The following is a 288,358-nucleotide window of genomic DNA, read 5'->3' as shown; positions in this document are numbered from 1 at the left end:
AGTTTGGAAGATAAGGTTAAGGTTTAAAGTGATCTTCATTAATTGGAAAATAATCTAATGAAAGAACAAAACTCAAAAGACAAGTGAAGAGTTGTATTCTTATCAGAAATAAGATGTCCACAGAAAGGACGAGAATTCACTACTGGAATGTTTGCAAGACTTTTTTTTTCAGGTAAAAAAAAAAAAGATAAGAATACATAAGGGAAGACTAAAGAAAACAGAAAAAAACGACACTAAAAATAAAAAAGCCCTGTTTAGTCTGGGCAAATGAAAATGAAGGGGCAACCCAGTGCAGGCCCACAAATATTGAAAATACACCTGCAAAGCAAAAGGATATGCAACAGATGTAAGAAGGTTTAGGTTAAACATCAGGAAAATTTAAAATAATCATAAAGACAATGGGTGAAAAGTGGTTAAGGAGGACAGCAGATCTCCACAATAGGATGTTTTTAATGACAGGTCAAACAAACATTTCTTAAAAGTCACTTGCGTACCACTGGTGTTAACATGATACAAAAGAATGGACTGCAGAATTTGCACAGGTTCTTTCTTATTCAGTAATTTCGTTTTCATGGGGGAAAAAAGAAATACAAATTTTTAGAGAAGCTAAATTCTTGCCTTGTTATTCCCTACCACCATTGGAAGTATTCCAAGTCCTGTCATTCATAGCTTAAAAAAAAAAGAGTATATTTATTTAATTATGCAACCTCAATATCTGTAAAATGGAAATTCTATACATGTGTGCGTGGCAGATGAAAAAGCTATTCAGATAACAACCACATTTTTAAACCCTTCAGTCTTTGAAGTACTGCGAAATTTTTTACTCTTATGATCAATGTTATCTGTTCTTTGCATAAACTCAGAGGATAAAAGCAGTAAATCTGTCAGGTAATTGGGAAGGAAATAAGGAAATTGACTGAATATTTTGAAATAGCATAATTGTTCACGGGCACAGGGTTGGGGTGCATCAAATCCTTACTTTGGGTTTTTGTTGGGTTTTTGGTTTTGATTTTTGGTGTGTCTGGGAGGGTGTTAATGCAAGACAAATCTTAAATGGAACCCTGACTCAAAGTATATATGGATGATGTACAAAAATGGCATTCAGCCAGTGATTTCTTTACAAGTCCTCTGAAGTTTTATATATGATAGAGAAGACATTTTGATCATCTGGATAAGTCTCAGCATCCTAAAGGTGAAGATATTTGCAATGATGTCCTAATGAACAGCAATAACTATACCAAGCTGAGTGGTGTGAACACAAAAAAGAATTGTTGAACAGACTTAAATCTGTGGAAAGCTGAAAATCCACTGAAAGTATTAGATCATTTCAAACAACATTTAGCTCCTTGTAAGACCAACTTTCTGAGAAAAACAGTTTATTTCTCCATGGTGCTCAGAAGTATTGAAGTATTTGTAATGCCATAGCTATTTCTGCAACATCTTCTTTTCTTTTAAAAAGCTTTAGAAACTCAGTATCACTGATCATATAGCCCAGCTGCTCACACTGACATGAAATCTCTTGAAAAATCCCATTCTTATTCTGAGAAGTCCTACATCAGAGGTGTAATCTGTTCTGTTCATGCATCAACAGCTTGAGTTTTACCTGTAGCTACTTTTATGTATTTGTAACCATTTACAGATTTTTGTTAGATGAGCTGTTCAAAAGGATGTTAAGTTTGGAAGACAGTAACAATAAAGACCTTAAAAATTAAGCAGGGCGGTGAGTAATCAGGAATATATGAAAAGATAAGTACTGCAAATCTGAAGTGAGAGGGGAGGCAGGAGGGCTCAGACAGGCTCATGGAGCCAGCAAGTACTAGTGTGCCACTGTGAGAAAAATAGAAAAAGTGCCCCAACAGAGGGATTGCTACACATCTACTTAGTTACAGGTAAACAATTTTTCTCGTACCTCTAAAACACCCTTAGGCTTAATGTAATTTAAAAAAGTGACATGAATTATAACAACGAAAAGATAATATAGGATAACTATAGCATGAAATAACTCCAGTTAGTTCAAAGCAGAGGTCAAACATAGCTGTGCAGATTTATACGCAGGTTTTTTGTTTGTTTGCTTCACTGCCTAGGTGGGATGTGCACTCTGAGGACTCAGGGAGACATCCTTCTCTCATTGGAGCTAAGAGGAGTTTTTCCTGTGACTTCAATGAGGCCAGTCACTTTGAAGGGAATGATCAGATCAGCAGTTTTGACTCGACAGAAAGATATTAGGCTGAAAGAAAAAAGATGAGAAAACAACTTTTAATTAACAAACATGAGTTGTTCAGAGGAATATGCTGACCACATGATTCTTTTTTTTTTTTTCCAGCTTTGTGGAATGGAGAAGTCAAACCCAAGTTGCCCTCATCATGACCTTAGAGTGTGTCCCCCTTGTAGTTGTGCTCAGCACAAAGGAGACGGGATCTTGTGAAGCGGCAGTCTGAGCCTGCCAGCTTCAGTGCTCTGTCTTTGTGTAAGACCAGGTTTACAGCTATGCTTGAGCTTGCTTTATTTTATTGAGCATTTCATTCCATGGTTTATGCTTCTTCATTATTATTTTTTTTCTTCCATGGTCTGATCAGTCCTTTTAAAAATGCATCTGCTCCTGATCTTGCCTTAAAGCTAAGTAACAGTTCCAAGAACAGCTCCGGTGTCCTAGGCTTAAAACTAAAAATCAACAAGGAAATAACAAGATTTGAGGAAGACTATTAAAATGAAATTTCTTGGGGCAATGGGGTTGGTGTAGGGGGACTCAGATGGGGAGAAAAAATAATAAAAAAAGGACTTTTCCTAGAGAGAAAAAAAGAGTCAGTGTGTAACCAGCATGATAATATGTTTGAGGAAAATGTAAACATAAAAAACAAAAAAGAAAAATCAGTAGACAAGTACAGTACTAATAAAACCAATGATGTTACATTGTTTCCAGACATCACCCAAATAAATGACCTTTGTCTGAGCTGGGATTTTCATTTTACTGTTATTCTGAATCTCCCAGAAAGAGACAGTCTCAAAAGACACAGCAACATGAAACATGATATGGGATATTAAGAAAGGGAGTTGATTCTATTTTATTACATACTATATGCAGCAAACTGGAATGTAACTCGGGTTGCTCACAGTAACACCCACACCTGTCTGTGATATTGCAAAATTGTGCCAGAGAATTTATGGTAAATATACATCCAGATTAAAGGAAGTGATTTCTTTCTATAAAATGATGTATGCTACACCACTGACAACCTCTATGAGATGATTCTCTTGGGTTTTTATGGTTTCCGCTCTTGTCTCAGAACAGCAATGTGAAAAATGCTTAGCACCCTTACAGCAGTTAATAAGTCACCCTGTCCTTGCTTACTGCAAGAAAATTCTTGCGTTTGGAAAAAAGGTGATTTTAATATAAAGCAAGAAAAGACCATGATTGACAGGGGGTTTTGACTGTCACGAAATGCAAGTTGTAAATGAATGGTTCTTTGTTTGTGGAATCACATGGTATTTTGTCCATCAGGTAGGGTGTCTTTAATATCAGGAATGTTCTTTTCATTTATGGTGCGTCAGGTATAAACACAGGTTAGTGGTTGTGCATTCCTACTAAAGAAAGCTATGACATCTTGAATCATGCTGTGAATTGGGTGCCATCCTCTGCCATCAAGTGATAGACAGACAACTGAAAAACAGTCTCCGTGTCACTTGAATTAATTTTGCAGATTGTTTGTGCTTAAGTCAATTACCTGAAAGGGAGCTTTTAATTAGAAAACCTTGTGTTTTCAAATTTAGCTCCCTCTGTGTGCTGCTGATGTTACCTCAATACACTGGGAATGAAATCTTGGCTCAGTTGAAATCAATTGCAGAACTCCCATAGATTTTAACGGTGGCAGAATTTCAGTCAATAAGATTACAAACACCACTATTCCCCCAGGGTATTTTTGTTTGTTTGTTTGTTAATTGATGGGTTACCTGAGTGGTATGCATAGGTTAAATAAAAATAGCAGGAAAGACACAGCAGTTATTGTGGTATTAAGTGGCTGAGAAGAATGGAGAAAAACACAGTAAAAAAAAATCTGGAGGTGACAGAAAGCGAGAAGAGAGTACTGAATGGTTGGGGCAGGGAATAGTGCAAGTATGCCATGAGTAATATTTCTGTAACTGTGAACTGGCACTAGACATATATAAAAATAAATAGTACTAGGAAGGCCAGTCAAAAAAAGTGTAGGATTTTATTTATGTCTCCACACTCTTCTCTGCCCTGCTCCCACCCCCCCCCGCCCCCCATTTCCCTTTCAGAAATTGATATTCTAATTGGATTGTGCTGTGCTTCTGTTACCAAACTCCATCACATAGACCCTATGCTTTAAAAATTAGTCTTGGGGGATGTTTGAATGATGGTCACCATCTTGCCTGCTGCTGCGGACTGATGTAAGAAATATTTTGGAAGTCCAAGAAGTTTCTACAGGTTCCACTAGCAGACTGGATTTCAAAGCTGAAACACATGTTCTTTGTAGATCATACAAAAGTGAAGACAAATAATGCAAATTGACAAATGAGGTACATTTGCAAAAATAAATATTTCGAGGATAGTACTCACCATATTCCTGGTTTACTGTGCATTAATTTTAATTAAAAGATTTTCACAAAAATAGTGAAGATATTTTCCTTTAACCAGGTGCAGGTGGTGAATACTTATCTGGCCAGAAATTTGGTACAGGTACACTGTAAAACCTTTTAGATTTGTCAAGATTTTTAAACACCTGAATAAAAAGCAGGTCTATAATAGCAAGACTATATGTGATCAGTAAAAAATATCCCTGTAAAAATTACTTGAAAAAACCTTTAATGCTTAAAACATTTTACACAAGTAAAAGCTTAAAAATATTCATAAATAGGAAAATTATTTGGGAGTCTTCTATATTTATTTTACTGAAGAAATTATGACCAGGTTGGTTTTTTTAATGTAATTCAAGCAGTTTTCAAACCACTTCCATCAAAACTATGTGTACATATGTGGAAAACATAACCCGCTAATTATGCATAAGTAGACCAGGATATTATTCTGAATTAATAGTCATTCTGAAATAATCTTAAACAAAACTGTGAAATCAATGGATTGTCCAAAATCATATATCAGGAAGAAACATACTATCTTCAAAGATGCATGGTTAGTGGAGAACATTTTCCCTGAGATATTTATTTTTCATGAAGATTATCAGAGCATCATAAATGGTGCTACAGAACAATACTATCTTCAGTTCTATATATGTTTGGTTTGTTTTTTTTTTTATACAGCCTGGGTTAGAATTTATAATGACATGTAATAATTTCCTAATGTTTACTTGGAAAAATACCTATTTCTAGTTTCAGTGGGCAATTGCATACTAATTATGATAATGAAGTTAAAGTTCCTGGAATACTACTTGGCATACATCTGAAATCAGTATATAAAATAAACGTCAGCCTTGAATGCTGGCAATAATTTCTGCCTAAAGACTTCTGGCTCAGATTTTTTATTCTTGTTGGTGTTGTGGAATTTTTTGGTTTTCTTTTGTTGGGTTTTCTTCAAGGAGTCATAGTTTTCTTCTTTTCCCAACATAAAATTTGTAGGTCTGAAACACAATAAATGTGAAAATGTGCAGATTTTTGAATAAAGTTTGCCTAATAGTTGTGTGACTGTGGAATGAAATTCTTTTTTCTCTGTACCTAAATCTACAACAAACCACAAAGACCTTGATCTTTGTTTGTTTGTTTTTTGGTTTTTGAGAGCAAAGATAATTTTTTGAGTGCTTTAAATTTTTCTACTATATCAGCAAGTCCGTGGAACTTTCTGATTTGTTTTGTATACACCAGATTCATCAGCTGTCTAAGGACATGCATTTTGAGGAACCTGAAGGAGACAGGACTAATAAGAAGACCAAGATCTATAGTGTTAGTGTTGCTATTCTTAGATGTCATGTTGATTTTATAGTTCTGTACTGTTATTGTAGCATTCCTACTAGTCAATCCAGACAACATGATTACCTTATACAGAAAAGCTTTACACACAACAAACTCATCTGTGAAGTTTCTCCATTAAAACTGGTGAAATAAGGCTCCAGACAATTTTGTCCCACAGTGTTCTAATATGAACTTGTATTAACTTAACAGAAGTTTAGAATCCTTTGATATAACAGAAGATACTATACAACCACTTATTTTCATCATCTGACAAACCTGCAGGCTAGACATGCTCTTTTTCCACATATGCTTTTTTCTATTCTGAGGAAAAAAGAGCAGCAAAGAGCAGCAAACAATCTGAAATTCATGTCTGCAATTTTAAGAGATACTGTTTTTATGTGGTTGGAAATATATCTTCTTTGCTTCATTTCCTTTCAACAGAAGAATGTATTTGGCAGCCACACAGCTACACTGTTCTACTGATTTGTCAAACACAAAAGAGAAAGGGTGCAGGAGGACAAGGAAATGAAGTAGGATAATGGTTAACTAATTCCAGGTCTGGCTTTGGTATCTCAACTGCAGTGTCATCATGGTTTTATAGGAAGTCCATATCATTGTAGATTTGGTGTTGGGTTTTTTTTAGGTAGGACAGTATTTCAAAGAATGCAAATATATGATGAAAACACAGATTTTTCATTGCTAATTACTATCTCTCAAATTAGCATGTAAATGGGCTTGTAAATTAGGGACATTAAATTAACATGTAAAACTTTCACAAAAAAGTGAAAATTTAGAAAAGTGTCTGGGAGACCTACAGGGAGCTTGGAAGTCATAATATTAATACGTAGAAAAGGGTGTATGTGAACATGTGAAAGATATATGCTGCAAAATCTGAATGTTGTCTAAGCTATGAAGAATTTAAGAGTACGTCTACAATTCAAGGAAATGCCTAACGTAAAATCATGATGGACTTTGTGAAATCTATTAACCCTTTACGTCTTATGGATTTCAATTAAAATTAATCATTATGCTTACTGAATGACTGCTTCTAATGTTCTTACTCTAGTAAGCTAAAGCAATTACTTCCTTCTTATCAATTCACTTGCCACCAAAGAGGTGTACATGTAACTTTTTCCTTAGCACCAAGAGTAAGTCATAATTAGACTTTAATATTATCTGCATAATTTAGGTGTCATATTTCAATATTTAAGCATGCATAACCAGAAATGTAAAAATACAAAAATGGCTTAATCAGGCTCAAAATACTTTAGGATGGAAACTCACTAAGTAAAATTCATGTTTCACACCTTTAATTATGCTATTTGGGTATTCTAAACTGTTACGACTTTATTTTCAGTGTTCATGTATTTCATGACAATTAAGGGACTACTTTACTAGTTAATCAAAACCATTGAGAAGCCAGTAATGAGACTGTCATCTGCTTCAGCCTGGCTATGCTACCTCCCTGTTTCTGCCTGCCCATGCAATGACAGTGCAGGGGCAGCATGTCACCAGCTTTCCTTGTTTTTTTTATTTCACAATTCTGACTCTTCATCACTGGATCTAGACCAAAGTGCTTGGAAATCATCTAGAACTTGCCAAATCTGTGGGTTGCAAATGAGTCAGAATAGAAAATGAAGCTTTCAACATTAGCAGCGATGAAAAAAAAATAACCACAAAAAAACCACAAAACCCCCATACATCTTCATGGTATTTTCTTATCTTTGTACTGGAGTGTGAAAACAATTATTTTCATGACTAGTATTGAAAATAAATATCCTCTACTGCTTCAGTATGATATGTATTTCCATCATACTATGTTTGACTATACTGCCAGAGTTGTCTGCAGCTCTACTGGATCAAGGTCCTTCCTAGGTGATCCTTCACACTATGCCGAAGGTAGATCCTGGGGCTGTTACAGGAACTAGCAGAAGCTGAACTCTGCAGATGCCTGAAGAAATTTAATCTTCAAGAAGTTTGTGCACACCACTTGCAAAAAACAAAGAAGTGGGAGGCCATTCTGCAGAATTTTCCCTTTATCCAAATCCTGCTTCATTCTTTTAAAAGAGGTACTACCTCTTCCTGAACACTTCAGACTTCTATAAGGAAGACTAGATAAGTAATAGCTGAAATAGTCTGAGTCTGCATCTGTGGTGTGGTCTTATGTTGTTTTGGGTATATGAATTCATAGTGCAGCAGCTGCCCCGTGGTAACCGCATGCCAGTCTTAACTCCTTTCTAAATGCAGAATGATCTCACTTTTTACAAGAGATTGATATAATTTTTATTTCTCTTGTCTAGAGCAGAAATTTGGAGAATTACCATGGAATAACTGGAATTTAGTAAGCCTATGCACTGGTTTATACTCCAATAGGTAGTTAATTACAACTGTATCCTGCATTGGTGCCTTCTCCTCTCCATTATGTCCAAATGAAAATGCTCCAAGGTGAAAAGTTTTGTGTTCAGTATAGAAACCTCTCTGCACCACAATGAATTATGGTTTAAGAGGAACCTAAGCGCCTCCTAGTCCAGATGGAGGGTATCATTGTCCATCTTATTTCCTAGAACAGATTAACATGTGAACCTTGGTTAGACTTTGGTACATTGCTACCTGCTTCCCACCATTGCACCCCATTTCTTAGAAAAGCTGGGCAAATGTGGCTGCGGCAGAGGTTAGATACTGCAAGACAGTCTATATAAAATGAACAGTTGCTACTTTGGCTCATTTCCTAAGACATTACACTCCACCTTCCTTTACTCCAGGCTCCTGCAGCTAGCTGTCAAATCCTGCTCTGAGAGTCACCGACCAGATCCCAGCCACACACTTTAGAAACAGGGCAATGATCTGCTTGTTGAGTGCAATGCAAGGGCATTTTATGCAAAACCTATAGCTGACTATACATCCTTTTCTTTTCTGATTACAACTGAAGTAGTAAAGTGGATTTTGCCTTCAGTTCACATCTAAATTTCCCAATTTTGGTTTCTATTACTAAGGAAGGAGAAGGTATGATTTAGAATTTACAGCATGAAAAGCTGATGGATGCCATAAGCTTGTTCAGTGTTGCCTTTTTTTTTTTTTTTTTTCGTAAAATACCACTAAAAGAGAATTTCTAATCGCCTTACAATTTGTTATTTAAGGCCGGACATCACAATTTGGTCAGCAGGGAAATCTACCAATATAATTTTGACACTGTAGCATCATTTCAATAGGCACACTCTGGAATTGATTTCATTTTATTTCAGCTTATTATTCATAATTCCATCTCTATAGACTTGCAATGACATTGTTTTGTCTTGACATTATAGCATAATCTGCATATATTTGCATAAAAAAATCAGACAATGGTTGAGAGTCTCAGGCAACAATTGTGCATACTCTGAAGTAGTATTTCAGATCAAAATGTCTACTAAGTTTATTTCAAGTGTAATTTAGAATCTCTGGACTTTTAACTGGCGGCTTTTGGAAGCTTCTGAAGGAGTTCCTTCAGAAGTTGAACTTTAATTTCCAAAATGTATGTTTTATACCATCTATATAATCTTTACAAACATTATTAACTGGAATGAGTTATAAACCCTACTTGTTACTGAATAATTAAACTGTATGTGGTCTGCATCTAATTCTTCAAACTGCTAACTGTAATGATAGCCATATGCATATCTGAACTCAAATTTTCTTTATTAATCTGGCTGTTTCTAGAATTTTTCTCAGGAACAGAAAATGTTCATTTTTTTAATCTCCCGGTCAGCGCTATCCCTGCCTGCCTCAGTATGCTTTCACTGAGGTTTTATGGAGGCAGTGTTTACCATGACAACTGACTATGCTGAAGAAAAAAGAAGTTTTGTTGTGAAACATTAATTCTATACCTGTATTGAGGCACGAACTTGCTGAATTGAAGTAAAAAAATTTCAAACCTTTGTGTCCTTGTAATGAAGAGATATAGATATGAATCCATATGATAATACATTCTACTGTGCGGGTTTCAGCTGGGATAGAGTTAGTTTTCTTCCTAGTAGCTGGTGCAGTGCTGTGCTTTGGATTCAGCATGAGAACAGTGCTGATAACACACTGATGGAGCTGTTGCCAAGCTGTGCTCACTCTGAGTCAGGGACTTTCTCAGTTTCCCGTGCTCTGCGAGCTGGGAGGGGACACAGCCAGGACAGGTGACCCCAAATGGCCAAAGGGACATTCCATATCGTAGAACGCCATGCTCGGTACAGAAATGGGGGGACTTGGCCAAGGCCTGCTGATCGCTGCTGGGGGACTGGCTGGGCATTGGTCAGTGGATGGTGAGCAACTGTAGTGTGCATCACTCAGTTTTGTTGGGGGTTTTTCCCCCCTTGGATTTTATTCCTCTCTCTCCCTTTCCTCTTCATTACAATTATTATTGTTGCTATTATTGTTATTACTTTATTTAAATTATTAAACTGTTCTTAGCTCAACCCAAGGGTTTTACCTTTTTCCAGTTCTCCTCCCTATCCCCCTGGTGCAGAGGGAGGGAGGGAGGGAGGGAAGGAGGCAGCCAGCAGCTGCCTGGTTCTTGGTTGCTGGCTGCGGTTAAACCACAACATCTGTATTTGTGCATTTGCAGTGACATGATAAAACTGGGACCTGTTGGTCTAAATGAACAGTGACGCAGACTTTACATTTCTGTCATTGCATTAAATCCTGACTTCAGCAGAAGTGAGCAGCTAATTCATTTCCTTTACTAACTTGGGTTGATGAGATCTGAGGAAGTTGAAAATACGGCCAGAAATACAGTCACAGCAAACCTAACATTACAGCTGACCTCTAACTGGAGATCATCTTATCGTATTACTGATATTCAAATTACCAGTGCTTCAGCAGAATAAGGTTTTGGAAGTGAAGATGTATAATACCCAGTTGGTACGTACAGGTGACTAATCAGGCTGCTCTGCAGTTGCTCCATGAAAGTGGCCCGTTTCAAACAGAGTGGTAGTTTCTGAAGGGGGAAACCTATCTTGAATTGAGGGGTCAATCCCTGAGCTTCACACCAGGAATGTTAAATGAGACACATTTTTCTTTTTTTTTAAGACTGTCAGGACTAAATCTAGAATATTACACCTCTTAATAAGAACAGAGCCTCTGAAATATCTGTTTCTGGACTCATTTGCTAGAAAAAGATAGATTTCTGTCTGTTTCTCACTGTTTCTTACTTTTAAAAATACATACTTATTTATGTAAATATAAGCTTATACTATAAATATAGATATGTGAACAGTATCACTTGTCCTCTTCTTGCTTTTTTAGTCAAAAAGTGAAGGAGTTCAGGTGTCTGACTTCAACATATGAAGTTAGGCTACTTTCTCCATGTTGAATAGTTGGTTACGCCATGGATGTTCAACTCAATTGCAACATGAAACATTATTTTTGTGCGAGAAATGGACTTGAGGCTTATATGTCCCAAAGTTTCTTTGTAAGGAGACAGAGAACATGAAAACAGCTAGAAGTCTTAAAAGAATAACAGTCTAAACACAGTGAGGAGCTCAGATAAGACATAGAAAAATTTTGTCATTTATGTGTCCTAGAAAACTTTGTCTTTCATCTACCTCAGTATGGTCTTAAATTGTCTTCAAAGAAATGTTTTAAGAAACTCTAGCCCAGATCACCTTCCTTTACTCCCACCTGCTGTAACTCAAACATTTTGCTGATATCATTATATTAAACAAGTAGAACGTGAAATCCTGTCATGAAAGGCAGACTTAGGGCAAAAAGAAAAAAGGGTATGTCTATACTGGTGTGACCTCCCTGCCCAAATATTTGTTTGTAGGCAAGATAAAAATGAAAATTTAGAAGAAACGCAACACATCTGAATGAGACTTGAAGTTTACACTTAATTAGTTTCACCGTTACTTTAGAAAATTCAGAAAGGAGGAAACAGTCTTAAGGGTATTATTTTAAGCATCTAGTTACTGATTTCTTTCTTCAATAATCTTTCCAGCACCTTCAGAAATTTTATGCTTTTCCATCTTCATATTGCAAGATGTCAAGCTTTGCTAGATTTCATTTCTCTGGGTCAAGTGCAACCCTATTGATCTATATCTGTATAGTACCTAGCACAGTGCAGATTCTACTCTATGGTTAGTGTTCCTAGGTACCAGTAATGTAAATAAAATAAATACCAATATAAAGCTACACCAAAAAAAAGGCTTGGCTTTTGTCTTCCCTCCTCCCCCCCACCCCAATTGTTTTTGGTTGGTTGGTTGGCTGGTTGGTGTTGATGTCTGGGGTTTTATGACTGGTCTAAGCAAAGGATCTAAAAAGGCCTTGCCTTGGTCACACCTTCATAGCAATGTTCCTGCAGGTTAACCATCTAAGTGCTGACGTGAATTGTTTGCAATCATGACCCCTTTCATAATCAGGTAGGTAACAGTGCAGCTGCATGTGGACTGATTACTGCATTCTACAGGTTTTGAATAGGTAATGGAAGCCTATTCAAACCAGTCTTCTACAAGATAGAACTTACAAATTTTGCTGACAGATTCTTATTTGCATAATATCTTTTTCCCACATGGGTAGTAACACTTAATCAGTTTTCAAATAAAGGTATGGAACTTGGCCATTTCAAGAGTCCCTTTAACTGCTATTTCCAGCAAAGCCATGTCATGTATATGAGGAATCATATGAATCTTTTCTTCATTAGTGGAAAAAAATTATATATATTTATGTATGTTATGCATTTCTCAATACAAATATTCAAGAAAAGAGAATGGAACATTTCCAGTTTACCTTCCAGTTTGAGAGAAAACCTTTTTTTAAACTGTCAGATTGCCTATTGCTTCAAAGTAATCAGCTCTTATAGAGATTTCCATTGATGCACAATCACTTTTATTTTAGCAATCATTGCTAAATTTAAGTAACTATTTCCCATTACTATATTTATATTTATATTTAAGTAACTATATTCCCAGTAATTTAAGAAGGAAAATTTTTCTAATAGATACATGGCAGGCTAATTTGCAGAGCTGAAAGGAGATATATACTAGTCATGTTATAATGAATATATTATTTTGTAATCCTAGAGTATATGTATAGTATTTATTCACACATAATACATTATTTGTTTCTATAACATATGTTCCCCCCAAATAATTCCATCTGAAAGATAAACTAATTTATACTAATCATTCCCTGTTCACCTTTTCTTTTATTTCCTACATAGAAGATATAGATGGGCAATACAGTGAATTTTCTAAATATATTAATATTATGAGCAGCTTCATTTCCAAGGTAAAGTCTTTGAGTTATGCATTTATATACACTTATACATAAGTTTTCATATATGTAGGTACAATGACAAATTGTTTTTTTTTTTCTAATAAAGAAGGCATGGACTATTGTCTCTTCTACCTCAGTCCTTTCCACAGTAACTTTCTTCTAGGCTATTTCTGACGAGGCTCTGCTGTACTGTTGGGATGGAGGACCTGAAATATAAGATATTATTTTAACCTTTTTTAAAATTTTATTATTAATGGGAACCCAATTCTAACTGCTGCACATTTTCTGCTGTATTCCAGGATCTTTTTGATTGCTAGGGGATAACAAACTAGAGGGGGTGGGATAGAACTGGAGATACAACCTAGCCATGTTGTTTGGGTAAGCAACTCTCATCAGGTTGTCTTTACTGCTGGTGAGCAGCTTTGCCTGATTTGCTAGGCTCAGCCTATCTTAGCCTGAGTGAATAAAACTGTTTTTCAACCAAATGTTCCAAGAAAACACCTAGGGAAATCAAAGCAGAATTAGAACTGGCAACTAAATGACTAGGTAACTGCTTAATCAGTTTACTTTTGTAGACCACATTCTTTCATTGCCAGCTATCCCACACATTTCCTGCAAAACCAAATGCCCAAATCAGGACATGAATTTTACCAGAAGGCATCAAGCTGAAGGGCTTACTCTAAAAAATGCAGTCATATTGCAAGGTTACTGTAAACACAGGATCTGTGAAGAACAATTTGATACCTTAATGCCCTTGCACATCTAATTTATTATCAGTTTAATTGCTATATTTTTTACTTATATGTTTCTTTTATTTTAACTTATGTAGTAAAATTAATGGTGGACAGAGTAAAGGTTGGAAAACAGAATAGAAAGTGAAGTGGAGAAATGCCAAAAATGTGATTTATTCAAAACCATCATGAATCAAAAAAGGGGAAAAACACAGGACACTTAGAAAACAAAGGTCAACAGAAGCAGTCTTTGTTATTAAAATCTGTATTGTATCTAGTAACCCGGGGTCCTAATTCAAGGAGATACTCAGGTAATTTTGAAATCCGTGTTGACAAAGAACATCTGAGTTTACAGGAAAGATAAATTAGAAGCTGTTAGATATGGTTCTCCCAGCTCCTCTTTCACCTAAAAAAAATTTTCTCCCAACCATTAAAAGAAGTTTAAAATGTCGTAGTTACTGCAGAAATGGATTATGCACTCTTCATTATTAGTGATAAGGAAAGAAATTTTCATTTTTGTTTTCTTTTTTGTGAATTATTTTCCTCCTTAATTTCAACTTGCCAACCTTACATATGTACAATACCAGTTTAAAACTTTTGGCCAAAAAAACCCACAAAAGATTCCAAACATCTTTTATTTAGCAGAAGAAAAGAAAAATACATATAATGCAGAAGTAGTTTTCACTATCAATCTATAAACTGTAAAACTCAAGTAACTAAATCCTTTAGAGACTTGTATTGTATAGGTCTTCTTTGTATGTTAAATTGAACTGCATTTACTTAAACAGCAGAATTAGACTATTAACTTATCTTCCAACTGAATCTGGTGGGGTTTTTTATTTATTTATTTATTTAAAGACCTCTCCACGCAATAGGTATGTTATCCCATGCTTTTTACATTAATCTTGAAAGCTACTGAGTGCATGTAAAGAAGGTCCTTACATAACTTTCTGTGTACTCACATCAAAGCCGTGCAGAAAAAAATAACAAAGAAAACAAAACACTTGTAATTTTGAGAAATTATTAAAAAAGCCTGATGAATGCAAAATTAATTCTACTACACAGGATTGTCCAAATTTCCGTCACAACAAAATTATTCTGTCTATATATTCAAGATCCTTTGCTCACTCTAATGTAAATTAAACAAGTACTACAGTTTTCAAATATCCCTTTGGGAAACATCTGAGAAGAGTTCTTTGATGAGACGTTTTCTCATGAACAGCCTAAAATTTTCTTTCTTTTATTTTATGCTTCTTCTTAGCGTATTCCTATTCGCTTCAAAATCTCTGGTCTGCTCAAAGTTATTCTATTCCTCTTTTACAATTAAAACCTAATTTTAAGCTTATTAGAATCATGGGGACCTATTTCTTTGAAAAAGAAATTTTAGATTGGGGTTTAACAAGTTTCAAATACTTGTGTATATGTGTCAGTATAAGAACCTGACAACTTGGTAGATAAAAATTAGTGGGGTTCTGAGAGGAGAAATGTATAGCTGCATGTTTCTTCTCCCACAAAAATATTGAAATGGAAAATTACATATATCAAAGAAAAAACAGTCCATGTTTTTCCTGTTGTGAAATGACAGGGAATTTTGAAATCTCTAAAAATAGGAAAATAAACTATAACTCTGCCTTTACCAAAACATCAGATTTTATTAATGGTGGGTTCTAAAAACAGGTGTAGCATGCAACGAGAACATGTGCTAAACATTGTATTTAAGATATATGAATGTGTCTCAGTATAATGTATACATGAATCTATACAGGGAAGGCAACAGAACAAATTAGTGGGATTGAATGCTATTAACGGACTGATGGAATTAGATTTCATAAATCAGACAAATCAATCATTTTCAGTGTCATCATAAAACAACAACAGGAACTCTGCCCCTCAAATCTGGACAGCTTACTAAGGTACTATGAAGTACTTCAGTATGTAATTTGGTTTTCAAGATTGTATTTGTCCTAAGAAATGCCGGTAAATAAAGGTCTGAGTTATACAAAGACATTTATGATTAATATGTATTGAAGTTTAAGAGACAATGATTAAAATTCCAAATGTTAACATGTGTACAGGTCTTTGGGGTTTATTTCGTGATCCTGAAAGCACTTACACATTGAGTTTTATTCATAGAAATAATCTTATTTTGAATTCTAAAAGTAAAGCAACACGTATGCTTAATGTTTGCAGAAGCCAAGCCTTGAGAAGTGATGATACAGAACTGGAGGAGCAGCTGACACACCAGGAGGCTGCGCTGCCGTTCAGCGAGACCTGGGCGGGCTGGAGAGTTGGGTGGGGAGGAACCTCATGATGTTCAACAGGGGCAAGTGTAGGGTCCTGCTCCTGGGGAGGGACAGCCCCGTGCACCAGCACCGGCTGGGGGTGACCTGCTGGGGGGCAGCTCTGCAGAGCAGGACCCGGGAGTGCTGGTGGGCAGCAATATGCCCATGAGCCAGCAGTGGGCCCGTGTGGCCAAGGTGGCCAAGGGGGATCCTGGGGGGCACGAGGAGGAGCGGGGCCAGCAGGTGGAGGGAGGTGACCCTCCCCCTCTGCTCCGCCCTGGTGAGGCCGCATCTGGAGTGCTGTGTCTGGTGCTGGGCTGCCCAGTTCCAGAGAGAGAGGAAACTGCTGGAGAGGGTCCCGCAAAGGCTATGGAGAAGATGAGGGGACTGGAGCATCTCCACGATGAGGACAGGCTGAGAAAGTTGGGCCTTTATAGCCTGGAGAAGAGTGAGAGAGGATCGGAGCAATGCCTACAAATATCACAAAAGGACAGGGCCAGGTTCTTTTCAGCGGTGCCCAGTGACAGGACAAGGGGCAACGGGCACAAACTGCAGCCCAGGCAGTTCCACCTGAATACGAGGAAGAACTTCTTTGCCTTGGCGGTGGCAGAGCGCTGGCACAGGCTGCCCAGAGAGGCCGTGCAGGCTCCTTCTCTGGGACATTCCAACCTGCCTGGATGCGATCCTGTGCAACCTGCTGTAGGTGACCTGCTTCAGCAGGGGTTGGACTGGGTGATCTCCAGAGGTGCTTCCCAACCTGAATCATCATGTGATTCTGTGTCTAATGTCTGATATAAAAAGAATTTAAAAGAATTAAAATTAATTTGAATCCTAAGCCCTTTGATATGACTCCTAAATCCATTTTGGACTCCAGAATAAATGGTATAATTTTCAGAGCTGTGATTTTTCATAGTTTTCAGTGAGTTTACCATCTATGAAAACCAGTAGGTATAAATCTTCTTTGTTGGTTTGTGTTTTGATTGTTTCCTAAGGCCAAATATGAGACAGCTGTTTTGTTTTTTGTGTGGGTTTGTTTTTTGGTTTTTTTTTTCTGATTCCCATGTTATTAATACAGCAACTTGAGAATATGTTCAGAACTATGAAGTCAAGTCAGAGGCTAGAAATTGGAAAAAATGGTGCTCTGAATTAAAAATATTAAAGTAATTTCACTACTATTTCTTGGTAAATTCTTTCTCTAACCAATTAAAGGATGCACAATTCTTACCTAATATTAAAGGTAAGCTGTTCTCTATTGCAGCATTGTACTGAAGATAAACAGTTCTCCTTTTTCTTTTGAATTAAAAGACGTTAACAACCAAAAATTGCATATTTGTCCAGGTGTGATCTATCTTCCTGGGTTTTTTTGTTAGGCTTTTGCAGCACAGGCCAGAAGAATTGCAATAGCTGATCAAAACAGACTTCATAATTCAACATTTTGTCTTTGCATTTAAATAGTTATTAGAGAAAGAGTTCTATGAGATTTATATTGTAGGAATGAGTGCTACATTTGACATTTCTTAAACTAGTAAAAAGTAAAAGTCTGACTATTTCTTGGATTTTTTTTAAAACATCCTATTATAGATAAATTTTTTTGGAGGGGTGAGGGGATGGGGGAGGGAAGATAGAATTAATAATAGCTTTCATTTAGAGTCCAGTACAAGGTAAGTCAATAGAGGAAAAATAAAATTATAGAGACCATGATAATGAAAGAATACCATCACCAATGTTGTGAAGCTCTTAACCAATGTTCTGTGTAAGATGATAATAATATTAAGCCATCGTACAGGCAATTTAGAAGGATTTTTACTTGACAGAAACTTAATAGAAACCTGAGTAGGCTAGGAAAGTCAGAGGCTAAACTGTCAGTAAGTGAGAAGTCTCCCTGATCATCGAGCATGGCGAACAGAGTGAAAAGGTAGCCCGTAGGAAAATAATGACTGAGAGCCAATAATTCTGACAGCACATAAACACACTCACTCCTCTGAGAATTGCTAAAAAAATGTCCAGATAAGTATTTTGCTGCACAAATCCTCACAAAAGCACAAGAGCTTTAATAAATGCATGGCTATTCAACAGACCTTATCTGTAAAGGATCATTCTTTGGATTCAGGGACAATAAGCATGTATTCCGATTATTTTTATTCATGCAAGTGATCACAGTTTATCTCACATCAGACAATGTTTCTTGCTTGTCTGGTAGATAGCCTGATTAAATATACAGTTTAGTCCTCATTTTCTGATGGAAACTTACCCTTCCATTTCAGGTTCTGGAACTGACCTGAAATTATCTCAGAAGTTATTTTGAGCTACAGAATTGGGCAATAGTATTTCATAACAGTGAGATGTATTCTTATAACTTTACAAAAGAATGCCTATAAAAAAACCAAAAACCAAAAACCAAAAACCCCAAACATCATTCAATATTTGTCCTCTGAACTGCAAAAACTCTCTTCAATAGCTTTTGGGTATGGTCTTTTAACAAACCTGATGGGATTCATATGGTTAAATGTAGGCATCTCCACTGTAGATATCTATCTACATTCTTTTCATGACCCTTAGGGTGAAAAAGCCACTTTTAAGGCATGTTACATTTCATCCTCATGTTGCTTTCTAAAATGTGCTGGATAAATCAAAACCGTCAATCGTTCTTCGCTTAGGCTGGCAAGCTAGGCTGCGGACAGCTACAGTACAGTTCAAGATGTCTTAACTAACACCAGCACTGACTGCTTCAGGTGTCACTTGGCAGTTTGCATTCTCAGAGCCACAGTCAAGGAGACAAACAACACCACATTATAGTTGTGATACGATTTTGATTGAGTAAGGCCTTCTTTATCCACGGTGAGCATCATCACTCATTTTAAAGCTGTATCCGTTGATTCTTAAAATGAGGAAAATTTCTGCTTCCTCTTCTTTTAAATTAATTCATCTTCTGAAGATCTGTTATCTGTAAGAAACAAGTTTAGCTGTTTCTGTTGAAATCTTCATCTGTTAAACACCAGATTATGATTCTTACATTGAATAACCACTTCTTTACCGGCAATTATTAAATCTAAGAAAAGCCAAGGCTTTCTTCTGTTATACATGACGCAGACCTTTCCCTAAGTAAGACTGGTTTACATCCTGGGTCTCAAATGTAGTCTGTATGCTGGATTTAATTTTTTTCTACCCTGCTGGGCCTACATACTATCTTTTCAGTGCTTTGATTGGTTTACAATTATTCAAATGTTTATGAGAAAACTCACATTTTCTAAGTAATAATGTTGACTTATAATGTATATAATTAGCTTAAAATAGTAAATCATTTCAACTTAATTATAAATGCAAACCTCCTAATGCCAGTGGTCTCTTGATTGCAGGCTGTCCCTTTTAAACTTAATTCTAGCTAGTAATTCCTCCTTTGGTAAGCAATTACTTCCAAGGAGAAACAGTTCTTCAGCAATTTTTCCCACCCATAAAAGTTCAAGAAAAATTCCAAATAAAAATCTAGCATGTAAGTATTTCTAATGATAGCAATTTTTTGAACACACAGAAAGCTATCTAAATTATTGTTCATATTATACACAGTTGTAAAACCCCAAAATGTATCATATACTTTCAGAGAGTTATGAACTCGGGAGTAGGTACAGTCTACTAGCAATTTTTTTGTTCTACAAGGCATAAAGTAGGCCTAGAAGGCTAAATTCAGATGAAAACACACAAGTCCATCCAAGTCAATGGGTAATTCTTTGCTACCATAACCCCTGAAGTTGGTCAAGATTTAGTTTGCCATGATTCAGCAGAAGAGCTTAACAGTGTTGTTCTGATTCAGCTGGTATCCGAAGAAAAGGATTTGGTATCACTTCTGTGGGAGCAATTAAAACTATCCTCCGGGATTCTGAAGGCCCCAAAATAAATATGATATAGTTGGAAAACAGACACTAAAAATGAGATATTTTGTTTAGTATAATTTAGTTTTGGGTCAACATTAACACAATGTCAGATTCTTGTACCAGTATCTCAATGGGAAACAAATTAGGGACATTCTTTTTTTTTTTTTTTTTTACACTACTGCATACTGCACCAAGTCGTATATTCTTATAAAACTTGGAAACTTATCTTCCATCACTTTAAAAGTTACTCAAAACACAGTTTTCCTCTTTCAAAAATTATTTTTTGTTTTTGTTATGTTATGTATTTACCTCCTTCAGAGTGACATGAAAACTAAACAGGAGAAAGATTAATCTGTGTTTCACTAGAACTGCTTATTGTCAATAAAAAGAAAACATTGTCTTGGCAAACCACACGTCGCTGTATTGATATTTAATGAAAACTAGACTGGTAGAGTATACTGCAGGTATTATAGCATGTGACATCCTTTAAAACAAGGAGAGAGGGTCATATGATTAGAAGAAACACTCTATTTATAAATTGCAAGTAGAGAATTGCCACTGAATAGATTAAAAGGATGGCTGGAAAAAGATGAATGTCATTCCTCTGGCGTACCTTAAAAAACATGTAGCAGATACATGCATTTGTCAAAAGTAAAAAGTCTTTATTGATTATATGATTTCTGAAAACTCATTTAGCCAAATCTGAACATATTTTCATGGCAATAAGGGAAGGTATACTTAATGCGTGAGGGTCATATCCTTCCACATTTCAGTAAGGAGCTGGAGATTCTCACTGAAATAAACACATCAATTCTGAGCAAAGGCATCTGTATTTCCACTTTATTTAATTCTCAAAATCAGCTGTGGAGTTTTGGTGTGGGTTTTTTGTTGTTGTTGGTTTTGTTTTGTTTGTTTGTTTGTTTTACTATTCAATATGTGACACTTCGGAGAATTAATGTTTATCAGACCAAAAGAAAATTGAAGATTACTATGAATAGGGGTATACAACTCGGTTCTGATAAGAAATATACAGATAAGTAAAATAATCTATTTTATTTACTTATTCTATTTTATTTGCCAACACCTTATCAAAACAAGGACCCCATATAAAAGGACTATCAAATGATATTATAGGCCTGTACAATTTCATATTAATCAACATCAGAAACATGAGTAGAAAAGACACGGCTATGCAAAATTATCAGTATGTCAAAAATTAGCCTTGGAAATTAATTTCCAGCATTACTTGTTGAGGTCGAGATGGATTTACCACTTCTTATCATAACAGCAACTCTGTAACTTTACACCAAATTTTCTAACCTCAGGTTGCCTTTTCCAGTTATATAAAAATTATTACAGTGTTGTGAAAGCAAAATGGAAATTATATTAATAACACTGAACTAGCAGTAAAATATTACCTTTTTGTGTATATTTCAGCAAACCCTTTCAAAAATTTGACTCAGAAACTGCTACATTTTACTTATAAGAGAAAGCTATTAAAATAATTGGTTGGTAAGGATTAAGTAGTTAAAGTTTGCAGAGGGTCCTGCATTTGTGACATCTTTCAAGTACTTGACAGTACTTGAATATGGTAATGGTAAAATACCATTTCCTTGCTGAGCTGCTTACTGTGGATTTGCCTTGGAGATTCTTATTTCTTCCATGTCACTTCTGCTTCAATTGTTAAAATTAAGTGTACTGTTAGTTATACAAATTATATCTTTCTACCCCCTGCTGGACCCCGTTTTTAAATACACTTATTTCTGAGCCAGGAACTGAACAGGAACTATCTCTTTTAAAAGGTAAGTTAGTGAGTAGAGGCTGGTGCCGAGACAATGCCTGCATGTACTGTTACTTCAGGTTCATCACCTTCTACATGTTTTTATTAAAGAGCCCTTCAGGTTGTTCTTTCATGCCTTTTCACTGGAGGTATGACTACTGGATCTTTGTAAGAAGAACTTTGTTCCATTTCTTCACTGCTCTATCTCGATGGGACACATTAATATAGAGCATAAGTGAAATATGGACCTGAAGAACTACCAAGCCATGCTACAAGTGAGACATACAAGAAGACATTTCCCTGTTTTTCCTACACATTATAAGCACGTTATTTTTTTCAAGGTGTATGGATAGATATTTATGTCACATTTGAAATCAGTTTTGAAATATACAATGAACTCAAACCCGTGGAGACATTAGCTCCAGCATACTTCCTAATTAGGATGGGTACAGGGAGAATATTCATATTTCAAAGTATGGAAATATATGGAGCAAACAATGTGGAATGTACATATGAATAAAAACCAAAAATGCTGTTCAGAGTTGAGGTTTTATAATCAGTTGAAGTCAATTACAGTAAGAAAGAGTTTCAGATTCAGCTTTTGTTAGTTATGCAAGCCCTGTGTAAAAGAACCACAGGTTAAATTTAATTACATATTTGTGTTCTATCTAATCGAGTCTAGCTAAAATTTGAATACTATCACCATAGAACTGATGCTGTCCACTGTCATAAAATAAGCTTTTGTTTACTACATTGACAGTTGAAATATATTACTGTTCTGATGACTGACACTTTGTATTTATCTTGTGATTAATACAGTAGGAAGATAAGCCTTGTCAGTATATTAAAAAGAAGTATTTATAATGTCCTGGATTCATTCAAAATAAGCAAGTCAAATTCAGAGAAAATCTGGGATTTGGAATCATGAGAGTCTACAATTATCAGAAGACACATAAGTGTCACTTCAGCCGGAAGAGAAAAAAGTTGTTAAAACATGGTTATATGGAACATAATTCTGCTTTGTAGAATATTTTTCCTCTGGGTTTTTTTGTTTGTTTGTTTGTTTTGCTTTTGGTTTTGTTTGCTAACATTGTTTTAGAGCTTTGCAGTCTGAGTTACTTGTACATGGCCAGAGACCAGTAACTCTAAATTACATTGTTCAGATGTCATCTTGAAACTGGGCAGGGAGTTAGAGGAAGCATTTAATAGTTAGTCTGGGTGAGCACAACAGTAGCAATCCTGCGTTCAGCGCACGCTCCCAACAGTTGTGCCCAAATCCACAGAAATCAATAGGGGTCAAGTGTGAAAGTGCTAAGGAATAGCTCCAGTCAGGTTCACATTAGTCATTTCCTTAACGTAGAAATGCTAAAGCAAAAAGCTGTACAGTTTGTAAAAATGACAGCAAAAGCCAGCCACATGGAACTGGAAAGGGAGTAGCAGCATTTAAAAAGTTCAGTCTTTGCTGACAGCGGTAGATGACAAAGCTGCTATCAACTTCAACACTGCAGAACGAAGCTTTTAAAAGAGAACCAAAGTCCTTCTATGGATCTGCTTGATGTTTAGGGAGATATATCTGCACAACGCATACATACACAGGGGACACTGAATTAAAAAATTTTCTTGATAAAAAGTTCCTCGCTAAGCCTACTGATTTGTCAAAAATGAAAGGTTTTATGGAAATTTTTATTTTCATTTAAAAATTTCCAAAAATTTAAAAAAATGAAAAGAGAATAATCTAGACCCATTTTACATTTTAAAATTATTTCTAATCATTATTTAATTAAGCTATAATTTAATTAAAATAGAAATGTTTTCTGTTAACTCAAATGTTATTTATGCTGGAAAAGAAAATGTCTTCTTAGAAGCAAAAATTTCAGTGTTAGCACACCACCACCAGAAAAAGATAAAAGTAGTTACCTACTAAACATTTTTACCATGTACATATGTAGGCATTCATAAGTATGCATTAATGTTCTCAAAACGTTAATGTGGGGATCTTAGTTCATTATATGCCATCACATTTATATACGCTTAATATTAAAACTTTTTTAATTTCTTTTTGGTGATCCTTATATTTTGTTCTTCTAATGAAAATAGTGTATTGGGGCTTTGTCTTGTAAAATCATAACTCTTGGATTATTAAGTTAATATTCTCCAAATAAATGATAGCTCATATGAGTATTCTGAAGCTGAAAGGAACGTTATTCTAAAAGATCTGAAGGATTTTCTGCACTTTAAGGAATTGGTAAATATGGGTATGTGGGAGGCATTCATTTGTTGCAATTATGGTTTAAGCACAGCAAAATCTGATAGCAAAATCTTGAGCAAATCACACATCTGTGGCTTTCTGGTTTTCTCTCCAGGCCTTCTTTCTCAAAAAAGATTTTTGTTTTAATTTTTTTTTTTTTTTTTAAGAAAAACACTAGTGTAATCTGTGTCCTACTCCATGAAAGACTGACTCTTTTTCTTAGTTTTTAATTTACAAGGACAAATGTAAACAAGAAAACACTTCAAAAGAACCTTTCATTGTAAAGAACTCTTCTTGAGTTCAAGGGATTTAACACAGAAAAAGTAATTAGGATGTCCTTAACATTTTTCTAAAGTAACAGAAGTCAAATGTTCCAATAAGTTCCTTGCAAAAGAGTGGAAAGACAATTTGGTAATACTATGATTGGATTATATTGCTTTTCTTCCCCCAATATGACCACTTACTGCAGCACTTTCATTTGAAATAACAATTACGGTGCTCTGCCGTTACTAAGAAAAGACTGATGAAGGTTGGTGTTGCTTTTGCTCTCAGTCACTGTCAGCTGCTCTCTTTAATACCGAAATCCCACTGCCAGTGAGCATTCACAGCCCCAACGTGCAGGTGATTAGACCCTCCAGTGGCATCACATGCTTTAGAAGGCAAAGCTGCCTTACAGATAAGGCCCTGCTTGGAGGAGTTTAACCCATAAACTGATAAAGGAAATGAATAATTAGCTGAGGCGCATGAGATTCTTATCAAAGATTAAACCTGTGACAAAACAAATGGTTGTTCTTAATCTGAAGTTTCCCTGTGCTAGCTAGAAAGGCAAAAGTAATGACACTGATATGCAAGCAATCTGTAATCAGACATAATTTTCAAGGGCTAAAATATTATATTCCACTGCCTGTAAAAGAACAGTTATATGGTTAAGTCCTCTTGATTTCTCTAATAATACTTAACTAAACTTGCAATTAAGGATACAATCCTTTTTCTCTGTCAGCTGTATAACATTTTTGAAAGAGCATGTACTTACACAGTTTGTCTTTTAGTCCTTCTTACTGAATCCACCCTTCCAGGAGAGAAAAAAAAAAATAAAATGTGACTGTCAACACAAAAAGAAAGACATAGCTACTTGGTAGGGCAAAGAGATAATGTCTGGATGATCAATTGTCTAAAACTCTTTCCCACTTTGAGGACTGGCTACTGTCACCTGTGTCTGCAGTGAGTTACAGGTAAAATATTGCCCTTGTCATACCAATAAACCCATTTACAGCCTGATTGCCAAAGCTACCATCAAGAGATCTTACCAGTTTGTCGCATACAAGTAACAAAATGGACTGCTTGAATTCCCACCAGTCTGTTGCATTCACAGTCTTTTTTTTATGGGCAAAAGCAACGCATGGTGCATTCAGAGCCAAGAATTCATTGTTAGTCTAACCGGAGCCTTACAGTCTGATCCACTATTAGTCTAGTCAAAATGACAGTAACACTTCTATAATTCTGATTAGAGCCTGATGAAATGATACACATCAAAATGTTCTGGTGTCTACCACTTCTCTTCTGGTGCTCTACTTACCTCTGGGACCTCTGCCAGATGGCCTTTACCTGCTGGGAGGTTATGAAGAGTCATCGTCACCCTTTCCAGATGCATTTTGGTGTGTTTTCCAGCATGCTCTACACATTTCTTTTTCATCACAGGTCTGCAGTCCCATGTTACATCCTGGTTTTCTATATAAAGTGAGTTGGGTGTTTCTATACATTGAGTAAGTGTTCTGCATCCTCTTTGCTTTTTCTGTTTTCCCAACTCTCAAGGCTGCATTCTTCTGCTGACCACCGGCTGACGACTGGTTAGCTTTTTATACCCTTGGGACATTCAGTATTATGTGCCTGCACCTTCAAGTCCTCTCCTGTCTTTCCATGCCTGTACTCCACGTGTTTACCCTTCAACAGTCTTCCACATGTTGAGACTAAGCCTAGTAGTAAGGGTTACACAATTGCTTGTAAAGCCAAACAACACCAGCCTAGAAAAGTTCCCTGGTCACTTCAAAGCAAAGTGTTGTGCAAGCAATAGCAATGCCATATTTTCTGAGCTACAAGGGGTGAGTAGTTGCTTCAGTGACCAAGAAGTCAGAATACACTGGGGAGCTGCATAAGCAGGATAAGTGCAAGGGTTGTTTCTGCTTATGCCTTTTTGTAGTGCTTTTTCTCTTCCCTTTTATTCTTAGGCCTACTTGTATGCTAAGATAATTGAAAGAAATGAAAGATACAAGTGAAGGAGGTGATTCAAAGTGTTGCAAGGTTAAGTCAGGCATCCCTATCTTCTTTCGAAGGGTGTGGGGGCAAGCTGACAATGACATTCAGTAGCCAGTTCATGGCAAAATACGGTTAAAAAAAAAAAACCTCAAGCAACCCACAATTAAATAGAGAAGATATGATTGTGGAGGCAGAGAAGCAGTACAGTACAACCCATGGGAATGAATGATTAGATTAGCAACAGCCTCTGGTAGTTTGGAGGGAATCTCATGAAAAGATGTTTTTCCACCTGCAAAGTCCCTTAAATATGAATGTTTCCTCTGAGCAGTCCTTCCTAACCAGTGGGAGAAGGTAGTAAGCTAATTCTTTGTAATGCCTGCCAAAGGTAACACAGAGAGTGGTACAAGAAGGCACACTTGGTAATGCAAGTTCAAAGCTTTCTGTGTCGTATCCTAACTGTGAACCTGCCTGGCTGGAGGTTTGCTCACAGTAATTATTCGCTTAATACCCCTATTTATTTCTAGCCAGGATTTCATTACAGTGATAATTCACTGATTATGTAGAAAAATAATGAAGAATACATAGAATAATTTTCATGTGGGAAAAGAATGAAGCTAAGACCTTCCAATAATTACGTTTGTATTTGGAGCTACATAGAAAAAGTTCAAGATATTCCTGAGAGTATTCCCTAGGTCTTCCCCTGATTTTAGTAATTTCAGACTATAATTAATATTTTTCTGAAGTTGCAGTAAATATTCAAGGTTTGATGTTTAAAAGTGGCTTCTTAAGTGGCCCTCACAGTTTGGCAACTACAGTCAGTGAAATTTTAAGGTAGGGGCAAAAATATCAAGAGGTACAAGTACCTGTAGGTATTCAAACATGTATTATTTAAGGTCAGGATTGTTAACTACTAACATTAAGCCTAATATTGCTTCAGGTGCAATGTTTCTCAAAAGAAAAGGCTCATCCTTCAGCAGCAGTTACTGTTATGGTCTGCAGTACATTTAACAACAGCTACAAAGAGAACATTTTGACAAAATCATGTCTGTCTAAAAATTTCCTGCATACAGCTGGGTGCTAAAAGTTTACAAGTAACAACTGACTGCTTGGAAAAAATGAGGAACAAAGTGAATCCTCAATGCAACTGATGATATTTAATGTATTTCTATAATGTATTCCGCTTTCAAGATGCCACACAAACATTTAGATACTAGTACAAGGAAACCTCAAGTATGCACAAGATGATCCAAAGTGTGCGCTTATTTTTTTTCTTCCAAATGGGAGACAAACTTGTTTTTAATTTCAACTATTTCAAAGTCCTTTGCAAAGGTAGAATAACAAATTTATGTTGTCCTAATACAAATTAAAGAAGTATAAAAGGTTTGGTCCTGTAATTCATACCTTCCCAGGCCTGGGAGTTATTAGTAGTTTTGGGTGAGTTTTACATACAATCTAACCAATTTATACAAACTCCCCATTATTCTTAAAAAAGACATACCTTTTAATAATGGGGTGATTCAATGGGAAAAGAGTCACTTTTGCTGCTCTCAAGAAATAGATTGGTACCTAACCAGTAACCTGCAAAGTATCTATATAGAAGTCCTGTTTGGATGTAATCAGGTATGACAAAAACATCTACCTAATGGAAGAAGTTGTGATTTTCCCTAAGAAATGGGAATCAGCTTCTTTACTTGCAAGGGAAGAAGCTATTAGGATTAAGACACCTCTCATTCCACAAATCAGGACTAATTTACTGAATTGATGGGAATAAACCACTGCAAGAAGGTGTCTGCAAAGTGTCTTTGCTTTTGCCCTTGCACAGACTTCTTGCACAGTTTGTGCTCCATAGTGATACCACTCAACATTATTTTATTTGAAGGCGGGGAACAATTTTGTTTAAGGCTAATTTGATTTTCTACCACTTCCTGTGATGTGTAAGTATCTGAAAACAGTTTAGTGGACATTTGCCCTTTCCTCCTTGGAAAGTCAGCGTCATTTTCTTTAAGAACTGCAGTGGGACTACCTGGGTAAGCTATCAACAGGGTGTAAAAGAGAAACAGAGCTCTGTAATTTTTAATTTGGAGAACAGACAAAGAATAAAAATGGATTAAAATACTCATTTTAATCATTATTAAATGCTCATTAAAAGTCTGTCACTCAGTGCTTTGCCTTTCCTGTCCTGTCTATGGATGGATTTTGGTTGGCACAAATCTTTCAGAGTTATTTCTTCAAACAGATACTCCTATTCATGTCCACATAACAAAAACTTTGCTAAGACATACAGATATTTTCACAATTGTAGTCTAAGTAGATAAATTATTTATATAAACAGTTGTCCAGAATCTTATTATCACCCTTTGACTAATATATGCTATTATAATGAGAGCCTTTTCCAGAAAATGTCAAAGATTAACTCTTTTTAACATGCTGGAACTAATATTGATTCTGTCTGATTAAGAAACTAAAAAGTTGTCTCAGAAAGATCTAGATATAAGGACAATACTGTTATAAAATCAATACCTTCTGCTACAGAAAGAATATAGATAGCAAACTGTTATATAGATGCTTAAATAACATTGTTGTCAGCCTCAGGGATGAAAACAGAATTCAGTTTATTTTTCAAAAAGCAAGTTAAGCAAGTAATCGTAACTTCTGTAAGTATTGTACAGTACATTTTCTGCTCTTTCTTTCATGCTTATTCTTGGTGTGTCTACATTACAACAGCATCAAGGATCTCAGCTCTGGAGGAAAGCAGGTGGGTCTGGGCTGGCAAATCATAATGTAACTTGTTGACGGACCTGCTGGTGAGAATCCTGATCTTAGTGGGGTTTTAGCTTGCAACTAGTTTTTAAGTTACCTATAAAAAACCTCAGAAAATGAGAGCTGAGGGTCAACACCTCTTTATTTAGCCCAAATGCAAAAGAAGTGAGAGAGAAGTAAAATGTAGCTTGCTGATATTACAAACTAAGTACGGAGAAAGGCATATGTACAGCCCAACTCCTGTCACCATTTAATCATGCCACAGTTTGGACCAGCTCTAACAGGTTGGACTTGTGCTGCTGCCCCAGGCTCCAGCAGAGCAGAGGCTGAAATCTGAACCTCCATCATCCTAACTACCGAACCAATTTTATTTAAGCTTTTAAAAAGAATGGGAATGGCATTTTGCCAGCCAGTGAATGCTGCCTATCCCAAAGTTCTTGTGTGAATAATTTATCAAAAATGCCCTTTAAAATCCTGCCAGTCTGCCATCTGGTCTATGTCATCAAGACTAAAGGTAGTCCCATACTAGCCCACTACCAGAAGGAGACTACAGTAAAGTTGCAGCTGAAAGAAAAAAAAAAAAAAAAAGATTTAAGAGATCAATGACCTTTTGTGCTTATATTTAGACACCTCATTCTGTGCCTGCCTTAGCTCTTTTGTGGATTTATCCCTTAATGAACAGCTCTAAACCTTTGTCACTTTTGAACATGCACTTACACTCTGTAATTATTTAGACTCTTTTGGAACCCATTCATTACCACTGGATAGAAAACTATGAAATATCAGAATATGTAAAATTGGTTTTGCAATGCATCACATGCGGTTCAGTGTCAGGGACCTACAAACAGTTCCTATAAAAAAATAATTACATGGAACTGAATTTTAGAAGAACAAGAGATATAATTTGTAGAGTTATTTTGAAGTGAGATGCTTTGAAGATCAAAAAGCTATCCCTTCATAGCTTTTAATAGAAAAAGAAGAAGAAAAAAAAATGCATTTCCAAACATTTATTTTTGAATTATAGTGCATAGTGCAGAAACTGTTTATTTTCCCTTAGAAAAAACTTTATAATTAAAAAATTATTTTCTTCCGGGGGGAAAAAAAAGAGAGCAAAGGAAAAAGAAACCGTCAGCTGGTATCTAAATGAAATTTAATCTGTGAAATCATTGCTGACTGCTGTGTCAGATCTACTTAGTTCATTATAATATATTCCTGAAGTATGTTTATCTTTAGCATTTAAGATGGACCATACTTTACAATAGAGACAGTCACTAGTACAGCATTGTGTGAAACACCACTTCATGTTCATTTTGACAGGTATTAACCTGAAAGCGATCTATGTTTTTAAAAGAAATGGGTATTTTGTTATGATAGCAGAATGCACAGATGTTAACTAGCGCTGGGTTTAAACCCACTACATTTCCATTCTGACTGACTCAACTAAACTGTCCTTCTGAAACCTACACTCCACTCCAGACATCATAGATTGCTACAAGTTTCTCCAGACTGTAAGTTAGGAGAGCTATTGTATCATTCTGGTCCCATTAGAGAGCTTCCCAATTTCCCCAAGTTGTTCATACTTTTGAGAAGGGAACAGCTACAGACCTCAGTGAAAACCTGCCAACTGGCAGCTGAAAACTACACCAGAAGTACAAGGTCATTATTTTGCCACTTAATTCTAGCAGCATAGCAGGAATATGAAGGCAATGAAACAAAGTCACAGTGTTGCACAATAGAACAGGTAGTTATTGGTAAAGTCTATAAACCTTCTGATCAGTTTGAGCTTGCACAGAGGCAATAAACCCCAAACAGCACTTATGTTGTGGACAAGTGAAGGAAAATATAAACTTTTGATTGCTCAAACACTTACTGAACTCACTTTAAGGATTAGTATTTCTTGTCTTGTCCTTTAATGCTGTCCAGAAAAAAAAAACCTCAACCAACAAGAAACTCCAAAAGGAACAGCAAAAAAAGATCTATACTATCCTAACCTGGAGGAGCAAGGCAGGACAGTCTGTGGCACCAGGTAGTCCACAAGTTGGACTTTGTGGCTTTTTGGAGAAGGCAGGGAAGAAAGAGACAGTACATTGCAGAAAAAAAAAAAAAAGAAAATGCTGGCTTATATGGCCTTCCAGATTTCAGAGCACAATACCTTGATTCCTTTAAGAGCAGTTTCAAAAAAGAAATAACAAAACACCAAATCAAGGCTGAACAAAGTAGGTTTTATATCTCTATTATTCCATACCTGACAACATGCTGTGTACGCCTATTAGCACAGGAGGTTTTGGGTACCTGCAAACACACCGTTGGTGATTCATATTGCCTAAAAGAGATCTTCTCCCACAGATATGTTATTTATTTAATGTTGGCAATATGCATAGAGAACATCCAGTGTGCAGTGGGGCTGACTGCTGTTTAGTATTCATGCATATACAATTAATGCCAAAACAGTCTCCATTCAGGCCCTATGAATGGAAAAAATAGCTGCCAATGTTTGTAATTTGTCTTCATTTTCCAACACTGCTAAAGTGCCTGTAAAGTTGAATATTTAACCACACTATGATCTCCAGAAATGTGTAGGTCAGTGAGAAGAAAATTCAGGCAAACAGTAGAAGATTATTTCTGCACAGTTACATTCAAAACAACAAGCTGGTTTTAATCTTGTACTTGTCAGCTCTGCCACATTGCTTATTGGCTATTAGGTTTCACAAGTTTCAAAATCACATTATCATATAAACTTGGTGCTCTGCTTGCCTGTGTTGATGCCATCATATCTCACTTCTTTGATTTATGCATAACAGACACCTGTCAGGAGATGCAGCACTGACGTGCACAGGTGTTTCTGAATGGAACTCCATGTATGCCTACCGCTTGCTGTAGGGACAGGCGATGTGCTGTTCTAAATCCCTTTCTGTCATAGAGAAAGGTACTAGCATAGCATCTAAAGAAACGTGGTTTTTTCTACATTGTTCACTTTCCTTTAAGGAACAGTAAGACTTTCTGTTTATTTTGCAAGCTTCTGTCAATCTGATGGATGGTTTTCTTTTCCATTTGGGGATGATTTCTGGGATCTCTCATGACTTTAGTCCTTTCATTTTCAGTTCTGCAAGAGAGGGATACATTTCAGAAATTTACAGTCAATAGATGGCAGGAGAAACTGAAACAGAAGGAAAGAGAAGTCATCAGAGGAGTAGCATAGAGCTTTTTGTTGTAGGACAGTGCTGACTCATCTTGGGGTGCTGTATCTCTTCTTCACCCACTAGAAGTGTCCCAAAACAAAGACATGCCTTCTTAGATTGCAGCCAAAGCAGACCTGCTTTACCTGTAGCCTCTCAGACTTGAGAACCTACAGATAAAAACTGTCTTTGAAAGGTGGTGAAGGGTCTTTCTGTCTAAGAAAAAGCCAGCTGCCACAGGCAGGGACTACAGCATCCCACTCATCTCTCTGCATTACGGGTTTTCTGCACAAGTAGCCACCACCCCAGGGCTGGACAGGGTTTACTGTGAAGGTGCTGGTCATTCGTTAAGTACAAAAACCATGGGATTTGAGTCTCTATGGGGAGAAATAATGTATTAATTAACCACATTAATTAATCCTCTCATTCTACAAAGGAATGATCCAAGGAGAGCATAAAGTGTGTCGATGTAGATGGTTCTCTTGTCCAGGTGACACTATGAGGCAGCAGTAAATAGGGACCTGACCAAAGCTGAAGAAGGAGAATATTTACAGAGGAACCTCAAAAGAAGTCAAGGATCCACTCAGCCCTACCCTTCTGCTGGATCAACATCAAAGAGGATTTCACTGCCAAGTCACTTTTGTTAGTGTTGACATTAACAGGAAGGAACAGGGCACTTCAGTAGTGGATTCCCTTACTTCATAGTTATATTTGTAATAACAGCTTCTGGGCTGGGTGATGTCATGCCCCAGCAGGGAGGTGAATCTTTCTAAGATATGGATTTGGGGACCACCAGTGGTTTTCTGGAGGAGAAAAGTGGCTACTCTAGGGTGGGAATTTTACTGACAGTTTCACTAGGAGTCGTTTGCCCATCCAGTCCATGCTGGATAAATTCTGGTTTTTCATTCTGGATATTTAAATTGCATCAGTCAAGGCTCTGTTCATCTCCACCTTTTTTGACTTGAAGAAAGGGAGACAAATAGACCAGCTCTCTACTGGTAACTGCTGAATTTCCAAAATGTGTTCATGATTTTAATGATTATTCACAAGTTAGGTATGTTGTGCACAAGTAAGAAGACCTAAACCACTTACTTTATTTTAAAATAAAAACTTTATATATAATGAAATATTTTATCGCAATACTGGCAAGGCAGTGAAAATCATTAACAGAAAGTGGAAGTTCAAGATATCAATCAGATACTCAAGAAGAGGATTCCATGAAGGAAAATGTCACACTGGTCAGGAAGCTATCCTGTTGAGAAGCTGTGAAACCTTCTATGGATCATTTTTTAAAAATAAGTGTATAAAAGTAGTTAGTAGATTGCAATGTTTATCAGTCACAAAAATCAGTAGAACAAATCAATGAAATATCAATGATGAGTATGAAGAGGATAATTATTATTTTTTTAATGTTCAGAAGAACACCAATAGTATGATGATCTGCATTCAGTGATGGGGAGGGAGAGAATACTGTCTGTACAGGAGAAGTAAAACGTGTCATTTTGCCAATTGGTGCTTTTCTGGACAAGCATTAGTTTCTCTGCATTGTGAGAGCACACAAAAGTAACCACATGGTTGAATACAGCTCCATCTTTTTTTTTTTTTTTTTTTTCTGGTAACTGTTGCAGATGTGCAGTAATAAATAACAAAGTGAATTGATTACTGGCAGAGAGATTTGAGCCATCCGGATGAACAAACACAGTTTGGCAGAATGCTTCGCTAGAGGGAAAGGTAAGCAAGAATGCGGACTGGGTACTACAAAAGCAAGATTACCGGAGGAGTGGCTTATGGACTCTGAGAAATCTCTTGGTAGAGAAGATGGTTTAATAAAATTTAAACTTTAAAAGAGTATTGTAGGTAGTGGAAATGTGGTTCCAGCCTCGATCAAGGCACAGGAAGAGGTTTAAACTGGAAATTGGGGTGGGTGGCCACTAGCGCCCAGTCTGCAGTCATTTGCCATCATGTTTGATTTTGCTGCTGTGTCCTGGAGGTCCTGTTTCCTCTTCTCTCACTTTGCTTTTGCTGAAGTTTCATGCTTCATTTAGCTTTTACAATGCTTAGCTATTTACAGTGCATGGATAAAGAAGACCAGAATCTAGTGTGGAAACACAATACAGAAGGTATGAGAAAGCCATATTATGGCATTTCTTTTTACAGAAATACTAAAATGCCAGCTAATACAACAGTCTTGCACAGGGAGATATGTTACATGATGGACTCCAGTACAAAATGCCTATAAAAGCCTGCCTTACAAATTCAAATGTTTACTTCTACTTTTGGTAATTACCCAGAAGATTAGTCATACTCTTACATGTATTGAAGCTTTTTCTACGTGTTTGTCAAGAATTGAATTTTTGCTTTATTGAAAGCATTTAACTTGAACAATACTCTTCAGCCAGGACAACTTTACTTTTGTTTTGCCTTTGTGGAGCACTCACTACTTCCTACATTGTGAACCTTTGATCTCCCTCCCCCTAGTTTCTCCTAATTACGACAACAGCTAGAACAAACCGATTTGTTTTGTTGCAAGCTCTGTGTGATTATCTACCACGGGCATGCATGTGAACACAGCCAAGCTACACAAAGGTTGATAAATGAACCATTTATTTGATACAGCAATAATCAGATTTATCAAAGGCCCGTGTGTTGGCTGCATTACAGCTATATTAATCAGAAAGCTTGAGCTGAACTTCCTCAAGGTGACAACTTGCTAGGTCCTTCCTAAAAGCCTATTTTCTACTGTGCTAAGTATAATACTTTGATAATTGTAATCTCTCGTGAACAACATTTAAGCCATCTTGAAAACACTTTACATTTGTCTCAGATCATTTTTTTAGGCAGCATTCATATACTGCTTAGGTTTTTCCAGCTGAGTGTTTTTCTTGATGTGGATGAAACTTATTGTGTGACCTCGTCAGCACTTGCCCTCTTAACCTGCCATATTACAAAGGGATGAGGAATTAACACAGGGTTCAAAAGGACGGATATGCTTGCATGGACTTTGCTTTGGCAGCTTGGTTTTGATACCTAGATGAACAAAATCCTTCCATTGTGTTCAGTAATTTTAGATTATCAATATGGGTGTCTCTTTAGTTGTTACACTGATTTTTTTTTTTGCTCCTTTCTCCCCAGATGTGATAGAGGGGCCTGTGCAACTCACCAAAAGCTGTGGATTCTGCTGCAGCACCAGCTCAGCACCTTAGCTGCCTCTCTGGCCAGCTATTCTCTTCTTTAATTTTGTCAGTCTTGAACATTTTCCAGTTTCTGCTGGCTTGGGAGGGAAGCAATTTTTCACATATATGGTAACCTTTGTGAAGTAGAATAACCTTGCAAGTTTTCTTTGATGTAAGGATCAATATTTTGTAAGATGGTAATTAAAGATATGCAGCAATTCAAATGCTGACCCTAATTCTACCTGCTGTTGTTCTACACAGTTAGTTATCTGAAATTTAATAAGGTTGACCTGGAAATACATTATATACTGAATGCCTTGCAGTATGTCTAGGGAAAAATCAAATGCTGTATGTCGGGAAAACTCTTGTTATTGTAGGTGACCTTTAAACTAGCATGTGATCGATATGGGATCACCCTCAGATTTTTTAAAGACTATCAACTAGTTTATTTAGTACTCTACCTGTAACACCTGAAATTTCTGCCTCCCAAAAAGGCAGTCTGACTTCTCATACCAGTGATAAGTTTTCAATACCAGCAGTGAATATGAAAATACGGCTTGATGTTGCAGTGAGAAAACAATATTAAGTTCTTCCTGGTTTTATGGGCTCTGTATCTTGCTAGCTCATTCTGCTGCATAAATTGAAGCGTTGAAGAAGGAGATTTCTTTCTGAAAAAAAATCATGCTTCGTTACTTATATACAGAGCTCTTTAATGTGACACAACTGTTATTTAGTATCTGCAATATGAAGGGAAGAATACCTGCAGCTGAATTTATTAGGTGAAATGCTAATTTAAAGGGACATTTTTTTTCAGTATCTTATGGCTTCTATTTCACAAAGCTACATTATGTTTTTAGATTCAGCTGTATGTTTACCTTTCTTCACGGGAGATAATAAAATTTGACCAAGAATAGAAGTTAACTTTTAAACATTCTAACCTAGACACAAATGTGCAATTGCCAATGAAGCGCCATTCATAATCATGTGCTATCATATCTCATCATTCAGAAAGTAGTTTAAGAAAATGAAGACACTGCTTTTACAGAATACGTTGAACTACAATATAAATAAATAGTAGTTAGGACTATTTCCAAAAGAGCAGATTAAAGCCTAATGCACAAGTCTGGGATATAAGGCATGTCTGTTTAAAATTGTGATCTCAAACCTTCCCAGCCACTCCCTAACTTTTCAACACTTTGACCAGAAAATGTCATTGTACGGCTAGGTTTCTGACCCTGTTTAAGCTCTACCTAAGCTCCAGTAAAGTCAGAAGAAGCCGATCGTTACATTCTCTGTAGTCCTAACTTGTAGGCGCCTATGTCTTATACTGGAGCTTGCTTTAGTTTTTAACATGTAGGTTTTCATCTGATTAATTAAAGCATTTTACATCTTAACCTTGACTTTGCAGCCAAATAAACTGAAGCAGAGGAAGAAAAAAATGTTCAGGTCACCCAGAGAAACAGTGGCAGAACATGGCATACAACACTGCTGTATTATATCTTCAGTTACTGCTGTCTACTCTATTACTCTACGAATAAGAACATTTCTGTCTTTTGTGCACAAATTAGGTAGAATAATTCGACTGTTCTCACTACGGTCTGTATGCTAGAATATATTTCTAAGCTTAGATGTGACAAGTGTAGTTCTGAAACTGCAAATTGTAGTTAATGGAAGCTATATTTTCTTCTGCATGGAGCTTGTTTAAAGGCAGTATTGTTAATAGTCTGTATGAGTGTATTTGAAGGTTAAAGTGTATATTTGAACCTGCTCTCAAAATGGTTAAGTAGAAAATTAGTGAGCTGGTATCAGAATATGTGTGAATATCAAATGTCTCTTCAATATTCTAGAAGACTAACTGTGAAAGACATTTAAATATTGCCCTTGAAGTCTGAAAACTAAAACTATAACTGTGCTCTGTAATCCCCACTGGAACTATTACTGAAATTTTTCATGGATTTTCATAGATTAGTAGAAACAAAGAGACTTTGGGCCTGATCAGGATTTGACTTTGTTGTGTCTTTCATTGTTAAGCCACAGGATAATACCATCACCATTTTACCCAGACACCATGTGCTTCTGTTTTGCACAAAATATTTTTATTCAATATTTGGTAGCAAAAAAGCGAAGACAATGCTGTATGAGGAAACTTGCTAAATGTTGTTTGGTTTTCTTTTTCCTTTCAGTAGACAGTTTTAACCTTTGGTCTTCATATAGACACCCAAAAGAAATTCAAGTGAACTTTTTTCTATTACCTGAACCAAATTAGCCATGTAATAATGGTTAGTTAATACCAAAACAGATGATTAAATTTTCTGAGTAATCAAATTTCCTAAAAGGTGGGATAGGAGTAGTATGGTAATAGGATGAATGAGAGGCTGGGGAACTTCCACCACTGGAGTTTTGAAAAACAAACTTTGTATTTAACATAAGAATTGTTATTCTTGCCTTCAGACTTGCAGATGGCCTGGGTGACATTTTGAGTTTTCTCCTAGCCTTTTTGTCCTACAGTCCTAAGGTGTCTACACAACTTATTTCTCTTGTGAGTAAGGCCACCTGCCCTAACCTTACCCCAGTGCCAGGCTGCCTCTGCCTTGCTGCTGGCTGCAGACACTACCTCTCAAAGAGCTGGAGGCACAATGATGTCTTGTCATGACAATTGGTTGTGCCACCACTGGGTGGCCAAAATATCCTGCCTGCACCATGCCAAGCAGCACAGCATGCTCCCTTGTGTCTCATGTTGCTCCAACAACATGGACACACTCTGAGGCTGGGTGCATACCCATCAATATACACCAGCCTAAGTGATTTTCTGCCTTTTTCAGATATATTTTAATCCTACTGGTTTTGCTCTGAAGCTCTAAAATCTCATGACAGAATAAACACAAATTGCAGAAATGTTTACAAGATTTTTTTTTTTCAAACTTAACATGTAACTAACTTTACAAGAAACCCAAGAATTGGCCAATAATTTGTATTGTTTATCTAACAAGTTAAAGATGTTGAATACAAAAAAGCATTATTTCTTTACGCTCACATATATATGACGTTTCCTCTTCCCAGTACTCAGCATCTCAGAGTCATCCTTCAAACAACCTCATATATGACCAGAGAATTGTCATTAGTGACCGCACCTTAATCTTTCAATTATTCTGTGATAAGCTGTGTAAAGCTCTTGAAGTACTTAATATTGTATTATTCAACTAACTGCATTTAAATCATAAAATGCTCTCCTTTAACCTCAATAATCAAAGATGTTCAAAGTTAGAACTGAGAATGAAGGGTACGAAAGAATACGAAAAGACCATTTGTGCAAGAAAAAAAAATCTGCTTGCATTTTCATTTTGTCTCTGATATATTTTATTTCATTTTGATGTTAAACCAGACACTAGGCAAAACTGCAGACCTAGGCATCTGAAATACACTGAGAAATATATGTGCATATATTTAAATAAATAATAGCAGCACTAACTGCATTCATGCAAAATAGTTTTGAAGACACACAGTGCTCCCAGTTTGCATAAAACAGTGTCTGTGTTGTTTGAATAACTTCTTTGCATACGCACATCTAAGGACAGACACAGAACATGGCTTCAAAACCAGGTACTCACAGCACTCCCAAGCTGCATCATTCCTGAGACAGTGAAACAGCTCTAATCCCAAAGCTGGTTCAATGTGTTCACTCTGGGATAGACCTAATAAGTCCAGATTTTTTTTGTGAAGAAAAATAACCTGATTTAGACTCCTATCTTGTAAAAGAATTCAAGCCTTTCAGTAGGATTAAAGGAGTGCGTCCGATTATCTTTCAGCCTTTCCCCAGCCCTTGCTACAGAACCACTTATACACAGTACCCTGACATTACCAGCATACTGGTACGTACCCCTCTGACGTGCCTTGCAGGGTCCTCATCCCCCATGCCGCAGCACGCAGGGGATGCTCTGCATCTTGCCCCAATGAACCAGCATGCTGGCGCATGTGGGGATGCCTGCGCCCAATTCCGGAGTCCAGATAAATCCTGCCCAGCCAGGATCCGTGTCCCATTTTTATGGAAAAAACTGAATGAGGAGCCATATTGTTGCTGTAATTTTGGTCTGTCCCCAAGGGAGCACTTGGGACCTGAAGCCTTCCTAGTTCAGAAAGCAGGAACAAAAAAAAGCCAGACTGTTGGGCTGACACTAATTTCTAATGGTTAAAAAGAAAGTAAAACTTGAAAAAGCCAAATAAAAAGAAGCGTTGATACAATAAGATTAAAAAGCCCTAGGAAAGAAAGCAGAGAGAGGAAGATAACAGCTCCACAAGCTGGAGATTTGGCCCATACCAGGGTGCAGTAGAAATCAGTCAGTCTCTATCTGGATGACAACTTTGACAGATTTAGTGAGAAACTGCATGGGAGGTGGAGACCATGCTGCTGCTTTACCTAACAAGTTAGTCGCAGGTCATCACTATATTTACTAAGGATAAGTAATTGTTTTCTGCTCAAGATCACCCTTTCAGGTCTCTGACCCTTATAGAAGATACCCACATAAAAGAGACCCATACATTTGAGGGCTGCAATGTGGTCATTATTTTTTTTTAATTTTTATTTTGGGGGGAGTTTGAGATGTACATTAGCTATAGTTGCAGTCCCAAACTTCACAAGGCTCATTAACTAGACATTACAACTAGACGTTACAACTGTCACTATCTTGGTCATACACTTACACCACACACACACACACACACACACATCTTTTTTTTTTTTTTTTAATTAGCTGTTTTTGTTTTCCTTTCTTTCTTCTCACATCCTTGAAAAAGCTTTGAGAGCTCTTCTAAGATCTAACAATAAGTGATGTCATGCTTCCTCTGTATCGTTTGACAAATGCCAAGTACTTCATGACCTACAAAAACTTTGAATATGTGTTTAACTTGAAGAACATGAATGAACTAGCTGAAGTCAAAGGAAGGACAAGCCCTTGTTTAACTGAACTCAGCATTCTTAGGATGTTTCTCAAGTAAAACACTTTATATGTTGGAAGTTACAACTTTCAGTGCACCTATCTAGAAAAATGAGCTGCAGCAAGGAAGTCTGCATTAGCCTCATATAGCTGGTATCACAACAGGACACAGTTTATTTCTTCCTTCCCTTTTTGAACAAGAAAACAATAAACTACAAAAAAGATGCAGATAGGAAAAATACCAGAATTTGGGAAGAGCTTATACAAAAAGATAAAACACATGAAGACTTTTCAGTCTCAAAAAGAAGACTGACATGGAATGTGGAACAGGTAAGTAAAATGAAGAATGGTACACGATAGGTCAATGAGTTACCGCTATTCTTTCTTATACCATAGGAGCTGGGGCATGAAATGAAATGAGCAGGCAGATGGTTTAAAACAAAAAAGAAGTTTAAAAAATGCATAATTAAATTGAGGAGTTCATTGCTACAGGAGGTTTTGTATGCCAATATATTAATGTCTTCAGAAAACTATTCGGCAAATTAATAGGGAAAATATCAATTAGAAGACACAAAACACAACAATTTGCATCTACACCTGGCTCTACCTCATCACACATTCTTGAAGGTGGAGAAGATATGTGTGAAAAAAATACAATCTATGCTTCTGTATTTCAATATAGCCATACTCCAGTTTTTTATATTCTACATATTTTTTTTTAATTATCTTATGTAATCACACAATAAGACATTTCTCTATTTAATTTTACCTGGTAAAAAACCATCTCAGTCAATTATTTATAAATACCCAATTATACAAAAAATTAACAAGTGACCAAAATGAAAAAAAAAAAAAAAAAACCCAGAACATTACTGTCTTCCTGTAGCCACTCTTAAGTAGGTATAATTTAATTTAGCTAGGTTATTTTCATTTGTGTAATTGTTTCCTCTGAATATTTTTTTCTTACTGAACAGATTAAACTAGAAAGATCAGCAATACTAAGAATTCACTGAACAATTGGCTAGGAATCCTGAATGCTAGGTTTTATAGAAACACAGTAAAGGGCACTTTGCTTAAAATCACCCATTTTTAAACAATTCAAGGTTTAAAGGATTGCAATAAAGAATTTTACAAATAAAACAAATGTTAGGTATTTTACTCTATTCTGGTGCATTATTGGTGAGAAATTTGTTTCTCTGAAATGGAAATTACTGAGTCTTTGTTAAAGAAAAATGTAGTTGATATTCCAAACCTGTAAGTAGCTATTGTTGGTTTCTGAGTATTTTTAATAAGTTTTAAAAAACAGATCTTCTATGATACGTTGATGTCACTGCACCTAGAGTACCATTTTCATGCAGTTTTAAAGGTGGTGTGTGGTGAAGCACAGGATGGAGGTCTGTGTGCTTATGAAACGTTTTATCTCTCTCCCTTCTACAGCTATTGAATGAAAAGAGTTAAACTTCTTTGTGAATCACATTTTATGTTGTCGTTTCAGTTTCCACTCTTCTTCCTAGATGATCCAAGTGGCTATTTTTTCACCAGGTGATAGAGGAGTCTTTCCTTCTCTGATCCAACTGTTGGCTTGACCATCTAAATTAGTCTGTCCCATCAGGAGGAATGGAAATGGGAACAAATTCTAAAAGCCTATGTGCACATCCTACCCTAAAATGTAACTCCATAATTTAAAAAAATACACTATAACTTGAACATTCACAACGTGACATGGAATATGTATTATTAATATCATTTTTATGCTTTTTAAGGTCATTCAGAAGCTCCTGTTAACAGAGAACTGGAATTATAATTGTCTTTATATATTGGCAGTATTGAATTTGCTAAATCGCTGGCATGTTTGTTCAGTCATGTAAGAAAATAAAGCACTTAATTCATTTTTTATGGGCTGCACTTCCTTCCCATTTGAATCTTGCTGAAATTTAGGTTGCTGATTTTCTCAACAGTAAGGTTGTTCATATTGTGGGTGCTTGTTATATAGTCTCTCTCTTTGCTGTTGTTATTATAGTCATTAAAATCTGTATCATGAATTTGTACTAAATAGATCTACAAACAGAATGTCATGTACAGTTCCAGTATAATTGGCTATTGCAGAGACAAAGAAGCTGCCAATAATGGTCTGATTTTTCACCCTGAGGCCTCTGTTTGCATGTGTACAAATGATACATCTACATTTTGACCCGGGGAGATTACTGGCTGCATATTCTGATTCTGAGTGGAGAGGGTTGGTGTACTGAGACAATTCAGCTGATATTTATGTATGTAAAGTTGCTCCTAGTCAGTGAAAGAGTTCTCTGAGTATACAAGAAGAACAGGGTAAAAATAACTTAGCTGAAGTTATGATCTTGTAAACACTATGTTTTCACTGAACTAATATCCCACCCTTCCTTTTCCTCAATATTTATGGTAGTGCAGGATATCTATCTGAAAAAAATATAATAAAATATTAACATGCATCTGTTTATGTTGTTTATTGCCCAAAGACAAAATACTGTTGTTTGATCACTACCTTGTGAGCCTTTCTGAGTTTAGGTTAATAGGATAGTGCATAGGCTAATAAGGTATTTGGGAGGGGGAGAATACCTGCATTTTTACCACTTTTGTAATTAATAATGAGAGCTTTTCTATTGTGAAATTTCACTCTTCATTTGTTCATAGTTATAAAAGAAATATGAAAACAAGAAAAATAGAATTACAAAAAAGTAAATATAATATGGAAATTCAGATTGACAAGTTATGTTTTCGTATATTTATCTGTTGATCTGTTTTTGCTGTTCAGAGTACTCAGATGTTATTTTTTCTGTCTGCTTATAAGCACCTTCTGTATCTTCCCTTCCAGTTGTGAGTCCAATGCTCTCTGAGCAGGTTCCTTTAGATATTCTACATGAGAAAGTTTTAATGTCAAATGTATGCATCTGGTGATATTTGCTATTAAGTGGGATTTTGCTTTAGCAGAGTGATACAGCAATGCACTGAAATCACAAGACAAGCACAATGTAGCAATTGCAATATACACCTGGACCACAACACAAATGTCATTCCCTTTACCAGTCTCTTTACACTTGCCATAATGCATAGGTTGAAGTTAGCTCATGCTCAATGCTGTCTTCAAAGTTAATTTTGTTGGCTGTTTGATTTTTATCATACACACTGTCTCCATGCTAGGTCTGGCTGGCTTAGGACAATAATGCTATCTACTGATTATTGTGAGGAAGGACATTTACACAGCCAGTTGGCCCATTCAACAGACACAGCCATTTATATAAAAAAGCGACCCTCAGATCCCCTTCCTGTTAAGTTCAGCTTCCTTTATGACAGCTCTCCTGAGTTTCATGGGCACATTGCCCTTGCCTGTCTTCTCTGAGCTTTCTTCCACCGCACACATTCTCTGATCAGTCACACCAGTTTATGCTCATCTTTTTTCATCTAGTCTTCTTTTTGAACACTGTCATTGGCATTCTGTAGAATTCTGTAGACCATAGTCGAACTGCTTCCCTCTATTGTACTGTTACATACCTTCTAGATTTGGACCCAAAAACATTAAATTCTTTCTGAAAATTATTCTTAGGTTGTCTTCATCTTTTCCTTCCTCTTTTTCCTCTCTGCTTTTTTCCCATGCTATAGCTGTAGCTCCTTCAAACAAAAGGACTGTGTGTCTGCCTGGCCCAGTAACTGCAAAAAGGAATAAAAGGAGAGACACAGCTCAAGATTAAATTTAAGGAATACAATGTAGTGCAAGAATTAGGCAAGCTTCGTCTGTTTACATCTTTCTTATGATTAAAGAAAGCTCTGTAGTTACCTCATGGTATCCATAGTTACCTCATAGTAATGTCTTAGACACATAAATTAGATAAGTAATGGATTTTTCTTAATTATTATTATTATTATTATCTCATTTGAAACATAGTTCATTTCAAATTAAAAATAAAGAGAACAGTTCCCTTAGTGGTCAAGTAAAAGGAATGTGACTTTTCATGGCTATATGACTCATGGCTGAATTTTCCGGTACCTTGTAGACACCAGAAGATGCATCAGTAAGGAAAAAAACCAAACCAACCAACCATACTAAAGACATCCCCAAGGACTGAAATTTCTCAGCCTGTTCCTTAGGTTTGTTTTTGTCCTGGACCAATTAACATCTCAAAAATAACACCAAAGCCCAGGATTTAGCACAAGCAAGAGATGACTCTCCATTTGACTAATGTTTAAGAGTGCAAACACAGGCTATTTCATGCTAATTGATCTGTATGCTGTAAAACAGTTCCAGGAAATGTTAATTGACTTGGAAAGACATACCCATAGTATTTCTTTCCTGTTTCCACCTATTTACAAACATCAACATTTTAGGCACTTGTGGTGGTTTAACCCCAGGCAGTAATTCAGTGCCATGTAGCTGCTTTCTCACACCCGCATCACCCACAGGGATGGGGAGGGGAATCGGAAAGGAATGTAAAACTGAAGGACTGAGATAAGAAAAATCTAATAATTGAGATAAAATAAAAATGAAAGAGCAATAATAATAATGACAATAACAGTTATAATGAAAAGGAGGGAGGGGGATGAAATCCAAAGGGAGGGGAGAAAAGAAAACAAGTGATGCACGATAGGGCTGCTCACCACCCGCTGACTGATGCCCAGCCAGTCCCCCAGCAGTGACTGGCAGCCCCTGGCCAGCCCCCTCCAGTTTCTTTACCAAGCATGATGCCCCATAGTATGGAATACCCCTTGGGTCAGCTGGGGTCACCTGTCTTGGCTGTGTCCCCTCCCAGCTCCTTGTGCCACCCCAGCCTCCTCGCTGGCAGGATCTGAGAAACCGAAAAGTCCTTGACTTACTGTAAACATTACCCAACAACAAATAAAACCATCAGCATTGGTCTCACACCAAATCTGAAACACAGCACTACATCAGCTGTTAAGAAAAAAAGTAACCCTCTCCCTGCTGAAACCAAGGATGAAATGCAGCACTTGATACCTCAGAGATTATTTCTTCATGCCAAATGCATTTGAAATCTACACAATATGTTTGAAAAAACACTGAGTGGAGAAGTTTACATACTCTTACATGCACCAACTAAACTGTATTGCTTTTTTAGAAATTAAATAATGTAAAATATCATCCCATCAGTTTTGGCAGGAGCATAGAAAGTACTTGGTGCTTCCATTTATTTTCTAGGAAAGCAAAACCAGTTTGGAAGAAGGAGCTCAGTGGGAGGAAAAAGCAAAAATGTCTTACAGGTTAGTAAACTGCTTCTCAGGTCCTTTATCTGAAAGCTTATGGAGTCATAATTTTACACAATTAAGAGATGAAAAATTAACAAACCGATAGATTTCTGAAGTATTGTCCCTTTCCTGCTGCCAAATGTATTTTTACACCTTCCACTCTTCAAACCATTATTACAGTTACACTCAGCTGAACAAAGTCTCTCTAGAAACTGTATCTGCAAAGGGAATCAGTCAGAAAGCATCAGACACCAAATGCAAAATGATCCGTTTAATAAGACTCTGGGCTTCAGAATGCCACTGGCTTTTTCCCCATCTCATAACAAAATTAACAGTTTTATTACAATGGATGATGAACACACATCTCTCTGATATTGTTTATTACTTGCTGATGGCAATTCGAATAAATACCTCCTGCTCACTTCCAGAGATGAATTTGCTAGTCAAGAATAATAGTGTATGCTGACAGAAGTCTTACTGGAAAAAAAAAGAAAAAAAAAAGAAAAAAAAGAAAAAAAGAAAAAAAGAACCGATTTGTGCTAAACATAAACCACAAGTTTTGACTATTAGGCTAGTTATTCAACAGTGTCATGACTTTACACAATCAAATGCCTTGGGTTACAGACATCAATCCCATTGAATACAACTGTACTAGAATTAGCTGTGATACTGGGAAACAAGTCATATCCAATGCTAACATTTTCAGTTTACAGTTTCATTTCATCTTTCATCCCTATTACAGAACAGACTGGCAAAGTAATTAATCTGGCAAGCGCCTTTTATTGGCATTTGTTCTTTTACGTGTAGATGTTAATTACAGAACTATTCCTACCCCTCTCTCTATATATATCTATTTAGTAGCTTAAAACATTAAACATAGACATTCATGTTTCTCTTCCTGAAATTTTCTGGTCTTGTTTGTTTGGGTTTTTTAATAGTGTTTCCAACAGATTTCTAGAATTGTCACGATTGTAATCCAGTTCTGATTTTAAAATTTTAAAAATAGATGTTGAAACACACATATACAGATCTTTTCTTGCTTATTCTCAAATTTAAGGCAAGTACCTAGAAAACATGGATATAGCTGAAGAGTGTATTAAGACATTTCATTTATGACACTACTTCTCATTCTTCCCTTCACTACCATTGTTTTTCCTAATTTGGTTTCTTAAATGATCTTGCTCATAGCCACTGCTTTTAAAAGTCTTAACGTAGTTACTCAGAGGTTGAGAATGACTGTTTATAAATTTCTGGGAAAATTTTTAAAACTCATATAAAGGCTATCATGGGTTTATGATATTATTTATGCCAAGTATGATACTGTAAGAAAAAAATGTAGAATTCCCTTTCAAACTATCCTGAAATTTATTCAGGACTTACTTATTTACATATTTTGTTTACTACAAGTCATAGAAGAAAAGGAAGATTTACTACCAAGAAAAATACAATATTTCAGACACATATGGAACTGTTTTTCAACTTCACTGTACATTGTCTACTATCTGTTTTTTCCCACAAAGCAAGCTATCAATACTTTTTATTCAGAAAGACAGTATTTTACCATTGTTTCTCATAGATGGAAACTATTAGTAAAGTATGAAGGTAATAAGTCATCTTACTTAAAGGTTCTTTGTTTCCAAATATGTCTAAGTACAGATACATGAGGCAGAGCTGCTGTCCTTACAAAGAATGCAGATATTATTCATACATTGGAAATAATTTAGTGATTTTCATGCTGCTGAAGAAAAGCAGAAATGAATTCTTTCTGGCTAATCAAAACAAAATATCTGAGCCTACATTAAAAAATATTTTTTCAGTAAAATTTGTGGCATATTTAAGGACAGCTTGGAAAAAGGCATGTAATACAGAAGATGTTATAAAAGGTAACAATGTCAGGCAAAGTGTATTTATCTTCATATAGAACTTTGTGCCAATTGAATCCAAGAATTCAGCATACCTAGATTTTTCAGTCAGTGAAGGACATGGTGATTACTCCAATTTTTTATTTATGACTGACATAACAACTTTGTTGTGCTGCATATATTATTGATGAGGACATGGAAAGGAAGGGATTTCATCAAAATGAAACACAGTTAATAAGGAGAGTAGCAGAACACTTTATTACAAGAAGTAACTCTTACAATTTTATTTTGGTTAATGATATTTTCATCAAACAAAGCTTCTTGATTGCCAGGTAGAGTGAGTGCCCAAGAGGCAAGTGAATTTAGCTAATTTTGCCTTAACTGAAAAAGTTGTTGAGTAGATAAGTTGGTTTCAGAATAAAGCAAAAGTTCTAAAACTTAGATCCTTACAGCAGATTTTGTTCACTCTGCAGTAATAGTCCATACATTTTAGTAGTCATTAATAAAGACTAATTTGATGAAGATGTGCCTCAGAATTGAACTTTAATAAATATACATTTAAGTCAACTGAAGCGCCTTGCAAGGTCATGCTGAGGAAAGCTATCTAATGAAGCAAACATACGAACAGATAGTATTGCCTTTCATTCCTCCCTTGCTTATTGCTGTGTTAGAAATGTACCCTTTGTATGTATCCCTGCATTTGTAATAACATTTTTCTAGATTTTTGATCAGTATTTTTCAACTCCTAGACAATTAGGTCTTTGTAGTTGTCCTGTCAAAAATAACAAGGGTTTGATTTGAATGGTACACATTAAAACGCTCGCAGTTCATAAACTACCTATTAGTATGATAATTGTAGTACCCTGTACTTATAGGCTTGGAAAGAACAGCTATTATTAGATATGAATCTGATGGTGGCATCACATAATACATACTAACTACTATACAAAAATACATTATCTTATACTAATTACTTGAATTACTCTGAAAAGGTTCACAGCCTTTCTCTCTTCCAGAAAACATGACACAGACACAAAGGATGTTCTTTTGCAGTAGTAGACACTAAATATGTTGAACAGGGTCTGTCAAAATAGTACATAGACCTCAGGGGATGTTATCTTCCTTCATGCCCAATGCAAGAGCTATTACACAGCCAAGCTTACAAGGAATTACTTGCATGTTCCCTGTTCCTCTCTGAGAAACATTTTGAATTAATTTTGAAAGGCCCTCAGGCATAAATGCTCCTTCAGGTGCTTGTCTGAAAACCTCAAGCAGGGTGCTGAGTGGGATTTCCCTACTCGGTCCCCACAGAGTGGGATTTGAATCACAGAGAAATGCTTCCCAAGGCTGACGTGTGATTTTCCTAGCCCTCCTCCACTACTTCCACAGCTTCATGGTGCATCAGAGGGTGGAGAACCCGCGCAGGGAGGTTCCCTCTGGATGACACCTTCTTTAATGCCAGGGTTGGAATTCAGCAGCCCGTTAACACATAGTGCATGCTGTGTCGCGATCCTCTGAGGTCTGCGAATGCCAAAAGGTTAATAACACCTCCCAACGTCCCAGCAGGGAGGTGCTTAACTTTTCACTCAGCATTAGTGCTATCAGAGAGAAAAAATGCATTGCAGGTGAACCTAGAAAAAAATATTAAGTCCTCTCTAGCAACACAAAAACCTCAGCTGCAAAAGCAAACACCTCAGCGAAGACCTGACTTTTGTCATCAGCTGAAAGATTCTGTCTCTACAGAAAGCAGTGAAATCCCCCAAAACATCGTGAGGAAATGCAGTGTAAATGGTGTTTTGTGCAACAACCCTGACAGCTGCAATACTTATTCCGTACTGTACACCAACACAGGCTTTGTAGACAATGTACTTTCAGGTACAGTGAACCTCAGATTATCTCAGAAATACTTCTGTTTTTCTATTAGAGACTGCACAGACCTGTAAATATTTTCTAACATGGAAAATATGTTTGGAAATTGTCCTCTGCAAAATGCTGCCTACTTTACAGGGTAAATTAAATCAGCAGATTATTAAGTAAAGGATCATATTTTCTCATAAATTAAATACAGTAAGCTAGTACCACACACTCTTGGTTTTATGGAAATGCCTGAGATTAGTACTGCTGGTTTATTCGCAGAGTGGGAGCATTAAAATCTTTGTTGAAATGTATCTGCAAAAAAAAATTACTTTAGCTGGTCTCAGCTCCTCCAGTAGTTCAACTTCCAGGACAAAACAAGTATTGAAGTTCTGCCACTGCCTTCAATAAATCCAAAATTTCACTGACTGTATTTAGTGAAAATCTTTAATTTTGAGACTATCTGCGTATTTTTATAATGCATGGTTTATGTTTCCTGTTCAATTCCTGTTCAATTTTTTTCAGGAGAAAACACAACTTCCCCCCTCCAGAAACAAACCAAAACCAAAACCAAAACCAAAACCAAAACCAAAACCAAAACCAAAACCAAAACCAAAACCAAAACCAAAACCAAACAAAAAACAACCAATCACCCCCCACCTCACCACCCGCCAAAAAAACCCAAACAAATCCCCCCCCCAAACACACAGGCTTCCCTTTCCAGAAGTTAGAATCATCTTGGCTTATCATTTTTGAGAACAGTTTTAGATCATTTCAGAGGTTCCTAATCTGCCTGGGTCTGAGAAAAGGAATTGGTAAGACTGTAGAAAGTTTCTATATCCATGTCTATCTATGGAAATAAATGTTATTCATAAAGATTCATGATCATTTACAGAAATTGTCTAATTGCACTCTTGAGCATGTCCTGCATAACTCCATCATGTCTAAAGGAAAGAAAGTTTAGAGCTGAGAGTCTGTCAGATTTTGCATACTAAGCTGCCTAGATTTATTTCACAGAGGGGTAACTTAAGATCTAAATTCTGAAAATATTGTGCTCATTTATGAATTAAGGACTGAAGCAATATTTATAAGCTCAACTGCATGCCATTATTCATCACACCACCCAAGTTCTCAGCTCACAAAATGCAATTAGCAGCCTTTTCACTACATCAGTGTGGTAACAAGCCTCAGATAATATATTCCACTACTTCGCTGAGTTTATTAGCACAGGCAATGTGCTAGGTTAACGAGGCTATAGAACTGTGCTGGTATGGAGAACTTGCAGAGCCTGCCTGCAACTGGCTGCATAGACACAGACAAGAGGACAAATACCAAAATGGAGACTGGGAACATTTAAAAAATAATTACTGATTATAATTCTGCAGCAGTATAACAGGTCAAACTAAAGGATAATAGACTTTTATGTCCTTCAAAACTGTGGATTAAATTGCCACTTAGGAATACCGCAGCTTCAATGGAAATAGTCCCATGAGGGAGAGTTGCAAGAACAAGGATGTAACTTTCTACTGTGGGACCAGTATGTCATTTCAGTTCTGCCTTAATGTATTCTCATATCAAGGGTCAGGGGAGACAAAATGAGAAAGAGGTTTAAATGCAGGAAAATGCTAGATCACTTACAAGCTGAGCACCAGCTTTATTTTGTTGCATGTAACCCCATACAACTGTGCCAGGCCAACTACGTGATCTCACTACAACACAGCCAAACATTTAACTTGGGCTTTTGATGAATATTCGAGCTCTGTCTAAACCACTGACCTGTAGTTGAATGAGTTATGAAATAATTGTACTTTCACTTACTGAAATTGTATTTTACTTTGTTTTCTACCAATTTTTTGCTGTTGCCATGAATGTCAAATCTTGACTCTGTAAGTGTCTGTAATAACGATTTAAAGAAATATTAGGACATTAAAAGCAACCTCTGCTTTTTAAGAGGGAACATTCTCTGTGGCACCTGAAGTTTTAAGGAGCCATGAAAGAGGCAGTCTGTTTGTATGCTAGTATAGCACATTTATAAGTAGTTTTACAGTTTAATTTTACAAGCAAATGCTTCCCTAGTTACTATATTGCATATGGAAATGTAAACAGTTCAGATATGTATAGCGATCAGAGTTGCAGGAGATCCCAATGAACACCAATATCTTTTTTCTGTGTAACAGTATTAGGATAAAAATATCATTTTTTTCTTACGTGTACATCTTTTAAAATTGTAATTTTCACTTTAATAGTGTGTTGCCATTGTATTAAAAGCAAATGTAAGCCTGGAGACCAGATCTGTCGCTACAGAAAACAACAGCTTTGCAGAGGATAGAAATACGTAAGCTACACACACGAACTATATAAAGTTAATAGGAATAAATTAAATATACCATTAAATACTGATTTAACCTGTAGAGGATACCACTCAGTTCAAACAGCAGAGTGGAAATGGATTTTCCTTCCATTTACTTTCACAATCTCCCTCAAGAAAGCCAGAAACCAAATAATGCTTGGCTCAGATTGTAGTATTCTCTTGACTATTTGAATAGGTTTGTTATTAGAACAAATGCGTGTATCACTGTTTAAATATTTAAGTAATGTAATTTAATAGCATAAACATTAGCTTTAGTGCCATTGGATACATATAGGCAGTGAAAGAAGAGCAAACTGAAAATCACTGTGTTACCAACATGTGCAGGATGGTTCAATTTATTTTTTTTTTTAATTATTTTTTGTTTTCCAGAAATGAAACATTGGGTGGTCTTACCACATCCCCAAAACTGCTAATTGGACTCCCCTAGACTCTACAGACTGCTACTGGGTAATGGACCAAGATCTTTGACAACAAGTACAAATGTGCTTGCTGAGGTTTGCATGTCATCAAACCTTCAACAATTTTAGCAGTTTATGGCTCATCTGAGCTATCAAAAATGTCTGGCAAGATGAAATATCCATCAACAGAGAAACACAAAAGTAGATGTGTTTCAAATTTGATGAGATACAGAGGGCCTAACACAGAAAGTGCTACTTACGGAAAATATTTGTCAGGAATCTGTGACAAATGCACAAGTCTGCACATGTCAGTTACCAAAACCAGTTAAACTTCTTAACTATTTTGAAATTAAAAAATGCAGTCTGAAGAGGTAATCAGAAAATGATGCAACACACCAAGGGAAGAAGTGACAAATGCACCACGCAAGCTGTCCCCATTCTGCTTGTGTGAAGATAAGCACCCTCTTTCATTTAACTTCTAAATCTAAGTGTTACTATTTCTGGAGGGAAAGCGAAGACTGAGACAACAGGTATTACGCAGTGCAAGCCCGAAGAGAAACATGTTCACGACACTGTCCTTTGACAGATCCTTTCAGGTCTCTGATCTGAAAAAGTCAATTGGCATATACCTATCCTCTTCTTGTTCCTCTGTCTCAGAGTCTATTTTTAAGCTTTCATCTATGTTTAAACAAAAGACAGCCTGAATTCAGCCTGTTTAATGAAGGCCAACTTTTTCAGACTTGCTACGTATATGCTTACTGAAATCAGACTTTAAACGAAATGTAACATTTCAGGGAGGCTGAGCCTCAATACTGATATTTATATATTTAACATGCAGACATTCAACACACTAAAAATGAGGCTGAAATCTATTTCGGAATATATTTAAACAATCACTATTTCATTAAAAGACAAAGGAGCAAAACCTCTGGTGCACTCTCAGTTATTCCAGTCCAGGAGCTACAGTTACCTCTTCTGGAACACACCTTTGGGCTTCAGCCTTATTCTGAGCAATATTAAGATATTGAAGGCTCTACTAAATTCTGCTGCTTGGAAAACATGTGTGAAAACTCCCAGGTCCTGACCTCATCACTCTAGAAAGGAGAAAACTGCTGAAAGCTGCTGCAGTCCCATCTGGAATATATATGTAGGTTTCCTTGGCATGGAAACCAGGCTATAGGGTCAGGGACTATGGAGCTGTTACACACCTGTATGGCATCCCAGGATGGAGTCAGGACATGGGACAAGTGGCTGACTGGGAACTGAGCTACAGTCACAAATTTCCCGTGCCATGTGTGACTCCAGAAAGCATCACCCTTGTCAGTTCAGAAACCAGATGTCTATCATGCTTGGGAGCAGGCTTCACTGTAGCTAAATTGTTAAAAATTCCTGCAGTTAAAACTGCCTTGAAAAGTGGAATCTCATAGCAGGTAATGGGGCAATGTCTGAAGATGTACCACAGCACCTGGCAGTGAAAAGGTCTGTACATCACCTATTCCCAACTCCATCTTGAAGAAAATCCTGTGGAATATTTAAACAAGAAATTAATGACACACATCTAGCTGTATCTGTTTCCCACACAAGCGTCTATCAAAACTCACTCTTGCAAAAACTGTACTTGTAAATACTGTCTTCCCACTCTGTTTCTGTTTTAATGCTGTTGATAGCACTTTTTAATTTTTTTTAATGCTTTTACGTTCTCAATTCATACAATTCACTTTTCATGTTTTACCTTTTTTTTTCTGAAAACTTGGATAATTTTCTATTCAAGTGGTGAAGACAATTTTCTGGGTCATCTAATTATTCTTCTGACCAGTCATAAAGCTTAAATCATGGTCAAGTGATGCAGTTATGTAAGTGAATACAACCTCAAACGCATCCTCCTCGTGTCATACCCACTAACCAGTGTCATGAAGTGAACAGTAGCTAATTTCATGCTATTTATGTTTGTCAGCACTGCTATGTAAATACATGTTAAAGCAGCTTTCCTCAATTTTAGAACAAGCAGGAGGTTTTCTATTGATTTTTTTCTTGGTTTCTTAAATCATCACCATTTTGGGCTAGATGGTATATAGAAGCCTTTACGACCTGCAGAAACAGAATAAAACTCTGCTGACATTTACAGAAAATGTTAAATTACTGAGACTTTGTACACTGCAACAGCCCTCAATTACTGATTTGTAGGAAAGAACACAGTACAGAAAGATCTGTATTGGAACTGCCTGAGGCCCTATGAATATATAAGAATGCAAGAACATTTTGTTGTTCAGCATCTGAAGCAGAAATATCTTTTAAAGGTCATGAAGTCTTTTTTCTCTTTCTCTCTCCTTAAAGATTTTTTTATTTTAATTACATATTCTTATTTTGTACATTCCATATATTACAGAAAGCATTAAAACAAAAGTTTATATAAACAAAGAAAAAAGCATTAGAGGCATGCAGTGCCTCAATTAGTCATAGATTCTTTCTCTTGTGCCAGAATTTTTTTCTTATTACTACCTGAAGGTGTTAGTGGTTTTTAATTAATAAGGATAACTGCAGTTGAACAGATAATCAGCCTCTTCCTTTATTATGAAATGCAATTCTATAATATTAAAGTTCCCAGATAGTATTAATTAGTATACAGACAAACTTCGCTGCTGTAAGACGGAAGGAGGGAAAAAAAACCCAAGGTACCTATAGAAATTCTAAACTTTACTGTGGAGGAAAAGAAAATCTATGCAGGTATCCCTGCTGGACAAGAATATATAGGTATAGCATAAAGAATTTTTAGAAGATGTTTATTCTATCAGATTTTGTAGTAACTGACACTTAATCTAATCTATTTATTATGAAATAGCATATTTGCATCTAGACATCACTTGAAACAAAATACAACAGCAGTATAAGTTTGTCTATTTGCTCAAGGGAGTGAGCTCTAGATCCACAGAATTACTGAAGTGCAAAGACACACCTAAATTAAAAAAATAAATTTCCAAATCCCTGTTCATTTAGCTTCTTAGTGTCGGAAACACCTGATCTCAAGTATGGATATATATAATCTCCTTCTGTAAGAGGGTGGCACCACTGCTAAACTGGTCATCTAAGAGGCTTCTACAGGTGAGGGAAAGTGCTCGCTGTGCCTGGAGGTCATCGTGCTCATCCCTGTGAGGCAGGAGGTGTAGATTTGGTTTTGTCATGATGGCAGGGAGGTCACCTCTGAGCTTTTCAGTGCTGGGAGGCCCCAGTGCTGCTTCGCATTTTTCATGCTGGGAAACCATAAGCCTAGAAGGGGGAGTTCTTTCCCATTAAACTGAGGGGAGAAGACAGAGGTTCCAAAATTTATATCAATGCATTAAGGTTTGTCTGCTCTGCTGGACTAAGATATGTCTTCTGCCTATTCCACTACTTAGTTCAACAGATGAATGTTCAGACTTTCACGACAGCCTTTTTAGGCATCTAATTCTCTGTAGATATATATATGGCACAGGTGGGTTGTCATTAACAACCTCCAGAGTTAATTTTGTCAAGCGTGAAGTTCCCTCAAAGGTAATTATTAAAAGGCTTGATTGCTTTAAATGTAATTATTATGTATGACAGCTAAGATATAAAACCAGTTCTGAGCCTAGGTTCTTCTTTGCTATCAGATAGACAGATCTGGAGTGCCAATGGGCTTTTGGGTTCAGATGGGAAAAAGATTTTTTATTATTTAATGCTATTGATGACTATAGCTCTATGTGCACTGTCCATAAAGGTTTATACAGGGGTAAAACCTCTTCTTTCTACTAGGACATGTTTTATAATTTTCTTTAAGGAAATTAAGCAACAAAGAACAACTTAAATAAATAGGGTTAAGAAAAATAAATAAGATACCAAGGGTACAAGCAAGAGAAGGTACAAGATTTCCAGTGTGTCCAGGGAAGAAGGAATTGAGGAAAGAAAGTGACGGTTTCCATCTCCAAACAGAATGTCTGTTTTGGCCATGCTTATACTCTAACATGAAAATCAAATGCTACTCCTTTCTTTGTGAACTTTCTTCTTTCTTGTGTGACTTGATCAAGAAAGTATAGTGTTCTTATTCAGATCATTATCCTTAGTTTCAAATCTTAGCTCTCCAAAATGAACATGAACACTTTCACTTAGATCTGTGATTTCAAGCTGCAGAAGTCACAAGGGCATGCTGAGCAGTGAGTTTACATTTGATGCATATCCCAAAGGCTTTTCTAACAAGCAAAGTGCTTAAACACTGTGATGTTTTAATAGAAAGTTCAGATTCAGCCACCAGAGAAAAGGTTTGCCATGTCCTGGCCAGTCAGCCTTATTTAAACTGATGCTATATGACAGAAATGTATATGTTTGTTTGTTTTGTTTTTTTCATAACTATAGCTAAGATAGGCTTAGTTAGCATACCCTTGTGTAACAGAGTTGATTCTCTGAATCATGAATACCACTCTATCTTAAATGATCTTTGAAGAATGCCTTGCCCAATGCTAACTTGCTGGTTGGCCAACACCAGTACTGCTTTATTGTTCCCCCTGTGTTTGTAGAATGGGAAATATATAAACTGCAGTTTGTCCCTGGTAGTGTGATATTTTGCTTAGGGCAGTAATTATTCAGTCACTCACAATCACGCAAGTCAGTCTTGTGTAAGAGCAATAACTACTGACCTTACTGTTTAAAGGGAGAGTATTGGTTCAGTGCTGTTTTGTGCCTATCAGTAGAAACCTTCCTTGTTTGAATTAGATGGATATTGGAAGTGTCCTACCTTTGACGTTAAATCAGTGGCACAGGCATCTGTTATATTAGCTTGTTTGGCTTCCTCCCAAATGAGAACTGCAGGGGTGGAAAACAACACGAGTTGAGATTATTTGCCTCAGAGAATCGTTGTTTTCAATTTTTCTCTCTGTCAGTTCCAAGCTGTGTTTTATGTGCAGTACAGTCTTCTCCAATCCTTTGATATAGTACTGTTTGCATTGCTCTGAAACTGTGTTTAAAGACTGCTTAAGAGGTTAGCAAGAAGCAGACAGCTAAGATATTTTGGAGTTTTCCTAAAGGAGCTACTGTGCACACTAGGATTTGAAAGCAGCAGTGGTCACTAACAGTAATTACTTTTGCAGATGAAAGATGCAAATTTGATAGATATTTAATAGATTCAGTTAGTTTGCCCACTAACAGACAAATGATGCTTTTTGCTAATCTGACTTGGTTTTGGGTTATCCCTCCTCTTCTTACCAGCAGTTCTTTTAGCAGGGATTACTGTGACTTTCAAAAAATGCATTTGAGGCCACTCTTAACCATGTAAAACTCTAGCAACTCTGCCACATTTCTAAGAGCAGAAGGTAACTCTTGTTTCATACACATAGGTTCCATAATAAGCTTGAATGTTACATTTTACAGCTCTCAGAACCTAGATCTTCTTTAAAAGTGTTGTCTGGTGTGTAAGAGCTTCTCCCTATGTGCTTCTCATCTTTTCTTAAAAAAGACTGCCCTGAGGGGTGCTTGTTAGCTTAGTCCCTGGCATTTTCAGGAGCAAAGTGAAAAAACTGCCAGCTGGCCAGAGGTTCCTCCTGCCTGGGAGAATGGTAGAGGTCTATTTTTATTTTCTCATATGTAAGAACATAGTCCTTTGTCCATTTTGGCCCTTGTGAATTTGCTACAAAACTTGAGACATCTTAATTTTGCTTTATGCAGCTAAATTTTCACCATGTACGTTTCCAAGTGTGCTATCTGGGGGACTTTCTTGCTGATTATCTCTAACATTCCTGTGACAATTCCCCACCGTGAAACTGGCATAGATGTTTTAACACTGAAGGCAGGCAGTACAGGAGGTGTGGATAGAGTGGTTTTTCTTTTCCCTGTTTTACTGCTGTTACAGTGCATTGAGTAACAATTTTGGTGCCAAATCAACTTTAAAATTTTGCCTCTGACATTCACATAAAGGCAGACATCAGTCTAGGTTCTTAACTTCTCTGCTTTCTAAATAGACTCCTCAACACAGTCTCAGGTTGGCCGACTTCAGGTGGTTAAACACTGCCAGACGCAATCTGCAGGGTTATGAAGCTTGCACTTTTATCAGCAGTGGTGTTCCATACAGGTTTTCTATATTTAGCTCCATTTCTTAGCCTCCTGCATTGTGAATATTGACCAAATCTTACTCTGACAGATCTCCTTTGCTATACTGATTTCATACAATGTTGCAAAATCTCAATTCAATTGTATCAGAGAAGCCACCTTTTTTTTTTTTTTTTTTTTTTTTTTTTTTAAGAAGAAGATTCTGCACGGTTTTTCAGTTGACATGAATGCTTCCACAGCAAGAGGCTGGAAGTCTTGAACTGCTCCAGTTTTGAGCAGAATCTGGGAGGGGTTGGAATCCCACATTCAGGTAATTTCCTGTGCTGGAGAGTTTCAAAGCAGCTCTTTCAGCTCCAGTTTTGCTAGAGAGGGCTGTGCCTTTGCCTGAACTGATTTCACTGCTGGTCAGTTTGGCCAAGAACAGAAAAACTTTCACACGTGACCATTGCAGAAGACGCGTGCTTTAGGTTTCTGTGTCAATGTTGAGTACACTTGCATGATCATTAGAAAGCATCAGTAAAGCCCTCAGTTAGGAAGGTGAGGACTAATGTTTCCCTCCATAACCAGGACAACTGTAAAGATTCTTATCTCTTTGCAGAAGCAACTTTCCTTCACACAGAAGCCTTTATTGATGTCAGCAGCTTCAGCAGTCATACTGAGCCAGTCATAGATGGACAGGACAGGAACTGACTTGCTGCTCATCTAATTTGGTCCTTCCCTGAACTCATTTAAGTACATGGTTTCCTTGTTCTGGTCCTGTATTTCCTATCATTTGTTCCACAAAATGTGAATGAGGGAAGTCTTCACAAGTTTTCAGCTCTGATTGCATGAAATCTTCTAGAACTTGTAGTAGTGTCAATGCATGCAGTTGTGAAGAGTATCCCCATACTAGATATGGTTGTGTGGTTATGGACAGTATTATTACTCACAAAAAAGATGAGCAGAGAATAATTCACAAATGACATTTCAAAAAATTAAAATTATGGGAAGCCTAATGAAAGCACTATGCTCCTAAGCTGCCACTCTTAGGAATAAATAAATGAATGAATGAATGAATACATAAATAAATAGATAAAAAGCTTCCAGACATCCTTTCCAACCTCAGTCATTGATTTCTTCTCCCCAGTGCAAGCTCAAAGTGTTATCACTACTGTTATTCTTTCTGTTTCCCTCTTCTGAGATCCACTTCAGATAACTAGTCTGAAAGTAGTTTCTAAGAGTAACGTAACAAATGAACCATCAATTCTTTATTTAACAAGATGAAGTCTGCAGCAAAAACATTGCTTTCTGTTTCAGCAGTAAGGTCATGGAAGACATCATTTCACCTAGTAATTTCCATGGCTCAGGAATTAGGAAAACCAGAAGGTCTGAAATTGAAGTTATGTAATACAGTGAAAAAATATGATTCTGTTCTACTCATACTATGATATTTGAAAAATACCCATTATGGGAGTTAAACATCATTTCAGATGGGCTTTTAAGGCTGGAAATAAATGTACATGAGCAGATTTTTCAAAGTGCACAAACACTCCCAGAATTCTGAAAGAAACCTGTCGTGCAGAGAGACTATTTCAGCAAGAAGCTGCCCTTCTGTAGTCTCATGGTTGCCAAGACAATTTGGAATGACATAAGTTTCTAAACTGCCAAGAATAAACTTAAAAAGAATTATGCCTTGAATGTTCACAAATGCTTGTATATACAACTTTATTTTTCAGAAGTTTTGGACATCTCCAGTTTGAGAGACTCTAAAATTGGCTCTCTGGGTCCAGTTCAAAGCTGATGCTAGGAGTGAAAATATTTCCCTGTAAACTCAAGGTATTCACACATTCAAAGTGTTAGATCAACGCCATTCTTAGAATAGAAGTTCAAATAATTTTTTACTAGTAAGCAGACCTGTTTTCCTCAGTTTCATGTATTTTCAGTTGCTTCAAAAAATCCCCCACGCCAAACCAAATGAGTTGTTATTATTTTAATTTATAATTATGGCAGGAAAAAGTAGAATTACCTACATTTTACCAAAAGTAATAAAAATGTTTTTACCGTTGGCTTCAGTTAGCCCATGAGAAGATCAAAGACAGTTGTTAGCATCAAAGTCCAAATATATTTTTGATTTTTCAGCTGAGGAAGCTTGGCCCTGCAACCTGATGAGAAGTCCCTTGTTGCTGTGTAACACCACAGTCTGCCTTCAGTCTCCCCATTTTTGTTGTTTTAAAATGCTAGCATTACTGCTGACACGTTGGCCTGACCGCATGATTATATTCCAGCTCTTTTTATGCCCCAATTCTTTGTAGAGTTATAACATATATGAACATAGCCTTGACAGAAGAATCCCACCACTAATTTCTTATTCTTATATAGAACTCACCAATGTGTATTTTAATTTAATTTCCCAGGCAGGCCTTAGCTTTCTAGAGTTCTATACTAAAGCTTAATGTCTTTATCATTTGTAACAGGTGTCAATCATGTCCATCATTCCGTTGCTCGTGAGTCTCAAAACGGAGTATTGAATATTATTTGCTTTCCTCTGTACTGTTGCAGCTTTCCTCACTGTTATTTTTTTTAAAACGTTCTGCACTGGTTTGGAGTTTTGTCAAGTTCTAGCACTCTGCAGTATAGAACAAAATATAAATGGGTTACAACTTGTTTGTTTCTTCTATATTTCCATCATCAGCTTCACAAAATATTTTGGAAGTTATTTCCCTGCTTAACAATCCAGTATGCATGTAGTCCTTAGAACAGCATGTAAAATACAGAAGATATGTCAACAGGTCATTTATGATTCCTCAAGTAAAGTGACTTGTTATCACTTACACCGTGACCATGGTGTTACATCCACCAAAGACTTTTCCCTGTTTTGAGGGTTGATGTATTTGAAAGCAGAAATGGGGAGTTGAGTATCTGAATACTTTGGATTATGGGGTCCATTAGCTGCAAGAAACCACAGCCTGTGGAAAAGTATTTCCTATCTAATCTTTCATATTGTATACTTCATCACTAAAGGACTTTGATGCATGTATTTGCTGTCCTCTGGAAGTCATTTGGATTAGAGAGTACCAGGGAATATTTTTTCCATCAAAAGACAACATCACAGTCATATCTCTGTTCCCTTAGACAATTTTTGTTTAGATGACAAAGTAATATTTTGTTTTGGAATAATTAAGATTACATTAAAATCAGGTGGTGAATTGATCACACTTCTGTCCTGACTTAAGTGCTTGAATTCATGAATGAAAAAAACAATTTATTCTAGTCACCTGACATTTCATTACCTATGAAATAGTTTTCTGCAACAAGGAACGTCATGTAGGTGTTGCAAACAAATCTGATAATTGAAGAACCTCAAATATTTGAAATGCAACTTAAATATTTTACTTCAATGCCTTTTAAATATAGTTAAAAGTATTTAGACTCAAATTAAAATCCCAGAATTTATTTTGGCATCATATTTTGGAATATGCAACCAAAAGAACCCTGACTAATCTTTGCTTCTCATTGCTATGGCTCAAGTCAGCGTACTCATTAACAATGCGAGTGACACAGCTATAACACGTTTACTTATTTCACTTGTGAGAGTTAAGATTTATTTGACCTGCTTTCTACAAATTACTGAAGGCTAACCCACAACTTAAAATGCTTTCACTTGATGCAGCTGGGATTGGTTTTACTCAAACATTTTGGTCTTTAAAATACACAAAAATATTACTTAGACAAACAGTTGACATCATGCCTACACTATTTAAGGATTGTAAGGACAATTTTTGAATGTGACTCATGTAGATTAACCATATTAAGAAAGTTCTATGCGTTAAAAAAAATGGATTCATTTACAGAAGTTTTCAGAGGATCGTACAAAAATTGAACATGATGGATCATACTCTCTCTTTTGCCTATGCTTATATAAGCCTTCCCCTGGAGAAAATTTGTCATGAAAACTATCATTTAAATTGCTTTTCCACTTAATCAGGCAGACTACACAGAAGCCTAGATTCCTATCTGCTTTATATGAAATTGGATATGGCAGTATCAGCTAAGTCTATGGGGAGAATAAAATGGAGGGCATTCCTCTAACTCACACAGACAAATTCAGCTCTGTGGCATGACTGCATAGCTAAAAAAAATATTTCTTCATTGGCTTTTCTAAGTGACTTGGGCAAGGCTGAGCTAAGACCAGGGTTTTATGTATGCAAATATCCAGGAGAATGTAGTTCCTTGGACAAGGCACATCACTAGACTGCTGCTTTGGGGGATTATGGTACCCAGCGAACCAGTTTGAAATGGATCCCTTAAATACAAGCCAGGGCCCTTAAGTAATTTCTTAGCCATCTCATGTACTTGGTATTAATTCCCAGCTTACCCAGCTACAGTTTATTTTGTAGGCTGTAAACAGCTCCCCAAGAGGAATCATAGTGTGTGAGTTCACCATCACAGTAACCATTTTCCTGCCATTCCAACTATTTTGTTTAGCTTTTTAAAATGTGCAGTGTGTTCACTTCCAGAAATTATACACTCTTCAGAAGAACACTAAAGGCAATATTTATATCAAGACAGAGGTACCAGCTGTTTAATTTGCCACAAAAACCTATGAAACTCCTTGGTGAGAATATATCATCAGTAAAGTTGGAACAGACAGATAACAAGGAAAAAGGATAGAATAAAATTTGTGGAAGGGGAAGCTACTCTTTTGGGGAATGTGTGACTCCTTTACACTATTGCATTGCTCTGAAGAATGATAATTTAGATTTAAAATCAGATTTGTTAAATTATTAATGACACTAATCTCTAGACCTTTCAAGAAAAATGAAGGGGGAAAAAAAAGAACAAAAGAAAGAAGAATAAAAGGAAAAAGCAAGTCTTTACCAGCCTATTGTCACATGCATCTGTAAGTTAATCAAAGTGTGGAATGACAGAAGGGGATATCATGATTCAGGAGTTACTGTCACATTGATTTTGTGGTCAGGACCCTATTAAATGTATAGTCATATCTGTAAGTAATGCCAAAGTAAAGCAACATTCAGGAATTCCATTGCTCATATCCCTGTAGAAATTAAAACACAAAGCACCTTGCCCCTGTCACAGTGGAAATGAGAAAATAAGGATGCAATGTTCCTTGATAATTACATTTATCTGTTACCATGAGTGTACCATATGAATTGGAATTGGTTGGAAATGTATGTTATAAAACAGTCACTGAGACAATGCCTCACTGTATCTGAAGATAGCCTAGTATATGTTGCACATATGGTTTTTTAGTACTTCGGATACTATATGCAACTGCCAAGTAAGGGTTTAGATATGCAAATTTTAAGGTAACATCTTGGAAACATAAAATGTTGCATGCAGAAACAAGAAGCTACAAATTGCAGACTTTTTGTGTAGATGAGACGTTTCCTTGTGCTGTACACTTAGTTGGTTTAGCGTGGCACAATATATGTCTTCAGTGTTCCATCACAGAAAAATTACCCACTTTTTTTTCAGTTTAAATAGGCATTTTTAAAGAAATCATAGTTGCCTGTATGCTCAAGAAGAATAAAATAAAGGAGTTCCCTCTTACAGAAAATCCTGGGGTTATTTTACAAAGGTCTTGCTGAGGGAAGCATTCAATGAATCATTAGCTCTTGAAGTGAGGAAGGGAAAACTTAAGCAATGTTTGCTAATCTAGGACAGTCAAAAAAGACCATCTAAATAACTTATGATTAAAATTGGCTTTAATATTCTTTCTTTTATTCCCTAAGCAGAGCAGCCATAAAAACCACCTGTAGTACCTTGCTGGCTGGTCCTCCCCAATACCTTTTACAGTTATTAAAATCCTCTAAACTAGGGAAGTGCATAATTGCTAAATACTAAAAGAATTTGTTATAAATAGTTATAAAGATTTTTTTTTTTTTTTTTGCTTTAGCTTGTATGTTGATACAGGGTTTTAAACTTTAAGGAAAGTATTGTTTATATTTTCTCCTCCAGTTCATTCTAGGCTAGGTTATGAGAAAAGCATGTGGATGAATGAGAAATTACTGTCTTGTTAGTTTATACTTTTAAATAATTACATATTATCTCACCTAAAGCATGATATTTAAAGCAATACTCAGATGTTCTTATTTACTGAGCAGGTTGCCTAACACGACTAATGTAGCTGCTTTTACTGTACTCACATATTATGTCTTACACAGCAAGGTTTATACAGTCTATGTTTTATGGGATGCTCTTTTTAAACTCCTTTTAAAAAAAAAAAAAGAAAAAAAAATCTCATAGGTCCAAAACACAACAAATGTTAGAATGCTTCTTCTCAGAAACCTTTACTCTTCTCCACCCACCAACATTTCATATCCTGTATGAAGTTCCTTCAAAATTTGTTTATAAATTATGCTTTTCAGTACAATATATTCTACATCACATATTTGTCTTGGTATGGTCTTCTTTCCAAAATGGCTTGAATAAAGTTGACATTAACTAAAACTCTTAATGGAACAGTTGAATATACGTAAATAACCAACCAACCAAAACATAGAAATGAAGTTTGAAAGTTTGAGAAGTGCTTGATAGTAACTTGGTCTTTCATTCAGTGTAAGACTAAATGACTATGACATGACAGTGTAAGGATTTTCTGCTAGATATAGACGTATACTTATACAGAGTTACGAGAGCTGGATTTTTTTGTTTGTCTGTTTGCTTGGTTTGAGCTTGTTTCTTTTTTAATGTATCAGGAGGCTTAAGTTCCGGATCAGGTATACTTCTAACTATGCAATCCCCAAATTTCAAGACTTACATCCAAGTTTCTCTGGCATTTGCCTTCTTAGAGAAAATATTCCACATATTTTAATGTACACCATACTAAGAAATGAAGATGTCATGCCCCAGCAGCTTTTGAACAATGCTGGCTGACTACATGAAAACACAATTAGTGACCATGGACTAAAAATAATCTTCCCATTCTGTCCCCACTGGACAAACTGAGCTATCTAGAGAGTTAGGGTTTTTTTTTTTTTTTCTTTGGTTTTTGTTTGTTTGTTCTATTGTTTTGTTTGTATTGCTTTTCCAAAACCAACCTTTTTGTTACTTTTTTGCATTTTCCCACACATTATTATCTTGTCCTGCTTCAGCAATATCCCACATATGATGAATGTTTATGTGGCCCAAACATATTCCCAGAAATCCTTTCTATTGACCTTTCTTCATTAAATTTTTAACAAGTAACACAACTCCCTTAATAAGGAACCAAGATTTACTGCAGCTATTCACAGATAAACCCAAACTGCATGAAGTTTCTTGTGGAAAAAGAAAATTTATTGAGATAATTTCTTATTTATTATCTCTCTAATTCACCTGACACACCTTCCTGAAGTCCATCATATTTTCAAAGTAGGAGTCAATGACAATGTTCAGAATATATTTCCTGGTGGATTCAGTCTATCAGCTATGAATTACTGGACCTCACACCTGTTCTCCTGGATGAAATATTAATTCTGCAGCTCCTTTGGATATTATCAACAACATTTTTGTTACTGGAAATGATTCAAAGAAACGACAAAGCTGCCTTGCAGTGATTCCGATGGTTTCTGGAATCAGAAAATGAACTTTTTGTTGTCCTTTTTCCTCTGCTTGTGCCGCCAGTGATGTAATTAGTAGTGCCATAAATGTTTCACTTTTGGGACAACATGAGCTTCCTCTGAGCAACACTTTTATTAGTTTCACCATAAAATCCATTATTTACAACTATTGGGTTTTTCTACTTTTATTAGGATAAAAAGTGCAGTTTTGTTAGGAGATTCAGCAACAGAGAAAAAGCTGCCTGGACAGACAAAAGTATAACAAACACACGTCTTAATGATCAGATAAGAAACTCTGATATTCATGAGTACCTGAACAATATATATACATACATTCATACATACATACATACATATATATGATGTTTATATGTGTCTCTGTGTATATAAATCTCTCACAGAATCACAGAGGGGCTGGGGTTGGGAGGGACCTCTGGAGATCACCCAGTCCAACCCCCTGCTGAAGCAGGTCACCTACAGCAGGTTGCACAGGATCGCATCCGCAGGTTGGAATGTCCCAGAGAAGGAGCCTGCACGGCCTCTCTGGGCAGCCTGTGCCAGCGCTCTGCCACCGCCAAGGCAAAGAAGTTCTTCCTCGTATTGAGACAAAACTTCTAGCATTTCAGCTTGTGCCCATTGCCCCTTGTCCTGTCACTGGGCACCTCTGAAAAGCACCTGGCCCCATCAGCTGGACACTCGCCCTTACAATATTTGTAGGCACTGCTAAGATCCCCTCTCAGTCTTCTACAGGCCAAACAGGCCCAGCCCTTTCAGCCTGTCCTCATCAGGGAGATTGTCCGGTCCCCTCATCATCTTCATAGCCCTCCACTGGACCCTCTCCAGCAGTTCCCTGTCCCTCTTGAACTGGGCAGCCCAGCACTGGACACAGCACTCCAGAGGCGGCCTCACCAGGGTAGGGCAGAGGGCGAATATCACCTCCCTTGACCTGATGGCCACGCTTCTCCTCATGCCCCCCAGGATTCCAGTGGCCTTCGCAGCCACACAGGATCACTGCTGGCTTGTGAGCAACTTACTGTTATGGGAGACAGTGTCAAAAGCTTTGCTAAAGTCAAGGTGGATAACATCCACCACTCTCCCTTCATCTAGCCAGCCAGTCAATCCATCATAGAAGGTTATATATACCTAGCACTACCATTTCCTTAAAAAGAACAATTTACTTAAGGAGACAGCTTACTTTTACCAGTCCTAGAAACTTATTTCTGTGGCTTATCTTCAAAGTAGAAAGACTGTGACAGCTTTCATTTCATGCTCAAAGTTAAGACGCAGTAATTATCAAAATAGGATACTTTTGTCTAAGTTGAATTTGTCTGATCAGAAGAATGGATGTTTGTGATGTTTCAGAATTTGCATCACAAAAGGTGATGGGGATCATAGTTTGATAGATGTATTTCAGTGGAAAGCAAAAATGACCCCCTTTTCGACCTCTTTCTTGTTTGCTTTCTGCTTCTCTCTCCTCTCCTCTGCTTTCCACCAAAAAGAAAAAAAAAGGAAAAAAAAAAAAAAAGAAAAAAAAATCTGCAGTGTTTTCAATAATCTGGAAATAGACCAAAACCAAAAGCTGTCACTTTTTCATTGTTAATGTATTGAATATGGAGAGGTGCTCAAATGCTATCATGAACCAATTATGACAGTATTTGATATATGGCAAATAAAAAAATATATCACCATGAGATGAGAGGGTCCAGTTAGGGAAGTCATTATCATAGTGCTGCCTGGATGGTCTCATGACAGTAGGAACACAAGGACCACACTAAAGCCTCTCAGGAATGTCAGTATCTTATCCAGATCTTTAACTTTACCCAGTCACCATCTGCCCTCAAAATATCTTTTTTAACTACCCAGGACAGATGTACGCCTTCAGTGCTTTGCTGTTTCCCATTTGGTAACCCATGTGTAGACTTTTGTATTTCTTCAAGTAAGAGAGGGGGCAATAATGAAATTAATCATGGGAAGATTTGCAAGGACATCATTACATGCTTTATTTTTAATTTTTTTTTCATTTTCTATAAGTCATATAAGAATGTATGATAAATGCTTTGGGAAATATTTAATCAGTAAGAAAGAAAAAGCAAATCCATGTTCCTAGTGATATCATGCCAAATATTTTTGTTTACTATGCTAACGGAGAAAAGTAATTGCAAAAATTAATGGATTTTCTTAAAATCTGCAGACGTGATTTTCCGATCATCTGTAGTTACATTGCTATATCCTTTTATTTTTGATTCCTTTTTTTAAAAAATGAGATTGCAATGGGGATTCTTGTGTGACAGTTGCACGTCTAAGGTGTACCCAAAAGCCAAGCACAGCTTGGAAAGGCTAGGCACACATCTCCTACTCCACAGGCAACTGATGGAAGCAGTTCTTCACAGATGCAGAGATGCTCAGTGATCTGATGTGCTGCTGAAGAAGCCTAACTTTTCTAAAGCCACAAAGAGTTCTGAGTTACGTATACATGCACCAGATGGAACGATGTACAGGAAAATACTCAATTTATAATAATATACACTACGGTGCTTTAGTATTTTCTTACTTCTTTTGAGAAACATTATTGAACGTATAGAGCCATGCCCAACAGGCTTTGATTTCCAGGCAATAAACAACACTTGCAACTCTTAGCATTTAAAGTAATAATGGTGTGTACAACCCACCTGAGAGTGAGACTGTAATTCTAACTGGTGAAGGCATTGTGAAGCAGATGAATTATATGACATGTCATATATAGACACAAACACAGTTTCAATTTGGTCTTCAGTGAATGGTGATAAACATTATACAGTCAATAAAGCTTTACTTAAGCAGCTTCTATCTGCAGGCACAGGCAACAGTCACATACACACATCAGGGAACATTGTTATATGTGTAAGAACAGATCCTTCAGAAGGGTTGGTCACTGTGAAGTCCCTGTCACTTAAACACAATTCACTGAGTGTATGAGCAGAGGAACATTGCTTTACACGACCTTGACTGATGTATCTGATACCTTCACTTCCAGCACAGTTTAGTACGGAATGAAAATATGTCCCTTTCCTCCAGGGAAAAAGTAAAAAAAGAAGAAAAAGGCCAGTCTACACTTCACAGGTTTTACTGAGTGAACTTTTAAAACAAAATAATAAAGAAAAAGTGTTTAATATTAACCTTTAAGAGAGAAAGTGTTAAATTTTTAACCAAAACTGAAACATGACTCTTAATTATATATCAATACTGGTAATATGAATATGAAAAGCAATCAACAGAGAGTAATCTGATGCTAAGACAACATTGCTTTAGGATACGTTTTTGTAGCATAATTTCTATGAAGCATGTAAGAAGTTTTTGCAAGATAGACTGAATTTCCCCATTGCCCCACTATCCAGTGTAAATATTCCTGCAACCTTTTGCCTCATGCTAAAGGTAAGAGGTGTTTCATTAATGTTTTAGTTTGTAGGTATGCCTATGAACTGCTATTATGGGCATATACAAATATCTATTTTGAAATAAATGTCTCTACAGTAGTAAAATGCAATCTGTTAAAATTAAACAGTGACAGCCATACCTTAGACTTGTAATACATCTGCATGTAAATCTGCACTTTTTAAAAAGGATGCATTTAGAAAAGAAACTTTCTGAAGCTGGTGATAACATATTTAGGATTATTTTTTTTTTTTAAGTTTTAGAAAAGACACGCCATAAGGTAAATGGTTTGATTTTATTATTGTTCATTCATGTTTATTGCCTTGCCTACAACTTCCTGTTTGGGGTCTTTCCAAACAGAACATAAGGATCCTACTTCATCTTCCCTCTTACTGTGCTTCCCAATATCCGCTAACGTCAATTACCAGCTGTGTCATTAACCATACATAGCAGCTCTGCTCTTAGATTGCAGTGGCCTACTGGAGCACACAAAACTTCTGCTTCTGTGGGTAGACCAGTTGTCATGGAAAGCAGGACAAAATCAAATATATCTCACCAGCATTTGATTTTGTTGACCTTCTCTAAACCATTAACTCGGAATCTTTGCTAGAGACCTTCTAGGATACAGTTCTTAGTATTTCTTCTACTAAACTCCGTAAAATATTGGCATGTAATATAATTAAATATAAAAAGGGATAGTAGAAAGAAAAACAAAAGAAAAATAAAGATACTTAAAATGACATCATTGTGTGAAAAAAACTTCTTTCCCCTCATAACAAACACAACTGCCAGTTTGTAATGCTTGTTATCAGATTAGTTAAAGAAAGGTTGGCAAAACAGCACCATCATTGACCTTCTATTGGGGACGTTCATTGAGTATCTGGAAGGATTCTCCTTCCTCTAAACAGCAGATTTCTTATCCAGACTTGTTTCCACTGTGACTGAATCAAATTTTAAATACTTTCTGTTTTGCCCAGGAAAGGCAGGGGAGCTATTATTTACAATAAGCACATTTTAATTCAGATGTGGAGATAATCTAAAAACTGATTAAGGAAACTCACTTAGGGGATTTTATGTGCATAGTTTATCATCCCTGGTAGCACTTAGCAAAGTGGAAGGTGTGATTCTAACCAATGCAGTTTCAAGGAACTGGCAGGAATTCTGTACACATAGCTGGCATGCTATCAGCAGGGACATGGATTTGCTTTTTAGTTGTTTTTTTTCTCAAGAAAAAAAAAAGTTCAAATCATTTACTACACATACTTACGGGAATTACGGAAGATGAAGAACAAGAAAAGTGTACATTGTTTTATGACTTAGCAAAATAAAATTGCTATTAATGGCTAATAATTCATAGCTTTGTAATGCAGGCAGTATAGCAAGTAATAAATGGAGAGATATGAAAGAAGCTGCAGGGAGGTACCCACACTAGTCTATATTCAATGCACCTGTTGAGTTTGTAGGGAAGATGTAGTGAGAAGATATGCTATTTCATGAAGAATTTGCAGTGTTGCATACTGGTGAGAATAACACATGCTGCTTTTAGCATAACATCACAAAATCTTGAAACTGTAACAAGCATCAGCTTGAACTTAGTTAAAGACATGTTTCACTCGTGAACACATGGCCCCAGTCCTTCAAGCCTGTTCTTTGATCTGGGCCTCTAAGCTATCAAAGGTCTGAGCAGACCTGTGTTTGTATCACTTATGCAATCAGACACCAAATCATTTCTGCAAGTCAGTGTTCATCTTCAGTTTCCTCTGAATCTCAGCAGGCAATTTCTCATGATAGATTCATCATACACAATGTGCCTGAAATGGTGAAAAGGAAACACAAATCTCATCATCCACTTAAATGACTTCATAGCTATTTTCTTTCTTTTCCTACTTGATGGTGATTTTGCTGGGCAGGGATGCTGTGTATTTTTATTTTACATGATATGTAAGTGCCATATGTTAGGTATTAAAAGCAATCGGAGAAATACCTCTTTGCATAACCTTAATCACATAGAGTCTAAGGACAATAAGACCTAAGAACGGTATCCATGTTCAATAACAAAATGTTATGATTTGTTATTATTATAACTTAAACCTGGGTCTGAAAAATTGTTCGTAAATAAAAAGAAAAAAAAAAAACTAACAACAACACAACTAATAAAGACTCTGGTACTTAAAAAAACCCATAGCTGCATGTCTAATTTCAAAGTTCTAATAAAGGGTATAACAGACTTAGTCTGAACTCTAAATTTAATTCCACAATATTATAGAGTAAAAACTAATAAATCCAGACCTGTTCTTGTAATAAACACTAATTTACTTGTTATTTAATGAGAAAAATATTATCAAACAGAACCAGGCATAAACATTTTTAAAGGAACACAAAAAGGAGATATTTCAAGTAGTACACAATTAACCTATTCGTGTTCCTGAAACAATACATTTTGGATGCTAAAAGTCAACAAGGATTGAAAAAGTGACTAGATTCACTCATGAAAGAAAAAATCCACCTAAATACTGTATCATGTGACACCTGACCTGTTCCATGTCCTCCTGCTGGCATCTGCCAGCAGCCACTTCTGGAGAGGGGATGCTGGACTGGATGGACTTTCAGTCTAGCATATTATAAACAATATTATGCCTTTAGTATTTTTTAAAATACTAATTGAGATACAGATACTCATCTGGAAATGAGTTGCTGGCATTCATTGCCTGTTGTGGCACTACAAGAAGGCCTGAAGGAAGACTTTGCTGATTTAGGATATTTCGCAGCTGACAATACGCTGTATTAACATCTGGAGACAGAAGTTCATTCACAGAACTTTGCCAGGCTTTGATGGATTTTATGTAAAAAAAAAAAAAAAAAGGAAAAGAAAAGAAAGGAAAAAGAAAAGCCAACCCTCATTCTTTTGGGAATGATGATTTGGACACTGCACAGGGCTCGGGTGTTTCACTAGCCCAACATAAAATTCATCAGCTGAACCTGGAACACACGTTATGTGTCTTGGCAGCCAATATTTTGGCAATGTGTTTGTGGGAAGCTGTGAACCAGTTTGTATTTGGCTACCAGCCTTTGTCAGTGCTTGTGGTTATTCCAGTTTTTTCAAGCCAAATTCGTCTGTCTTCTCAAGATCACCAACACAGACCAAACTACTTGCAGGTCTGTGGCAAAATATCTTACAGCTGCAAGAGAAAAGCCTAGATATTTGCAGACAGTAAGTCTTGAGAAGTTTCTAGGTTTTGGGTTTTTTTTTTTCAAAAAACTGAGCAAAGTTTTCTCAAAATTCAAGGAAAATAGTTTTAGTCCATATTGTCCTGATTTACTTAAAAATTTGGATAGCTTTAATTAAAAATTTGGAAAAATCAATGGAATATATTTTAAAGGGTGAATGAAACACCCTCAGAAAGGAATTTTGTTTTTTTAAAAAATAATGTACTTTCCTTAATTTCTTTTTTACTGTGAAAACAAAATCAAAAGAAAAATACTGGTTTAAAATAAGTCATCATACATATAAATTTACCTTGAGCTAATAATCCAATGCTAATCATTGCTTATGGACATTTAATTTCCAGCTAGAGAATACTTTCCATCTGGATGTGGCTTTAACTTGCTAGGTACCACCTGGCTTTTATTATCCCAGATTTTGTAGAAAGCTTATGAGTTAATACATGGATTCTTAGGTTTCACAGAACAGATGAAATTGGAAGTAGGAAACATGATCAAATAAAGTTAAAATAAAAGAAAAAAGTGAGCTGTAGGGTTTTTTGTTGTTGTTGTTGCTGTATAAACAGTATTAGATAAAATGGCATTTCATGCCAGCCTTGTGGAATAAAGTAATGATAAATAAAAATGCCTGTATTATCTTACTTCAGGGTGAAATGAATTATTCCCTTAAAGAACTGCCTTCATCATTCCTTTCACTCTTAGATTTCAAGAAAACTGGGCAATTCTATTCTTCACTGTATGTTTTGTTTTAATTTCTGGAATGTAAAATTTTATTTTCCTGAATATAATAAAAACAAACAGGAGTCTATTTCCACAATTGCCAACAGTAGGAATATTAATCCATCTCACGTCACTGCTCTATTTCACTTGGTCCTATTGCACATATGTCATACAGTTAATTTATAAGGATTAGCCATGTTTCCAGCATCTCCATCTGGACAGTCAGATGTCCAGAAATGGTGGGCTGCCATCAGAAGCAGCAGAATTGGTAAATCCCCAATTGCTTGGTGCAGAAATTTTCGATTTTGCTTTGGTGAGCCCTGACAATAAGCAACGGTTTTGACTTTGCACAACACATTTCTCACCCACAGCTAACCTGACTGCCTGGCAGGTAATAGCCATGAAGGTAAATCGTGTACATAGGCTACGGCCAAGAATATGCAGCCATGCCAATAAAAATGCCAAAAGCAGCCACATCAAACTGTGGTGCGGCTTGGATGTAGGCAAAGACTTATCTAGGGATACTGGGACATCCTTTACCTTTTATACTGTCTGTGACAGTCTTTGGAGAAAAGAGTCATTTAATATCAGCTGTTGACAGATGACCACAGAACAGAGCTTAGATTAAAAAGGGAAAAAATATTGCACTAAAGAAAATGTACAAAGCAGGTAGAACCTCTTCAAAAACCATCTTTCGTCTAATCTGCAAGTATCAGAATCATCTTTACAGGCACCATATATAACATTTGGGTTTGGAAAGCCTAGTTCAAAACCAGCTGGACCAAACTATTGACAGTCTGAAATAGCTGGAATACATCAGTGCTACAGTATGGAGGTATGGATAGCTAAATCTTTATTTTGTCCCATAAAATTACTGGACCAAGCTCTGAGTTTGAAAAACTGAGCAAACACCACAGATTTAATCTAGGCTTTTTGGCAGTATGATTAATCTAGAAGAAAGTTTGCACTTTGGAAGCACAAGGGTTTTTCTGTATACTAGGTAGCACCAAGGACTTCAAATGAAGAAGGGAATTTTCAAGCTAGTTTATGATCACACTGGATTTCCAAAGAGGCCCCTTAGAAAATACAGTATTTTGAGTAGCTTAGTTTCGGGAACAGCTGTTTTCAGAGTGAAGCTGAAGCACCTGCAGTTCTTTTGGAAGAAAATTGTTTGGGGAGATATTGTAAAATAATTTTGTGTCCACTGCAGAGCAGGCTCCTAATACCAATTTCAAAAATGTAAATATTCTAATCCCCGAAGTGTTATGCTGACCTTTCATATTGATTTCGTGCTCTTTGCCAGGATTTTGAGATAATATGAACCATGAAGTTTGAAATACAATGCTACATTTCTCCACTTCAAAAGCAGTAACAGTCACTTTTAACATGGTAAGGCTCTCTCGAGACAAAATCTCTTCACTTGTGATAAATTTTCTTTTCTTTTCCTGTTCTTTCCTTTCTTAAAGAAGACACTGAAAACATTTTCTATTTCTCCATGGGAAATGCAGGTAATGAGAAGGCAATGTTAGCCCTTAACAATATTAAAAAAAAAAAAAAAAAAAAAAGGATAACAACAGTGTGGGAAATTATCTGCATTTTCCACTCTTCCCCCAGCCTGAGCAGAACATCTGCAGTGCATCAATAAGACAAAGAAAGCATCTCAGGAGAGGTCTGTGGTGGCACTTAGTCTTAATTGGAAACTGATTTTCATTCCTTCTGAAAACATCATTCCACAGAATGTACTTCTTTAGTGGTAGAAATCATAAATGCTATTTTACAAAGCACTTTAAACCATGACATATAAAAATGTAATAAAAAAAGAGTCTCAGCTTCCTATTCTGCCTGATCCCAGCTAAGCAAATGACACCTCAAATGCTTTCCAGTCTTTGTCGTCTTGTGTAGCATATTGTTTTATGTATGTAAAAATTTGTCATACCATTTTCTAAAAAGATAAGGAGCTATATAAAATTTTATATGTATCTCTGAGAGGCAAAGAAATTTACCTCACAATTGCCTAGGTAAATATTTCTTTCTGGGAAGAAAGTAAAGCACTGATTCAAGCTTTACCACTACTTCCCAAAGAAACTATTTTCAGAACAGTATTTGTTATTTAGCAAGGAGATTGTGTGAATGACTAGATTTTTTTATAGTATGTTTTTTTTTTCCTGTTAAACATAAAATGAAATCATAGAATAATAACCAGAGTATTAATCAGGTGCGTTATTGTTTACAACATTATTCTAATCTATTAATGTATCAGATTCTTATCTGTAATATTTATATGCAACTTTTCATGAGAAAGAAAAGAAAAGTAAATGTGATTAACTGTGACAGCTCTCTATATGTGAAGGGGACGTGGCTCTAAGTATGTGAAAGCCAATGGAAGAAAATTTGTGTTTCATGGATCAGGCCCTAAATGCAAGCTCAGCAATAGACATCACTTCTCCTAGCTGCAGGTCAGTAATGATTTGAAAGATGGGTACAAGGCAGTGATTTCCAACATTGTACAACACATGTAAATCCTGATTGTACAACACATGTAAATCCTGAGCAAGGAACAGCGTGTCATATTTTGCTTCTTTTTACAAACATGGGCAAAAGCAATGGGGTATTTCTGAGGTCATTAAATCACAGGATAGGTTTAGTACAATGTTCTTTAGCTTGACACCAGCCTATTACAAATGTTTGGAGATATCTTTGAGATCAGTTCAATCATAAAAAAAAAAAAAAAAAAAAGAGAGATTGCCAAGTTTTAGCAGATAAAAGTGTCATGATAAGTTCATGTTCCATGAAATCAAAGTGATTAAACAAAGAACATGATTTAAAAAATGAGAATAATATCAATATTATGCATGGCAATTTAATTTAATTTAATATTCATAACACAAAGTGTTGATTTTTATCTTTATTCTGCTGTTATTGGTTTGTTGATGTTTTTATTTTTTTAAACATTGAGTAGTGCCATAGTGTCAGATTTAAAACCTTTTAAGGCCTGTAAAAGCTTCTGTCTATTGAAATGTACTTTGTATATATTAATATTCTGAAAACATGCAGTACAGCAAGTTCTTTTTGTGCTAGATTTTTATGAGGTATGTTAACGCTGATGGAGTGCAACATATCTCTTAACATCCTTCTAATAGGGAAGCTACTGAAGAACCTTCTTTCCTTGTCATGAAATCCAGGTGTTGATTACAAAACCATTTCTTAGCACTCCCTGTTTGTATTTAGACCATTGCCCTTTATACTGCATCGTCAACGTTTTTCATCCATCCCTTGGCCTCCTCTGCATGGAAACAGAAGTGTTTTACTGACTTATAGCACGGGTTGTAAATCAAGATTAGCCTCCAATCTACACAAAAAAAACCCTGTGAATGGCTTTGTAACAAAATCTACCAGAACTTAACTTTATTACATCAAACAAACAACTTAAATATCCTATGGATATGATAATAAAATATCCATTATATGAAATGATGATTCATAAAATGAATGCCTAGAAAATACGTAGACAGCTGTTTGACATAATGTCTTCCTCAATAAAACAGAGTTTTAGTTCAAAGAAATCCTGTTTATTTTCAGCCTTTGAATACTTCTGACTCAAAGTCTTATTCATTAGCAAAGGCATTGTCTTGAGGCTGCCATCTAAATATTTATAATTTATGATTGTTTAATGTATCAAACATTTATCTGCAGCTGTTACATCTGAAATGGGAATAGGGATGGTAATAACATGCAATTCAAAATAATACTCTTTTTTTGTTGTCCTTCAGCTAAAAGACTCTAAAATAAAGTCAAACAAACGGGGCAAAAAACAGTTTCAAAGCAATGGTATGTTTACTAATAACGGTATTATAGTAGCATCACTTGCTGTGTTCAAAAGATCACACAATTCACAGACATAGCTTCTGAAAATTAACAAATAAGGTAAAAGGAGAAAAACCTTTACTGATAAACAAGCTAAGTTACTTCATGCTTGTGGTTAAAAAACAAAACTACACAAAATAATTTTTGGATTTGGTTTGGATTTGGCAGAAGGGCTGTTAATAGATGAAAGAGACAATACATACTGCCTTTTCCCAGCAAATATGCTTCCAATATTTAACAGCAATGGCTACATGGAAACATTTGGGGCATTTTAAGGCATTTATCCTGTTAATATCCAGTACTCTTGAAGACTAAATCTATTTTCTAGTTTCTGAAGAAAAAAAAGTTACTCTGATTAATGGGAAGAAATGATGAATTAAGAACTGAGACTGTCTACAGCAAGCTATTTTATCAGGATCTGTGGACCCTTAGGGACCACTGACTTCTCTGTACTACTTAGATTTTAGCATATAGATATAAATCTATATCATTCAACTAGCATTACATCAAAGATATTTGGCATGATGACACACAGCAAGAAATCATGGAAACTGCATGTTGAAAATGACGCTGAGACAACAGTGGCAAAGTCATCTAAAAAAAAAAGGCTAGTTTAAATGAACACAGATCCTGTGATTTCAATGGACAAAAGTTCATACATCAGCTGAAAACCAACCCATTGCCTTCATCTTTACACACCACACCTGACTTGGAAAACTTTTACAGTATGCAGTGCTGTACAACACCTCTCAAGAGAACACTCAGAATAAGAACATATTGATAATCGGTTCTGGGACCACAGAAGAAGATCAATTGCACTCAGTACTATATGAACATGCGTAATTAATGACAAAAATATCTCTTTTTTCTGAGAGTATAGGTTTTGTAATGCTTGTGCCACATGGTAACTGAGTGTGCCGTTGTTACAGTTGAATTTGTAACACTTTAAAAAAATCAATTAATTAAATATTTGGATGAAACTATGAGGTGAAGAGCAATAGCCACGCATTTTATAAATGTTTAAGTAGTTAATACATGTAAATATTGACAGAAATAACAGAAAGTGAAGATGAGAAAGCTAAAACAAACCAAAAATCTCTTCTGCTTTTTTTTTTTTTTTTCCCTGAGGAAAACCAGGAAAATAATGTTATATCTTAGAATAAGGAGTTAGTCTGATGATTTCTTTACAAGTGGAGAGGACTGCATAACTGAAAACCTGTAGTTTGTTTGCCTGAAATAAAAGTATTAATCAGTTAAATAAATTAGTTCTTTCATCACATTTGGACAGTAAACCTGTAAGTGCAATATATGAATTTATATCCAACATTTAATTATTATATCCACATGAATGTCGGTCATGCAATTTCACTTAATTCCTTTGTAGTGAATAAGGAAAGCTTTGGGACATGGCAGGCAAAGACAGACAAGTGTAATAATTTAAATGTGCCTTCCCTTGCCCTACCCTGTCTACCAGTCTGATTCAAAACAGCTTTTCTTCTTTAAAACACATATGCCTGTATTGTTGTCGAGATTTCACTTTTGCCATAGGCTGCAGCACAGATAAACAACACAAGCTGACAAGGTAAACCTTATGTGATTACTTACAGACATGTGGGGACTCTCTCTGTTGCATTGACATAGGGTCCCAGAAGCAAGAGTTCATTATTGAAGACTTACAAGCACAACTATAATACAAGTACATTAAAATAATGATTACAATAATCAAGATTATGTGACTTACAATGTACCCTAAAATAGTATGAAAACCATGAAGCCCTACTCCCTGATATTACTGACAATTGAAATATTCTGTAATCACAGTACAGTTACATGAACATCTGCTTTCCATTCCAGAATAATTTTATTCTCTTTCTATGGTGAAAAACATGCTATAGAATTAGTGGAGAAATACAGCATTCTTAAGTGATATTAATCTTATCCAGTTTCCGTCCATAACAGGTGATTGCTTAGCTTACATCTAAATTCACACCCTTAGAATGATGCAGGAGCAAATTTTTCTATTTCCTGCTTTGTGTCAGAAGAGCTATCCACAGGAGAAAAATAGACATTAGAAGAGAATGTTGAAGACTACTCTATTTTCCTTTTCTATTTTCTAAACTCCCATTTCAGAAGGATAGAAATACAGAACCTTTTCTTTGAACTTACATAACTTTGGAAGTATTTATGCAGTAGGGACACTATTCAAGTCTGTCTTTTCACTATTTTAAAAGTGGAAAAGGGGAATAATAAGAATATTTACTTTCAAATCAGCTACATCAGCTATAAAATGAAAAAAAATCTGAGAAATGCCTCATGTTAGTCACTGTATATAGCCAATAAGTATCACTGCTTTTGTTAAACACATAATTACAGTGTTCTCAGAACTTTGTAATCTATAAAAAAGTTATTAATTACAGAGATTCACATAACCTATTCAAAGAATAGGCTGTGATTTTACTAGCATTGCTTGAAGACCCTGACAGAGGAAAGTAATGATTGGAGGCTTTGTAGCCTTTCATTGCAATAATGAACAGATCAGGATGAAGGCTCAGAAACCATATAAACCACCAAACAGAGCTAGCACAGCAATCCAAAGCCACTGGGAAGGTGCTCTAGGAGACTCCCAAGGATTCTACTGATATGAGAGAATTTAATGGGTAGACAAGGCCAATAACAACTCCCTACTTCCAGAGAGTCTCTGTGGATTGAAGGAGGTATTTTGGAATGAAATGAAGGCATTAATTCCAGCTTTGGTTTAGTTTTATTTGTTTGTTTGTTTGTTTGTTTGTTTGTTTGTTTGTTTGTTTGTTTGTTTGTTTTGTTTGTTTGTTTGTTTGTTTGTTTGTTTTGGGGTGGGGTGGTGGAAGAAGGAAAAAAAAACCCACTTACAATCCACTTTCTAATAAATTTTGAAGAGTCCTAAATTATGTAGACATCTAAAGCATTCACATTCCCCAAAAGGAGAGAAAGAGGACACTAACGTATAACATCTGATACACCTGTCTCAAAGGGGGAAAAGGATCTTTGCACAGCGATGATTTGTTAGGGATATCTTTCAGTCTGCTGTCTCAGTGGAGGTAGGGATGAAGATCCACGTGGTAGCAAAGACACAAGGGTTATTGATGTGTTAGAAACCACAGAATCACCTGAGAATGGTCAAGCAGGAACTGGGGCTTCTCCCCCAGAAAAGGTGGCAAGTTCAATAGCGCAGCTGAAGTGCATCCACACTAATGCACACTGTATGGACAACAAACAGGAGGCACAAGAAGCAGCAAGAAAACTACAAAATAGTTGCCATCACAGAAACATGATGGGATGACGTGCACAACCGGAGTGCTGCAATGGATGGCTATATACTCTTCAGAAGGGATAAGCAAGGAAGGAGAGGCCGTGGGGTAGCTCTGTATGTTAAGGAGTGTTTTGACTGTCTAGAGCTTAATGGTGTTAGTCGGATAAGGAGTTGGCTTAATGACCATATCTAAAGAGTTATAGTCAAAATTCATCTCCAGCTGTGCCTAAGCTTAATGATAGGACTGAGTGTTAACAGGTAAGAATCAAGGGGAAGGCCAACAAGGCTGATACCATGGTGCAAGTCTGTTATAGACCACCCAACCAGCCCATCCTGTTCCAGGATGGAACAGGCTGCCCAGAAAGTTGCTGAGTCACCATCCCAAGACATATTCAAAAGATGTGTAGATGTAGTGTTTAGGGACACGGTTTAGAGGTGGACTTGGCAGTGCTTGGTTAATGGTTAGATTGGATGATCTTAAAGGTCTTTTCCAACCTAAACAATTCTATGATCTACTGTTCTTTTCTTCCAGTTTCTTAGAATCAAAGAATGGTTTGGGTCAGAAAGGATCTTGAATAACAGTCTGGTCAAATCCCCCTGTCATGACCAGGGACATCTTCCGCTAGATTAGGTGTCTCAAAGCCCTACCAAATGTGACCCTGAACACTTCTGATGATGGGGCACCCACAGCTCCTCTGGGCAAGCCAGGGTCTCACTACCCCAAAACCAAAAATGTCTTCCTTTTGTCCAGTCTAAATTGACCTTTCAGTGTAATACTATTGCGTCTTGACCTGCTACTACAGGTCCTGGTAAAAAGCCTTTCTCCACCTTTCTTATAAGCCTCTTCCATAAATTGAAAGGTCACAATAAGGTCCCCCCAGAACCTTCTCTTTACTACACCGAGCAGCCCCAACTCTTTCAGCCTTTATTCACACGAGAGGCGTTGCAGCCCTCTGACCATTCTCATGACCCACCTCTGGACTCACTCCAACAGGTCATGTCTGTCTTATGCTTGGGACCCCACAGCTGGATGCAGTATTCCAGGCAGGGTCTCATGAATGCAGAGCAGAAGGGAGGAACTACCTCCTTAACTTGCTGGCCGTGTTTCTTTTTATGCAGCTCAATACATGGATGCCTCTCCGGGCTGCATGAGCCCATTGCCAGCTCACATCCAACGTTTTGTCCCACAGTATACCCAAGCCATTCTCTGCAGGGCTGCTTTTAAGTCATTCCTTGCCCAGCTTGTATCGATCTTGGGGATTGCCCCAACACAGGTACAAGACCTTGCATTTTGCCTGGTTGAACTTCATGAGGTTTGTGTGGGTCCACTCCCCAAGCCTGTCAAGGTCCCTCTGGATGTCATCACTTCCCTCCAGCAAGCCAGCTGTACCACTCGGCTGAGTGCCATCTGCAGAGTCGCTAAGAGTGCGCTCAATCCTACTGTCTATTTAATTGATGAAGATATTAAATAGTACTGATTCCAGTATGGACCCTTGAGGGACACCACTGGTTACTGGTTTCCACTAGAACATTGAGCCATTGACTATAACTCTTTAGATATGGTTATTAAATCAACTCCTTATCCATCTAACAGTCCAGAAGTTCAGAAAGGTTAACATCTGTAGTTCTTCCTTTATCCACTGCTGCAGTTACTCCATTGCAGAAGACCACTAGAATACTCAGATATGATTTTCCCTTAGGTAAGCCATGCTGGCTGCCTTGAATTACTTCTCTGTTTTCCATATGCTTCAGCATAGCTTCAAGAAGGTTCTGTTCTATAATCTTCCCAGACACAGGGGTGAGTCTGACTAGTTGGTAGTTCCCAGGGTCCTCCATTCTGGCCTTCTTAAATATGTGTGTAATGTTTCCCTTTCTCCAGTCTCCATGGACTTCACCTGACTGGCACGACTTTTTATATATGATGGAAAGTGGCTTGGCAACTACATCAGCCAATTCCCTCTGGACTCTGGGGTGCTTCTTGTCAGGTCCCATGGGCTTGCATATGCTCAGGTTCCTCAGGTGGTCTCAAACCTGATCTCCTGTGATGAGATGTACTTCATTCCCCAGTCTCTGTCTTGATTTTCAGTGACTTGAGATATGTGGGAAGATAAATTTCCACTGAAAACTGAGGCAAAATTTTTCAAACCTGATCTCCTGTGATGAGATGTACTTCATTCCCCAGTCTCTGTCTTGATTTTCAGTGCCTTGAGATATGTGGGAAGATAAATTTCCACTGAAAACTGAGGCAAAATTTTTCTTTTAGTATCTTGGTCTTCTCCATCTTGGTTGTCACCTGTTCTCCTGTCTTATTTACTAAGGGGGTTACTAATCTTCCTTTTCTGGCCAGCATGCTTGTAAAATCTCTTATTATTCTTTTTACCCCTTGCCAAATTCATCTCCAACTGTTCTAACTAATAACATTCCTGCGCATCCAAGTAGTGTTCCTGTATTCTTCCCAGGATACACATCCCTGGTTCCATTGCCTGTGCATTTCCTTCTTACACTTTGACTAGGAGGTCCTTACTGAGCCATGCCAGTCTCCTGCCTTTTTTTCCCAATTTCTTGCATATGGGAATTGAAAGCTCTTGCACTCTAAGAAAAATTTTCTTAAAGAGCTGCCAGCCTTGTTCACCTCCTTTGTCCTTGACGGCAGTTTCCCAGGGAAATCCATACACTAGTTGCTTAAGCAACTCTTTTGCTTTCCTAAAATTTGCTGTCCTGACTCTACTCTTTACCTGGCCAGTATCCTTCAAGGCCCAAATCCTGTGAATTCCGCTAGGCCCTGGTCATTACACCTTATGTTGCAACCAGCCCTGACATCCTAATCTTCCATGTTGGTAAGCAACAGGTAGGCAATAGTCCTTCGCCTCTGGATGGACTGACTACTACCTGTATTAAGAAAATATCATCAACACTCTCCAAGAGTATCCTAGACCACTTACATCTTACTACTACACTTTGCCAGCAGACTTCAGGATGACTGAAATTCCCAAGCAGGATCAAAGCCTGCGAGCCTGATGCTTCCTGTAGTTGAAGCAAGAACGCTTTGCCTACAGGCTCCACTTGTAGGGACGGCCTGTAGTAAACACCAACGAAGAAGTTTTCTTTGTAGGCTTGGCCCCTAATTTTTAACCATCACTTGTTTTTAAAGACAGCTCTGCACAATAAAATCATTCTTGGACATAGAGGGCAACCCCACCCTGAACCTCCTTCCTTGCCTGCCACTTCTGAAGAGTTTATAGCCATTAATTGCAATGCTCCAGTCATGTGATTCAGCCCACCATGTTTCTGTGATAGCAATTAGATTGTAGCTTTCTATCTGCACAACAGCTTCCAGCTACTCCTTCTTGTTACCCATACCACATGCATTGGTATAGAGGCACTTTGGCTGCGCTATTGCCCATGTCACCTTTTTAAAGGAACGTGTCCTAATTCATTGGGGTGTTTCACAAGTGTTTCCCTCTTAATTCCTAACACATCAGCAGCCTCTGGCTCTCCTCTGTTGCTCAAAACTCCACACTCTTATCCTACTAAATCTAGATAAATATCTCCAATATAAGTCTGGCCAGCTTGTTGTTGAAGACTCTCTTGCCCCACTTGGTCAGGTGAATCCCATCCGCTCCCAATACACCCAGCTTCTCAAAGGTAGGTCCATGATCATAGAAGGCAAAACCTTCAATATGGCACCAGCCATACATTCACCTGTTTATCTGCTCCTTCTTAAACCTGTTACTCTGGGAGGATAGAGGACACCACTAGTGCTCCAGATCCTTTTAACATTACTAGAAGGGACTTACAGTCTCTTTTTATGGTTCTAAATTGCCTTGTTGCAGTATTTTCAAACCCTACATGGAATATTAGGAGCAGATTATAATCTGTAGGATTCACCAAACTCAGCAGTCTCTCAGTGACATTGTGAATCCAAGCTCCCGGTGGGCAGCAAACTTCTCTAGAGAAATTGTCTAGATAGCAAATGGGTGCTTTGGTGCCTGTCAGTAAGGAATATCCAGTAACTAATACTTTTGGTGCTTTTTCTGCTGGTGGGCAGTCAGAACAACTTTGCATCATTGGCTCCTCCTGGATCCTATCCATTACTCATGTGCTCTTCAATAACCACCCCTGGAGCAGTGTATCTGTTACGCAGGGGCAATTTAGATAAAGGGGAAAGGTTCTTCCTCCTTCCCCAAGCATAAATGCAGACATTATTTAGGAGTCCTTAGTCTCTTTCCATATGACAAAATACATATTTCTAATCAAACAATCTAAACAGTGACATGAAATAGATTAGAATGAAAGGGCATTATCATGGTATGTCCTAAACATATTTAGCAAATAAGGACAAATGCAGAAAGGTTGGGCTTTTTTTTTCCTTTTCTTCCCATATGTAAACATGTTTTACTTTGATATCAGACTTTGACAATTTGAATATCATCACTATATAGTTTTTCTATTTTTTCTTTCTCTGCTTTGAAAAAGTAAACTGCATGGGGGGAAAAGCTGTGACAAATAGTGATTTGTATATGGTAAAAGAGTGAGCTGATTTCTTCTGTCTCATAAAGTTATAGACTATTATCTTACTATGCACAATATGATTTACAGTAATTAGCTGAGAATGCTAACCTAATCTTAAGTATATTCTAATTCAATGAAAGTAGAACAAGGAAGCACACTCTGTTCTCTCGGCTTTCTACCCAATATTATTATGAAACCTCAGGGAAGCAGACAAGGCAGCTGACTCTTTAGGACAGGCTCAGCTTTCCCTCTTTCCTGATGACTCCAGTGATAAGAGCTGCTCAGCAACTCCCCTTCAGTACTACTTCTGCAATATCTTCAGGATTTCTTTCCCTCCCTTAAAATCTTTTGTCAATATCCCTCACTACTTTCTGAGTCTTGATCTTTGATTTGCATTGAGCATGTGTTTCTAATTGCAAGATTTATCTTCTCTCTGTCTTCTTTCACCTGAAAAGTCTTAATGCAATCAGTCATCCCCTGTGCACGAGTTTATTGGTTTCTCATCACCCTTGCTGGTCCCTTTGGTTTCATTTATTTCATTTGGCCCATTTCAATTTGGTCCCATGGCATGACACCATGCTTCAGCCCAGATTGGCCAAGTAGAGCAGGAGGTCCATTTCTCCTGTCTAGCAGCCTCTATTACTTTTTCTGTCTCAGTATAGTTTATTTTTTATGTTTATTTTAATGGTGTGAAAAGGTTGACTCTTCCATTTGCAAGATGTCATTATATAAATATTTTTCCTACAGCTCTTCTACTAGTGAGATGCTGACCATCCTTTATTGCTGCAGTTTCTAATACCTCTCATGGGAAATTACAGCTCAAAATGCTGATTGAGAGTATATGCCAAGAGGTAGACATGTAACTATACATATATATATACCTATGGCAAAACTGAAAATGTTAATCTCTCCCATTGCAGATCAGAAAATCTGGGAAAGGTTTTGAAGTTTAAAGGCATAAAGCATTTTAATACAGTGACATGCATGTAAATGATTAAGCTCAAGCTCTGTCTTGGGGTACACCCAAATTCACTTTAGATGTCATCCCTATTTTAGAGCAAGACCTTTCTTCACATCAGCGGTCTTCTTCCCTCACCTTTCCAAAGAATGGATAGCTGACAGCTTCTCCTGATAACACCTTAAAAGCAAAAGTAATTAAATACATATACACGTGGCAAACCTTTATTTAAAGTAACAAGCCTTAAGAAATTATCTGATATGTTGTTCCAGTACATGAATTCACTTGGCGTGAAACTGTGACATTTCTAAGTATTTTCACATACCTGTGCAAAAGCGGTTGGTGCAAATGGAAGTAAAGGGCTCATGTTAGATTCAAGGTGCTAATAAGATACAGAATTTTATTTTTGGACACAAGCTGTTTGAAGAAACCTATTGGGTTCTGAGAGTGTGTCAATCTGTTTAAGGAGACACAACCAAAGTGGCTCTGAAGCTATCTGGAATGCTGAACTGGGAGATCTGTAAACAGCATAAACTCTGTCTTCCAGTTTATCATCTTTTCAAAGTGGGTTGATAGCAGAAGCATATCTGGAAGGTGCAGAATCCTTTATAAATGGTAAAAGGAAAAGAGATTAGCTGCAGTTGGCATGTCTTTATAAATATTAGCAATTATTGCCTGTCTTCTCTTTCTCTACAACAGTGCATTTATTGTTCTGTGTAAAGTGTTATGCTTGTGAGTGTCTGAGCTGAGCTTGAGTTCCTCTGAATACTTGCATTTACCGTTTTCATGTCATAATGAGTTTGACATATAACAATGTATAAAATACAATTTCTTTCATACTGGCCCTTTCAGTTAAGTGCTGGTGTTTTCACAAGGTTAAAGCCCAAACTGCTTCTCCTAATTTGCTGGTTTGTAGGGTTGGGTTTTTTGCCTGACATTGCTTCTGTTCACTTCAATACTAGGTTATCCTTAATGTGCAGATGGGTGGTGTTAATTGGAGACAGAGGAGGAAGCAATGTTCTCACATTAATCCTCTAATTAAGATTAGGAGATATAAGCTGTAGTACCAAATAAAGAAAAAAACCCAACATTTTCAGAGGGGACTAACAGAGATATATAGATATAGATATCGATACATAGATATATACCTGCAACAAGACTTGTGCAGAGGCTGACTAGAGTATATTTGTCAATGTGTTAACAACTAGGTTTGTATTAGAAGGGGATTTTCCAATGCCATATTCTAAATCAGCCTCATGTTCAATATTTAGTAATTTGTAGCAAATAAAAGACCTAATTAATCAATTAGCTATAGGGCAGTAAAGCCAATGCCAGCTGCTTATTTGTTCAAAGCTTAATATTAAATATAAATTAAAATCAAACATGTTAATAAACTGTGCATGTAAGTATTTAAGCCATGAATCAGAAGCAAAAGTCACCATAATGTGCCTCTATTTCTAGTAGGTATCTAAGAGGAATGCTGCACTAAGTTTTCACTGTGAATCTGTCAGAACATTATTTACATTTGCTCAAGACATTAGAGCAGATATGGGTGTGCATAATTTTACCCAGGAAGGTCTAAGATGAATTTACATTGCTACAAAATCCATACAAATTTTGGATTACAGTTCCACAGTTTGAGAACTTGAACTCATATTAGACTTGTATGCAGGCACGAAGGCAAAGAGAAATTTCCTCTAACCACATAGGCTGAAGAAATGTCATTTGACACAGATTGTGGGTGTAGCCCAGAAATAGTTTTAATAATTTTAATCAATTTGAAAATGAAAGATGAAACTGCTTGTCACTGATATTTAGCAATGTAGAAAGTCAGGAATACCTGATCCCTTTCTGTTCTTTGTTGGAAATTTTTAACTACCTAAGGTTTATTTGAAGCTTGTAATTTAACAAAGTAATGAAAAGCACAGGTTATTTATTTATGTTTTACTCATTTTCTGTAGTTACAGCATCTTAGTCTTTTGCTTTGATTTAATACCACTGCTGAAAGCACCAATAAACCCTTACATTTTAAATACCTTTAAAAATCGTATTTATAAATATATCTGGCTGTATGATGAGATGAAATATAAAGACAAGCTAATTACTGTTTTGTGACGATTTTTCTCTACTTTTCACAGCATTAAGAAATGTGCCACATTCCCAGGCTACTCTTCTGTTGCTCTTGCAAAGCCCAATGAGACATAAAGACACACAGGCTAGCTACTGCCAAAGCAAGTTTTCCGTAACATTCATAGAAAATGAAAATAGTTTGCCTATTTTAAAAGAATGCTCTAAAAGCTGCTGAGCTCCAAGTTGTGCTTTAGAGATGCATTTCTTGGAGGAGGAAATAGCTGTGCAACCCACAGTCTCTCACTGTGCCTATTGATTTTGTAAGCAAACAAGCAAGGGCCATTTAAATATAAATACCCATCCCTAGCATGTATAAGTAGGATGAAGTTTTACCATAAGATATATTCACAGCCTCATAACACAACATAAAAAATGGACTTATGCCTCTTATAGTTTGTATTATATGAATAGCTGGCTAAATGCCCAGCATTTTGGGAGAGAACATTTGGGACAAGTACAATGTCTGAGCCAGAATTCTTAAGGTATATACATGTAGGTCTGCATTCATGGAACTGTGGAATCATTTAGGTTTGAAAAGACTTTTAAGGTCATAGAGTCCAACCATAGCAAGAGATGAGATCACACTTAAGTTTGTTTATAAATGATTCCTTTTTCCTTTGTTAAAGTTTCTGCCCAAGGAAAAAGAACGTTATGTTTTGCAAACACACAGGCTGCACTGAGAGAACAACGGCAGGTGCATCACAGGTTTCTCCTCTAAAAGAAAAACTGATTGAGAAGCCCCATGTTCTGCACCCAGATATACACCAGTTAACTAGAAAGTACCATTTCACAGTTACAAGATCCACAAAACATAGTGTGATCATACAGTAGTTATTTTCTGTTGAAAACCACCATTCACAGCTGTAATACAGAGTTATGGGAGTCAGGTATATAGATGGAATAATTGAAACTTTTTTGTGTTTAGGGTCAATTATGTGAGATAATAAGGCCAACAGTTGCTTACAGCAAAGGCAGACTCTTCTGTATACCTTTATTGTGTTTATGGGGTCTGTGGACAAGGTCATGTATGCTACCATGTCTATTTTGGAAATGATGCGTCCCATATGCAGTTTCAAATACGTTCTGCAGACACATGATATCTGAATATGTTCATATATATGTTGAACATGTTCATATATATATTGAAAAATTAAATATCCAGTTCCTACAAGGACATTCACACAAACTGAGGCTGGTGTACAAATTTTCACACAGTCAGTTGAAGGAGCTGTGCTCCACCTGTACTTTCAAAGCACCTCAGTGTTTCACTCATGCTTGAGCCAGAGCTCTTCCACCTACTACACAGCCCAAATCTTGGCTTATGTACTCACTAACAGGCAGGCAGACGGGTTTAAATTAAATCCTGACTGCTGCAGGCAACAAGAACACAGTCCTGCCTGAGGCCCTGTGGTGGAGGCATCTCTTGCAGCTGGGATTCAGATTAGCTAAATTTCCTTCTGACCAGAGATAACTAAATGAGCAGAAGTTACTTTTTGAAAGAGACTCTCGTACCTTAAGCATGGTGTTTTGCATGTTAAGAGAGCTGTAACTAACCGTGCTGCCACTAGAAGAGTTAAGGTGAGAGAACAAGCATGCAAAATAAATTTATACATTCCCAGTCTTCTGGGAAGAAAAAGAACTGAATTCTCTGGGTTTAATCCAATGATGGCCTCGTGCTAAATTCTTAAGATAGCTTGAAGATATTCTGGAAAGCTTGATTTCCTATTTCCCTGGTCACAAGGTTCATAGAGTCTGGTTGTAACTCCAGGACTTCTTCACTCTGGGCTCTTGTTACAAGAGAATGCAACTCCTTACCTAGATTCCAGCGCCTGCCTCATAACTGTAGGTTTTGACCCATTAAGTATGAATGTAAATTGAAATTGGGAGACAGGGCAATTCTCCTCATGTCAAATCTTTCAGTCTTCAAGGGGTTTTTCTTACAAGAACATTATTATGACCAACAATACCTTCAGATGTGACCCCATGCTCTTAGCAAAAATGCCTGCTCGCCCTCCTTAATATGACAGCAGCATCTATCGTGTTCTGAATACACTAACAAGCACAATAAATTTATTTAGACTTCTGTGCAGCCACCTCAGTTTGCCAGTCACCAGCTGAAAGATATTTCACTTTTGGCTACCCAGATTTTTGCCTTAGTTCTCTGTTAGGCAGAGCTTTAAAGCACCTTTGTTACCACCATATTTTTGACCGGGAGGAACTCGAATTTTCAAATGTTTCATGTGGGTCTTGAGAATTACAGCATCATTTAAGTGAAACTTTCTTCACATATCGGGAGGACTACACAGGAACATTAAAGATTTCTATTCTGGCATTTCACATAAATGTTATCTCTGAGAAAGATGACCGTGACTATCCTCAGTCTGAGACCCTTGATCTCTAAGGGCAAACTCTTACCTTTTCTTTCTCTTTTTTTTTTGTGGTTTCCACACACACACACACACACCCCCAAGCCTTACTCATGCTTTTATGATCTGCATGACAGAAGGGTGAGGTTCATTTGCTTTTTTTACAGCTTTAAGAGTAGGAAAGGGCAAGCATCTTATGGGTGCATCTTACAGAGGCTAAACTAAGAGAAAGCTGCAGGGAAAAGGTCGCTGAAGCAAAAAGCGTAGGAAGCTGTTCAAATGAGTGAGCAATGGTGATGGCTTTGGTATGACAGAGACAGTAGCAAGTCAAGAAACAGAGCATTGCTTTATGCAGAGAAACCAGAGTGCCTCATATGCCTATTGGAAACAATAGAAAAAATTAAACCACCACTGAAAAGCAGCATGACCGTCTTTGGACCCATAATTATGAGCACACACAAAACAAGATATAAATCCCCAAAATCTTACAGAAAGCCAGAGAAGTCATATGTAGTTTAACTGAGGCTGAGCACCACAACACCAAACTTAAATTAAGCAGCTGAGAGGCAGGGAGGACATTTAGCCAGCCCTCAATGTGCTTTTAACTTCCTGGATTTGACAATCCAAGTGTAAATCAGGGATTACTGAGTATTAGAAGGAAATCTACTTGAGCATGGCAACAGAGTTTACAATTTGATAAATATTCTAGCTGAGTATTCATGGTGAGCAGTGCCTTTTTCAAGTATGTGCACAGCCTGTGAATTGATTATCTTTGCCTCATGTTCTTCTTTAGGGCTTCTACTCAGCTGCAAAGTGGCAAACAGTTGATCGGAATCAAGGGTTTTCTAACAGATGAAAGCAGATGTCTAGCTGGGAGATCATGTGCATGTAGATGTTAAACAAAAATAACTAACAGATGTCTTACCTATTTTATCACCAGAATGCATCCTACCCAAGAAGCAAGAGGCAGTTGGCTTGCTGCTGTGTACATTTTTAAAAGATAGATTTTTTAGCAACAGCTTAGGCATTCAGTCAGGAGCTTTGCGGTGGCAGATCTGTTAAGTCAGTGCACGTCTGGCGAGATCACTCTTGAGGGTAGGAGAACCATACTCATATGGATTACCATGTGAGGCTGACATGTTTTATTTTCTCCACCCCCAACCTCATCCCAGCCTTTACCTTTACAGCTCAGAGGACAGCCTATAAAAATACAGTAATTTCAGAAGCGGATCTATCATTACACAGATGCAAGGTGGCTAGTTCATAAACTGCAAAACTGTGAACAGTAATAGTTTTCCAGTATTGAAATCACTGGCCTGCTTTTGAGTTCTGTAAATAACTGGAGCTGATTGTTTCGACCAAGGTACTCCTGACTTTAAAACTGCTAATGTACTAAAGTCTGAAGACAACCACAAAACTCTGGACATTCAGTCTGAAGCACTAGTGTATGGTAGAAAATGGGGCAGTCCATGCATGTTAAAGGTTAAATTAATGCATTTTCATGCTTTCACCTCATTTTTTAGCTATTTTGAAATGCTAAAAAGGAGTGTGTGAAAATTCTTGTTGTACATGGGCTTGAAACAAGCATTTGAAGAGTAACCCAGAGATTTCTTAATAAATCTTACAGATTATGTACAGGAACCCATTATGTTACCACTATTTTATTTTAGATCATTGAGGATTTCAGAGATTTGTAAGAATTTATTTTGCAGGATTTTTTTTTTTTTTTAATTACACTTAATGAATCGGTGTTAGACAAGCAGGAAAGCTACTGGATAATGCAGAATGCAGGCTATGCAGGGAAATCTTAGTGAAACCCAAGAACTCCTAAAATATTGAAAATTATCTTTATCTGTTATTTTTCTAAATTTTAAATTAATGAGCTTTAATCTAGAGTTATTTAATGCAGAACAAGTTTCAGCAATATACTGTAATGGACAAAACATTTTGCTCTAGAACTTTCTTTTAAATGTTGATATGTATAATATTTGTAGCCTAATTACACATTTCTGGGAATTTATTTTATTGTTCTGTCTGGAATATTTTCAAGACAGCTTTGACACACAACTCAAGTTCAGTTGCACAATAATGCAGTGCTGCCAAGCCAAGGAACACCAGTGGTTATACCTATTCTACAGTGTGGTTAAATGATCATAATTTCTTTTATATTCTACATGTCTAGGTTTTTTTGTATAAGAGTACATGGAGTGTTTATGTATGCTTTGTATACACATTTACACTTTTCTCCTCCATCTTTCTTCAAGTTAAAACAGAATTTTCACCTTAAGTGGATGACACCAGTATCCTAATGTTTAGTATTTCTAAAACATGTGCTTTTAATGACATTTTTTGTTAACATAAAATATCAAGCTGCTTCAAAAATACTGAATTCCTTTCCCTAAGGAAAGCAATATACTTATGATTAAAATATACAGCAGCTGTTAACTGGCACAGGCATACTCATGGTGTTATGATTGCACTAATAATGAAATGTTTGGGTGAATGCGTCATTTTTCAGTGTAAAGATGTAACCTGTGACATCCAAAGCTTGATATTAGAAGACTGTCAGGTTTGAGAGACATCATATGTTAATGTATATAGTAATAGGAAGTAGATAACTTCAAAGTAAGTAGTAATGTACAATAAACAACCCCCCCTAAACCCACCAAAAAAGACCCTCCATAAATAATAAAAAAACCCAAACAAACCCATCCTTTCTTACATCATGTTGACATTAATGATGTTGTTTCTCTCTCTAAAATATAGTTTCTAGTACAAGTTTGTTGACTAGCTGAGGACAGAAAATCTAATACCATTCCATGGAGAGCAGATCTGGAATTTTAGCTAATAAGAATATACTAGTTAACTGTTGGATAACAAATGATCTTTAACAATAACAAAGTCTAATTGCAGAAAGATTTCCCCATAATTGGTTTAGGTTTTTTGTTGTTGTTTGGTTTTGGGTTTGTTTTTTTCCTGGTCAGTCTGTGGGATGAAAGAAAACTGTTCTGTTTCTTATAAGGGTGCTTGAAAACTTGCTAGGAAACCTTTCAAAAGGATGTTTTGACCCATAGCCAAAGGCTATAAAGTCTTCCCTGTTGCATCTCAACAGGATGCTAATGATGTCGTTGTAACAGGGGCACCAAATTCAGCTCTGTCAGTTATTTCAGTAAATGATCACCTGTTGTGGAAATATCCAGAAATTTGGGGTTTATGGAGAATCTGTGATCTCATATTAATTACCGAGGTTCTTTTCCTCATTGAAGATTTTTTTATTTATTTATTTCCAGAACTTACAGAAAAGGCAAACCGTACTCTTCGGGTGAAACATCTAACACCTTCAGGGAGCCAATGACTAATACAACCAGTTTGTCATTTAGACTTCAGCCGTACATTAATTATTATGCCAGCAAAGATCTTCAGTACTAAGCTTCACTAAAATCGCTTCTATATAATAGATAATTCACAAGTGGTTTTACAGTTGTATATGTGTGTTTACTTACACCTGTATGTTTCACTTTTACATTTATACAAACATAGGTTGTGTACTTCCAATATACTTTCGCAAAACTATTTTGAAAGTGTTTATTTGCAATGATCAAAAAACAAACTGTGTGTAACTGTGTGAAACTATTCTTCATCCCCCTACAAAAATACATAAATTGGAAACACATAGTAAATTTCAGAACACTCTATGCTGGAATGCAAAATGTTTTATCTTCTGATGGGATACACTTCCAGGCTTCTAACACATTCATTTTTTTCTTCCCCAAAAGAATTCTTGGGGGGAAAAAATGTTTTAGAGTAGTAGTCTAATCTGTTCTTTCTGCAGGCTTTCAAGTTGTCCTTAATTTATCCAGAGGCAGACTGCAGGTATTTCTTCATAATAAGTATGAGAGTATATGCATTATTCAATAGATTGACCTATATGCAAATGAGCAGAGCATAAACATTTAAACCTAAAAGTGCTTTTTCTTATATCATAGTGCACTGTGTAACTACGAGAACTGTACCTTTGAAGTGCAGAATGTAATATTGGCATTAATGACTTTGGTTTGAATTGCTTTTTGAGACAACACAGTCTGATGGATCAGCCTGTGGTCTGAGAATTAGAAACTCTGGATTTCTAATCCTGGTTCTGGCCTTCTACCAGAAGGAAATCATAGTCCTTTTAAGTTTAGCTTTCCTTTGCATGTCAAAATTGTAGATTATATTATTGCAAAGCTTTCTTGAAAATACTGGTTAAGGTAAATCTGTGTTTACTTATATATATGAAAAATTATAACCTGTATTTTTACTCTAAATGCTGTACTTAAAAACATGTAATATATTCATACTACTACATATAGGTATAATTTCTTTATAAATCAAAATGGATGCTTCCATTTTGAATGTTCTCTAGTGGTTTCTTATATTTAAAATTACAGGTTTAGCACATTTTTTTTCTCAGTCACAGCAGTACCATATGTTAATCAAGAATTTCCTTGAAGAGCAGGATAAAAACAAGGACAAAAGATTTTATATTGCTGCTGTTTAATTAAATATGGAAAAGCATAGGGTCCTCCCCAGAACTTTGGTGAGATTGCATCTAAAAACCTGCTTTTTCTTTCCTACTTGCCTTAATTATTTCTGAATCTATCAAGAGGAAACCATTGCATTTCTCCTCATTTTTATGGCAACTAGATGGAGTGGGATTTTTTAGTTTAATTTTTGCTTTTTTCTTTAGTTGGTTGTATAGAATTTTTTTTAACAAAGGATATATTTTAAAAGATGGCAAGAAACCTTCCTTCTCCTCATAACATGTTGGAAGATACAGGTAATTCTGTTACATAACATTGAGAACACTTATAATCTGAAGGTTAGAAAAGTGTACATAGCGCTTCAAGTTCAGCAGAAGGTACATGTGGTGACACATCTCTCCCAGTCACTTTCACATCAATAAACCCCAGACTACTAAAAATCTAGAACGTGACAGGCATGTGCAGAGATTGCATCATCTCAGCCTAGGACAGGCTGAATAAGGATACATAAGAAACAAGAAATTTAAGACTACATCTTTTGCCAAACAGTGAAACCGATTAGTTAGCTTAGGTTAGGGCTTTTTTTTTCTTCCCTGCAACTATCATCCCTAACGCATATTGTTAATTTTTAAAAGTATTGCCATGATTATCAAAATTTCAGTTAGTTGCAGAGATGTGGACTAAAATAAAACAGTTAGAGCATAAAAGATTGCTTAGGTTATGCACAGAGAAGAAAAAATGTGAAAGATGTTTCAGGGGCTCTGGTAATGTCCGCACTTGTGTACACCTCAAAGAAAGTACTCTTTCTGTATTCTGGTGCATGAACACAGTAAGCGGGATGATAATTGCTAGAAGAAAATCTTAATGATTAGAGCAGAGGAATTGGGATGTGACAGACCTTTTAAGAGTCCATTGCAAAATGGCAATGGCGGGGTTTCAGAGCTTTGTTCTTTCTATCTCATTTGATATTAATGAGAGTTGCAAGTGCCAGCTCCTTTCAGGAGCAGGTCTCAAATTAGCAGCAGCCTCACTCACCTGTAGACGGAAAACCAGGGAGTACTCACACTGCTGGCATGCAATGAAGAGGAGTAAAAATGACTGAGGAGTAGAGATTGTGATCTTCCTAGTATCAAAGGCAGGATGAAAAAAATCAAATTTTTGCTTTAAAAATCCTCCCTATAAGCTGGGAAAAGAGTGGAAAGAAGTAGGATCATCTTTTCTGAGACTATAGATCTCAGATAGTTCATCTGCCCTGCTCATATGAAAGCCAATATTAACATTCCAGATATTCTCCTTGTGACAACTGTCGGTGCACATGTTTTTTAAGACAGAGATCTAGTTCTATATTGAGAAATAAACAGTACAAAAAGTCCCATAAGAAATGAACCTATGGGGAGTGAAGAAAAGGTCTTTTCCTAGGTCTTGTGTAATAGCCCTTGTAAACTGTCTTTCTTTTTGACTGTTTTTGTCTGTTTTGCCTCTTTTTATCTCTGTAACTTCCCATAACACAACACAGTAACTCACCTTAGCTGTTTTCTGGTAATATCTTCCTTTGTATACACAAGTACTGAAAAAACAAAAACCCACACACACACTCCAAAAAAGCAACACACAACCAAAAAGAACCCCAGAAACATTCCAAATTCCAAAAGAATTAAAACATTCTTGAAGCAGAACACCTCAACAAGTATTATAGTTTAGTATGTAATGAAAATTGGATTTGCTAAATTGTATTTCTTTTTACAGCCCTGACTCTGCTCTTTGTTGTTGTGTAAGTTCTCAACTGGTGACGAACCTGGTGTCTGCCATTTTGTTTAGTGCCTGAATTGACCTCTGTGCTCAGGTCGGTCTACTTCCATACATCTCCTTTTTCTCTCTGATTTCCATACACCAAGTGAAATATGTTGGTGCACAAACACTCACTGCTTCATCCTGCATTTTTTAAAGGTTTATAAATACTGTGGCTTTCCCTAAAGAAAGCCAGCTCTAGAGCATTGTTGTTGCCATCAGCACTCTGGTTATAAACCCATCTGTCCATGTCTGCATTTCTGTGTGTCTGGATTCTTTCTTCCAGGCATTATATGTACCATTACCACTTATCTTTCTTTAAAACTACCGGCAAGTTTCAGGTTTGCTGCTGTTGACGAAGCATAAGAAGGAACAAGAAAATTTAGGTTCCACACTTATTATTGCATTCACTTTATGCTTCTTATAGGATTTTTACTTTAATTTTATAAAACTGGAATAAACATCTCTTCAGATAAGAAGCAAAATCTATAGCCTTGTTGCTTAGGGACAGTAAATAATAAGATTCTTATACAAGAGAGAAAAGGATTCAAGATTTAAAATGCCTCCAGAAACCTCTGTTCTGCTTACAAATTCATCCCCCGCACTGCAGTTCTCTAATGAAAAATAATAAATTTTGTAGGCACTTCTACCTCCGACAAAAATCCCTAATGGAAAAGAAACAAATATCAACACAATCCTTCCTGCTGTCCGTGTGTTTAAGTGGACACTCTTCACCTGTGGTAAGGTTCTCACAAGTCTTTAGTATTCACTGAGATAACCCACTTTTCTCCCCAAACCTCTAAACTACTAGTTTGTTCATTTCAGATCCCCAGCTGAACAGCTTAACGCATGTGCTGGACATTGTATTTACTCTTTTTTACCTTACATCTGAAGGAAGTCCAGAGTTGCACCTTTTGCAGTTTCTCTCAAGCAATTATGTGTTCCCAGTTTTCATTTTGATCAAGGATGCCAGGCATGGTAATTGCATTTCCCCCACCCCTTTCACTAGTCTTAAAAGCTTTGCATCACTGAGATGCTGGCTATGCTGCAAAAAGCAAAAGTGGAAAAAAGTGCAACTCATAGTCCGTGTATTTGTCATTCAGCAGATGAAACCTGTGGCTATCAATCATGCAGCTTCGTTGTTTTCAGACACATTCTGTATAATGACTGCTTCTACTTAGCTGGAAGTGCACATTGAAAAGATTATTTTAGAAAAGAGACACATTTTATGGGAACTTCCAAGAACAGTAATTATATTACAGAAAAATTAATTCCTTCTGCAAAGTTTGATCATGGATTAGCAAAAATGTTTTGGAATGGAGAAATTCAAAGTACTACAAGTTTAGTTTGCATGGGAATAAAAATTCCAGATGCTTACTCAAAACACACTTGGTACATCATTCAGCAAGTCCAACCCAGTATGTAAAGTCAACATGCAATTCTACTGACACAGCCTATCCTGAATTTAAAAAAATATAGCTGGAGTCCATATGTAGGAAATAGATTGGAAAGATGAATACAGGGTGCCACCCCTGGGAAAGTTGAGCATTAAGGCTCTGGGAAAATCTGCCAGGAAGTTGGATTAGTTAATAGGTGATCTTTATAAACCCAAACAATTAATTGAACTTTTGCTCCTGCCAGATCAGTTTGTTACCACTGACATGTATAAATGTTGTTTAAAACAACAATCAGGATCTGTATGTTTCATACTGACTTTCTGGCTTTTCCCAGCCTAGACGCATATATATTTTTTTCCTGAGGAAACCAGATCTCAAGGATAGGACCATGCGTGCCAAGGATGCTTTTGCATACAGGAAATGCAGCATTGTCCTGGGGTGCCAGAAACAGCATAGGTCCCGAAGCTGACGTATCTACAGTAGTTGAAATGCTATTGAAGTGCAGAAATCTGATGCCATTGGTTCACCTTCCACCCAACATCACCTGTTTTTCCCCCTTTCTTTCCCTGTACTCCTCCTCTAACCCCAACCATAACATTTTCGTGTTTCTATTCAACAGAACTAGTAACTCTGGCACATAGGTTAGGGAATTATTTTGTCTACCTTTAACTACACTAATTAAAATTATGTGAAAGAAAGAGAAATTAAACAACTTGTTTGACATAGTCTTTTACTTTTGACAGTAAAAGGTCAATCCTTTTAAAAAATACATTATATTATTTTTGTGAAAGCACAGACAGGTTAAGCCTTACTGACTTAATTATGCAGATGGTCTTGTGTGATTTTGGTATGTATGTATGATTTGGTATGATTAAGAGAGGTAGGACTGGAGGAATGAGCTTTAAGCACTGCCTCTCCCTGACCTCATAACTTAAACCAAATCACCCACACTGATACTAATGAGCCTGGATACCATATGCTTCCTGCCACCCCTAAATCCTGGCACAACCCATTTGCAGACTGTTCAAGGAAAGCAGGCAGCTCTCAACCATCCACACCGCCCCAGGACTGCTGTGCCTCCAACGCAACAGTGGGCTGCCCTGCCTGCATTTTCTGCACCTAGGACTAGAGAACAGCCCTTTTTCTTACTGTAAATAAATGTTAATGTCTAAAGTGCAAATATATTCAAGGACATAAATTTTACAATGTTCTGTAGCAAACTCTACCATTTGTTTGTTGTTCCCATGTTCTCATCCATCACTGCACGACACGGAAGAAAGGAACTCTGAGACTATTTGGGATATCTATTTCTTAAGGCAGCATCTGAGCATTAGTTCTACTAGAAGTAATGGGGCAAGGATGCTTCACAGAAGATTGAGTAAGCTCCAAATATCACCACTGTGGGCAATATCAAAACATTTTGTGATTTGTGATTCCTCACAAATAGAAATTTTGTGAGTTTAAAAATGGAAACTCTGAACGTATCCACTAAAGGTCATATGAAATGGTACAAAATTTGCATTGAGGGGCACTGGTGTTTTTTTAATAGATCCCAGGTTACAAATCTGGAGTTATACCTTTTCCATGACCTACAGATATGCAAAAGGTGAGTTTACAAAATATCTAATGGACTATATTGCTGTGGGACAGCAGAAAAAATACAAAAAGGAGAAAAAATCAAAGGAAGACATTTTCAACGAAGTATTTTACTGGAGATAAACTTACAATTTCTTTAATTAATGCATAAATCGGGAGTAACCTGATCTATTATTCTTTTTCAGAGTCAGTGTACTTTTTGCACTATATTGATAACATTATTCATGAATGATATGAGAAGGAATAGGCTTTAAAAAAAAAGAAAATATGCAGCAAAGCAGTACCTAAAGAGAGAACATCCTTCTGCTTTCAAGCCTAGTTGTCTGTACAGAAAATTACTGGTATTACTGAAACAGTCTGAGGTAAGTTCAGTTTAATTACCGTTCTTAATATACAGAGAATCTGGCTGTAAAAGGGCTTAAAAGAATACTTTTTCAACAGAACTAGAGAAATTATACAGAAGAAGATAGGTTGCATGAAAGAAGAGTGGAAAAGGAATGAAAGAAAAGATAAGATGAAGGGAGGGAAGTAGAAGCCAAGGAGGAAAAGTCAAGCAGCAACGGCTCCAATATATGTGATTGAAAGGTGAAAAAATAGGGAGACTGCAGAGGAAACCGCACCGTAGGGATATCAAAACAAAAATGTGCTGTGAGGGTAGCAGAGATGGTGACTTAGCAGATAACTGTCTTTTCCATATTTGAAACAAGCTAAGGTAAAAACTGCCGAATGATCTTCAACTGTAACATAAATTATAATCTTTAACAATTTTTTGCCTTGTAGTTCATGACAGTTTTCATAAAAGTAAACAAACAAAAATCCTGCCTTCTTTCTTTTGATCGTAAGTCTAGATGCTGAAGCATTTTATGGAATCATAGAATTGTTTGGGTTGGAACGGAAATTTAAGATATTAAATCCAACCATTAATGTCCAACCATTAACCCAGCACTGCCAAGTCCATTACTAAACCATGTCCCTAAGCATCACATCCACGCATTTTTCAAACACTACCAGGGATGGTGATTCCACCACCTCCCTGGGCAGCCTGTCCCAATGTTTCAACACCCTTGCAGTGAAGACAGTTTTCCTAATATCCAACCTAAACCTCCCTGGCGTAACTTGTGGCCATTTCTTCTTGCCCTGTCACTTGTTATGTGGGAGAAGAGACTGACCTACCCCTACCCGCCACCCCACACACCCCACCCCACCCCCCACAACCTCCTTTCAGGTAATGCTTGCTTCTAAATACTCACCAGAGGCACCTTGCCGTCACAACAGCACAACCTGATAAAGTCTGTTTCCTTACTTTGCATGGTCATACTGCTCAGCTCAGTCCACATCACCCTTTAAAAAGTGGGACCTCCTTCCCTCTTACTGTTTATAAACACATACAAGATTATAAGACACTTAAATAATTTTAAGATGGCACTTTTGATGAGGGAACTGTTTAACCACTAACATTAACAACTACTAAGCAAGGGAAAGATTTTAGTAGAATCAAACTGAGCCACTTGAGAGGCTTTCCCAGCAGGGAGTTCACACTATTAGGCTTAATTCATACTATAGAGGTGTGAATTACATACTTTTCTTTTCTCTTTTCCTTCTCGTTGGCTAATAAGTCAATAAAGCTTTCTGATATGCTAATATGTTAGATTGCAGGGTGTTGACCTGGGTTATGAGGATGATTTAATAAGATATTTTCCAATAGTGAAGTTGGGCTTCTTGAAACCAGTGATTTGAAAACACAGTAAAAGCAATGGACCATTAATGATGATGGAATGATGTAACTGAACTGATTGAACAGGGGTTTGTGAGGGATGATAATATAGAGGTACAATTTATACAGCTTAGATTGTTTGAGTTCTCAGAGAGTACTTTCATTTTTAGGAGATGTCCTCATGAAATTTTTCAAAATTTTCTTGCTTGCCATGTGTTTGTAAAACACTAAGATAATATGAACAGCCAAATAGCATAATATTGCTTTGCAAAACAACCTAGTCTAGCATTAACTCTAGACACAAAATATTAATTATGCGCACTCATTGCTTTTGAAATATGTCTAAATCTTTTTCCAATGACTTCATTCAGTTAGTCAAAATAACATATAAATCAGGCTGCATGTATATAATCCCAGTTTAATCCAACTGTTGCTTGGTCACTTAAATAATTCTGCTTTTGATTTAACAGGTTATTTTATTTTACTCTAGTTCATTAGTTTCTTCAGCAGTTATTTTTACTTGACAAGGAACAGCACTGGCAAGTGTTATATACATAAAAACATGTACAGCAGTTATTTTCCAGCCTGTTTCTTATGCTGGTTCTATTGCAAGGAAAGGAAGTGTTACCTTTATAAAGGTATGCCAAAAAAAACTTTAAAATGCACTTTTCATGATGTATACCAGCTTTCCCCCCCTACAGTGAAACTTTAGATTTTCTATAGAAAAAATAGAAAGCCCTATGTATTTTTTTCCTTTAGCAATGTTAGGAGACATTAAGCAGAATTGTCCTGCTGAGGAAATTCAAGCTGGCTCCAGGGGAAGCCTGAGAGCACATGAATGGCACCAGGGAGCCAGCATCTATTGTACCTTCTACATGAACGACAGCAATTTTCCAACCTGAACCTAACCATGCAAGAGTAAAAAGGAAACAAACCTGCCAGCAAGCCATGCACAAGCAATACAGCTCCTCAAGGAAAAGGTTGTTTTTGCCGAAGGAGGAAGGCATGCTTCCTGGATGTTTTTTAAAAGAGCTTGCAGACCAGCCTTGCTTTCTCTGACTATGCAGCAGTATGAATATGACCATTAAGGTGTAAGTTTCCTATTTTGCAGGAAATGTTATTGTTTTGATACTTTTACCATCTTATATGCTCATGCTTCATCAAACAGACAGCTAGAATAAAAAAAAAAATACGAACATCTAAATCAGTAATTTCAAGAGAGGCTTAAAATTCTGTCATTTAGAGGATCAAGCACTCCTAGGACCTGACTAGAATTTAAGGTGGTGATTGCTGTCTTTTGAAGTGACACTTAACTAACCCAACTACAGCAGAAGACATTCACGCATTTAACAATAACTCATTTCCAAGCAGAAACCAAATAATTCATTTAGAACCAGAGGAGCATATGACAATGGCTAAGTCAGCTTAGAAATCTTAATGTGGTGGTTAAAGCTTCCCATCTAGCTGGATAAACAGCCAAGAACAAGATGATCTGGTGGCCCAGAGTCATAAACTTTAAACATGAAACAAGTCTTTAAACATATTTTTTTCTTTTTTTTTTCTTTTTTTTTTTTTTTTTTTTTTAAGAAGAGTGTAGAAGACAAGAGGTTTCACAGTATAAAATCTAGAAAATAAATGCTGAAAAGGAACATTGGGATAGACCTTCAGCTTTTTAAGCAATTGTGGAAAAGTTGCATTTGAAATACCGGTGGGATGAAGGAGTTTTTTGCAAGTGGAATAGCTCAAGGAAGAAATGTATAGCAAATTTAGTAAATAATACATAGAGACCTAGATACATAATACTTAGAGAGCTGGATTTCAGATCTTTGCATTCCAAAGACTGCTATTCCTTGACAACTATTAGACTGTTTCATACCATCATGTCAAATGAGAGAGCAAAATCTCAACAAACAGAAACATGAACCAGAAAGAAAAATAATACGTCACTATTCCTGTAAAATACATACAATCTGATGCCATTTTACAAAAAACAGAAAACAAATAGAAACAAGTACCTTCACCCCACTTTCTGCATTTATGAATACAGAAATGAAGCTCCTCATGCTTTTCTTGAGAGCAGTGTAAACAGCAAAGAGAAGCCTGTGGTTAGTCTCCAAGCCAAACTCTATTGAAAGCCATGAAAATATTGTAGTTGATATAATGGCTTTACATCAGGACCTGGAGAATGTAAGAAATGAGACTCTGCAGATTTGAAAGTGAGGGAGACTCACCCATGGATAAATCATAAACAAATGTTAAAAACTAACTTTGTAAAACAAGCCATTTTTTAGGTTTTCTGACTAAAAATAGCAGACATGCAAATCCCCCAGGGTATTCTTACTTGAGTACCTCAAGGTCACAAGAATTTCTGTTGACTTAAACAAACGAAGTATTTCTACTTATTTACTAGACAAAATAAACATTTCAAGACCCCTTTGAGCATCAGATGTTGCCTTAGGCATTAGATGATTCTTTGGCATATCCAGCCATTTTGAAAGAAATAACAGTAAAACTGGACTATTACATCTGATAGTATTAAAACCTGAGATAACAGGAAAATTATTAGACCCCAAAAATATTAAAGCATAAAAAAGAACATACCCAATGTCCATATTTAGTAATCACTGAAGCTGCATGCTTGGAAAAGACATGCTATATTACAATTTTCAACAATTAGATAAAGACCATCAAACTACTAACTTCTGGGGCAATCTGAACTTGCTGAAATAAAATACTACCAAATCAACAAGGAAAGTACTACTACGAAAACAGCAAACATATTCCTAATGGCAGCTATAAGTGCTGAAATGCAAATGGAAGTGTTAATAGTAGAGCTAGTTAAAGATAGACATGTTTATCTGAGCATCGATAATGTAGTTTATGATATACTGTATCTATTGAGCGCAAAGTGTGAAATGTTGGGGTGGAACGGGACTGATAATATGAAATACAATTAATCAACACACAGCAAGAAAAGCATCTGCTGTATAAAAATGTCTCCAGTAAAACATTATATAATGTATGGTAAAAAGAATTATAAGCAGAGTTGAATTCAGATGGCTAGTTTATGAGAAGTTAAGTAAAAACAAAGTAAAAGATGGTTAATAAATGTAGATCAAAGCAAAATTACTGATTTATTGATGAAAATCATCTTAGCAAGAAGACCAAAATAAGTATGACAATGCAAACTGATATTTAGTATAACTGACAGTTTAACACTGCTTTTCTACTGCAAGATGTAAACCATGCACCCTACCAGAGAAAATCAATTACTCCTAAATCATGTATTTATGGCTCAAAAAAGTGCTGCTTAAAAGAAAAATTGAGTAATCTGAATCCCTTTTACTTTATCATCTGTACATGGCACTGCAGAAAGATTCAGATGCACAACTAAACACATATATACAATCCCATTACATCAAGTATGACTAAACTTAAGTTAAATGCACATTGTGGCCTATTTTAATATATATCTACTATTTAAAATAGACTGTATGTATCAGAAACTCTGCTAGTGTCATTCTTACTTGCATGAATTGGGGTACTGGTTTCACAAGTTTTTAGGGACGTAAGCGCATAAAACCACAAACACTTGCTTTTAATCTCCCTGTTGATTTTAGTGGGAAAATTGTTGTGCATATACTGCAGATCATATGTAAGCAATTCAGAACATATTTTAAATAAAATTTAACTCAAACCATACCTTTTTAACACAGGAACAGGCTCTTTGCTTTCAGTGGGAGGGGAAGCCTAACAGGCTGACTGCTTCCACACCTGGAACAGCCTAAAATCGGATTTGGACAGAGAATTGTGCAAGCGAGTTCACCTCTGGAAACTTCAGGACTCCCATTGACACAACAGTAATTGCTGCAATTCAGGGAACTCATCAGCATACAGTTCATCAGTGGGCAATTATGAAGCTGTTGGATGCCATATTATGTAGTGAGGCTTGACTTATGATGCGCTTAGAGACTGTTTTTGTGGGATGACCTGACGACCCAGAACTGCAAACTTTTAAACCTGAATGACTGAGCATGGACATGGAAACGCCACAGGACAATGTGGTACCTGAAGACTGGTGAAAACACTGGAGTTCAGCTTCTTGCTGGATGCATAATTGCAGAAAAAAGTTTTCCATATGCAAGCCAAAACAATTAAAATGCTAATGCCACCCTATCAAAACAGGGAAATTTACTGCTCCTGATTGTAGTCTTCTGGTGAGTTTGAGGTAAGAGTGACAAAAGAGGCTTGTATAGCATAAAAAAGGGAAAGTTACGTTTAATCAGATCTAGCCAGGTGGATTTCACTTGCAAGAAGGAAATCAGAACATTTCTATAATTTATGGGAAAAAACATATTGGAGGGAAGGATCTGGCTCTAAATGTTTATTCAAGCACTTTCTGGAAAACTGAAGAGGGAACAACAGAAGTGCTTTGTCTGTGCTCGGAAATCAGTAAGGATGGAAAATTCTTCTGACTGATTTAGGGAAGCTTAAAAGGATTAGCAGGGTAGGGTTTAAAACCTTATGCTCCTTCTAACACTGGCGCTATAGGCAACTAGTTTACATCAAGTAACTAATTTTCTTCTAACATGGAAAGGATAGAACTTTTATAGGTAAGATTTATATTTAGGTAACTAAAGCTGTGGTGACATTTGGATTAGTCCATATAGCAGTATACAGAAAAAGTCAAGAACACAGCTCAGTCACTACCATGCACTTGTATATTTTGCTGTATCATTGACATGGTCTCTGACGCAGCTTTGCTCCATGTCAGCCAGCACTCTCCCAAGCATACCCTGGGAACAGCTGAAGCCACAACACAGAGAAGTCCCATTAGATGGCGTGAAAATGGGCACATTTTGGAAGGAAAGACATTTTAATTGTACAGATGAAACCTGAGCCAGTTGTCCCTTATAGACAGAGAAAAAGTCTTGACCTGTTTTATTTATTACCACAGTTGCAGCCAGTAAATCCCACTTACAGACAATTAATGCTCTCTAAGAGCAAGATATAATGAACCCTGCTTTCCTAAGGACAGAGGTACTGTAGCTGATTTATTTTCATGTCTAAGCAGTTGCAAAGTCCTACTGGAGTTTTACTCTTGGGTCATGCAATTACAAGGTCTCCTTTTCTCTCATTTCCAGCAGTACATGAGCTCAGCTTTCTGCACAGCTAAGGCATTTGCAGCTCATCTTCTCTTGCCTCCTTATTTCTCTAAAACTCAAAAAAATGTGACTACATGTGAGACCTCTATCTATCTGTAACATTGGGAAGAATCAGAAGTTGTTATTGAAGGGGAGATACTGATAAACAGACAGTGGTTAATATTTACTAAGAAACCAACTGAAATACAAAAAAAAGCAGAAGTAGGAAAATAAGGGAGAATATGGTATATATCATTCCTTTGGCAATATAATAACAAGATGTTCTCTGCTTGTCACATCTCTGAAATCCACATTGATAAATTTATTTCACAATAGCTCGTAAATGTTCAGAAGTTATTACAGTTTCCAAAACCCTCCAATCTTATTTTCAGGTTGTTAAGTAATTTCAACAGCAATATAGTCTTTCATAAATATTTCTGAAAAACAAGAATCATTTAAAATCAACAGTACAGATCAACACTACAGTTAAACTCCATCTGTATGAATTTACTTAAATGCTAACTAACTATCATTTGTATAAGGATATTTTAAGTACCTTTCAGGCTACGTTTCAGTCAGTTATGCCAGTCAGTCTGGAGGACTGAAGGACTTGACTTCAGTGGAATTACGTTTGTTTTATAGATATATATGAGAATGTGCCTTTCCGAGTTTACAAAAAGACTCAAGGTATGTTTTGTTCTTAATTTTTTTTTAACGTGATTTATAACAGTTATGCCAGTACTTTAGGTATTAGTCAAGACTTTTAGAATAACATATTATTACATTCTTTGTCAAGAAACTATGGTATTTTTTTCTTTGTGTTTTATTAAGCAGTCATATTGTCCATATTCAGTTAAGTACTTACTTCTGCAGACTGAATGATTGTGAAGGTAGGTGCAAATAGGGTGAATATAATTAAATATTTGTGCATTGATAATTTTATTTGTTCACATAGGCACCTTAATGGCATGAAAACATGTGGATCTTCAGAAGCACACAGTCTCACAATTTTATTTTTTTTTTTATTATCATTTTTTTGGCAGGTGGTCTTTCAGGCCCTCAGTTTTAAAAATCCTGGCCCTGAGGCAGGATTCTTTAATCTATATCACAGCATGTTCCGTGGATGTGCTCAGTAATGATCTCAGTTGGTGAGCTCTTGTGTGCCTATATGAACTCTTAAGGTAAGAAAAAATTAAATGGAAGAGCTACCATTGCAGGTGAAGTTAATCGCACAGTGAAGTGTGCATTTGGGATAACACACAGTTTGTTTTTAGTCTCCACTCTGGTACCATCACATTTAGCCTTAGAAGCAGGCTACTGTTTCCTCTAGTGCATTTTCACAGAATTAAATAAATGGTGGGATATAAATACATTTTTGCTTAAAAAACAAGTAATGCCCACATTTGGTAGCACAATGTTTTTTACTAGTGAAACTTACAGAAAGTAACTTGCTTTAAGAGCTGAATGGTTACATTTTCCCTCAGAAGTGCTGCAAAAGGCCAGCTGTGGGTTAAAAAGCACCTCTACTTCTGCACAATACTGTGGCAATACTACAGGAGGAAGAAAAATTAAAATGAGTAGGCTGATACCCAGGCTGATGCTGCAGTCAAATGGCTGCATTTAGAAATAAATAGTTCCCTATTTTTTCTCCCTGTCATGCTTATTACAAACATAAAACCATATCTTTCTTACTTGTTCTGGAAGAGGCAGAGATAGAATCATTAACCCTCTTTCTTACCTCTAGGAGAAAATGCATTAGGTTTACATCTTCAGAGTCAATCAGAATTTAATACATGGAATGCTTCCTGTATTCTTTGTATGAGATAGGATCTTTGTAGGATATATATTGCTTCTCTGCTTGTTTCTCATTCCAGAAATGTAGAGGAATTTGCTCTCAGACTGCAGCTCTTTAAACAGAAATGTGTAGATCAGGACCTATAGGACTAATGGGGATTTGAGGTTTATAATATTACTATTGATCATATCTTCTATTTGCATGCACCACATGAATGAAACATAATGAAGACAAATTGTATATTTAGTGCTATTTGATATTCTGTGTATTATAAGAGGTACTTCTGAAATAAACACAAACTGTGACCAGGGCTACCAAGCTGTGGTCAGAGATGTGAAAAGAAATCTCATATTTTCTAACTTTGCACACAATTAGTAATTATCTAAGCTGTTGATATGACTTGGCAATGGTAGATGACATCAAACAGGAAATTATTGACATGCAATATAAAATTTTAGAAAAGTGATCTGTGCAAGAAGGTAGATGTCTGTATGTACAAAAGCCTAAAGTTTAGTTTTCACAGGAATCAAAAACGTCAGTTCAGCAGTAAATGTACTAAATCCTCAGTATACAAAGAAACACCTAGTGCATTCTGGGGATCATAATCTAATTTACAAAAGATCTAAAAAAGAAATCAGCTATTTTCATCATTAGCATTATCAAAATTGGGTAATATGCACCACATTGTAGTGAATAATAGTGGGAACCACTAGAGAAAAAAGCTTAATCTCCTCTTGTTCACTTCTGGAGTCACTGTAAAACAACGGCCATCCCACTCTTGGCAGCCCTTGTGACTCTCAGGCTACATGGAAGCTCAGCTGAACTAAAAAAAAATGATCAGAGATAAACTGGCAATTGCTGCTTTAATATTCACATGCACACTATACCATGGAAGACCTATAACTCTTCCCTTCCTTTGCACCTCTGTTGTAGACAGTCTTCAAAAGGCAGCACCTTCTTAACTTTATGCTGAACTTTAAATAAGAACTATGTGTTCAATACCTCATTTGAAGTGTTTTAGACTGATTTTGAACCTATAGCACATAACTATGAAAATGTTTTATAAGGACTAGTAAAGCTTTCTGAATTGTTTTAACTCAAAACCAGAGTGATAGCAAAGAGTAATAGGTTTTGCCTATAGCTTCTTTATCAGAGCTATGTAATAAGGCTGGATTGTAAAGCATTTTCAAGACCTACCTGGTAGTCACATTTTCTGTTACATAAAATAAATTTTAAAAATTACCTAAATCATGAATACAGCTGGAATTACACTTAAGAAATTATTTAGTTTTCCATGGCAAAAAGAGGGAAGTAAAGAACACACTTATCTTTTAATTGTAGCATTCTTTCTAATGGCTTCCCTGTTAACTTAAGAAAAGTAACTTCCAATTTTGTGAAATGATCCTGTTAAAATATAATCTCATTACAGTTAAAGGAGTCTTCAAAACAGGTATGGTAGTACATGAGATCCGAAATCACTGTCTTGTTCCTTTAGTTTCATCTCTTTTACAAAAATAATTATTTCTTACATTTGAAATCTGAATTTTTAACATTTTACTTTTTGAAACATAACTCACAGTACAGGCATCCTCTAAACCCAGTATCTGATAAATTTATCATTTCAAGCAAACAAACGCATGAAAATGAAAACCTGTTATTATTTTGAAGAAAAATATCTACAGATGTGGAAGCTTTACATACTTTCATAATCTTATGATAACTTTTCACTAAATAGTACATGCATCAAACCCCTTTGCTTTTTCCAAGTTTTTATTCTGAAGGGTTGCTCTTTTTAAAAAACTGATCCTGTTTTTTTGTGTGTCTGACATTTCCTTTGAAATATTTAGAAATGAGATAACTTAAGATAATGCTGACAACTTAATGCTGTTCCTGTATTATTAGCCATAATGTTCAAATTTTTACTGACTATTCTATTGTTCATAGTATTTTTATTTTTATTGTCGATCAGTGGAAGAATCGGAGGAAAAAAGATGATTAACCTTTTAGTCAATGACTTGCACAGAAGGCTTATTCCAAAACCAACTTTTTTCTTATTAATGTAAATAAATAATAATAAAAAAACCTACTGAAGTGAAAATGTATCAGTGAAGTAAAATTAATGTGGTTTAGAGGAATTTGAATCTCAGAGCTTATAGTGTAGAACCAGTAAGCTATTACAGTAATGCTATTACTGAATGCCTTTAAAGTAAGTATGGATTTTGTTGCCTTTCAGTCTTTCTGATAGATCAAGATGTCTGCTGTATAATATATAAAATCTATTGCAGAAGTACTTTGCATGTTATTGGAGTATTGTGGAAAATCTTGCAGTACCACATACAATCAGCTGGTTGTACAGGCTAAGATTTTTGTTTCCAGGTTGTGAAAATAAATCCAGTAACTTCTCAGATCAAATGACAAGACTCAGAAATCCTGAGTGTTCAGAATCTGCCCAATTCTGCTGTCTTTTTCAGGGACAAGAGTCATATCAGTGATGAAAGCAGTGCAAAATAATATAAACTAATGTTACATTTAGTGAAAAAATGGCAGGAAACTTTAATCTTTATGTTACTGTGAAGGGAAAAAAATACAGCTTTTTTACTACTTATAATAACATTTGAAAATATTTACAGTTTAAATTTATGCAAACAAAATGACATTTATTAATTTCTTCATACAACATTGCATTCTACTCTGGAAATCTTTCCTCACATTCTTATTTCCCTTTCCCTTCACCTCACATCTACATTTATTTACTGTATAAAACAAAATCTTTTTTTAGTTTTGTTATTTTTTAATTTTTTTTAATTTTTTTAAGAATTTGCAGTCTATCCCATTTCTTCTCAAAAGACAAGACAGTCTGCTTTTTTTCTTTGAGATTGTAAACTATTTCACTGAGGAAATAATTTGTTTTTATTTAATAAAGAAGTCAGAAAAGGAAGTTGGTTCAGAAACAGAGAAGTCAGATTTGACTTCAATAAAACCCCTCTTTATTCTAGTTTTGGCAATAATTAAAATGGGAAGGACAAAGAAAACCCTAGTACAACAAAGAATTTCTTACGTTCTTCGTTATAACAAACAAAATTTCCTACCAGTAAGTATGCTTTGAAGTATTATATACTCCAGAGTAGGAACTTAGTTGTGCTCTGAAGCTCATTTTCATAATATTAATCCAGTCTAAATATTCTCAGATTCATACTTTTTTGCAGAATTATGATTAAAACAGATTCCAGTATGTACAGCAAACTCACATTCCTAGGATAACATAATGTAGTTTCATCTGTTTTACTCTCAATGTTATACAGATGGTTTTAGCAATATGACAATTTCTAAGCATATGAGTTAATATTTTCAATTTTTCTTTCAGTGAAATTATTCTAGAGTCAAACTGAAGTTTCAAATCATTGTATTATAAGAAAAATATGGGAACTCTAATTCCAATAAAATATAGATGCTGACTTGGTATTGTTTAAAACCCGAAATAAAACCCTGAAATACAAAATTGTCTTTGGTAACTATGTGAAAACTTACTTTCCTGTAAATGTCCTCCTGAGACCTGTTGACCTTCAGAATGCTGTGTTTGCCTCACTTCTTTTGTTTGACATTTGGTTGATTTATCTAGTTGTGTTGACAATTTTTTTGTTTAAATTCTGGTTAATAATCTGGTTGCAGTTATTGCATATTTATTCCTTTAAGGCATAATATTGAAAATTATGATTAAGGTAGTTCTAACATCAAGATGCTTATAAGGGAGTTTTTAATATTGCAACCAGAGCAGCAAATTGCAATAGTAAAAAGCAGTTTAATTATTTTCATTTTTCTTATCCATTCTGGAAAAGGGTATTACCGTGGGCATAAAGTAAGAAAAATTCATCAAAACATAAAAAAATTATTTCCACAAGTATATCTCAAATCCCTAAGAAATTACTGAGCTCAAACATGACATTAAAGCAAGCAATACAAAAAACCCTAAATACACATCTAGTAACTGAGAAGTTCTTCAACTGAAACATTTTACTGTGGTTCATAGATTTTATGACTACAAGAGATCAAGTCTTGTATAAGATCAGCCTTTGGTATTTCCTGAATTCAAATAAAGTATAAGCAATAGAAAGTAAAAAAATAAATTCAGCATGGGTTCAAAAATAATCAGCAATCCATAACACACTACAGTTTTGGTGGACTATTAAAATGGTAGTTATTGGTGTTAAAATGTGGGGGGGTTATGTGACTTATTTCTAATGTATGTTCACATGGTTCAACTTTTGCCATCAGGTATTTTTATACTTAGAAAGTGCATCATGGTCTCATGCTTTCCTCTAGATTATTTATAAAAAATGTTTAAATATGTACTATCCAGTTCTTTTGAATCCTATTAAATGTAATAAAACTCTTTGATGCTAATTCTTCACTTGCAGTTGAATTTGGGACCTGCATAAAATATGGGCTAGACATATTTTAACATAAATGATATATGATAAATAAAGGTTTTCTTAAAAAATATTTTAGGATTTTGGGAAGTAAGAATTTTGACATTTCTAAGTCAAATGTCTTTCACACATCTCGTTACATCATCAGACAATGCTTCAACTTCATTAAAAAACTTCAATTAGTTTGCTAAAACCTTCTCACTGAACAGCTGTTTTGATTGGCATTTGTTCTATAATGTCCCTTATATTCTTTATTTATTATGTCAAAAATTAGAACACAAGCTCAGTCAAATAGCCCTTCTTTTGTCTGAAATCACCCCTTTGTTGTTTTCTTTTCCTGTTTCAAATATTCTACAACGTTCAGCATCTCTGATTGGAATATACTACGCTATGGACAGTGGAAATCATACTGTTGTAGGCCAATCACTGCAGTATGTTCAACGGCATTATGATCTTTTTATTAACTGTTTAACAACATTATTTTTTTCTGCTCCATCAATTTAACACGATCTCACAATATGGGATATGAAACATTACAAATAGAAATTCTCAATTTATGCCAAAAATAGGGTCCCATTTTGTCCACTTTGCTGACAATAATTCATGTATATCATAAATAAAATCAGCCAATTACTAAATTGACCATCTAGTACTCCAATGTAATTTCAGTTGGGGTCTTCAGTTATTTTCAGCTGCCTGAAAATAAAGGCACCCGCATTCTTGTTTTTCTCACATATTTATACTATCATATGATCAAAAGAAAAATTCAAGTAATATTGAGGTTATCTGTACCATTCCAGAATTTAATGTTTAAAGTCAGAATAATAGAATGATAAATACACACTATTTTCTATGCAATGCATTATAAACCTTTTTAATTGCTTCAGCTCTTCTCAAGTGAAAAAATAGGTTGAAGACAAGATGATATTCAAGTGCTTAGCACCACATCAAACTGAGTGGGATAACAGGAAAACCACTGAGAAACCAGCAACCTGTGGTCTTCAAATTCTGTAGTACTGAAAAAAACCTAGTATTTTATGACAGCCATAGATCCATTATCTCAGGAAAACAGCAGCTTACAACAATTAGGTCAAATAATGAAGCTTATGGCTCAACTTTAACCAAGAAAAGCGTGCAAGAAGGATTGTTTCTTTCCAATTGATTTGGAAAAAAAGCAATCCTCAAGCACAAACTGTACCTCTAGAACCAGGATTTGTTCAACTCAGAGGCCACATTTTATTTCATTTATTTTCTCAGGAGAAGAAAATAATTAATTAGGAAAATTAAACTCAAATTATGTTTGCATTGCATTAGGATCATGGCCTATTGTTGGTGTCAACTTCATCCGGAAGATCACTGAGAATTAATGTCTCAGAAGAATAAACTATGGCAATTGTAACATTGATTTGTGTCAAAACTCAAGATAATTTACAGTACGAGGTTTAAAGATTTTCTATAATCAGTAAAGAGATTGTTAACATAAGGAAGGCCAAGAAAATCTGTCAAATTCCATTTGTTTTAAATTTGGTGCACTGAATCTTTCTAATTGCACAGAATGATTCACATGCAAAATGTTTGCATGCCTTACAATTTGGAAGACTGAGATCCAATAGATCAAAAAAAGCCTTTCTTATTGTCAAATACCTGGATGTTATTTTGGTTCAGATAGCACTTTCAATTGCTACAGTCATCTATTGATAAAGACATTGAAAGGATCAGTCTAACTATCAATTTTTCATAATCTTTTGTTACTTTATGAATCTTTGTGATTTGTATTTGATGAGGTTTTGGTATTTGTTTCTTGGAATATCACAAAAAAAAAAATCAAATTAATCCCTCCTGATAAAAAAGGTATTTTTTCCTTCAAAGGAAGATTTTGTAGTTTTGTTGTTATAGTTCTTAAATGAAGGGCTCAAAGTGATTTGAGTGATTCAGGTTAACCATCAGATCTTTTGGTACTTATCAAAACATTGCTGATCACTTATTTCTTTTGGTAAGTTTCCTATGTAACTGCTGGAGCATTAAAAATCATCACCTGAATGACAATGTTCCATCACTCAAAAAAGATAGATCCTGGAGAGAGTAGGAGGAAAAAATCTTGGAGTACTTTAGTCTAATGCTTTCATTTTCTTTATTTTCTAATTTGAAAATAAAGAAAACAAACTTGTTTTTCCACCTTGAGAACTATATAGTTAAAGCTGTTGGCTCTCATCACATTATAAACCACACAGGGATTTAACAAAGGTATCCCAAATTTGTAAATCATGTTTGCTTTAGGGCCTTCTTTATTTATTTTTTGACCTAGGAACAGACTGATCATTTGTCGGCAAACAGCTGGCACAGTGTCAAAGATTTTAAAACTTGCTTGTAAATTAATACAGATTTTTCACCTATTCATTTTTAAATATCCCCTGAACTATATTTGGTTAAAATGTCATGCATATAATTCTTACAGACTGCCTAAATTACTCATCTAAATTTATATCAAATCATCATGAGCACTATTCTATTATTCAACTACCATACTGATAGTTATTATAATTTAACCTTGCCCTAGATTAATAGAGAAAGATTTTATTTCAATAAATAACTGAAATTATTCTGACATGGCAATATCATTTTCTTCTTTTTTTTTTTTTTTTGTTTTTTTTTTTGTTTTTTTTTTTTTAAGATTATTATTAATTAGGAGCAACAGTCCACATACTATGGCATTAGCATGTCCATAATACATTGCTGTGTCAAACAAGCATATGCTTAACAAGGTAGGTTTCTTAAGATCTAGTTTTATTGAGACTTTTTTGCTCTGAAAATCTGAGTTACCCTCAAATATTCAGACAATAAGTAGGTGTACTGTACTGATAAAAGGTTTAGGAATTCCTGCTTGAACCCCAGGCATTTTCTCAGGAAACTGAAGAGACCAAAGTACTTGAATAAACAGTAGAAATAAATAACAGCAGTCCTGATACATAGCTCAAACACTACAAGTTCTTTGTCATAGATGAGCAGTAGAAAGACTTGTTATTACCAATATTCTTGCTTTAAGAAACACAATGAAAATACATTGTCACAAGCCTTTGAGCCTTCTTGTTGGTAACACAGAAGAAGTTTCTTTTCTTGGAGGGAAAAATCATTATATCCACTATGTCTTTAAAGTATTTCCTGCGTCTTGGAATGGTTATAATTAAACCAGCAGCTGTCTAGGTGGTTAACACTTGTCAGTCAAGCATAGTAATATGTGCCAGGCTGTCAGCTGTGTCACTGTTCAAATGTAAAATTGAGGGTTATGAAGCTACTGGAAGTAATGTAGTCCAAAGTGTCAAATGTCCCCTTATGGGAGCCTTAAATGTGTTAATGAGGAGAGGGGACAGATTTAATCCCTGCAGGTTATTCTACATAAAAGAAGTCAAAGAAAGAGCTGCTGCCTGTCACATCACACTGTGATCAGCTTGAGAAAAGTCTGCTGCAGGTGAAGTACTTCATCATCCACTCTTGGCTGTAGTTCATTATGAAATCCACCGATACATTCAAATAATGTATGTTACCCCATCCTGTTTATACCCAGAGGGCAGTCAGTGCTTTTCATGTTTGTTCATCTCACTCTTTCTTCAGCTGCTGGTAATATCCAGGGATATGTGCGTCATGTAAGATTTTTGCAATCCATGTGATAATTTCAACCAAGTTACCTGGAACAACATTTTCTCTGTTCACTTACTCTGCTTTCCTTGAAAGGAAACTCTCTACTTGATATTCTGGAAAGTTCCAGAAGGAAGAAGAAGGAAAAAAAAAACCAAACCACCAACAAAAAACCCCAGCAAACAAAACCTGAAATACATGGATTTGTTCAGTGCAGAAGAGTGTCTGTACTTAACAAGGTATGTTCAGTAAAGTTCACTGGCACCCTTTGTCAACAGTTACTTGAAAGAAATATTGGTTCAATATATATATGCCATTGCCCACTGTCAATAAAAAAGAAATCTCATATCACGGTGGTCTCACGTAACTTAGGCGACAGTGATTCATTGTCTTCTTCATTAATATGACATTCTGTAGAAAACTGCTTTTGTCTGCTTGTGTAATACACACCTGCACGGGCATGCACACAGAGAGAGAGAGCTGTGTGAACTGTTACTATGGCTGTCAGAAGATGGGAAGAATGAATACTCTCACAAGAATGTTAGGTTTAAATGACGATGATAACTACACTTGCCTTATTGCAACTGAATGAAAAGGCATGATTACACTGCTGTTTTTTTGTTTGGTTCCCCCCCTCCCCCCAAGAAAGTCATCCTAGGTTTGATTTTGTATGTAAACATTTCCAGGTTTAGTAGTTTCTAAAATAAGAAACCTGACTGGGAAAGATCTCTGCCCTTAAATCCTTAAGTCTAGTCTTACAATACATGCAATTGTATATCCTTTTTTTTTTTTTTTTTTTTTTTTTTTAGGGGGGGGGATTGTCAGAAACTAATTAAACTGCATCTAAAAATCCAGCAGTCTCTTGCTGCTTTTATTTCTTTGGAAACTGTTTAAGACCCATCCTCACTGACAGTTTTTCAAGATTAATTTATCCAGAGTAATTTTGTATACATTAGCTTTTATACTAACAATTCGTTATTTGATTTTGCTTACCTTGAGAATCAAGCATTTTAATCTACTTCGTAAGAAAACATGATAAATGGAATAAAAATACATATAGCTTTTCTATATGTTAACATGGGAAAAGGTGCCTCTATTTGTAGAGACTGGTTAATAGAACTGTACTCTGCCTGATGAATGCTAGATAGGCTAGACCTTCCACTGGTGGTTCAGTTTTCTGTGACCAACAGGTCATATTTTTTTCCTCATTAGCTGGGTCCAAACAATGCTGTTCGCTCTTCCCCTTTAGAAGTATGACAATGCCTTCTTGTTGTCTCACAAATGGAGTTTGTTATCTGGTGCACAGCACCAATCCACACACAAAGTCAAGGCATTTATTTTTATTCTAGTTTGTGTGAGGTAGGGAGCTAGGTGGTAATCCACAAAAACTAGCTCACTAACTGGAAAAGCTTTACACTATATTTTAACAAACAACAACAAACACACACACACACACACACCCCAAGTCTTAATTGGGTATGAGTTATATCATTCCTTCATTATTTAGTCCCCTATTTGTCAAGTAATTTTCTTGCTTCTTACATTAATTAGTTCACATGCTCACTTATTACTTCCTTTTGAGTCAGAGGGTTTCTTCAGTTGGTGGTCAATGAATTGGTGGCCACGATGTCCCCCTGCCGGAATTACTTTTCCTTTAGTTTCACTGACTTTCTGCTGAGTTTGAGTACTTTTTCCCTTTTTTCAGTGAGCTCATTTCTTGTGGTGAGCTTCCAGTCAGCTCATCTTATTTTGTGGGGGTGTTTTGAAATTCCTTTCTGCCTGTAACCTTGAAGTTCTTCTTTTACACAAAAAGATTTGCTGGTGCTTAACAAAGCCCTTAGCAGGACATAAAAAAGTGCTTGTAACCTTAATTAACTATTAACAACTTATTTGTCTTAATTGTTTTAAAGCTAAACTACAAACAATACACTCAATTTTATTAATAATTTGATTGATATCATCCTGGTCAGGACTTTATGTCTCCGTACTGTTATCATTTTACCAAGTTGATGCAGATTTTCCAGTCCTCCCCATCTATGTAAGATTGCCATCTCTACCTTATTAGCAAATTTCATCAGGATGGGCCTCTCTTTTTTTCTTGCCATAGCATTGATACCAGCACCTATCCTCAATTCTACTAACTTTCTCCAGCTTGAGAGTTTTTGATTCAGAATACTGTAACCTACATTTTGGGCAATGTAGATGCTCCTCAGTATTTTATTAATGCTAACTTAAGTAGACTTCCTGTGCATTAGATATTATGTTTTTATCAAAGTTCACATAGATTAGATCTACATCATTTACTTTATCTAGAAAAAGAATATCACATTAGTCTAATATAGTCTAACTTAGATAAACTCATGTCTTATAAAGTAGAATTACATACCTGACGCACCATGAAATGAATTCTAATGACTTCTCTAGTGACATTAGCCAAAAGTAATTGTAAAAATAGATATTTTTTTTTCAGCAGAAATTCATGTGAACTGTAACATCAACACCATTCATTTTTGATTTTTATTATCCATTAATTTATACTCAAAGAAAACATTTTTATTTCAGTGGTACTATACCAAATAATAGTTTTATATAATATCTAACCGTCATGTCAACTGTGGATCTAGATGCAAAAATTTTAGTGATGACAAACATAATCTGATTATACTGTATACCTTATTACTTCATGTGTCATAAATTAAAAATAAATTGAAATTACTTTTAGCCATCAAACTGGAGTGACACCATCAAATTATGTTGTTTTACCTTAAAATTACATATCAATTTAATTTCTAGAACATATTTATATCAGTATAAAAGGAGAATTCAATTTACGCTACTGCAAAAGAAGGACATTAACTCACAGTTCTTCAGGAAGTCCCTGAACTGAATGTGTTTGGATGTGGGAGTATTATGGGGATGTACATATTCACGTCTTTCTCTTGCATTCTCCTGTAGATTTTTGTACCAGGTCTGGCTGGGACAGAGTTAACTTTCTTCACGGGAGCCCATATGATGCTATATTTTCAGTTTGTGAGTAGAAGGCTGTTGAGGACACACCAGTGTTTTGGCTGTTGATGATCTGTGCTTGCACAATGTCAAGGTTTTCTTTTTTCTGCACTTTGTCACCTCAGCAAATAGGCTAGAGGTACATAGAAAGCTGGGAGGGGACACAGCTCAGACAGCTGACCTGAGCCAGCCAAAGGGTTATTACATGTTGTGTGGTGTCACGGTCAGCAATAAAACCTAGGGAGGTTTGGTCTTCCAAGGTCTTCCAAGGATGCCAGCTGGGCACCTCTCCACTTGTAGGAGGTGGTGAGTGATTGCCTTTGCATGACTTTTGGGATTTTTGCCACACCTCTTTCCTTATTTGTTAAACTGGCTTTTTCATAACTGCCTCAATGCAGAAATCTTCTCACTTTTGCTCTTCCTATTCTCTGCCCTGTCCTGCTTGGAAATGGAGTAGTGGGCACGTGGCCACTTCAACCAACTCCAGTCAACCCACCACAGTGCCTCATTGCCATTACTGGAGAAAGGATGATTTGGTCTCAGATAATAGATGTAATGGAGCAGATGTCATATGGTGTGACACAGTCAGAACACAGCTCAGCATGTCCAATAGTCCAGAGTAGTCCCAGTCCACCCAGTGTTTCAACAGCCAAATCCAAATACACCAGTTGTTATTAGCCCAGTTACAAAGATGTATGCTTGAGAATTAGAGAGTTACACAGATGGTTAAGGCAAATATACACAAACCCCTGTTCCTATAATGCCATGCTCATTCTCCCAGTGCTGTGCAGCTCCCACTTCCTCCAGAGCATACCTGGGCATGTGGTGACTAAGACACTTCATCAGCATCATAAGCACATCACCAGATGTGTGCTGTTTGTGGTAAAGATATCCTCCACCTCAGTCCTGGGACAGTTTGGGGTTATTCTGAAGTGTATTCTAGTATAGTCAGTCTTCTTTATTCCTCTGTCTTTGGATCCTAGCTACTTCTTGACTATCTTCACATGTAGACTGTTGTTGAAATTACACAACAGCCTCCTAGAATCGATATGAAGTTAATATTTCTTACCTAGTGACCATGCAAGTTTGCTGAAATTTTAGTGCATATGATCCACACTGATCTAAGCTAAAATAAATTAAATTGTGAGCTGCCTCCTAGCCAGCTAGTGACAACTCTAATAAGGTGCAGTCATCTTAGGCCAACACAAGCCTGGAGAGCTCCTGAGACCTGCAGGGTCAGATTAATAAAGAGGCTTTTACCGGCACTGGCAAAGTCATCTGTACTAAGACACAAGCCAGAGGAAGTACAGACCTCCATGTTCAAAGAGCTATCCTTTATCACATCTAAGAAAAAGAAGTGCTTCTGAGGCTTTCATCCTGCTGGACCACACACAGACCTGTTTCAGCATGCTGAGTTAATGCGAGTCAGTGATGCATTTGCTGTCTTCACTGTTAGTAGGAGAAAACTCTTTATATAATCAAGGCTCTTTTTTAATCCAAAATTCTGTTCAATAATGGAGTATAGGGAAATTAAATGACTCAAAAAGCTTCCCCTATCCCACAGGTTATGCATATTTTGTACCAGGCTGGGTAAACTCAGTTGTTCTTTACCCAAGTAGTTCAAAAATAGCAAGGAAAGAAAACCTGCATAAATTTGACAGCGTACCTAAAAATATATTCCACAAAATGAAATACAGTAAAAAAATAATGAAACGTGTCTGTTGAAAGACAAGCATGATAGAGAATGTAATTTGTGCTACACTATAACAGAGTAAAAGAAAACAAGTAAAGAATGAAGGAATCAAACCATGACCAAAATCAGCTTGGATGAAGAAAGAATGCTGTTCAACCCCTCTACTCTGCAGTTTCTAGAAACGCCTAATGATACAAAAGCTTCCCATCACAAAACATGAGGGTGTATCTTGAAGCACGACATACAGCAAAGAAAATGCATCCCAGTTCTTTAGAGATTCACGATCTTGGGGGAACAGCTATGGATTCAATTCTCTTTGTAAAGTATATGAAAGGCTAATGGTTTAGTTTCACCCTGCCTGACCTAGGGAATCTGTGGTATACAGTATAAAGGACAGAATTACAAAGTCAAAGAAATTAGGATTCTTTTTTTCCAAATTCCTGAGAATACAAATTTCCTTTAATTTCTTTAAGCTTGCTTTATAAATTCCACATGTTGAGCCATTTCTATCACTTCATAAATTGAGATTGCTCTGCAGTGTAACAGAATGCCCAGCTAGTAATCTTTTCAAATACAGACAGACTGTTTTCTATTAGGCATTTTGGCCCAACTGTACAGTACAAAAATAAGTAAAACTGATTTTATAGAGACTTGTCAGTGTTAAAGAAACACTTCAAATTTCAATTATCTACTGAATTGCAGCTTTTTTTCTTAATTAAACACAAACAAAACAGAAGAATGAAACAAGCTACTAATACAAAAAACATAATTTACCTCTAAACTCCTTCATTAGGATAAATTAATAATGTTTAAAGTATGTGTAACTGTTGCAGAAATATATCTTTTTAATCCTGACAGAAGACCCTTTTCATACCAAAGGAAACATTATTCACAGTCTTAATCATATGTCTTAGATGATAGAGGATTTCTTTTGAACAGACCAAGTATATGCTCTTGAGTGTGCCTATGAATGTAAGTTGAGGCTTTCTTTGCCCTGCCTAAATCTTCATGGTTCTTTGGCAAAGTGTAAACAGCTTCTGCCTTTAACTTTGAAAGTCCCCTAATCTTTTGTAGTGCTTAGATCATACTCTTTCACATGAATGAATACCAAGTGAAAGCTCTTTCCTGTTATATTTTCTAGGAAACATGGCACAGGAAGAGAACAGAGGATCCTGGCAAAAGATTAACAGCCTAACAAAGTACTTTACTAATATTTATAAGTATCTGTTGGATCTCTATCCAGGTTCCTGTTTGAGTTTCTTATCTTGCAGACCCTGATGACAGACCACCATCTGTACTTTTCTGCTCCTATATTATTCATCCTTTTGTCGCTTCTCTAATCAATCCTTTGCTGTTACCTCTTCTTCCTCCTGACCTTTAGTAAATTATGTTTACGGCAGTATCACATCCTATTGCACTAAATGCTTCCTGAAATTTTTCACATTAAACTGTTCCTGTTCTGTGTTTAAAGGGTATTTGTTTCCTGGGAACTCTCAGTCCATCACACTTTGTTTGTCCTGTGCTTCCCCTTCAAGATTTTTTAAGACTAATTGAGAGAAAATATCAAAGACAGAAAACATCTTAATCAGATATTAACAACACAAAAATACTAAAAGAATGCTTGATAAATATTATAAACATCTTGCCTAATGGATACTACTGCAGTAGCTTAATATTTCGCTCACCATTATTTGGTAACCATACTTCCAATTATTAAAAGAAGATATAAAAGATTCTCAAACCATGTCCTTTATCTTTTCCCATGAATCCTTATCCCACGATTATGATGTAACATTATTCAAATATTTTCCTCTAATTTAAACCACATTTTTAAAAGAGGCAAAAAAGCTAGTTTTATTTTTTAGTGCATCTGATTTCTCCTGCTGTGCTGTTCAGCCACATTGAGAACATCTCTAAACCACGAGCTCTCTCATGTCAGATGCAGGGTTTTTTCTGGTTATGTAAGTTTCTGTGGTATTCTCATCTTCTAGATCCTCCCTTTTCCTCCCCTTTCTTCCTCCATGAATTTTGCTTTGTTTCTCCATTTTTTTTGGAATGAACTGGTTTTTAAACCGCTTCTGTCTTTTGTATAATTCACTGCATACATACACAGCTCTCTTTACATAAGCTGGAGAAAAAATGGTGGTGACTTGCATGTACAGAATCATAGAATCATTTAGGTTGGAAAAGACCTTTGAGATCATAAAGTCCAACCATTAACCCAGCGCTGCCAAGTCCACCACTAAACAATGTCTCTAAGCACCACATCTACACATTTTTTAACCACCTCCAGGGATGGGGATTCTACCACCTCCCTGGGCAGCCTGTTCCAATGCTTCAGCACCCTTGCAGTGAAGACATTTTCCCTAATTTCCAATCTAAACGTAACCTCATGTAACTAGAGGCTGTTTCCTCGTGTCCTGTCACTTCTTCTGTGGGAGACCTACTACCACCTGCCCACAACCTCCTTTCAGGACAATAGCTGTAGAGAGCAACAAGACCCCTGCTGAGTCTTCATTCCTCCAGCGTAAACAACCCCAGATGCCTCAGCCGCTCCTCATAAGACTTTTGCTCCAGACCCTTCAATAGTTTCTTTGCCCTTCTCTGGACACGCCGCAGCACCTCTACGTCCTTCTTGAAGTGAGGGCTCCAAAAGCGAACACAGTGTTCAAGGTGCAGCCGCACCAGTGCTGAGTACAGGGGGACAATCACTTCCCTAGTCCGGCTGGCCACGCTGCTGCTGACACCGGCCAGGGCGCTGCTGGCCGCCTTGGCCACCTGGGCACGCCGGGGGCTCACGCCCAGCCGGCTGCTGCCCAGCCCCCCCAGGCCCTTTTCCCCCGGCCCTTCCCAGCCCCCTGGCCCAGGCCTGCAGCGCTGCCTGGGGCTGCTGTGACCCAGGGGCAGGGCCCGGCACTCGGCCTCCTCGGGCCTCCTACCGGGGGCCTCGGCCCCTGGGCCCGGCCTGCCCAGCCCCCCCTGCAGAGCCCCCTGCCCCCCGCAGGGCAGCACTGCCCCCAGCCCGGTGCCACCCGCACACGGACCGGGGGGCGCTCGGTCCCCTCGCCCAGCCCGTCGGCACAGACATTACCCAGGGCCGGCCCCAGCACGGAGCCCTGGGGACACCCCCTGCGCCCGGCGCCAGCGGGAGGGGGCTCCAGCCACCGCCGCCCCCAGCCCCTCACCCAGCGCAGGGCACCCCCGGCCCGGCCCGGGGCAGCCGGGCTCCCCAGGTGAATGCTGTGGGAGATGGTGTCAAAGGCTTTTCCAAGATCCATGCAGACAACGTTCACAGCCTTTCCTTCATCTGCTTGGCAGGCCATTTTTTGTATAAGGAGATTAGGTATGTCCGATAGCTGCTTATGCTGTTCTCAGAAGATTTTCTCTTCTGATGGTCATGAATTCTTAATTGAATTAGAAATCATATTAAAAGCATAAGTTGTTACTGCTTTGTACTTGCTTTCTAAAGATTAGGAATTACCTCTAAAAGTAGTGATGTTTAAAATGGTGTGTACAATTCAAAATAGTTGTTTTCTGTCTAATAAGACTAACAAGCCCAGCCAATCTTTCAACTTCTTTTGCCTTGTGTGTTTACCAATATCATGAAAAGTAAACAACAAAAAAATAATCCAGGGTTTACCAGACAATCATAAACCTTTGTTAACTATGATACTGAGGTATTTTAAAATCAAATCTCTCTTTGGGAACTGTATTTTTTTTGCCACACATTTTGAAAGATTGTCTTCATGTTTGTATCAGTCAAGGACATGCATTTTTATGAATCCATTTGAGATGCTTCCTGAATTTCATGCACGTGACATGAGTAATTACTATCCCAAAGAAAAATTCAGCTTCTAAAAAATTAATCTGATATGAAAAGGTCAATGTACAGCAAGGGGTTACTGAAAGAAACAACTCCGCTTCACTTTAAGATTTCAAGGTCTTGGCATGTTCCGCCATGGAATGAAACTATCTGGAATGTTTTGTGAAGTTCTTCCCTTGTGTTTCTTTTCACGTGACATTTAAAAACATCATCTTCTTCATTTTGGAAGGTAGATCCTAGCTGAGCTAAAAGAACAAGATCATCAGATTACAGTAAGGACTTTTCCATTTGGAAATCACATACATCCAGTTTTCTAAAGACCACTGGTTTTGCTTTCATCATCCCTAGACTAGAAAAAGGGAGAATGCCACTCAAATAACTATCTTTCCTCTTTCTCAGATTTCTACCCCCTCCTCCACAATAAGCCCTAAAAATTACTTCTGGAAGAATTTTTATTTTATTAGGTTCAGAACTAGTCCACACTTAGTTTCCAGAGAAAGTGTTGTTGGTTTATTTTTTTTTTTCCTTCATATCTGCCTAAACTTTTCTTATTATGGTAATTAGTAAAGTATTCTTACAGTTACCAGTTTACGTGTAAGAGTAAGCGATATTAAACTACACTTTTGGATCTAGGCTTGATTAACTGTCATATGGTTGCAATTTTTGAAATAGCAAATAGTCATTGCACACATATAATCCCTTGTATTAAATTCTCAATAAAATTCTAAATCAGAAGACTTTGTTTAATGCACTTTAATATCAAACCTTCAAATAAAAAACCCCCACATACATACAAATAAACCCAAAGCTCTTTGCTTTAAATAGAAATTGAACTCTGCACACTGTAGACCATAATCAAAAGCATTCATCTGCAAGACCAGCTTGAGCATTTTAGTTGTAATTTACAGGTCATTGACTTCTTCATTATAGGCAGCCCTTGGGAAAAGTAGTTTCTAATACAAAGGCACCTACAGTAGCCAAGCTGCAATATGGGAGCACTGCAGCAGTTCGTCTGTGACTGCAGGGTTTGAATATGCATTTAATAAACATTTGCATTCTAACTTGATCTTACTAAAGAAAATTAGTTCCTACTGGGAGAAGAAGTAAAAGAATGGACAAATAAAACCAGACAATAGTTTCAATGCATTTCAAAGAGCCATATTTTTCACTATTAAACTTTAGTGTCACCAAAGACCCATAGTATTTTTATGATCAGAATACTTTTTTTATAATAAATATATGGAATGGACAAATTTTATCAGCACCTGACTTGTGACAGAGTAGGGTAAGCAGTGTATTTCATACTCATTAATATTATTTGTATCTATGTCTTTCTTTTTATAACTCCATATCTTTTGCTGAAAATTCTGGGTCTTTTCAGATTTTTTTCAGCTAACAAAGTGTTCAGCCTAGTGCAGTATAAAAATCAAAGCAAACTACTGGACATTGGAGAGTCAAAGTTTTATGCAGCTTCAAAACAACTGCACATACATACATTCTGTTCCACAGCTGCATCAGGTAGATGTGAAAAGCAAGCAAAACCATTGTCCTGATGGTTTCTCTTTGAAAGGAAGGCAATGCTTAGATCATCAGAATACCCCTGTGCTATTCAGCATAGTTCAGAGGTGATGATGCTTATGCTTCTATATCAGAGATATAATTTTAGACAGCAACCGATGTTTAAATATCTTTTTCTCTCATTCCTTATTCTCTATCAGTCTTCCTCTTTGTGAATGTGCATGTTAAGGCTCTGATCAACAATTCTATTTTTTTTTCTAGATCACTCCAGATCAGATACAGCATATATTCTTTCACATAAGCTTTACAGAACAAGAAAAAGAGTTCTACAGCTCACACAGATGTTTCCAGGACATTTTGTGCTTACTAGGGTTCAAATATAACTGTAGCATTGGAGGTAAATGATAAACAAAATTTATATTCTTTCTAATTTCAGGATCCTTTTTAATTTTTGAGTGAAATACTAGTGTACACAAATGTCTACTAACACAAAACTTTATCAAAATGTTTACTACATAGACAGAATCACCACTTAAACTTTCATTTAGAAAGAAACTTAAGAATGTCATTATTATGGAATATTGGATCTAATTTTAATTTATTTATTTATTAGTTAGTTTCCTCCTAAAATTCATTAGTTCCACTGAAATTAAAATAGGAACCAAGCTATGAGCAAGCCTTCATAACCTAATGATTAAAGCATTCAGCTCAGAAAATATTCTTGCATTCCAGATTTTGTTCCAATAAATGTTAAAATATAGGGTGTTTTGTTAACAATGCATTTATCTCATACCAAGTAGTACAGATCTAACAAGTGGTTTCAAGATACCTTATTTCATATTTGCAGCCTGTAAAATTAATGTGAGGCAAATTCAGACTTTGTTAAGTAAGGGCATAAACTGAAGAAAGATGTTTTAAGTCTTGGGTATAAGTTTCTGCCACTCAGATTGTAGGAATATAAAACTGAAAAACCTGAGAGAAGAATCTTAAATATTGCTAGGTTTGGTTCTTGACTTCACCACTCTGAGGGTTAAAGACATCCTTCTCATTTTCTACCTCAGTGTATTTAGTGCATTCCTATAAATTTAATCCTGTGTTATCTCTGCACTTTAACTTAAAGGTATTTTTAAGTATTGACATGTCTTTTGATTCTGTAAACACTGCTCCTGTCTCTACTCAGCCTTTGGATGCTTCTAAAGAGTAAATAATTTAGGATTTTTATTCTAACTTGTATGTATTGTTGGACAGCATTTTTAATAAAAGGAACTCATGTGAAATCTGGCTTCAGGGGCAGCTGTCTGCTTCAAGGAAGTGACCACCTGAGATTTGGCTCTCTGCACATTACATTGTGTCCTGACATCATCCTAGAAAATGCACTTGTACTGTCAAGTACCCAAACTTTCCTTTTTTCTCACTTCAGGGCATGAATCAAATATTGTCATCATCATACTGTAAGTCACTCACAACACAGTGTTCATTCTTTCAGGCTCTTTGAACCAAAAAGGAAAAACAGTAAGTATCAGGCAAGACCTAGGTCAAGTGTTATGCAATGCAGACAATGGTAGTTCATATGGACTGGTTTTAGGTAAACTGTTTTGCAGCTAGCACCTTTATCTTGCTAGATTACAGAAAACAATCCATTCTCACTTTTTGTTGTACAATTGGAACTTCATTTCTTCAAAAATCTCTGTACCTATTTGAAGACACATTCAAACTAACCCTTACGGTATATAGTACATGACTGATTAGAACTGCATACAGGTGGTCGTTCCACACCACTTCACGTAACATATTCAGAAAATAGCACTATTTTTTTCCCATTACAGCTGTATAATGAAAATGAACACGAGCAACTCTTAACGTGACAACCTTTATGGAAATTGTATTACAAGAAAGTCTGTAATAAGACCCCACAACTGAGGTAAGAAAAGTAAATTGCAGACTGGAGAAACTTACAAGTACCCTAATGGCTCTTAAAATCTGGGTACTTCTGAGCACAGCCAGAGCTCACATTTAGGGGTCTCAGCAATGTCAGTAGCAGAAAAGTGTGTGATTACTGTTTCTATCTTGGTTAACCAGCAACTGACAGCAGACATAAAGACTTACGTGTTTTACTCAGAAGCCTACAAGAGCAGTTAGGCCATACTTTGATACCTAAAGCCTTTTGTTTACTTTAGCCTTCAATAATTAAATCTAGAACAGACTGAATTTTTAACTTTCTTTTCCTGAGGTTTGTAACCCAGTCTGAATACTGAGTATAGATCCTTCTGGTTAATGTAGATATATGACTCTGATGTTGTAAGAATCTGCTTTGAATGACGTCACAATCAAAATGTTACTTAGCATGATAAATATGAGGAAAGGTTACTGATTTCACAAGCCGGAAAATTCCAACAGACAAGCAGGCTGTTTAATAACAACCCAAAGGTTTGCCATGGTTACATTAATGCAGCTTAATTAGTCGCTTCTTGTAACTGTCAACCAATTTAACTGAAAAGATGTTTTCTATTTAAGCCCCTTTTCAGAGGGAGTTTAAAAGGCAAAAGATGTTCTAGCTCTGAGATTCCTAAAATGTCTTAGCATGAAAAGTCCCTTGTTGATCCTGATGGCCACTGATTTTTTTGAGGTTAAATGAAATTTGTAATGCACTCTATTTTTTCTGACTGTCCAAAAGAATTAGAGTAGTGGATAGAAATCTTATTTTAAAGTGCATAGATTTAAACAAAATAGCAAATATTGATATTGAAACAAAAGCCAGAATCATCACTGCTTCCCATCTCTACTCCCCTCCTAACAGAGAACTTTAGGTGAAATAAAGTTCACACTGCTCAAACCACATCTCATAGATTTTTACATAACATGGCAAAATAATAAATTATCTTACCTAGAAAATTTGTATTTTCAAGATGCTGTGTGATTTGGTATACTACCTACATAGAATTTCCTCAGCATAACTTGCTTAGCCTCAGTAGCTAAAATTGCTTAAGCCTTAGGTCACAAGCTGTGAACTTTCACCCAGATATGCTGAACTTTTAACTAGATAAGTAAAAGGCGCCATATCAGATTCTGGATAGAAGATAAAGAAGTAAGGAAAGCTGCTGCAGTCATCAGCTGAGGCAGTAACCTTAGAGAGGAGAGAAGGAATGGTCCACCTAGAGACAATGAAGGGACTAATGAAGAACAGAAAGACCCCAGACCGTAATATTACTCCTGGTCAGAACTGTCATGTGAGGGGTGCAGAATTTATATTGTAAGGGTATAATTGCCCCCACACACACACTCTTTTTTTTTTTTTTTTTTTTTTTTCTTCTCCTTTGCTCAGGGTCCCTCTTCAGAGGCATTAATATTTTGAAGAAACTTAAAGCAAGCATGACTGACTACAGATAAGACTCTGAGACAGTTTGCAGACAACAAAATATTGCTGTTAATGTGGCTTCTTCTGTTGGGAACAAAAGGGGAGTTACAGAGAGCCATTGTCTTGGAAATTCCACCCAAAGGATTATCAAGCCCATTCTAGCTCTATATAGGGGCTGGTAGATGCCCACAGAAGAATCAGAATAATTTAGATTGGAAAAGACCTTTGAGATCATAAAGTCCAACCATTAACCCAGCACTGCCAAGTCCACCACTAAACAATGTCTCTAAGCACCACATCTACACATTTTTTAACCACCTCCAGGGATGGGGATTCTACCACCTCCCTGGGCAGCCTGTTCCAATGCTTCAGCACCCTTGCAGTGAAGACATTTTCCCTAATTTCCAATCTAAACGTAACCTCATGTAACTAGAGGCTGTTTCCTCGTGTCCTGTCACTTCTTCTGTGGGAGACCTACTACCACCTGCCCACAACCTCCTTTCAGGACAATAGCTGTAGAGAGCAACAAGACCCCTGCTGAGTCTTCATTCCTCCAGCGTAAACAACCCCAGATGCCTCAGCCGCTCCTCATAAGACTTTTGCTCCAGACCCTTCAATAGTTTCTTTGCCCTTCTCTGGACACGCCGCAGCACCTCTACGTCCTTCTTGAAGTGAGGGCTCCAAAAGCGAACACAGTGTTCAAGGTGCAGCCGCACCAGTGCTGAGTACAGGGGGACAATCACTTCCCTAGTCCGGCTGGCCACGCTGCTGCTGACACCGGCCAGGGCGCTGCTGGCCGCCTTGGCCACCTGGGCACGCCGGGGGCTCACGCCCAGCCGGCTGCTGCCCAGCCCCCCCAGGCCCTTTTCCCCCGGCCCTTCCCAGCCCCCTGGCCCAGGCCTGCAGCGCTGCCTGGGGCTGCTGTGACCCAGGGGCAGGGCCCGGCACTCGGCCTCCTCGGGCCTCCTACCGGGGGCCTCGGCCCCTGGGCCCGGCCTGCCCAGCCCCCCCTGCAGAGCCCCCTGCCCCCCGCAGGGCAGCACTGCCCCCAGCCCGGTGCCACCCGCACACGGACCGGGGGGCGCTCGGTCCCCTCGCCCAGCCCGTCGGCACAGACATCACCCAGGGCCGGCCCCAGCACGGAGCCCTGGGGACACCCCCAGTGCCCGGCGCCAGCCAGCCAGCCAGCTTTTAACCCAGGATAGAGTACACCCCTCAAGCATTCTCAAAGCAAATGCTGTGGGAGCTAACGCCAAAGGCTTTACTAAGGTACAGATCGATAACATTCACAGCCTTTCTGTCATCTGGTAAGTGGGTCACCTTGTCATGTAAGGAGACAAGGTTAGTAAAGCAAGACCTACCATTCATAAATCCTTTCTGGGTAGGCCTGATCCCCGGTTGTCCGGCACATGCTGTGTGATGACACTCATGATGAACTACTCCATAACCTTCCCCAGCACTAAGGTCAGGCTGACAAGCCTGTAGTTCCCCAGATCTCCTTCCTGCCCTTCTTGTAGACGGGTGTCACATTGACTAACATCTAGTCTTCTGGGACCTCTCCGGTTTTTGAGTTGACATAGATCCTTGAGTGGATCCTATCCAGCTATATAGACTTGTGGATGTCTAACTTGAGGTGCTCACTAACCATCTCCTCTTGGTCTGTGGGGACCTGGTTCTGCTCCTCCTTATCCCTGTCTTCTCAGAAGACTGTGTTTGGAAGGGTATTTCCATCCCATGCTAATCATAGGTATTGCAATCCCTGAAGTGGCACAGGAGAACATCCATTTGATTCAGAAGCATTTGAGACTGACAGCCCATCAAATATTACTGACATTGTAATAACTTGGAAATCCTCACATATGGAAAGACCAGACCCTGTTAGACAAGAATTTAAAGCAGGGAGATAACTTTTGATTTCACATCCCAATAAAAGTATTGAGGAAGTCCTCATTGGCAGTTACTTCACATTATGGGAACAACAGATACATATAGAATCACAGAATCATTTAAGTTAGAAAAGACCTCTGAGATCATCAAGTCCAACTGCTAACCCGGGACCGCTGCATGTACAAAACTTACCTCTAGAAAATAAATCTGTGTCAAACCTTGATTCTCCTCACCTAACCTAATCCTGACTCCTACATGTGGCCTGACATCTTCTCTGGCCTTGGCCTGGCCACATCACTGGCACCCTGACAATGTCAGCCCAAACTGTCGCTTCTGCCTCATTTTAAGAAGCCACCCTCATATATGTGTAGGAAGGGCAACACGTTTCTGAAGTAATCTTGGTAATCTTCAAATTTTTTTGCTCAGTTCCGGAATTCCTATATATTCCTGTGCTTTGACCTCTCTTTCAGGAACAACAACAATAAAAAAAAAAAAAAAAAAGAACAACCACCTAACCAATAAAAATAAAAAAAAATAAAAAAAAACCCAACCCAAAACAAAACAAAAAACCCAAACTTTTGAGCGAAGTTTTCATTTTCAGGGATAATCTTCTTCAGCTGATTCGGGAGTAAACCTGCCCTGGCTGAACAACTATACAAGCTTTTAGACCACAAGTAATACTTTGAAGAAAACTTGTCAACATCATCAGTGGTGTCACTCAGCTAACTGCACACTAAGGCTGAAGTTGTGTAATTGAACATGGATTTTTATTTTTTCCTGTAACTACAGGCTATCTTAGTCATAACAGAGATGCCACCAAACTTCACAGTCTGCAGTCGTTCCTACTTCCCATGGTTTGTAGTTTCTGTGCCACCAAGATGAAAAATGGTACGTTTAAATCAACGTATCCAAAAACAACAGGATTCTTAATTGTCTAGAGCTCCAAAAGTACTCACAGACTTTCTGGAAGCCTAAGAAACTGAAGTACTTGGAGATTAAATGATGAAGTCTGGACCGGATACACTGTGTTTCTTATGTAAGCGGATTTGTGCAAATATGAAAAATAATATAAGTGAATATAAAATACAGCAGTGGTATGTCATCTTCGTTACATACAGGTGTTTGGCAGACTATGGATGTTCTGAGCACACAGAAGAATCAGCCAGGAAAAACTTAGGCTTTGCTGGTGCAGCCTTTGAGAACTGTGAGTCAAGGGTAGGGGACAGCCATGCTCTGCCAGGAGACTTATGTCATTCCATGGCAGCGGCACAGCTGCAACACAGCCAGCAGCTACAGCTGTGTAGTGCCTGAGCAGTGCCATAGCCATTTGTGGACTCTTAACAGCCAAACCCTAATAAGCCTGACAACTAATCATGGGAATAGCAAAAGGATCATGCAACATGAGGGGGACGCAGCCCAGCCAAATTGCAAGAAAGATGAGAACACATAAACTTTTTAAATAAGCTGCTGTCTATAACTCTTTCTCTACTACATTCCTATATATTTGGGTATGCAACCAAAAAAAGAAAAAATGTCATTGAAAGAGTTACCCAAACTTACCTATAGAACTTTGTAATCAAACACATTTATATTATACCCTCACTGTTTATTTTATCAGTCTTTCCTGTTTAGTTTGGTTTGGTTTGTGTGTTTTTTTTTTTTTTAAATTATTATTATTTTTGTTTAAACTAATGAAGTTTAAAGCAAGTCCATTTATTATTTTTTATTTTCTACACATTATGGCTTTAAAAACTTTCAAGTTGTGATCTGTTAGATTATGGCAGTTTTACTTCAAGGTTCTGGTTTAAATAGACTGTTACTGATGAAGAACTGGAGAACATAAAAAAACGTAAGTACAGAACTGACAAGTGTTTTCATGGATGGAATGGTACTGAAAAAAGACAACAGAAAGTCATAGATCAAATACAAGTTTTACTACATTATATGATTGAAAATAATGTTTTACTGCAGCAAGGCAGCACACCAAATAAATCTACTCTAATTTGGGGGAAATACAAAAAAAGTTGTTCTACTTCCATTATGGATTATAGGTGGGTGTATGACACACACAAAAAAGATTACATTGGGAACAGCTTTGATTCTATAGCATAGCAAAGCACTAAACCAAAAAGTGAATCAGAAGTCCAGTCAAGGCCTCTTGGTGCAAAGAGGAGCACCAGTTACATGTGACTTCATGTAACTATTCTGCAAAGACCTATTCTCATACTGTAATAGAGAAACATTAAGACTATATTAATTTTAATTCATGTAGTTCTTTAAAACATATCTGTAACATCTTAGGTCTTCCACCAAACACAGCAAGCAAAAAAGTTAAGAAAATTTTGTTCTTCTTCAATAGAGGTTTAGTGCAATACAATTATTTCCAAGGTCAAATATTCTAGTATATGTTTAATAGAAGTATTGCAAATCTTTTGATGTGTTTGGCTTGCACCTCAACCTAAGGCTTTTATTTGAATTTAATGATTTTGACAGTTTCTAAAACACAGGATATGAAAACAGAAATCACAAATAAGTAATAAGAAATATCAAAAAACCTGCTGAAGACATAATCTTCAGTGACAAGGAAAGCTAAGAACAGTCACACTCAGTTATAACAGGACTGCACTCAGCCACAACACCCTGTATCTTTCAGAGATTACTGAAATCAAAGTTGTCATTGTCATACAGATTCAAGAGGGAAATAATTATTTTCTGCAGTAGATAATATAAAAATTTACAGAAAATATATTCCACTGGTAATATTGTAGGTGAAACCTTCCACATTTGTTTAAAGCAGTTGTATTTCACAAAAATAGCTTCAAAATGTGCTGAGCTAGTATGTTTACAAGAACATGATGATAAAATGGTAACTTACTAGCTGAAATGTAGTCCTGTGAGGCACAGTTATTTTCACCCTGGGACTGCATGTCATGTTACTAGTAGATGACAGATTAGGAAAATTTTGAGACTATATTAGAACAATATATATTTTCCATGTAAAAGTTTGAATTCTACTGTGGATCATGTTAATGTTCATACTTTATTTTTTGTGGATTAACAAATTTCAGGACTAGCATAAATATTTCTCAAAATGTCTATCCAGCCTTTTCAGTCACAGTGAAGTTCTGATGGTTCCACCTATATTGGGCCTAAATTGGTATTGTAGACTTACATAACTGTCCATTAAAGAGAGAGAGAGAGAGAGAGAAGTACATAAAAACACCTGACAGCAATAGACAAATAAAGGTACAGATACAATTTTGGACTGGTTCTTTTCATGAATAGGAATATGAACACAGTTTAAAAGTATAGCAGCGGTACATAGATACACCCTGATGTACAGAAATATTCAGAGATAATAAGCAAAACCTGAAACACTTGATCTCTGGTATGCTTTCACACTTTGCTTGCTAGTTTCCTGTAATTCAGATTGTGACACACTACTTACCTGTGACTTACCATGTGAAGTAGCATCAATGGAAGAAGTGATAAAGCCTAAACGTACTAGCTAAAGTAGCTGTATCCAGTTTAAATTTTAAGGCAATAAACTTTTTTTCTTAGAAATCATATCCATGACACAGTTTGCTGCCACAAGAGAAATCAGCATATTAAAAAAATCATTAATAGTAGAATTAAGAAATTTGGAGATAATGTAACTGAGTTAAGATGATCTTTATCTTACCTTGATGACTACTTGTGTGGTCCCTGATTACACACAGGTTGTTAGATCCATACAGATCATGGTCAAAAAACAACAGTTAGGAAACCTGTCTGTAAAAGACCAGAGTGTACAAGAACTGAGTTAACTTATAAATTGACTCAATTAGAACATATTTTTCACAAGATAACAGATGGCTTCCCAGTGCAAAGACAACACACAGGAAAATGTCCAGTATCTCCCCTGAAACCTTGGAATGTTTCAAAAACAAAAGCAAGATAATTGTTTGAAATGACAAACCAGTTGTCCCAATTTTTTTTTTTTTTTTTTCAGATATAACTGAACTGTTTAGGATGACATTTCTAAGATACTTAACCCTTGCTAATTAAGTGTGTTCATATTGTTAAGTATGCATGTAACATGAACAATTCCTGTTCAAAGAATTGAAATTTAGCAAGACTTTGAAGAAATGAAATAATATTTTGTGAAGAAAATAGGAAACTACAACAGTATGTGGTACCAGCCTTATAACATCTAAGTTAAAGGAAGAATTAACTCCCACACAGAGTAATATGAGCTTTATGTTATCTTACAGTTTCATTTCAGGGCTGTTTCAAAAATATTTTATTTTTCTACATGCAGAGGTCCAAAATAAATGAAGTATATGTGAATTTGTTTCACTTTAAAGAGGTTAAAATGAAGATATTTCATTCCATGGAACTGTAACACCAAATGTATAATGAAATTCTCAGAGAAATAAGAATATATGCTGTACACGGATGTATTCCTTTAGGATCAAGTGCTCCTTTCAGAACATTGCACTATAAATGTATATTGCCTGCTCAGCACTTGTTCTGCCAGAAGTTAACTTTGATAAATGTCCACAAATAAAAAGAGTCATAATCTGTGAAAGAGAAATGTAGTACTGATTAAAAACAAGTGTTCAGAAAGATACTCGCATGTGCAAGGAAATTTTTCAGTACCTGGCTTTTTCTAAGATCTAACAATTCTATCTGAGTATTTCTATGGTCATGACCATAAGAAAGATCCTAAACCAAGCAACTTCATGATCAATAGAACCTTTAGTAGGTCAACTCTTAATTAAACTCTAATAAGCGATATTGAGGGAAAGGCTATTATCTAAACTATTATGGTCTAAGCAGAATTTTCTCATTTCAAATCTTACAGAAAGTTATGAAGAAGAAAATGTGACTTAGTTTACTAAGATTTTTCAATTGTCTTGTCAGGAGGCACAGAATTTCTTTTTACTGCAGATAGTGAAAATTACTTTAAAAAATTAAAAGGCAAAGGAGACCAATGAGAATGAAATGCCACCTTCTGACCTTGCTTTGTACACTGTAAGAAGACTGTTTCCTTCTTTCAGAAAAATATCAAGTAAGAATGGACACTGGACTTCTTTTCTTTAGCTGTAAGATTTTTCTTGACTCATCATACTTATCAAATGCCTAGATTTTTGTTCCATTATATTTCTTCAGAAGGGATAGCAATGCTGAGCAAATATATCATTCAATCAGTCACTGACTGGCTGAGAGTATGAAAACCCTCTCTTGAAGTATATGCAGGTAGAGATAATGTAATACCATAAATCCAAAACACCCAAGCAATATATCAGAGTAGATGTCACATTGAAAAGAGAAGTTGGAATTTTAGTTGAGGGAAGTATTGTACAGCAGTTTCTGAAATCATTGTGTGTGGTATCTGTGAAGTATTAAAGAACTGCAGCACTTTCCCCAGAAACGGCAATTTCAGAGCACTAGGTAAAGTAATCCTGTAAATGTGGGAACTCATTTATTCCTTCTTAATGTCAAGAAGAGTAGAAAAAATCATAGCTAAAAAGTCATTTAATTTTTCAACGAGTTTCACACTAAAACTGAACACATTTAAATCCTGTACAATATTAAGTGATGTAAATTGTAATGGTATATGTATACATTCATATAGAGCTGATAAAACTGTGTCTGTGTGGGCTGTAGCTTAGAATAAACAGTACACTTAAGACTACCCTCAGGTAAGCTACTGTGTCAATTGAACCCTCATTTAAACCTTTTTATATAAAACTGAATGAATTCCACTGGATCCAGTGATGTCTCAGCACAGGAGAAAGTAAAGTGCCCTCTACTTCTAGAATATCCAGGGGAGAAAGTGAAGTCAGTTGGCAGAATTTTTCCAGTCTGTGGGACTGACTGCATCCTGATTTGGTCTCTGGCGAGCCCCAGTGAGACTGGGAAACCAGTCTTCTAGATTGGTATGGGTCTTTAATAGTTCTTATGTCTGGACCTTTCCCTGTGGAAAACAGGTCATATTAGGGGGACAGAAATGGGATGTACAGTCTGATGAGTGGAACTTCCGAATGCAAGAAACACCGCAAACCCAAAAAGCCACCCAGATTATGGCAAAACATGAGTATACAAATGTGTGCTGGGACAAAACAAAAACAAACAAACAAACAAATAATGTGGTTTTGCTCCTTTTTTTTTCTTTTTTTTTTTTCTTTTTTTTTTTTTTTATCTTTCTTGTTTTCCATGTTGTTTTTGGACAAGGTAGAACAAAAACAAAGTTGAAAGAAGAAATATAACTGGTCTTATATGTGGATTTTAGTCCTCAGGCTATGTTCAAGAACTCTGAAAACAGCAAGTGTTCCTTACAATCTCTTCTCTTCTCCTAATTCTACCTTGAGATATAACACTTCTTGTCTAGACTACACCTAAACTGAAGCTGGTATAATCAGTTGGATCAGAAAGAGTGTCTTACTATAAAATGTTTTCATGTTTTAATACATTTTCAATGGGATTGCAAAACCTACTCATTTAAACAACTATATGTATATTTATATATACAGGTGTTTAAATTAGTGAGTTTTCCATACTTGTCTTTGACATTGCAAGCATGGGATTTTCTCTGGTGAAGACCCTTTTCATTGCCCTATTACACAGACAAGGAATAAACATCTAAGCACTATCAAACAGAAATTATGAGTAAGAATTTATAGTTTTACAGCTTCAAGAAAACAAAAAAACATCCTTTTTCATCAGTAAGCTGTAGTAGGTCTGCTAAGTACAAAACTGAAGTAACAAAACATACCACAAACCATAAAGCAATGCAAAAGAAAAAAGATTTATCAGTTAATTTACATTAAATGTAAATGATACTTCTACGTAGTTAGACCAACAAAACACAGCTGTTTCTTGGATATGTAAGAACCAGTGATGAGAACCTTGGAGGTCTAGTGTAGTATGCAAGAATTTGCTTCAGTCTGCCTCTAGTCATGACAATATATCACAGTCCAAAACCAATGGATCGTAGATAACTTATTCATATTTATAATCAGATTATTAAAAATATCCACAACAGTGATAATATTACAGAAGTCAAATGCTTTTTCCAGGTATCAGGGAATGACCTGAATCATAGAACCATGGAATGGTTGAGGCTGGAAGGGACCTCTGGAAAACACTTTGTCCAATTGTCTGCTCAGGCAGGGCCACCTGCCTGAATATGTCCTATATGGGAGATTCCAGAGGCTCTTTTGACCACTTATTCCAGTGCTTGGTCATCCCCACAGTCAGAAAGTTTTTCCTGATGTTCAGGCAAAACTTTTTGTCTTTCATTTTGTGCCCGTTTCATTTTCTCTTTCTGCTGACCACCACTGGAAAGAGCTATATCTGTTTTCTCTGCACCCTCCTGTCAGCTATTGGCGCATATTGATCAGTTTCCTATGAATCTTCTCCAGGCTAAACAATCCCAGCTGTCTCAACCTTCCATGATAGGAAAGGTGCTCCAGTCCCGTAATCATCTCAACAGCGATTCTCTGGACTGTTTCCAGTATGTGCACCTCTCTGGTACTGGGAAGCCCACAACTGGCCACAATACTCCACATGTGGCCTCATCAGTGGTCAGTAGAAGGGAAGGATCAACTCCCTTGACCTGCTGGCAGCACTTGTAACACAGCCCAGGACACCACTGATGTTCTTTGCTGTAAGGGCACCCTGCTGGCTCATGTTCAATTGTCATCCACCAGAACTCCCAGTGATGCATGTGATTGTTCCTCCCCAGGTGCAGGACTTTTCACTTTTCCTATTTGAACTTCACAAGGTTCCCATCAGCTCATTTCTTCAGCCTGTTGAGGTCTCTCTGGATGGCAGCACAGCCCTCTGGTATATCAGCCGCTCCTCCAAGTTTTGTGTCATCAGAGAGCTTGCTGAGGGAGCATTCTGCCCCATCATCCAGATGACAAATGTGAAAAATCCTACATAGTTTATGTAAGGACCTGGACCACCTTAAGCACCTAATTCTTTTGGAAAGAATTTGTATGTATACCTAAACTCCTAATGCAGATGGGTCCCAAACACTCTCACATCTTTAGTACATTGTGCAAGTGCCCTTGTAAGGCTATTTGAAATCTAGAAGCTACGGTTAAAATTTATTTCATCTTATATTTGATAGGTAAACTGGTGCTGTATGACACTTTTTAATCAATGGAAAGAAATAGACTTTTTAGGATATAAATCTATTGCTGTCTTTCATTTGTTTACTACAGCAAGAGATGATCAGTGCTCTAGAAGTCTCTGTTTCATTGTACTGACTACAGGTACTTCTGACATCTACTTGAAAAATCTACTGAACAAAACAAATTTTGATCAATGAAACAGCAAATAGTAAACCTACAATTTGGATATTCTTAGAAAAGGCTGCTAATAAAGATGCCTATGACTAATAACAACAAATATTCTGTAGCTTTATCGTGAAAGGCATGAGCTAGTCTTAAATCTCAAAGTACCCATTATAGACATTTTCATTTGCTCAGATAAATATGACCCAAATGAATCTAAACCTGAATCTCTGAATAGGTCTTAATCTAAAAATTCATAAAGAACCCAGTATCTTTAGACTAATCTATTGATTAGAAGGGAATTAGTCCCACTTACAGATTTGCTTTCATCTGTTCACTTCTGAACCCAAATATTTTGACTCCCAACAGAAGTCCAGAACAACAACAAAAAAAACCCACTAAAAACAAAAACCAACAACCAAAAAAATAATATCCTTTCTGTGTAATACGGAACACTGGTTAAGCAGAAGTCATGAGTATCTTTAGGATAGGAGTCAATAAGAAACCTTGGTATCTATGCCCATGGTTAGAGCAGTATTCCAGGACAGACATGGAATTACATTTCTGTTTCCTCTGGGTCCTGTTGCTGTGATTTGTATGGGTTAAAAAACAGACCAGTACCAGAATGTGCAATGATCTTTTCAGAGTTTTGAAATGGGCCATTGGGACATAAATTTGTTTTGCTCAGATTATATTAATTTCACTTGTTTACCTCTATCAAGGTCATAATTTAGGAGAAAATAATTCTGTAGAGGTGCAGATCAAGTCAGGAAGGTATGAAGGGATCATTTTGAGATAAGCTGAGATTTTTTAATCTTGTTTAAAGTTAAAAAAATATTTCTGGGAAATAAATGTCATGAAGTTAATAAAGTTAAATAATTAACAATTGGATTGAAAAGACTGCCTATGCTTCTTTGCAATTAACTTACTGTCACATCTACTTAAAAAGATGTAATTCTTACCCGCATATACCTTTTACTTCTTGTCTGTGGCTTTTGGTGCTCAGTTTGAAAATGAGGGAATATGAGATGCAATTCTGAGATGAAGAATGTTTAGGAAAGACATAGTGAGAAAGTTACTTGGCAAGAGAATATGAGAATGTGTCTCAAACCAAGCTATACCCTTCTGTAGCTTAATTTTGCATCTTCTAGTTACACACCTAAATCACATTTGCTTCCCTCACACACAGTTCCTCAATTTACACCTTACTTGAGTTTAATGCTCTACTTTTCATTTGAGGAATCATGAAAGAAGAGGAATAAAGTTTTTTTTTTGAGAAAGAAAATGAAAGATATGTATTTAAACTATTATTTTTCTCTTTAATATAATTAATCAGAATCAATTGTACTGATTACAGATACTCTGATCTTTTAATAACTACTGGTTATGTAAAGCCTCAAAAGAATGTGTCAGTATATTCTAAAGGACTCTGGGAATTTAAGTATATTGAAAATCTAATGATTTTCTATTTCATAAATGTTGAACAATATAATGAGAGGTAAGACTTTATTCAGCTGACTTGGCTTATTAAAATATCATTTATTGGACTTAAGACTTCTTGCTAAATATGTTAATAACTTCTCATAAAAAAATCTAGCAATGCTTTCTGATGTCAAAGTGGGAACAGGAACTGAGAAATATAATTAAATTAGACTGGAAAAGAGTTTTAGAGGATTATTAATAAAAAAAAGTAATGTCATAGAGAACATGACATGAAGTGTTAAACAGTAATTGAAATATAAAGATGTAGGCATTGACAGAAAAGATGAAAAAGGTTTATGCCTAATTAAGAAACACAGGCAATTTCATGGCAAAATAGGAAAGAAGGGAAAAACAAACAAACAAACTGTAAAGGGTGGAAGCAACAAAACTTGCTCTTGTTCCATCAGGGAGACACTGAGTCTGTAGGAGTCTCTCTAGTGATTCTTAGAGGAATTATATCAAGTTCCTTAAGAGAGGTAGCTTAATCAAAAGACATGAAGTTTATAACCATAAGAGTGGTCTATGCCTTGTCCTAGGAGTAGAGAAACAAAGAAAAAAAGGAGAGCATAGCTATAGACATTAAATTAGATACAGATTTTACAGTGGAGGACCTGCAGTAAAAGATTGTATGAGGGAAAAGCAAAATAATAAAGATATTAAGAATGACATGGGAATGAAATTGAGAAAGTGTTTATAGTTTTTTTAAAAAAACAGCCCAAAAATACAAAAATTTCAAAATGTGTGCAACCTTTAGCCTATTCTTCCATTTAGTTTTATCAGAGATATAGTATGTTTAAATAAAATCAGGTCCATCATGGCCCAAAGCTAGAATAAAAAAGTTACTACTGATAACTCCATCATGAACTAATACACTAGCTGAGGTTGTATCCTAGCTATGGAAACCGTATCTTTGTCACTTACACTGGATTTGTTCCTGAGGAGACATGCTAATTGCACATATATTATTCTAAAGTATTGATTGTTCTATTCTGTAAGCACAGGAAAAGAAATAAAGATCAACTGAAGTCTTATCTAGCTCTGTGAATAGGTAATGATGCTTGACTTTTCAGCGTTGTGAGACTGGTGCAGTCATTTTTATGTCTAGTATACTCACTATGGTACGTCTCTGCACAGTCTGGAAACCAGAAGAAAACCATGACATAAAATACTATTGATTTATATATGTGAGCTAGTTTACAGCTAGAAAACATGGATCAAAGCTACTGCTTATCACTGAAAAGACTAACTCTTTCTTATCCATGTAAAATGTGGTGTGGGAAACACTAATGCCTAGAGATGCTGACCAACCCCATTCAGCCAGATCCTACTCTGAAGGCCACATAAAGGAATCTGACAGAAACAAACACCAAATTTTCTTAGGGCATTTGTTCACACCTCCTGAAAAACAGAGCAGTTCACATTACCATCACATGATTTTGACACCTCTCATACAGTGGGAAATGACAAGCTCAGGCAATTGTTTCCAAATAAAGAGACAATTTTCTAACAATCACTTTATTTTTTTCTTCCAATTTTAGTTGCAGACACTCCTCAAAATCATTTTATTTTATCAACAGTTCTTCAACAGGAAGTATGATGAACTTTTTGAAGACCCTTATAGGGAGGTCGTTACTACCCTGTCCTTTGGTTGTTGAAGTCTGTATGGAACTCACATTATAATTTTCTCTCATTGTATCACATACTCTTATCTCATTCAGTGTTGGTAGATGCATCAAAATTATGAATATACATTGTCATAAATAATTTATTATGTTTATTAAATAATACATTTTAGCACACTGCAAACACACAGGACATAATCTGTGTGAGAAACTCAGCAGTTACTGCACAAGAGTAATAATTTTAAATGCATAAACACAATCTAACAATCTAAAATAAATCAATAAGAAAAAAAGGTATAGAAATTTCTTATAAACTTAGGACAACAGAGATTATTTTTATTATGAAAACTCTGTCAGTAATGTCACTAACTTATTATAAACCAATTGTCCAGATTCAGCTTTGCTGTAATTCTGTTAATGGCAATAAAATTACACCAAATATTAATTTGCTTCATTTTGCCCTCTATAGTGATCATCTTAGACCTCACATTTTAATTGCAATACATGAAATTTTAATAAGTAGATGCTGAGAAAAAAATTATGACCTTTCTAGGCTACTTTGAGTACTTAAAATTTAAAAACAATATGTTCTTACATTTGATATTTCAGTCAGGAGAGGAATAAGAGTGAATCAGTGGTTTTGAATAATCATTGTTTGTCTCACTCATTTTATTTGACATTTTGATTTGGACATTTGTTCAAGATTTCAGAATGGAAAAAGAGTTTTCATGTACTTCATATTCTTCAGTTATTTTTTTTTCTCAACATTATAGGTTTCCTATATAAAGGAACATGCTGAGCACTACACGTAAGAAGGAGAAATCAAAAACATAAATGGGAACAGAGAAAGCAACGGGTCTGCAGAAAAAGTTCTGAAGTTTAAAGTGGATGTTGAATCATGTTTAAAAAGTCACCAACGTGACATTTTCACATAAAAAGTAAGTGTTATACTGGTATAGAGAAAGGTAATGTTACACATGGAATACAGGATTATTCCTCTGCTCAATTCTGTTTTAATCTGAGATGGAGTGTTTACCTTCGTAAATGCCATTATAAGAAAAATGCATATAAATTAAAGATAATCCTTGGAACAGCAACAGCAAAGCTAAAAGATTTGACTATGCAATATGGTGGGAAGCTGAAGGGCCCAGACTTGTTTGGTCTAGAAAAGAGAAAAATGTGAGGTGGAGGAGAAACGCTTCAGGTTTTGCAGTAGCTTTTAGTTATCATAAGAAAAGGGTAAACTGCACAATTATTCTTTTTTCATGGATATTTCTTAAAGTTAGACATTCCCTCAGAAAATATCTGCATTTATTGGAAATTAATTCCAAAAAAGTCTAGTGCTATTATTTCTTGCATTCAAAAGAGAAGATTCCAGCATAATTTTAATTAAAGAGATTACATTTCTACTGCTAAAAAAGCCCTAAAATTAAGACATGAAGACTGAATCCTTTATCAAAGACTGAGTTAAAAAGGAAAAAAATATATTTAATAGAAGTTTCAAAAGTCCTTTATGCACGCAAAGTTTTCTGGAAGGCAGATCTGATGGTCTTTAATATAAAATATATATAAAAATATAAAATGAAATATGTGTGAAATTATATTTAGGGTTAAGTATTCCACAACGCCTAACTTTATTTTTCTTAAGAATAACATTAGAAAAAACAATACACTGTTGTGCTGTCTTGCGTGTGAGTAAATCACAGATTTATCACCTGCAATCCAGATTTATGATAGGGTTACTTTGTGTTACTGATACAAAGACTTCTGAATACTCCCTTCCACTGTAATTCCTTAACATCTACAGTACAATCTGCAAAAAGTTGCAGAGATGGGAATAATGATTTTCCTTGATCTGCTGATTTTTCTAAAACATACCAGACAAGTAGCATCCATTGCTGCAATGGTGCACTGTTTATTCAGGTTCCGGTTTCTGTTTACAAGGACACTTGTTTCTGCATTGCAAAGCTGTTCTCTATCCAACTAATGACAAGTCTGCATGGGAATATTGCATTCCATGTGCAAGATGTTACTTATCTTTTCTGAGCCCCCTGATGCTTCTGTCAGTCTCGCCCGAACATTTTTAAGTTTAGTTACGATCAAGGGAGAAGATACTTTATCAAGCGTCAAATATCAATACCAAGGACTTAAAGAACACACCTTAGGGCACTGACAGACTATGAAGCTGAGCCTTGTAACAGATCTACCAACGTTCTTCACTGCCCTCTGTTCTTTAGTCTGTGCAGAATCCTTCTATCAATGAAGATATATTTCTGTGTATGCAATTTAGTCATATGCATGCCAGGTAGGATAAATATGTACTCCTTAGGGGACTTATTTGAATTTTATTTTATATTTGTTTCTGTACGTGCATTTCCTTACAGGCCCATACCTTTTCGATTTTGGATTGAGGCATAACATCTGAATCACTGATGAGTTAGCATGCTGTACTGTGAATAATTTAATTCATACAATGATTGATTCCTTATATCTAACTATATAAGGTTATATAAAAACTTTCCTTCCCAGATGACAAATTATCATCTCAATATGAAAACATATGATGCCTGAAATTCAAAGGAGCATCCAAGACTGTACTTTAATCGTACAGACACCGTAACTTGCCTGGAATAAAAAGCAGAGTTGACTACACTCCGAGTTACAATTTCCTGTCTATCCATCAGCTGGGATTAGTCGGTTCACAGCAGTGTAAAGATTGTCTACTAGGAAAAGTATTTTAGAGAGATGAGATCCTCTAAGAATGCAGTGGTTGTCAGAGAAAAATCTAATATATTATGACAGCTTTTTCTGGAACAGGTAACCTTCAAGCCATCAGAGATATTCACCCAAGATATATTTTCTTATTAGAAATCCTGTCCAAAAAGTATAGTGATTTTTTTCTTTTTATAGCTAAAGTATTTACTGCTATTTTTTCAGGATCAATCATGTCGAGATGAAGAACATGAAATCTAAGCAGTCATAGTCATAGCTGTTAGTCCAGTTTTGATTGTAGATTCTTTCTGTTATTAGGCATGCATAGTTTAAGAAATGAGTTTGAAAGCAGGAGGTTAACTTTGTATTAGATTTGTTCAGGATCACAGAAATATTGCACCAATTCTTGAAATTCTTTAGACTGCAGACAGCACAGGGAACAAAGTTTTTTGATAATCATGCTTCTAACATTCTGTAGCTGTCCATCTGTACAGCAATTGCTACGACTTCTGCCAAATTTTATACTGTCCATCATCTGCCCAGCTGCTGTTTAATCTACTGAGTGTTTAAATCAAGAAACAAGTGAAGAATGACATACCTTTGGGCAATTCCAGTGTGCCTCTGTCTGTTTAGAGCCACAGAAGCAGTATATGACAGCAGAGAATTCCCAGAGCCCAGCACCTTTATAAGTTGTAGCTCCAACTATCCTCCAAGCCAGTACTGTAAAACTGAGGATAGGGGTGAAATTTCATTAAGTTTAGTGGGTGAAGGACTAAGCCGTTAAAGTGCATTTCACAGAGTGGTTTGCCATTTTACACACTATAGGTTTTCTGTCTTTTTTTCTTTCATTACACTTCCTTGTAGTCTTTCTTTTTCCTTCTTAGCATCGTGAATGCTTTCTCCACAAAATAAACTACCTCAAATTAGAAAATTACAGAAATCCCCAAGGGAGGAAGAAAAGTACTTGCACTTATTTGTCATTCTTGCTTCAGTACTCTAGTAAACCAAACAAGTGAACCAAAAAACCAAACCCCCACAACTTTAAAACATTTAAAAAAATTACAATTTAAAAATTATCAGTTTGACCCAAATAATCATTATTCACTGTCTTACTATCTTCCTTTTGAGCCCCAGGTGTTATTGTATATGTGAGACTGCATTGAATTAGGAAAGAAATTTTTCCATTGTTTTCATGGTATAACATGCAACACTTATCCAGGTGCAGGCTGGATTCTGATGCAGCTTGTTCCTGTCTAGATGCACTGAAACTTTTTCTGTTTGGTTGTTTCAACAATGGAGATTTTGAGATATCTGATCAGGTTTCATCTGGTCTAAAAAAAACAGCTCAACATTTTTTATTACTGAGAAACATCTAAAATTATCTATAAATCTAAGCAGAAAAGGTCATTCTTAAAATGTTTCCTGTTTAAGCATCCATTGGATTAAAGAAGCAGCTGGGCAGACTGAAAATGTTTGTTGATATGCCACCTAAGAAGAAGAAGAAGAAAATGGATGCCACCTAAGCTCTAAAATAAATCTACCTCTATTCCCAAGATCACTTCCCTCTGGCCTCAAAAATGTAAAAGCTGAAAAGATCAATATCAAATTTTCAGTAATGTAGTTTTTCATATTGAAAAGTACACTCAACCTGTTAGAATTTGATTTTCAAGAGGATGTAAAGACTAACAGAATTCAGCTTCCTTTAAAGAGCCCTATGCCTGTACATTAAGAATAGGTAAATCAGGTAGAAAATTCTTTTAAATATGTGGAATTACTATTCTTACCCTTTGCATCTTCCTTCTGTAGTTAGATTTCCTCCTCTGGAGATATTCAGATGACCCAGCAAATACTTTCACTGCAATGATGTCTTTTTAACTGTGTATCCAATGCCTTTTAATTAACATGACAAATAGGGGTATTTTAGCTGCTGTCTTACAATTTCAAATTGGTTTAGCAAATTAACAATGGAAACTGCTTTTTACAGAGATTTATCTGACACATTTTGAAAGAAGTCCATTTCTCCCACTCACATAGACAAAATATGCAAAGATTGAGTCATTACATTTCATTTAACATGCAGCCCAAAGTTTTACTTTCACTTACATCATTACCTTGGAGCAGATAAGAAAAGGGAAAGCAAATAGGCTCCCAAGATCCCCTAGTCAAGATTCCTGCCACAGATGGGGTAGACAGATACCTGGCCAGGGCTGAAAGCAGACTGGTAAGAAGGTTTTGTTTGTGCTGAGGACTTGTCTGGGGACATGAAAAAAATAAAAGAAAAGGGAAAAATGGAGCAATTAGAACTTCAATGACAGATTCTCAAAGTTGGACTAGATGATCATTGTAGGTCCTTTCCAACTGAAAATATTCTATTCTGTTCAAATTTTTGCAGCTTGAATCACTGTGTGCACATTTGCATGAAGGTCTTTTTCCCAACAAGAAATGGCTTTTGCCATCATTAGGAGCTGCAGAGGTGCTGCCCGCTTGGTGGGTAGGCCAGATTGTCTGACCTGCACAACCATGTTAATGCATCTGGCGTGAAAAAGGAACCAGATTGCACACTAAGCGTGAAAAGGGTCCTTCTCTAGGCTAAGGGCATAGCTCTCCAAATGTGTTCTTTGTCTTGGTGGAGGGAACATCAGGCATTTCTTGTGGAGAAGGTTCCACCCATTACATGTTGCTTTTGGTAATGACAGCAATGTAGTGCTACTAGTAGGATGGTCTTGTGCAGCAGTGTCTAAGACAACCACAGCAGGAATGATGCAAGAAGCTTGGCAGGAGGGGGTGAGGGTAGCAACAGTGAGTCTGATGTTTTCAGCCAGCACTCCTAGAAGACCTAAGGAAACTTCATGTCTTCTGCCACTCCTGACCACCTGTGGAGGCAGGATAGTGGGGAAATTGACCTTTGATCTGACCAGAGGGATTGCTTTTATCTTCACAGAAACTCATTAAGATTCATCTAACAAAGATGGTAGAATTTTAAAATAGAGATAAAAAATCAAGTACTGTGTTAGCAACACAAATACAAGCACTTGGGAAAAGATCATGATCAGGCACTTTCCTTGTATTATGTCTTGAATCACCATTTTTTGTTTCAGCCAATATTGCTGTATTTTCCCCAGTCTTTTCCTACCATAATACAAGTATTAGAAATTCACTGTGAGTGGGTGCAGAGAAATTTTATCTGCAAGTGCTGTTTTCGTGTGGTGTTACCCAACAGCTGCGACAGAAAATGCAAATGCCTCACAGGATGAATTTTCTTAAGAACAAAGAGAACATCAGGATCTGGTGCATTTTCTACAGTTTCACAGCTCTGTCATAAGTATCCTGATGTGTAAAACAATCTGTTTTAGTCACATTTCCTGAAAGCCATGGTTGGGATGTAATCTATATCAGTTTGGGCATAAGTATCTGAAAACCACTTCAGTCTAAAAAACTGACATAGCCTTCCTAAACTTTTGAAGGGAGCATCATATATGTAGTGAAGGAGACAATCTTAGGTATTTTTGAGGACAGGTGGGTTCCTGGGGAAAGGGGAGGGAGAACAGAGAGCCCCGCCAGAAGCCACCAGCTCTGGCATGAGGCTGATGCAGCTCCGGCCTCGAGCCCCCACGGGAGACAGAACCAGCCCTGGGGAGTGCTGGTGGCCGGCAGTGCTGTGACCAGGCCAGCAAGCAGGGCCAAGAGGGCATGGCAGCCATGCAGCACTTTGCGCAGAGGGCGTGTGAGAAGGGCCAGCACCCGCTGGTTGGCCCACAGCTGGGGCAGTTCTCCAGGTCTATGCCCTTGTGGTTGGCACTTGCCTCTGAGTTAAAATCAGAGCTTCTACAGAAAGGCCCCTGGGATGTCTGATGCTTGCACCCAGATGGAACTGGTGAGGAAGGAGTCTTCATGACAGACAGTGGATCGCAGCGGGTACACAGAGCCTTCCCCGGGAGGAAAGGCAGGTACCAGCCTAACGTGGAGCAGGCCGGTCATTTGTTCTGTCAGGTGGCTGAGTTGTAGGAAACAAGTCAAAAGGCTTCACAGTATGAGAGGGGCTGAGATGGAGACGGAGGAGATGGAGAGGTGGTTCCAGACCTATGTTGCTGTGGAGAATGAGGCACCTTGGACCCTGGTGACCCACAAAAGCAGGATTCTGCTTCAGTCCCCACTTGCCAGCTTCACAACCAAAACCATATACGAATCTTTAATAGCTGTAGACTTTTATGTCTACATGTAGACTTTTTTATTAGGTGTCCTGGTTTCAGCTGGGATGGAGCTAATTTGTTTCTTAGTAGTTGGAACAGTGCTGTGTTTTGTCTCCGATGTGAGAACAGCGTTGACAGGGCACTGATGGTTTTAGTTGTTGCTGGGTGATGTTTCTACTAAAACAAGGACTTCTCGGTTCCTTGGGCCCTGCCAGCCAGAGGGCTGGGGGGGCACGGGACATGGGGAGGGGACACAGCCAGGACAGGTGACCCAAGCCAGCCGGAGAGGGATTCCATACCGTGGGACGTCATGCTGAGTATATACCCTGGGGGAAGGAGGAGGAAGGGGGGACATTTGGCATTATGGCGTTTGTCTTCCCGAGTACCCGTTACGTGATGGAGCCCGGCTGCCCTGGGATGGCTGAGCCTGCCTGCCCGTGGGGAGTGGGGAAGGAATTCCCTGCTTGGCTTGGCTTGCGTGCGCGGCTTTGCTTTAACTACTAAATTGTTCTTATCTCAATCTTAATTTTTTCATTTCCTTTCCCATTTTTCTCCCCATTCCTCTGGGTGAGACGGAGTGAGCAAGTGGCTGCATGGTACTTGGTTGCTGGCCGGGGTTAAATCACAACATTAGGAAAAATATCTTCACTGAAAAGGTGGCCAAGCACTGGAACAGGCTGCCCAGGGAGGTGGTGGAGTCACCATCTATGAAGGGGTTTAAAAGATGTGTCGATGTGATGATTAGAGACATGGTTTAGTGATAGACTTGGTAGTCCTGGGTTAACAGTTGGGCTTGATGTCAAAGGTCTTTTCCAACCTGAATGATTCTATGACACCTATGAGCAGAGTCTGCAAGAAGTCTGTACCAGCAGCACACAGTGGATGCTGCAAAAGGAAACGAGTGCTTGTAGTGGGTGACTCTGTTAAGGGGCACTGTGGTGGCCACTGGCTGGCCTGACAGGGAGTCACGCTGCCTTGCGGGAGCTAAGGTCCGAGAGGGTGCCGAGAGGGTGCCACAACTTGTCAAGAGCACAAACTGCTATACCCGGCTACTCTTTCATGTGGGCATGAATGACACCACAAGCCAGAACTGGGCCGGAATCAAGGAAGACGATAAAAGCCTGGTCCTACAAGCGAAAAATATTGGTGCTCAAGTTATTTTTAATTCCATTTTACCTTTAAGAGGAAAGGGTGCAGCCAGAAATAGAAGTATAATGCAAAGCTACCTTTGGCTTCATGGCTGGTGTTGTTGTGAACATTTTGGCTTTTATAACTGCAGGACATTCTTTGATTACTATAGCCTGTTAGGGAGGGATGGGATTCACCCATCAAGAAGAGGCAAGGGAAGCTTCGGCAGCAGACTGACCAGCTTGGTGAACTGGGCTTTAAACTGATGGACTCAAGGGATGGGGTCCAAAGTGGCAATGTTCACACCATCACATCCAGCTGGGGAATAAGCCAGACCAACCAGATCAGTGATGTGTGTTCCTTAGCTGCCTCCCAAGAAGAGTACCAGATGGCCAGCCACCTCACGGGTGTGCATGGCTATGGTGGACCCTCTTGTGCCCCTCCTGGAAAACCTGCATGCTCAACTACCTCTCTGAAACGCCCATACACCGACGCACACAGCATGGGGAATAAACGGGAAGAATTAAGAGGTCTGTGTGTGGTCACAGGGCCATGATCTCATTGCAGTTACAGAGACATGGTGGGATAGCTGGCATGACTGGAACACTGTCATGGATGGCTATTCACTTTTTAGGGAACGCAGGCCAGCAAGGAGAGGTGGTGGAGTTACTCTTCATGTGAGGGAGCAACTGGGGTCTATCAAGCTCTGCCTGGGGGTGGATGCAGAACAAGTTGCGAGCTTATGGGTAAGGATTAAGGGGCAGGCCAGCATGGGTGACACTGTTGTGGTGTTTGCTACAGGCCACCTGATCAGGAAGAGGAAGTCAATGAGGCCTTCTGCAGACAATTGGAGGCTCATGATCACAAGTGCTGGTCCTCGTAGATTATCTCAATCACCCTGATATCTGCTGGAAAGACAAGACAGTAAGGCACACACAGCCCAGGAGGTGCCTGCAGAGCTCTGATGACCACTTTTTGACATAGGTAGTAAAGGACACAAAGAGCTGTAATGTGCTCTTGAACCTTGTACTCACAAAGAAGGGCTGGTTGGGGTTGTGCAGGTTGGGGGCAGCCTTGGCTGCGGTGACCATGAGATGGTGGAGTTCAGGATCCTGCTTGGGGAAGGACAGTGAGTTTGATTGCAACTCTGCACTTCAAGAGGACAAACTTTGGCCTCTTCAAGGACCTACCTGGAGGAAGGGAGGTTCAAGAGACCTGGCTAATATTGAAGCATCACTTCCTTCAAGCTCAAGATAGGCGCATCCCTATAAGTAAGAAATCAAGCAAAGGGGGCAGGAGACCTGCATGTTTGAGCAAGGAGCTTCTGGCAAAACTCAAAGCAAGATGTGGAAAAAGGGAAAGGCCAGTTAGGAGGCTTATAAGAATATTGTCAGAACATGCAGGGATGTGATGAGGAAGACTAAGGTCCATTTGGAATTAAATTTGGCAAGGGACGTCAAGGACAACAAGAAGGTCTTCTTCAAGTACGTCAATAGGAAAAGGATGACTAGCAAAAATGTGGGCCCACTGCTGATTGAGGTGACTGCCCTGGTGACCAAGGATAAGAGAAGGCAGAGTTACTGAATCTTTTTTCTTCAGCCTTTACTGCCAAGGCCAGTGTTCATGTTTCCCAGACCCTGGAGGCCAGAGAGGAAGTCTGGAGGAAGGAAGGCTTTCCCCTGGTCAGGTAGGATCCAGTTAGACATCATCTAGGCCAACCTGACACCCACAAATCCATGGCCTTATTGCGATGCACCCTCAGTTGCTGAGGGAATTGGCAGATGTTATTCCTAAGCCACTCTCCATCACCTTTGAAAGTTCATGGAGAACAGGAGAGGTGCCTGAGGACTGGAGGAAAGCCAGTGTCACTCCAGTCTTCCAAAAGGTCAAGAAGGAGGACCCAGGAAAACCACAGGCCAGTCAACCTCACCTCCATCTCTGGAAAGGTGATAGAACATCTCATCCTGGAGGTCATCTCTAAGCATGTGGAAGAAATTATGGTTATTAGGAGTAGTCAACATGGATTCACCAAGGGGAAATACCTGACCAACCTGATAGTTTTTTATGCTGGAATTAGTGGCTGGGTAGATAAGGGGAGAGCAGTGCATATTGTCTACCTTGAGCTTAGCAAAACTTTTGACACTGTCTTCCCTAACATCCTCATAGGTAAGCTCAAGAAGTGTAGGTTAGATGAGTGCACAGTGAGGTGGATTAAGAACTGGTTGAATGACAGAGCTCAGATGGTCTAGCTGGAGGCCTGCAGCTAGAGGTGCTCTCCAGGGGTCAGTACTGGGTCCAGCCCTGTTCACCTCATTCATCAACAACCTGGGTGAAGGGGCAGAGGCACCCTCAGCAGGTTCCTGATGATACAAAACTGGAGGAGCAGCTGATGCCCCAGGAGGCTGCGCTGCCATTCAGCGAGACCTGGGTGGGCTGGGGAATCGGGTGGGGAGGAAACTCATTAAGTCCAACAGGGGCAAGTGTAGGGTCCTGCACCTGAGAAAGGACATCCCTGTGCACCAGCACAGGCTGGGGGTGACCTGCTGGGTGGCAGCTCTGCAGAGAAGACCTGGGAGTGCTGGTGGGCAGCAATATGCCCATGAGCCAGCAGTGTGCCTGTGTGGCCAAGAAGGTGAATTGGATCTTGGGACACATTAGGAGGAGCAGGGCCAACAAGTCAATGGAGGTTTATTTTCACCCCCTGCTCTGCCCTGGTGAGGCCGCATCTGGAGTGCTGTGCCCAGTGCTGGGCTCCCCAGCTCAAGAGAGACAGGGAACTGCTGGAGAGGGTCCAGTGGAGGGCTATGAAGATGATGAGGGGACTGAATCTTCCTGATGAGGACAGGCTGAAAGAGCTGGTCCTGTTTGGCCTGTAGAAGACTGAGAGGGGATCTTAGCAGTGCCTACAAATATTGTAAGGTCGAGTGTCCAGCTGTTGAGGCCAGGTGCTTTTCAGAGGTGCCCAGTGACAGGACAAGGGGCAATGGGCACAAACTGAAATGCAAGAAGCTCTGTCTGAATATGCAGAGCTTTACTTTGAGTGTGACATCACTAGAACAGGCTGCCCAGAGGGGCTGAGTGTCCTTCTCTGGTGACATTCAAAGCCTGTCTGGATGCGATCCTGTGCAACCTGCTCTGGTTGAACCTGCAGGGTGTTGCTCCAGAGGTCCCTTCCAACCAGAATCATTCTGTGACTGTGATTCTGTTGAGACAGTCTTAGCTGTTTTTGAGGGCATGAAATAGATAACAATGACCATAAATCAGAAGTCTTAATCCTGGAAGAGAGGGAGAGAAAAAGAGATACTGAGAAATGTATTTCAATACAATGTCGTACCCTCTTATTTGATAAATATCTTTGATTTAAATAATGATTTAAGTATTCAACATGAAAAAGCATAAAACCAATTATATCATGTCAAACTCTTTGTATTTTTGAGTCAGTTACAGCTTTCACCAAGGTCTTATTTCTTGCCAATAGTGCCAAATAATGGCTTTCAAAGCAAAGCCAAAGCCACTTTTGGCTTTCATTTACATTAAAAGACTCTTTCTACAGTATTTGAAGTCTTTATTTCTTTCAAGTATTGTGAAAGCTATGAAAAGATAGTTTATTTTCTAGGTTCTCACAATGCTAATCCATCTTAAAATGCATATAACTGCAGACTCAATAGATAATTACAGCTGTATGAAGATAAAGCACTGGTCTTTCAGGCCCTGGAAAACAAAACTCCTCTATTTTACACAATTTCATCTTCAGAGCTTCCTTACAAATCCTTTGAAAAAGGGAAAATTGTCTTAGTTTTCTTGACAACCTGAGAGCAAGGGTCACAAAGCCAGCCTGAAAACACTATTGCAGGTATCACCATAGTCAATGGAAGTTACTATACAAGGGAATTTTGAGGTATAATGATATCGGTGAAAATAAACCAATTCTATTAAAAGAAATATGATGCTATCTGTGAGATAATAACAACAAGAAAAAAGAAAAGAAAAGAAAAGAAAAGAAAAGAAAAGAAAAGAAAAGAAAAGAAAAGAAAAGAAAAGAAAAGAAAAGAAAAGAAAAGAAAAGAAAAGAAAACAAAACAAAACAAAACAAAACAAAACAAAACAAAACAAAACAAAACAAAACCAAAACAAAACAAAACAAAACAAAACAAAACAAAAGAAAAGAAAAATAAGCCCTCCAAAACACCATCAACAAGACATTAAAAAAGAAGTACTTGAAAGTGGGTTAGTATTTTAGAGATTGTTGTACTGCCTTCACAGTTATAATGATCTCAGTATAACTGAAACAAACATTTTAATTGATAGAGTAAATGCATGAGGTCCTGTGGGATGGGAGAAAGAGGTAGTTCAGTGTAACTAGGATTCAATAAAAAATAGTGGATTTCTGGTAAGAGAAGGAGATAAAGGAAAGTAGGGTTTGCTAGGCAGCAGACTTTGGATTAGAAAAATGGTGGACGTGAATTTATGAGGAGAATAGGTCTGGGGCAAAATGCAACAAAATGGAAGAGGGAAGGCTGGCCTAGTATCAGCTGAGATGGCATTTTGACAGAAGTTAATGAGGCCTTTTGATACGGTCTTTTTTGTTTGTTTGTTTGTTTTTTCTTTTGAATCTCATCTTCTTTCTTTCTATCAGGAAAGAGCTGTGAAATTACTGTTATATCCTCCAATCACCTGTCTCTCAGTGCCAGGCCATTAAAAGAAGATAACCTCTATGTCAGAGGTTTATGCAATGAATTAAGAGCCTTCAGTATTATCGGCAGGTAATTCAAGCAGATGCACTTTGCTGAAAATGCTATAGCTCAAATTTATTTGTATTACAATACCTACAAACTAAATAACCAAACCGCCCCCACAAAATTGTTATTCCATACTCTGAAAAATTATATGGTTGAGGGAAACCTTAACTTTGTCCTTTTGTTGATAAACTATGAGCTTTCTTCCCACAGGACATCGTGAAAAAATGACCTAGTGTTGGAATGAATCTGAATCATGCAGTAATAGATGTTGCTGCCTGTTAATTCATTGCAGAAAAAGAACCAGATTGATTGAAGGAGATGTGTATAAAAGAGGAGGGGAAAAAAGTATGTGTTTGATTATGACAGATTAAAGTTTTCTCAGGTGTATAGATCATTTCTTTCTGTACAGCTCCCATGGGATAATAGATAACCTGTGTAAATTAACCTTTTTCTGATGGTTTTCCAGTGACCAATTGGAAATTCCTTTTATTTCTGATGTAAACATTTTCTATACAGAGAACAGATGTGTATGAACAAAAGGATCTTAAAAACTTTGTGTGACCATTAGTTAAAAAAAAAAAAAAATTAGGACAAAAAAACCCCCAAAACAACAAAAATTAAAACTAAACCAAAACCACACACCAGAAAAAAGTAGGACAAAACGGAAAAATCTATAACCTTTCTTGTGTTTTGTCTGTGGGTATCTGTCTGAATTCTACACCAAATTGCTGTCTCTGTTCCAACAAGCTCCACATGTGTTTGACAGAAGGAATGGATATTTTGCAGGGGCAATAGATAATTCATGGTGAGGTGTTGTGGTACAGAGTACCAGAGTGCTTCTTATGAAATTAGTTATATTGGAAATCAAAGTCAAACTAAATGAGACAATGAAGGTGAAGAAAAGCCAGGGGACTGTAGAGATTCTGTTTCTGGCATAGGTATCTTCTTCCATCCGCTTTCTAGTGCTGTTTTCCTTTCTTCTCTCCTGGAGAAAATCAAATATGAACTGATGACCCACATGTTCAAAAGAGAAGTCCAAAAAAGACTGCAACAGTCAGATATACACTTCCGTGTGTCTTTGTGAGTACACATTCACACACACTCCTCCACTTGTGTAAGCAGCAACCACTTAAATATGCATATCTTTGGCAGGATTCATTGCAAAGTATTGTTACAGATTATATTTTACTTAGTAGATAATTTTACCATGTTATCTCACTATAAAAAATTGGGAATGACATAAGCCGCCTAGTAGTATACACTTCTGACTCTAAGTCTTGTTTATATTTACTGAGATGCTTAGCAGTGTATACTGTGGGTAATCACAAAGAAAGCAATGGGATTATTCATCACAGTTAAACCTACAATTCAGCTCCTCATAAGACTGTGTTTTCTTCATATTTATTTATATAACAGGGATACACAGAAATATTTTCTAATAAATACTTTCTGCTATTAAGGCAACATAAAAGTGCTTGTGTTAGAAGCTGGTAATTGTTTATGTGTGAAATATAAAAAAAAGGCTTATTCCATATTCTAATCAATATTAATTGGGAATATAATCGTGCAAGATAAAACCACAAACCCCTTTGCACCAGGAGTCACTACAAAGAAATAAATATGAAGTCCAAACTCAGAAAAAATACTTTTACCCACAAATATTGGGGCTGACTACATATTTTCCATCTAAAAAGATCATGTCTGTGAAGAGTCATAAGCATTGGTTTTTAACTGGCTCTGAATACTTTGAAATAATTAATATAGGGTCAGGAAGGTTATGAAAGTTATATGGGTGTGTCTTGAACAAGACCCTGCCCCAGCCTTTTCTTACTGAAACAAGGAATATCTAGCTTTACTATCATTGCTAAAGTTAGCTAAGTATGGAGAGCATCACAAGCTAAATTTCTTGTTTATACTTCTAGAGCTGTTGTTTTTTAATCCATCTAACAAAATCTAAGATGAAGTATTATCTCTAAAAGCAACCCAGAAAGCATATACTCAGTCAACAAAGACTGCACATTCTGACCAACGGATCATGCAGTTACAGTGTCTGTGTGTATTTAATCTGTAGCAGCAGATAAATTACAAAGCTAAATATGCAATCTTGTGATAAAGAAAAGAATCATAGTTTCATTATCTTAAGAAAAATTTGAAAAGCTCTACATGAAAAGAAAAAAGACCTGAAAACTGGTGAATGTATATGACTGCTATATCTGCTGTATCAACTGTAGGTTGTGAATTCAAGAAAGAAGTAATGAGCATATAGTCTTAAGTATATGCAGAAATACAGTCCTTGCTATAGTTTTCCTAATGTTTCTCAAATTAATCAACATCACTTTATATTAATAGACAACCTCAGTTAGTTTGCCTTCAACTCTATTGGACAAAACACATGGATGATTAAACTGAATAAAAAGATCAACATGAGATTATATATATCTGAGGAAAGGATGGCTCAGGAGCAGTCAGACATTTTAATCATTAATTCCTTAAGTTTTTTGTTCTCAGAAGAAGACTGCACCATTTTTATTCACAAAGTAGAAATCAACTCTTTGCGCTGATGGAATATCATTAGACAAGGTTACATGTTAAATGAAGACTCCTTGCTGTGTCTACCGATCCAATGCACCATTAACTAGTACCACGCTGCTATGAAAGCCAAGAAGTCTTCAGACAGTACAGAACCTTCCTTTTTGATGTAAGTTAAGTCAGTGAACACTGAAAGCTTGTGTGTGGTCTTAGCTCCAGGAGAAACTTCATAATTCTGGTACAGTACAGTCAATTATGCTCATTTAACCCTACCCCAGCATGCAGATTTCCAGATTGTGGACACTGTATCAAAACTAATAAAGACACTGGAGTCCTTCTGCATTCACAGCATATGCAAACAACAGAGGCATATAATTCAATCTGAAATTATAACTCAGACATTTATCTGTGACTGAGTGCTCTTTAACCATTCTAGTAATGCAGTACTATCTTTTGTTAGTATTGATATTATTGCAAGATTAACCTTCAGTCAGTTGTGCAAATATACTCTACATGCACAGGCTGCTTTTAATATTTTTACCAACACCTTTAAGAATATTTTTTTAAAAAAAATTGTGGATGAAGTTCTTTGTAATCTTTATATTACTTTGCAATTTTGATATGTCCCAGCTCTGTCCACTGCCCCAATTTTCTACTGAATGCATATACTGGTTTTAGCCAGGATAGAGTTAAATCTCTTCCAAGTAGCTTGTATGTGGCTATGTTTTGCATTTGAGTTGAAAGCAGAGTTAATACCACACTGATGTTTTAGTTATGGCTGATCAGTGTTTCCACAGCCAAGGTCTTTTCTCACATTCCCCTGTCAGTGAATAGGCTGGGGGTGCACAAGAAATTTGGAGTGGACACAGCCGGAACAGCTGATCCCAACAGACCGACGGGATATTCTGTACCATATGATGTTGTTCTTAGCAATAAAAGCTGGAAGGAAGGAAGAAAGGGAGGATGTTCAGAGTGATGGTGCGTGTGTACCCAAGTAACCATTATGCATGATGAAGTCCTGCTTTCCTGGAGACAGCTAAACATCTGCCTGCCAATAGGAAGAAGTTAATTAATTCCTTATTTTGCTTTACTTGTGCACATTGCTTTTGCTATATCTGTTAAACGGTTTGTATCTCAATCCATGATTTTGCGCATTTACCCTTCTGATTCTCTCCCCTATCCCACTGCAGGGGCATGACCAAGAGGCTATGTGGTGCTTAGCTACCTACCAGGGTTAAACCATAAAAATGTAAAAGTAGCATAAGTAGTTGTTGTGCCTCATAATGATTTTTTAATAAATTCTTATAAATTACTTCTACATACCTGTAGGTCATCAGTGTTGAGTGAAAACTATGACAAAAAAACCCCAAAAAACCCCCCAAAAAACCCCAAACATTTGAAATATACTCTCTGGAAAAAAAGTAAAATTACTGTCTCTTAGAAAATTTTTTTCTTCATAGACCTGGTAAAGAAATTTCATACAACATGGTCACAAAATAATCTGTAATCATAAAATCAGCAGTTTCTGGAAGACAAAAAATAAGGGGTTTATGTGTGTTTAGAATATTATACTTGAAGGCAATATGAATTACTATCATGCCTTTGTGGGTGTTAATTTGTAGTCCACTAGTGCACAAATCATATCTTCAAACAGCAATAAAATCTGAAAAGCTTTCATCATAAGGTGCAAAGTCATTAACGATCCAAATGGTAATAAAAATCATTTAAAGTTATACATACCTGTGCAACTACAACACCATCTTAATTTAGAGGTTAATTCACTATCCTAAATCATGGGGGCATTATCATTGTATAGCTTACCTGAGATTCAAGGTTTAGCTATGAAGATTTCTAAATATTCTCAGCTAGTGCACTGTCACACATGTAAGTATGTTTGCTGAGGATGTGGTCCATGTTTGCCCTTTACCTTTCTAGGGGTATCGGTGTAATCCTGTGCCAGTCCCAGTGTGGACAGTATTCAGGTATGCTCAAAATACTGAGGTTTCTTTTCTTGTTTATTATGTTTGAAAGACTATGTATTCTTTTGGGTTTTTTTCTATTTTTTATATCTAAATATGTCTGTGTGTAAACAGTAGGAAAAGGACATGTTTAAAAGTATAATTTGGTAGTATTTCAAATATATATTAATAAGAAAGTGACTAGGGTCTTTTTTATTATTTTTTTCTTTTCTGTGGCATAGCTTACTTACTGATTGAGAACATTATTCATTTCCTTAATAGGCTTTCAATTACAAATTCAGAGAGCAGTGACACAGCACCAAATTTATTGAATATTCAGTATTTTTGGTGGGTTTTGGTTTTTGTCGGGGGGTTTTTTGTTTGTTTGTTTATTTGTTACTGAAAACAACCTTTGAGTTTCCTAGATGGCTGTATCACATGAGAACTAATAAAGTCTGATATTGCATTTTACATAGATGACCATAAATTCTACAGATATATTTTTCTGCAAAGAGGGCTAAGTGAAACAGCTTGGAATATCTTTACAGCAAAAAATAATATTCAGTATATAAAGAAAGTAAACAAATCCTTTATTCAAGCTCTTATCCTGTGCTCTGTTCCATGAGGGAACATTATCTGCTTCAAGGTAGTAGATAATGATGGAATATATTAAAAAAACAGATACACTTCATAGCCCTATGCCACAAAATAGATCTGACAATTCATTTTGAGATCTTAGCTTGTGTAGTTTTTCTTACTATTGCTCATTATTATATTTTAAGGAACACTATAGAAGACTAAAAATGTAGTTGGTCCTTGCCTTTAGGCAGAAAGCATCTGGAAGGCAGAGTTCAAGACAGAGATAATTCTCATTTGAAGTCATAAACAGGAGTTGTTTTTGATAAAATCTTCTCCACCTTAATTTGTCTGTACATTAAATAATATCTTCACATGCATGTTGCACAGCCTGTTTCTTGTTTTAAATATGGTTCATGCTGTCTTTTTATGTACTCTAAAATGTCTCAAAGTGTTCTATGTCTTTAATGATTTCCTTTTTTCCAATTATTCTTCCTCTTGGCATTAATAACTGACTAGTTATAGATTTGTGTTGTGGTTTTGTGGGGTTTTTCCTCTCTTTTTATATCAGTATTTTTACTAAGGTAACTGAACTGAAGAAAAGATATGTGTTGAATACACATACAAATCTCTAATGACAGTCTTATGGTAATGCAAAAAGTAGTTTAGGTCTAGTAAAGACATGATTATTCCACAGTAACATTGAACAAGATTTTCTCCTGCTATGTAGAACTGCTTTTATGCCACGTATATATAAACACATCATTAACATTCCTCTGAAATACTGGAGGCTGAATATTTCTATGTGTTCCAGACTGAAGCAGCAAAACCCCTATTTCTACTAGATCTGCACTTGTACTTCCATAGCATTCCTGGATCTTTTTTTTTTTTTTTTTTTTTGAGGAAAGATGCATATAGCTTTAAAAAGAGTTTTAGCTAAATGAAACCACTACAGTGTAAATTATCTGTAAAATGAGGAAATCCATACTTTTTCCCAAAGTTTCATTGAAAGAGCTTGAGCCATGTAGAAGTGGTGACTCAATGAGGATCGTGGTAGTTTAAATCATTCCATTATCTATCGGAAATACTATACATTGAATAATAAAGATTAAATTGAAAGAAAATAAACACACACCATTAAGACAGAGCTATGGAAATGACAGAATTTTCAGCTTACTATCCAAGCAAAAAGAATACACTTTAGACCTATCCAGTTATGTGGTTTAGTTTTCTCAGACATTGAAATGTTGGAATAAAATATCTTTGTAAATATGTTTTTTAAAGCAGTTTACAATTAGAGTATATTTAAGTAAAGCTTCCTAGAAATGAGAAAAAAAATGAAGTTGTCTTTTGTGAATTTTAGAAGGGGTTTTCTTGTAGACCCACATAATTTCATATTTTCATTATACAGTATGAATAAGGGGGTTTTTATCTGAAATTAATTTTTCTTTTTAGTTGCACTGAAAGGAAGTCAAAACTGTAGCCAAATTAAAATTTATTTTTTTTTTTTTTAAAAAGTCTGCCACAATAGGAGTTTGGACCATATTAAAGGAAGTCAATCTCAGATCTAAAGTTCTTTCAGCAGAGACAGGGCAAGATCACAAAGATATTTCTGCCCATGGTTGTGCAGAGTACAGCATAGTAATTAGCTGACTGTGTGTTTAACCTGTTTTTCTTCTAAAATAAGTGCTCCCTTAAGCTAGACAGACAGCGGAAACTTCTACAGAAATTTCCTTTTTGTTTTCAGTATCCTCCTTTTTATGGTAAACCAGCTTAAACTGTTTTCTAAAATGCTTCCATACCTGTTGACGTCAGAGCATATTTCAAGTTTCAATGAAAGGAAGCGTTAATGAGCATACCATTGGTAGAAATAGTCTGCCTCCACAAATTACCACTTTTAATTAAAAGAATTATAAATATTTTTTTAATACTTTGTGAGATTTGTACCTTGGTTTAATAAAACAGTAAGTAGTAGTAGTAGTAGTAGTAGTAATAACCCCTCTTATGGCATTTGGACTAGTAAAAGTGGTAGCAGTTTCTTAAGGATTAGTCTGATATTATTTGTTCCCACCTGAAATCAACTGGACAGGGAGTTCCTGATGATCAGCAGCAGTGGAACAGTTAACAGGTGGACAGAACTACATATAAAAGTTGAAAAATATGAGCACAGATTTTCATTGCTGAAGGTAATATGGGCATTATGTTTTGTGCTAAAAAGGAATAATGCTGACCAAAAAGATAGTATGGGAGTAAAACACAAATGTTGCGACTTCTCATTTGCTCCAATCAAAACAAAAATTTAAATTCATAACTACAGTGAGCTATTATTGCAAAAGGAATTTTCAGCTGAAGTAGACTTCATTTCAAACTGTACTGCAAATCTGTAATATCATGAAGGTAATGATACACCAAATAATATGGTTGACACTTTATTCCCAGTTGAAAGAGAGAATTAGAGCTACAATTCTTCTGTTTCAAAGCTGAAGCTTTGAAGACTTTTAGTTTTAGAAGAAAACAAAATGAATAGACATATATTTCATATTTAAAATGAAAAATAATAAAAAAAAGTTCTGAAGACAATAGACAAACACTGGTGAAAACCAGAATCTTGCAAGAACTTATATTTAGAGATTTTTGTAATATTTTTTTCTTTCCTTAATTTTAAAGACTGTATTTGGTAGAAGTTTTAATGCTGTAAATTTCTTTTTGTTCTTCATGGCAAAATGTCCACTGAATTTAAGGTGCTTTAGTTTCTGTGGTTTCCTCTGGGTGACAGAAATGTGGGGATTTTTTTTTTTTTTTCTTTTAGTGGGAAAGTTATCTCAAATTGTACATCTTTAATAAAACTTATATTTACAGATGGCAATCTCTTAAGACAGGTGAAGGCAACAGTATGCTGGCATATGAGCATAAGTAAAATTGTGCATAAATAAATCAAAGTCAGAGGTGAAAATTGGAATAATTTATTGGAGTTTAGGTTTTATGTGGCACATGTTTCTAAAAAAAGCCTGCAGGAAAGGAGTACAAATATTTTGGGACTGAAGTTAGAATCTGTCTGATAATACTTCAAACCAACATTACATTAGCTGACTTAGTAAAGGGATATAAAAACCTGAAGAAAATACTTTACTAAGAATATTACCCAACTCTTTTTTTACACATCCCTTGTCATACACTTTTCAATCATTACCTTGTCCAGCAGTCATTTCAGTGCAATGCTGTAAATTCTGTCTTATCCAGACAGATGGACACATGCACACGTTATGGAACCATAACCTTACACTACTTATGATTATAAAACTATTACCCTCTTCTCTTTTTATGTTGTGTTCGATGAGATTACTGGTTGATAAATGTCATGATGCCAGCTTTAGTTTCTGAAAATTAAGGCCTTATAATTTAGTTTTAATTGGTTCTCCTAAAAATTCATAACACAAAAAGGATCCTTTAAAATTACATATCCTGTTTAAACATAATGATGTTAATGAATTTGGTTTAGTATGAAGTCTGCATATCTTTACCACCTTCTCTTTTCCAAGACTATGTACTGAATTATGATCATCATATTAATGATGCCTTGCTCTAGTGTTGAAGTTTATTGGATTCACTTCGTGGTAGAATTCTAGGAAAAGTACTTAGTCATGTAGTATATTAAAAAAAAAAAAAAAAAAAAAAAGTGGCTTAAGACTGTTAAAAAGGATGTATTAGTGTCGGTCTTCTCATATTTGTGAAGAAAGCTTTTTCTCTTTCTTTCAATGAGAACTGCCAATGAAATAGTAAGCCTGGTAGGTTTTGGTTGCTTCAGATTTGGTTTGGAAGGATGATCTCAGGCCCACTGGACACAGCTTTCACCTGCACTTCAATTTTAATTATCCACAATATTGTCTCTGACAGAAATGTACAGAAATTGTTGTCACTATTTTACTTTGTAAATGATTTAAATGGGGAATAGCTGACTGACAATATCCATTTGGAGAGGATGGCTACTGATGTTAATTATTTTTTTTAAACAGACTTTCTTTTCTTCTTTGTTTAGTTCCATGATACAGATTTATACCCATGAGATATGTAGACCAAAAGAGAAAAAAAAAATGGAAGTGTCAAAACCAAAATACGCAAGAAATCCTTAAAAATTCACTTCTTTTTCTTTCAGCAAGGTTTTTGGATACTTATTAGGATAAAAATGTTGAATCAGGATCTGTTTCCGTTTTTGTTCTGCTAGTCCTCTGCTTACAGTCAATCAAAACATTTAAAAATGGTATATAGTATATTGAAAGATAATATATTGATTTCTAGATCAAAGGTACATTTTCGGGAGTGCAAATGAGATAAAACTTGATCTTTCCTGCAGTTAACATTAAGCAGGAAAACTCTCATTGACCCAGTAGAAGCAGAATTACATCTACAGGAACAAGGAAAAACAGAGGACAAATATCCTCTTTAGATTAGTTTATTTTTCAAATAATTTTTCCAGCGGGATTTTGTTAAAACACTGTGTTTCCTCAGAGAACAGAAGTATGTTTTAAGTCACTGAGGCAAGGTGTTTGATGATGAAGAACATCAACGTTCTGAGCAATGACACAGCTTGCCCAGAGATATTGTGGAGCCTCTATCCTTCAGAAACTGTTGGGATGTGGTCCTAGGCAGGACCACAACATTGTGCTTGAGCAGAATCGTTGGACAAAATGACCTCCAAAGAGCCTTTCAATTCTCACCCATTCCGTGTTTCTGTGATTTTGAGCATATTATTGGCTAAAATGTAAATATTCTGTGTGGTTCTGTAGTTCATAGTGTTTTGGTTTTATGGCTCTTAGTAGTTGTTAAAACGCCTTTCCCTTGGTAACTCACCTAGATGTGATTCATTTAGTTAATTAATTTTCAAAATCTGAACAGATTATTCAGTCTCTTTTCAATGTGCTTTCAGTCTTAAGGTCATCACAAACTCTCAATACTAATAATTGATTGATTGATAATAAAATGTGATTGATGAAGTCATAGACATGCTGTTGTTTTGCAGTGTGATCATAATACCTTTATCATGCAATTATGATCAGAAGACAGTATGACTGCCAATGACACAGTTTCACGACTGGAACACAAAATATTGATAAAATATTCCCTCAAAAAAAGCTTTCTATGATAAAGTCTTCACAGTAGAACAGTCAATACCGTGGACGGAAGCAGTATCTTCAGGCAATAAGGTTAGTCTAGTTAAACTGCCACCCCAGTTTTACATGTTCACATGGACCACTGGGATAGTTATATATACCTCACCATCCAAAACATTCCCTGCCAGTCTCAAATCTGGTTTCCTTAAAGATGGTAATTTCTAACTGTTCAAGTCTATCTCACAGCTTCTGCAATACATGAGTGAAAGATAATATTTAATATACTACTTTTGCACCACAGCAGAGGAAAATGTGAGTATAAACTATTACCATAGTAGATAGTACTTTTGAATCTGTCACAGTGATACACAAACTGTATGTTGACCAATATAGTGGCTATTTTTTTTTTTTTTTCTTGCTCCACCATGGAGACCATCACAGATTAGAACGATGTAGTGCTTTTCTCATACTAGCAGCAACAGCTGACATCATAACCACAGATTAAATCTGCCCTGTGACTGAAAAACACTCAATGACATTGCCTAAATTCCACATTTATATGAGGTATATTTCTTTAAATATACTTTAAAATGTTCATAACTAAAGAAGCAGGTTTAACTACTTTTGTAAATATGGATATTCAACTATATACAATAAAAGTTCTCCTTCACAAGATTTTAAGCTAATCTCTAAATTGTTTAAATAGCAATTATAAAGCTAAAGGGTACTCTTTGAGGAGTAATCATTTTTAATGGAATTTAATTAACAAAAAAATAACACCTTCCTCTAAAAAAAATTTTACAGTCTGCTTGCTAAGAGGTCTACCTTTTATTTTGTATGGGATTTTCTCTCAAGTCAATTAGGTATAATGACCACTTGTATTTAAAGTAAGAAACATACCATTTTGTTTGAACATGGATTTTTAAAGCAGTTTCTTTATTCTCTAGATATGTTAATAATTGCAGAGAACTAAACCCTTTGGAAATGATCATTTAGCATAGCAATAAAAATATGTACTTATACCATCCCAAATGCAAAAGTGGCCTTCTGCAGGTGTATTAGTAGACAATTATATCTCTTATGTTAAAGAAACCATGATTTCTGTAGATGGCTGGGGACAAAAAATGTGAGGAGGAATCATTCCATACTTTATAAATAAAATAATTTTAGAACAACAAGAAAACATGCAACTGTTAATATTCCATTGTTTTGATTGTATAGAATGTATTATTTTTTTAAAAAAAAATTGCAATATATGATATAATCCATAAATTTTAGTTAGGTATCATTAACCCCAAATCATTATGTGAATTTTTTGATCTACTGATTTGTGCTTCTTTCAGTCAACCTTCCTAGTAAGCCAAGAGAGTACAAGAGAATTTGAAATACCACTTCTACCACTGCAGAACTTTTCATTATTATATTATTCTCAGCTCTAGAGATGTATTGCTATAGTGCAGACACACAAGTGCTTTCCCTAAATCTCTTACCTAACTATTTCAGAGCTAGAGTCTTACTGAATTCAAAGGTGTTAGATACCCCTTCCTGAAATACATGATTTCTTCACCCATACTTTTTTCAGTTAATACTAACAAAAGACGAACTTCTAAATGCATTCAGCCAAATAATGTGCCATCTGGAAAACAAATGTTTGCTTTTAATTTGTTAGTACATGCTGATGTAAAAATGAGAGATGAAAAAAAGTCAATTACAGGCCCTTTGAGCACAATAGTTGAGAAATATTTTCATGCTTTTCGTAAATAGGTAGCTAGATACCCAGATGCAGTCAGTGTGAAGACTGCTCTGAATTGCTGTTACTCTGTTGAATATTAGCACCTTATACATAAAATCTTAAATATCTCTATAGTCATTGGACCTGTGTTCTAACCTGACATCATTTGGTAGCATAGTTTAGTCTTAGTGATTTATCTTTAATTCTATATAGTGATGCATGGCCATGCCCTGCTAAAAGAAGGTTTGTTTACAAAATATTTTATTTCTTATTGTATCTTTCTTTTTTTAAGAAATAAAGTAATCTGTAATTCACTGTAAAAAAAAATTGATTGTGACAAAAGTATTTCTTATTTGCGTCACTGCATTGTGTCAATGTGGTAGGAACTTGTCCATGTGTCACTGAACTTTTTGGTGAGAAGTTATTTCTTTCAATCTCAGGAAAGAACTGCTAAATTAATGATCAAAAGGACATAAGGAAAAAATCCGGGGTTTCTTCCATACTCAGAGTCATACTACTCACAAGATTTGAAGCAGGTTGTATATCAGCCTGTAAGTTAGATTGGAAGTATCATTAGGAATTTTTTCCCCTTCCCTACAGCTGGCACTCACCTGCTGGAGTACTGTTATTAAATTATTTAAAATTAGCTCTTTGTCCTTCCATAGGACTACTGATATTGACATCAGTTCCCTTATTTCGGCTTTCTTTCCTCCATTTAAGGTTGTGTTTTTCCTTATTCTATCCCTCTCTCACCTCAAAGGCTGCTTCAAAATGCCAGTCATTGGGACGAAAGCAGAAATACTAACAGTTTAATGACCGTTGTAGATCATTCCTGTGGACCTGTGTTTACACAACTTTGTCCACAGCTCAGTTGACATTGGCATATGCAAGTCTAGAATGTAGATATTATTATAGAAGAATAGAAATGCACGTTTGTGGAGTTATAGTGAATCTTAGTGGTTTTTTTTTCATTAAAGAGGTTACTTTCTCCAACAGCAAAAGAGAAAGAAGAGTATCAAGCTCAACTGTTATACTACGTGAGGCAGTAACCTGGACAGCAGAAAGAAGCTGCAAGTGGCTAAACAATTTCCTTTTTCTCAAGGGTTATGACTAAACCATAGTAAAACTCATAATGTTTAGATATGCCCCAGAATTACAGGCCAAGATAAATCCATTTGAACATGCAGCTCAGAGTCTCTTAGCCAAATTGTGATGCTTTATGTGCTCAGTAATGAACTATTCTTTGGCTCTGCAATATGAGACAATGTATTAAAATCTGGTTCTTGAGAAATAACTGCAGCAATTTTTATTTTTTTTCCTCATATATGTACAAATCGTGATTTTTGCAGAGAATAGCTAGTATAATGTCTCTGTAGCACTGCCAGTGTATTAGCTGATGCTGATGAAAAACCTTGAGAGATTAAAAAGGTATGGACTCCAATACAAAAATCCTCGGAGTGAAATGCAAAAAATAAGAAAAAAGTGCAATAAATATGGAAAGTAAATGTCTGTAAGTAATGGATAAAAATGTATTAAAAAAATTCAGCATCCATTCCAAGCAACTTCTTTGCCATGATCCTCTTCTCCTAATTAGAAAAAATTAAGCATTACAATAAATTTTTTTGGAGTTCATATTCTGTCTCAGCTAAGATGTCCACATTCTCACAGTGGCTAACCTGTGCTAATAAATATGTGGCTGTGTCACTATGTGCTTATGGATAGCACCATTTTTATTATCACTGGGTGGAAGGGGAAGATTTATGCAACCTTCAATTATTTTTTTCTGTTTCTTCGGCTGTTTCTTTTTGTAACTTTTGCTGTTCATTATGGTTTTGAAAATATTTTTAAGCTTCACTGATTTCACCTTTTCTGTCCAAATAGGTCACAAACATATGAACTTGAGAAGATGACGAAAATATTTGTACATGTACACAATACAATATGATCACGTGATGGCATGCCATCTACTTCATTAAGATCATACTGAAAAAGGTGCTGCAACCTGAATAGCTACATTTTCTTGAACATCAGTATGATAAACAGACAACTCAACATGTGAAGCTAAGCATACATTAACTTTCTCCATCAAGGCAGTATCCTAATGCAGTACCCACTGCTGTAAATTACTGTCATGACCCTCCTTTGGCATGTATTAATAGAATAATCATGCTTCATCTGCCTTGTATGCTTTGCACTTTAAAATATGTCTGCGTTTTGTCTATTTTATATTTGAAACATTTCACACATACATGCACATACATACTGTGCATTCAGTCACTTGGACTGAATAAAATATAAGTAACAACTGTCAAAAGATAAAAAAATCAATAAATGCACACATTAAAAACCTCAACTTTATGATCACAAGTATTTAATCTATAATAAAAGCATTAGTTAATTCTGTGTGAAAAAGCATTGTATCATATTGGAGGTTTATTGCTATAAATGTATACTATGACTGAATTTCAAACACTTGTGCTTTAAGTGAGGAATGAGTTAGTCCCATTATAGGATTAAACTAACATTGTCAGTTAATGAACAGAATTTATATTTACAATTTTTAATTAATTCTATTGTTTGCATATAGCCAATATAGAAAAATTAAAAGGTACTCAGCCAATTAATATTCCCTGTGCAAATGAAGCAAAGGGAATGAAAGTGTGGGTTTGGGTTTTTTCATAGTCTCTTAGAGACAGCTCACCTAATGCGTGTGAGATCTTAGTCATGTCACAGATGCCAAGTTTTCACCAAAGAAGAAGGATCTAACAAAAAAGCTGTCGGCTAAATCGAGTCTTTGCATTGCAAGCTGTGTGCTCTTGCTGTTTCCAGTCTGAACTTTGTGAATCTTGCCTTGAGCAGCAGTTTGCAGTTCCCATAAACAGTTTATGAACACACTCAAATGCACTCAAATTTCCAGGAGGCAGGACGGACGTGCATGTGTGTGTGTGAGGGGAGGCATTTCAAGAAAAAACTTATACTTACCAGTAGATCAGTAGTTTTGGTCATCAGTTTCTATCAGATTTAGTATTTGCACTATGTTTATGCTGTTGTCATTGTTCCTATAAAGAGGAAGTCTGCTTAAATTTCTCAGTCCCTGTGGGTAAACTTTCAAAAATAGACATTGGCTCTGCATCCACAGTGCATGAAAATAGAAAGGTGACCATTCAGAAAATCAAAGCATATTCTTCTGTACTCTTCTACAACCATTTCCTTCCAAACCATGGCTGATGTTCCTGAGAAATTCTTATTTCTGTTAGTTTCTGAGGCATCTAATTGTTTGATTTCTTGAAGCAATAAGTTGAACAACTGTTGACAGAAGAGAAAGATTTTTAAGATAAACATTAGTGGATAACTGACTTCAAAGACATGTAAATCTAGCAATACAAAACTAGGCAAATAAACATAACAAGTTTATTTAGAAAGATTGCAGACCCTCTCAAGAGTCGAAACATTCTACATAGCTCAAAATCAATTGGACAGAGAAGCTGCCTTTCCACACATCTGGTCTTGAAGAAATTGGGAGTTAACCAGCTCTTTACAGGTCAAAGCCTGGGCTGATTGATGGTGTACTGGGAATACAGCACTCACCTACTACAGTAGTACATTACTACCAGTTTGCTATATGAAGACAGACAAAGTAAACCATATTACCAGCCCCAGAACACTCATCTACAGCCTCTTAGGTCTCATGAAAAATAGCAGAAGGGAAGTCCTCAAGAGAAGAATAGTTAGAGGGATAAAAATGCACATTTTCCTCTTCTTCCCTAGCACAGCACATGACAAACTGAAAGTCAGGTTCTCTCTGTAATGTATATAAGCAATACCACACAATATAACCATGACAAAGAACAGGAAATTGAACTATCCTATCAGGAATTTAATCTTTGGAGTCTAGAAATTATTTGAATACTTCATTCTCTGTGAATCTGTCCCTGATCGTTATCCCAACAATAGGTGAAGATGAAAACTAATTTTGTCAATACCAAATCCAAGAGGTTCCTGAACCTGTAAGTACTTTTCTGCAGTTAACTGGAGTATGATTACATCTTTATGCTCTGTTAAACAGTGAACAATTCTCTTCATATTTTTAAGGGATCTTTTACATCAACAAAGATATAAAAGAGATTGAATTGCATTACTGTAAAACAATATGCAAAACTGAATGCACCTTTCTGGTGTACTAAAATTTTGGCAATTGAAAATAAATCAGATTATTTGTTTGCATTGTTTTAAATAAGCTATTAAAGACTATCTTTTTATTTAATGTGTGAAAATAATGTCAAATTTTGTACATCTATATTCATTATATATATGTACATTATTAAATTCATATTTGTTGCGTATAACTTTGCTTGGGAAAGTAGTTGCTCATGTAAAATCTCTGTAGACAGATGCTTTTGTGCTCATTTTGGTTGATGGTATAATTTCAGTTTCCTCTGTTTTCAGTCAATCTTAATGAAGAATTGAGAACAGAAATTACTCTTATCAATGTTAGCTTTAAATTAAGAGTACATCATGTAGAAGTGTTACTATCATCCTTTACCCCACATTTAAAAAATTTCATTTAATTCTCTCAGAAAGATGACAAGGTGAAATTAACTGTTAGGGAAGGCAGATATATATTAAAATTCTGATAGTTCAACATTTTAATGATTGTTATTTATTCATATTTTATAATAATTTCTCTCCAACATTTGTGATAGACGGTTAGGGAAAGTAACTGTTTCTCCATTCTTTATGATGAGCTACTGCTACAAGATATACCAAAATATTTTTTTCAGCAACATTCTCATACTTACACCTTCAGCTAACAATCTTTAATGGCACATATCATATATGTTTTTATTAACATTACAAATCTGCTCATATTTGTAAGATACATAATGGTCAAATTCTACGCTTATAGTGTATAGATATGTACATCCCTTTGTAGATTAGTTACTTCAATTATTCTCTTTTTTTGGTATTTCATAAAAAAAAAAACCCAGGCCTTTAAACAAGTATATCTTGCTAGTGAGGTTACAAAGTCAAAAGAGAAGAAGTAGCTACAACAGGTGTAGTTAATTTGGTGCATAATTATGATAGCCTCATACAAAATGTTTGGACACATAGAAGTGACAGGATGTTTAACTGAATGTCTGTGGAGGCTGCTGTTCTGATATCACTAAAAACTCATATTTGCCTTTTCAAAAAAAATTCTGTCCGGTTGGTAATATCCTATTGAATCAGTTAGGATACTTTAAAGACCATCTTAGGTTTTGGTCCTACTCAGCATCAGTGGCTGAGATTATGGTGCTAAGCTGGCAATATCCAGGGAAAAAGACAGACGCCAATTCTGAATCAACTAAAAAACCCTTTCTGATAAGAAAACCACGCTCTATAAGCCAGATTTACACTACCAGAAATCAAAATTTACCTGAAGCTGAGTTTGCTTTAGAATGGCACAGTATATAGGACTGCGAATTATTTATGTCAGGCTATTCATAACCAACCAAACAATGCAAAAGGTTTCTTTTTTACTGGAAGTACACATATAATCCAGCTAAGAGAAATGATTGTGTTTAGTTCAATGGATTCCTTGGCTCTGGCTCACCAGCACTCCCAAGACTATTTATTGCAGCACTTAAAAATATTATCAGTTTTACAGTCTTCTAAATCATTTTCTTATCAGAAGATGGTCTTTGAATTGGAAAAGAATATTGCAGTTGTGTAGTTCATGAAAAAGTCATTAAAAGATGCAGAAGATGGTGGAACTCGAAGTAGGAATGCCACACTACATAACTATCACCAAACTAGCAAGCACATAAACTGCATAACAGATATTTACTGATGATGAGAACTGACAGTTCTCCATGAATTCAGAGCGGACTAAGGGTGCTCAGTACTGATTAAAATTGGATCACACTTATTTTACATATCCTGCAAAGCATACAATCCTTTAAAAAAGTGTCATTTTCATTTTCATCACTGAAGAATATTCCCAGTAAGCAGTTTTTTCTCAATAAAAGTGGTATACATAGTAAGGAATACATGGGACAGATGTTTCCACTGAACTCCTCATTAGGTAAATACGATTATTAAGAAATGTCAGTAAGAAGAAAATTGTTTACTGTATTTCAGTTTTGATAATCTGGGGGTAATGATCAAAACCATATGGTAAAACATTTGATAGGAAATAAGAACTGTGCTGCACATGGAAATGTACTGCAATGTTTAAACAGTGTCAAAGAAAACATTCAAAGCCTTTTGTTTTTTCTAGTTTTTCTACACTCTGCTGACAGTTTTGCTAGGTCTTGTCCTAGCAGACTCAAGGAAAAAAAATATTCTTGTGATTAGTTGTTGGGTGAAATCCTTAAGTGATATCAGACACAGCTAATCACATGCACCCACTGACTGAACTACTATAGTTTGTTTTTGGAATTACACAGAAAAAGAAAATTGTATACAGTACACTTTGATTTCACATAGAATTCCTTGTACTGTGTTCTTTTGGGAGAAGAAAAAACCCAAACAAAACCAGCAGGTTGTTAGAAAACATGGTAATATATCTACCCCTCTATATAGTGAAATTTCATTTTTAAAAGGGTATTGTGGACAGATTATAGCAATTCTGGAAACGTGTTAAATATATATTTTTTCTTTTAGCGTGAATGCTACTAATTTCATATATCAGAAGTAAATATAAATATGCTAATAATAATTGTAATGTAATATCTTCACAGGAGCCTTTACATCACGAAATCGGGTCAAGTATCTCAGGTTCCTATATCTAATACTTACAGCCTGTTTCCTCTCAGTAGTTATAACAACCTGATTTATATACAACAGAACAACAAAATAGGGTGAAATAGTGCTTCCTTTGCTTTTTGAGACTGCTGTACAGCTTTGCTTTCAGAAATATTGAAACAGTAAACAGACACAGCAATAAAAGTATCAGTGTTTCATTGAAATATAATGCAGCAACACAGAACAGGAACAAGCATAAAAAGATTAATTCAAAGTGAATCCACAGTAATTTCAAATTTGACATCCCTAAGCAGATCAAAACAGAAGACTAAGAAAAGAATCTGCCACAAAACTATTTATTTTCTTTAAATACAGAATTTCAGTCATGCCTGTATGTAGGTAGTCACTCATCCTCCTTTGCACGTAAAGTTGAAAAAACATAGAAAAACACCTCAGTGCTGAATTGGTTAGAATCCAGTGTTTCTGTAGTATTTCCTCACATAAAAGTATTAAATACACTTCATATTTTTGTTGAAGTGCTCTTCAAGAGCAAATTTTCATCTCTGCAAAGCTATGACAGTTTTTATTACTGATCATTCCATTACATTAATGTTTTAGTTGCCTTAGCTTTATAACCAGTTTTTACCTATTAAAAGACTTAGTAAGCACAGTACCTTGGGCTTGTACATTTGTTACTCTCAGTAGCTCATTTTTACTTGTGATACAAGAGTAGACGGGACTCCTAACAGCTAGTCCCAGAGATTCTGCAGATAGGTTGACACTTAGACTAGTGAGTTACCTGCAATTTGAACATACTGAAGGACAACTTTACTTTTACGTACCTTTGTTGAATTCATTAGCCTTCCAAACAAATTTTCAAATGTCCTATTTGGATTAGAATAACAGATTTGTCTGGCTGGAAAAAAAGATTCAAACTTCAAAATGTATTTTATCAGAAAATACGTAGACAAAGAGAAGAATTGAAAATTTCCTTAAATACAACAAAGAAAATGTTTCTACTTATGTATGAAAGGATATTTGGGAGGAAGGTCTTGACATCCATTTTCAAGCCAGACCTATATGCTGCCAACTATGTATAAAAAGAAGGCAGATAAAAGCTTTGCTATCAGTTCCCTAATGAAAAATCTCAGCTTCTGACCCTGAAGTTTCTGCAGAGCTGGTAATGCGCTTAAAAGCTCTTCACTGGGCAACTGCTTAGGATTTTAGATGCTACTGAAAGGTTTTGTGAATATTCTGTCATGAAGCATTTTTAATAAGACTGGAAGCAGAGAGGGAAATGCAGGAGTATAGTTCAGAATTGGAGGCAGTCCCCTGCTGGGCTGTGCTGCATGGGGGGCAAGGAGCAGCTGGCTTTGCTTCTGCAGGAAATAATTCCCTGCTTCTACTGCACTTCCACTCATGCCTTAGGAGGGCTCAGTAGGTGTTGTAAAGTCCTTGGAACCTCTGCAGGTGCCAGGATCAAGTTTTTTTCAGATTTTGCAGGCCCAGTGTGGTACTGAAAGCACACAAAAGGAGCTGTTGCCTGCAAAACATTGCAGGGTTCCTAAGCTTAAAATAGAAAAGCAGAGGTGGTGTGATATGCCAACCTGTTCTACCCTACTTGATGCAAAGAATTTTAATAAATACCCTTTATATGACCACCACAGCTGTCAGAAAAAAGTAAGTCAATGTCAGCAGCAGATGTGCAGGAGTATGTTCACACATCCCCTGTCATGTGCATTTGTATATCTTAACTTGTCCTCATCACTGTCCTTTTCCAAAAGTAACTATTTCCTCTATTTACATAGTTTTACTGCTTGTGCAATAGCTCTCCAACCTCTTTTGATCCAAATGCCTCATCTAAGCATTAGAGAAACAGCAAAATACAGACGAACACAAGAAATGACAAGTAAAGTGGCCAAAATGTCTTAAGTATTTTCATTACAGCTAAATGAGTATGTTGAACATGCAGCACACACCAAGTGTTCCACACTGTCATTTCAGATGAGACCAGCATATGTTTTGGGGTTTGTTTTGTTGCTTGGGTTTTATTTAACCTGAAGCATATAATTTTGGAATCAGTTGCTTTTAGAGTCATGGCCACATAATACTAACGGCTATGTGGGGGTGCTTTGTTTTCTTTTTTTCAAATCACGTTTTGTTGTTTTTCAAGCCATTTGAACTCTCTTGCTTCTTGTTCAGCAATTATATCTGTGGAAAATAAGTCACATCATAAAAGCAGTAACCAGAGCTGAAATCTTCCAGATAACCACACTATAGCTCTTTCACCTCAAAGCAGTAGGCACCTATTATAACAAACAAACAAACAAATAAATAAATAAATCTTAGCTTGACTTTCAGATTCTAAGGCTTGATATATAAAAATGGGTAGTTATGGGCACAAAGGAGGAGAAATCCTGTAAAATGTGCAGTTTTGACCTGCAGTCATTTAGAGGCAATAAATGTGAACCCCTACTGTGATGTTTTTATGAAGCTACATCTTCAGGACAGAACAAAGCTTTAAGAACCACCTCTGAGTGATATAACTGATCATCATATCATGCTAGATTGAGCTGAATGTAAGTGTCATGCTGGCAGTGCTCTGATTGCACTGCTTCTGCTCTTACCTAGCTAACAGATGTCATTTTATGTCAGCAGGAGACTTTTCCACATCCTCTGGCCTATTTGCTAGTTCCAATTTGCATGTTGCCACTAGGCAAGGCATTCACAAACATTCGATGAGCTTTCATTGATAGACTGCTGAAGCTCTGGTTTCTGTCATTAAAGTTTAATATCGATTCAGCTGGGATTTGGTCAGATGTGTAATAGCACCAAGGTATAAAAAAAACAAACCACCAATTATTCAAAATAAATGCATTAAAACCCGAGAAGACTCTGGAAGCCTGAGTGGCTCTGAGTTCTTGTTTCCATGTCAAGTTACATCTTACTGACTACAAAATCCACAATTAATGCTCTGGCTCTGCACTGGGAATCTAAATGTCAGCATGTATTCAGGAGCCAACGTTATTAAAAATTTCTTTTCTTCTTACACAAAACATTGCTAAGATGGTATCTCATTTCTCAGGATGCAAATGTATTTAATGCCTGTCACTTTCCTGAGAGGCTACTGGCTATAGTAATGCTGTCTGCAGAGATGTTAGACATCTTTCTGGGTCTGCACCAGTTCATTCAATGTACAGCTGCTCAGCTATTGACAAAACCTAAACTAAATAGATCCCAAACTACCGTAATATCTCTTCCCTGACTATCAGTTCATCACAGGATTGATTTTAGCTGCAGGCACTTCTCCTCAGTTGCATACTGCTGAGCTGTCTGCATGAGGTGCAAATTATGCCATGTAGTCATAAGTTGTTTGTGGACTGTGGGGTCCTCTTTGTGGTGACTGGAAAATCAGAGGCTACACCATCACAGAGAGACACATCTAACTTCAGGAGTAAATTATTCATTGCTAGGGTCATTTTAGTTTTCATGTCATGTGCTATGGATCGATTTGCTTTAATTGTTGACTGTGGATGTGGTCCAGATTTATTTATTCCATTTTTTTAATTGGATTTAATTATTCCAAAGAAAAAAAACTCATCCCATTTTTTTTGTTGTTGTTGGTTTGGGGGATGGTGGAGTTTGTTGTTAGTTTTATTTTAATTAGCCATTGCAATTCATTCAGCTGCCAGAACTTCAGGACAGAGAAATAAGGAAGTAATCTCTTTCCTTATTTCCTTATGTCTTCTATTGCCACTTTCTTGGTTTCTTTCACTTGCTTCCTAGTTGCTGGGTTTTCAAGGGGCCCTCTGAATCTTGCTGTCTGGCACGACAGTCCTCTCTTCAGTTTGGCCCGTGTGCAGCTCATGCTCTAAGGGCTGTATGCAACAGCTTCTTTTTCTTCCTCTCCTTTCTACAGAATTTGATATTTAAATTTTCTTGGGGTTTTGGGGGGTTTTTTTGCATTGACTACAACTATAAATAGTTATTTAAACACTAATTATAAATAATTTATGCTTTGAATTTATTTACAGAGCTATTAAGTGGACCAGGAAAGAGGAAAGAGATGGTTGTTGCAATGTCTCCTCCCTCTTCGATCTCCTGCCACTTCTTTTTCTTCTTCCCCACCACACGCTCCCACCCCACATCCCTTTTCTTTTCTGCAGGCCCTGACTCAATTTCTGGGGATTTACATAGGCATAGGAAGATTCTACCAGTACAGTGGGAAGTTGCTAGCTTGAGGCTGCAGTGTGATCATAACAGTGAGGAAGAAGAAATAGTTTTGGAGAAATATGTGATGACTAAAAAGGCTAGTTAAGGGAATAACCTTTTGTCTTGGTTCCAGTCAGAGTTACAGCCTGCAATACTTGGAGCATTCATGCTGATTCCCTGTGTGCCGCTGGAGGTGTAGGCATGCACAGTTATATTTTGTCATATAATTTTCAAATTATCATATTTATTAGTTTACTGCAGTACATTCTGGTTACAGTTTGTAGCCACTCAGAAAAAGTGTCCAATATGATTTATTTTAACAGTCATTCCTACAGGCTGAATGTATTCATTCTCCATAGCCAATATTGCCTTCTAATTTTCTTTGACTACAAAAGCAACTGTATACTTATCTTGAATGTCTTAAGAGATTTTGTATATTTGCTTCCAAGATTTCTGTTAGCTTATGTGATAAAGCTCATCTGCATACTCCCAGAGGAGCTCAGAGAAACAATGACAGGAGGAGAAACACAAATAATGACCTGACTGTTCCACAAGGAATATATCACAAGGTCCATCAGTCCATCAAAGGTCCATCTGCAGAATGATCACAATGAGAGAGCAGAACCCAGTTAAGGATTCCTGAAAACTGGCCCTTGCCAGGGCTGTCCCAGCAGAACCATCAAACCCAGTATCCAGGTGTGAAACCCATCATGATGAGTGTCTGTCTTCTAGGTGTGCCCAGCCATGTATATATGCACATATGTGGTGTGTAGGTGTGCTCTGTACATTCGCCATGCTGGGGATACATCTTTAGCTTTGTTACTAGTTGGACCTGAGGACACTGAGTGTCCTGCTTTTGGAATGTTGGATCCAGCGTAATGTATTTTCCTCTAACAATTTTGATAAACACTTTCAAGAAAGCTGGTAAATGAATATCTGTTGTGCAAAGCTTATAACACTGAGATTTGCTCTAACAGGTATGAACCACTTGGATTTCTGCCAGATTTTTTTAACCTAATTCAAGAAGAAACAGCATATTTTAACAGCTTCTTAACATCAGCAATATCTGTGTTTTGAAATATGAAAAACAAAATTTCTAAGTAACAAAATTCGCAATGTGGTTTTCTATGATTTATTGGTGTCTTTATTTTTCTGTCCCCTCCAGTTAGAAAAAAAATATTCTCTATTTTTATTACGTGGTCTTCTGATAACACACTTCTGATGTAGTATCAACTATCTCTACAACGAAATTCTTATCTCAAGCTAGTCTATGACACTTTTAAATGCCAAGAACACAACTCATCCACTGGTACAAATCGGCACGTATATGTCAGTTTTGGGGAGCTATTAGTTGTTTTGTATCACCTGAAATCTTTCTAAAAATCTTTAAGAATCACTCCAGACTCCACTGTTGATTTAGGAAAATATTCTTTAATATTTTTATGTTTAATAAATGAATTTATTATTTTAATATTTTAACATTAATATTCTCAATATTGACATACAGTTTAAAAAAAAAAACAACCATGCCATGGCATTGTATAAAGAGACCCTAGCCTATGGACAACAGCAGAGATGACATGAAGAGCAATTCCAAACAAAAATATTTCTGAATCTAAAGAAAGTTCTGCAGGGTTTTTTTGGAAATTAAAATAAATACTCCTCAGAGTTTTCTTCAGATTATGTTGTCTAAGACAGTACAAGTGGAAAACTACTTTGAGCTGCAATTGTTTTCCAAGTGAATCTTCAATGGGAAATTTGAGTAATATCTTCTTCTGTCCACTCTGAATAAAAAGGGGTGGTGAGGGGGTGGTGGGTTTTGTTGTGAAAAAGGAAAAAAGGAAGCTGATTTTTTTTTATTTGCAAATAATGGAATGGATGAAATCTTTAGGAAGAGTGAATCAGAATATTTCCAATGTTGGTGCATATCATGCAATGTGATAATGAACACATCTTTAGTTCCCCTATATTTATATATTTGCAGAAATAAAAGTCCATTTAAATGCAATAAGAACATTAACTTACATAATTTTTTGCACGAGATGTTCACTGTTTGATCACTAGACTATAGGTTAGGGAGATAACATGATCTCAGAGGTTTTAAATTCATGCAAATATATATCTAACATTATCAGAATAAAATGCGTAGTTATCATTCCGTCACTTCTGAGACTATACTGCCAAAATTACTATAAGGTTTGGTCCCTAACAAAATTATTTATTTTTCCAGTGAAGCTAAAATATTTCTGCCTTCCAATTCTAATTCATTAATACAAATTTCACCCTTCTCATTGAGAATATTGTCACCTTTTTTTTAAAAGTGCTCTCCCATTTTCAGCAGCAATAATAAAATTTCTTTTAGTATATGTATTGTAATTTGGTGTAGGAACTTTTAATACTTACCAACATAAAATAAATGAAAACAATAAGATAACAAAACAAAGATTTTTTTAGGTGAAATCTATTGTATTTCTGCATCAAAATGTTTTGGATGAGAAATATTAAGATATTGGTGTTTGGAAGCTGTGTTGATGAGTAGCGCAGATGTGTTTATTCACACATATATCTTTATGCTTATATTAAAAAAAAACTTAGAAAATTAGATCGTGGACAATCTCAAAGACAAAAAGGAAGGCTGCAGGGGACGGAAGCCAGGACAAGTAGCCTGGGAGGAAAACAGAGAAATTGCCCGAGCAGCCAGGGATCAGGAAAGCTAAAGCCCTGATAAATCTGTCCAGGAACATCCAGGGCAAAAAGAAAAGCCTCTATATGTACACCAGTGATAAAAGGAAGACTGGGGAAAAGGTGGGCCCTCTCCCGAAGGAAATGGGAGACCTGGCACCTGGCATATGGAGAAGGCAGAGGTATGCAATGGCTTTTTTGGCTTCGGTCTTCACCAACATGTGTTCCAGCCACACTGCCCAAGTCACAGAAGGCAAAGGCAGGGCCTGGGAGAATGAAGAACCACCTGCTATAGGAGAAGATCAGGTCTGAGAGCATCTAAGGGACGTGAAGGTGCAAAAGTCCATGGGAGCTAATGAGATGCCTCCATGGGTCCACAGGGAACTGGCACATGAAGTGGCTACGCCACTATCCACCATATCTGAGAAATCGTGGCGGTCCGGTGACGTTCCCAATGGCTGGAGAAGGGGAAACTTCAGTGCCTCTTTGAAAAATAGAAATAAGGAAGACCCAGGGAAAACTACAGACCAAGTAGTCTTGACTTTGTGCCTGGCAAGATCGTGGAGCAGACCCATCCTGAAAAAAAGCAGATCTTAAGCCCCGTCAAAAAAAAAGGAGGTGATTGCTGACGGCCATCATAACTTCACTAAGGCAAAATCATGCCTGACAAATTTGGTGGCCTTCTATGATGGGGTTACAGTCTTGACAGGTGAGGGAAGAGGTACTGATGTCATCTACCTGGACTTGTGCAAAGCTTTTTACCCTGTCCTACACGGCGCCCTTGTCTCTAAACTGTGTCGAGACACATGGATTTGACGGGTGGATCATTCAGTGGACAAGGAATAGGCTGGATGGTCACACTCAAAGAATCGTGGTCGGCAGTTTGATGTCCAAGTGTCACCGGTCTCCAGCAACGAGTGTGCTCCTTAGGGGCCCGTCCTGGCACCGGTGCTGTTCAACATCTTGGTTGGTGACATGGACAGTGGGACTGAGCGCACCCGCAGCAAGTTTGCCAGCAGCACCAAGGTGAGTGGTGCAGTAACCACAGTGGAGGGAAAGGATGCTGTCCAGAAGGACTTTGACAGGCTTGAGAGGTGCAAACCTCATGTAGCTCAACAAGGCCAAGTGCAGGGTCCTGCACATGGGTTGGGGCAATCCCCAGTAGCAATGAATACAGGCTGGGCAGGGAATGGATTGAAGGCAGCCCTCCTGAGAAGGACCTGTGCGTGTTTGCTGGTGAGAAGCTCAGTATGACCTGGCAATGTGCTCTTGCAGCCCAGAAGTCCAGCCGTATCCTGGGCTACATCAAAAGCAGCGTGGCCAGCAGGTCAGAGGAGGTGGTTCTCCCCCTCTGTTCTGTTCTTGTGAGACCATACCTGGAGTACTGTGTTTAGCTCTGGGCACCCCAACACGAGAAGGGCATGGACCTGTTGGAGTGAGTGCGGTGGAGGGCCATGAGGAGGATCAGAGAGCTGAAGCACCCCTCCGGTGCAGGCAGGCTGAGAGAGTGGGGAGAGTTCATCCTGGAGAATAGAAGCCTCCAGGGAGACCGTTTAACAGCCTTCCAGCTCCTCCAGAGGGGTGACGAGGAAGTCGGAGACCGACTTTTTACAACAGCAGGTGGTGACAGGAAAAGGAGTAATGGCTTTAAACTGAAATAGTGTATATTTGGATTAGGTATTAGGCAAAAAAATCCTTCCCTGTGAGGGTGGTGAGACTGGCCCAGGCTGCCCGGAGCAGCTGTGGGTGCCCCGTCCCTGGTGGGGCTCAAGGCCAGGCTGGACGGGGCTGGGAGCAGCCTGGGCTGGGGGGGGTGTCCCTGCCCATGGCAGGGGGGTGGGACTGGGTGGTCTTTAAGGCCCCTTCCAACCCAAACCATTCTATGATTATGTGACATTTATCCTCACAAAATACATTTAGAATTTATTTATATTGTCTCTATGTATATGTTTAGGTTTAGCATCACCAAGTCTACACCGATTTTGCTTTTCTTTAGTATGGATTATAATTTTAAATATTGTTGTGGTTTAATCCTGGCTGGTGACTAAGCCCCACACAGCTGCTCACTCATTTCCCTTACAAAGGGTTGTGGAGAGGATCGGAAAAGTAGAAGTGAGGAAACTCGTGGGTTTTTAGTTTAATAGGTAAAGAAAAGCTGTCTACAGCAGCAAAGCAAAACAAGGAATTCTTTCACTACTTCCCATGCGCAGGCAGGTGTTCAGCCATCCACAGGGCAGCAGGGCTTTGTCACATATAAAGGTGACTTGGGAAGACACATGACATCACGTCAGATGTCCCTACCTTCCTTCTCGTTCCTCCAGCTTATATATACTCAGCATGATGTCCCATGGTACGGAATATCCCTTTGGCCAGTTAGGATCAGCTGTCCTGGCTGCATCCCCTCCCATTTCTTGTGTCCCTCCAGCCCTCTCGCTGGCAGGGCCCCAGAAACTGATAAGTCCTTGACTTGATATAAATATTACCTAGCTATAACTGAAAACATCAGTGTGTTATCAAAATCTCTCTCTCACCAAACTCTCACCAAAACTAAAACACATCGCCTACTAAGCAGAAAATAAACTCTGTTCCATCTGAAACCAGGACAAATATCTATTCCTGAAGTTTTAGGGCTTCTGGAGCTATTTGAATATTATGTACAAAGGAGACATTCAGCCTTGCTTTTGTCACATATGTCTAATTGGTTTAAAAATCATCTAATTGATAAATACCATGAACTTTGGATTATTCAAATAACTGATATATGGTTATGCTCACATGCTTCACTTACCACTGAACAGAAAAACTGCAAGAATTCAGAACAAGTAAAACGTATGTCAGAAAACAGAAAACATTAGAATAAGTAAAATCCATTCAGAGCCAATTGCTCAAGTGTGGGTGTACAGAAACTAAGAGATGAAAGATTAATTATTTAAAAGAAGGTTATTTATGTTTACGTCAAGCCAAGAAATGTAACTATTTGATAATAAATCTTCTTCCAGCACAGATTCTGAGGTGGGGAATCTGTCATAGAAAGACATTCTTTTTATGAGTACCATTAGGTTAAAATTGATTGTTTATTTTACTCGGTTGAAAACAAGATGCTGTTTTCAGCACCTACACTGTCTAGAAGAGAAAACAAAAATGCAATGACAAAGAGGAAAAAAAAAATTGAAAATTTATGTAAAATTATTTTTGTATTATATTTTAGATTATTAGATTATTATGGAAAAATACTCTTATTAAATGTCAGAAAAATAATGACAACTGTGTATTCAGCCTTTAACAACTATTTTAAAGTAAAACAAATGATTAAATCATAATTCTCCAACTCTTTAGCATCTTCTCTGTGCCATCCCAAGAAAATAATTCAACAATGGTGCAAATTCACACACTTAACTGCTCAATCAAAATTCCATTTGAATATAAACATGAGGATCTGATCTGTAAGAAGTATCGCTGACAGATTTAGGACTCTGAATACCAGTTCTCCATGCATTTCCGTGGTGTCTGAAGCCCCACTTTTTATTTCAGTCTCTACTTTGTAAATCGATTTTCCACAGTCTGTCACTTGACTCATGTGGCACACCATCATTTTTCCTTGTGGGTTATTTTTTACATTGTTTTAGTCAGAGTAGTTTTGTGTTAAACAATATGTTGTACTATGCATGTGAAAACACGAGAAGAAACATACAGCTTGAGCAGGATTTAAAGTCGAGACTTTTGCTTTAATAAAATTGAGTTTTAGTCAATTTTCTTTCCATTAAAGTGTTCATATATGTTACTTTTAATCAATTTCATAATAAAAAATAAACAAGATGCACTCTTGAGTGTTTCTTGGAGAAAATAAAACATCTCCAGTGACACATTATCTTGACCATACCTCTGTTTTCTTACTTCCATTATTGAAACACATGGATTTGGACTCTCAGGCAGAAGAAAACTGCACTCAGGTTGAGATGCTACATGAAAAAGCGGTCAGGACTGTTCACTTCAGAATCTTGTTCTCATATTACTGTCCTCACTATTCAGCAAGCAGTTCGGTATGTTGCAGTAGCAGTAGTGTGCTGCAGTTACTGTAATATTGTAGTAGCACCGTAGTACCATAGTGGCAAGTTGTAGTTGCTATATCAACTTTAGTTGTTTGTAAATTACATGATAGAATTCTCCCAAGCACAGGAAATTTTAATACTTACAGAAGAATTCATAAGTTTCTCACTTTCCTAATTATAAATTCCTGAATGCTAGTTAGGTTTGTGAGAAGGGTGAAGAAATCCTTGACAAGAACTTTTAAATAAAATGTGAGAAACAAAATGGATGAAAGCAGTTAATATTATTAAAATAAAGTTCTGGATACATTGGACTTGTGATGAATGATGAACAGCCTTGTTAATTTACAGACTTGTTTCAAATTTTAAATGACATTTAGTACAATTAGAAATTGAACTCCTTTCATTAATATTTCATTAAAAATGAAATGCAATCAAGACACTTAGACTTCTGGACATTTTTAATTAAATTTTTAAGTAAACATTTTAGATTGCTACATCAACCTACCCAAACATTAAGAAAGTCTGCTGCCACTTACTGCCTGTGTGAATGGAGAAAGGAAAACCTATGCAACCAAGATTAGTAACAAATTAATTACAGGCATTGCTAGTGTGGGGGCTAGATCTGTCTTAGCTTCCTCTTGGGCCAGCAAGCATACTGATGGTAGATTAAGTTTGGTTAACATCACCTCTGATGAAATAGATGTTCTATATACATATCACATAAATCTTAATATGTATGCTACAAGGCTGTACCTTATACATATTTATTCACAATAAGGTTTTCCTAATGGTCTATCAAACTATTCCATCCAAGTAATTGTTAGAAATTTACCTAGGATAGAAAAGCGAATACCACTACACACTTAATGTAATGAACTGCAAAACAATTGTTTTACTAAACCTTTTGTATTTATTGTGTGCAGCTAATGATGCACATTCTTTTCTAAACACTTCAAATATGTGAGATAAGACTACATAAAAGCTTATAGTCCAAATTATATTATGTAAACTGTCAGTTTATGCATTTATGTAAATGTGATACAAGCATTAATTAGTAAAGCAGTGATTTGCATTTGGTATGACATGAGTCCCTAAGTTGTCATTTGGAAATGTTTAAACACTCTCACACCAACATTACTTTGTACCGTTAGCAATTATTTTTATGTAAATAGTGTATGAAAATACAGGTTTCATTCCATAACAACAAATTGAAGAAATTATAAATAGAAAACATAAGTCCGTAGTCAATCTCTTCCTCATTTGATCTTTCCAGCATTCTCCATTGCAGATACACCATTACAGTGTCCAACGCCTGTTGAACAGCAATTTGCAGCAGTGAGCTCCTCATGTTTTCTTCCTTTCTGTATAACCCACATCGTCACTAGCCAAAACTTCAAAAGAAGCTGCTTCTGCAGTAGAATGTCATCTTTACTAAAGGATCCTGAGCTTAGCAGCTCCTTTTCTATTCCCATATTTCACCTTTGGTGATGCTTCAGCAGTAGCAGTTCCTCTTCATAAACACCTGACACAGCTACTGTATCCTCTACTGCTTACAAAGTGTTTGAGAGAAGTGCTTGATTTACCAGTCAAATCACACTGTGCAGCAGGACTAAATGCACCTGCCAAATGAATGTTTGTCCTCTTTCATGGGCAATGGAAATACACACATGCATAAGGAAATTTCTAAGATTTATCTGTTTAGACATGGAGCTGTACTGAATGTTTGCTTTTGTTCTCCTTAGATGTATCCAGAATACTTGTGTATATATATATATATATATATATATATATATATATATATATATATATATATATATACATATACATATATAAATACATGTATTCTCAAATATAATCAATATTCCAAAATACTTATTTTGAAATTAACTTGAAATAGCCCATATAGATGCAGGCTTGCAGACATACACAAACATCCATACACTGGCACACAATTATTTTATTTGAAGCAGCAGGAGGACTTGAGGTTAGGGTGTTGGTTTGTCCAAATACCGGCAGAGTTACATGTGACAAGCTTTACATTCTGTACATAAAAGTACATACTTCTAAGCACTTACATATTCAAGCTGCAGTAAATAAAGATAAACAACTTGAAAAGTATGGGTTCCAAAGGCCTTTCAGTCGCCAAGGGAAACACAGGCAGGCATGGGCTTCTTGAGACTAGACTTTTTCTTCTGGCTTGCAAAATAATGCAAATAAATACATGCAAATTCATTTAAAAAGAACATATAAAGGAAGACAAAGTTAAGTTGAATGCCCTCTGCCAAACTGTAACAGACACGAGAGGTGGGAGGAGACTTTCAAAGCAGTGTGCAACTATATCAACACACAACATTCCCTTGTCTCAGTCTCCACACACCACTTTGAAAGATTTCCCCAAGGTTTTGTCTGGTATTTTCTTATTCCTAAGAAAGCACTAAGCTTTTATGGCAGAAATGAAATAAAAATAGAAAAGACTGAAATACAATGGGCTTTGCAAAATGCAACAAACAGTAAATCTGGCTGGACTAACAAATTTTGGTGTGGCACTAAAAAAATGATCCCTAGAGAATATTTCATATTCTGTGAAGATATTTTTTCAAATGTTCAACTTCAAATCACCAGAGAATATAGAATACCTTTTAAGAAAAAACATTTTGTCATTAGCTGAAAAAGTTGGAGCTAGTTTGCCATTAAGAGCTGCTCAAGATGTTCCTGTGTCCTACAGACACAAGACAATTTTTCAAGAATGAAGATGTATGAGCGGTTTTCCCATCATAACTACTGAGCACCGTTCAAGATACCAATATAACTAAGGAACACACCCAAGAACTCAAAGAAGTCATACCAATGCTGTACATGGCTACCATATCTCATATAACTTTTTTGATGACCCAGCCTGTGAGTCATCAACCCAGAAAGATCTGAGTGATATTAAAAGAAACATAGAATCATAGTATGGTTTGGGTTGAAAGGGGCCTTAAGGATCATAAGGTTCTGAATCCCCCTGCCCCGGGCAGGGACACCCCCCCCAGCCCAGGCTGCTCCCAGCCCCATCCAGCCTGGCCTTGAGCCCTGCCAGGGATGGGGCACCCACAGCTGCTCTGGGCAGTTTGGGCCAGCGCCTCGCAGCCCTCACAGGGAAGAATTTTTGCCTAATACCTCATCCAAATCTACACTCTTTCAGTTTAAAACCATTACTCCTTTTCCTGTGTCCCAGTTTCAGCTGGGATGGAGTTAATTTTCTTCTTAGTAGTTGGAACAGTGCTGTGTTTTGGCTCTGATGTGAGAACAGCGTTGACAGGGCACTGATGGTTTTAGTTGTTGCTGGGTGATGTTTCTACTAAAACAAAGACTTCTCGGTTCCTTGGGCCCTGCCAGCCAGAGGGCTGGGGGGGCACGGGACATGGGGAGGGGACACAGCCAGGATGGGTGACCTGAACCAGGCAAAGAGGTATTCCATACCACAGGATGTCATGCTGGGTATAGAAACTTGGAGGGCTGGCAGGGCGGGGATTGTTGCTCAGGGACTGGCTAGGCATCAATCAGCGGGTGGTGAGCACTTGTACTGAGCATCACTTGTTTTTTCCCATTTTTACTTCCTTTAGATTTTACCCTTTTTTCCCCCACCGTTCCATCCTAGTTGTTATTGTTATTGTTATTAATATTGTTCTCATCTTTTTATTCTGTTTAAATGATTAAATTGTTCTTATCTCAACAGAAGTTTTACATTCTGATTCTTCTCCCAGTCCCTCTGGGTGGTGGGGAGTGAGCAAGTGGCTGCGTAGCTTTTAGCTGCCGACCGGTGTTAAACCGTGACATCCTGTCACCACCTGCTGTTGTAAAAAGTCGGTCTCCGACTTCCTCGTCACCCCTCTGGAGGAGCTGGAAGGCTGTTAAACGGTCTCCCTGGAGGCTTCTATTCTCCAGGATGAACTCTCCCCACTCTCTCAGCCTGCCTGCACCGGAGGGGTGCTTCAGCTCTCTGATCCTCCTCATGGCCCTCCACCGCACTCACTCCAACAGGTCCATGCCCTTCTCGTGTTGGGGTGCCCAGAGCTAAACACAGTACTCCAGGTATGGTCTCACAAGAACAGAACAGAGGGGGAGAACCACCTCCTCTGACCTGCTGGCCACGCTGCTTTTGATGTAGCCCAGGATACGGCTGGACTTCTGGGCTGCAAGAGCACATTGCCAGGTCATACTGAGCTTCTCACCAGCAAACACGCACAGGTCCTTCTCAGGAGGGCTGCCTTCAATCCATTCCCTGCCCAGCCTGTATTCATTGCTACTGGGGATTGCCCCAACCCATGTGCAGGACCCTGCACTTGGCCTTGTTGAGCTACATGAGGTTTGCACCTCTCAAGCCTGTCAAAGTCCTTCTGGACAGCATCCTTTCCCTCCACTGTGGTTACTGCACCACTCACCTTGGTGCTGCTGGCAAACTTGCTGCGGGTGCGCTCAGTCCCACTGTCCATGTCACCAACCAAGATGCTGAACAGCACCGGTGCCAGGACGGGCCCCTAAGGAGCACACTCGTTGCTGGAGACCGGTGACACTTGGACATCAAACTGCCGACCACGATTCTTTGAGTGTGACCATCCAGCCTATTCCTTGTCCACTGAGTGATCCACCCGTCAAATCCATGTGTCTCGACACAGTTTAGAGACAAGGGCGCCTGTAGGACAGGGTAAAAAGCTTTGCACAAGTCCAGGTAGATGACATCAGTACCTCTTCCCTCACCTGTCAAGACTGTAACCCCATCATAGAAGGCCACCAAATTTGTCAGGCATGATTTTGCCTTAGTGAAGTTATGATGGCTGTCAGCAATCACCTCCTTTTTTTTTGACGGGGCTTAAGATCTGCTTTTTTTCAGGATGGGTCTGCTCCACGATCTTGCCAGGCACAAAGTCAAGACTACTTGGTCTGTAGTTTTCCCTGGGTCTTCCTTATTTCTATTTTTCAAAGAGGCACTGAAGTTTCCCCTTCTCCAGCCATTGGGAACGTCACCGGACCGCCACGATTTCTCAGATATGGTGGATAGTGGCGTAGCCACTTCATGTGCCAGTTCCCTGTGGACCCATGGAGGCATCTCATTAGCTCCCATGGACTTTTGCACCTTCATGTCCCTTAGATGCTCTCAGACCTGATCTTCTCCTATAGCAGGTGGTTCTTCATTCTCCCAGGCCCTGCCTTTGCCTTCTGTGACTTGGGCAGTGTGGCTGGAACACATGTTGGTGAAGACCGAAGCCAAAAAAGCCATTGCATACCTCTGCCTTCTCCATATGCCAGGTGCCAGGTCTCCCATTTCCTTCGGGAGAGGGCCCACCTTTTCCCCAGTCTTCCTTTTATCACTGGTGTACATATAGAGGCTTTTCTTTTTGCCCTGGATGTTCCTGGACAGATTTATCAGGGCTTTAGCTTTCCTGATCCCTGGCTGCTCGGGCAATTTCTCTGTTTTCCTCCCAGGCTACTTGTCCTGGCTTCCGTCCCCTGCAGCCTTCCTTTTTGTCTTTGAGATTGTCCACGATCTAATTTTCTAAGTTTTTTTTTAATATAAGCATAAAGATATATGTGTGAATAAACACATCTGCGCTACTCATCAACACAGCTTCCAAACACCAATATCTTAATATTTCTCATCCAAAACATTTTGATGCAGAAATACAATAGATTTCACCTAAAAAAATCTTTGTTTTGTTATCTTATTGTTTTCATTTATTTTATGTTGGTAAGTATTAAAAGTTCCTACACCAAATTACAATACATATACTAAAAGAAATTTTATTATTGCTGCTGAAAATGGGAGAGCACTTTTAAAAAAAAGGTGACAATATTCTCAATGAGAAGGGTGAAATTTGTATTAATGAATTAGAATTGGAAGGCAGAAATATTTTAGCTTCACTGGAAAAATAAATAATTTTGTTAGGGACCAAACCTTATAGTAATTTTGGCAGTATAGTCTCAGAAGTGACGGAATGATAACTACGCATTTTATTCTGATAATGTTAGATATATATTTGCATGAATTTAAAACCTCTGAGATCATGTTATCTCCCTAACCTATAGTCTAGTGATCAAACAGTGAACATCTCGTGCAAAAAATTATGTAAGTTAATGTTCTTATTGCATTTAAATGGACTTTTATTTCTGCAAATATATAAATATAGGGGAACTAAAGATGTGTTCATTATCACATTGCATGATATGCACCAACATTGGAAATATTCTGATTCACTCTTCCTAAAGATTTCATCCATTCCATTATTTGCAAATAAAAAAAAATCAGCTTCCTTTTTTCCTTTTTCACAACAAAACCCACCACCCCCTCACCACCCCTTTTTATTCAGAGTGGACAGAAGAAGATATTACTCAAATTTCCCATTGAAGATTCACTTGGAAAACAATTGCAGCTCAAAGTAGTTTTCCACTTGTACTGTCTTAGACAACATAATCTGAAGAAAACTCTGAGGAGTATTTATTTTAATTTTAATTTCCAAAAAAACCCTGCAGAACTTTCTTTAGATTCAGAAATATTTTTGTTTGGAATTGCTCTTCATGTCATCTCTGCTGTTGTCCATAGGCTAGGGTCTCTTTATACAATGCCATGGCATGGTTGTTTTTTTTTTAAACTGTATGTCAATATTGAGAATATTAATGTTAAAATATTAAAATAATAAATTCATTTATTAAACATAAAAATATTAAAGAATATTTTCCTAAATCAACAGTGGAGTCTGGAGTGATTCTTAAAGATTTTTAGAAAGATTTCAGGTGATACAAAACAACTAATAGCTCCCCAAAACTGACATATACGTGCCGATTTGTACCAGTGGATGAGTTGTGTTCTTGGCATTTAAAAGTGTCATAGACTAGCTTGAGATAAGAATTTCGTTGTAGAGATAGTTGATACTACATCAGAAGTGTGTTATCAGAATTTCCTTGTTCTTCCACACAGGGCTCCTGGCATTTTAGGTCGACTTGTTCTTTGTTCAGATACGTCACTCCTGAGCTCACAGGGGGTGATCCTTGAACATCAGCCTGCTTTCCTGGACCCCTCTTCTCTCCAAGTCTCTATCCAATGTTAGCTCTACCAAGCAGACCCTTAAAGAGGCCACTGTCTTCTCTCCTGAAGGCCAGGGCAGCAAGCTTGCTGTGTCCCCTTCTCACTGCCTTAAAGGTCCTCCACTCCACCATTTCATGGTCACTGTTGCCCACGGTGCCCTTGAGATTTACATTCCCCACCAGCCCCTCCATGTTGGTGAGAAGAAGTCCAGCGTAGCACTTCTTGTTGACTTCTTTGTCTATTGGAGAAAGAAGTTATCATCAACACGGTCGAGGAACCTCTAGGACTGCTTATGCCCTGCTGGGTTGTCCCTTCAAGAGATACAGGTAAGAGATTAAGTAGTTCAGTACAGAATAACGATAATATTTTTGAAAGGAATTTGTTTAACTTTATTTCATTTTTGAAAAGAAGCAAGATTCTTAACCTGATGCTGTCTGAAACACCTACTTTGTTTCAAAAATATGCCGACAAATCTTCAGATTTAGTCACATTTGGTTATCCCACAGCTCAGTATTTATACGTTTAGTAAACCATTAAATCACATACATTTATGGCTTAAATACTGAGTGAGGAGTAAAACTGCAGGATTAATCTGGTCCTCTTTAAATATGTGAAAATTATTTTTTGTAAGTCTGCATCATCTTAAATTGAATCATGAAATAATATCTTTCAGTAAGAAGCAACATATTTGCAGCTACATTATCTTAAATAAGATAATGTAGCTGCGAATCTGTTGGTTCCAGTTGTCATACTACCTGGCTCATAGGTGAAATCCTATGGGATTAATCTGAAAATTACACTATGATGTGACATAATTATGATATTAAAATGGCTTTTCAGCAAAGATTTATATTCCTTAAATCTGTGGGATATTACGAGAATCTTTTGTGTGTTTGATAATCACACAGGAGACATTACTCAAAAAAAAAAAAAAAAAGGAACCAACCTGATTTGGTTTTAGACTTCTTCTTCTGACCTTGCAAACCTTAATTATAATTTACATTTTGCATACTTGAATTGTAAGTTCTAAGGATAATTCAGTAATTATTTTTCTGAAATATTTTTAAGTGAATTTCATTGCTTTAATTTCCTCATAAGTTCAGACTTCAGTGACAGAACATGCAACCTTGTACTAAAATATCCAAAAAGTCACTTTAAACACTATTTTCAATGTCTTAACATAACAAAGCAGTTGTAAAATGAGGTGTTAATCTCAGACTGAAATCATTAAAAGGTAGGTCACCCCTATTTTAAGTAGTCCTCATTACTCAAAACAGGGAAGAATAACACTGTGATTCACTGCAGTGAGTTTTTAGATTAACTGCCTGGTTTCTTGAAAGTTATGTCTATCAGAAGAAATAAATCACTGTGGATATTCTCCAGTTGCTTCAAGAAAGCCAAAAGAGTTGTTTCGATGACTGTAATCTTTTTACTATTATAATCATTTTGTTTCAGTGTAATTATTTTGACATTATAGGACTTCAATAAAACACTCTAAATGTGATCAAACTTTTTCCAATAGTAAACTACCTTCTGTATTGTTGGTTTCAGAAATTTGGCTTTAGTACAGTACTATGAAAATAGACGTCACCAGTAGCTGAAGATTCAGTGTCGTCCCACCCTCTTGAAAGCACATGGTCAGTTGCTGAAGGTATTTAAGAAGTCCCAAAGATGAATGGATAGTCTGACTGAAGGAGGAGTTATTCAGACTCCTTTCTGTTTGTCCATTTCTGGTCTGGCATGTGACAGCACCGTTTTCAAGACACATTTCTATCACTTCAATGCAACAACAGGAAACACACAAACCCTATTAAAGTACCACACTTTATTGGCCAGGAAATCTAATAGTCCTATAGAATAAAACCCACTGAAAACCCTAGTCTTATAAGGCTTTCATATTTTAGTGACTTCTTTCTTACAATCTAAAATTCTTCTGGTTATTTGCATTATGTTTTAGAGAGTCGTTCAGAAAATTTCTACTCACATTTTTATTTTTGGCTTTTTCTGAAATATCATAAAATAATATGTAATAGGCTATATTATAATTGCAATGCAATTACTAGGATATATAAAAAAATAATATGCATTTGCCTTTATTTGTTACATTTGTAACATTTGTTACATTTATTTGTTAGAACACTAGCTTGTTCTCTTTATACAGCAATAGAGAGATATATCTGTGGTTGTATAACTCGCTTGTCACATTTTATGCATCAGCAGCCTTTCAGTCTTAAAACTATTTGAAAGTTAACTGCTTCAAAGCAAAGCAACAGAAGAGCAGTCCATAGCTGAGCAATGAGGCATGATTCTGCTAATTTACTCATTCAAGAAAACCTATCTTTCATGAACACTGCAATTTGAATTAATTGTACTACTTTTTATGTCAGTAAGCATCAGGAACCTGAAAAAATGTTTTAAATCTAAACTTACACAAGTACTATAAAACTAAATTTATATGCACCTGTTGTCAAAGTCGCTTTATCAAGAAGGTTGAACATGGACTGACTATGAAAGTAAAATGTGTTCATTCCTAAACAATGAAGCTTGAAACTAGAACTAAATTGCTCTCATTTCTAGAAAAACATGTAGGATAGGATCATTATGTTGTGCTTCAAACTTTATATATCCCATAAGTAGAACTGCAGAATCATAGAACGGTTTGTGCTGGAAGGGACCTTGAAAGGTTATCTAGTCCAGCCTCGCCTGCAATGAGCAGGAACATCTTCAACTACATCAGGTTGCTTAGAGCCTCATCCAACCTGACTTTTATTATTTCCAGGGATGGGGCAACTACCACCTCTCTGGGCAACCTGTGCCAGTTTTATACCACCTTCACTGTATGAAATGTCTACCTTATGCCCAATCTAAACCTTGCCTCTTTCAATTAAAACCATTGCCCCTTGTCCTATCGGTACAGGCCCTGTTAAAATGTCTGTTCTCACCTTTCTTCTAAGCCCCCTTCTGGTACTGGAAGGTCGCTGTAAGGTCTCTCTGGAGCCTTCTCTTTTCCAGGCTGAACAACCCCAGCTCTCTCAGCCTTTCAAGTAATTCATTACTAGTTTACAATCAGCTAAAATATTGTGCTGTAGAGAAAGTAGTAAAATGGAGTTTGCCTTTGAGGCACTAAAAAAATTTAAGATGGTTTCCACAGCAACTACGATATTACACACCAATATAATTCCAGGCTTATTTTATTTATTTATTTATTTGTGCCTGCAGCTTTGCCTCTGGCATAAACCTTTGCAGCTGAGTTGAAGCTTATGATACATGTCATCCATATTTTTTTTTAGCGCCAAATCTAGATCTGACCAGCCAGCTTAAAAGGGGAGAATTCTCATAGCTGAAAGAAGAGGTGGAAAAAAGAAAAAATACTTACTGTCAAGCTTGCACCTATAAAGATGCAAAAGCGAATTTCCTGTTTTCAGAATGTAGGTTTTTAGCTTGCATGCTAGGCTGAGGAAAAATCTACAGTGGCTTAGTTTATATTTCATGTAGTGAATCGCTTGTTTTACATGTGAGTGAAGGTTGTTACAAAATGACTACTTCGGGATTCAATTTTTTCTGGAATGCAGAAAATATAGAAACAGCAATAAGTGGGACAGAAAGAAAGGCTGAGGAGAGTAGCTGCTGCAAGTCTTCTCAAGGCCTGCAAGGTCTCAGAAATAAATTCTGATTATTTACTATGTCTTCTGTGGTGATACATCTGTGTGGAATTGAATGAAGTAGAAATAACAGACTGTGCTCTTTAGGGGAACAGTGATCTTTACCTCCTTTATGGAGTTCTTGAGATGAGAGGGGAAAGAAGGCGTCAAGGAGGAACCTTGACTTCTTTACATGAAGTTGTGTATGGGAAGTTTGCTAGAAAGTAAAAGAAGAACTCAAGTGGGTGCTGAAACTACAATTACACAGACATAAATTTTTATATATGTGTATTTAAATGAATAATGGGATCTATCAAGTAGATGGTAAGAGACAACTTAGAATAGAATATACAAATCAAAGGAAAAAAAAACACAAAACCAAAACTATTTCTGCCTAAAATTAAAAAAAGTTCCTAAACTACATAAGCTTTTCCTAAAAAATATACAGTTCCTGTATTATTCTTTTATTTTCATGCCTACCCTACCTACTACTGTCTATTTTTTAGTCCTGTTTTGTAAATTTCAGTTTAAGTTATTGCCACAGACCAAATGATACAGAATTCAGCATACACTTCTATCTTCAGCAACAAAACACTGAAATAAATTGCATGAATTCTGAAGTACTGACTGTGACAGCCATGCCACATAACGTCAACCCTACATAGGGCTTGTCTTTACAAACTGAATCTTCAGCTGTCGCATGGTGTACCTGGGGAAATGTAAGTAATTGTGGTGATTGTGTGGAAAAGTTGCTTGTTCCACTAGCAAACATTAACATTTCTCTTTTTACTAGCTAGGAAGATTAGAGGATATGATAGCTCAGATGAATCAAACGCACATATATGAACTATGTATATTGTGTTTGACTTTGTAAAATGGGAAAGATCTCAACACATAGAATAACAAATAAACAGCAGGATTTTATTGAGGAGGAAGTCATCTGGGGTGGTTAGGATGAAATGATGCCCTGGTTTGTTGTTCAAGAGATAAAAATGAGAACCAGTCACTGCTATTCCTGATTTATCTTTATATTTTCTGCCTTAGACTTGTCTGTGGGAGACCTGAAGTCTGATGCATTTTTTAGACTTCTTTACACAAAGGACACATCCTGATTTGCTTCTCATTTTCTTTTAGTTGAAAGAACAGATTTAATTGTTGAAAAATTCCCTGTTAATTTATCTGTTCATAATGTCTGTGAAAAACAGCAGAAGAAATTTGCTCAAAGAGCTGTGTGAAAAGATAACTGCACTTTCCTTCATTAGGCGAGGCTGCTTATTTGGGCAGGGTCTTGACATACCGATAATCTTGACCCATGTTTCAGTGGTAGTTGGACTTTCATAACTTCTTGTGCCACCAGCACTATTGTACAAAGTCCAAAGAAAGGCAGATAAAGCATCCTGTCTTTGTGCAGTGCCCCTCAAATGTATTATTGTCATTTAGGATTAGAAGCTCCAGCTGGAACAGTCTTTCTTGGATTCTTGGTTACTCGCAAATTACATTGTGAGTTAGACTCTCTTTTCCCTTCTTGCTTCTTCCCTTAGCTGTCTGCTTATTTTTAACCCTTTGAAATATTTTTCTGCCTCACAATGTAGTTTGCAGGAGTGCCCAGAATAATCAGGTGCTTGTAAAATATAGGGGGAAATGCACAAATCCAATCTTGTACATCAACACTAGTTTGTTTGTCATGAAAAGTTAAGGTCAAAGTAATGTCACAACTGATTTTTAGCATGTCAATGAGGATACAGAATTATAAATACCTCTTTAGCTCTATTTCAAGTAAGTTTTTAAAATATAAATTATGCATACATAAACACACACATGCATTTGTATGTAAGTTGCTTTGTCAGTCAGAAATTTAAATAACTATATTATTTTGAAGCTTTCAAGAGAAATACAACCCTAAAGAGTAAGGGTGACTGACAGGTAAGTACAAATTGAACTTCTTGATAAATGGGGACTTTAAACACAAATCACACGTGAAACAGCTTCAGCTTCACACAGAGCTTTTGTCCCCTAGTAATATCTGTAAAGAACTCACCAATATGGAAAGAAGACAGGCTGTAGTTGCTTTCTTTAAACCAAACTGCTCCCAGGTTTGCCAAATGCGTGACCTCAACCCTTCTTAACTCAATAGAGAATGGAGAAACATAAAAGCAATTAGGGTAGTAAAAAATATTACAAGGCGGCAGTAATGAAGTGGATCTTACAAGAATCGTTCTGAACTCTGTAGAAAGCTCTGTGTAGAGGATGGAGAATGACATCTGAGAAGAAGATGAGTGAAGATGAATGTCACATACTTACATGTGCTGTAATTGCATAAGATCAAGGTATAAACAAAGAATAAGTAAGGCATAACTAATACCAAAAATAATGTTTTCAAATAGTATCTTCCTGCTTCAGAATAATAGCTTCACTTTTTATTCCTTTGGCTCTCATTCCCCTCCAGCTCTAGTCATTATTCACTAAACCAAACTGGACATCCTATTGAGACCTTCAGGTTTGGTTCTGTGAGACTCACTTAAGGCTTGAAACCACAGCTCATTGCTCTGTGTCTCTAATAGGTGTTACTAGGAAGTAGAGTCTCTGTAAGTGTCACTTCAGGGATGTTCTGCCAGGGCAAACACTGCTTCAGAAAAATATTTCCAAATATCTATATCCCAGCAAGACCTTTCAGAGTGCCTGTAGAATTTTCTCTTTGGATCAGTTTACTTTTACCAAGAGATCACATAGCAAGCCTTCACTGACAGTGTCCAAACCCAGGTCTCCTGGAACAGCACCAAATGAGGACACTTTTCCATCTATTTCTGAACTTTTTGTCCAAGAGTGGCAAAATAGATGTATAAAATGAAAATAGAAAATCTCACTGATAAGGAATTCAGACAGCAGTCTCCCATGGAAACAGTTCATTCTCTCTACTACAGTGAAATAAACTGTTGAATAAAACTCCTTAGAAATATTAGTTTCTTTGTGAAATGGAATGCGATTTTCCTGTTTAAATGCGATTTTCCTGTTTAACTCTTTCCTTTGTTCTAGATGTTTCTGACTAAAATAAAACAAACAAACAAACAAACAAACAAAGAAAACAACTAAAATTAAGCTGTTAATCAAGAAACTGACTGAGAGTTGGATTAAAGAACGTCCATCTTGCGTCTTCCCTCTGATTTTCTGACGACTTGAATTACCTCACCTTCAGTAACAGTAGCATATAAGTATTATCATTTGGTAAAATTTCCCTGGGAGAATTGCCTAATCTCTGTCACCATCTTCATTGGGGTAACATTCTTAGTCACCTGGGTGACTCTTTGTTATTGGAATTTCCTTGGCAGCACTACTGTTTAGCACTCTCTATACCCAATACTTCTGTCTTCTTTCCAGAATGAAGATGAAAGTAATACTAAGCAAAGCTTCTTACTGTCTCAGTGTCACTGCATGTGTGTGGATAAGTGGAGAAGCAATGGAATGGGACTACTCAGTGGTCAAAAAGGAAAAAAATAAAATAAAACAAGGCTGTTACATAGACACGTAAAGACCCTTAAGTAAAAAAGCAAATATGGACAAATGTTTGGGATGGGGTTAAAATCTTCATAATATTCAGCATAACAGACACACTCAGAGAGTTACAGCTATGTCCAGAAAAACACAGCATTATATTTGCTACACTCCTCTTTTGTGAAGATAAATGAAGAACATTTTCATTATGTTACCAGTTATACAATAATAAGCAGCTTTTTTTTTTTTGCCTTTTCTTTAATTATTATAATGTTATTTTTGCTTTGAGATATGGACACACACATTAGTTGAAGAAAAGCTAATATGTGGTTGGTAGACAAAATTCGTTCCCAGACCTACATACTACTTCTCAAGTTACTGTCTAAATCCACCCACTCCCAAGCAACTGAATTTGTAAGTGAAATTAGCTTTGACCTCTCTCTACCTTCTGTAACGCCGACTTTACCGCTCTGTAGAACTGCCAGTACCATCTTCTTCCACATATATGTCATATGAAAGAGTATACAAGAAATCAGATCTAGTAGCTGGAAATCAGATGCCTACCTTTTGCTAGAGATCATACATAATATTTTATTATTGCAAAACTTATTATGCAAAGCGTTGCCTCTGCTCTATTACCTGGCATTGGCAATGTATTTAAAAAACACTAATCTCAGGATTCTGACATGAGATTTGAAACATAGAAGAAATGCATAAATTCACTGTGGAGGAAGTTACATTTTAGAGGAAAAGGTCTGACTGCCAGTGAAAACAATAAATAAAGTAAGAGCACTGTTCTTATAAAAAAGCTGTAAATTTTAACAAAAGCAGTGAGCCATTAAACTTTCTGGTTAGATTATTTGAATTGAAACACCTTTATGAAGCTGGGGAGAGGGTAAAATACAAGTGTGCCATTCTGGACAATGTTCTTTCAAAACACCACACATCTGCTTAGCATGTTGCAAAGCAGAAGGGAGTACTGCAAGTTTAAGAAGCAGCTGCTGGAGCACAACTTCAGCAGGAAGAAACTCAGGTGCTTTAGATCTGAGTACGAGTTCTGCCTCTGTAGCATTACACAGGAATAACAGAACAATCACCCAGTCTTAGGTTAGTTGTATTGGGTTTGAATCTACATTCTTATACCTAAAACACATTGACAAAACACTTTTAAATGTGACTTCTTAGGACACGTTGCTTTGCTAAGGAATAACAGCTTTCAAGAAACTGTGTCCTTCTAGGACTACAGGTTTCCAAGGCAAATGGGTGAAATTTTCTTTTAATGCTGGCCAACATTTATTTTTATGCCAGAGGTAAAAGAAAGACATGTAGTCACTGAGTAGTTATCCATCTGAAATTTTCTTCATTAAAATTTGTGATAGCCTCACAGCAACTAATGAATATATCCTAATCCACTGATCTGAGAGTATTTTTCTCTCTACATAAATATGTTGATAACAGAGAATCAGAAATTTAGATTAAAAAAACCCCAAGCAATCAGGCAGGGTTATGTGATAAAGGATTGATTCCACAGTCCATTTTCAAGAGGACATCTAAACTCCTAGGGGTTTATTGTTGTTGGGGGGGTGGTTTGTGAGTCAGCTAACAATGTGAATTTTAGCTACAGGTAGTCCATAGCCCACAGAGTGCCATTCTGAAAAATAGCTTATTCCTCTTTGAAAGTTCAGTTTGATTATCTACATGACTTCTGAAAATGGAGTGCTAGTCTTAGATTTCCCAGGCGCTTATGAAATATCATCATGGGTGACTTGACTGAAGACATATGGGAAACCGGTCCAAGGAAAGAACTGAAGTCACTTGTTCTAAATTTGTGGCTACTGACACAAATAATACCCTTTCCCCCACGGACCGGTTATTATCATTACTTAATAGGACCTTTTGCTATTGAATTACTTTGCCATATTTGCAAATATTTACAAACCAAAGCCACTTACATATGTAAAAATAAAAGGATTTGGAAGCAGAAGATTCCACCTACATGGTATTCTCTTTTGTGGCTGTCTGTCTCATGCTTATCTGGAAATGTTTTTCTTAACAAATTCCTCAACTCAGAAAAATATTTGACCAGATCAAATCAAGCCAACTAGGAATTACAAATGCTTGTTAATATCAATGTAATTAATGAGAATTTTTTTCTTCTAAATATTCCACAGATTTTTCTTGAGTGTCCTACAACACAAACTGTTGAGTTAATGTAAAGATGAATGTAGACTTGATTTCACAGACATTTGTTAGAAAGGTGTTTGTTAAAACTATCAGAAGACACAGAGATATTTATGACTTCTTGACACCTAAATAAGTATTGTCAAAGACACAACAAAAAATAAAAAAGAAATTATGACTGACTCAGTGGAAAAGGCCTGTGAAAAAGAAGAAATGACAAGTTAGTAAGAGGTAGAGGGAGGAGGTGAGGAAGTAGCAAACTACCCCTTTCTATGTGCATATAGAAAACTTAGTGCAAAGTCATGGTTTATAACTGCGTGCAAAATTTCAGCTGCCTACCAGCTTGACAGAGCACTTCAAAGAGTTACAGCTCCTTTCCTCATTTGCCCCCTACATGCTACTGTCAAAAAACACTGAAGGTTTTTACGTGATGATTTCTGTAGCTGGTTTCTGATGTCCCTAAGGACATAGTTTAGTTGGGAAGACCAAATGACCTCAATATTCTAACTGTGAAAAATATTTTCAGATTGCACCGATCTGTGCATCATTTTTTCTTGTTGTTCTGCAAATCTACTTAATAACAATAAGCTCACTATAATTTTGTTCAGCTGAGCTGCCATTTCTCGTAAGTAAAAAAAAAAAAAAAAAAAAAAAAAGCTAAAATCTTCACCCTCTGCCAGCAATCCCAGAACCTGACAGACTGTAAATGAGCCCTTTGGTTTTCTGAGCACATCTGTTGCCTTTATCGTGTTAAAACTCATTCCAATTCACTTGCATGCTTTTAAATTAACTAAAATGACAGGACTAAAGGAAACTAAAAGTACAACAATTTAGAAGAACTCAACAACCAGATATTATCAGCATGGTGTAACTGTGTCACATTCATCAGAGCTTTATCTCTCTCATAACCAGCATGTACTGATCTAGAACAAACTGTCGTAACTTAATTAATAAAAATATACTATGCCTTGGTTCCTCAACCTGTTTTCTGCTACTTGTCCCCAGAACTGGCACAGGAATAAGATTAAAGAAATTCCAGGGGAACTAAATTGCCTGGGTTCTGGGTCTTTTATTTGTTCATTTATTTCTTCGTTTTGCGGGGGGAGGTTCTTATTTTGTTTCGTGTGGAGTTCTTTTCTAATACTTCTGAGTACACGCCTAGCACAATGAATCTGAGTAGCCAAATGTGATCTTGATTTGCTTCATTTTTTATAATAACTCTGTGATAATATAATCCTTTTCTGAACAGCTTAGAAAAGGTCTGACTGAAAAAGAAATAGAAATATATCTGAGCATATGTATGTGTATAAACTTCTTACATTTGCATAAACTTGTTGGGTTTGAGTTTGGCTTTGTAAATATGCTCAACTTCTAGTGAAGTCCTCAGTAAACTCCGTATATCTAAACGCCTAAATTGAATTCAACACGAAAAGCAGTCGAATACAATGAACTACCTAATCCTTTGTATAAACACAGTTGCTGTAATAAGTAGACGATTTCAAAGAGAAAGATAGTATACTTTTCAGTTGGCTTTTGCACACAGGTGAGGAAAGTGTCTGAGGGCTGTAGGCTAATGAATTTTGTCAGTCTAAAATGATACAGTTTAAAAATTAGTAAGCTTTTAGTTACGGAGGTTTCATTCTTATTAATACAATGTTAGATTGTCTCCTCTAGAAAGATGGGTTATGTCCAAAACTATATTATTAATGTGTCTTTCTCTTTTGTCACTGTTTACAACTGACATTTCTCTGTATCTAGAATCTGTGTTGTATTTGCTTTTTCTACACATAATCATGTAAGTGGAGATTACTAGACATTTTGCAGTACGTTATTTAGAAACACACTTTACAGAATCAGTGATAGGCAAATTTATTTATTTATTATTTATTATTTATTATAAGAAGTCACATGAACAATAACCACTTGGACAAAAAGCTGGTGAGCAAGGATCTGATGAAAAGTTATCTAGGAACAATGATGGTATTGCTTGGTCTGAGCCTGAACTAATGTGAATCTAATCTCATGAGAAATTGAGAAGTTCTACACAGTGCAATAAAAAGAAAAGGTAACAAAATGAGAGTTAACTGTCTGTCATGACTGTGACTGGACAGAACAAATTAATTATGGATTTATACAGAATGAATGATGAGGCAGGAGAGCAGAAGGAAGAAAACAATGGAAAATTAAACGCTCACGTAACATCTTGTGCCTTGAGCCAAGAAACAACCACCAGATCTTGGAATCTCATAACACATAAGATCCAATTAAAACTCAATCATACTTTTGTTTATTTGGTCACCCTGTGAGCTACCTATGCTCATCTCTTCTAGGTGATGACCGTACTAGAAGTATTTTCTCAACTGGCTGGCCAGGTTAGTGAGCAGCAATGGTCCCCAAGTTGTGTGCAACAAGAATATCTGTTCAAATATCTGACAGATGAATATTCTGCCTTGGGTATGTGAAATATAGAAGACATTTTGCATCCCACATTGAGTATTATATTTTGTTCCTTTTAGAAAAATGTGAAGCACTTGCAAAGACTATTATGCATCAAAAAAAATTGCCAAAAATATTTAGATTTTTAATTGTATTAACCTCCTAAAATATATGCTTCCAAATTTCAGAATTATTATTCTGTTTATGGAATTTTGATGTCTCTAAGTCTTTCACATTTGTACACCTAAAATCGCTATACCTACTGAATTTCCTGTTCCGCCTTTTTCTCCCTAGATATCCTTCTTCCGACATCCCACAATGCAATTTAGTAGAGACTGAACAATCTCTACTAAAACCTTCAGTGACTCTTGCAGCTGTGGATAGTTTCTAGACCCTCTTTAATCCTGTGTTTTATCAACTTTTATGGTTTTACCTCTTCCTGTCAAGGCTCATTCAATCATACCCTTCTCTCACTCATGTCTTTCCATATATGCACCTTAGTGTTTCTATAGTCACCTTCTCTCACTAATATTTCCTTGCATTTTAGCCATAAAAGCTCATCTTCAATATTATGAATAAACCTGTACTACTTTTCAAAACTCAACATCCAAGATAAAAAATACAACATGTAACTAGTCTCACGAACAACTGGCAAAATAGTAGAGTAATAACTCTAGTGCATTCATCATAGAGTATTTGGAAGAAAGCTATTGCTTAGGAAATAGGTAATTAGTAATAGGATGATTAGGAAAGATTTTGTCAGAATAATTTAATCAAGATAGTAAAATTTTTCGATAAAAATTTAAATGTAAAAAACCTGGATCATAAAATGCCAAATTAAGTTTAACATGCACAGTTGTTAACATGTATAAAACTCAGAGAAACCACACATGCATGCACAGACACAGACACATATGCACAGTATAAATCTCAAACACAAATACATTTCATTAAATTCATGACAATTCCATAAGTTGTTTTCAAAGCATCTTTAGTTTTCAACCATATTTTTAAAAAGGAAGTGGGGGGTGGGGGTGAGGGGTTGGAGGGGGGGGTGGAGCAGGTGCGGCGCAGGGAAGAAAAGAAAGAAAAAAAAGAACAAAAGAGGGATCTCTAAGGAAGAACAAGGCTTATGATTACAGGTGATCAGTTTTGAAAACAGAAATTAAGGTCCCAACCTTCTTAGAAACAGCAGTATACACTATCTTATGCACACCTGCAGTACCACCAGGATAACAAGATAATTTAGCTTCTCTAATAATTGACTATGTTCTATAATAGTTGACTATAGTGGAAAATAACTGAATTAGAAGAATTGTTAACGTTACTGAAAAGTAAATGAGGAATTACTTATTTACTACAAGAAAAATGGCCAATTAGCAACTAAAAATTCTCTTCTCAAATTTATCTTTCTCCTCTCGTCTTGCATCAGGAATTTTTTTTCACGTTCTTCTGCAGCTAAGGCCTGCATCCTACACCACTCAAACATGTTGAATAATACATAAGTCCTTGGTCATCCTGGGGCAATGGAACTATTTTTGGAATAAAATAGTATTTACTGTGATAATTCAGCTGCTTGTGATATGCATAGCTAGGGAGTTTGTTGTAATCTGAACTATAAACTAAAGATTTTGTTGTAAGGCAAAGCATAAGCCTCCACTGTACCCTAGATACCTTGGTATAGTCATATTATTATTAATATAGTCCCATTAATATTGTCCTAAATATTAGAAGTACCCTATGGGATAAAGCTATTTCAGGCTTTGGTCAAGTGCTTAGAAACTCCCTTTATTATCTCTTCCTTGTTGAGAGAAAATATTAAGGTAGTTAAAATACTGACAAAACTAAGTGGCTCTCAAACATGATTTCACCTGTATCTATGGTGTAATATTGATATCCTATGTATGATTCTGTAAATATTAATTTTACAGGAATGCAAACCTAGAGCAAAATTCAGACACTTATACTGCAATAACCTGAAACCTGAATTTAAATTGAAATGAGGAAGAAAAGCAATTTTGGAAAGCATCAGAAAAGTTAAAAAAAAAACCAAACAAACAAATTCAGTTCTTGACACAAGCTGGTTGTAGCTGGAACCTGCCGTGGAAATAGATGTACATAGATGTACATAGATGATTCTCTGCCTCTCTCCTCCACTGCAAGCTCTGCTGCTGTTGACCCAATTCATTCATTTTTGCTTTTTTCATCTGCCAACAATGCATATCAAAAGGATTGTCTGCTACTTAGTTCAGATAGTGGCAGCACGGAACTATGTAGAATGTCTTTTGTGTAAATTGGTGCCTATAATAATGCTATTTTTGGCAGCTGCTGTTACAGGTTGATCCAGTCAACCACAGTGAAATGATTGCATTGCTTTACAGAGTAGTGTGAACCACCCCAAAAATCTGTAGTAAGATTGAAGAATTTAAAATGGATTGGCACATCTCTTTTATATAAAATGCAAAATAAACTAAACCATTGGTGCAAATGGTGTCTTTAAATTTGTCATGCATAAAACTTTGGTGCAGAAGTAATGATGCAATATTTTTATTTGTATTTTGTGATATATATATTAAAATTTTATATAAAAATTAATATATAAATTATATAAATTATATTTTATTTAAAATTTTATATATTTTATATAAAAATGTTTACACAGAATATTTGTAACTTTAGAATAAATTTTTACAGTGTGTTTTCACTATAATGGAAATAATGTATTATGTTCCACTGTAATTGATATTATATATCTTTGTGCACCTAGATGTATCACTTGAACCAGCAATGCACAATTTTTTTGCTTTTCTTCTAGAAATTCCTGGGTTTTTTTAAAACACAAACATGTTTTTAACAATAAGTTACATAACAATCAGTGTGTCTCTGATTATCAGGTTGTTACGGAAAAATAAAAAATGAATTCCATATCAGAAATGTTGAGGGATCCAGGCTCTGTTCAAAGAAATCTGTTACCATTAATGGGAAATTTTGCTCTGGGTTTAGCTGAAAATTTGTATGTTGGTCACTTGTAATAGGTTCCAAACCGAATAATGAGATTTTCAGGCAGAGGCAACTAGCAGAGAAGACATGTAGCATAGGCGAACCATATTTCCTTTGTTTTAAAAAGGTGCAGGATTTTCCTTTCTGTTCAGTTCATGGTTTAACATGGCTATCATTTGTTTTTTCCTGACCAGCAGTTTTTAAAGTTTGGAACATGATTGAACAAGTAGTCAAACTAGATCACTGTACCTATAGAGTTGTTCTGACAAAGGTTTTGTCATTTATATGGTTAATGGGGAGTTTAAAATCTAAAAGACTTGTCAAATTCTCTATAAATTCTATGCAAACGTTGTCTTTGTTGCACCTATGCATTCTAACCCATCCCGATTAATTTTTTTTTTTTTTTTTTTTTTTGAAAGACACTCAGGATGCAACTAGCTATGCAGTCTCTGGTTTTCCAGTCAATTTGTTCAGGAGAATGTCTGGTGAAGCAAATAAATGAAAAAGGTTTAGAGAAGATTAATGAACAAAAATTATTTCTCACCTACCAAAAATTGCCCAAACAACATTATATTTACAGATCTTAGAGCAAAAAGCTCTTAATACTTTTTTCCTCTGTGTCACTATCAAGCTTTTTGCATCCCAGATGCACACTGGGATGATTTTATCTCAGTCCATAAGACCATTTAGCTCTTAGTCACAACTTTCAGGTCTGGGAGAGAGGATTAGGAATATCTTGTCCAACCTGTTACCTAAGGTATATCATGGATGTCTGAAATATTTTGTTTGAACTGCAGCACATCTTCTGGTAATGTTCAGTCTTGACTTTGAAAAGTGCAGCTCAGTAAAATCTATGACAACCTTTGGCAGGTGATTCTCATAACATTCAGCATTAGCAACATGACTTTCTTCTGCCAGCCCGGTCTAATTTTCTGCCTGTGCTTCTGTGCTACACATGCTCTGCCCAAGCCCAGTTAAAAAAAAAAAAAAAAATCTAAAATTATTTTCTCATTTGATAGAGAAAAAAATTGCACTTAAATTTTATATGCCTTATCTTGAGCTTTTCCACTGCTACAATATCACCTTTGAAAAACACTTGTACTGCATTCTAGGCACATTGACAATAAGGGCTCATACCTGTAAACTGGTAGCCCAAACCTAGTAGAACCACTGGTATGATGACAACAGTCTGAGCTATAGAGAAGTGGTTAGAAGTTGTTAAGTGTTATTGAAGCAGTAAATTCCCTAGGATATTTCCAGTGCTAAGCAATAAAATAGTGGGTCACCATATGCTAACACCACAGCTTTTACGACATACTTGCCAAACTCATCACTGCTGATATGAGTGGAGTGTTTAAGAAATCAAGGAAAGCCTTGAAGTGTAAGATAGAGTATGAAAGCTAATCTCGTGGGAATCACATACCAGAAGAGGAATCTGCTTTGTCTAACACATTGCACCAATAGCTAACTTTCTCTTTTATACTGATACTCAAAGCTGGACAAGTAGATAAACTTCCCATGTCTTTTCCCTGTTAACTGTGTATTGACACCATGTATACTTGCAGTCTGCCTTAGAAGGAGAGATTGTGTGAAAAGAAATATAACACACACCCCACCCAAGCTAGACAAAGGTTTTAGTGAAAAAAATATTTTTTACCATCAACGCATCAGGAAATTTTTATCAGCTCTGATTTCAACAAACAGTTCTACCCATGTCCTTAATATACTATAATAATATTATGTATTATTATAGCTATAACAATATAATATGTTAATATAGCTATAACTATCTGCAGGAATGGTTAGAAAAGAGGAATTATATTTCAAATATTTTTCTTTTTCTCACAGTACATCAAAATGGAGAGAAACATCACCAAGAACAACAACAAAACCCACACTAGAAAGGAAACCAAGGTGATGCCACAGAAGAATGGTGAAAGAGTGAGGTCCTGCATCAGTCCATTTATGATGTCTGTGCTCTGGCCAGTGCTCCCAGGCATGGATGCATCTGCACCGTGTGGAGGTGCTATCAGGTAGAGATCATGTCATTCATGCCTTTGCCAGAATCCTGTCAGTACGTAGGCAGCAGCCACCATGGTCTGATGACCCTGGTGCAGACAGCAGAGCACTCTTTTCCTTTATCGCAACTGACAACAGATTAAATAATAGCTCATCAGTGCTTCAACCTGAGCTGCAGAATAATTAAAAGTTCACAGTTACGCTCTGAGCTGATCATGAACGAGGCAAGGATGGAGACTTCAGGCTTGTAAGAGCTTCAATCTTTGATGAAGAGGTACGCTTTGACTTTCGCATTGAACTGCTCTGTATGTCTGGGTGTTTGGGGCCTGATAAAGGATCCAATGAAGCTAGTGAAAGGCTGAAAAATAAAATCCACCACCTGTTGTTCCTGGTCGTGCAGAAGCGGAGGAGGAAAGTGAGGAGGTACCACAGGACTTTCTGGTAACTGCTTTTTGCAAAACACTCAGCATCTCCTTCTTTCTAAGCAAAACTCCAATCCTTTTAAATGTTCTTTTGTTTATAACAGAATTACTTCCCAGTGTGTAATCACAGATGATGTTTTACAAAATCTGATATGCATATGATATTGTGTCTACAGAAAAACACCAACAAAATTGAATGATTACAGAGACTGAGATACAGGACCATAAATGCATATAGAGAACCACACTTGGAGTGTCTATGTAACAAACACCTCTCCATCAAAAATCCTTCCGTGGCCTATTAATTAAATTGGGTTTAATTGGATTACAGGCTTCCTCCCCACACAGAAAAAAATTACAATAAATTGGAGAGTGAAATCTGTACTGGCTACACTGAATAAATTTCTCTGTCAATGTAAACCTTAAAATTTTCAAAGTCAATTTGCATTATCTGTTCTTATTTGCATAATTTGATTGTAAATTTTGCAAACACTGTGACAGTTTCATTATAAAGCTACGATACAAAAATAATGAAAAAAATTAGGCATTTGAATAAATGAAAGATTAGAATGATTTTACTAACACCTTTTTAAAACAGGTCTTGAGATATTGCTACAAACATATGTAAAATCTTCCATCTTTAAGCTGGGTATTTATATGGTTTGTTGAAATGGAATAGCATACAAATATTTTATGTTTTGAAAAGATGTAAGTTACAGTTGTTTTCTTTCAGTAGGATTATTTTTGTTGGTACTATTTATATTTTGTTGGGTATAATAACACTGTTGTTCACATGACTCTTAGGGAACAATTACTGCTTGGAAACCCAAGATTGTCAGCTTGGAAGGAGATATAATTTTACTTTCTGTGGATAAGTTTGTATAGTTTTTCCTGATTATTTGTCATCCTCATCCCAATCACTTTTACTATGCTATAAAACAAGAAGCTTGAATTCTAAAACGCAATTAAATAAAGTTTTCACATTAAATTAATTATTTTACATACACATTTGTTTAATATAATGAAAAAAGCTGTCAGGCTTTTTTTCTGGGATTTATATGTAAGCAATTTGCGTGAAAACCCAGATTGTTCTAGTTTTAGAGTTATAGGACTGAGAAACGTATATATACTGATGTATGCCATATACAAATACCTATACATATAAACAGTGATGTATGCATTGAACTAATCATATTCACAGCAATATTCTTGAGTCTAGTCATAAGATTTCAGCTCCCACTTTATCAAGTTAAAGTTTAGAAATATGGTAGGTTTATAATTCAAACAAAACCAAGACCAATAAAATGTTAACACATAAACCCACAAATCATTAAATTTATATCCGAGTTTTGATCCAATTCTTTTAGCTGATCTAGATCAAACAGTACCTTCAACTTCTCATTGCAAAGGAGAGCATTATACTGCACATGACTAAATAACTTAGGGTGGGTGGTCTTTATTTTCTATCTGTTGCACTCATTCTCCACCTTATCTTAGGCAATTGCCAAAGACCCTAAACCCAAAATAATAATAGTGTTTCCTCTACCAAGAGTTTTAAGAGGATTTATTAATTTCTGAAAGCAAAAAGGTGTAGTGTAAGAAGTGTCCTTAATTAAATTTGACCTTTTTTTTTTCAAATGAACTACATAAGATTTACCGTAAAGTTTTTTATAATGATCTGAGAGTAAGTAATATAAAAAAAGTGTATACAGTGAAAGTTACTTGAGCAGTGCAGAACAGAACTGTGAGACTGCATTCCTCTATGCACTATTCTTTCCTTCCATATTTACCTTTTGTTTTAAAGTGTATGTGTGTGCGCTCTTAATATTAGTAAGATGGAGAAGATATTGTTTCTTAGATTATAATCTTAGGGCTCTCAGCTATAACAGAACATTTTTTTTTTCTTCTTGAAGGGGGAGCGGGGAGATCACCTCACTGCCTTGAACTCTTTCTATTTGTGGTATGCTCTTCAGGTCAAAATACTAAGGGTATGAAATTGCTATTAGCTCTAGCTATTAGAAGAAAAAAAGCAATAGGCTGCAGTCTTCATTAATCATATCTAATGCAACAGTGAAGGAAAGAGAGTTAGCAAAAGGCTACCTCCTATTTACCAACTCAAGATTCCAACTTTCAGAGATAACAATGTCAAGAAAATGGCTGCTGTTGGTTCACACATATTTGCTAGCTATCAAAAGGGCAAAAGGGCAATGGACAGTAATTTTCCTGCAATGCAAAAGAGAATCATTTTCATAGCATGAGGGACTCAGATGTGGAACCATCATATGGATTAACGTGACCAAGGGGTTTAGCTACTGTTCTGTACTTAATGAGATCAGGGTTCTGGGGGTTTTGTGCTTTAACCTGAGGCTAGGGTTCTCAGAAAGTCCAGGAAGTTACACACCCACCCCTCAGAGGAGTTTGCTGTACTTTTTTCTCATAACACTTTTAAAGTCTTTGAAATATTGTAGCCTGGAGCTGCAGGTGATAAAATTAGTGTTTCATAACTTTATTAAAGCAAAAGTAGCAGGAAAGGGATAAGACACTGCCTTGTTTGTGAATAAGACAGAGTCGCATCACTGCGAGCTGGCAGACGCTATCTGCAGATGTGCTTTGGCCTTATCACAAACCTCTACTGTCTTTCTGTTCCACTTGTGCAAAGATCTAGGTTTCTTTCATTCCCCTGTTCTAAAACTAAAATGTGCTCTCTTGGGACATTTAATTCATCGTGTTGCCTGTAGCCTGTGACTGCCATTGTGTTCTAGGAAGAAGTGTTTAGCAATACTTGTTCAGCATAAATGGAGGGCATAACCTAATATTCCACACATATACAATTGCATAGCTTTAAAAGTCTGCTACCGCAAATATGGCTACGTGCATAGTAGCAGTTTTTCATCTGTGATTTGTTTTTTGTAGTATAGCCTCTTTTTGATTAGACTCTTTACGATTCAAAGTACTCAGAAATCATACTCAGCCAAGAAGCTAAAGCCTAAGAGTTAAGAAAATAGCCTTCCCGACCCCCCAACCCCACCCCCAGTGCACATCTAGATTATCTAATATATCTAGCAATCCTCCAGTAATGTACCTAGGATTCATGGTCCTCTGTGATCATTAAAATGACTTAAACCTTTAAAGATATTTTTTTTCCTGAAATCCAAAGTTGTTACATTTAAAACTACCCATATATATCTGAAGGACAATGAAATGCTGAACCAAAGGAGGCTTTTTGCTTTCTGCTCAGATTCTTAAAATACATGGTTTCATCTGAGGGTTTTCCTTCATCTGATGCACAGAAAAATGAACAACAGTTCTTATTCGTAGTACAAAAAAGAATTAAATTAGTTTTTAAAGTATCTGAACTAGTTCTTTACCGTCCCAGACAATTAACTATCTCTAATGATTTTTATGATGGTCCTGTAAACGTTCCATCAAATATAATTTGGGCACAGAAGAAGAATCAGGGAGTTGCTGAACTACATCTTTAATAAATGATGTCCCTGCAAAGTTACTCAAGTGTTACTGTCAACTAAGCTCCACATCTCTCATCATCCTCATAATCAGCTAGCTGTTGAAGATGATATATAACACAGGTTTGCCATTTGCAAAGCTTCACTTGAAAGACTGATGCCCTCAGTGGCATAAATTGTGACCACAATTCTCAAGCAGTGAGTCTTGTAAGAGATATGTGCTGACATCACATTTCTGCATTTTACTACGGAACTGACATTTATGCCATTTATTGCCAAGTGTGAGATGAAGCAAAATAAAGGACTAATGAAAGATGTCATTAAACTTCCAGGAAAGTTTAAGCCCTGAATTTAAATGGAACTGTGTAGGAGATGTGTAGGAAATGCAGCACCGATCCACCCCAGACTTCAGTGATGAGGGCAGAGGTCCTCTAGAGAAGGATACTTGAGATCCTGTGTCAAGAACAGAAACGCAGGAAGAGATTACACAAACGTGATGGACTCTGAATCCCCTAAGTCAGTCAGCTTGTGATTCAGGAACATGGCAGGGTCTCTTCACTCCCTAACTCCAAACAAATTCCACAGACCAATACATTTAGATTGGCCTTTTATTCATGAATGGAGAAAAGAAACCTGATTGATCCAAAGAAACTGGCAATGTGGATAAGCCTTTCAGCCTTCAGCAGGGAAGCCTGTTTCTTATAAAAGAATTAATAACATGTTAAAACAAATTCTGGCTTTAGACTTTGGAATTTGTATTCACAGATGGTTAATCCCCACATTTTTGTCTAAAAAGTATATTCTGCTTTTCTGGAAATGGTGTATGAGTGAATAAGTAGTAAAAGGGGAACATAAATTCTCTCTCTCTCTCTTCCTTTCCCCCTGCTCCTTCTCCTCCACCTGCCCCAGACTGACATCTGAGACTTAAATTACAGAGAGATGGTCTCCCTTAAACTGCAGAATGTCATATTTATTGTCATCCTCGGAACAATTTCAATAATGGCTGTATCTCCCATCAGAGCACAGGCATCTCTTGTATTACAGGATATGTGTTGTCTGATTTCCTCTCCCTCAGTGACTGTCAGAAATGCAGTCTCCCAAACATTATGGAGAAAAAAGATGACATGGAGGTACTTGGTTCAGTCAGGCATGACCTTTATATCTTTTTATTATCCCAATCCATCAAAGAACTGACAGAATCTTTTACATAGTCCTCTTGTGATATTTGTGAGAGTGGCTGTTCGTCCAGACTGTAATAATAGATTTTGCAATTTAACACTAACTTCAGTTAATACAAACAGGACTGCTAGGAACAGAACATTGTGAGACAAGAGCAGTATGCTTTGTTTGTGTGTGCATTTCTAAAAAGTCTTTGTTCTGTGTGCCAAGCAGTTATACTTTTAATGATAGCTGCCTGCTAAATATTTTCTTCACTGTAAAGTTTTGTCTTCTGGTAACTGAATTAAAGCTCAGAAAGCTTCACAGTCTCTGCTACAGTTGTGAACTGCTCTTCTGGCCTGATAACAGCAATGTTAACAAAATGTATGTTTGACACATATGACAGTTTTTGCTGAAGGCTCATTTTAAGGCTTATAATCATTCAGCAGCAATCGGAAATTTCTTGTGAAATGATAAAAATCTCTTAAAAAACAGAAGACAAGAGAGTGTTTTAAGCAAAATTGAGAAAGTTAAATAATGTAAGCATATATATATATATGTAAGCATACATGTCTATTACAGGGAAGAAGTTCACAAGTCTAAAGTAAGAAACAACCTCATAATTCTAGTTAGCATTGACATAGATGTTTGACAAGATTAGAAACTATATACAGAAGCTAGGCATGTTTGGATTCACAGGACCAGGTGGATTTTACCTGGGTGAAAGGGTAAGGCCACTATGACCTATAAAATATCATACAACTAGGGGGGGGTCTCTGATGGCTGAAGGTGGGTGGCATCATTAAGAGGAGCAAGGACAAGTGTTTGGGGAGTTATTGTCTAGTTAACCTCAATCCTTGAAAAAGCCTAACTGTGTTATTTGGAATCCATTTCTAAGCACAGTAGGACAATAGGTTAATCAGAAACAGTCAATACAGATTTGCCAGTAACAAATCATTCACAACCCCGCTGATCACAGAAGGGTGCCATGATGAAGAGTAGTGATGCGATATACCATGATTAAGAATGTCTTCAACACTCTGCCGTAACATTCCCATTTGGAAGCTGAGGACATACGGACTGAAAGAACAAACTGTTATGTGGAATGAAAACTGTCTGGGCCTCCAGGGTCAAATCAATGCCATAACACCAGGCAGAAGGCCCCTAACAACCAAATTAACCAGAGGTTGCTGCTGAGGCCACTATACTATAATACTTCAATCATCAACCTAGACAATGAGAAAGAAAGCACTCAAAACATTTTCAGCTGGTAATAAACTTGGGTGAAATGATTAACATGCCAAACGGTAGAAATTCAGTCCAGAGGAACTGTGAAAACTCTACTACCAGTCTTACAGAAACCTCATGAATTTCAACAAACAGAAGTGCAGAGTTTTGCATTTGGGGCAGAATAACCTCGTGGGAGGGATCAGAGGGGTACAGGCCAGGAACTGACTGGTTGGGTGGCAGCTATGATGAAAACAACAGGGAGGCTGGGTGGGCAACAGGTTGAAAATGAGTGAAAAGCATGTTCTCATGCTGAATAAAGAAAACTGCATAGCCAGCAGGTCAGGGGGAGTTATTGTCTACCTCTGATCAGCACTTACAAGGCCATGATGGAACCATCTGTTCAGTTTTTGATATACCATTATCAGAGCAATGTTGGATTCATCCAGTAGTGGGTTACCAAGACTGTTAGGGCGAGAGCATATGACCTATGAGGAGAAGGTAAAGGAGCTGTTAAAGGGCTTGTTTATTCTTGCAGAGTGCAGTTTGGGAGTAAAAGGATCTCATGGTACCCTACAACTAGATATGGAAAAGTTACAAGGGTGAATAAATACATTTTTCTAGTTAATGCCAGATGATAAAATAAGGGACAGTAGCTACAAATTGCAACTTAAGAGACTTAAGAAAGGCAACATAAAGACCTCTTGGTATGAGGGTAGTGTAGTAATAGAAAAGCTTAGTTGGAGAGGCTGTGAAAGGTCCATCTTTTGACCTTTTCAAGACTTAAATAGATAACCACTGATGTAAACTTAGCAATAATCCATGGTTTCAATGGGAGGCTTAAGCAATTGCCCTCCAAAGATCCCTCCACATCAGTATCTCCATTCCAGGCTTTTTCTTCCACAAAAAAAGTTTTGGCTTTCAAAATCATATGTCTATCATCTCTAACACTTGTAAGCTGATTGTGCACTCCGTAAGGGTTTTGCCGAACATTCAAGATGCAGTGTACAAGAGTATGTTTTGTCTTTTTCTCTGTTATTTCTTTATAATGCCCATCATTCTTTTACCTTTGTCACTGATTTGACTCTACTGAACTGAGATTTTCAATTTTATCATTTACATTTATCTGTACTTATTTAATCTGTCATTTTACTTCTCAGTTATTCAACACCAAAGACCTTCTGAAACTCTTGGCAATTGCCTCTTTCTTTTATTGAAGTACATATCTTACTTGTTCATAAAAGGCTTGAGTATTAAGATGACTAGGTATACAGCATAAGCACTATCTCATATTAATATGGGTCTCCAGTGCTGACCTATCTACTTAAAAAAAAATCAGATATATTTACCTTTTTTATTAAACAGTTATTGTTCATCTGTATGAGAATCTTCCCCTTTTATCCTGTGATGGATTAGGTTTTTCAAGATGTGTTGATGAAGAGAGTAGATGAATGAACTTTTGAAAAATCTAAGTAGATTTAGATTAGCTGGTCACCCTCCTTGTCCAGACACTCACTGATTACCTCAAAGAACTCCATTAGGTTTGTGAAACACATCAGTGCACAAAACAGCATTGGGGTTTTTTTCAGAATATCACCCCTGTAACCACTACTAGTTAAACAAGAGGTTACACACTGTAGTCTGTGTTTCAACAAATTTATCCTTTATTTCTTTTAGAACACCTAGAGAAATAGACACTGACAAATTGTTAATGTTCAGTTTGTTTATTCTTTATGTAACTCACCCTGACACTTCAGAATCTTGTTGAAAACCTACCTGCATTCATTTGAGACAGTCTACCACCCTGTGAAGGGAAATTTCACCATGGCATCCTCTCCAAGATCCTCTAGAGTTTCCATGCAAATGCAAGATGTTCATTAAGTTTGGATGGGTTTTTTTTGGCTTTGGTTTGGTTTCTTTTTTCTCATGGAGATTATCTTCTCTAAATAGTTTTTGTCATGGAAACAATTCGATATCAGAGGAACGTGCTCAAACAGCTCTTGTTTCAAAGCTCTCACAGGTTTTTATTTGTTGACAAAAGTTTTAATTTGCCCTGAAACAATGAACTAGATATAGAATAGGCTTACATGTAATGAAAGTTAATCTCAGTTAAATCATACCACTTTGGTGGAGCTAATTGAGATTTACTGCCTGAATTCACGCTGTCAATGTAGACAGTGAAATAACTCAGATCAATTTAGGACTTATAAATCCATTGTAAGTCTGTCTTATTTGATGCAATTCAAATTGTAAATTGGATTACTCTTGCTTCAGAACAGGAGTTTCCACTTTAGATTTAAATGGAGACTTTGTATGACAATACTATTAAATTCAGACTAAGAAATAAGATGGCAAAACATGATTTTTCATGGAGAAAACATGGAAGTTCTGCTTCTTGCTTATTTTTATTGACATGGAAGAGAGTTTAATGAAGAGTCATTATCATTTTATGTGCAAGACAAAACTAATGGTGGTCTTGCACAAACGTGACATAATGGCTTGCATTTATTGTCATCAAAGTAGTATTGACAACAGAGTACAAAAAAGGGATCTGGGCAATACAAATTAAAACCAATCATCAATTTTAAAAAAAAAATCTGTACAAAAATCTGTACAATTCAACTAAGTCTGAAGATTTTAACCACAGCAATATTTCCAAGAAAATTGTGTTTGGAGAACAAAAAAAAAATAAAAAAGCATTGCCACCAGATAAATAAAGCTGTCTAAAGTGGCAATGCTAAAGAAATTGTGAGATTTTATATGAATTAATGGCTTACATTGATCTAGAGCTAAATCTTAATTTTTTGCACTCAAAAGTAAAAGTGTAAGAAGTGAATTATTAAGAGACATATGAACCTAAAAAAAAAACCAAACAAAAAAAACCCCAAACCAACTAACTGTTTAAGAAGGCTAACATAAGTACATCTAGAATAAAGATCTTAAAAAAATACAGGAAAGGTTTTATACTCAAACTATGTCATTTGGCTTGCCAGTGAGGAGGAAAATATATAAAACTCTGTAAAACTAAAGTGTATTTAAAAGTTTTAACACTTTTTTCTCTTTAAAAAAATAGATTAATCCACATGTATTTTAAATGAGCTCATGGAAAAGTCAGTGAACATTAATTTGCTTGATGTTTTTACGGCATCCAGCAATTTAAGACCCAAACCTCATGGAATATATACATCTTGAGTTCAGATCCTCAGCTGGCAAGTAGCCAGCTTGACCATGGAATAATAGATTTTCAGTGCAGGCCTCAATCTATTCCTGACCTTTAAAAGAAGACCATTTTATGAGATTGATGAAGCTGAGAATGATTTTCTTCCGTAACCATCATCAATGCCATACAACACCCGATTATTTTCCTGCTTTATGAATTTTATACATCCTCTGACATTCCCAATTTATCAGTTATTGCCCTTCAAGTGAATCACCTGAGTTTAAAATGATGGATATTAAAAGTAAAGCAGCATATGCATACCATTGCACTCTCACAGAATCACTACTCCATAATATACTCTAATTTGTTGACAAAGGTTTTAGAGAACTTTTTTCTATAGGCCTAAGCTGCAGATGTCTATCCACACATAAACTTTTTGTTCTGTATGCTTTACAGTATTTAATAGCCACATTTTCTTTGTGCAATTAGCCATCTATATGTGCAACTGATAGTACAGTAACAATTATTTGTACTAACAGAAAGGGGAACCAGAATATTTTGTAGGAAGAAAAGAAAAAAAAAAGAAAGTGTTTCTATTTCTACCATAGGGATGCTCATATGGATTCCAAAATTGTTTGCAAGTGTCATTATCACCCCACCCAATTAGAAATGTAGATTGTTGAAGTCTATGCCCCACTAATTAAGACGTATGTCACACAGGAAGTACAGGACAGGAAAACACTGCTAATAGTGAAAAAGCAAATGCCACTGAAGTGGGGATGTCTATCCTCTAGCTGTTAATAATGTATATTTCTAAGGTAAAGCTTGTTATGACTGATATCCACCTCACCCAAGAGGTTTTCCTGTTTTCTCCTGTTGGAAAAATACTAGTATAACTTTAATAGTCAAGTGGATAAATAGCTACCATTCATTTCAGCAGGTGAATCATAGCAAGTTATACTCTCAATGCATCCTGAAAAGATCAGCTTCTGAAAATAACTCTTTTTCCAGTAAAGGAAATCTCTGAAACTAAGGTTAAACTTCTCCTTTTACCTTTTAATCTCTGCTTAATGTTGCTCTCTTTAGAGTAAACCCTCGCATCGTTAATTTGTTGGTGCCTCCTGTTTGCAAATGATCACCTTTATATGTTGACTCTTGTGCTTGAAAGTAAAGGGTTTTTTTCCTGTTTCCTATTATATACACAATGAAAAAGTACTGGCATAACATGAAGCTGATAATTTCTTTCATGCAACATATAGTAATAAGATTAACATTGGCTTTCTGCAGCATATAACAAAACTAAACTCAGGAGAAAAGAGAGTATCTGTATCTTTCCTTTGGCAGGGACTATGATGCCACAAGATTCAGAGACAGTTAACTCAAAGACAGAAATTTAGAAGAGGTTGTAACTTGAAGAAAACCTATTGTCTTTATAACACTAAGAAACATCCCGGAATCATTCAATTAAAACAAAATCATTAGGCAAGATAATGAGTTGTGTTGATGTTGTACTCCCGATGTATACTTAACTAATAGAGTAAAGAGGTAGAAGACAAACTCCTGTATTTTAAATTGGAAAAAAAAATGGTATTTATCAAGTTTAATCTGCATTTTTTTTCTAGAAATAACTCACCAGTTAAGAGAACAAGTAAATTCGCTACCATAGATGACATACCTGTTCTAGAAGAGGGCAGAAATTTTCCATGAAAATTGATCATTAAAAGCAAAATATTTTGTGATATATTGTCAGGTATGATATAGTGTCAGTCAATTGGCACAAGGCAGATTTTCAACAGAACTTCCTCCATTTTAATGGGGAAATCTTAAAATTCAGGTTCTCATAGACCCAGAGATCACACAGTTTCCAGGATTTCTAAGGCAGAATTCAGGTTGTGAAAGCAAAACAGGGACCTCAGAGCTTCCTTGGCAGAATTTTCAGGTAAATACTCTGTAGCCAAGTTTAACTAAAATTGTCAGATGGGTAGTTTATGTTTTGACTAAAGTTGTTTTTTGGTTTGTTTTGTGGTTGGTTGGTTGCAATTTTTTTTAATAGAAGCTCTTTTTTCCAATAACTAAACAGGAATTTAACCCTTATTAGTATTCTATTTTTATATATATACAAGCACATATATACTGGACCTTTCCCACACAAACAGTGTAAGATAAAAACATTTCTTCGTTCCAGATTTCACAAAACAGCTGTTCTACTAAAATTTCTTATTTCTCTACAGGTCAGGTTTCTAACTTTTTGACTCACTTTACTAATACATTATTCAGGGACAGATTCCCAAAACACGTTGAACTTAACATGTTTCTTATACTCAAATATTAATGTACATCACTTTGAGATATGCAAAAGCTTTTCAAATAGAAATTGCCTATTATTTAGACTCAGTGCTTTTGTTAATCAGATGTGTTTTGCAAGGCATGGCATGCAAGCAAGACATTCAAGCTTCTCAGAATGACTGCTTTGGGAGTTCTAATTTCTGAATCTTGCATTTACTATACATTATATCTTTGTTGATTCTAATGGAGTAATAATAGAATTGCTGTACTGTAAAATAATATCTACTTGACTTTTCTTAACTTGTCTGGAACAGTATAAAAATCCAAGTTCGAAACATAATCTTCAAACACTACTTAATTTATTTTTTAACTGACATTCAATGAATGGATATAGAAAGACAATCAAAGATAAAATATAACTGATTCTGATAATGAGCATCTAGATTACCTCAGGGAAAAAAAAAAAAGGCAGAATTTGAAAGATGCTCTTTGTGCATTCTTCCTTCTACAGTGATTTCATAGCTATATATAAATAACCTACCTGAATATAACATTCTGTAACTTTTTCAAAAAGGAAGATGAACTTGAAACTTTGATAATGCCAGCTAATGATTATGTAGTCTTCCACATTTTATGCTGGATCAGGGGCAAATTTTTTAGCCTATTTGTTTCCTATGCTTTAGTTAGTATCAGAGAGTGATCTCAGAATGGATAAATTGAATTCCCTTTGAATGAAACCATGCTGGGATATCTTTTCCAGTCACTAATTAGTGACTGGAATTTTTAGTCTACACATTGGGAGCTAATTTGAAGTAGAACTTCATAGCATGTACTCAATGGTCAGCATAGCCTCAGCACCAACCATTTCTATCCGCAGATCCTCCCGTATCATAACAACTATTTGGTACCAGTACTGCAGTCACATTTCTTCCAAATATATTAACACATGTACATATACATCCACAAGACAATGAAAAGAAAAAGTTTCAGATTTAAAAACTACAGTTTTACATGAAATAAAACAGAATCGCATTTTCCAGATGAAGAGTTTTAAACTTTTCAGGTTTAAAACATGTAGGTAGGTATTCAGATATCAGATCTTCATCAGGTCTGTAGATTATTGATCTACAAATCAATAAACATTTGAAAGATGAATATATGATGGATATTACTGATTTGCATTTAGTTTAAGAATGGTTTCTGGAAAGAATCTCTTTTATGCTGTAATCATTGCTGTGCAACAAAAACTCTAAGCAAATTTAAAGACATCAGGAAAAATAATCAAACTAATATTTTTGCCTGACATACCTGTTATTTCTTGCATTTTCACAATGACTTTCCAGTTTGTGAGGTTTTGACAGAACTAACCTTATATACCGGTGGGTTTTACTATGCTTTAATCATAAATCTAAAGCTGGTTAGCATTGTTTACTACTGACCTGAGGAACAAAGACACAGAGGTTTTTCATATGTTTTATTTCCAAAAAGATATATATATCTCTCAATGAATGAGCTGTAAAGGAAAACAGAATTTCCCTGGAGATCAAGGTGGACAGTTTCCAAGTCATTTGATCTGACACTTTAGGAGCCTGCTGATATAAGATCTGTTTATACATAGAAATCATCATTACTTTCTTTCTTCTGAAGGACAAGACCAAGTTGCTGGGGTGATTCCTTATGCAAACTCTAGGTTCAAGCATTCAGTTATCAAACAGTTAAGATACAATAACTGGAAGTAAACATTCCCATAATACTTATGTCCTGAGATACATGTTGTAAGTGAAAAAGGTTTTGAAATATTTTTCTCTTTCAGGGCTTACTGCCTCGGGTTTTTTTCTTCTGTATTGTACTGTTGTGTATTAAGTCCAACAGCTTCAAGCATAGAGGAAACACACAACAACTTTTTTTGTCTACTTTCTGCACTGTTTCAAATGCAATTCTCATCCATGTGTGTAAAAGCAGATGAATTGGAACCACCAAGTGTGTAGGTGATTGTGCCAGGGGAATTTCTATTGCTTTGCTGTTGGACTTAAAATTCAGATGCATTCTTTTGTTTTAAGGCTTAAAAAATTAAGAATTAACAAAACGTCTTGGAAACTAAGATAGTCATGCATGTTTGACATGTAGCTATGTTTTTCAGCAGAAGGAAAAACTGAAGGTGATTCTCAAGGCATAAATGTCTACCTAGCAGAATGAAGTGCTGTAGATTAGATGGAGCAAAATTTACCTGTTTTATCCTAAGTAGTAAAGGACATGTTTAACAAACCCTAAAGCTACATGCTTATAAAATACTATGAGATTACACATTATTTGAAAGGACATAAATGTTACCAGTTCACACAGAAAATCACTATGTAGACATAGAGCAGTAGTAATTTCAGTTGAACACAGGAACTGTCCACATAAATGCTGAAGCAAAAAAAAAAAAAAAAAATCAACTTTAGGCCAAACAAAATTTGAAAAACACCCTGAAAGTTGTTCCTTCAAGTCACATAATCTCTTTTCTCATACCTTCCTCATATGCAGATCACTTGAAATTATTTCTACTTGTCTTTCAAAGTGCACAGAATACAATGAAATCAACATTTTGAAATTTGTCGAGTTCAGTTTACTTGTCTTTTTGACTGGTCATCCTGTCCTGGGCACCAGAAGAAGAAACATAATATACTGGAAATATTATCTGACTTGACTAGAGATTTATTAAATTATATCAGGAAATAATCCAGTAATAGTGCATCCAGCATAGATCATAATTTATTTTATAACCGTTACCATATGGTAAAGACCTGTTGTCAGTTACCATCGCCCTATCCTCTCTCCCACCTCCAATCTGTTAATGTGAGCAGGTTTTGAACACCATAGACTTCCCCCTCATAATGTGACAAATGAGGCAAGAAAGAGAACAAGTCTTTGCCATTGTAAACAATAAATTCTTTATGATTATTCCTCCAGTACTTTCTGAATTTTTCTTTTTCTAAGTTTTTTTGCATTTCAGTCTATTGAGAAAACAGACTGCCAGCTGAATAAATACGGACAATAAGAACTTGCCATCCTGAGAAAATGTTAATTTATTTGCATAATTAGTCCATTTTACTCAATTCAGCAGTAAAGTTAAAAAAAAAATAAAAATAGCTGAACATAATCTAATAGTACACATCTAGCCTTAAAACACCACACAGTGTGAAGCCCCAAAGTTCCCAAAGCTATAACTTTGCTAGGAATTTTGAAGAGTGTGGAAGGCTTATTCCAATTATAATAAATATGTCAAGTTTTATGGAACAGATTATGGATTCTCTTTCAGAAACACCAGTTTAAATTATTTCCTGAAGGACCCATTTTGGTCAGATATTTAAAGCCTTTCCAAAATGTAACAAAATAAATCTGGGTGTAATACTTAAATCAAAGTCATCAGAATATTTTAGCTATTTCTTCTGAAGTTCTCACACCTTTACAGGATCTTTTGCATCAGAGATTCTTCACAATGAAGCAAAAACTTTTCCTAAAAAGAAACAACACCAAAACCCAAATATCGTAGATGCTAAAATGAGAGATCATTCAACAAAGAGAGTACAAAAGGCATTATCTTGTGAGTAAAAAATTTGTAAAGGAAAAGAAGGCGGGGGGGGGGGGGGGGCGGGCGGGAACCCAGACCTATTGATTCATACCCATCGCTACCAGATACAAATTACATTCCTAGAAAATCTCAACCAAATAAATAAATAAATAAATAGAACCAAACAAGCAAAAGATGCCTGATGCTAAAGGAAATTGAAGAAAAAATGAGAAAAGAATATTAAATATTGTAGAGAATTAAAATATCAGAAAATACTACAGAAGAGAGGGTTATTTTTAATAACAGAAGAAACTTTGTTTGGAAATCTCTGTGTTGATGAAACTTGCAAGTAACATCTAGCAAAGACAGACATCATAAAATGCGGATATTAATATATTTAAGAAATACAAAACAGGAGATAAACTGATAAAAACATTGGTCCTTTGGGGACCAAAATATGATTTCTAAAACAAAAATAGGCAGACGAGTGCCAAACTAACATTTAACCTAAAACATATGAACTTAAATAGCTGTATATAACTCACAATAAGACAAGGAATTAATTTTTAACTTCCAAAATTAATGAAAAGACATCTCCAAAAAAAAAAAAAAAAATATCTGTTTAACTACTGTTCACATATATAGTTCTATTGATGGAGATGAAAATAGTTTAACAAGTTATTAACAGAGTTGTTTTACTTTACCTCTGAGAACTGTGTTATATTTCAGGGGAATACATCAATCACAAGTAAAGAGAAAGAACTCTGAATCCAATATGTTCTTTGGGGGGGATGTTTATACTGACTAAAGCTAAGTAATTCAGAAAATTAAGGAGTGATACAACCACTTTGAGTAGTTTTTGAACTATTTTTTGAAGACCTTAAAAGTATCAAGAAAAAAAGTGTACTTTATGTCAGGTATGCTTACGGAGCAAGAATTCATATAAGTTGTGAGCATCTGAGATGTACTTTAGGATGCTCTGTTATTACAGCAAAGCAAAAGCTGTCATACTGTTTGCATTATTTATACTAATACAATGAAGTATTTGGAAACTCAAACATAAGAACATAATTGCCTTAGTAAAACATAATAAGGTGTAAGACATAATTGCCCTCAAGTTTGTTTCAAATACCGCTTTCTGGAGCTAAATGACAGTTCACATAGCTGGTAAGGGATGGCACTACTTTGTCTTTCTTCCTTTTTTTTTTTTTTCTTTAGCAAAGATGAGCATTTTATGACTTATTTTTTCCAGTGTTCACAACACCTGAAGTCCCCTGAAGAATTGCTCCTCCGAAACGCTATGTCTTGCCTGCACTTCAAAATGCTAGCTTCATCATGAATTACCAATATCTCCTCACCTAATGTGTTCTTTTTTTTCCTTAGAGTGTGACAACATCTCCATTTCAAGCACATCAGTACCAAATTAAAAGCAGATTCTGCCAATAGTTATATGAGAATCACCTCCAAATGTGATTATAAATGATCCTTAAATGCTGACTTTACTAATAGTAATCAGCTTACACAAGCGAGGAATTTCTGTTCTCTTCCAACAGCCTCTCAGGATCTGTCAAGGTCAAAAAATGTCAAGGCTGTACATTAGAGATACTCTTACAGCAAATAAGCAACAAAAATGCTCATTAGTGGCCTTAAAAACTAATTTATGACAAAAGAACCCTTTGAAGCAATTGAAGTAAACACACTGTCAGTGGTGATACTGGTAAGCAGCGCAAAACCACATCTGTTTGGTGGTATCATAGAAACTTAAGAGCACATTTTTTACGTCATCATTTTGTTTCCCCATTCTGCAACATGTAGATACTTGTCTACCTTTAAAATGACTTTCAGTACTTCAAGAACAGTTGTCCTGATGCAAATATTACTATTTCTGGAAGCACAAATAGCGTGACACTACACTGGTTAAAAAACTCCAACAAACCAAACCCACAAGACTTATCCATAGGAAAAATACAAAAGTCCAGACAGCTCACTGAGAAGTAGTGTGTTTTAAAAATATTTCAACTCTTATTTTGGATGCAGACTGTGGTGGGTTGACCTTGGCTGGACACCGTTCTTCAACTTGCAGCAGCCCCAAAATGAAGGGATCTTCTGAGAGGCCAGGCAGGGCAGAGAGCTGTTTGATCTGTGTATTCACAGTGGCTACACCAAAAGCCCATCGGTACCCCCTGGAGAACCCTCTCCTGAGGCACTTTATGCTGAGGGTATAAGGGGCCTCTGGACCGGTCACAATATGGTGCTTTTCCCGCTTGTCCCCTGTTAAGCTCACCTCAGCCTTCCATACAGACAATTCCTGGCCTCCCTGTCACTCCAGAGATCTAGATGGTTTCAGTGCTCCTATACCCCGCTGGCACCAGGGTACATTGTGCACCAATGTCTACCAAAGCCTTATACTTCTGTGAGTCTAATGTGCCAGGCCGTTGGATCCACACAGTCCAGTATATACCGTCATCCATTTTCTCCTCCTGGCCAAAGGCAGGGAATCTCTATTCCTGTTCCTGGCCAGAGTATTCACTGTCTGTGTCTTGCAGTGTCAGGCCAGAAGTCCCCTCACCAGGATTAAGGGAGGTGATTTCAGTTCTTCTCTGTGTCAGAGAGCATTGATTGCCTTCTTGGCAATCTACAGCTTCTACAGCCTCTGTGCTGACAGCCTTCTTGAGTGATCTCTTCTTAACAGCTGTCTTCCATCTCAGTTCATGGACTTAAGCTGGGCTTCCAGCTTAAAGGTGGGTTCACCATCCCGCTTCCTCATGTCCCTCCCTGGTCATGCAGAAAGAACCAGAGTGCACCACACGGCGTGTACCTGGGGCTTCCTTTTCCTCTGACTGGAGCAGGAGGGGACCAATTTCTTGAGATGCCCCAGACAGCCAAGATGCTGGCCCATAGGGATAAGGGAGTACAGAGATTTTCTCCAAAGTTTTGGAGCCAAGAAGACACTGTCTGCACAGGTCTCTCACCCTCATACTTGAAAGCAGCCATCTCCAGAGACTGAATATTGCTGCCTTTTTTCCAATTCCTTTCTCAGTTCCTCGGTTTGTAGCAAGAGATCCCAGATGTTGGACTTCCTTGCCCTCCAGCTGCTGTCAGCCCCATTATCCCACTGCTGGAGCAGCCAGGAAGAAATCCACTCACGTGGCTGGTGGTTGTCATCTTTCTAGACATCTTGAAGTTCTGATGAGGTTGGAACTGTGTACTTTCTGCTTCCTGTCTGAATTCTCACACTCTTTCATCCAATTTCTTTGTCAAAGGACTGACCTCTTGATCAAAACTTTCTTCTTCTTCCTCCTCTCTTACCAATCGATGATAGACTTGTTCTTCTTGCCCACTGTTTCTTTTTCACTCCTGGGGAAAAATTACTCTAGTTGTTGTTGGTTGTGTCCCTATCTCAACCGTGGTGTCCCCAGATGCAGTTTGGGTCCCTGCCTTAACCACAGTCCTCTGAGAGTACTGAACTGTGGCTCGAAGGGCACAGGTCAGGCCACAGGACAGCGGTAGAAGCTGTTGGGTTCCATTGGGGTAGGCAAGGCACCCTTCCATGAGGTGGTGCATCAATGCGCCAAGTTGCTTGCCTGTGCAGGTGTAAAGTCCCAGGCTATGGGAGGTGATAGCCATCCTAGGAGTCTGCCTGAATCCTTCCGCCAAATTAGAACCAGGTGCCTCAGGGCACATTTCAGTATTGCTACACCCAAAAGTAATCTTGTCTTACACCAGGACAAGACCAAATTCCATAAAACCCATAGTATGCCAACAGCATTAATTAATAGTATTAAACAGCTCACATAAGGGTGAGCAATAACTTCAGGAGCCTGTACAACAACAACAAAAAAAATACACCATACACATCGACCCCAGGCAGGGCGAGGGAGGTGTATTCCCTCACCTTCTTCACAAGATCACTCCCCCAGCGTAGCAAAGCCATCAATGCCAGGACAAAGCACATAGCCGTTGTTTCTATGAACATGTTCCCAAACTTAGCAAAATAGACCTAAACAGTTGCCAACAAACTCTGTGACCCACACAGGAGCTTGTCACTTAATAACTACCATAGCTATAGCGCACTTAATATAAAACCACTGTTTTGCCCCACATTGGGCACCGGAAAAAGGGCTGTGGCAGGTTGACCTTGGCTGGATGCTCTACCATGCTCTACCACTCTACCATTCCCCTCGTCAGCAGAACAGGGAAAGAAGAAAATAAGATGAAAAAAGAAACTTGTGGGCCAAGATAAAGGCAGTTTAATGAAGCAACAGCAAAAGCCACATGCACAGAAGCAAAGGAAAAAAGATGTTATTCTCTGCTTCCCATCAGCAGGTGATATTTGGCTGCTTCCCAGGAAGCAGGGCTTCAGTACACATAATGGTTGCTCTGGAAAACAAAAGTCATAAATAAAAAATGCCCTCCCCACACACTTCCTCCCGCTTTCTCTTAGCTTTTATATCTGAGCCACACCATATGGTATGGACTACCCCTCTGGTCAGTTTGGGTCAGCTCTCCTGGCTGTGTCCCCTCCCAAGACCTTGCCCACCCCTGGCTTACTGGTATCGGGGTAAAGTTTGGAGAGCCAGCCTGGATGCTGTTGTGCCTCAGCAATGGCCAGATCACTGGTGTGTTCTCACCACCTTTCTAGCCACCAACACAAAGCACAGTGCTGTGAGGGCTGGCTGCGATGGGGCTCAGCCAGACCCAATACAAAAGCTAGGAAAAAAAAAAAAAGAAAAAAATTATAAACCTATACATTAAAGCTTCAACAGAGGGCACATCAAGCTCAGTGAACTGTCTGTCTTTTTATCACCAGTTTCCAGCCACACATCAGTAAAATTTTGTGAGCCTCTGTTATTAAGCATAGTTGCCAGTGTTTACTGGCTCAAACTCACACTAAGCCTGTAGCTGTAAAAACTTCAGTACTGCAGAAAAGTTTTACACATAAAATTACTGTGGAAGGTTGCTTTCACTGTTACAGTTTCCTTTCAAAATCTTTGAAGGTGTTTCAGTCTGCAATAAAATGTGTTTGAGGTTTACTGCAGAAGAGGACATTTGGAAATAAAACCAAACACTCTTTCAAAACAATCCCAACGTCATGTTTGAAATATTTCTTCATTCGAATTAAAAGTAAGCCTAGGTTTCACTCAGTCTTGTTTTGTAAGTTACACCAGTTTTCTTGTACAAGTCTCTCATTTCTTCAATCCCTAATGATCCTCTAGTGACCCTTGTGTGCACACACATTTTTAAATTATTTAAATTTACCAAAGAAATGCAGTAGAAGATTTACACTAGAAATATATAGATTATTTACACTACAGATTATGTAGAGTATTTCTATATAGTGAATGAGGTCCATGAATACATTTTCAATTCTGAACCTATTTAGTAGTTGAATTTTGTCCAACTCTTCAGCTGTACAGATTAGCGTTTGAGAAAGAATAAATGTTTTATATGTCACCTTAGACAGGTGAAAACTGTAGAAACTTTTTTCCCAAAATATATACAATTTAGAAAATGTCAGTTTATCTTCCAGCAATGGTACAGTTATACTAACATCAATACATCTAGCACTATATAAACACTGGTAAATGTTCATGCTCAGTGAGAACAAAAAGAATAAGCCCCTGAAATGAAAAAGGCAACTTTTCCAACTTTTCTTTGCCTGCCTCCATTGCTTAACACAGTTTTCTGCATGAATAAGCCAAGCACGTGTAAAAGCCATTGAGGAGACAAAGCAGCTGAATTACTTTTCCTGAAACCACCCATAGAGCAAAAACTTATTATGGCTTTTGGAAAGACTTTAAATTTAGCTTGTAGATTTAGTTATATTAGTTAACAGGAAAATTGTAATAAATTCTAGAATGCCTCAGTTGGTCTGTCTTCATATCAGAACCACATCTGGTTAGACAGATTTGTCCTTTCTAGTTATAGCAACACAAAGGAACATCTGCCATAAAACATCCAGACCTATAAATTGAATATTTTAGAATCAGTCAAACAGAAGAGCAGAAGAACAAACACGCCAGATTAAAGCAAACCTCTACATAGACCAGTATCATTCTTTGGCTGTAGCATTTCAATAGCAGACATTTGCAAAAGAGTGTAAGAGGGCATATAGAGCAACATTTCCTGGTGATACTCCACACACCAATGGTTTCCAGGTCATGGGCCTTTCAACCAGGGGTGATATCACCTACCTGAACCATACTGGCTAAATGTTTTCCTCCCATTAATTAAATGGGTTTGACCTCATATGAACTTCTTTTGACTGTACCGTGTGAAGCAGCGTGCCAGCCTGTGTTGTCTGAAGTAGCATCGCTTTTTCTTGTTTTCAACCTGCCACTTGCTATCTCCCGTTCCTGATTCACCCTCTCCCATGCTGCTTAAAACTTTATAGACTTTTAAGAGGTCCTAAAATATTTATCTCCCACTGAACAGTTTAGGTTATTTAATAGTTTAATGTATCTCAGGCATATATTCGTGTTACTTTTGAACTTCTTTCAATTATTCTCCTTTTTGAAACCTGGGATCAAATACAATATTGCTTGCCTTAGCCTATGAGTTTGCTGCAGTTCTAGCTAGACATCATGATGATCTCTGTATTTCTGCAGCAGTTCTTACCATTTTATTTCTTTTCCTAAATGCTGATAACCTGATATTCTCACAGATCTGACTGTTAAAAAGCCAAGATCTCATCCCTGAAAAACAGTATTTAGCTTACATATATAATTTTACACAAAAGATTAAGGTTTCTTTCCCAGTGCACATTCTTCTTTAGATCTCTGCAAGTTCCTCCTCCCCAGTATGAAAATCAGTCATGTTTCCTATCTTTGAACCAGTTATTTTATCTGTGCCTCTGCCTGTGGGATCTCCCATGTATGCTGACTTAACTTGAAGAACTTCAACAGGACTATGAGGAATTCCTTTTTACAAAAGACAGATTTGTTTTTCTCTAACATCATTTATTTATGCGTTCATTCTTTAATATTCTTTAGCATACTTTCCATCATTCTCCCCTATTGGCACGTGTGTTCCCTAAACCACCTCTACAGGGGCCATGAAGGAAAACAAACATTGCATTCGGAAAGGCTGAAGTAAGAGTCTGGGCACTGACTTCCTACAACACAAAGTAAGATATATCGTAAGTAAGATATATCGTAAGTATGATTTACTGCAGCATCTCTGTCACAGGAAGCTGTAGGATGTATCACAATTGTGAAAACACACTTCACATACTCTACCCTTCCTTCTTTTCTCCTCTTTAAATAATGGACTTTAGACATAATAAAATAGCAGAATTTGCTATTTATTTACTGTTTGAATAAGGTGGTGGGTGTGGGGCAGGGTGGGGGTGGGGTGGGGTGTGGGAGGTGGGGGGTGGGGGAAGCTCATACTCTTCTCATTTCTCTTGAAATAGGGTAGTGAGCAAGGATGTCATCAAGGCTATATAACACATGCCCAAAGCAAAGCTTCAGGTATTAGCACAAGAGTGATATTTCTGCTTGGATTATTCACAAAAGAAGTGAAATCTAAATCAAAGGTTCTTATTAAAATGAGACCATTTTATTTTGGGTACTTGTTTAGTGAGGATAATATTTAACACTGCATTATAGGCTATAATAACTCTTCCTGAACAATAAAGAAGCAGTAAATGTTCACTTAAAATAAGCTATTGCTTAGCCCTGGTGATGAGACAGTTATTTTCTATAAACATAATATGGCATGGACTAGAAATATATCTATCTGAAGTTTAAAAGAGAGTAAATATCTCCCATAGCTCCTTGGGAGCAAACTTTTAAAAGTAGGGGAGAGGAACAGGGTAGAAGAAAGGTGCGAATAACAGCAGGGATAAACTCAAGGGCATCATACTGCTTGCTTTAAAAAACATTTTGCAGATTTAAATTCAAAGCAATTTGGTTTAAAAAAGGACATGTTATAAGCACAATAAAAAGAAATTACATCTAAAAGTAGAAAGTAATATCCATTTATTAACAATTCATGTAAGTGCAATTTAAAATACTTCAGCAACTATAAAGTTTAACAAGTCAAAAATATCAACATTAAATATGGACAGACACCATTAAGGGGGTTTATAAACATATTAAGAATGAAAAATAAACCAAAAATTTACATTCAAGAATATCTAATATTTTTTTTTGTCCATAAAATAAAAAGGGAACTATATGCATTTTGTGTCTCTGACTTTAGAAAGTAAGCAGCTACAACTCATTTCAAAGAATCAGATTTTTTTTTTTTTTTTAGACTTTAAGGCTAAAATATTCAGAAAACTACTGGACGTAGGAGAATTGGTCTTTCGCTAAACAATAGGACTTATTTAAGAAATTCTTATTACCTTTAAGACATGAAAAGACTAAAAGTACAAGAAATGTAAATTAGTCTGGTTATTTGTCCAACAAATTTCAATTTTGGTTTTGTTTCTGTTTTCATTATGAAAGAATTAAGCCAATAGGTAGAGGTGAGTGTTGATAAAGTATATCTGCATTTTGCAAGGCAGTCAGTTTAGTTCCTCGTGATATGTTTCTCCAAGTTTTCACTGAAATTGGACAAAAACAACAACAACAAAAAAGGAGTTCATTAAATGGTTTCAGAACTGTTCATTAGTGGATCTAAATATTAGGGAAGCATCAAGCATCTCAGAACAAAACCAGTTTCAGGACATTTCTATAGAAACTGGCTCATGGTCCAGTACTGCTGATTGCTTGCTTGACCGACTTAGAGGATGAGAAATATTTTCCTGAAATGTGGTAGATCAATGAAGGAGACAGACCAGACACAGAGGATTTGTCTGATTGTTTTGGAAGGGGATTACTTACAGGATTGTGTTAAGACATCAAAATATAGAAGAACAGGACTCAGTCTGTGCAAAGCACTAAGTTGTCACAGACAAACCGCAACAAAAGCAAATTAGATACTTCCATTATAATAAGGGGTCAAGTATGATCCCTGAATGCATAGAAAAATGACACTGTCATTCCACACTGCTGAAATTGCCATACAGTCTTTTTTACACCTTATTTTTAATTTTTCCTTTACAACATGAAGTACAATCAGCTACACAATTACTTACAAGACACATCAGTACAAGACCTCTTGATGCTGGTATATTAGCACCTGTTACTTTCTGTTTCTAACATAAATTCAGATTTTTAAAGACCATGTTCTTTATTCTAAATCAGATTTTTTAGGCTCAACAAATTGGTAAATGGGTATTTTCAGTGAACCATTACACACCATAAGCCATGCTAATTAATTTAGTGATCCATTCTGGCCTCAGATGCTATGAACTATTAAATATCACGGTCCCTTCCAACCCAAACCATTCTGTGATTCTAGGGGACTAAAATAATAAGTACACAGATAATTTACATCATGCGAAGTTCAACAAAATACTGAAATCACACTTGCAGTTTGTTCTAACCACTGTGGGAGCTGCCAAAATCAGTTAAATACAACAATATAAAGTCTGATAGAAGCAGAATTTTTATATATAGACGTTTGCATGGGGATGCTATTGATTTTTAAAACAATAACAAATGAAATATCACTATTTGTAATACCTAATATGGATTAAGTAGTCCCTCAGAAGTACCTTTTCAAAGGGCTTAAGAATTAATTGCTCTATGGATTTGTCCCCCACCTGAGGGAGGACAATGAAAAATAAACAATCCAGTTTTCATTAAAGGGAAGAGTGGTTTATATTCAGCTAAAACTGTCTGATACAAATACTTCATACATTCAGTTTTCTCATACAATTCACCCATGTTCCTCCAAAGACCACCTTGGGAGAATAAAAACTGTGAGGAATGGATTTTAAGTTGAAAACCAAAGTTCTCTTCAATAACAAGACTCTTGTTGGAATGGAATAGACAGGTTCGGAAAAGAAGTCACTTTTCTATGACTTCATATGCCATCCATTTACATTTTGGGGAAAAACACAGATATTTGATTGTGGGAGCAAGATGGATGCCGATGTGTAACAACAGCTGTATTTCTGATGTAGAATGTGATCCATGGAAGATAGAAGTCCAAACTACACATGAAACTCCACAATGTAGATTATTATTGTTTATCATGTGTTTGAAAGATGACAGCACATGTTTCTTAGAGGCCAAGACTACATTTATTCCAAAAGGTTTTGAAATTTTAAAAGGGCAAAGTGCAAATCAAATGTAGGAGAAGGTAGATCAAGAATCTTTGAACGAACTTTTTTGCAACTTTAATTTTATGGGTATTAATCCTGATTACCAGAAGATATCTGAATACAGGTTGCAACCCATCAATAAAAGATTTGCTTTAGAAGTGGAAAAAAAGATCAACAATGAGAGTTACAACATTTTGACAGCTGCACATATTTACATATCTGACAGTGTAGCTCACTCATAACTGCATTTCAGCAGAATTAGCTAAGAATTAGGTGGATTTTTTAGGACAGAAATTATTTTCTTACAACATTAATCACAGCCTAATGTTTGATTGAATAATGAGACTTTGAAAACATTTTGATCAAAGTAATTTTGACTTATTACATCTTTCTTTTTTATTTTGTTTTGTTTTATTTTGTCTTTGATAATATTTGATAAATAAAAAAGAAACAGAAAGATTTTACTACCTATCATCACCACCACAGGTTTTAATCTGAAATTTCCTTTACCTTTTTTTTTTTTTTTTTTTTTAATGTGACACTCCACCGAATAGAAACAAGCCCAAGAAACTTACCTTTTTTGTTATGTGCATCATTTACCTGGTTGATATTTCAGTCCATATACATACATTGGGTTTTTTCTCAGACATATGCCAACAAAAATTACAGGAATTTCTTTGAGAAGTTGGATTATTACTGGAGCTGTAATAACTGAACATATACACTATGAAGTACAATTCAGCCTGTATTGTCTTCCATCTCCATACCAACAAAATATGCCTTGTCATATCATTCAGCTTCTGCTCACATTGAATATTTCACATTTTATTTAAGGCAAAAATGAAAAAGCTAAACATGTTTATTGTGAAAATATATATACTACAAATTATAAAATAAATAATCTCTTTTATAGAATAGAACTAATAATCTGAAAACAAATACTTAGACTAAAACCCACTGTATCTCAGATTGTTTGGCTTTTTCAAAAGGCTGTGTTTTTCAGCTAAATTTTCAATAAAAACTTCCACCAATTCAGCACCTTGTGATAGAATTATTTTCTTTCAAAAAAAATCTAAATTCTAGTGTCAAAGTCAATCTAAAATGGAATTTCAAATAATACTTAAGGAAGTTACACTCATCCATTCAGATCTTCTGAATTGTAATTTTCTTAGGTTAGGAAATTTATTATTTATTGTATTTAAAAAAAAAAAACAAAAATAAATAAATTTATTAAGAGGTGGAGGTGACAAAAGAGAGCAAAAAATCAGAAACAATCAGAAAAGAAAAATAATCAGAAACAAAGAATCTACAACATGTTCTGTTCTCAAGACAAACAGAAACCACACACAGAAGTCTGTCCTTAATTAATTTTCTATTAAGAACAAGTCATTTTACTATGCTATACATTCTACAAGTCGTTCCAATAATAAAATGCAATTTAGTTTTACTACTAAAGGGCTGTATAGTCTCTTAAACAATGGCCATGTTACAAATAATACATATTGTTTATCATGGGGAAATTTCAAGCAGTAAAAGATTATACAGTTGTGAAACCGGTCATCATTGCTCAGCCACAAAAAACACAGATGAAAATTTAAAAAGCCACAGTAATGGATGAAGAGAACAAAGGGTTTCTGGCTTTCATGATGCACATTTAAGGAAAATAATTGCTACTTTTTTTCATTTGTTGAATAGTATTTGGAAGAACATTTTAGATTTAAGCCACCTTACTTTAAGATGAAACAGTTCAGGCTTTCAAACCTACTGCATTGGTCACTTTACAATTTTGAACTATTTCCTTAAGACTGGAGAGAATAAATAATAGAAAAAAAAAACCCTAAACAAGCAAAGATTCTGAATCTGAGAACAAAACAGATGTTGCCTTTCATTTAAACAGCATTTTGACCAAAACAATCGGTACCGTGTGAAGGGAGGGAGGTCTGTAGTATGTAACGGTGTGGGCATATGCAGCATATGGACAAACTACACCACATCTGCTGAACAGATGCAGCAATGGGATAATTCTGAAATCCAGCAGCAGTCAAGCTTAAAACGCCTTTTCCAGTTCAGTCCATGTTCCCTCGGGGATGTAAACACTATTCATTGGCATAATGTGTAATTAAGGGTTGGTATAAAGTTTTAACTTTCTGTCATTCTCAATACTCTTTCCCTGCATCTAAAAATCAGCCTCCCAGTTTTTCATCTTTTCCAATGACCTATTTGACATTGGAAGCAAAACAGAATGGCACAGTCAAACACAAAGTGGGTACTGCACAGCAAAACCAAAGAGTTGTGTTTGTTCCTCTTGTAGTTAAAGAGCCTTGGAGATCCACCTCCAGGTAGAACCAGCTAGGAATTTCTGGTTTCTGCAACCACATGGCTAAAATGAGTTTGAAATAAGATTGCATTCACAGGCAGAGTATCTGCCCAAATCCATTATAAGAAACAATTTTCAGCCACCCCCCCAAAAAAAAGAAACAACCTAAACCAAACTAAACCAAACCAAACACACACACACACACGAAAAAAAAGAAAAAATTTAAAAAAAAAAAAAACCAAAAAAACCCCACAAAAATTCCCCCAGAAATAAAACAAAGGTCAATTTTCTGTAAAATGAAAAAAAAAAAAAAAAAAAAGTTTTTTTGGCATCATATTCTCCAAGATGTTTGAACATCAGTCATTGCTTTCTAAGCCAGAACAATTGCTTGTCTAATATGATACAGTTTTATAAGTTTTATAACTAAGCTTTTTTGAATTTAAACAGGCTAAATAAGAGGCATTAAGAAAAGGATGTATTTATTTAGTACTAGCATAGCCAGAACTTTATATCCAAGGTTGTTTACACTTCAAAGAGGGTTTCAAGGAACGCACCTGTGGTAATGGTAACAACTGCAGGTGATCAGTCAGTTTAGAAAAAGTAAGTAAAGGTGATGAGGAAGGTGGAAACTAATATTTCCTCAGTACCTATAAATACTTCACTTTCTTCCAGTTGAGCCTGGTCTCTCACATCTGCATGAAATTACTCTACTATGGTAATATTTCTTTTCATAAATATTAATTAAACACATCATATTAAAACAAATACAGTCAGTTTACTTAAAGATCCTGTGTAGGAGAAATTACAGCAGTTGTCAAGAATCCCCATGTAAAGAGCCAGCATCACTCACAAAACATCATTGTTCACAGCTACATTGCCGCTATATATGGTTGCTTTATCAAGCATCTTAACAACTTGTTTGACAGCAAGTGCAGCTTGGTTTGTCACCGCAGTGGACCCTTTTCTAAAATACTGTACCTAAATATTAACTGAAAAGTAAGGTGCTAGAAACACTTGATTATGGGCTCCAGTGTTATCACAAACACGGTCTTATCATTTGCCTCCGGAAGGAGCAAGGTTTTTCAGTGTGTTTGGGGTTTTTTGCTGACTGGGATCATGAAGGCTAGCTAATGGTGCTACTCACCTATGGTGGGGTTCAGAATTAAGCAGAGTTTACTCACTACTAGAACTTCAATATAACTTGATGCAGTTTGTTAAAGCAGAGCATTTGCTTTAAAAAAACCACTAAGTTTTCTGATTGCCCAGTGGCTGGGTTACTACCATGCAGAAACAATGATGACTACCACTGGCTCTTTGCTTGTGAGAATTATCTAGTACGCATCTCAGTATAAAACTTACATGCGTTTCTATTAAAAAAAAATAAAATAATAAAAACCAGTTTTAATCCTCCCATGTTTAACTTAAGAACCAGCTGTTATAAGACTAAAACTAACCTCATACTTCAAATAGAAGTCATCAGTAAGCTCCAGCTTTGGCTAACTAATATCCATAGACCCAACAGCAGGTGAAAGTCATCAGCTGGCACACTGCCAGAGACAGGAGTTTGTTCACATGTCACTTGCTACATCTGATGTTTCACCACACTTCTCCACCAGACTGATTACGACCAAATCCAAACTTCTTTTTACATCTTGGATAAAAATATGTTATAACTGATCATGCACAACCTGATTTCAGATAATTCAGGTTTTTATTTCATTCTTCAGTACCTGGTGTAAGCAGGAATTTAATACACCCAGACATGAGAGATACGTGCTAAACTGATTTTATTGAATTCTTCCCTTTTGTATGTGTCTCTGTGTGTTTGTGTGTTGGAACGGCAGAAAAAAAACAGAAAGATTTATAGACTTTATTTTCTCATGAGTCTTAGAAAAGAAAAGGTCAGAATTTTCAGCAGCCTGGAATCTAAAAAGTAATAAAATGTACAGACAACTCTCTCTTAAAAGTAATAAAATTTAATATTATTTTCATGAGTATCTCTTACTATTCCCATATTTTAAATTCATTTTTCCCCACTCTATATTCATTAATTTTAGCCCCACTGTATTCAATAGCTTTAATTTAAACATACTTTTCGTTCAGGAAGGTATACAGACTTTCTTATCTACCTTTTACACTATTTGTATCCATTTTTTTTCCATTAAGGAAAGTTAGTTTGAAAATGTCAGACCTTAAGTTTGCCTTAAAAAGCATCAGAAAAATAATAGAGGGGAAATAAAAGTTCTATGACACAAAATTGCCAAGGGCAGCCAGGAGAAAAAGCCAACAAACAGGGAAAAAAAGCAGAAAAAGACATCAACTCTATCCACTAGGTGAACTAAATTAATCAGAATTTTAAAAGTTCCACAGAAAGATTTATCCTAATTATAACAGAGTTCTATAGGGTTTTATCCAATTGAGCTCTATAGAAATACCAGAAGATTAATACGATTTGAGCAAGTGAGATGAGGTTCCAGTGTCACATGAAAGCTGTCTGTAAAAGCTACAGCACCACTGTGTAAAGCAGGAACGAAACAGCAAGACAAATTAACACGCAGGTCTGCCTATGCCTGCACAACTTAACTTCTTGTTGGATAATTTACATCAAATTTAGACAGGCAATCCATGTTTATTAGTTCAAGTAAAAGCAGATTTAATCAGAAAGCAATACAGCAGTTGAAAACCCAAGTGAAACAAAGAATAACTGAAAGGATTGAATGCAAGTTGAGAAGAAAAAAAAAAACAGCAAATAAAATCAAAACTAAAGTAAGCAAAACTGAGAAACACTGATTTGAAAATTAAGGAAGAAATTAGAAATAAAAAGCATTTTTAACAGTTGCAGAAATTTAAATGTCATTTATTAAGAACCTGTTCTTATTTATTTACAACTCATATAGCGAACATTTACACTGTAAATTAGTTATGGCTGGTTTTGCCACATTAGGCAATCTATTCCACAACATTTGTTGCAAAAGAAGCATGTGGATGTTACTACAAGGCTGATCAGGTACATTTTACCTCACATTTGTTCCAGCAGTGTTTAAAAATAAACAGTGAAGTCTGAACAGATACCCTTCTGTTGACCTTCACCTGTAGTGGACTGTGCACAGACCATTTTTTTTCCATCTAAAATAAACACTGGATTCCTACAGATGATACAGCAATTTAGAAATCTGGGATCAAAACAAGTCATTTCCAGGATTCACCAGCTCCCCTCCTTTTCTTCTCTTCTGCCTCTTTTTTTTTTTTTTTTTTTTTCTTTTCTTTCCGCCTTTAATATGAATTCACCAGTTTTATAGGGAACAGTCTGGATCTCTGCAATTTCTAAAAGCTTCGAATAATTTTTTACGCTCCCAACTGACACTTTAATCCCTGTTGTTTCTCAGGACACTGGTAGCACTTCAATTTTTAGCACAATTCTACAGTTTATTTTGTGCTTTCTTGAATTACAAGCCTTTAATTGGCCAATGGGTTTGTGAAAAGAGGTGTTTAACAAAACAAGGAGGAACAAAATAATGTTGGTATCCACATTTACACAGTAATTAAAGTAGTACTACACATTTACACAGTAAGGCAGGTGTGATTTTCTCAGTTCCTAATTTCTGGACATAAAGGCCCTACGTTATCTCACAAGAAATGCTAGAAATGGATGTATAGATACAGTATCTAAAAAAAAGGCAGGGAAAAAAACATGTTGTCTGCATCAATCTAATAAGCCAATGTTATAGTATTGGTAGGTAGAGTAATAGGCAGAGTAATAAATTTTTTACAGTTTTGTCTGGCAACTCTTCGATTGGTATAATACCAGCAATCCTAGCTTGGTAATCAAGGTGGAAAATGGTTCTTTCCTACACCACATCTCCCCATAAAATTGCAGTCTTTCCTAGGAAAGGCTGGACTAAACAGTAGCTCACATTTTAGATGGTAACATCTCTATAGAAAATTTTGTATGTGTGTGACTGCATGTGCAAATAACAGAGGTTGAAAAGAACAATATAGAGAATAATTTGGAGTACAAAATACTGTACAAACCAGGTTGCACAGTTACCCATCATCAAGAAAATATTCACAAAATTCATATTTAACACAAAATATTTAGTTATGTGGTGGAAAGCAGAGATAAATGTTTATTATATTGTAAATTAATTTTTAACTTTCACTTAAGCAGCCTTTCTGCTTAAAAGTTGGAACCAGCTATTACAAGTTAACTATGTTGTACAATTCAGATAAACCTCTGTTGTGCTATGCTGCCACTGTATGACATTATTAAGACCCAAAGGTTTTCATGGTGTTTAAAAAGTCTTCATTGGAATAAGTTACCCTGGTCCCTAAAGAAAGAGACATCACTGCTGGCCTGCCTCTCTTTATCTTCTTATAGCCAATGTTGTGCATTATGCGCATTTGATCATATGTGCTTTGGTGTAGAAATCCTCCCGGTATACCACTGAAGAGGAGGTGAAAAAGGAACAAATAAACAACATTAAACTCCTTTGAGTTTTACCACAGGAGGAATGTCAGGGAACAGCAAACAGTAACTCAGCTGTCTTCTATTAGATCAAAAAGCATCTTTTGATCCCTTTACAAAGAATACTGTGTGGTTTGGAGGAGATGAGGACTTTGTATTTCTTTCTCTCACACATTAGCTGGCTACTTCCCACTGCACCCTCCTCTCGATTAATCTGGTATACCACTGCAGAGAGAAGAAAAGTCACCATATTTTAATCTGAGCAAAGAAGGAATCTATTGCCTCTGTGTACTTCAGTAATCTTACTTTAGTAAGCTTCCGGACTTCCATGTTCCCAGCTCTGGCTGAAAAAACCTGCAAGTTTTTCAAAATCTCAATGTAAATTTTTATTCTGCAGAAACAAAAGAGCTCTGTGGGCAATAGTGTTAAAGAGGCAGGCTACCTTTCTGTAATACAGCATGGAGACAAAGCCCTGCAAGTTGCAAGATCTCCTAGATCCATTGACTTAACATGAATATCCCTAAGCCCAGGGTTTTTCCCCATCTCAGCTGAAGAGTCTTTTTTAGAACTTGCAAAACATAACAAAACAGTGGTTTTATTCTCTCCTAATTCACATTCTCTTCTCACCTGCATTTTTAAACTACAAAAGTACATTATTATGTCTTGAAAGTATTTTTTCCTCCTGTTCAATTGTCTGTGCTAAGTTTATCTGCTGACCAGGATCTTCTGTACATTATCTAGGTAGTGCATGCATCCCATAAAATTGCTCTGTTGGTTTTTCAGTAAATTGCAGACCCGGCCATGAATTAACCAATAAGTAGTATGAAATAGTATTCTGCTTCTCAGCCTGGATTAAATACCAGCTGCTTTGATCAAACATGTAAAAAAAAAAAATCTATTACTTTCTAATGAACATAATGTTCTACAATCAACTTGATTTGTATTATGTAGGGAATTACAATTTTATTCATTGTTGCTGGGAACGATACTTTCCACTACAGCGTCAGCCAGGCCTCAGAGATAAGAGGCTTTAAGAGTTTAATTAGAAAGGGTTTTAGTCTTAAAGATATGCAAAGAAGATTAATACTAGTAGGCTTAAAAGCTACATGTGGTCTCTGATGGCAACTCCTGCTTTGAGGCAAACACTTGTTTTCTAATTAAAACCCACAGTACTAAAAATGCTTTGAAGAGACCTGTGCAACCATTCCTATTCTCCAGCCGCAGCAACAATCAAAATGTTGACACTAATCTACTAATCTGGATCTCTGCACTCAGAGGTACTGAAGGAAACAACTGAGATTTATAGCATTTGTCTGTGGAAATTTCTCACAGACCTAGAGCTCTCTGTCAGTTACAGTAATTGCCATTATCCATACATGATCATTACATATGTGAACTGTCACCGAAAGAAAACCACATGCATCAGATGTGTTTGATGTAATTGATAAAAATTCTGGTGTTTCCTATACATTTACTGAAGATGAATAATTGGTATGATCTGACCCTGTCGTAGGAACTGCTGTGAAACAGTAAAAGCATGCCATTAGCATTTAATTAAATATCATTTAGTTGGTCTTGAGCTTTATAAAAACCCCACTGGAAGGGCAGAGAGTTTGAGAACAGCACGATCAGAGTAGAAGTCTTAGGATAAATGCACTGCAGTTTATAATACAGGAACACCTAGAATTCTGATCATGGTTCACAAGTTGAATAATTATACACACAAGTTAAAAGTACCAGAGAGGGAATACAAGCTTTCAGAGGTGGGAAAGGTGAAAGAAATCTGAGAAGCAGAGAGCGGAGGGAATGACAATGACCCAGTCTAACACATCTGTATATTAATTTTCTAAATGTATTTTGTATTTATGTATAAAAGAACACAGTACTACAGCAACTTCATATTCTAATCTTGGAGTCTTCTTATATGGAGAGTGGTTGTGGCAGATACACCTTGCTCACACTAGACATTAAACACAACACCTTAACAGATGTCTTCCTGGCACTGTGAATGCTGCATTACAATAATCTTGGCAGCTAAACAGTCATAATTAGATGTCAAACTAGAAGTCCCATCTGAATAAACAAACCTTTTTAATGCCACTGTGTGCCCCAAATATTGTATTGTAGCACGCTAAATGTCTGTTCTGAAAGGAACAAGATGATAAAGATTTTGATGATGTAAAATGCTATGTCTTACCTGTGAAAATGGTTGGCTTTGTTTCTAGAAAGTTTAGATAACCATGGAAAAATCAACAGCTTGTAAGGAACATGTCTTACCTACCTAGGGCAGCTGATATCAGACTGTTAAAAGAAGAAAAAAAGAAGGGGAAAAAAAAAAAGGAGAAAAAGGACAAAAACCCCAAACCAGTCCTGTTTCTGTGTAAAAAAGAAAAAAAAAAACAAAACAAAACAAACAATTTACTTTTGTAAGATTAAAAAGAAATTAAAAAAAAAAAAAGGCAAGCAGAAAAGAAAAAATCATTAGTAGATGAAGCCTTTGGACCTTACTCCACTTTTCTCCACCTCCTACCCATGCACCATACAAGTACATGCAGCAAAGCTGTGAAGAAGACTTTCATTGGCTTCTCCGATGACAAGGTGTTCCTAAAACAACAGGAGAGCAGAAAAAAGGTGAAGTGGCTAGATCTAAAGAATAGCAGACATACTGCTTTTAAAGGCTAACAAGAATGGCAAACCAGATGCTGACAGCGTAATTTTCAGCACTGGAGAAATGTTCATTCATACCATGTAGTTTTACATCTGTATTGCATATTTGATCTCAGCCTGAATTCAATTCTTGGCTCAAAAGACATCCCCATTCGCTACTGGTGAATTTGTTGTCCCAAACAACAGGCAGCAACTTACACAAACTTGCAGTTGCCAACAACCAGCACTTTGCACTGAGGACCAGCATTTATCAATTTTCTGTTAAGATGCATGTGTCAATATTCATTCGTAGTTAAGTCTCATGTGTTTGACGGGACAGATTTCAAGTGAAAGTCTGAGGAAAACCCAGCACATCCCCTCAAAATTACTATCTTAAAGCAGTAGCACAGTGGGATGAGGAAAACTGTTTAGTTGAGTGGTGCCTCACCCTGCCACAGAGGTACCACCCTTGGGTTTACACCGAGTCCATATGGAAATATAGTCTGCTTGATAGAAATAGACCACTTACAGCTGTTGTCTCTGATGATAGAGTCAGATACATGGAAATGTTCATGGTTTTATTCTGTTGCTTTTTAATCTAGATGTCTGAGTAGTCATGTACATTTCTCCAGTGCTGAAAATTACGCTGTCAGCATCTAGTTTGCCATTCTTGTTAGCCTTTAAAAGCAGTATGTCTGCTATTCTTTAGATCTAGCCACTTCACCTTTTTTCTGCTCTCCTGTTGTTTTAGGAACACCTTGTCATCTGAGAAGCCAACGGAAGTCTTCTTCACAGCTTTGCTGTATGTACTTGTCATAATCTAGATGTCACTCCTCCTGTAGTGATGGTGGAGTTTCACACCACAAAGGCATGAGGCTTAATTAAAACATCCAAATACTAATAGCATCTGAAGTACTGCTTTTCCGAACTACACCAGTTTGCTGTCAAATGGAGGAGAAATTTCCATTTGCACAAGACTGGCCCTGGGTCTTGCAATAGTCAGCCCAGGAGTAGACCCTTAGAGGAGCTGGAGTGCAGGTTTAGTGCATAAGCACTGAACACTGTTTGATTCACTATGATCGATGCTCAACTCCTGGTCATGGTAGCCTCACATGGGGTACCCTAAACTGATGTATCTCCTCAGCACAAGCAAAGTACTTGAAATACATTTCTTGTATCTGTGTCTGTTTAGATATCTCAAAGTAGGTTTTCTTCTTCACCTACCAGTACATAAATCCCCCAGCACTAATGTTCAGGTCCTACAGATCTCAGCCACCATGTGGCCAAGTAAAAGTATTTCTTTCTCTTCTCTAAGCAGAGATTGTTTATGTATGCTAACACCCCAACATTAGATTCATTTACCTACTTTTATCTGCTCATCTTTCCCCTACTAGGATGTGTCACTCCCTCATTCCATTACAAATCAGATGAGCATAATTCTCCTTACTAATTAAATCACTAGACTCTTAGCATAAATCAATAAAGTTATGGGGGACTTTCCTAGCACATCACAAATAATGTTCACTTTGTGTATGAAATGATGGGAATGTCATGGGGAGGATGAAAGCAATCATATAACTAAACTCCAGAATAACACTCTATACATAACACACTGGCTTGCATGTAGTAGGCAAGTACAACTCAGACACTTGCTAGCTTTGGCTTCATTTCGAAGCATAATTATCTTTAATGTACACATAATTATACCATGTGTAAAACAGATTTTGGATCCCTTCTTAATTAGTAATGACTATGGAACTTAGGGTTTTCAGTTGCCTAGGAAAAAGGTTATGAAATCAACATGGAGAATCCAAATGCTGGAAAGCATCACCAGGTCTGCATGCTTCCTCAGCATTGGCAGAACCCTTTGTACAGTTGGCCAAGTGATTATGCTATGAATGGATATTGTTCACAGCACCACAGTATTTATTCAAAATGCGTAGAAGTTGTCACATACCAGATTGTCTTTTACTGTAATGGCAGCACCACTACATGAGTTTAATCTTTCTTGTTAATGACAATATTTGTCTTGTTAACAGCAAGCTACTATGGAATTGAAGATTCTATATATATATATATATAAAAACCTGTCACTCATATAACTCTTCAGACTGTGCACACCACTGTTTGGTTCTGTTCCTCTTTCCCATCGTTCATAGAATCACAAAATAGTTGAGGCTGGAAGGGATCTTTGGAGGTGTTCTGGTCCAAACCCTGATCAAGCAGGGTGAAGCAAAGCCAGTTGCTGAGTACCATGACCAGAGGGCTTTTGAATGTTTTCAGGGATACAGGCTTCATAACTGAGGAGGAGGAGGAGTGGGGGGGTGAGGGGTGGCAGGAGAAAGCTGGGAAGGGGCGGGGGGAGGGGAAGAAAAGGATTGAGAGGAGAGAGAGAGAGGTGAGGACAGAAAGGAGAGGCGAGGAGAGAGAGAAAAGACAGAAAAATGAAAGAAAAGACAAAAGAGAATAAAAAAAGGAGTGAAAAGAAAGAGGAGATAAAAAAGAGAAGAAAAATGTGATAAAAATGAGAGGAAAGATGAAAGAGAAAATAAAAGAGTGAAGAGGAGTGAAAAGAAAGTGGAGCCTGTTGGAAACATTAATTATTTCCTGATAGCTGAGCTTATTTCAAATATCTGAAAGATGGGGAAGACCATGAAAGGCAAGTCTGAGTAACTCAAGCAATGAACATATCCCCACAGGTTTGTTTCTCACTGTAACAACATGTAACTGCAAGAGAGTTATACCCAGTCTAGGAGCAATACAGGATGCTTGGTTGTGATACTCGCTGCTTCCCCCTGATTTGCCAGATGTGTCACATTCAGCTGGTTCCCCACTGAGTTACGATTTAACTCAGCATCCTAAGGCAACCCTGAGCTGAGTAAAAGACATTCTTGGTGGTGTTCTGTCTCTAGTTTAGTAGTGAAGGATAGGAAAAATAGAAACATCGTACCGTATAAAAGGAGAAAGGTAGTGAGAGGGAAATTTTCAGGACAGTGTGTTTCAAGTATGTGGCAAAAGCAAATGAAAGAAATCAATCACAGGTGAAATGAATCATTGGAATAATCATTATTTTATATAAAGGCAAGCATTAATTACCAGTGGAATCAGTTGTACGCAAAGTTACATAAAGTTTAGAAAGTATGTTAAATATCTATTGTAAGTATGTTGGAAAGATGAGATGGGGTGAATTTCAGAAGACGAGTTTTGTGTGGCTGGTACATACCTGTACCAGTGTTACTACATAGTGGAACACTATGCAGTTTTTCGGTTTGGTTATGCTCCATGACTCATAAGAACGGGGTTTCAATAGGCAACTTCTTCTATACCTATGAACATTTCAGACATTAACTGTACTTAAATCATCATAAACAAGAGGTCTTAAGGATATGTGTTCTGGCTTTTTAGAAAGTGACTTCTTTTCAGTTTTGTAGTACCTTTTTTAACTTTAAACTTATAAGCAGTTAAAAGGAAACATTTTAGAACTCTGAAAGACAATAAATATTACTGTCAACCTTACAATTCATAGCAAGGAAAAATAAAACCCCTAATAAACAGAGTAAAACTCAAAATTACTTGCATCGTATTAAAAAATCACACAACCGATTATTATTATTATTATTAACTGAATTAACTTGAAACAACGATCGTACAAAATGAAATAAGTTTGTATATTTGGATTTCTCTACTTCAGATACCTTTATATACACCTTTGGTGACAGAAGTGGTTATTAGCGTTGTATGAACAGTTTTTGATTTGACGGAAAATCTGCCCGTTAAACTTTAGTTTCTGTGTTGGACGTTTTCGTGAACTTCTGTAACCCTTTCAAAGTGACCCAAACATCTGATATTCCATTTTGCATATGTAATATAGGTATATGTGATGCCTAAGCACTACATCTTAACAACTAGATTATTTTTTGGAATAAATCTTAGTATAAGAATGGGTTTTTGGGTTTGGAGTTCTGAAAATGGCTATTTTTGTATACTTATTCTGAAATGCCATGCAAGACACTGAAATGCTTTTCTTTTTCTTTTTCCTTCAGTTGGTATAAAAATATGTAAGAGTAAAGAAAACAAAATCACAGTGTGTAATTAAGGAACAAGTTGTAAATTAACTAGCCATCTAAACTAGAAAGTAATCATTTGTAGTTAAGGTTTAAGAGAAGGATGTGACAAGAGTTAATATGGAGTAAAAGAAAAGAAGCCTAGATGACATACTAATTTAGTTTGAAACAAATCACTCAGTTTGGGCAAATTAATTCCCTGGGTTACTGCAGGAAGATTTTTCTGTAGTTTTTTCTAAGCTCAAAGAAGACAGCAGTTCTCTTAAGGGCGACAGAAGAAATTAGTACTAGCACAAATGATTTCAGACATGTCTGAAGTCAGAGAAAAAGATTAGGCAGGGCCGTGACAAATGCAATTAAACTTTCAGGTACAATACATGCCTTATTGAAAAGGCTGCCACAGATTTCAATGAGGGTAAAAAGACACTTCCCTTTATCTCTGATTCAGTCCAATTCACACGTGTGTCACACGAAGCAGAAAAACCAGAAAAGAAAAGAGAAAAGAAAAGAAAAGAAAAGAAAAGAAAAGAAAAGAAAAGAAAAGAAAAGAAAAGAAAAGAAAAGAAAAGAAAAGAAAAGAAAAGAAAAGAAAAGAAAAGAAAAGAAAAGAAAAGAAAAGAAAAGAAAAGAAAAGAAAAGAAAAGAAAAGAAAAGAAAAGAAAAGAAAAGAAAAGAGAAAAAGTAAGAAGGATGGAGGACCATTTCCTAAAATTTCTTGTTCTAGTGATTATCTACTCTTGTAAAAATTACCAGATCAGATCTCCATATCTCCATCATCTTTGCTTTTCCAGCCCTTGGCTCTGCCTTTTTTTTTTTTTTTTTCTCTACTCATTGATTGTTCATTTCTTGTTACTTGATAGGAGACTAACTGATGTCCCATATTAGCTGGGCCCAGTTATGTAGTGCCTCACAAAAACTTAATGACTGCCTGGAGTTCATCAGTGAGGTCACCCTCTTGAGGTCATACTTTTCCTCCATGCCTGATAATTAAACCTCTTGTTGATAAACAACTCAATTTTCAAACAACAAGATCTAAACCTTTACATAAACACAACTAAAATGTTGTCAGAAACCAACTCACTGTACACGCAGAATTTAACCATTGTGAGTCAGGTTTCTCAGTGCTTCCCAGTTACCAGAAGCAATGGCTGATACATGCCAAATCTCATCTTAGTTTTACTTCATAAAAAATAATCAACTTCACCCCATGCACCCAGTGGAAGACAGATCTTTAATATGCTTTTAGAATTTCACATAGAATACCTTGCATTTAAACTCCTTTTTACTTGTGACACTATTTGCATTATTTCAAATCTGTGTATTGCAGAGTGTTTCAAACAGATAGTCATGTCACTCCTTCCCTGTTTAACTATTGTCAATATTGGCAGAAAATGTATTAATGAATGTAGATGAAACAACCCAGCCCTACCCCTTCAATATTCTCAGCAACCAAATAAATGCACTCTGAGACTAGGTTTGTCATGTAATGTTTTGCACTTAAAATTATAACGCAGAATGTCAAGAGAAGTATATACATACACATGCTAAAGACTACATCAAGCAGACAAGTCCAAGGAGTGTCATTATCATCGATTAGTTTACCACAAAATAAATAATTCTTCTCCTAAAGTGACAGGTTAAAAAGCTGAAGAATGTACCAGTACCTTGAGCTTTACCTTCTGTTTTACTAACAATTTGTTATTAAGAGGATCATTTATGTTAACCATAAGCATGAATCCAATAGAGCTATAAAGAATTAAAATATAACCAAGAAAAAAAAAAAAAAGTGCTGGCTTATAGCAAACCTCTTAATTTCTTAAATCCAGGAGGAAAAGTATTTTAGGAAAAGCAATCTACAGTCCCAATAAATTCTCTGCATTAATCATAACTATGTCATTGTTAAGTGGCTGATTTAAGTTTTCCCAGGAGACCATACTAAAATGTATTTCCATAGCATGACTTTCTAGAGAAAAGATTTTCTTAAATCTGATTTGTCCAAATTTCCAGCATGCCTACAATTACCCTGCAGTTTATCATTCTCCAGTTTGTCATTATATAAACCAAACCATATTTTTCAATAGATCGTCTATGGGTTTTGAGTGTCCTGCTTCAGAAAACACTAAACAACTTCAGATGTCGGTCATGTAGTCTAATTAGGAAGAAATATATTTAAACATAACAGGTTTTTTCATTTACTTTGTGATATATTCAATGTAAAAATAATATAATGTTCTCTGCAAAATGAAACATTTTTTATATATATGGGAAATCATATTGAATATCCTAATTTTCCAGAGTTCCCACAGCAAGTACTTTTTCAGAAGGCTTTTTGCCCCCATGATTGTAGGCAAACAAATATATTTAAAATATTTGCATTTACTAAGAACCAACCAAATTTTAGTGCAAATAGTCAATCATATATATTAAAAACCCGAAACAACCTAGCACACAAAAACATGTAAGTAAAAGATACACCATCCTCCACATTGCAAAATATAAACAAATGTAATATGTATTAGCACAAAAAAAAAATTAAGAATATCCTAGATTTTAGGAGTGTTTTAATGAAACATGACTGCTACAGAAAAAGTGAAATGCAAAAATCTTCCTATGTATACAGTAGATCAACTCACAACCATAAAATATACATTTGTTTATATATAATTTAAATTTCAGTTTAACTGTATAATTCATCTTTGTAAATTATGTATTTCAAGTAGCATAAGACCAGATTATAAACACCCAGAAATGTATTCTCACAAATAGCAGCAAGTGCACAGTCAAAGGACCAAGACAATCTATTGCTATTAGATTCAGTGTAATTAAGCTTGGCACAGCTGCTCAACAATATGCATGCTATAAAATAAAGAAGTAGGAAAACCAGCAGTGTGATACTTCAGTGAAACAACAAACATATGTTGTAAAAACATGTTTCAGGAGCACTTTTGTGGTATTTTCAACTCTACACACTTCATTATAAAATGTTTTGGTTCCCCAGTACAAGAAAGTTGTAGATAAATTGATGTGCATTCAGCAAAGGGCCACCAAAATTTCTGGGGAGTAGAGCACTTGCCCTGTGAGGAGAGGCTGAAGGAGACAGACTTTTTTGAACTGGAGGAAAAAAAATAATTCTGGGGTGACCTAGCATCAGTCTCTTAATTTCCATGAGAATTTTCCTGACAAAAGAGAAGCTTTTTACTGATACAATTTCTGAGTGAAAACACAGAGAAGAAAAACAAACAAACAAAAAAACCCCCACCACCACCACCCCCAAACATATGAGGATAATTGGGGTTGCCAAAACCAAAAATATATAAGGATAACTGAGGTTGCCAAAACCAGTTCTTTCAAGACTCAATTAGTCAAAGTCCACAGCAGCTAGGTGTGAATTTATAATTCCATGATCCATAATATTAAGAAAAGTGGGGACGCAGATGAGGAGGACTTAAAGTTATTAAGAACTGATTTATTTGAAATCTGAAGCATAAAAATCTTTGACATAAGAGGCTAACATCTGTCTATATTTTCCTAGGATTAATTGTGCGTGTGTTCAAATATCAGACAACACCCACATGAAATAAGAAGAAAATGTGAATCAGCTGGAAAAAGAGAACCAAGAACACCTGCTGAAAATAAAGAGGGACTAAACTGTAGTGAGTCAAGAGATGAGGTGCACAGGTCATGCTAGGTGGCACAATCAAGAGGGGACTTCATAGGGCAGAAGCCGGGGATGGGAAGCGAGCATCAATAGGAGGGGCAAAAGGCTCTAGGAGCACAAAGGACAAATAAGACTTGGAGAAGAAGAGAAGGAGCTGTTAAAGAAAAGATTACAGCTTACTAGATCTTGTGGAGTGAAAGACAGTAAAGCAGGGTTGACTCTGGTAGTAAATATGGTACTTGAGATGACCAGAATTTGTCAAAGGTGAAAATCAGTGTGATTTTTAAAAAATAAATAATTAAATTAAAATTCCAGCATTTGAAATAAGTAACAAATCTTGGAAACACTGATTCACATTTTTTAAATTCTGTATTATCCCTCACCAGTACTGATGCAGGGCTTCTTATTCATGTTATATGGAGTCATTACAGAAATTACATGAAAGGATCAGAGCCAGAGATTAAGAACTGAGACAGCTTTGTCAAAAACACTGAGTATGAAATATTGAGAAGCATATTTAGCTGAGCTGAATAAAGAAAGATGTTCTATTTTTAACTAGTGACTGATCATGATGTTAATTAGAACTCATTTTGCACTTTTAAAGCCATGGTCACAATTGAAAAGTTAAATATTAGAAGAACTTTAGAGAAATAAGAAGAGTCAGTCTTAAATTGGTTGTTTCTAAATGGCTAGTACAAAAATAGTTTAACCAGGAAGAATTAAAGTAAACTCACTTCCTCCCTACCAATTAGTCTTGAAATCTGTGTGCCTGTAAAATTTATCTTTTTAGGTATATTTACTAGATCAAGAATGGACTTTAGTGTAGTAGTAGGAATACAAAATTAAATAATGATTTTCTTTTTAATTGTTGTTTTTCTCAGGATCCAAGCTAAGATACAAGAACTCTTCTCTGGGGTACCAAAAATCTGTTTCCTTGGAGATGAAAATCTTAGAAATGTTGCATAACCTAGAAGCAGGAGACTGTCTAGTAAAAGCATGTCTCTGCCCAAGTTACATTGCAAAACATTTGCTGAACTAAACTATAAATATTTTTAATTATTTGTTTATTGAGGCAGAGATTATGGTCTGAACTAGCTCTTAGAGTGCCTTTGCAATACTGTTCACTCCTTCACTCATTTGCAAACCCTAAATAAATTACTTTTCCTCTGAATAAGGTGTCTCAATATCAGTGTAGGTGAACTCTGGTGCCATTATCTCAACATGGAATCCTGCACTTCTGTTTGTGTGTCGTACAATTTTCTTCTGACAGTTTTGAGTACTGGTTTAGAAATCCAAGACCTCTGTACACAGCATTATGTACAGTATGTTATGCAATTAAGCAGCATGTGGCAACAAAGAAATCTTTATTTTCCTGCAGCTAATAGCAAATAATAATTAAAGAAAGTAAAAACAAACTTGCAGAGCCTGGTTCTTTTAGTAATTTTAGAATTTAAAGCAAATTACAAAGAAATGTCAGTAAACACTGGGTACTACAACAACTTGTCACTTCCAAATTCAAGGTTGCGTGTTTTGCATAGAATTGATTGTTTCAATTAAGCAATGTTCCCATTCTCACATAATTATCTCCATATAAGTTGTCATTTTACTTTTGAATAGCAGACTGGAGACTACTCAGCTTCTAACTACAAAGAACAGTTGTGATTTTAAGTAAAAAAAGATATCAAAACCTGAAAACAGTCTTATGCCGCCTGCCAAATATAATGTGAGCACACAGGGATTTTTGGCAGTCATTCTACTGCAATCATTGATGACATATGCTACCAAAAATCATATATATTTGGGAGGATCTCTGACACTGACATTTGTAAAACAGATAATTGAAGAAAGATTATACATCGTGATGACACCAATTGCCGATGTCAATAATGTATTCAAGGACTTGCTTGCATTTTCCAAATGAGTAATTCCCATTAAAACTAAATTAACTACTCTTACATTGGTCTTCACTGGTATTCAGAATTTATTTGTCATTTGACCAGATTATCATGGTTTAACCCCAGACAGTAACTAAATACCATGCAGCCACTCATTCACTCCCCCAGTGGGATGGGGAGAAGAATTGGGAAAAAGGTAAAACCTGTGAGTTAAGAACAGTTTAGTAATTGAAATAAAATAATAATAATAATAATAATAATAATAGTAGTAGTAGTAGTAGTAGTAATAGTAGTAGTAGTAATAGTAATAGTAATAATAGAGTACCAAAAGAGAGAGAAGAATAAAACCCAAGAAAGACAAGTAATGCACAAACACGATTGCTCACCACTCACTGACCGATGCCCAGCCAGTCCCTAAGCAATAGCCAGCAGCCCCTAATCAGCTCCCCCGTTTCTGTACCGAGCATGGTGTTCTACGATATGGAATGTCCCTTTGGCCATTTGGGGTCACCTGTCCTGGCTGTGTCCCCTCCCAGCTCGCAGAGCACGGGAAACTGAGAAAGTCCCTGACTCAGAGTGAGCACAGCTTGGCAACAGCTCCATCAGTGTGTTATCAGCACTGTTCTCATGCTGAATCCAAAGCGCAGCACTGCACCAGCTACTAGGAAGAAAACTAACTCTATCTCAGCTGAAACCAGGGCAGAAATGAACACAATACATCACTCTTCCTTCCATAGCAGAAGTTGCAAGCCACACAAGATATTTCCTATGTCTTTCTTTTAATCTTTCTAGTGTGATGTGGCCAGGAACCCTCCAAAAGTTATTTTGTAAACTATTATTCTCAATTTGTAGAGAGTGAAAACAAACAAACAAACAAACAAAAAAACCCAACCCACCAAATAACAAAAGAAGATAGCAGGAGAAAAGGGGCATGCAGTGAAGCGCAAAATCAGAAATGGTGTAATGTCCTTTTTCTGCTCAGTACTCACAGTGCATGGACAAATTCAAACACAGCTTCAGGAAAGGCAAAATTCTAAGGTCAAGCAGGGAAAATGTCAATATTATACCCAAATATTGATACACACATACTGATTCACAGGGATGCTGTATTCCAGAACCTGCAAGACTTTGATTTGAGGTCGGGCTTCAGAGACATCTCTTGCCACTGAGAAAGAGCAGCAGGAATCCTTACGCTGCAACACATCAGTCTTGACAGTATATTATTACTCTACAAATAAAACCAGCAAAAGATATCTAGTTTTGTCATGCAAACATGACAATCTTTATTTAGAATTTTCTGTTTGCTTGCTAAATAACCAGAATTCAAAAGGATGGTAGGTAGCACAAGCACAGTAAGTAAAATGTCACTCATCTACCACAGTTATGAGAAATTATCAGGTTTTTAACCACTTATACAAGTGATTAAAACTTAATATGAACATAAAATATTGACACCCAGAATTGCCATACCACCTTCCTTTCAGCTACTTAAAAATGCATTACTAAGCCAATTTGCCCAACAAATCTTCAGGCATGCTAAGTATATTTATCACCAGGTATATAAATAAGGAAATGTACACAAACTACGAAGTTGCCTGAGACACCAGGGATAAGGTTTGGTAAAGCTAGGACCAAAGACCCTCCTATGATTTAACCTGCAGCCCATCACGTTAGTTTTGGCTAGATGTCCATCACAACTGCAGCGTGATGACTTACAGTGTTCCTGAGACAAAAAATTAAGAGGTCCTTGGCAATCTGTCCTTCTCCACAGCAATTAGCACACTCCACTCTTTACCAAGGGGCCATGCCAGGACTAGAATGCGAAATAATGCCGTGCCTGTGAAGTGTTCCCTTATAAAATTATTGCAATGACATCCAGCAGGAAACGAGCAGTCGTTTGGCCATTACCATGTCAAATCACTTATAGAATAGGAGCAAATTACTTCGAACAAATGAGTACACCAGGGAGGAGGCCCGAGCCTTTTTAGCTTTCCTGGTAAATCTGCACCTGACATTGAAGACAGCTGGCAGGGTTTCACTGCACACCTTCTAAGCCTCTCACGAGGAAAGGATATAACATTGTTGGCAGGAGTTCCTGACAAAACCATGTCGAGTGGGATGATCAAGCAGCTTTAAAGCCAAAATGCAATTTCCTCGCTGATCCTCCACATTAGAATAGCATCTTGGCTGCACCCTGAGTCCTTTTTTTGAGCCAGCAAATATCTCCTTAGGGAGAAAGCCTGCATCAAACAGAACTAATAATCATGCTTTTACTGTCTCAGGGACCATTTCATGGGCGAGGAGAGTTTGGTTCTATATGGCTGTGGTTCTAGCAAAGCTCATATGCTTGTGCTTAACTTCAATCACATGAATACTTATGTTAAAATATCAGAATAACTTGTACTTCAAATTTAACATATGCTTAAGAGAGTCAGTCAGCTGGACCTCAAGAAAAGCAAAATTGGTGTTAACATGACATTAGTCCAAATGAAACAAATTACCAAGGTCGAAGTGCTTAAATAGAGATCACCATGAGAAATTAATATACTGATGCAGTCAGAAAACACTTAAAAATTTTTTGCTTTCTTTACTGAGATTTCTTGTTTAGCAAATGGAAACATCTATTCTAGAAGCATTTGCACAGAATGTGGAATTGTATGTACATTCACATATATGTAAGACCAGATATGCTTTTACGTGAGGAACGTAGGCTTCTCTAATTTTGATTTGCATGAAGGTAAGTTGTTTGCTTCTATGTAAGGAGCTCAGGTCCATACAAAGCAGCAAAGGCTACCTTACACTGATTTTGTGTGAAAAACTAAGTTTAAATGTCTTATTACCAACAGACTGACTCTCCTTTAACATCATGAATTCAGGAAGGACACCACTAGTCACATTTTCAGAATGGATTTAAAATATTATAGCAGTTGTGAATCATCTTTTACACCAAACTGTTGGCAGCAATATTCAATGTGACTTTAGTAAATATATGTGCCCAGTGAGTTTGTTTCCTTTTATACTCACTAGAAGCCTTTTGCTCACATCTGAGCAAAGTTAGAAATGTAATTCTATAGTCCTACACTGATGCTGAAACAATGTATTCTAATCTACAAAGCATATCCATTTTCGTAAGAGATAATATATATCTCCAAGGGGTTTTCTAATTACATTAAGCCCATTTAAACCTCTGATTACTGCAGAAAAAATGTGTATTCTTTAATGGATCAGGCAGAGCAGCTTCCAGAAACAGATGAAGGCATTTAATTCAGTTTGCAGTTTCATTAATGCACACTTCAAAATAATTTAGAGACATACTCAACAACAGCAATTCTCCTATGGTTTTATTAAATATCTCTTTAACTTTTTTTCATTATATAGTACTTTTTAAAAGGTAAAGAACCCCAGCAACATTATTTTGCAACTTCACATTGTATTTTTCTGATACACAATACTGATAATGTATATATTTGGAACCTGGCTTATTCACAAAACCTGTGACAAATTTCAAATAAAAGGATGAATACTGTAATGCATCTTTGTCTTACATTGCTTTCAGAAAAGGATTGCTTGCAACTTTGCTTCTTCTCATGTAGATATTCTGCCTGACTACTTGAGGAGATCTGTTAATCTTTATCCTGGACACCTTTTACAAACCTGAAAACATTCAGCAGTTATAAAGACCTTGGAACACTGCCTGTCAGTGCTGAATCCTACAGTGAAGAGAACTTTATACATATACTTTAAGGTAGCTTGGATTTATTCCTCTTGAAAAGGCAATAACCCTGTAGTTAGTGAAGATTTCATGTTCATAAATTTTTCACAACATCATTCCTGGCCATAAAACCTCATAAAAGGAGAGGGAAAACATTCAGATTTATGTTCTGATTCAGCAAACAAAAGTTTGAGAACTGAATTCATTGTCAGGACTGCAGAAGTTGTAAGAAGAGGGGAAAAACCTCCGTTGGGTAAACTTTCACTCCCTGTGTCAGTATCACAGATCATAAACATGTGTGTTTGCCTTCAGATGTATGTAGGTAAATGCAATGTAAACAGCAGTGAAGCCAATACAGGAAAACAATTTTCCAAAGTAAAGAATATGGGATGCTCAGCTCCTTCATGTTTTTAAACGGGCAATGGGATCCCAGGTCCAAGCACTTCTTTAAATATGTAAATGTTTTGCTTTTACTCTTGGCTGATCAATTTAGTTCTTAGTTCATTAATTTGGCTTAGGTTATGAGTAAAATTGACTTGGGCTACTTCTAGTAGTGTATTATAAGGATTTATTAGGTCAAAAGGAGGCACACGTCACTCTGATAAGTGTCTGGGATGACTTATTTGTCCCTGCTATGCCGCTGCCCTTGGATCAAAACAAGGCACATACAAAAACAAAGTCAACTTTTCTTTTTCTCTTCAAAGGATTGAAAGCAAACTAAGATCCATTCTTACAGAGACAAGTAAGACATTCAGTAAAAATCAGCTTTGATGTAACATATTAAAAGCATTATATTTGGGATCACTTATTGTATGTTGCTATCAACATATTAGAACAGAAATTTGAAATGGTGTTCTACTTCAGACAACCATATTTATGTGGAGTTGGAAAGTATTGGCAGAGACCTGCCATCACTCAGACAACCAATAAACTAGTTGACTTCAGCAGAGCAGCTGTTATGTTACCTCAGTAGCTGGTAATGACGGAGACTCACGATTTTTGACCTGATGTGTTAACTTTGGCTTGAAAGTGCAAGGGTTTGAAGGAGCTGGAAATCATCGTGGAAGGACCCTAACGCACGGATTGTTTGTGTTGAGGAAAGGCTGTGTGAACTCAGTTTGTTTAGCCTTAAGAAGAAAAGGTTAAGGGGGTTCCAACTGCCATAAAGGGAGGAGCACAGCACAGAAGGCAAACGACTCAGAGGAGCACAGCTAAAAGATGAGGGGCACACAGAGTGCACAAAGTGAGATTTCAGCTGGAGCTTTGTGTTAGGGAAAGGCATTTTCACAGTTAGGATGATTAAGTACTGGAACCGGTCCCAGTGAGGTGGCAGAATCCCTGGCCTGGAAATTTTTTATTTTCTTTTCTCGACCAGAGAATACCAGTCTAAGTCTGAAGTAAGCTCTGTTTTGAATAACACAACCCCAGAGGTCCTCTCTAGCCAACACTATTTTACGATCAAATCTTGCAGTCCTGGCAGATGCCCTAGACTCTTCACATACAGAGCTCAGACCCTCCCAAGACCATGACTTTTTGTTCATAGAGCCCCTTGTATGTTAAACTTAAAAACAAAGGTAGGCCTGTTAAAAAACAATCTTCAGTCTAAGAGAGGTCAGGATATGTTCCTTCCCATAGGTTGAGCAGTAAATCAGAAACTTGACTAAATATGTCCAATGTCTGGTGTCTTCCCTTCCACACAACATGAGAGTATTAAAATATTTCACTTCTGTCCAACAAGGCCTTCGCAACAGCATGAATGTACTTAATAATTATATTTTAATATACCTTTCACAAATTCTCTACTGAATTAGTTGAAGTACACCTGCTATCGGGTGCAAAGGCATATATCGTTCCTGGGGGAAGACTGAACGAAGTGTGGTTAATTCTGATCTCTTGCAATTTCTTTTTCCTGACACACAACACCAGAAGCCACTATGACTCTTTGTGAAATACTTCACACTGCAACTGATGTTTTTTTCAGACAAAGGTGGAGAAGAAATGAAAGTTATACCAAATACCGTATTCTCAGTTGGAATTACTTTTTTTTTTTAGATTTGAGATATACATACAGGAAAAAATTCTTTATTATTAGCCTGTGTCCTTTTATCCCACGTATGTTTATATGTGTGTACGTGTGTTTGTACACACAGACACACACACATATACATATGCATGTACATATAGATATAGATATAGATATAGATATAGATATACATATACATATACATATACATATACATATACATATACATACACACATGACCAGAGGGAGAAAGTGGGAAGCAACCATCAAAAACCACCAAAGCAACATTTGGCCAGATTCAGAAAGAGTCACTCTAGTCCCACATACAGAGCATGTCAGTCCCTGAAATTTCCCTTGAAGGTCAAACTGTGAAGCCGATGAATTACATAATTTTCATATCAAGGTAAAACATGTTCTATTTGGTACAGTGTTGTCAGTCTTGAATGAAGTACGTGTAACCATGTGGATGTCATATAGTGCCTCTAGCAAAGTAGGAAAAAAATAAAAATGAATGAACAGATAGCTAAATTTTGGTTAATGTTTCTATATGAGAAAAAGAAAAAAAAATTGTTAGTTTTGAAACACACTTTATGCAATTCTAGTAGTCATAATAAAAACACTATTAAGCTAATACTCCCTAGTATATGCTATGCAAGCTCTATATGATTAGGCTGTCTTTGTACTGTCATGTTTGGTCTGGATCCCACAGAGCAGAAAAAAGTATTGATATCTTAAAGTTTCAAGCTGGTATGGTTGGATTTTTCTAGACATTCACTAATATATGCTAAGCTACTGTAAAAATCCGAGAGCAAGACTAATCTAGTTAGTTAAATTTTATGTAAAAACCTAAGCTTACAAGAGGTAAATATTTTCACAAAGCCAGGTCCTTTTGGCAAGTCAAAACAAAATAAAATAATTGCCCATTTCTGAAAATTTAAACTACAGCAGTTTTTAATGTCTTACAAAACAATGGAATGAATATATTAGTGGGAGTGTGAAATAAGTTTTTTTAAAGGCAAATTTACCCTAAGTAGTCCATCTTCCACAATTTCCAAGTTAAAAAAAAATGATCATTTCTAATTATAGCCTTTGTTTCAACTCCTTGAATCCCTAAAGATTGCTTTAGGCTATTTGAATATTTTTAATGCGGTGCTGTGTGTTGAGTAATATAAATTTATTATATGAAGTTCATATTTCCTATTATCATTTCTAATAAAGTCTCCTTTTTAAAATAGATAGATGAACAATAGCATGTGTAGATTAACCTGAAGAAATTCTTTCTATACTATAATAAATAATTCAGTCATCTAGGAATCTTTCAGTGGCATCATAATTACATTACTATAATCAAATTCTAATCAGGATAATGTTGCTGTGATTTCTGAAAGTTATTCTAAGATTTCTGGGAGAGACTGTAGCCATACTGCGGTACAAAATCTACATATGGACTGAGGAAATATTTTACATAAATTTGTGGGGAAAAAATTTCCATGTATCTTCACATAAATCTAAATATAATACATGCATTTTGCATTGCGAAACATAGCTGAAAATTGTTCTTTGACAATTTAGTTTTTTCTTTTTTTTTTTTTGCTTTTCCCCTTAGAAGAAAAAATTTTAACTGAACCTGAAAAACCTCCTCTCTTATGAATAGATGGCATTTTTATAATAAAATCATCTTTTCAACTTTTAGAAATTATAGAAACATGCTTTTTTAAAGGTATAAAATAGTTTTGAAAAATACTGAGTGGTTTCCTCCTCAATAATTCAAGGCAAAGTTTGCTTGTCAGAAAAAGAAAAGTAAAGAAATAACTTATTTAATTTGCCACAGCTTACAATCATAAAAGCCGTTCTAGAAAAATCAATGCTTAAAACATAGTTTAACCTAACATACCCACGACCTCTTTTAACCTCTGAAGTCAAAATAAAAGCTTATGATCATCTTAAGATCACAAATTCAATGTAATACAAGCTTTCAGAATAAGTAAATAAATGAAACCAAGCTCTAAGCATTTAAAATGGAAAAGCAAGAGTCTTTATTTGCTAAGTTATTTTTTTTCTTTGTAAATATTTGAATTCTGTAGCATGTTCTTTTATTGACTCTATATGAACAATACAGTCAAAAACTTACCATTTTGCAAGTGGACTTATGATTCAACAGCCTGAGTGACATTTTCTCAAAATAGCGTTGAATTTTTTACTCATAATCTCAGTCAACTAGACAGGGCTGGGACAATAAAGATTTCTGAGATATCGTTAAGTATTAAAATCCTTTGCTTACAATTTCCCAAACAAAACATATTCCTGGAGGTGTTACAAAAAGACTTAATGTCTTTTTACATTAGTTTTAGGTAAAGTTTGGAAGTTTAACATGCAGCAGTGATATAAAGCAGAACAGGACTGTGCAAATTTTTTTGTTTGTTCACTTTTTTTATAGTTAGCTTCATTTAAATCAAACAAACCTCTTATTGCAAGTGGATACGCTTTTCAACTGCGATCACTACCAGATCATACATCTTGAAGAGGACTTGTATTGTTTGATTCAGTCCAACAGGTTTAAAGTTTTAAATCAGTGTATATGCAGTAAGTTTATTTGGGAGAAAACCCTACAATTTAGGAAAGGATTCATCTCCCTGTGATTAGGAGTCAATGCTATTCTCAAGATAACAAAAAGCAGAAAGACTGCTTCCTAAGGGTATCCCTAAGCAGCTTAGATCAATTCTCTTTTCTAGAACAAACTCTAGCTGCTGTTCTTACTGGCATGAAACATGTGATTTGTGTAGCTGGCTCCATTGAGCTGGGTTACTGGAAAAAAAGATATCTATTTAAAGCTGTATAACTTGGAAGTAGCCTTTCAATAAAAGGGTTGTCTGTGTTTCCCAAACTAATGAGCAATTTGTTTTAATAGCTACTTAATTATCAGATGTTTCTTTTTAAATAGAAAGCTAATAACTCACTGAATTAGACCATAATTAAGTAAGAAATTATTTTCCAATGGTAATGTGTTTTCTTTCCTTCTCATTTCCTTTAATTATTTCTGATTTTCCCCACCTCTTTCATGGCTTGATCTGGTATATATTCTTTTACTATTCATTGGACTTTAAACATGGTTAACTACTGGTCTTCTGTAAAAATAAATAAATAAAATTGGAAGCTGGCAATTTAAACTTCCTTCTGCTTAATTGGGTAGCTACTGGGAGGAATTTGAATCAGAGCTACACAAGTACTGCAAGCACAGCTTTGCTATAGCTCTGCCAATTCAAATACATTTTGCTGGGCACTGGAATGTTGGCATGGCCAGATTAATTAGAAAATCAACTACTTAATGGGAGAAGTAAATTAAAAATAATTTGGTTCTCTGTGGAAGAGCAGACAAATAAAAATGTGCTTGCCTAATTCCCTATGGCCCCATAAGCCTTGGGCTATTGGCAGTTGGTATAGATTAAAGTAGCCTTCATGCTCTTAGCTATCCAAATCCATTGGATAGTTTCGTACTAAGAATTACTGAAATCAGAAACTGGATGAGGAAAATTCCCGATTCTTTATGGCATTGAATTTTACTAGTCTGTATTTGGCACTGCTATATAGTTTCTAGGGATTATTTTAAAATATTAAACAATAATATAGGCAACATCTGCCCAAACAGAACAAACTTACTCTCTGCCTTGTAACATAGAACAGGTCTTCTAAGTACTGAGGAAATCAGCTAACCTACCTCTCATAAAGTCACAAGAAGTTCTAAGGTATGAGTGCCTAGCTGAAGAACAAATGTATGGAGTCTTAGCTGAAGATGAGTAATTTAGTTGAGGCAGCTCAGCAAAATCAGAAGTCTTATAAGGGCCTTTCCTAACTGAAAAGATTGGGGGTTTTGGCTTTATCCCAAGCAGAATTTAGGTAGTGAGTTTGCTCACACATTCCTTTTTTGCAGAGGATTTCACTGTGTGAGTTCCTGTCTCAGATTGTCCTCCTTTTTGTTTGATTATTTTGAACAAAGTTAAATGGAAAACTCTGACAAACTTTGCCTCCGATGATGGTAGAACATGCTGGGAACTACTGGAAACATCCAATTTTGTGGTCTAAGACAGTCTTACAGGACAATCTGCTTACTTTGACAACACCCTATATGCAGTCATGTAACTTGATTCAGCCTTAAACAGATGCTTAGGACATGACCTTCAGTGAAGTAGAACCTAATCTGAATTTCTACCTGTCAAATAACTATGAATATCTGTTTCTTGACTGAGGTCAATCATCTGGCTGTTAGGTGTTCAAGAAATAACACTGTTCTGCTGCTCAAGAGAAGCTAGATATCTGGGTAACTTTTTCTGCTGTTTTTAGGAAAAGGTTGCATGCATTTTAATCCTTTTTGCTGATAATGTAGAGGTTAAATGTCAATCAGACAGTTAAAACCATAGAGCTGATGGCACAGAAATTATTTGTCTTACCACTTGAGGAAAAGGAAAGCTACAGATGCTATTTAGGTGGTTGGGATGTTTCATTATCTACCTCATTAGCCTCTGCAGGACATGGGAAAAGACATCAGAAAACTATTCAGTTATATCTAGCTAAATAGAAAACATGCATATAAGTACCAAAGTGGTCTATGAAAGCTCTCTGTACCTGAAAATGGACATTTGGTGAGCGTGTGTATGGTTTTAGTACTTATCGTAAAGGGATACAAAACCTGTTGCTGTGGCTCACTCTTGAAAACGTTCAGAATGGGTTTTTTATGACTTTTCACACCATATAGAAAGGAACTGTAGAAGCTGTATAGCTATTTTCAGACCAGAATGATGGTTGGTACAGGGATGTCCTCCCATACAAAATCACAACACATACAAAAAAAATAAGGCTTTAGAAACTCAAACCCTGTGTGGTTTCACACATACTTAAAGTGTCCCTTTCCTGCCCCTTCCCTTTCCTCTTTCCCCACAGACAAAAAGTAGCTAAAACTAAATCAGGGAGAACTGTAGAAATGCTGATGTTTAACATTTCAGTAAATCACATTACCTAGGCCTGTGGTAGTGCCTAAATACGAATGTAAGTCTGTAATTAAAGATGTACAGTTGACATTAAAAAGAAAAAATGCTCTAAAATCCCTTAATGTTTTTTCTTACTTTTTTGTGGAATGATCTTCATTTCTCAAAAGTTGCTTCAATTTCATTCTTTGCTGATATAAAAAACCTCATCATCATATGTCACTACATACTGGGTGCCACAATTGGCTATGGTCCCGTATGGGAAGTACAGTTAGCTATAGTGACTTGTAAGTTGTCTGTTATCAATAAATACAGAGTTGGAATCAAGGCTTAAGGGTCTGTATTACAGGAAATGATCTCGAAAACATAACATGTAGGAATACCCTTTAGAAGGCTCAGAGAAAATGTGGGATTGAAATGACAAGCAAATTTGTTAAAGAATTTCCAAAGCAATGGTTTTCAATCTTATTTAATTTGTGGGGGTTCTGGCCAAGATGCACACTCTTACTAAAGGTATTCAGGTGATTGGATTAAATTGTAGGTCCCTTCTAACTGAAATATTAAATTATATTCTATTCTACTTCTCTTCTCTTCTTCTACCCTCTTCAGATGTAGCATTTGTATTTTTCAAGCCATCTTTTAGGTGTTTGTCTTAGTGAAAAGAACGTTTGTTTGTAGAATATTCAGGAAGAATAGACAAGTGAGACAGCTATGAATTCAGATACCAAAATTCCTAATTGTTTTTTAAAATATTGCTATACCTGAAATTTTTTTTAGGTGGCAATACACTCAAAGCTGCTTTAAGCCACCATTGTATAACTATAATAGTAACTGACACTGTGTAAGAATAAAGAATGTGTGTACTGTTTTGAAATAAACAAGGGGATTCTTTCCCTACCCTGCCTTTCTATCTGACTTGCTCCTCTTTACCTAAGCTCCCCAATAGTCTGAAATGTATTCTTCAGCTCTTTGCATCCTGTCTCTGCTGCAGTGTGCTAATTTGCATCTCAGCTCCGTTATAGTGTATAATAGCTTCTCCCAGGTGCAGTGAGAAAGTATTTGGAACATACGGATCTAAAGCAAGGCTGTCGAACAGACCACCCCATCCCTCTTTTTTTTGGCAGGACTGAACCAATACCCGAAGTGTAGCTTATTGTGTGGTGTGGAGGTACTCAAACACTTCCAGCCCAGAAACAGTAGGCTGACATACAAAATGGCTTTTCTGGGTCAGACCAAAGGTGTGTGAGCCCTTCATCTTGAACTCTGCATTTTCCATACTGCTTTCTATTACAAACCCAAGGCAGTTTAAAGCCTGATTAAATTATTTCATGGGCTGGTTTCATAATGAATGAGGTAAATTTCGTGTAAAAGACATACATCTTTAAGGTTCATGTGTGAAAGCAACCTGCCACCCACTACCATGCGCCATCCCTCACCCCAAAATGACTTGGGCCAGGTGGGGATTTCTATATTGAGAGTCTGAGAGAGGAAGCCAGATTCCTTCCATCACAGTCACTTATGCTGTTTCATTAAAAAGTACAAGCTCCAATTCAAACTTTTCATTAAGTGACATTAAAATGCCCTAATATTGAGTCATTTTTCTTCCTGCCAAATTAAACATTGTAATCTTTTTATGCTATTTAGTGGATTCTAAGGTTTGGCCAAAATGAAAAGGAGTGGGCAAAGTTTCTTTTTGTTAGACATAAACCAAAACCAAAAACCAGCTGACTCCTAGGCCAGTTCTTTGTGCCTAGAAACTCTAGTCTAGTTCTTTAAATATATTTCTAAAGAAAGAAAATTGGGTCATCTATAGTATATTTTCAGTGACTGCTATTTGGTCTTGGTACATGTAGTCTTGAGGACATTATATTAGACAGGAGGCAATTTTCCTTTGATTATGTGATATAGACTCCTGAAAATAAATTCCTCAATCTGTGCCTCAACAAAGGTCATTAAATTCATGGTCACTCTGAGCCCTAGAGCTCTAAAATATTTCCTCTGTGAAACTATATTTTTTTTCTACTACACAACTTTACATTTTTCTTCTATATGATATCTATCTCTGAATTTAAATAAACTATTAACACTGTTTACCATTCTTCCCCAGAGGTAACATGAGCTTGCAGAGCAAAATGCTGGCTTCAGTGTCTATTTTTCTATGCCCAGTTTTAATAAAATGACTACTTAACTTCAATAAATATTTTCTTAATGTGCGTCTAGCATTCCTGAAAAGTAACAAGAGTCAGGCAAAAATTAATAGTGCTCTATAAAAAGCATGAAATGGCACAAAGATGTTTGGTACAGGAACTCTTACTAACAAATGTGCTTTGTCTAATATGCACATTTGATTTATTGATGGATAAATCAGGTGTAAGAGAGATGTGGTGAACTGAAATGGATGAGTAAACACTCCAGTTACTATGTGTGTCTAACTTCATGGCCTGTATTTATTTAGGAGGCTAGTCCAGAGAACATAAAGTTGTTTTTCAACCTTAAAATGCATGGCTATAATATAAATGTCTGACGGATTGCAGATTTGTTTGATTTGCACAAGAGGCAACTATCTGCATTCAAGTGGGAGGATGACAGTGCGTGTTGCTGAGCCAACGAGAAAAGCTTTGGCACCCCTGTGCCTGCAACACTTCTTCCCTCCATGAGCAGCTGAACTGACTCCTGTATGTCAGCGCACAGGAACTCCCACACTATCTGTCAGTAACGGACAAAATGCCTCTAACTCAGGTCTCCTTTGTAACAGCGGGTAGAAAAGATTTCATTCCACTTGTAAGGGTGTGCCTGTCCTCTTCCACCTCTCCTCCTCCCCTCACCCCCTCAACCTGTGAAAATCAAAGCCCAAATTCTAGTAAACATGCAAGTACCATCTGTCACTTTTGGATGATGAATTATTGTGAACATTTTTAAAAAGTAAAAAAGAGTTACAGAGAAAGAGAGAGGGGGGGAGTTGATTTTCCTAATACAGTATCCCTCAAAAGAGACTCTGGGGAGAGAGAGAAAAAAAAACCCCACCTCTTTCCCCCCATCCGTTGCTGCAGAAGTGGAAAGGTGGATATAAAAGCATGAGAACCCTGAGGCCACAGAGTTAGAATCAGAGTTAGAATCTGAGACAAAAGAAGATACACAATTTCTTCTTTCTATCATTCTGGTCACACATAAACTAAGAGATCCAGAAACACTGGGACACTCTCGGCTTTTGCTCCGCCTTTGCTTTGCATTAGCATAAATCTGTGTACCTATGTCCCTTTCCCACAGAAAGACACATGTATGGGTCAGATGCCACCTGCATGGTGTTATATTATATACTAGAAAGCAGCTGATCTCTATGAGCAAAGGAGCAGGGCCTCAAAGCACATTAAGATACACACAAGCTGGCGAGTGTCATTTCAGTCTTTCCCCCCCTCCCCCCAGCAATGATTTCTGTAGAAGAGAGGTTTGGTAACTGAAACACTGTCATTGTAGTAACTTGCCTGATAAAGAAGGACAAGTGTGTTTTAATAGAAATAAATCTTGTCTACAATGTAACTGCACTAGGTAAAATTTCTGTGGTCAAAGACTGACTGATCCATGGTGCTTGTAGGTAGGAAAGGAAGAGGGAAAATGGGAAAGCAGCAGCCCTGTGACGAAGGTAACTGCTACTGTCCTGAACATTGGCAAACACTGCTTCTAACTCTGAGCACCTCACCTCAAGAAAGGCAGGAGTCCGTCAGGAGCTGCCCAGATGACAGCATAAGCTAAAGATTGGTGGCGGGTGGGGGGGGAGCTTTAATAGAAAGAAATATGGAAATTTTTAGAGAAAAAAAAAAGAGAAAACAACAATATAAAAGTATTTTTCAAGCTTAAGGATATTTAAGCAGCAAGGAGTACTGCCAATTCTCTGATTATGGTTAAATGGTTCAAATCAGACACCAATGATAACTCACCTTCTCCAACACATCCTGCCAGTGAAAAAGAACAAACATAGGCCTTTATAGAAACCTGTCTGCAAGTAGAAATAAACTTAATTTTATATACCTCATTTCATGTTTTTATTTTTCTTTTCTGCTGTATTAACTTTAAAAATCAAAGTTAGTAATTAAAATAACTAATAATTTACTAGTGAATTTACAAGAACATTTTGGAATTGCTGTCATTCAATATATTTACATTATATCCATCACAAATTATACGGACTAATCTGATCTGAGGAAGGTGAACAGAATGACTTAAACCATCAAACTCTATTTTTCTTTTCTCTTGCATGATGATGAATCTCTGAACTTTCATAGGACCATATATTTCACACTGCTGGCGCAGGGGGTTATGAGCCCTGTGCTGTCTTAAACATCACGCTGAGTGATAGTTTGCTTAAAAGATAACAACCCATTATAAACTGCCATGCCAATAAAATGTTTGCGATCCATGAGAACAACAACAATTTTACCTGCCTGAAAACAGCAGCCTATTTCTCCACCCCCCCACCCCCCCACCCCCCAAAAAAAAAAAGGAATTGTAAATATTCACTCCTTTGTTCTAGGAGTACCCAGTGACTAAAAAATCAACAGGTCTAAATACTTTTCTGAATCTCTCCTCTTATCCTATTTATTTCAGTCCTCAGCTATTTTTATAATATTCCTTTAAATTGCTCACATAAGAATAAAGATTTCTTCTGATACTAGACTCCTAGAGTAGTTAGAAATTTTACTACTGAAATACATCATAATCCAGGTGATTTTCCCATGTTCTCTTGGCTCTGTCATAATAGATTTTATCAGATATGTAACAGTAATGTTATACTGTGTTGGTTTTGGCTCAGGTAGAGTTAATTTTCTTGTAGATAGTAGGGGGCTATGCTTTGGATTTGTGCTGGAAACAGTGTTGGTAATTCAGGGACATTTCAGTTACCGCTGAGCAACACTTACACCGAGCCAAAGCATTTTCTGCTCCTCACCCCACCCCACCAGTGAGCAGATGGGGGGCACAAGGAGATGGGAGAGGACACAGTCAGAACTGACCCCAGCTGACCCAAGGGACATTCCATACTATAGAGCATCATGCTCAGCTGTAAACTAGGGGAAGAGTTGGCCAAGGCAGCGGCTGCTCAGGACCGGCTGGGTGTCGGTCAATTGGTGATGGACAATTATTTTCATTTGCATCGCTTGCCTCTCTTGGGGTTTATTTCTCTCTCTTTATTAGTCACCTTTTCTTCACAATTTATTATTATTGTCATGAGTATAAGTATTGTTGTTATTTTTATTATTATTGCTGTTATTGTTGTTGTTGTTGTTGTTATAATATTTCAGTCATTAACCTGTTCTTGACACACAAGTTTTCTTACTTTTACCCTTCCAATTCTTTTCCCCCCATGCTGCGAGGAGAGGGGAGTAAGCAAATGGCTGTGTGGTGCTTAGTTTCCCACTGGGGTTAAACCGCAACAGTCCTTTTGGCACCCACCATGGGACCTGAAGGGTTTGAGGTAATAACAGATTGACCAGAGAATACTGGAAGGGATTTATATCTGTTAACAATTGTGGGTCACCATATTGATTCATCTGTTCTCAAGTTTAGTTTATCTGACCTGCACCATGCTCTTTTTTCGCTGTACATGTTAAAGTTTGGTGTTGCCTTTTGCAGTTTGCTGTGTTCTGTAGTTATTAGTGATATTTTGCCTGGCAGATTTGTTATTAAAACACTGACCTTGACCTTAATCTGGTATTTGGGCTCTGTACTCCAGCTATTACTGTACTTGGGGTACCATCTCATGAGGACAATCAACAACAATTCTTCTTCCTTAAGAGGTTTTCTGTGAAGGAAGTACAAAATAGCACCTTTGCTACCTTCTTCTGTAATGTTTTCTCCCTCAATACAATGAATTTTCAATATCTTGAACATCCTTGGCTAGTTAAAATACTTATATTGGTATTTTTTTAGGAATATTGCTTCAGTGTTGTCTAAGGTTAACAAGCAATTTTGGAATATCAACCAGGCTCTGCAAAAGTATGGTCATGGGTGGCATGGCATGTGAGAGAATACAGGCAGAGAACATCTCACCCCCAGTGGTCTCAAACTTCAGCCCCAAACAACTACAGGATCCTGATGAAATGATAGAAAGTTAAAAGAAAAAAAAAAAAATAAAAAAATATTGCTGTGGCTATTTGAAAGTGGCATAACTTACAACAATGTGCTGGGCCCTGGTCAACATGTACCAAACATTGTCCAATATATGCAGCACCCTCAGAGAGAAGAGAGGGACGTCGAGCCAACAACCACTATGGCTAAACCAGACACTAGATCAATTGTCCTTATAACTAAAAAGAAACAACAGAAGTCAAAGTCAGCTTGTTTAGTGAGTGATGAAGAAGCTTCACCTAAGCAGGAGCAATAGAAAGAATCAGAAAAGGCACTCTGTTCTGCAGCGGAATGGTCACAAGGACAAGAGGAGGAAGAGACTGAAATTGTGAATGGGACAGAAACCGCCTGATCCCTGTCCTTAAGTGAGCTGTGAGACATGCAGAAGGATTTTAGCCATCAACCAGGTGAGCTAATTCTCAGCTGGTTACTCTTATGCTGGGGTATTGGGGACAACAGCCAGGAACTAAAGGGCAAGGAAGCATGGCAGCCAGGATCCCTTGCTAAAGGTAAAGCCATTGGCAATGGGGTTGGAAAAAGAGCAGGAGTATTCAGTCTTTGGTGGGAACTCCTGTCAAGTGTGAAGGACAGGTATCCCTTCAAGGAAGAACATTTTAAATTCCCTTCAATAAAATGGGCCAGCATTGAGGGAGGTATGCAGTATTTCAGGGAATTACCCGTGCTGGAGGTGATCTATATAACAACCTGGATAACAAGAAAGTATACAAAGACCCAGATGAAACCCAGTGCACACAGTCCACGTGGCAAAAGTTTGTATGGAATGCACCAACATCATACAGTCACACCCTGGTGATAATGAGCCAGGCAGACACAAAATTTTATTTTATTTTATTTTATTTTATTTTATTTTATTATTTTACTTTATTTTATTTTATTTTATTTTATTTTATTTTATTTTATTTTATTTTATTTTATTTTATTTTATTATTTATTTTATTAATTACAATTACCAAACTGTTCTTAACCCATGAGTTTTCTCAGTTTCACCCTTCCAATTCCCTTCCCCATCCTTCCAGAGGGAGAGCGATCAAGCAGCTGTGTGGGGTTTAGCTGCTGGTTGGAGTTAAACCATAGCATACACAGAGCATCTGATGAAAGGTGAGATCTTAAAGGGGAAAAGGACAGCAATTTATTATTTCTAGCATACATAAATATTACTGAATGTGCATAGACATCCACTAATTGAGGCGTTACCATTTTACAGAGTGAATTGTCAAAACATAAAACCCTAAAACCTTTCAGAACAGCCTCTACCAACCGAAAGCAGACGGCCGAAATCAATGTACTGGGGGGGGGCGGGTGGCGGGAAGAGAGTACAGAAAGAAAAAGAATGGTGCTGTCAGAAGCACTTACTTTTAACAAAGCCATAAGCAGCTCTAGGACTGAAGTCCAGTCAAAGTTTTAAATTTTCTCCTATTTTATTGTATTTATACAACATTCTCCTGGCCAAACCATCAAAAGAGATTATCAGTTCCAACAGCCTAACATCTCTATAATTTCAAAGTATAATCTTATGAATACCCTTTATCCTTATTTAAATCAGGTATAACAACCCTATTCTCTGAAGGTGAGTAAAAATGTGTTCTGAAAGATCAGTTTTGAAAGGTCAGATATTTGCAAGTGAAGGTTAGTTGTAGTAGTCTAGTTACTAACACTGTTCATACTTTTCAGGCCAAATACATCATTTGAGAATTAGAAAGTGAGAGTTATTCAAATTTTTAGCTTGATTCATTATAATATGTAAAGGAAAATTCAAACTTTTTAAAGGAGACATAACAGATGAAAGTATGAAAATGGTAATGTTGGAAATACAATAAAGGGGAAAAAGAACAATACATTATAATTTGATTTTTTTGTTTTCCTTGCTCTGGTCTGATTAGGAAATGTTTTGAAATACTGCTACTAAAAGGATGAAAGAGAATGAAATAAGACAGATCAGATACTATGAAAAATATTGTAAGTGCATTTATTTAGATTAAATTAATTACTCTTTGAATGGTACCTGTTGAGATTGTTACATAAATTTGAGAAAAATTATCCAAAATAACTCCAAGACAGTCAACATCAAAGTTTAAAACAAATAAAAAGTAAGGTTTTTTCACTCAATATAGTTTCTTATAGAATTTCAGGGAGAAACGCATGTGGAGTAGTTGCATATTCACAAAATTATTGCTCAAAAGACCTGCTATCAGTCTAATTCCTAAGTCTGCATGTGCTCAGTGTTCATCAGAATGAAACGCCGGGGCACAAACAGTAAAGCAAAACCAGATTAATATTCACAGTACTGGGCTGATGAAATACCTTTTACCTTTAAAATGAAAAGCAGCGAGGACTTAGCTTCCTGCAGAGTACTTTAGTTTCAAAACCCACATAGTTCCTATTCTTAGACCCTCTGAATTCAGCCCCTATTAGCTGAAATTAGCTGAAAAAAATAGCATATATTTGAACTTCAGTTATATTTGAATCTGATAGTGACATTTTTAAGACGTGCATTTGCACACTGAGTAAAACCAAAATCTTAAAGTGAATGAATCATCTAAGACTTGATTTTCAATTTGGCTTCTCAATTTAAAGCACAGTAACATTGACAATATCTAGTCATTTTTACTCCTGGTTTTAAGAAATCTTTCTCTTCCAGATCTACAAAATATTTGTTGGTTGTTTTATTTCTCCGGTCAGCCAGGATAAACTCTTAATTACAGCAATTAATACAATTTAAAAAAATACCCAACAAGAGTAGATAGGAAATTGGTAAAGAGTTCTGTGTAAGACAATGGGGTTGCAAGTAAGCATGAAGCAGCTGTCTCTGCGGTGATACAGGATTTAAGCTGAAGCTGGCATGCACAAGAAGGTTACACATAAAAGTAGATCTTGACTCCATTGCATAATTTACACAATATATAAGTTGTCTAATTATCTTGGAACAAGCGGTCACAACAGTTGGAAATGGTCAGATAGGGGCTGGAAATACAAAATAGATGTTTTGTTCAACAATTCAACAAATAGTTCTGTCATTTGAGTTGTTATTTACAAATCAAAGGCATCATTTTTTGTTAGTGAAATTACCATAAATACCCCTTAGAGGATCTGAATTGTGAGTCTAGGCATAATGACATTAAGTCTGATTCTATGAAGTTCTGATAGTAACTAATCTGAGCTGAATTTTATTCCCCTATAAAACAAGACATCCAGGTATAGGCATCTTACATAGCCCAAGAACCTTGAGATTAAAGTCTCCTACTATTTCCTTAACATGAGTATATCAGAGTCTTGGTCTCCAAAGCCAAAGATTTTACATGCAGAGTAATAATATAATATTAGTAGTATAGAAAATAGTAAAGCAGGCGTACTGAGTGAGACAAAGCTGATAACAGGTTTGAACAAGAGTCCTGTCTTTCCAAATGTACTGTTGCAGGGTGGACTTTGTTGTTCACCCCTGTTCTGCTGACTTGCTTTTCAGCCCATCACCTTCCAAAGGACTTTCTAAGTTAAAAAAGCAGTTCATCCTTTCCCCTGCTTCCTATCCATTCCCACAGGTGTTCAGAAAACTCTCCATTACCCTGAAGTTTGCGGTTTGGGTCCGCTCTCTTTTGCAAGCAAACATTCCTCCTTTCTGCAGGTTCCCCAGTCAGCAGCACACAGCATCCTACATGTTTGTTTAGGACTGTATTGTGGGAGGTACTCTCAGCAGAGCACATGTGCTTCCAAGAAACAGGTAAAACACTGGTGCATTTCACAGAGAATTGCTTTGGGGTCATATCACATCATTTAGTCTATTATTTTTAAGAGCAACGGTTCCTGGTGCAAAATCTCTTTTTCATCTTTGTCTCCAGAAAAGCAGCTTAATGCCCTCTTTTAAGATGATATGATGAAAGTTCAAAATATGGATTATTTAAAAAAATCTTATTGCATTTTTATAGCTGCATTTTTTGAGTTTTCTCTGCTATCATTGCATTACTGTAAGGGTCATTGTGGCTCTTTCATTTGACAGTTTTACACGTAAGTCATTTTTATGCCATTCCCACTCAGATTTTTAGAAGAAAAAATATACTGGGGTTTTTTTTTTCCTTCATAACAATATTGTGTTAGCTGTAATGAATATACTTGAAATTGTACTGTTACTGGACTCTTTAAAGTGTCGCATTGCTCCTGAAAACATTTCCAGCTAACATAAGAGAAAAATAACACCTATATGAAGACATTAAGTTTTGCCCCCTCAGCCTGACTTACTCTATGATTCCACTTAAAATAAGGATGTACCTATCTTCTTCAAGGAATGTAATCATGTATGTAAAAATGGCAAGCATTTAAAAATTCAGTTGAAAAACTTATATATTTAATATGTAAAACTGAAAAAGCTGAAGAAATCTGTATCAACTGGGTTTAGTTTTCAGAACTCTTGAGATTCTACATTTTAGGAAAAACAGAACTAATTAATTTCTTTTTAGTAGTCTGTAACCCTCTTGATGATAAACTTTGTAATGTAAGTAATCATCAAGGAAAAAGGAAGCCAAATTAAACAACTGTAGAATCATCTGTTTAAGAGATACAGAATATATATATAATGATAAATGAAGCAAAAAAGAGTGTGTTGGTACCAAAGACTTCTCTTTCTTCATATAAAAATCACATATCCCTCTTTAAATAACAATAATAATAAATATTAAATATTCATGTACACTTTCCTTAAGTATAATCTTCTGAAATAAATCTATTATCTGGATGAAATCTTTAAGTCAAGTCACTTTTGGGACCCATATTAATTTTTTTAAAATTCCCAGGGAACATGAAAATTGGTAGAGAGTATGCAAACAATTGATTTTACAAATTACTGTGTGGCACAACAGTTTAATAAAGAGCACCTAGAATACTTCCATATGTTCTAAAGCATATCAACAGCAATGAACACCATTATATTCAGCATGAACCCCAGCCACAGTAACTGAGACCTCAGGTCAAGCCTCACTGAAATCAGCAGAAGAACTGCCCAGTTCTGTGGTTTTGTAGAGTATATCCAGGAAAAAGAGATTCCTCTCAGGATGAACTACAAAAGATGACATCTAACATGCTGTCATTGATGAGTTTTATATGGATTATCTGGTTGTTTTACACCTTTACATTAGATATCAACGCCTAAAGAATCTCAGTGGTTTTTCCATGGCGTGAAATGGCAATCCATCCAATATTTACTTGTTTTAAACAATTTGTAAAAGTACATGGTTTCATAAAGATAACATTATTTTCCCTGTTACCTAAGAGATGTATGTTTCTCCTCTGTATTAAGGAGAGGAAAACAGAGTATGTATTTCTGCAAGAATACAATTGAAATTTAAAAGCAGCTAAATAATTTCTATATCATATCTGATAGCTGAAGTAACTGAAGCAACTAAAATAAAATTTGGAAGTAAAAAAATTGAAGAATTAAACTTACAGAATTTAAATATAGAGGGTTTTTTTTTGAAGCTGAGGGATATGGTGTATTGTAAATCTAAATGAACATTGTATATCAAAACATCCCTAGTACAATCCAAATTCATCGCATCAAGAGGTATATTCAACTTAACAATGGTATGGTCTGCTATATAGATAACATTAGATGTTTATCGATATGCCCAAAATGTGGATGGGAGCAGGTGTTTCCAGAGACACTGTTCATAATGGTCATTCTTGTGACATGGTCAAAATACCTTCTGTCCTGGAAAATACATGTTTTCTAGGTTTCCACCTGGAATGGAGAAAAGAACAGGGCTTCTTGCATGTACATGCATGTATGTTCTTTTCTTATGTGACAACATAAATGTTTTATGTGGGAGTATGCTGCCATTCTTGCTTGCCTGCCATGTGCACACACCAAGTCTCTTTCCACAGCGGCAGCAGGTGAATGGATGGTAATAAAGGTCTTTTTAATAAGTCACATAAAATAGTTTCCCTCAGTTCAAATGTTTTTGATAAATATACAGAACTCTGTTGGCATGAGCTGAATTTCTCTCCTATTCACTAGGGGCTATGCAGAGAATTAGGTCTCCACATATTGGCAGTCACACATTTCTGCTCTCAGAAATGTAATGCATAGATATCACTGTAAATAATTATGAAGACTTCAAAAGACTGTAAATCTCATGTTAAGACTTCCATATTTAATTTCATTTTCTCAGCAAGATTTGCAACAAAGTATAAATTGTGCCAGATTTCTGGGGTTTTGTGGTAGAAATTGGGCAGTTTACACTAGCTGTAGCTCTGGCTGTGACTATTGACAATGTATGTTAAAGATATTTCTGTATACATACATATACTCATACAGAAATATAGGTACAAACATGTTAATTTAATTTAACTCAGAATTTGACAAGTAGCTAACATGCAGATTGAACATCATGTATTTCCTACACGTATATCAGATCAAGTTTTCTCTTCCAGAATCAAAAAGGATCACTTCTGTTCCCTGACAAGCCTAAAAGTCAGTCTGTTAGGATTGTTCCAATGAAAGTATTTTTTTCTACATACTTGTGTAGTACTTTCTTTAATCCAGTGCCCATTTCACAGTTGAGTTACAAACTCCAGAGCAGGTTACAAGGGAATACTGAGGGACTTTCATTTATACTGCTACTAGACATAACTTTAATGCTGTTCTTGCATTTAACATCTTTCATCAGTTTACTGGAGCATGAGTCCTATAGTGTACCTCATTGAACTTACCAGTACCTAAGATAGAAATACACTTACAGAACAGCTCCCAAGAGATGAAAATGGAAAATCAGTTCTTTTATTGCAGATGTAGTAACTTATAGTGTACCATTAGTTTAAGCTTTTCCATTAACTCACTGAATACACTAATACCAATAAAGATTTGAACTGAGTTACTTCTCCCCCTCCTCAGTCTTCTCTGGGTATGTATTTCTGTAGCATAAGCAGCTTTCAAGGCAAATGTTTTGTAATAGCAGTAAATGATAAAATTATTTCAGAAATACATAATTGAAAGGTATGTTTCAAAGTAAAGGGAGTGTTTTCACTATGATATAGGAAAGCAAAGTTTAATTGGAAAGGTTTCATGTAGTTCTCCTTTCAAGCCAGTTCTTGGTAACATAAAACATTTGCATACATTTCATCTTATATTGAGATAAGTCAATTTTTTCTGATAAAACTGATTTGAGATGAATTCTCAAAAGAAATTAAGAGAATTGTAGATATGGGGAATTCCCACCCCAGCCCCTTTTTTTTTTTTTTTTTTTTTATGCGAGATTAAATGACAAGAGTAAATGAGATTGAATATCTTGGGAGTTAGTATGGCAAATCACTGGAAGCTGATAATGTAAAAAATTAGTAATTTGCAGTTACAGTATTATATTCATCCAGTCCACTGAACAGTTCAGATGAACTACCTGAATTTTTCCTTATAGAGATTTTTTTTTTTTTTTTTCTGGAAGTGCAATTTAACCAAAATCAGAAGAAAACCAAAAAACCAAAAACCAAAACCAGCAAAGCATAAAACCCAGCAATTAGTCAGGTTTATTTTTGTTTGAACTCTTTCATATAAAAGGAGACTTCTATTTAATTTTTACATTTAATTTTTACTTCAGACTGCATTTTGTAAACAAGGAGTGAGTTTCATAAATATCACCCTTAATCCTTTCAGCTTGTACTTTACACACTTCCTTTTTGATTGGGAAATAAATAACAAGATAATCTGAGAATGCTTCTACTTTCTTCTTGTTTCTACTTCTTTTACTCTTAACTACGTCAAAAAGATTTTGGAAACAAAAAGTCATTTTTTTTACTTCAAATATCTTTCAAATATCCATTTAGAAAAATAAAATGTTTTCATTCTTCATTATTTCAGAAACATTTCTCTAGGACAACTTTGGCTTCTTCAGACTTCTGTAATACTAGTCCCAGATAAATATAGAAGAAAAAATTGTTCAAAATTATTGTGTTTATTAGCTAAAAAGGCAGTAATAGAATTATGTAACCCAAGCAGAAAATGGATCTTGAAGGTTAAATATACATTCATAAATTCTAACTTTATTCCCCAAATAAACTTCATTTATAGATAAAAGCTAGTTATTTTTGTTATGAAATAAGTAGAAGTGAAATAGATATTTAAATTCAGCAAAAAGATAAATATAATAATATTGTGTAGTAATGTGGTAATATGTTATTATTTTTCTTATATTAAATTGTGACAAGGTAGATCACACACATTAATTTTTTTCAGCATTTTCAGTTTTTCCTGCAGAAGATGAGACATTTTTTCTTTTGCTTTTTAAGCTTATAATTTTAAGTCTGAAAATCAAACTGAAAACCTTTGATACTTACACATTTTCCCATTGTGCTAGTGGAACATGACTTCTACAAGCTCAACCACAACATTTAAGGGAAAAAAAGTTTAAAATATGTTCTAGCTGCCTCTCACAGTGCTAGCCCACTAGCATTTCTTTTGCTAACCTGCTAAGAACCTGATGGTCTTTCAAAAAAAGAAAAAAAATAAATCCTGCTAAATATAGCAACTTGATAGACAAGGCACCAAAATGCTGATAGTAGCACTTACAAGCAACCTTTAAAGTGAGATTTTTCCTACTTTTGGCCTTTTCTTTACATGATGATTTTCACTGGTTTGACTTTTGAACATAAAAAGGGAAAGTACTATTACATTCCTCTGTTACATAGCAGAACATGTGGCAATCTTGTTACATTCTCCTTAATTCCTGAGAATCATGTTGAAATATCAAATAACCCTCCACATTAGTTGTCTACCTTTGAAACAAAGTAGAAAATATTTTGATGTAATATAAAATAAGAATGTTTTTTGATGAAAAGGTAAATTGTTTGGGGGTATTTTTTGTTTTTTTTTCTTTTTATTATTTAACAAAAATAATAATAGTAATTAACGAAAAAAAAAAGTCTTTATAAAAAGTATTGTGAATACAGGCAAGTTCCAGACAGATTTGGCCTTAAATTTCTAAACAAAAGTTTCCAAGATTTTGGTTTGGAAACTCTGTAGTCTGAAATACCATATTCTGCATGAAAGCAGTTTGATGGAACTAAACAGCAAACTGCCTCTGTTGCCATAAAGATGTAAACGAACTGAAATGAGTTGCAGTCATCCAGTAATGTCATTCCCTTAATTCTTTCTGAAAAAATGGTAATGTCTCATAACTGACTAGGAAAGAAACTTCAGCAGATCAATAAAAATGCATCAAGTTAATAACCACAGCTTCTATGCAGAATTAAGTGAAGAAAAATCAGGTGCAGTAGCGCAGATAAAAGTTTTTGTATTGAAATATTTCCACAAAGCCTGTCTTTCTTTGATGCTTGTCACTATGCCAACTGTGAGGTGATATGAGAACCTGTAATTTATTATTTTATTAACTTTTCAGAGTGCTAAACTGGTCAAGCATAATCCATACCTTATGCAAGAGAAATTACATTTTTTATGTATCTTATTTTGATTGGTGACTGAGAATCAATTTCTCTGTGAGACAATAAATACTAGGACAAGATCCAAAAGTTTTAAAAGGAGTTTTAGAAATGATAGAAAGGCAACTGGATAAATTTTCTCTTCAGTAGAGACCTTTTTGTCTCTTCAGTGGAGAAATTTCTCCTCCATGGATACATTTTTTTCCTGTCTTTTGAACAGTCTTCAGATCTTTTACTTAATTGTTGATTTCACCAAATGGTTTTCTATGTGGAATGCAATTATAACTCAATAGTACTGTAATTATAAAAATATAATATAGTAATTATGAAAATAGTACTACTGGAAACTACCAGTTTTACTTACAGCTTTCCTAGCCACAATTAATGTAAATAATAACATTATTTATGTGGCATTTCAGATACTGTCTGACAGACAAATGGATTTTGCCTTTGCCTGGATAACAAGCAAGTCACAAAATGTGCTACTGCATTATTGAGAAAAAAAATGGAACACGCTATCCTTTGAAAAAAACATATTTTATCACACTCTATTAGATACACTTTTCCCCTCGTTTTGTATTATCTCAAGTAAAAGTGTGTTTGACAATTCACATGCATATGTAGCACACAGTGCTTCTTAAACAAGCCATTAATTTAAATTGAGTACATTTATTGCAATGGCTGTCCTGGCAATCTTTTCCAGAGTATGGTGAGTATATGTCATAAAATAGTCATTATGTATTTGGATAGAATGTTAACATCCTTAATATTTAAAACTGAATAAAATGTTAACATGTATGCATAACATTCTGCACGATACACCTTCGCTGTCTTCCTTAAAATCAGAAAGAAAACCATGTTCCTTTTCCTTTACAACTGGTCACTCCTTTTTAAGCATTTTCCCAGGTGACAGGTATGGCATATGGGATATACAGTATGTTTAGTCTCATATTTTTAGTGCCATTGAGCATCAAACTTATGTAGTAATGAGTAAGAAGCTGCCACAAAGTCTTTGACAAGTGACACAACATTGATTTAAGAAAGTAATTTCAACCTCCTCCATTAGCACCCTCGACTGGCTAGACCCTTGGAAGAGGTTATCTTTTGATTGAGAGAATTTCTGGCTAACACAAGTATACCATGACAGGTGGGCACACTGGGGTTATGTTAATCACCCCACATGCTCTTTTTTCAATAGAAATATAAGAAGAGTAAATTAAATGTTTTGGGAAAGTACAGCCAAATGGGCATAGCGGCCAGCTTGGTTTTTAAGTTCTTCGCTAAAATTAAACAGGGCCTGAAATGAAAGTGTGTGCTGCAGTGGCTTTTGGTCTCAGTTTATAGATGGAACTTAATTGTTAAACTCTCTGAACATGTAAGTATCATATTGAACCCAACTTCTGGGTAAAAAGATGAAGGAAGAGAGAAACAGTTTAGAGTACAAGAATATTTATTCTCTAGGTTTGAAATTGTTTCCTATTTTAATTCCTGTGTTGCCTTTATTAGTTTATTTTGACTACCTGCTAGTAGGTCGAAATTTTGTCAAAACATTCAAAGCAAAATTATTCCTCCACAGATCCCATTTATCCCTGCAGCTTGTCCACAGAGCCTTTCATGCAAGAGTTGCCCAGCCACCCTATTTTCTTGGTGCAGGTGATACTGAAAGGGAACAGAGGAAGATAAAAAGGCTGATTAAAAAAGGCCGCTGAGGTACATTCATATGGTATGCAAGTGCTTCTGTGTCCCCACAGTATGCAGAAAGGTCATGCATATTTTTTGCTCACAGTTCTTCTCTAGTAATATGGTCCTGTGTTCAGGCCAGTTAAGTACCTGCAAGTCAGAAGTATGGCTGGGCAATGTATTTAGCCTTAAGCTATCTGCAGTGCATCTGACACAGCTTAGATAGAGTCAGATGATGCTCAGAACTACAAGGGAAGTACAAGACAAAATTACCTAAATCCCTAACGCCCATCCCCTGCCAAAAAAAAAAAAAGTGTACTGTGTCACAGGTTCTGAGCACACAGAAAGTAGTCAAAAGTCTGATCAGAGACTCATTAAAAGAATCCTGACACATTACGTTAGATAGAACTGCATAGGAAGAAAGGGCTGGTGACAGACCGAAGGAGTGGATGGGGAGGTTGGCTGCATGGGAGGAAAGGACTGGGAGGTCAGGGATGAGATGTTCTGAATATTCCAGAAGAGCACAGAGATTCTTCAGTATTTAGTAAAATTAGACCTAGATTTTACATTAAAAGTCAGTACTTTTGAAATTCCCAGCCATTTTTTGCAAAATGTAAGTTGTTTATATGGTTTAAATAATTTTTCAAGAAGCATGCAGGACTTAGGGTCAAAGGAAAACTTCTCTGCTTTTGTGTGGAGGTGTCATTGGAAAACTGGATTTTTATTTTATCTTTTTCTTTTCTTTGAAAAAAAGTCTTTTATGCAATCAGACATTTTTAAGACAGTGTTGGCAGTCAGTCGTTAATACACCTGGGTTAAATATAACTGGTTTGTACTCAACTAGGTTCAGTATAACTAGGTTAAGACTTACAGATTTCAATGTCATTTGACTCTATGCTTATTTAAAATTCCTCAAAAGCTGGAAAAGTATAATTCTCTGAATCTCTAAATTTTCCAGTTCTCTAACACTTAAAATCTTTTTGCCATTCTTTTCTTTTTCATACTTTGTTAGAAACCCATACTCAAATATGATGAACTGTTTTTGGAAGCTAGAACAAAGATGTGAAACTATAGAGCCTGAAGATGACTTAGGAGATTAAGGCAGTGCTATTTAAAGGGAAAAGACTGGGATATTTCAATAAAAACCTGACAAACTATTTATTTAGACAAGGATGAAAAGTCTAAGAACTAGTTACTGCTTTAAGGGGTTTTTTAGAAATAAGGTAAATTATCAAAGAGTAGCTGAAAATCCTATAAAAATTTTACAATTTCCAACACTTAGGCTAAAGGCAATTTTTTTTTTAAATCATTGGCAGTTTACATTCTTTACAGAATGTCTTATAAGCAGGTGAGTGATTTCTAGATCAAAGGCATAGGAAAGGTGGGGATTAATTCCACCTAGCTTTAGCTACCTACAAATAATAAGCAAGTTCCTTATCCTACATACAGCTTCAGGCACCTATGCATTCCATTGACTGTGGCAATGCACTTTTCACCCTCTTTTGTCATAGAAACTACTAGGTAAGACTAAATGACTTGATTTAAGTGGCTAAAAGTAAATTATTCCCGGTCTGGGCTGCTGCAACAGCTAGAAAATTAATGAAAGAAATGGATAAATGGTTCTAGGTAAAAATTTTGATTTTGAAAAGAGGTTACACTGTCTCCATTCATAAATCACTCCTATAATCCACAACGGTTCTACTGAAACCAATAGATTTCAAGTATATAGCTATAAGTGATATCAGTGTGATACCAATTAAACATGAAGATCTTATCTAATTTAAATGAAAAATGAATGCCTATGTAATTTTAAGGTCTCATAATGGCATGATGCAGTCAGAATGTTAATTGAGTAGAATTAGTAGATTGTTATAGAGAAAAGTATTTAGTGATTTATTGTGGTGTTCTTTGATTGTATTTGTTACATTACCAAGAAGATTATTTTAGGTGAATCAGTTTTGTTTTGTTTTTTAAATTTATATATAACAGAAATTACATCAACTCTTAGATCTATATAGTACAGAACAAATTTTAACGATTGTAATAAGGCAATGAAAACTGTTCCTACAAAAGCACAGCTTGTAAATACAATTATGCTAATGCACACTTCTGTATAAAAAACACAGAATGAAGTTACATTATATTTCTATTTGTATTAGATATTCCTGCTTCAGTATAGCCTGGATTATTATTTAAGGTTAAAATTAATGTTATAATTTCTACATTTAAAAACCTCCCATGAAGACACACATGCAAAAGTCTTAATGTGCTGCTTAATTGAATTTCAGATTCAGAGGTTTGGGATTAATATTAAGGATGGTATTTTGCAGTTTTGGGTGGTGGGTTTTTTTTTTTCCCCTTGAGGTTTGAACACCTGAAATTGCTAATGAAGCATCAACACTACTTCAGCTTTGCTGATAAATGTTACTTGAAAACAGTAAACCAAGGCCTTTTGGGGGACAAAATGCCCTTGAGTCCTTAAGCACCGAGTGCTAATGGCATGGAAACATTCAGATTGCCATGTCTATCTTAGTCTGCTCTAAATGAATTCAATATCAGTGCTCCCACAGCTGTACATACCAATTAATGTGATTATTAATTCAGTAATACTTTATTATTTGTTATGTCTGAGACAGGTGTATTATGCGGGTAGGATTAATTCAGTTTAGCATTAAATGCATGAAATGTAAGCACCCACAGCTTTGCCCAGATTATTATTGTATCTGCAAGTTTTAATTTTACAATTATACAATGTAATATTTTGGGGTTTGGTTTTAACTTTTCTAACTTTATATAGAAAACGTTACAGAGGAAATTTAATGTTATCTTAGATTAAGAATGTACTGAGAAACAAGGCAGAATCAAATTTACAATAACAGGAGTTCAATTTTCAATTAGTACCTTACAGTAATTAGATATTTTACTTAATTTATTTTTGTAGGTTATGTGCTTTCACCTGTACTGCTCTTTCTTCGTTTTTTAACCTTATCTGCAGCACAGCAGAGAAATCATCCAATCATCCCACTCTAAGGCTTCTATTTAACTTTTCTTTGTTAGAAGATAGAATATAAATTAACTGTAACTAATGTCTCCACATTTCTATTATGTTAAATTGAAATTAGTCTTAAAAGATAAGAATAAATTCCTTATCCAGAGAAACCTGTTATCAGTTCCTAACATTTTTGTATGATTAACCAGATCCTGTCTGGGTTTTGAATTTGATTCCTATTTTATGATACTTATATACACAATATGTAAAAGCAACTTATTGGAGAATTATCTCTTGTGCTATATATACAGGAAAAATTCACATATTTCCTAAGTTATCCCAGTGCCTGGTAAGTCTCTTAATTACAAAATCATTTCATCTGGTTACAAAACCGGGGTGTTTCCCCCACCATTTATTTAAAGTTCCCTTTGTTTAATGCTACTTGTCAGTTGCTATCCAACCCTTTCTGGGTATTTAAACTGTAGCCATCCACAGGACCTGGAAACCATTGAAAGGTTAACTACTACCCTGATCGTATATAAAAAAGTATATAAAACAGCCTTTCTTTGTTCAGTGTTTATTTCTGACGTACATCAGTTCTGGATTTATGACCTCCACTGGTGGATACTGTTGTCTGGCATCCACTCCTGGGATCTCCTAACCATCCCATTGACATTGCTTCTGCCCCAGCATTTTAACCCATTTCTAGCCTTGTCACGTGGACTTAACAGCACGTTCCTTGGCTTATGATCAGGCTCTCATTTTGCTTTGTGTGGCATCTGCTCCTCTATTGTCTCCCGTTTAGTGTGGTTCTTGGCTATGGTATGTGCCCAGAACATTAACCTCTCCAGCGACGTATGTGCTAGCACATTAAATGGCTCCACAGCTGTGGCCTCAGTGTCAATCAGCCCACACAAATACTATTCCCCCCTGTTATTCACAAAAGTATGACAGTCAGATGTAAACTATCTACTGCATTATGAGAGGCTCCTCACCTGTGCAAACTCTCAAACTGTGCCTTGAAGTGATGCCAAGGACCATTCTAGTTTAACAGTAAAGAATTAGAGTGCCCAGGTAGCTAAAGTCACTGGCTGGTGACTAGTATGGATGTAGCCTCTGGTCTATAACCTCAGGTCAACTCTAGTTTTGTATTTGGTATCAGTTGCCGCATATTTTACTCTGATCTTCACTGTCTGCTATTTCACACGCCAGTATCACAACTTTTACAGATTGTTTCTATAAGGTCATATTTTTATTCTATTTGCACTTTTTAAAAGCAAAAATAGCTTATAAGCCTTCTTTAGTATACATTCAGACTTTTTTTCTCCACCCTGAATCTACTGAGGTACTGCTATGTAGTAGTAGTGCATGGCTTCAAGTGCTATGTATACAGTTACTAAAACTATGTACCAGTTTGTAAATTACTATATTTGCCAATTGCCAATACTTAAAGATATGTCTGTTAGGAATGGCAAAAGAGTCGAGGGAATATCTGTGGAAAAGTATGGAACAAAACCCAAAAATTAAATCAAATCATTATGTCACGAAAAACAGAATTTGGAAAAGAAAAAACAACAAAGATCTATCACATTTCCCGTGAAACTGCTATGTAAAGAATCAAGAAGCTGGAAGACCAGCAGGGTCACATGAATTAAAACAGGCTATACATTTCATTTACTATACATGTACTTTACTAACTGAAGCCATTTAATCTAGCAGTATGTGTACATACTTCAAAAGTTCAACTGCCTGTTGTATAACAAACAGAGCAACTAAAAGCGGACGGGTGACAGTGGCGGGTGACTCTTCTGAGAGGTACAGAGGCACCCGTTTGCCAGCCTGACATACTTCTAGAGAAGTGTGCAGCTTACTGCAGGCTCGGGTCAGGGATGTCACCAGGAGACTACCTAGCCTAGTGCAGTCCACAGACTATCATCTGCTGCTTTTATTTCACATGGGCACCGACGATACCACCAGGAGCAGCGTGGGGAGCACCAAGAAGGATTACAGAGCCCTGGCACGGTGGTGAGAGACTGAAGAACAGGTTTGGGTTTTTTTCATCAGCTCTCCTGGTTAAAAGCAAAGGGTTTGAAAGGGCAAGCTAAATCTTCAAAATCCATAAATAGTTACAGGACTGGTGCTGCAGCCAAGGGTTCGGCTACTTAGACCACGGGACTCACTTTGAGAAACCTGGTCTACTGGGGGCTGATGGGGTTCATCTGACACAGAGGGGGAAGAGCATCTTAGGTCATAGGCTTGCCAAGCGGGTGCAGAGGGCTTTAAAGGAAAGCTGTCAAGGGAGGGGAACCTCAACCCATCCCACTCCTACCAGTTTGACACCAGTGCCAGCAAGAGATGCCCAGAGCCTGGAGAGGGGTCGCAGGGCAGGGGGAGCACCTGAGGAGCAGCACAAAGGAATTCCAGCCGCTCCAGCCAGTCAGTCAGCTCCACCGGGGGCTCAGACTAAATGTTTCTGTGCGAACGCACGTAGCACGGGGGATAAACAAGAGGAGTCGGAGACTTGCACGTGCCTGCAGGGCTGTGATCCGACTGGTGTCACGGAGACATGGTGGGATGGCTCCAGTGCCTGGAGAGCTGGAATGGAAGGATACAGGCTCTTTAGGAAGGACAGGCAGGGCAGACAAGGAGAGGGTGTCACCCGCTGTGTCAGTGACCAGCCGGAGTGCATGGAGCTCCGGCTGGGCAGGGATGAGGAGCCCGGCAAGAGCTCACGGGTCAGGATTACAGGGAGGGCAGGGACAGGTGACATTATAGTGATGGTCTGCTACACAGCACCCAACAAGGAGGACTGAGCAGATGAAGCCCTCTACAGACAGACAGGAGCAGCCTCAAGTTCACAAGCCCTGGTCCTCTTGGGGAACTTCAGTCAGCCCAGTATCTCTTTGAGGGACAACACAGCAGGACACAAGCAATCCTGGAGAGTCCTGGAATGTGTTGATGATAATTTCCTTCTCCAAGTGACAGAGGAGCCAACAAGGTGAGGTGCCACGCTGGGCCTTGTTCTCACCAACAAGGAGGGGCTGGTGGGGAATGTGAAGCTCAAGGGCAGCCTGAGCTGCAGTGGCCATGAAATGGTGGAGTTCAAGGTCTTTAGGGCAGTGAGGAGAGCACGGAGCAAGCTCACAACCCTGGACTTCAGGAGAGCAGACAACGGCCTTTTCAGGGATCTGCTTGGTATAGTACCACGGGATAGAGCCCTGGAGGGAAGAGGGGCCCAGGAAAGCTGGTTGATAGTCAAGGATCACCCCCTCCAAGCTCAGGAGCAATGTGTGCGAACAAAGAGGTTGTCAGGCAAAAGCACCAGCAGATCTGTGTAGATGACCAAGGAGCTCCTGGACAAACTCAAACACAAAAAGGAAGCCTGCAGGGAGTGGAAGTAAGGACAAGTAGCCTGGGAAGAATGCAGAGAAATTGCCCAAGAAGCTAGGGATCAGGTTAAGAAAGCTAAAACCCTGTTAGAAATAAATCTTGCCAGGGATGTCAAGGGCAAAAAGTAAAGCTTCTATAGGTACGTCAGTGATAAAAGCAAGACTAAGGAAGATGTCGGCCCTCTCCAGAAGGAAATGGGAGAGCTGGTTACCTGGCATATGGAGAAGGCTGAGGTATGCAATGACTTTTTTGCCTCGGTTTTCACTGAGAAGTGCTCCAGCCACACCACCCAAGTCACAAAAGGCAAAGGCAGGGACAGGGAGAATGAAGAACCACCTGCTATAGGAAAAGATCCGGCTCAAGATTATCTAAGGGACCTGAAGGTTCATAAGTATATGGGACCTGATGAGATGCCTTCACGTGTCCTCAGGGAACTGGTGGATGAAGTGGCTAAGCCACTATCCATCGTATTTGAAAAGTCGTGACAGTCCAGTGAAGTTCCCACAGGCTGGAAAAGGGGAAACACAACCCCCATATATAAAAATGGAAATAAGGAAGA

This window comes from Falco peregrinus, chromosome Z (assembly GCF_023634155.1).
Source record: "Falco peregrinus isolate bFalPer1 chromosome Z, bFalPer1.pri, whole genome shotgun sequence".
In the NCBI taxonomy this organism is placed as follows: Eukaryota; Metazoa; Chordata; class Aves; order Falconiformes; family Falconidae; genus Falco; species Falco peregrinus.
This window is presented reverse-complemented; position numbering follows the sequence as displayed.